This window comes from Hemicordylus capensis, chromosome 1 (assembly GCF_027244095.1).
Source record: "Hemicordylus capensis ecotype Gifberg chromosome 1, rHemCap1.1.pri, whole genome shotgun sequence".
Taxonomy (NCBI): domain Eukaryota; kingdom Metazoa; phylum Chordata; class Lepidosauria; order Squamata; family Cordylidae; genus Hemicordylus; species Hemicordylus capensis.
This window is the reverse complement of record NC_069657.1, coordinates 436,668,806-436,912,598: the sequence shown is the minus strand read 5'-3', so window position 1 is coordinate 436,912,598 and position 243,793 is coordinate 436,668,806. Positions and strand designations below refer to the sequence as shown.

General features: G+C 43.9%; 2 protein-coding genes across 4 annotated transcripts; one reads left to right on the top strand and one right to left on the bottom strand.

Annotated features, from left to right (window-relative positions):
* Positions 1 to 865: 865 nt before the first annotated feature.
* FBXO11 (F-box protein 11) lies at positions 866 to 143,736 on the top strand. Its single transcript, XM_053243955.1, has 23 exons — positions 866 to 1,461; positions 84,850 to 84,977; positions 85,517 to 85,598; positions 99,089 to 99,233; positions 106,644 to 106,773; positions 110,805 to 110,888; positions 110,973 to 111,105; positions 115,071 to 115,177; positions 115,273 to 115,384; positions 116,019 to 116,125; positions 116,215 to 116,352; positions 121,684 to 121,901; positions 122,269 to 122,354; positions 122,440 to 122,534; positions 124,175 to 124,297; positions 124,375 to 124,460; positions 136,265 to 136,341; positions 136,439 to 136,582; positions 137,129 to 137,239; positions 139,609 to 139,716; positions 142,005 to 142,113; positions 142,271 to 142,369; positions 142,447 to 143,736. The coding sequence occupies exons 1-23, from the start codon at positions 1,230 to 1,232 to the stop codon at positions 142,574 to 142,576; spliced, it is 2,784 nt and encodes a 927-aa protein (XP_053099930.1). The 5' UTR covers positions 866 to 1,229; the 3' UTR covers positions 142,577 to 143,736.
* On the bottom strand, positions 143,704 to 191,203 carry MSH6 (mutS homolog 6). 3 transcript variants are annotated; one of them, XM_053243925.1, is made up of 10 exons: positions 190,788 to 191,196; positions 178,109 to 178,311; positions 176,189 to 176,361; positions 172,391 to 174,917; positions 157,068 to 157,339; positions 155,448 to 155,565; positions 147,191 to 147,280; positions 145,075 to 145,229; positions 144,517 to 144,716; positions 143,704 to 143,864 (listed from the first exon to the last, which is right to left on the bottom strand). In XM_053243925.1, the coding sequence occupies exons 1-10, from the start codon at positions 190,964 to 190,966 to the stop codon at positions 143,786 to 143,788; spliced, it is 3,996 nt and encodes a 1,331-aa protein (XP_053099900.1). In that variant the 5' UTR covers positions 190,967 to 191,196; the 3' UTR covers positions 143,704 to 143,785. The 3 variants fall into 3 exon arrangements, with proteins under 3 accessions (XP_053099900.1, XP_053099909.1, XP_053099919.1); XM_053243934.1 differs by having other exon boundaries at positions 172,391 to 174,914; positions 190,788 to 191,195; XM_053243944.1 differs by lacking the exons at positions 143,704 to 143,864; positions 144,517 to 144,716; positions 145,075 to 145,229 and adding an exon at positions 145,238 to 146,004 and having other exon boundaries at positions 190,788 to 191,203.
* Between the last annotated feature and the right edge of the window lie 52,590 nt (positions 191,204 to 243,793).

The following is a 243,793-nucleotide window of genomic DNA, read 5'->3' as shown; positions in this document are numbered from 1 at the left end:
AAAGGCCGAGCTCTTGAACTTACTGTTCCCTTTTCAGAATTGACGTGTGCCGGGTGTATCTAAGTCTGTGTGCGTGTTTGTGTGTCCTTTTTCTCAGAAAAAGACTAATAAGGTTTCTCCCCCTAAGCTCAGCTATTGTTACCCTTCACGCTATATTTTCTCTCTTACTTTTCCTATCGACTTCCCCGCAAAAAAAAAAAAAAAGAGCCAAGCACCCAACGCTTTTGTTGGGAATAGCTACACAGGTTTCCCTTAAAATTAAAGCTTCCACCAGCACTCTAAGCACAGCACTTTTAGGCTCCCCCGTCGGCGGAAGGGAAGCTCTCCCGACACGATGAACAAAGCTCCCACCCAACTTCCTCACGCCCAGGGACTCCTCCTCACTGCACGCCTCCCCCGCCGCTCCTCGGCCTTTTATAGCACCCCCTTCGCGCGGCCTCCTCCAGCCGCCCCACCCCGCTCGCCCCTCCCACAGGTCGCTCCCTCCCTTTCCACCTTCTCAGTCCGGGCCGCCCCTTGGTTGCCTTATGCAAGCCCGGCCGCCATTGGTGGAGCAGCCCCTGTTCTCTCCGTGCGCGAGGCAGGGATTGGTCGAATGGGGCGGCCCGCCTTGCCCGTTGTGGGGTGTGTGTGTGTGTGTGTGTGTGAGAGAGAGAGAGAGAGAGAAGGGAAGAGGAGGGGGGGCTGTCCTTTTTTTTGCTCCCTCCCCCCCTCTCGGTGTCAATGGCTCCTCCTGCCACGGAGCGGCGACGGGCTTAAGCCGAAGCCGGGCCACAGGGAGGCTGCTGCGGGCGACTCCCCTGAGAAAGAGAGAGGCACGATCTCGGGGGTGGGCTGGGGAGGGGGTGGGAGGGAAAGGCGCGTGCGCGCGCTCTCGTGACGGGTTGGGGGGGCGAGGAAGGTGGAGGGGGGCCGCCACCACCAGCACAAGCAGCACCAGCAGCACCAGCGGCGGCGGCACGAGCATCCCCCTCAGCAACCGCCGCCGCCGCCGCCGGCGGAGGAGCGACTCGAGCGGCAGCCGAGGACTAGAAGGAAGAGGCGGCGGCACGTTCCCTGAGCTCGTCCGCCCGCCCGGGCCGGGTCCCCTCAGCCAGGGGCTGCCCAGCCGCCGCGCTCCCGCGTCTCCCTCCTCCCGCCCGCCCGCCCGCCCGGCCTTGCCCTGCCCTACCCCCCAGTACCGGTGCCGGAGGAGCGGCCCCCTCTCCTCCCCCCGCCCGAGCCGGCAAATGAACTCGGTCCGAGCCGCCAACAGGAGACCCAGGCGAGTGTCCAGGCCGCGCCCGGTGCAGCAGCAGCCGCCGCCGCCTCCGCCGCCGCCTCCCGCTCAGCCGCCTCAGCAGCAGCAGCAGCAGCAGCAAGCCCTGCAACTGCCGCCGCCGCCGCCGCCGGAGAGGAACAACAACAACGTCGCCGCTGCCGCAGCAGCCGCTGCCGCCGCCATCGCCGCTGGGGAACGGGGTAAGGAGAGGAGGAGCAGCAGCGGGGCTGGAGGAGCAAGAGCGGGGGGAGCAGCAGCAGCAGCAGCAGGAGAGGGACCCGGGTGGGGTCTGGAAAAATCGGCTCGCTGGAGCTGCCGCCTCTCCCCGCTCCTTAGGCGCACAGGCCGCGCTTTGTTTGGCTCGGGCCCTCCTGGGGGTGGGTAGGTGGCGGGGGGGGGTGTTGGATAAGAGCCTTGTGGTGGTGGTGGGATCCTCTCAGGTACTTTGGGAAGGGGGGGGGAGCTCGGGAGCACAGCGCCCCCTCTCGGCTCTCTAGGGAGGGCCACAGAACCAAGGCGAGGAGGAGGCCCAGCTCCTCTCTGCTCCCCCCCCATTTTTTAAAAAAAATTTTTGGCTCTGGGAGGGGAGCTGCCTCTTGTGTCCGGGACGCGGCGTCGCCCAGTAACTTGCGTTGACACCTTCCCTTTGATTCCCTTTCTTTCTCTCTCTCCTGCCCCCCTTCCTCAGCCCCCTGCTTTTCTCCACCCCCCCTTTTTTTTTGTAATGGTGTCTCATGGAGACAAGAACTGCTCTCTTTCCCCCCTCCCCTTCCTCTTCCTCTCTCTCCTCCCTCGCCCTGCCCCAGTGTTTTTGCTACGCAGTTTGCATTCAATGTGGCTTTGGTTACCCGGGCCCCGAAGGGGGGAGAGAGAGAGAGATCGGGAGGGTTTCTGTGGGGTGGCAAGGCAGAGAAGGATTGCAGACCTACAGGCGCAGGGGTCGGCATTTTTGGCGCGGGGTGGGGGGTAGATCATCGGCCATTTATTTATCTGCTGCTTCTCTCTCTTTCTCTTCCCCTCGCACCAAAGACTTCCTTCTTTCAGTCCGTCGCTCTCCTCTTCCTCACCCACCTCCCTAAATAAAAACCCACACATATTTGCTCCTGCTGCCGGGGCTGCTGCGGCGAGGAGCAGGGAAACCTTCAGCCTTGTTCTCTGGCATGTGAAGGTTCCGGTTCCCTGCCTGCGCGTGTTGGTCCGGGCCTAGCACAAAAATGTCAGATTGAAGGTAGTCGGGGAAGCAACCATTGTCTTAAAGAGCTGGAAACATACTCGCGTGGTTAGGGATCTCTCTCTTCGTTCCTTACTTCCACCGTAATGGAGGCATGAGATCATGAGAATAAATAAAAAGCTGGGTCTGGGGGCTGCTTCTACGGTGAGGGGGAGGGGGGAGCTGGAGAGAAGAGACGGGTGATCGTTTGCTAGGCTGCATAACTGTTGCCATATTAATTGGCTGGGTGTCTCTCTCTCTCTCTCTCGGTGTTGGTGTGCTGTCGTCGCAGGGTTATTTTCTAAAGGAGAAGAACAAGGGTGGGAGCGAAGGAGACATTTTGCATGTATTATCCGGTGGGTTGGATTTTAATTTTTTATGCAGCGTGTGTCTCACCTATCGCATGATAAAAGGAGAATGACCTGTGGTACGGTGGTGGAGACGTTTAACAAAAACACCCCTAGCCGTTGTCAGCTGAATGTCTTTTGTTCGAGTGTGTGGGGATAACACATTAAATACTGGACATTCTAGCCTGAGAAATATGTTGAGATTCAGTTTGACAGCTTAGAAAAAAAATGGCCTGAAATGTCATTAACAAATTAAACAAAGAAAATGTAACATACTGAAATGTGTTTAATTCTTGTTTTCCTCTATGTCTCCCCCCTCCGCCCGCTCAATTGGTCAGAGCAAAGAATGTTGCCTAAACCAGATAAGCTATGTATTTCTAGAGGATGTGATGTCTCATGTCCAATTATGATTTTTGTGTAAACCATTTAAAAGTTACATAATTAGTGATCTAGTAAGGTGCTATTTAAAAAAAGGGAAACCACTTCCTCCTTTTGTGTGACATGCATTGTAGGTTTTTGCCCTCGTGTTCCATGCGCATGGGGTAGGTTGATACCTAAAAGCCTATCAGTTGATAGCTTCTATATAAGTTGAGCAAGGTTTTGTAAAGAGGTGTGGGAAATGTGGTTAATGCTCCAGTTACAGTAAATTACACTTGTTCACTGCTAAATTCAAGATTATAACAAATGCTGTGAATGTTAGACTTCAGAGACTGGTTGATACTAGCCAGAGAGTACTGGTTTGTTATTACTGGACACTTCTTTAATGCTTTAAAGTTTGGTGGCGGCGGCGGCGGGGGGGTATGTATATGTAACCAGGGGTTCACATGATTTTAAAGACTAGGTTCTCAAGTGAGTACCAGCATAAATGGTTTGATACTCATAGATATCAGAAGTCTTTCTAGCTCTTCCTCCTCCTCTGCCACTGCTTGGCATACCATGGGGAGCTGTTGTTGCCCTCACTGCTGTTCCTGCTGCCCTTAATGCTCCTGCCACCTTCACCAGTACTTGCCAGTGGCTCTCCAGGCCTCTTAGAAGTGGAAAAGGCCCCATTCCTGTCTGCAGATTGAATGGGACCTTGCCCCCTCTGAGTGGCTGGAGAGCTGCTGGGAATGGATTGTCTGCCATCCATTTTCAGAAGCTCTCCAGTTGCTGAGAAGGGAAAGGCTCTGTTCCTGTCTGCAGAGGCCTGAAAGGCCTGGAGAACCACTGGCAAGTGGCAGCAAGGGAGCTGCAGTGACAGTGTCAAGAGCTGCAGTGAGGGAGTGGTGATGAGGGTGCCTGGTGGGAGGAGGGGGCAGAGTAGTGAGGCAGCCCTGGACTGTACTTATTTGAGCATTATTTGAACGCGTGGGATATTCTTTTACAAATTTTTGGTACTCATGAGTACCATTTATGTGAATGACTGTAATATAATCATATTGTGACTAACACAGGAGGTGTAAAGTACAATTTAGTTTCAGCAGGTCAATGGAAAGGGATATTCCATTACTGGATAGGTATTAGGTAATCTTGATTTCTGTACATATCAAATATTACAATTACTATAATGGCTGCTCACAGATTTTTGGGACCTGTGAATTCCCTCCTACTCTTTACTCACAAGGAACACCAAGTGTTGAATATTTATGAAGGAGTGCTGTTGTGGGGGTGGCTTACTCTTATTTTTAAAGGTTTAGTTGTAATTTAACCCATCTGTCTCCCCTCAGTCTTATTTTAATATAAGCCCCTTTCTGTTCCAACATTCAGCTGTTCCTATCTAATTTCTTATATTCTCTGATGTTCTAAAGGTGCCGTTCAAGTGTCTCAGGTTATGATCCGGAGGATGATTACTCAAGTAAATATTGAGAACAATGGATTGATTCCAAATAAATGTGTTTAGGATTGAGGAGCCAAAGTAGTTAGTTTTCTTCTGTATGTCCATGGGCACAAAAGCAAGTCAGCCCAGTGACTAAAAGTTTAGGTATTAAGGATACACCAAATTCATTCTGTTCCTGGAAGCTGGTTACAGTTTAATTTTTAGAAAACTAACAAAATGAATAATAACATCATATATAACATGCTAGGAGTTACTGGAGAAAAATGAATTGAAATAAAAACATTTTTTAAACCAATGGATTCTAGAGGTGGGTCATGTAACTGCCAATTTGGTTTTCAATTTGTGCATCCACCCCCCCCTTTTTTTTTGCCTGCTTGGTTTGTATGTACAAGAGGTAGTATGAATGTCTTCACCAAGAGCACAGTTTGCTTCCATCTATGTGATGAATGGTGATTTGGGCTCATGGTGAACAGATTCATGTGATCAGTTTATTGCATGAGCATTGAATCTGGTAGACAAAGACAGTGTGCAAGTATTGGGAAAATAAGCCCAATTTGCAGGTGTGTGAATATGCCTTTTGTACTGCACAAAACAGGAAGTGAATTATACAACAGTGAAACAACTCACTTCCACTTGGTTATCCTGGAATTAGTTTAGTGATATTTTAAAAAGAAGACAGGCTCTCTCTTGCATGTTGAACTGCCACAGTCTTTTGTGGTCAGTGAGTGCAAGCCATTTTTTATTTTTTATTTTGCAAACATTAGAAGCTAGGTAAAGAAGAAACCTTCTTTATAACCTCTGCAGAAACTCAGGCCCAATTTTTAAGGCATCAGTGGCACCTAGATTATTCAATTCCTAGTTACAGTGCTTTCTAGTACTAGTTCAGAAATATGAATCCTAAACTGAATGCTAATTAAAGGTTGTATTTCTCTGAATGTTGAATGTAAATAACTTTGTCTCCTGTAGTACTCTGTTTTAGAGATTTACAGTTCAAGTTTACCTATTGCTATAATTTGAACTAGCAGAAGGTATCTGCCCAACCCCACTTATATATATTCAGTCTAGTCCAACTCTCATCATACTTAAAAAAAATATTTGCAAACGGCACCAGAACATACATCGCATTGAAAGCAATGTGGTGTTGACAGATGGCATGTACACTAGGATGCATATCCATTATGCTTTTGAATGTGCATCTGATTTATGTCCACAGTTCCTGATTCATCAAGCAAAATGGATGCAAAAGTCTGCTTCGACTCATGAACTTCTTTGGTGGATTGGGGTGCTAGTGTATTAAGAAATAGTGGGAATAAAATCTGGAGTGATTTTTAAATTGGACCTTTAAAATTGATTTTTAAATAATTCTATGATCTGATTTTTCCATTTAATTTTTTAAAATGGATTTGTATGTAATAATTATGCCATCAAGCATGTTATTTACAATTAGAATAGACTTTAAGAATTGCCTTTGGCAAACTAAGCAAGTGTGCTAATATAGTGTACACACACACAGAGCATATAAATTATATATTGTATTTTGTTTATATATTCCTATGTTGTTTGTTATTTACTAGATTTATATATCACCCAATGGCTCTAGGCAGTTTACATCAATAAAAGCAAACAAAAACAAACATTGCCTTAAAACAATTAAAAAGTTAAAATACTTACTATTTTATGTTAGCATATATAGCATACTGTGACCTCATTTACTTGTGGTACTATAATCTAGTTTTTGCGGATTTATGTGTTAGGTGCCTAGTGGAAATGTGTAGTGGACAAATCAGAAATATCTGTTCCTGAATATCACCTGTGCTACACTTGTGACAATACAGATTTACAGCACATTCCTATTACTTGAGAGTAAGTCCCACCAGAGTTAATGGGACTTGTTTCATAGGGTGGGTTCACACGTAGCACTGAACCTCAGGTTTGATGGTGTTGCCAGAACCCTGGGAACACATATAAGCCCTATGTCCAGTCTAGAAGGATATGTCAAGATTGGGCATATCACACAAACCCATCATTCTTGGCATATGCGGAGTCAGACCATAGGTCCATCTTGCTCAGTATTGTCTACACCAGGCATCCCCAAACTGCGGCCCTCCAGATGTTGCTGAACTACAACTTCCAGCATACCCAGCCACAAAAAATTGTGTCTAGGAATGCTGGGAGTTGTAGTTCAGCAACATCTGGAGGGCCGCAGACTGGCAGCAGCTTCTCCAAGGTTGCAGGCAGGAATCTCTCTCAGCCCTATCTTTGTATATAATTGTGCTTTGGCAACGTACTGTATGCTTTGGTAGTTTGTTGGTTCAATAAAAAAAATCTTGTCCTATTTAAAAAAATAAAAATAAAAATCTTTTCCTATCTTGAAGATGCCAGGGAAGGAACTTGGAGCCTAAATGCTCTTCCGAGGGCGGCTCCATCCTCTAAGGGGAATATTTTACAGCGCTCACACTTCTAGTCTCCCTTTCGTATGCAACCAGGGCGGATCCTGCTTAGCTTAAGGGGACAAGTCATGCTTGCTACCACAAGACCAACATTGGTGGATTTGTGTAAAGTGCCCCATTTCTGTGTATCTTTCCTGAGACAAAAAGTAGGATTTGTGTGTATTCCCTTGGGTTCCGGCAGTATGTACATGTAACAGTATCTCAATATTTGTAGTAGTAGCTCCTCTGAACCTAAGGTTTGGCACTATGTATGAAACTGCCCATAGAATTGCACTGAATTGAATCTATAAAAATGTATTACTGTTAATCTATAAAAAGGTATTACTATTATTAAGGTAAGATATTAGCCTCAACAATGCCTCTGAAAATAAAGCTTGCATCAGACCTGTGTTATATTGGTGGCATTTCTTTTAATGCTACAGACCTGCAGATGCTAATAAATATATAGTAGGCCTAAGGACCTCATTTAGGACAATGCTCAGTACTCTGTAGGAATGGAAGATGCTTCTTCCATGAAATGTAGGTATGGTATTAATTTATAGCTTTCATAAAATACCATATTTACCCAAATAGGAGACAGCTCTGAATTTAAGATGAGTCCCTTAAATTAGAGGTGAAATATTATTATTATTATTATTATTATTATTATTATTATTATTATCATCATCATCATCATCATCATCATCACTACTACTACTACTACTACTACATTTATATCCCGTTCTTCCTCCAAGGAGCCCAGAGCGGTATACTACATACTTGAGTTTCTCTTTCACAACAACCCTGCGAAGTAGGTTAGGCTGAGAGAGAAGTGACTGGCCCAGAGTCACAATACCCAAATACAGGTTATACCTGCATTTACTCAAAAGGAACAGGATTCTGAATTTAAGATGATCTAAAAATAAATAAATAAAGTTTCTAATAGAAAAAATTTGTGGGGCTGCTCTATGTGGTGCTGCTTTTGTACGCAGTAGTCTGGAAACTGCATTTGGTCCAGAATGCGGAGGCCAGGTTGGTCTCTGGGTCATCTAGGAGAGACCATATTACTCCTGTGTTGAAAGAACTACACTGGCTGCCGATACATTTCTGGGCATAATACAAGGTGCTGTTTATTAGCTATAAAGCCCTAAACAGCTTAGGGTATTTAAGAGGACATGGCCTGTTAAGATCATCTGGAGAGGTTTGTCTGTGGTTGCCGCCAACTCTTCTGGCAGCTACTTGGGAACGGGCCTTCTCTGTTTTTGGCCCTGGACTTTGGAATGTGCTCCCCATTGAAATAAGAGCCTCCCCATCTCTTGCAACTGTTAAAAAAGCACTAAAGACACATTTATTCACCCAGGCTTTTAATTAGATTTATAGTGTTAAAATTTTTAATACTGGGTTTTAAATGATTTTAATTGTAAACCTCCCTGAGACCCTAGTTTTGGGTAGTATAGAAATAAATAAGCAAATGAATAAATAAGCTTGGAAAAAAACCTAGTCTTGGATTCAGGTTAAAACAGTAATCCATTTTTAATATAAGTAAGCAGGGTAAGTGCTGTATGAAAACACAAGCAAAATCGATGAACATTTGAAGACATTTGTCAGTATTTAGTTAATGAATAAAAGAAAACATTTCTCTGGATCCAAACTGTAATATGTACAGCAGTGAGTTACATGTTCATTCCTACTCATTACTCATAATGATTGGCACCATTACTTTTGACATCAGCGGCCACCTGTTTGGGAGAAGGGGAAAATTCAGTCTCCCCACTCACACAAACAGATGATCACCTGGTGCTGGATGTGCAGGTTCAGTCCAGTTCCTGGGACGATATGATCCTAAGTGCTCATGTTGCAGTCCAATTCAGGATGCCATAAGAACAGCCCTGCTGGATCAGGCCCAAGGCCCATCTAGTCCAGCATCCTGTTTCGCACAGTGGCCCACCAGATCCCGCTGGAAGCCACAGGCAGGAGTTGACGGCATGGCCTCTCTCCTGCTGTTATTCCCCTGCAACTGGTACTCAGAGGCATCCTGCCTTTGAGGCTGGAGGTGGCCTAGAGCCCTCCCTAATAGCTGTTGATAGACCTCTCCTCCATGAAGTTATCCAAAGCCCTCTTAAAAACATCCAGGTTGTTAGCTGTCACCACATCTTGTGGTAGAGAATTCCACAAGTTGATTATGCATTGCGTGAAAAAGTACCTCCATCTGCTGGTCCTAAATTTCCTGGCAATCAATTTCATGGGATGACCCCTGGTTCTGATGTTATGTGAGAGAGAGAATTTCTCTCTATCCACTTTCTCCACACCATGTATGACTTTATAGACCTCTATCATGTCTCCCCATAGTTGTCTTTTTTTCTAAATTAAATAGCCCCAGGTGTTGTAATCTTGCCTCGTAAGAAAGGTGCTCTAGGCCCCTTGATCATCTTGGTTGCTCTCTTCTGCAGCCTTTCCAGTTCTACAATCTCCTTTTTTAGATGTGGTGACCAGAATTGTATAAGTACTCCAGGTGTGGCCGCAACATAGTTTTGTCTAAGGGCATTATAATATTAGCCGTTTTATTTTCAGTCCCCTTCCTAATGATCCTTAGCATAGAATTGACCTTTTTCACAGCTGCTGCCCATAGAGTTGACACTTTCAACGAGCTGTCCACCACAACCCCAAGATCCCTCTCCTGGTCAGTCACTGACAGCTCAGATCCCATCAGCGTATACTTGAAGTTGTGTTTTTTTTGTCCCAATGTGCATCACTTTGCACTTGCCAACACTGAACCGCATTTGCCATTTTGTCGCCCACTCCCCCAGTTTGGAGAGATCCTTTTGGAGCCCCTCACAGTCTGTTTTGGGTTTCATTACCTGAAAGAGTTTGGTATCATCTGCAAATTTGGCCATCTCGCTTCTTACCCCTACTTCTAGATCATTTATGAATAAATTAAAATGCACTGGTCCCAGTACAGATCCCTGGGGGACCCCACTTCTTACTTCCCTCAATTTGAAAACTCTCCATTTATCCCTACCCTGTTTCCTGTCCTTCAACCAGTTAGCAATCCACACATATACTTGTCCCCTTACCCATGACTGCTAAGTTTCCTCAGGAGCTGAAAGCTTTTTGGAAGTCCAGGTATACTACGTCAACTGGATCACCTTGATCCACACACTTGTTTACACACCCTCAAAGGAACTCCAAAAGATCCATGAGGCAAGATTTACCTTTGTAGGAGCCTTGCTGGTTCTCTCCCAGCAGGGCCTCTTGTTTATGTGCTTTACAATTTTATCCTTGAGGGTGCTTTCCATCAATTTGCCTGGAACGGACGTTAAGCTAACCGGCCTATAATTTCCCGGATCACCCCTGGATTCCTTTTTGAAAATTGGTGTTACATTTGCTACTTTCCAGTCTTCCAGTACAGAGACTTGATTGCAGGGCTAAGTTATATGTTTTAGCAAGGAGGTCGGCAATTTCACATTTGAGTTCTTTGAGGACTCTTGGATTGATGCCATCCAGTCTTGTCGATTTGCTAGTTTTCAGTTTTTCCAGAAAGTTTAGACCGTCACTTCTTGTCACTTCTATCTGACTCAGTTCTTTAGCTTCCATCCCCGAAAAGCCTGGTTCAAGAACAGGTATATGCTTCAGTATCCTCTGCCGCGAAGACAGACACAAAGAACTCATTTAGCTTCTCTGCAACCTCCATATCCTTCTTAATAATCCCTTTCACTCCCTCATTGTCTAATGTTCTAAACGCCTCCCTGGCAGGTTTCTGCCATGTGTGCAGTACTAATGCATAGCACATCAAGATGCCTCTAAATACCAGTTGCAGGGGTGCAACAGCAAGACTGAGGGCATGCCCTCACCTCTTGCTTGTGGGCTTCTTAAAGACATCGGGTGGTCCACTGTGTGAAACAGGATGCTGTACTAGGTAGGCCTTCGACCTGATCCAGCAGGGGTGTTCTTATAGTACTCAGGGGTGCAAAGATCCAGGAACCTAGTAGTCATAGGCACAATGTTTGGACCTCACAATTGCTACTAGGTGCTATTGGAGGAAGTCAAGAAGAGTCACTCCTGTCTGGTTCCTAAGTCTTGCAAAAACATTAGAAACCCTGTTTGTACATGTTGTTCCTAGGATCTGCTGCTTCGCTGTTAGTCACTGTGCAATGTTTTATTACTTATTCTTATGCTTAATTTTGTAAGCTGGGAGTCACATAAATGTGTTTAAAAATTTCTCTCTCTATTTATGTGAGACAAAGGGGTCTGTTAAGCACCTCTGAAATAAAACAGTTTCTAAACCTAGAAAAACAAGATGTAGGGTATATTCTACCATTCATTGTATAATCTTGGCTTTCACATTCATTTTTGACCTGAAGTTAAGAAAGCTGGTTTTATGTAAGTTGGATCCAAAGAGCTGCAATTGTGAACAGGGCTTTCCTGCCTTCCCCTCCCGAAGTTCTTTGTCTTGCCAAAAAACTGCTTGCTAAGGAGCAGGCTCCTGAGAGTCAGGGTACTCTCCAGAATGGTGTGGTTATGATGCTGTAGCTCAGAAATTTTCACTGTTTTTCAAGCAGGGACCATTTGGGCAAAAACTCTTCAGCGTGAGAGCCATTTGCCTCTGTGCTGACCACTGTGCAAGTACTGTGCTTTCCTCAGTGCTCCGAGTGCCCTTTCGAGAGAAAGATACCTCTCTTAGGAGCTTAATGGGGAAAGTGCTGGAAAGGGCTATACTTCCCAGCATTCTATGCATATCTTCCAGTATCTTGCAGCGGCTTGAAGAAGTCCACTGGTGCTGGGCAAAGCACATCAATACAAGGTGGGAACTCCACATGGTGCCATGGGGACTATGCAGAGTAACCCCCGCTAACTAGGCAAAAGGAGAAGAAGGAAAGATTGTGCTGTCGAGTCGGTGTCGACTCCTGGTGAACACATAGCCATGTGGTGTTCTTGGTAGAATACAGAAGTGGTTTACCAGTGCCTTTTTTCCAACGCTGTATGAAATTATGCCTTTGCCGTTGTCAGTGAAATGAGCATCCGCCTCCAGCACCTTCCTATATTGCTGCTGCCCGATATAGGTGACTATAAGTATGTATTTACTAGGCACAGTCTGGAAAGCGCACTGGTGGGGATTTGAACTAACAGCCTCTTGCTCCCTAGGCAAGCTGCTTCCCCGCTGTGCTACCACAGCTGATAACTGGGCAAAGAGGCACCTTTTTAACATGGTGATTCTCTTTATTTAGCAGGAGGAGAGTAACTGGCCCTATCCACCCCAGTACAGTACCTCCAGTGACTGTTGCTGGTGTATATCTTATGATTTCTTTTTAGACTGAGCACTTTGGGGACAGGGAGACATCTTATTTATCTGTATTTATTATTTCTCTGTGTAAGCCGCTTCAGGAACTTTTGGTGAAAAGTGGTATATAAATATTTGTTGTATTCAGCTTCTCCTGATCCTTTGCACAGGCCCCTGAAGAATTAGTTTTTTAGATGTGCTCTGCCTCTCCATCTTTTAGATTGTGAGCCCTTTGGGGACAGGGATCCATCTTATTTATTTATTATTTCTCTGTGTAAACCGCCCTGAGCCATTTTTGGAAGGGTGGTATAGAAATCGAATTAATAATAACTAGTCGACCCCGCACAGAGCATCTGTGTGCTCTTTGAGGCTGGCGGTTACCTCTCCCCCCCTTCTGCCCCAGTCTCTGCTTCCAGGCCCAGCCACCTCTCCCCACTGCCACTTCTGCCCCCCCTTTCTTCCCCCCCTCCTGGGCCTTGCCTCTGCGGCCGGGCCGGGCCCACCATCTCTGGCCTCCACGACTGGGCCGCTGCCATGGCAACCAATCCTCCTGGATGCATCTCAGCCAATCAGGCATGTCCGCTGCCCAGCCAATCAGCTGGACTCTAGAATGCACATTCCAAGGCACACCCAGGAGAATTAATATAATAGATAATGATGATGATGATGTGTGGAAGGTAGTGTGTGATACAAGGGCTCCTGGTGTACCACTGACTCTACACATATAGGCATTATTGGTACAATAATTCAACTGGCTCCCTCCCCTTTTAAAAAATAGAATTGTACAGGTTGTATTTGCACAGAAAAAGTATTGATTAATTCTGATCCCACTGATAATTTTATATGCTAGATCTGGAGCGGGCACTGTATGAAGTAGCTGTGCTGCCCATTGCCTACTCTCTAACCCTATAGAGAGTGGCATGTGCTGCGGTTCCAGAGATTTTTGGTTCCTAGCACTGTCCATTTTGTGTGCTATATTGTCATAATATACCGTATCTTGGCATGGCATCGCCTAAAATGGGATGTCTCTGTAAACTGGCTGTTGACATTACCTGCTTAGCTTCAGCAATGGAAAAGAAGCTAACAAGCAGCCGTTTAGGGTAGTGAAGTTGCCCATGCATCTGCTTGATGATAAGAAATGGAGAGTGACATTTTCTTAATATGCAGCCTGTTTACGTTGGTTATTAAATACTGTTTTCTGAACTATATACTGACATTACTTATGTATAGAAAAATAAATATTTATCACACTCTTAATAGAAGTTCTTTTTTTGTATTTGAAATTAATATTTTTGATAAAACAGATGGAGAATAAAAGGGCAAAAAATAAAATGTGGACAGATGGGAAGAATTTTGAATCAGATCACTTATAGGTCAAGGATGAATCCTTATTTCTGTTGAAATGTTGCCATTATCTTAGATGAAATTAGGATTTAGTGTATTCCTTTGAAATACAAAGTTTTCAAGATAAGGGTGCTATATCCCAGTGGGGTGCTATATTGATATTGCCACTAACATTGTAATTACTTTGTAATCCCAAGATCTGCAGAACTGACAACTAAGTTTTTAAAGGTGTGGAATGTCATCTATTCTGTTTATACATTGTTAAAGTCATAACACTTTGCTGGAGCTATAGGGAGATACTGATGCCACTGTTCAGGATTTTTACAACTCTAGGGAAAAGAGAAAATGAGAAAATTATTGGTGGTAGCAAAGCTTCCCTGAAAGGCAGTAGGTCTGTACATGTGTTCTTCCCCACTTCCACCCCCCACATACTTTCACGGAAGTTGGAAAGTATGGAAAGAAGAACAGTATCACGTCTGCTGTACATGCTCCTGGCATTTGCACGTTTTACAGTGGCATGAAAGATGCCTCTATCTCCTTTGAATTATTGAAAAACCTAATTGCCCCAGTGTTCCTGTTTGTGTGAGAGAGTGGAGATGTGCACAATGGGTTTGCTTGCAATTTGGACGACTGGAAACTGGGCTGGCTCGAGCTGTTAGATTGTGAATCACTTTGAACCAGTTTGAGCTGGTTCGTCGAACCAACTAGCCCAGCCAATTGGTTTGACTGAATTGGTTTGCTTTGGTGCAGCATGGTCCAAATTTGGACCAAGTTCGGACTGAACTGCGCCAAACGGTCCGTGCATGCCCCTATGAGGGAGCCTTGCATGCATTCATCTATACATGCATAGGCTCCGTTTAAACTAAAATCAAACTTCACCAATGTCAGAAAGCTATGGTCATCCAGGTGTACTTCTGTAAGGTGGTGCCAGTTGGCATGCTGCTGCTTCTTCCTCGGCATGTTCAGTGAACGTGGTGAGTGGAGGGAAATGTGTGTATTGGTCTAATGTCTTAGAAAATATATTCTGCCACTAGTGATCTTATTGAGGGACCCGTGAAAGAAACTCTTGCGTTATCTAGAACAGAATTTGGAAAACTACTCTTCTGTTTAATTGAAATTCTGGACAAGTGTGTACCTTGTAAAGCCTTTTTTTTTTTAAACGACTGCAGTGTTTAGTCACTTAGAATAACCTTTTAGAGTTCTTTGAGAGTGTCAGCAGGCATGTGGATAAAAGTGAACTGGTTGACATTGTATACTTGGACTTAAAAAACTTCTGACAGAGTTCCTTGCCAAAGGCTCTTGAGTAAACGTAACATTATGGGAAAGAGTACAGGTCTTTTTATGGATATGTAATTAGTTAAAGAACAGGAAACAGAGTAGTAGTAAATGGACAATTTTCACAGTGGAGGGAAGTAAAAAGTGGGATTCCCTTGGAATCTATACTGGAACTAGTTGTTTTTTTACTTGTTCATGAATGAACTAGAATTAGGAGTAAGCAGCAAGATGGCCAAGTTTGCTCCCAGTTATGGTTTAAAAAACATGATAAACAGATTACAAGAGCTCCAAAAGATTTCTTCCAAGCTGGGTGAACAAAACATTTTTTGCAACATAATGGCAAATGTGGTTCAGTGTAGATTAACTTTAGCTGAAGCCCATTGGGGCAATACATCTCAGCTTCACAAAAACTGATGTGTTCTGAGCTGTCTGTGATGCTAGGGTTGTGGTGGACAGCTTAATGAAAATGGTGACCCAGTGTGCACCAGCTGTGAAAAAGGCAAAATCCATGCTAGGGATCATTAAGAAAGGGCTTGAAAATAAAACTGCTAATATTATAATGCCCTTATACAAATCTATGCCGTGACCACATTTGGAATACAGTACTTTGTTTAGTTCTGTTTGCCACAAGAGCTGGAAAAGATACCCAAGAAGGCAACCAAAATGATCAGGGGACTGGAACTTAAGAGGCAAAGCTATAATGTTTGGGGCTTTTTTGTCTAGGCGAGGTGGCGGGGAGGTGATTAAAGGCTGGATGATTGAAATTTACAAATTTTACATAATTTTGAGAGGGGAGAGAGAGGAGTTCTTCCTTTCTCAACCTTAGAAAGAGCAGTCATGCAATGAAACTTGATTGGCAGGAGATTTAGGACAGATAAAAAGGAAGTACTTCTTCACATAGCACATAATTAATTTGTGGAATTCAGTGCCACAGGATGTGGAGATGACCACTAGCTTAGAGATGATTTTAAAAGGGGCTTAGACAAATTGATGAGAGGACAATTCTTTCAATGGTTTCTTGTTATGATGACCTTGTGCTGCCTCCAGGTTTAAAGGCACGATGCCTTTGAATACCAGTTGCAGGCAAGCAATGGAGGAGAAAGGCAATGCCTTCATCTCCTGCTTGCTGGGCTTCCCAGAGGCATCTGGTTGGCCACTGTGACAAACGGGGTTCTGGACTAGGTGGGCTTTTGCTTTTATTTAACAATTGAAAGGTTTTTCATAAACTAAAATGGTGCCCCGATTAATCATGAAGTGTATATTTTTAAGAAGTTTGTTTTTAAAGACCAATACTTTAAAACCTCAGGTACCATCTTAAAGGTAAAGTAAAGTGTGCTGTCAAGTTGATTTCGACTCCTGGTGCCCACAGAGCCCTGTGGTTTTCTTTGGTAGAATACAAGAGGAGTTTACCATTGCCTCCTCCCTCACAGTATGAGATGATGCCTTTCAGCATCTTCCTATATCACTGCTGCCCGATATAGTACCAGCGGGGATTTGAACCGGCAACCTTCTGCTTGTTAGTCAAGCATTTCCCTGCTGTGCCATTAGGTGCCATCTTAGATATTCCCTTTTCTTGCTCGCACAGGTGGGAATGTATTTTTTAAGATGGTGCCTGTCATGATATGTCTATGCATAATTTAAAAGTCTTTTTTTCATTTTATTCATGTAAAGATGTCAATTTATTAGATTAATCAATTAAAATGTATATGGCCAACTAAAATGTCTTTAATCACTTAACAGCCGTAAGAATTGCACATTGTGAACGGAGTAGTGGAAAGATGTCTGGAAAGTTTTATTCCTAGTTTAGTATTACTGCATAGCATTTCATCAGCACGTGGCCAAAATACCCACTTGAGTTTAGTGAATTTTTCTTCTTGAAATATCAATGAATGTTTTAGACCAGTTGTAAAATTAACTTGAATTTATCTTTATGCACTTCTGAAACTTGAAAGTTTTAATACCCTTCCAGACAGAGATTCTAATGGATTCTGTATCGTAGATTATATTTTTGGTACGTATTTTAAATAGTGCACCACTGAAATCACCCAGATACTGTAATTTATTAATAGATAAAGGACTTGAATTAAAGCAGTTTGGGGGAAAATAGGTAGTAGAGAGAAAAGAATCTGTTTTTGTTTGCTTACAGTTAACTTTGCTTGACCACTATGAACAAGAAGGGTCCGAAGTTTAAAGAAAACAATTCTCTCTTGTCTCTTATTTATGAATGAATGAATTCAGTACTTCCTATTTGTGGCCAGTTAAGAATAGCTCTTAAGCAGTGCTTTTGAGGCAATTACTCAGGCTTCTGACATGTAGCAGTTTGTTTTTGCTAGCAAATATAAGTTGTTATGAGAATTCAGTAATGTGTAATAACTGTCTAGAGATTGGCAATGTCTATGCAGTATGTGAGTGCAAGCTTCATAGATGAAGGTGATTATTTTAGAATCTAGCCTGGAGTTTGTCAATTCTATACATTCTTCTAGTTGTACTTCACCAGGTCAGATGAAGAACAGGCACTGGTCCAGATGGAGGCTGAGCTTGTTTTGGCAGGAAGGAAGGTTGTTTATTAAAGGGAATCACCACCCACAGCTGCCTCTATTACAGGCCTGCTCAACATCGGCCCTCCTGCAGATGTTGGCCTACAGCTTCCATAATCCCCTACTGTGGCTGGGGATTATGGGAGTTGTAGTCCAAAAACAGCTGGGGGGCCTAGGTTTATCAGGCCTGCAGTCTATTAGGAAGGTGCCAGTATTGTTCATTTTTAAATATTGTTGAACTTGTTGGAGTTTATTTTGCTTAAGCCCTAATTATCACCCAGGCAAGGTCTTGCAGAGATTCTGATGTCAAGAAATGGGTATAGCATGAGAGGGACATGGCAGAGGCAGTGTTAAGGCTTATTCTATCCAAGATGCCAGGATCAGGTACTTGCCTTGTAGCCGTGTAAGACTACGTTTTCAACAAGATGAGTGATGGCTCAAAGCACAAAACTAATGCCAGTTGCCAAGAACAATAGTACATGTGCTCCCCTTTACATGCACACAGCAAGAACATGCTTCCACACAAGATATTCTCTGGAGATAGCCTGCTCCCATCCACTGGCACACAGCTTCCTACCCTGGCCTGCATACAACATACAATCCCTGTGGCAAAGTCCCAGAGCAGGTCCAAAAATGCAGGGGCCAAGTAGTACAGGAGAAGTATAGAGGACACAGGTGAACCTACAACTTGAGCCCAGCATCAGGGACATGTAGAATGGCAGTCAAGCTGGGCAGAAATAATGGATACCCAGCTCAGCAAAAATATAGAAACATTGTCTTCAGGTATTGGAGGAACCATATTAAACCCTTTCTTTCCGGGTTCTCCTTGTGTGAATATCAGGAAGATCATTTTTTAAAAAAACAAAAAACTATCTGCAAATTCATTATTTAACCAAATAAGTTATAGCAATGATATCCTTGAATACAGTGATGCACTCTACGTAGGGCTGCCTTTGCGTGTATTTTGGAAACTGCGGTTAGTACAAAATTAGGCAAATTAGGTTGGTCTCAGGGGCAACCATATTGCTCCTGTCTTCAATACATTACACTAGCTGCCAGTAAGTTTCTGGGTAAAATACAGGATGCTGTTGTTACCTATAAAGCCTTAAATGTCTTAGACCCAGGTCACTTAAGAGAACGCCTTCTTCTGTGTAATCCCTCCCCACCGCTCATTGAGGTTACTGGGAAGGTCCACCTCCAGCTGCTGCCAACTTACTTGGTGGCGACTTAGGGTCTTCTACTAGTACAAATTAGGCTTGATCTCGAAACGTTTTGGCTCCGGGGGCCATTTCCATGCCGGCGGGGGTGGGTGGGTTCTTTAAGGGTGGGGGAGGGTGTACTCACCCCTCCCGACGCATTTCCCCCACTGGCGCTCCGTTAATTTCAATCCCCTCGGGGTGTCAGCGTTCTTCCCTGCTGCCCCATTGCCGTCATCGGCCGGAAGTACCGATTGCACATGCACATGTGATGGGCACACACGCGATCGGTACTTCCGGCCGATGACGGCAACGGAGCAGCAGGGAGGAACGCTGACACCCCGAGGGGATTGAAATTAACAGAGTGCTGGTAGGGGAAATGCGGCGGGAGGTGTGAGTGCACCCTCCCCTGCCCTTAATCCCCACTGGCACCGAAGTACTTTTGGGCACATCCCTACTACAAATGTTTATATACTGCTTTTCAACAAAAAAATCCCAAAGCGGTTTACATAGATATAAATAAATAAAATGGATCCCTGTCCCCAAAGGGTTCACAATCTAAAAAATAAACTTAAGACACCAGCAACAGCCACTGGAGGGGTTCTGTGCTGGGAATGGATAGGCCCGTTGCTCTCCCTCTGCTAAATAAAGAGAATCACCACATTAAAAGGTGCCTCTTTGCTTAGTTAGCAGTTAGATCTGATCTTCTCTATAGCAGCCCCTGGACTATATAATGTACTCCCTACTGAGATGCATGGGCATTGTTGGCCTTCAAGAGAACTTTAAAGAAGCATCTCTTTAATCAGGCCTTTGATTCTTTTATGTAATTATTTTTAGCCATTTTAGTTGTTTTAAATTGTGTTTACATTTGTAAGTCACCTTCAGATAACTGATTTAGGCAGTATAGAAATATGACAAATAAAATAAACCTTAAAAAATTAACATTTTGTTAATGGTAAACTAAAAATATATTTTAAGGAGGGAATACATTCTTCATGTGAAGTTTATTTTAAATCTTCCTACATTGAGGTAATATTGGCCATGGATGATTTCATCATGAGAGTCTAACAGCAAACCAAAGTGCAAACCTTGGCTTTGTACCATAATCAGAGGTGATTCTGATAATCCATCTTAGGAACAAAAATATCTTGGGTTAGCCTTGTTTGTAGTTGATATACCTTTTCTGTTTCTAGTTAGGCAGGGAAGCTTACACTGGAATCTCGGAGAGTACTGCTTGAGAGACAGAGAGCAAAAATTAGGCCTATATATTTATCTATTTTATATTTATATTTTCATATTTTATTTGTTAAACTTAGGACCAAACTAGATATGAAAATAGAAGTACATAAATTTAAATCTACTGTTTTAAAACCTTTCCAAATGGCAGCTGTGGTGATCTCAATCCAAATTGGGACCTCAGGGGAAGGAGGGCTTTAACTCACTCATTTTGCCAATTCCCCTGATGAAAATCTACCCCCCACCCCCCGCTATTATTTTCCTTGGCTGAAAGAATATTTTATTTACCTTTATACCGCCTTTCACTGAAATAATTTCAAAGTAGTTTACAAAACATTTAAAACTATACAAAACATTTAAGACTATAAAAGTTACACAATAAAAATATTAAAAATACAAATCTAATTAAAAGTTTAAAAACCATATACAATAGGACCATAAAATCCAGAGCAACAAAAACAACACTTATATAAAAGCCTGGGTAAAAAGCCAATATTTCACTTTCTAAAAACTATGATGGAGACTGAGGAGCAGATGGCCTCTAGGAGAGCATTCCAAAGTCTGGGGGCAATAACTGAGAAGGCTCTGTCACACGTGCATGACAGCCGAGCTTCTCTTATTGTTGGCATGTGGAGCAGAGCCCCCTCCAATGATCTTGTCAAGCAGGTAGAAACCCTTGGAAGCAGGTGGGCCTGGGCTTTAAAGGTCAAAACCAGCACCTTGAATTGGACCCAGAAACAAATTGGCAGACAATGTAGTTCTTTCAAAATTGATGTGTAATTTATATATTTATCATATTTTTTTACCGCCTGATGTGTACATTTTCCCCCTGAGTAGGAAATCCTCAGGAAGGGTAGTGATGTGACTTGTTCGTGGGCGTAGCCTCCTCCTAGCCCCAGTTCCGGTTCTGTCTTGCTCAGGATAGGACATGTTGGGAGAAAGCTCACGCAGTTAAGCTTTTTTCTTCAATTCATTTTATCTATTTTCAATAATGACCAGCCTCTTGGCTATTGGGGGGAGACAGGAGTCACAACTCTTCCGACTGTGCCTGCCTGGTGGCAGATTTGCCTCCCCCCTCTTGCTTTAGAACAATATCGGACCTCCAAAAAGTATACAGTGTACTGTGCTTGATTGGCCAGCAAACTCGCCTGACCTGACCCCATAGAGAATCTATGGGGCATTGCCAGGAGAAGGATGAGAGACATGAGACCAAACAATGCAGAATTGCTGAAGGCCGCTAATGAAGCATCCTGGTCTTCCATAATACCTCAGCAGTGCCACAGGCTGATAGCATCCATGCCACGCCGCATTGAGGCAGTAATTGTTGCAAAAGGGGCCCAAACCAAGTACTGAATACATATGCATGCTTATACTTTTCAGAGGTCCGATATTGTTCTATTCTTCAATCCTTGTCTTCTTGGTTCCATGTAATATTCTAATTTTCTGAGATTGTGGATTTGGGGTTTTCATGAGCTGTACGCCATGATCATCACAATTATAACAAATTAAGGCTTGACTTATCTCGCTTTGCATGTAATGCGTCTGTCTCATATATCAGTTTCACCTTTTAATTTGCATTACTGAAATTAATGGACTTTTGCACAATATTCTAATTTTCCGAGTTTCACCTGTACCTCGGCTCAAGGGTTTCTGAACTAGGCGCCCTCTTGGCATTGAAAGAATATTGTACTTTTCAGCTAGATGCAGTGCATCCTCTCCTGAATCCCCACCTCCCTCCCCAAAAAGTTAATTCCCTGCTTGATAGGTCCAGACTTGCTGCTCTTCCTTCATTCTGCCTTCCCCTGGTCCAGCCAGGGGAATGATTGTGGCACAAGCCTGACGGGCTCAGGGCTCGATGTTCATCTATCCGTCACACCATGGACATCCACACGCCCGACACCTTTCTTGTCTTTTTCTGTCCCCACTCTTTGGGGAACAGAGTCTCTAAGGACAACTCAACTGGCGGGATCAGATCATGCATTCTCCTGGCCTACTTGGAACTCAACATCACCCTCCCTGGGGGGAGTCACAGCGCACTCAACCAGAAGCGCATCTACCTCTGCGGCCTTTTTTCAGCCCATTCCACTATCAGGAATCCGCAGGGCAGCCTCCTTGCCTTGCGCCACTCTGTTCCCCTAGGCACCATAAGGTTTTGGGGCCCTCAGCAGCACAGGCAGCCTTGGAGCGCACGGTGCTTTGGCAAGGATTTTGAATACATCCTACCCATCCAGAGGCATAACTAGGGAAAATAGCGCCTAGGGCAAGCACTGAAATTGTGCCCCTGTCCAAACAGGAATGATGGGACTTGTAGTCAACAATATCTGGAAATCCTTGTTAAAAGGAACACTGTACCATCTAGACATGGTTGTTGATCATCAAAACCTGAAAACATGAGCCATCTCTGTAAAAGACTTAGAACAACAGTCAGGAGTTATGCGAGGATTCCAAGTGTCATTTTCTCTGTCTCATCTCATGCTTTTTAAAAAACATGACTTTGTCCTAGAGGATCACCTGCCCAAATAGCCACTAGCAAAATAGGGGAAGAAGAAGGTGGTATTGGTGGTGGTGGGGTGTCTATAAACCAGTGAATGATTCCTGCCAGCCTTTGTCTTATGATGACTGTTGGCTCATGATGGGGTATATGTGCATTCACCACACCAGTGACACCAAGAGGGAGGAGGATACATTAGTTTGCCACACTAGACAGAGGCATTTGCAACAGGAGCAGACAGCCACGTTCTGCCAGGGCCAAAACCAGCCCCTGCCAGACTGAGAAATCATTGTAATTTGCCCCTTCCTGTCACAAGCAGTGTGCTGTTCTTTTATTATTGACTCTAACTCTCAAATTTCCCAGTCATGGATGGAAAATTCAGGGTCAGTTTACAAGAGACACATTTTCTACATGGAAGTTTCTTCTGTGCAGGTGTTGTGCAGAAACCCATGTGTAGTGACCGCCAGGGGCATAGCAAGGTTGGAATGGGCCAAGATGAGATTTTAAAATGGGCCCCCAGCCCCTCAAAGTCCAGGGCCTCCACACATCCCAGGCCCCCAAGGATTTAAGTCTGATATTTCAAAATAAGTATGCTGCCTGGAAATACATTTCACTGAATACACACATGCACACTTCACAGTATATAGTGATATACATTGAGTACTATATATTTGTGCTACTTTTAATGCCTAGAACACACTAGCAACGCTAATTATTAAAATGGCCCCCTCGCTGCAGATTAGCAAAGGAGACTTTCAACCATGCAGAGTGAGCCTATGTTTGTTTTCTCAGAATTCTGAACAAATTCAGTAAAGTTTGATTCCAGGAGGTTTTTCACACAAGGCTTTTAAAGTGTTTTAACACACATCTCCTCTGGAATGGAGGTGCTGCATTCACATGTTGGCCAGATTTACCCTGAAGTCCCTGCAAGTTATTGGAGAGCAGTTCACACACAAGAAAAATAAAATAAAATAAAAGCACAACACATGCTTCACAGTTCTCACTCATACCTTCTGGGTTGCAAAACAACTTGAACATAAGTGCTTTTATAAATGAATGAAAGACTGAATGAATAAATAAATATTTGTTCCAGAAGTTTTTGTAATTTTCTGACATGAAACAAGCCACTTATAGGCCTTAGATAGTTTTTGTTTTTAAAGCCAGCACATTTTTCAGTCTGTTTTAAATTAAATATTCAGAGACTTCTCAGTCTCGCCCCACCCCCCATATCAAAGCCCTATGGCAAGCAGATCGCTATATACGGGGGTAACTACAAAAAGGAATTCATAGCCTACCTTGCAAAAGCTGTGCTGGATGGTCTGGTCTGCTGCAGGGAGCTCTGCCAGCCTCCTTCCTGGCTTGCTGCGGCCTGCCGAGTTCAGGCTTCAGGGAGGCCTACTCGGAGGCCTCTCTGGAAGCCCCGCCGATCAGCTGAGAGGCGGGGAGAGAAGAGCTCTGCAGTTTGCAGGCTGCTCCAATCCTAGGCCTCACCGATCCTAGGCTGGAGCTGGAGGCAAGTGGCTGAGGGGCCCTGGGGCTGGGCAGGTGGGCAATGAGGTGGGGATGGCAGGAACTGGCATGGCACCCCCACCTCAGTGGCGCCTAGGGCACGTGCCCTGCCTGCCCCCCCAGTTCCGCCTATGTACCCATCCCAGGGATTTGTGTCTTCAGCTTGGGCACGTCCCTTCCTGAGGATCTCCTGCTTAGGGGGAAAAGGAACATTGGTCTTACCGTGAAGGGTTCTTTTCCCCTGTAGTAGGAGATCCTCAGCCCCACCTGGATGTATTTTTTTGAGAGGTAGGGAGGCACAGATTGTTAACAGGGCCAACTGGGGGATGGGCCCGGTTGGGGCCGGAGGCAGCCCTCAGGCCTATTGACTCTTAGGCTGTGTTTTCACTTTTCTATGCTATTCTCTAACCTCTCGTCCAGGTTCTTCCCACTCTGTTTTACCTACAGCTTACAAAGTACTTACACAGAGCTCTCTCCACTCGACATACCACCTCGCTCAACAGCCCTGGAACTGGGGCTAGGAGGAGGCTACACCCACAAACAAGTCACATGGTCCAGTGAGACCAATCTGGCTGCCACATTCTGTACCAGTTGTAGTTTATGGACTATGTACAAAGGCAGCCCCACGTAGAGCGCATTACAGTAGTTGAGCCTGGAGGTTACCAGCATATGTACCACTGTTTTAAGGTCATTTGCCTCTAGTAATGGACGTAGCTGACGCATTAGCCAAAGCTGATAGAAAGTGCTCCTGGCCATAGCCTCAACCTGAGATACCAGGGAGAGCTTTGGGTCCAGGAGCACTCCCAAGCTACGTACGTGATCTTTCAGGGGGAGTGTAACCCCATCCAGAACAGACAGATCTAAACCATCTCTCGGGTCCTGACCCCTCCCCCCATTAAGTACCTCTGTTGTATTTGGATTCAACTTCAGTTTGTTATCCCTCATCCAGCCCATTACTGCCTTCAGGAAGGCATTTAGGGAAGATATGCCATTTCCTGATGAGGTCAGCATGGAGAAGTAGATCTGGGTGTCATCAGCATATTGATAGCACCCAACACTAAATCTCCTGATGATCTTTCCCAGCGGTTTCTTGTAGATGTTAAAAAGCATTGGAGAGAGTACGGTGCCTTGTGGAACTCCACACGTCAGTTCTCGCTTAGCAGAACAACAGTCTCCAAGCGACACCATCTGGAATCTGCCAGAGAGCTAGGAGTGGAACCACTGTAAAACAGTGCCACTGTAATATGTTCCCAGAGGGCAGCTTGGGATAAAACCCTAGCTGCCGCATTTTGCACTAGCTGCAGTTTGTGAATATTCTTCCAAGTGCAGCCCCACGTAGAGCCCCACACATCCAGCCATGATGTGACTAAACTGTGGGTAACTGTGGCCAGATCTGCCTTCTTGAGAAAAGGACACAGCTAGTGCATTAGCTGAATCAATGCAAAGGCATCCCTGGCCACTGCCTCCATCTGAGCTTCCAAAAGCAAAACTGGGTTCAGCAATACCCCTGAGCTGTGCATCTGCTCTTTCAAGGGGAGTGCAACCCCATCCAGAACCGATCAGATCCCCTTATCCCAATTGGCTCTCCTACTGACCAGCAGCACCTTTGTCTTGCCTGTATTCAAGCTCAGTTTATTAGTCCACATCCAAGCTGTCACTGTCTCCAGCCATATTCAGGATATCCATTGCCTCCCTAGGATCAGGTGACGAGGAGAGATAGCGCTAAGTGTCATCTGCATATTGCTGACAACTCAGTCCAAGTCCCCGGATGACCCCTCGGAATGGTTTTATGTAGATGTTAAAAAGCACGGTGGTGGTGGTGGTGGTGGGGAACCGAGCCCTGTGGGATCCCACAGGCCAATGGCTAAGGAGCCAAGCAATAGTCCCCTAGCACCACCTTCTGGACCCTCCCCCTGAAAAGGACCAAAGCCACTCCAAAGTAGTACCTCCATCCAATCTCTATACCTGAGAGGCAGTCCAGAAGGATACCATGGTCAATGGTATCGAATGCCACCGGGAACAGAACCAACAGGGATGCACTCCCGTTGTCAAGTTCCCGACGTAGGTCATCCAATAGAGTGACCTGGAATTTCAGTCTCATATCCAGAATGAGTCATGGTGGTATCTTCCCTTCCCTTCACTTCATGTAGCATTGATTATAGCCTCCAACCCCTCTGCCTGTACACTCCCTTGCAGATTTTATCAGCCATGAAGGACAAGGGCCAAGAGTGTTTGATGTTGCCCACACACTGGCCAGGATCTTGTCCACATTCATAGGTTGCACTAGCTGAAAATAATCCAACACAATAGGACCAGATTGTGGTCCCAAGGCACCTCTGCCAGAACTGCCAAAGCCCCTGGAGTCTAAATCAGCATGGATGAAACTGACTTTATTTGCAAAGTGACATGCAAACTGATCACAACCAGCTGTAGATGGTTCTTCCCCCATAACCTGGGGGTGGGATGTGTGGAGCAATGCCTTTACTACACAGAACAGTTCTGCTGGTCTGCACTGAGCAGATGCAATGGAGGCAGAGAAAAATCATTTATTCGCCGCCCCCACTGCCACGGAGTAGTCCCTAAAATGGACTCCAGCCTGTGTTCATTCAGATTCATGGTTGCCATGGAGGACATGAAATCCTGAGCCTCTCCTACGAGGGGGACGGCAGCATGGACATTGAAGTCTCCCAAGACAATAAGCTTGGGGAACCCAAAGACACCCACGAGACTACTCCTGCCAGCTCAGGTAGAGACACTGAAGTGCATTGGGATGGTCATTGCACCAACAGAATCCCCAGCCTAACCAGGCACTTGGAAAGGGGAAAGGTCTCTCAATTGATGACCACAATGCCCCTTCCCTGACCCTCAAGGCGGGGCTGTGCAGAATAGGAAAACCTGGAGGATAAAGCTGAGAGAGACCAACCCTACCCAGCTCATCCAACCAGGTCTCCATCACATACCAGGTCAGCATGCTCATCTACAATCAAATCATGGATGAGGGATGTTTTTTAGTATTTTAAAATTTTTTTTTTACACTTCTATTCCGCTCTTCCTCTGAGGAGCTCAGAATGGTGTACGTGGTTATAACAACCCTGTGAGGTAGGTTAGCTGAGAGATACATGACTGACCCAGAGTTGAATGGGGATTTGAACTCAGGTTTCCCTGGTCCTAGTCCAACACTCTAACCACTACACTATGCTGGCTTTACTGACCTGTCATTCAACAGCAGCACTCTAATCACAGAGGAAGTGTTTCCAGAGCTACTTGGGGCTGCAGGGTTGGGAGAAGAGCCGGAAAAAAGAACAGTCCTCAGTTGCCTGAATCGTTCTCCCCTGTAATGGCTTGCCCAACTTCCATCACCAAATCTCCCTCTGCCTGCTACCTGTGAAATCATTGCCCCCAGATGATGTCCTGCTCTCCCAGACATATCTCCCCAGCCCAACCATCCCCAGCTCATCTGTTTCAATACCACCAGGCCCACAAAGTCCTCAGTCATACAGAAGAGCTCCATGTTGCTAACTCCTTGTTGAAAGCAAGGGGCATTCCATTTCTTTTCTCTCTGCTTCTGAGGCCCCAGTCTGCTCACCTCAAGGCTGAGAGCTGAAAGGACGAGAGCCTTTGTGCTCCCACCCTTCGGTTTGCACTCCTGGCACAGTCTGTTCTGATATAGCAGTCACTTGGAGGGGGTAGAGCAGAGGCAGCCAGGGCCCCACCCAATAGAATTATTAGTGCACAGTGTTTTAAAGGTTAAGACCTCCTGAGCTATGGTCCTGACCCAGATCCCCTGCTGTGGCTGCTTCTTAGTTTGAAAATAGACATATATTCATGTCTCCCTTGTTGCATCTGGACTGGCCCTTGGACTGTTCTTGAAGTGCTGTTCCAGAATCTTCAGTGTTTACAAGGAGAAGACCAGTTCTTATAGAGTTTCAGCATGCCTTGGGCTCATGTGCCCTTGCACAATGCACAAAGAAGCTTTAGTGTGAACCAGAAACTACATGCATAAAGTCCTACATGTGTAGATGCCTCTTGGGCTTTCTGTCCACTGTGGAAAAGAGATGGAGAAAGTATGTGAGCAGAGTCTACTTAGAGTCTTATGATTTACATCTGTAAGCTACAATTCATAACTAGAGTGAACTGTAGGTGCAGTGGAGGAGGGTTCGTGAAGCTGAGGCAACCTGCCATATATATAAAATTACATGGTAGGACCATGTGTGAATGAGCCCATGAATTAAAGCAGACATTCATTCGTGTGAGCAATAGCCTCAGTAGCTTTATATTGTTTCGAATTTGCATTGTTGTTTTTCTGTAGACTTGGCTGATTATTGCCTCTTTAAGCTGTTACTATACTTTTATTTTGCAGTAAGAAAAAGCTGTAAATGAAGGTACAGTCTCCATAGTAATCTGTGGTGTAGCTTTTTAAATAACTTGGTTGAAACTTGTTAAATCAAGTAAAATGTGTTATCTTGATATTAAAAGATTTACTAGTGACTGTGATGATGTGGTGTTTTGCCTAAAGATTAATGCAAGTAGCATCATGGTTTAGAAGGTCTGTGCAAAGAAGCCAAAGTGTACTTAATGGATCAATATTGGATTATAGGAACGTACACATGAAGCTACTCCAAGAAAGGACTAGGAGGAGTTAGTAAATCTATGGTTTGAGATTTCCTGCAGTGCTGTTAGTTGTTCTTGGCTATGTTAGCATTGCATCCAAGGCAGCAACAGCATGAGGAACCATGAACACACTGTTATCCAAGCCTAAATGTGACCTTGGAAACGTCAGTTACTGTGTCATTGACAGACTGTGCAATCTAACAATGGAAATTGTTTACAATAATTTATTCTTTGCCCACTCTCCCTGGGTCAGTAATCTATTATAGCCAATATAATTTTAGTCTACAGATGAATGATAGAAGGGTGGTGGTTGGTTGAATCAAACCTATCATAATTGGCTCAAATGGGGCAAGACTGACTAGTAGCTTATATAATTATAGCAATTAGGTACTAATTGTCATGAATAACCAGTTTAATTACAAACCAGTTCCTTTGAATACTGAATATGCATGCAACATTTCAGCTAATTTCAATTGTTTGGAAAGCTGTATGTGTCATTTTGTCAAGGTCATTTCATGATAAAGAATGGGTCAACCCAAAAACCTTCTTAGAGTACTTGGGTATTAACCTTAACTAATTAACCAGTTTACTTTTTAGCTGGGCAAATTCATTTTTTAACCCATAGAAGAAAGCTGGGCAAATTAATTGGTCTACACCCAAACTAAGAGTTGTGCATGGGGAATGCTTCTGTGCCCAGAGGGGAGGGGGGCAAATTTAGGTTAATTCCCCCCACGATTTTCTGTGCAACTACCTATACCTCATAAAAATATGCGCCTGAGGGTGGGGGTGAACCTTGGGTATATTTTTTAAAAGCACAGATTACTGTGGTGGGAAGGGGAGATAACTGAAAATTGGCTCTCTGTGTGCGTGCGGAAGTGTTCCCCGTACACAACTCTTAATTTGGATGTAGGCCATTGTCCTCCCGCGTGCCCCCCCCACTTCCCCTTTCAAATCTGAAGAGCCCTGTGCACAAATATGAAATGTTACCATTAAGAGGGGGAGTTGCTAGTTTTTCTTTCCATCTGTAGCCCCTAATGCTGCGTCATATATTGCTTTGGGGGAGAGGGCTGACCTCCAGGAGGGGCTTGGATGTTAAGGGAGACTTCTAACTGCAGCATGTGCAGAACACTTGGTTTAATCTTTTGATTTCCAGTTGAACGTTTAAGCTTATAATAAAATGCAGCTAGTAACATTAAGTTACAACCAGTATATTAAACAGTGAAGTGTTTGGGCAGTCATCATTTATCAAGTCCATATGTAACAGCAAACGGTTTATGTTAAAGTAAAAACTTTTACTTTCCTCTTCCTTGTGTGCAGATTCTGCACTACAGAGGAGGGGGGACATGCTGCATCCCCTTTGCAATAATCTAAACACATGGTTTGATTGTCTGAACCAGGCCAAAGTGCCAGCGAACAGCTTTAGAGTTAAGTATCAATATTTAAATACAGCTGGAAAATTTTACTGATTATTTTGGTTTTAAACTATAGAATTGCTTAAAGCACTTTGCAGCTTTAACAGGAGAGGAGAGCTTTAACAGGGAGGAAAGCTGGTCTTGTGGTAAAGTAGTGCGTGCTGTCAAGTCAATTTTGACTCCTGGCGACCACAGAGCCCTGTGGTTGTCTTTGGTAGAATACAGGAGGGGTTTACCATTGCCTCCTTCCCCGCAGTGTGAGATGATGCCTTTCAGCATCTTCCTGTATTGCTGCTGCCTGGTATAGGTGTTTCCCCATAGTCTGGGAAACATACCAGCGGGGGTTCAAACCGGGAACCGTCTGCTTGTTAGTCAAGCATTTCCTCGCTGCGCCACTTAAGGTGGTAGCAAGCATGAATTGTCCCCTTTGCTAAGTAGGGTCTGCTCTGGTTTGCATATAAATGGGAGACTGCATGTGTGAGCATTGGAAGATATTCCCCTTAGGAGATGGGGCTGCTCTGGGAAGAGCACCTGCATGGAGAAGGTTCCTCCCTGGCATCTCCAAAATAGGGATGAGAGAGACTCCTGCTTGTAACCTTGGAGAAACTGCTGCCAGTCTTTAGATAATACTGAACTTGATGGACCAATGGTCTGACTCTGTATAAGGCAGCTTCCTATGTTCCTTTAAAGGTCCACATGAAGGTCAATATTGTTGGGAATCTGTCTCAGGAAGGATTGATTAATGGGAGATATTATTGTGTGGGTCTGATTCAGAACTCAAATGCCCTCACAACACATTCTTGGAGAAATGCATGTTTCCCTTAACTGTAGATTCTAATGGTAGGAATCGTATGTGTGTGACTCTTTTCCCAGAGATCTGATTTGTTAAACTCTAATGATCAGTATTTGGTTTCATTGCCTGCATGGAAATTTACTCTCCAGTTCATGGAAAAACACAGTTCTACATAATAACTTTGCAGACATTAATGGACAGTTGAAGTTGGTATGCAGTCTACCACTTGAATTGTACATTTTACAAAAAGTGGACCAAGGAATTGTAAACAATCCTTTCAACATAATTTAGTAAAATAAGATGCCAGATTTGGGTAAGAGATTCCATTTGATTTAAAGTTTTTAAAGAGATGTCTCTTGCAGTCTAGTTATTCAATCTGAAATGTTTGTCATCCCTTTTTTCTTTTTTATCCTGTGTATTAGTGTCTCTGAACAGGCAGCCAACATTGTGTTGGTGCCTTTACCACACTTATTGTGAGAAGTAAAACTACACAGCAGGTTGAAAGCTGCTGTTGCTTAAAATTTCATTATTAAAATACAAGAACCTATGAAATCAGTTATCAATTGAATAATGTCTTAAGGAGTCTGAAGCACAGTTTCCTGGGCTGTCTGAAATTAATCTCTTTGCTGGATTTTAAAAAGCAAAGATGTAAACCAGGATAATTGAGAAACTGCAACTGTTTCAAGGCTCTTATAACTCCTTGAGAACTATGTGTGCTTTTTCATTTAGTAAGCCTGGGAGCAGACTTGGAGAGTGATGTAATGTGGCCATAGGCTTTTTGTCAGATGCAACATTTATCATTTTTCTCTGCAAGTGTGATTTCTAGAAGGGAAGGATAAGAACAGCTCTGCCGGATCAGGCCCAAGGCCTATCTAGACCATCATCCTGTTTTATACAGTGGCCCACCAGATGCCTTTGGAGAGCCCACCTTTGGAGAGCCTTACCATTGATTCATGGTAAGAGTTGAGGGCATGCTCTCCTTCCTACTGCTACTCCCCTGCAAATGGTGTTTAGAGAAATCATCCCTCTGAGGCTGGAGATGGCCTATAGCCCTCAGACTAGTAGCAATTGATAGACTTGTCCTCCATGAAATTATCAAAATCCCTCTTAAAGCCATCTAGGCTGTTGGCTGTCACCACATCTTGAGGCAGAGAATTCCATAGGTTGATTATACATTGTGTGAAAAAGTACTTCCTTGTATCAGTCCTAAATTTCTTGTCAGTCAGTTTCATGGGATGACCCCTTGTTCTGGTACTATGAGAGAGGGAGAAAGTTTCTCTCTATCAACGTTCTCCATACCATGCATGATTTTATAGACCTCTATCATGTCCTTCCTAAACTAAACTTTTTTCTAAACTAAAAAGCCCCAGGAGTTGTAGCCTTGCCTCGTAAGGAAAGTGCTCCAGGCTGATCATCTTGGTTGCCCTCTTCTGTACTTTTCCCAGTTCTACAATTTCATCATTAAGATATGGTGACCAGAACTGCACACAGTACTCTAAATGTGGCTGTACCATAGTTTGGTATAAGGGCATTATAATATTAGCAGTTTTATTTTTCAAACCCCTTCCTAATGATTCCAAGCATGGTATTGGCCTTTTTCACAGCTGCCGCATATTGAGTAGACACTTTCAATGAGCTGTTCACCATGATGCCAAGATCCCTTTCCTGGTCAGTCACTGATATCTCAGACTCCATCGGCATATATGCGGTTAGGGTTTCTTGTCCCAATATGCATCACTTTACACTTGTTAACACTGAATCACATTTGCCATTTTGTTGCCCACTCATCCATTTGGAGAGATCCTTTTGGAGCTCTTTACCATCTCCTTTGGATTTCACTACCCTAAATAGTTAGGTGTCATCTGCAAATGTGGCTACCTCATTGGTTACCCCAACTTCTAGATCATTTATGAACAAGTTAAAGAACACTGGGCTCAGTACCGATCCCTGGGAAACCTCACTTCTTTCTTCTCTCCATTTAGAGAACTGTCCATTTATTCCCATCCTCTTCTCCCTGTCCTTCAGCCAATTACCAGTCCACACATAAACCTGTCCCCTTATCTTATGTCTGCTAAGTTTTCTCAAGAGTCTTTGATGAGAAACTTTGTCGACAGCTTTTTGGAAGTCCAAATATACTATACCAACTGGATCACCTTTATCCACATGCCTGTTGACACTCTCAAAGAACCCAAAAGGGTTAGTGAGGCAAGGTTTACCTTTTCAGAATCCATGCTGGTTCTCCTTCAGCAAGGCCTGTTTTTCTATATAGTTAACACTTCTGGTACAACATAAATGGTTAAAAAGATACTTATGGTCCCTTTGTGAGTAGGGAGTGATAGGTTATGGCAGTGATTTTCACTATATTTCAAGTAGGGGCCATGTTGGCAAAAGAGAGCCAACATGGTTCAGTGTGAGAGCCACTTCCCACCACATTGACCTCTGTGAAGTGCCAGGAGGGCAGTGTAGAATATGTGGCTTCAGTCAAAGCTTTGCACAGGTCTAATTAACCATTCGTCACAGGGCTTCACTTTGGGTCAGTTGTAGCCACCACTGGCTTCTAGGCCTTGTAACGAAGAACACTGGTCTAGGACTTGGTGGGGCAGCTGAGTTGGGAAGCAGTAGCTGCCTCTCAAGAGGCAGAGAATGTCACTGTAGTTTTTATCTGTTAAAGGTTATAATTGTTTAATGAATCTAATCCATCCTAAGCCTTTGAGTTAGAATAATAATAATAATTTGCACTGAGATGTACAGAATTGTAACACATACTTTGGTTGATCAAGTAGAATTTGTGGTCACCCAGAGTGAACATCCAACTAGGAATGTGGGTCTCTAGCTCATGATGGTCCATGCATTATCTTCTGACATCCTTCCTGCTTGTTTTTCTTTAGTGTGCAGTAGATCTTCAGGCTTCAGCTCCTGTGAAAACTCCTGCAAGTTTGAACTTGGTGCATCCAAGTGTTCCTGTTATATATTCCTGCTCCCTGGTTATAACAGAACTCTATCCTGGGCAGGACCGGGCAATTTAACTACTATGGAATATTCATATCATGACAAAAGATTATCATTCACTTCACTGCAAAATGGATGGGTTGATTCATGGCTGATGGTGACTGAATAGTCTTCATTATGGTGTTTGGACATTCACCAAGAAGATCAAAGAGTTAGGATTTTTTGGGAGGGATGGAGGATTAAGAGGCAAGTAGAGATTCTGTCTAATTGGCATGTACTGCATAGAACTGGGATGACTTAGGAGGTGTTTGTCCAAACTAGAACCTTTTTATATTCTACAGCATTCACTTCCTGACCATGCATATATAAATACTTGTGAAACTCCATGTACTTCAAATTTATGTAGGATTTCATTGATATGGGATGAGGAAAGACGGTGGCATCCCACCGGCATCTTGGTGTATCATTGCTATAAAAATTACATTAATGGGAAAAAAGGGTAAAGAGAAACACTGTACATCTGACATAGCTGATACAAAAAAGTTTGACATAGTCGGTACAGAAAGCGCAAACCACCAATCTGTCCTCTTGTAAAAATTTCCTATTATGGAGATGACCATTTAAGGTTATCTGTTATAGCGTTTAGTGTAAAAGGGGAGGAGCTGTAGTTCAGTGGTAGAACACATGCTTTTCATGCAGAAAGCCCTAGGTTCAATCCCTGGCATCCCCAGGTATAGCAGGGAAAGATTCCACCTGGAATCCTGGAGAACCCCTGCCAGTTAGTGTAGACAATGCTGGGCTAAATGGACCAAGGGTCTGACCAGTGGTAGTTTCCTTTGATCCTAGGAGTTCTCAAAGGAGGGGTCAGTGACATCGAAACACATAGTTCCTCAGCAATTCTAGATGATTCTTGCTTTTTGATAGCTAGAGCTAGACAGTAGAAAGTCATAACTAGTGTCTAGAAGACAATTTTTATTTTAGGGAAAGGGCTGTTTTGAACAATCTGCTTCTCCCAAAGTAGTGATATTGCCAATTTAGGCAATATAGCAGTGAATGCTTTATGGTATGTTTGGGAGCAGGGCTACCAAAATACTGGGTGCATAGCATTTGATGCTTGTGCCCAGGAATTTGAAATATTTTCCAGTAATGCCATTCCTTTCCAGCAGTTCAGAGTGCTGGTCTTTATATTATGCTTATAGCTTTTGCACTATTTACCTCAGTAATTGTCACTTATCTATGTTCCATTGTGATCTCTAAGGTTCACTAAGATCATGCTGCTGACAGTATCATGTGCTGAGTCCATATGACTGTACAGAGGTGTCCTCTGTTGCTGCTTTGCAGTTAATAGAGCTTCTTGATATTTGTTAAAGGCTGACACGAAGCATTTTTCAGAATCACTCTAAGAATTTTATTTATGTTACTTTCAATAGATGGGGTTAAGTCACTGGAGGAGGGATAGGAATTGTTTCTTAAACAGGGACAACAGTAGTTCGTTAGAGTTTAGTGTTTGTATTAGAGAATATACTTCACTGGACAGATGACTTCACAAATTGCTTGGAAAGTTCACAGTTAAATACATATACAAATGAAAAAAAGTTATTAAATAGCTTAAAACATTTGCCTGAATAATTTTTTCTCTACTTTGTGCCTCAGCAGTTACTGGCAAAGCAACACATATGCACTTGATAAACACTGCTGTAGCCTAATAAGGAGATTATATCTTCCTTGTATCATAAATTAGGCGTCTTTTTTCCTTTCACAATAATTTTCAGTGCATTTTATAACTGTTGTGGGGGAAAACCCAAATGTATGGATTGTTCAACAATGTTTCATTCTCTTCTCATCAGTACTGCTGCTTTGTCTAGTGGTCCAGAAGGAGCAAGTAGAATTCTTCTCCTCTTCTTCCAAGAATGATTTTCTTGGAATAGTGATTCTGTGTTGGCATTTGGACTAGTCGTGAGACTGGGACATTTATTTATATTTTTTTATTTATTTTTGCATTTATATACCGCCTTTCGTTAAAAAGATGTTAGTCTGTGTTGTATTTAAAAAGAAAAGTGGATCACACTAGAGTTCAACATTGAATCTGTCTCTTGATATAAATGCTTAATTTTTGAAATTTCTTACTGCAGGACAGTTTGGCTAATAGAATACTAGAATTGGAAGAGCTCTTGGAGTTCTAGTCCAACCCTTTGCTTGATGCAAGAAACTGCTACAGCATCCCTGATAGGGTGTGGTGGAATTAAAGCCCTTGTCTCCGAGCGAGCCCACGAGGGGAGGAAAAATGCGGAATCATCCCCTCTATGCTTTTCGAGCAAGGCTTTTCTTTACTTTCTTATATTTCTGGTAGGTTCAAAAGTGGCTGCCACCCCTCACCCCACCACCCTTCAGAGAGTTTTGACCGTACCTGGGCTTGGGGTGCAAATCCAAGGGGGGAAAACCCTTTATGTAAATGCAAAAACCTTCCACATGCAAGCCTACATGTGGTGAGAAAACTGATCCAAGTTTACCGAGACTGAGGTGTGTTTGCACTAAAGTAAAAAACAAACAAACCCTTCTCCTGAGCCAAAAATTCACCCAGAGAGGCTTGTAAAATGCAAATAACAAAAAGAAAAAGAAAGTTTTATTCAAAGGCTGTAGACCGCTGCCACCTGAGGCTCTCTCAGCTTTTAGATACAGGTAAAAATATTCAGTGGTTAAAAGAATACTTCAAAAACACCCCAGTTGCAAGGAACAGGGATGTAGGAAGATACAAAAGCACCTTTAAAAAGCTTACAGGGTCTTTTACAACACCCTGGCTGGATGGGTGAAGGCTAGTGTTTCTTAGTTTCGTTACGTTGCAGATAAACAATACTAGACCAGTATCAGGGATATACAAAATGCACACAAAAGAAACTGTAAGTCTAACGCAAAATCTGACTAAACAAACTTTCTCTAGACTAAACTTGCCGAAGCCCTGGCTTCCTTTGACTTGAAATCACCAAAACCCAGGTTGAGAATCAAGGCCCTGCAGTCCTATCGTCCAAGATCTGCAACCATCCTTCTGCAGCCATACTCCATGGCCACACGTCCTGCTCTCACCCCCAGCTTGCTTCTTCTCACAAAGGAGCCTTCTCTTCCTCCCCATGGTTCTCTAGGTCCCACCCACCTGGTGGGCTGATTGGCTCATCCCTGGAGTTCACCAGTCTGGACAGAGTTCACTTCCGGTTTACTCCTTACGGGAGGGGTGGCTGATTACTACACAGGGTCATCTAGGAGAAACATCCTGTGAGCGCTAGAATGTCTGTTGTCATGCTATCTGATCACCATACCTAAAGTTTGGTTGTCTAGACACCAAAAGTTCGTGCATGCCTAAATTCTGACACTTTTAAAATTCCTTTAAAAATTCTTTCATAGATTCAACTCCAAAAGCCCAACAATATCAAATATTTAACATGGTCTGATTTTAGTAAATGTATATTTTAATGCATGAAAGTGTGAGGGTTTTTTGATTATTATTTTTACAAGTCACTTGCTATGTTTTTTATAGAAAAGCAGCTAATAAATGTATCATGAACAGCTTCTAGGAATCTGATATATCTGTTTCCCATTTGTGTTAGGGCAACAGCCTAGTGTTGAGTTTGTATGTGTGCGCACACATGCACAAACACACATTATTTATTATTTTTCTATACTTCTCACTTAAAGTGCCTAAGATGGCTTATAGTTGCACAAATTTTAAAAAAAATTTTGTTAAGCATGAGCATTTAAACAAATTAAAAGTGCATTTGAATGTTTTTTATTCAAAACATGGGGAATGAACCAGTTTCTTGTTGCTGCATCAACTGCTCCATGTGTGGGATTCTTCTGCCACCTTCCTATCCCTTGGTAATGTGTGTCTATCTTACGAGGAGAACTATGCTCATGTAAGGATTCATGCATGTATACAAGGCACAAGCTGGATCATGCCCATTGTCAGCTACTGCATAAGAGATTTGTTCTAGTATTAAGAAACCAAGTGAGTGAGTTTTGGTTTTCAGTTGGAAGGTATTGGAAAGTAGTGCAAAACACATCTTTTGAAAACAATTTTATGTTCCTACAGTTGCTTTTGGGATGACTCCTTTACTACAGTCTGTAAAAATGGAAAATTTGAGACAATAACTTAAAACATACTTAATGTTTTGTTGCAACTGTCCTAACTGTTGTGTCATAAAATCCCTCGTTTGTTTACCTACTTATAGGCATGGCAATGATCTTCACTATTTTTGAAGAGGGGCCCAGCATGGTAAAAAACTTTCAGTAGGAGAGCCTACCCTGCTACACTGACCTCTGCACTCTTCTGCACTTTTCCCAGCACCAGGGAGGGCCTTTAAGAGATCCAGTCAGAGCCTTGTTGAGTCCCAGTGCCATCTTCAAAGGTGCACACACAGCACTGGGAAATGTAGTCATTCCCAGCAGTTTTCTCATAGAGCTCTATGTGGAAAGTGTTGGGAAGGCCTATAGTTCCCCACATTAAATGCATGTCTTCCAAGATGGCACTGGTGATAAGAGCACTCAGTTTCCTTTAAAGAAGCCCCTCTGGCACTGGGCAAATGCAACACTGTGGTGGGCAGTCACCTCTGTGCAGTTCCAGGGGGCTGAACAGAGAATTTGACTTCAGCTAAAGTTTTGCACAGGCTTAATCAACAATTAGTCAGGGAGCTGCAGTTAAGGTCAGTGGGAGCCGCCACAGGGTCCTGAGCCTTGCAGTGATGAAAACTGCCAGGCCTGTGTGGTCTTGCCAGTTTATAGATTGCGCTAGTGAAATAGTAAAACCTGACTGAAGTATATGTGGAGGGTAGATGGGCCTTAGGCTTTTAGCTGTTCTGTCAGGGAACTGTGGGAAGAACGATTGCTGCTTGATTAGAGCTGGTCCTCCCACAGGTGTTCATCTAGTTTTGTGTGCTAGAGAGGGACAAGAGTTGTTAAGCCCCAGTGTAAAAATTTGAGTTTGAAGAAAGAGGTTAGTAGTATGTCTTCACCCCACCCCATGCCAAGGGAGATAAAATTTAATCAGATACTTGGCTGATAGCCATCTACAATTTTATGGGTTATGACATGCTTGTAAATGCATAGTAAAAAATTAGTAATACTGAAAGGCTAGAAAAGCACCATTGTTGCATCTCTGAATATTGTAACTTGTTGCTTCTACCTTAAAAATAAATAAATCTAATACTTATATTTTTAATGTTTATCAGCTTTTCCAAACTGACTAAATGCTTTGCTGTCATTTTGTACAGTATACACTTTAGAAGCCTGAAGGAATAGACAAACCCCATTCAGTGGGCACTAAAACCTGCTTTGTTGCTTTGGTGTCACTTTTGAGGGTGGTGCAGTAGACATTTGTTATGTCTAGTTGTCCTGCATTATGTTTTACAACTTCTGTGTAATTACTATACATTGAAATAGGCGCTTTCTAATATTTATCTGCTAGGTAGCTTCAGTGAAACCGAACTAGTTCCTGCTATGTTTCTCTGTGGCTTGTAAAGAAATAAGTAGGCTGGCAGTTCCTTGTGTAATCTGCTGCAGCAGACTTTGTCAGGAGATGGTATAGTCCAAGCAATATCCATTTTTTTCAAATAAAATCTTGCATCTTAATCTTCTCACTGTTGGTCTGGAAAGAGGAATGATCTGAGGCCATATGACACACACACACACACACACACCGGTGAAAGCTAAAGGGATCTCAGCTTGGTCAGTACCAGTGTGTTCTCTAATTTTTTTCATCTGTGTGCGTAATGAGTTTTATTCTGGGTGGCACTAGCTAAGGCAGTGTGTGCACGCATGCATTTGGAGTGGGACCTTCCTGATTCAACCTGAGTGGGATCTAACATTAACTGAGCAGACATTTTAAAATGTGTGAGAGCATGCACATGCACACGCCTTCGAGGAAACACTGCTCAGTACCCAAATAGGAGCCTGACTGAGAGCCCCAGGTTCTTCCCAAAGAAACTATTTAAAAAACAAACAAACCCAAGAGCAAGAAAACGACTATTTGGAGAGTGGGGTGAAGGGAGAGAACAGCAGTGTTTCTGTGAAAGCCTGCCCAAATGGTGATTTTTTTCACCAGCCTCCTGAGCACCATCTGAAGCTAGTAAACAAATTCTGGGTTAGTGTGAGCCATGCTTAATGTTGGTGCGGACATAATTGTTAACTCTGGTTGGGGCATGAAATCCTGTGATCTGCGGTCTTGTAACTGGTTTAAAAAGAGGCAGTTGTTTGTATTCAAACCCAGCCTTCCAGTCATGCTATCTAGCACTCATACAAGTCTCTGTGTGTGATTTTTGCTGATTCTTCCTTCCTCTCCAACTCCCTGCACTTCCCAAAAATCTGATCCCGAAGAGACTCCTAGACCTCAAGAGCAGACTTTCAATGGGTGCAATGGGACTGGTAAGGGAAGCCACAATGGATGGAAATCCTGCTTTTTCACTTGTGCATTTGCTAGATACTTATAGCACGAGTATAAGATAGCTTGTGTTCATGCAAAGCAGGGTTTGATATCTATATACTTAATTCTCTTAGCCAGTGTGTGTCTAGGATTTGGCGGCGGAACTCTTGCAACACGCTGCAAGAGTTCCAGTGGAGTGAGGAGGAGAGGGGGAAGAAAGTGCCGGCGGTGGCCAGCCAGCCGGGCAGGGGAGAAAGAAGCGGCAGCGGGGAGAGAGAAGCAGCGGTGGGGAGAGAAAAGCGGCGGCGGGCAGGGGGGAGAGAAAGGTGGCGGAAGGCGGACGGGTGAGAGAAAAGCAGCAGCGGGGGGAGGGAAAAGCGGCGGGAGGGTGGTGGGGGAGAGAAAAGCGGCGGCAGGCGGACGGGAGGGAGAGAAAAACAGCGGCGGGGCCCTTCTTGGCCACCCGCCATGGTTCTGTGTGTGGGGAGGGGAGGAGGGCTGGAGAGCGCGGGGCTGGAGGGAAGGGGAAGAGAGGAGAGACTAGGAGGAAGAGGGAGGAAGAGGGAGGGGAAAACAGCCAGCCCCAAAGTGCTGCACAGATGCTCTGTGCGGGGTCGGCTAGTATCCCAATATTATTTGTGCTGGCTCTTTGTGAACATTTTGATTTACAGATTAAGTCTGAAAACCTTATCTAAGGGTGCATACAGATGGGTTTTGCACTAATTTATCTAAGCTAGAGATGAGCAGTCTCCAGACTAGTTAATAGTGACTGACTCAGTCTGGATGCTGCTCATTGTGTTTGTCTGTCTGTCTGTCTGTTTGTTTATTTATTTATTTGATTTTTATACCGCCCTTCCGAAATGGTTCAGGACGGTTTACAATTAAAAACAGAAACCATTAAAACAAATAACAAAACAGAGATATAAATATTAACACCAATTTTAAAAATCTTTAAAAACAATTAAACTATCATAACAATTAAAACCCTGAAAACCAGGTTAGCATTAAAACAATTAAAACTAATTTAAAACCCTGAAAGGCCAGGCCAAACAGATGGGTTTTAAGGGCTCCCTTGAAGGTCAATAAGGAATTAAAATTACGACTTTCTGCTGGGAGTGCATTCCACAGCCCAGGAGCAGCCGCAGAGAAGGCCTGCCTCTAAGTTGCCACCAAACGCACCGGTGGTAACTGGAGACGGACCTCCTCAGATGACCTTAACGTGCGGTGGGGATCATGTAAAAAGAAGGCGCTCTCTAAGATATCTCGGACCCAAGCTGTTCAGGGCTTTAAAGGTAATAACCAGCACTTTGTATTTTGCCCAGAAACATATCGGCAGCCAGTGTAACTGTTTCAAAACAGGCATCATATGGTTTCTCTGGGTTGCCCCAGAGACCAGTCTGGCTGCCGCATTCTGAACTAACTGAAGTTTCCGGACTACGTACAAAGGCAGCCCCACATAGAGCGCATTGCAATAGTCAAGCCAAGAGGTTACCAGCTGATGCACCACTGTTTTGATGTCATCCTCTTCAAGGAATGGGCACAGCTGTCGAATCAGCCGAAGCTGATAGAAAGTATTCCTGGCCATGGCCTCCACCTGAGATACCAGGGTGAGGCCTGGATCCAGGAGTACTCCCAAGCTGCACACCTGCTCCTTCTGGGGAAGTGTAACCCCATCCAGCACAGGAAGATCTAACTCACCCCTCAGATTCTGGGCCCCCGCAGTGAGCACCTCTGTCTTGCTTGGATTCAGATTCAATTTGTTATCCCTCATCCAGCCCATTACTGCCTGTAGGCAGGCATTTAGAGAATGAGTGCCATTTCCTGAAGATGAAAAGGAGAAGTAGATTTGGGTGTCATCAGCATACTGATAACACCCAGCACCAAATTTCCTGATGACCTCACCCAGCAGTTTCATGTAGATATTGAAAAGCATTGGTGACAGAATGGAGCCCTGAGGAACTCCATATAACAGCTCCTGTTCTGAGGAGCAACTTTCACCAAGCTCCACCGTTTGGAATCTACCCGAGAGATAGGAACGGAACCACTGCAAGGCAGTGCCCCCTATCCCCAACTCCTCCAGGTGATCCAGAAGGATACCATGGTCAATGGTATCGAACGCCACCGAGAGATCCAGAAGAACCAACAGAGTCACACTCCCTCTGTCGATTCCCCAATAAAAGTCATCTGTCAGGCCGACCAAGGCTGTCTCAACCTCATAGCCAGCTCTAAAGCCAGTTTGAAATGTGTCTAGATAATCAGTTTCCTCCAAGACTGTCTGGAGCTGGTCGGCCACCACCCTCTCAATCACCTTGCCCAACCAAGGGAGATTGGAGATTGGCCTGGAATTATCTATCGCTAAGAGGTCCAGGGAAGGCTTCTTTAAGAGCAGTCTAACCAGGGGGGCACCCTCCCCTCCCTCAGCGATGCATTTATGATATTAACTAGGCCAAATATTTTAAAAATATTTGGTGGGTTTTTAAACATGGTAATTTCTCATTGGAATAGTTGTCCCAAATGATTCAAGGTTTTTCTGGGCTGCCAGAAAAGTCTCAGGCTTGGCTGCCACCACCTTCAAAACCTGACATGCAATATGGGGAGCCAGTGATGTCCAAACTGTAGGTGAAAGTACTAGTTTGGAGCTGCCAGATGAGATGAGTTATGGAATAAGTGGTGAGTTTCACATTAATGGCCAGATGTGTCATTCTTGAACCTACACAGTGGTAAAAACTGATATTAGCAGCCTTTGAAGAATATAGTAGAAGCATAAACATTAATCAGAGATGTATAAAAATGTGTGGGAAATACTGACTTTTTAGAAGTTTGTTAAAATTTGCAAATATGATCTTTCAGACATGTAGTGAACCCATCCTAATGACCTCAAAAAATGAAATTGTTTTCAGGGAATTGTAATGTGACTATTATTCAAATTACAGAATTGATTGTAGGAACAGCAGAGTAAACCACGTTCAGATATTTAGCTACACATTAGCAAATAACTTGGAGCTTTTGAACTGCATCTAGCTTAAAAATCCTGTTCAGATTTTGTAGCATCTTACACTACCTATTTTTCTTTTTTAGAAAATTTATTTCTGATCTTTTAAAATGAAATGTACACAGAATACTATGCAACTGGCTTAAATATGTAGAAAGTACAAATTGTGTTAAGTGCTAATGCAGTCATGCAAAAAAGAACAGAGAGGCTATATGCACCATATGGACTACTGTTCTTTATTTTAGATCATCCTGTCCTAATCATCATAGGCAATTGCTGCTTGTCTCTGGTGATCAGCAGTTTGCAATAATGACAGCAAGAGATAATCTGGAGTTAATAGTATGCTTCCTTAAAAGTACATTCCATTGAAATCAATGGAAATTACTTCCACGTAATTATGTCTAGGATTGCACTGGAAAGCTCATCTTGCATCACTAGTATATCACCAATGGTATTGAGCATTACAAGCATAATATCAATGGGTCTACTAAAGACAACCACAGGGCTCTGTGGTCGCCAGGAGTCAACACCGACTCGATGACACACTTTACCTTTACATAGGGGCAAATAAAGAGGAGGAGTTATTCCATTCTGTTAGCTCTGTGTTGGTCAAGGGAGTACTTGAAAATAAGGAGAGAAGTCCAGCCAAATCTTATGGCATTCTGCTTTCATTTAGGCCAGGTAATCTGTACTTACTGCATGCACAGGCTCTTAATAATCTCAAGAGACAAGGACACTTCATCTCCTGTCAGACTAATACCTTAGTGTTGCTTTCTTAAACTCTGAGTCGGGCCTTCCTCTGGGGATCACAAGGAACTTTAAAGGGAGTTGGGAGGCAGGGGACTTACCTGATGTATTTTGAGGTGCAGAGATGTTTAGGGGCAGTGGAAGGCAGATGGGGAGATAGGAGCCAGTCACCACACAGTTCCTCTGCTACTCACAAAGCCAAGGGCAGGCACAACAGTGGTGTTGCTGCTTTGGCCAACAGGCTGGAAGGCAGCTACCTCAGGAGACAAGCTTTAGCGAGTGTCTTGCAATAGAGAATTCTCTTAAGGTCTGTCTTAAGAAGTGCTGCTGTTGTGTCTGCACTCAGGCATGGAGTTGGGTTGAGTGCCGATTCCTGTTTCCTTGACTGCTTCCCCACACCTCAGGAGATGTTGGAGCAGCTCTTCAGCATCCCTTTAAATTTCTGACAACTGTGTCATCCTGAATATTGAATTAGTATGCTAGCTGAGTGCAAAGAATTAAGTGAGAAAGATATGAAAATACTTGCTGGTATAATGACTAATGATGCGCTTGCGTAATGAGCAAAGTTGTGCAAGCGCTAAAGTATGACATAGTTGTGCTAAACAGGAATTTACATAACTGCACTATAGTGCTCTTGCGTAAAGGTTTGCTTGCTCATAAAATAAATTAGGCATGCTACAAGTTGCACAACTGTTGAGCAAGAATGTGTGCAGTTGAGCAACACCAGTGTGGAAGGCATGCTGGAGACTTGGCACAAGTAGCTAGTGCAAGAGCTTTGCACTAGCGCAGCATCCTTCCACAAGGGTTTAGTTAGGATGTCAGCCACTGATTCCCTTTGCAACATCGTATTTGTGTGAGTCAGAGTTCTCAGACGTTGCCTCTATAAAGAACAAATACTGAACAAAAATAAACTTGGGGCCTGAAACTAGACTTGCAGTCTCTAACGTAAATTCCAGGTTTGAAAAACTAAGCAGGAGCAAACAAGCTCATCCTTCTCTTTGAAAAGGTAGGTGTTCTTAAAATCTCAGCCTAATCAAATTAGCAGCTTTAGTCATGGGGGTTATGTAACTTTGTTATTTTAGGGGATCACAGTCTCAAAATGTTTGAGAATCCCTGCCTTAGTGGATTACTTAAAGGACCCACACCAATGTTCTAATTTTTTTCATCTCTGTGTGGAATGAGTTTTCTTCTGGACGGCAGTATCAAGGCAGTATGCACGCTCATGCATTCACAAGGGAGCCTTCCTGATTCAACCTGAGCAGATTTAAAATTAACTGAGTGGATATCAAAAAACTTGTGAGTGCATGCATAGCATGTGTAAACTTCAACAATACAAAAGAAATAACAAACAAAAAAAACCCCAACAACTCCAAAAACCCAAACCCCAAAAACCCAAACCCCAAGTAGAAGACAGAAATTGAGAGCCATTTGAGATTATACACAAGTCCAGTGTTAAGACGAGATTGTCGATCATTGAGCATGCAAGTACAACTTGATGGGAGACAATTGAAAACAAAAGTCAATAAATAACATCATTCTAAAAATTGATTTGAATGGTTGGAGGGTTACAAACTGACTATCCCTTATTGACATATTCAATAAATAGATACCATATTTCCAAAAACTTAAATTTGTTTTGTTACTCCTTTAGCTAACCTGATTTGTTAGTTAAAGCAGGATGGAACTTATCTATGGGCAAAATGGGCAGCATTCACCCTAAATTGTTCAGTCAGCCATGTTGTCTCTGCCTCCAGTTTGTGAGCCTACTGCCTCCATCTGTTGTTCTCTGCTGCTCTTGCCTGCATCCTGTTGCTGCTTTAAGAGTTGTTAAGAGGGTGATGGTAGCAAAGAATAAACAAAAAGCCCCAGACATTTTAAAATATTAATAAGCAGGAGCCAATAAGCAGACTTACTTTTGTTTTTGCAAAGTGAGTGGTCCTAGGACCATCCTATAAACCAACCAAAAATGGACTAGGCTGATTGATGCCTCAAGCAGCCAATCAGAATGCCCAGAGGGTGGGTAAGGTTTTTCCCCAGAGCAGTCAGGCAGCCTGCTGTTGGTCAGTCTGATCTTTTGCTGGCTTCTTTGTGTTTGTTTGGAGGGGAGGAATGCAACCTCTGCCTTTTCCACCATAATTGGAGCCCATCCTAGAATATCTGGTTGGGAAGGGAGTCCTTTGATTTAATTTGCTAAATTCCAAACACTTTTTAATTTCCACGAATTGGAAGTTTCATTTTACTTTCGTTTTCTGCCTTGGTTGGGTTTCTTCCCTAAGGAACCAACCCAGGTGGCCGAAGCCCTCATGGGCTTGTTATCGGAGACCCCCACCTCAGAAGCCCCTCAGCGCTACAAACACAAGCACATCCAAAAAGAAAGCAGTCACGGTCCACTTCTCCCGTGGGCACAGGCACTTCTATTGCCACCCCTTCTGCCCTCACAGCTAACGTGGAGGACACTGCAACCCCACAAAAAAGCCAAAGAAAACTAAACACATGCTGCCCAATGCAGTGCAAGCTGCCACCAAGCCCCTGAAAAAGAAAAACAAGCTGCCGATAGCAAAGCTTAGCAAATGCCTCCTTCAGACAGTGTGCCAGCAACGGCAGCCATGCTGCATCCCCTCATTGCGCATAATCTCACATGAGGGTGGAAAAAAGAAAGCTGCTGGGACAGGCACCATTTTATTGCCTGCAAGTAAACAATCTGGCGCCATCTTGAGGGAAGGGGAAATGGTACTCGTGGTCTCTCCCCGCCCCCACATCCCAGCCAGCAGCTAGCATGACATCCACGGAGGAACAAAACCATGGAGGCTCAACACCTACTCCACTGGCTAATATCACGATGATTCCTACAGCTGCAGTAACTGTGAGTAACAACGGCACCCCACCAACTGCCAGTAATAATTCTCCTATTTCAGAGGATACTTCCATGTGGCTAAAGGATTTTATTGCTAAAGAGTTTGGATTACTGTTGCCTTCACTCCCTCCAACTGCTCCTGCCCCTTCTTCCCACCACCCCAGGGTTACCTTCTATCTTGCTCCCCTAATTCTAGCCCAGGGAGAAAAGCAATCTTGGTGGGGGAGAGGGGCCAGTTTGTTCCCAGAAACATCTGTTCACATAAGAGGTGCAGTGAAACTTCTTTATTCTCATCCAAGGAAAACTTCCCTGAAAGACCTCTCCCACGAGGTAACACACCCAGCCCTTCTAAACCCACTCCTCCTACCACTCCTCTGCGCTCCAGTCAGGCTGCCCACCCTCCCTAATTCCTCATCCTCTGTGTCAGAGGTGGGTGGAATAGAAGAAGAGACTGCTACTCAGGTGTCCAGCTCCAATCGTTTGTTGTAGTCCTGTTTGCTCTAGATGCTGTGCTCAACTCTAGAGTTGACTCACTTAGACCCTTCAGAGGTAATTCAACCTCCTTTCGTTCCTTTCACCCCTTCCTTCAGGCAACCAGAAACTTCAGCTTTAGGTCACAAGGATGATCACAATGGCAACAACGCAATGGAGCATTCAAGCACCAGAACAACAATTCCAATCTTCCACCTTCCAAACACGCAAACAATGATGGCCCACCGGTCGGGGGCAGGCTCTTAGTTCACAGAAGTCTGGTCAAGAGTCACCTCTGAACACTGGGTACTCCAGATTGTCTCCAAAGGGCTTTCTCTAGAATTTTCATCTATCACTACAAATAGTTTCATCTCCATCTCAGTTTCCAAGAAACCAGACAGGCATCAATGCATGTCTCTAGTGATCCACCGTCTTCTTCAGACCCAGGCAATGGAGGCTGTCCCATTGACAGACTTATGGCAGGATATATATTCCATTCTATTTTTGGTACCAAAGAAGGATGGAAAATGGAGGGCAGTTCTGGATCTCAAGTCCCTGAACTGCCACATACGGAAGCACCCCTTCAGGATGGAATCTCTCAAGACCATGAAAGAAGCGATCAAGGATCAAGATGTTTTAGCTGCCATAGATCTATCAGAGGCATATCTACACATTCCAATTCACTTGAACCATTGACAGTACTTCAGGTTCTCATAAACAACCTGTATTTTCAGTACCGGGCAATGCCCTTCAGGCTATCCTCCACTCTGAGGATATTTGCAAAGATCATGGTAGCACTGATCGCATATATGTGCCCACAAGCAATCCACATATACCCTTACTAGATGATCTCCTGATCCGATCATCTTTGTTTCCCCTTGCTCCAAAAGATGTACAGAGATCCCTAGGACTCCTCCAGTCCCAGAAGTTCATAGTGAACCACCAGAAGAGCCATCTGCTCCCCAAACAAATCCTACACCACCTAGGAGCCATTTTCAATACCTCTGCAGGCCTGATTTCCTTACCTCCGGACCAAAGGAAGAAGTTAGTTGCCTTCACCTCTGTGGTCCTAAGCAAACCATCCGCGTGGGGGACCTGATGCTGCTGGACCAACTGTTGGGCTCCATGATCTCCTTCCTGGAGTGCACACCTTGGGCCAGATGGCACTTCTACACCCTTCAATGGTTCCTTCTCCCTTTTGAAGACCAGATCATAGCCCGCACACACACACAGAGGAAACTTCCAGTCTCCCTCCCACTGTGCCTCTCCCTTCTTTGGTGACCCACAGCTCTCCTAAGAGGGCTTCCCCTGAAACCCCCCCCTCCATGTCACATTACCATCACAACAGAAGCCAGTCTATCGAGATGGGGAGCACACTGCCTCAACCACTCTGCCCAGGGCAGGTGAAGTCCACAGGAAAGCAGGAACATGATAAACCTATTGGAACTGAGAGCCATCCCTCTAGCCCTGATACGCTTTCTCCCACACATCAGACAACATCATGCCCTGGTCAAGATGGACAGCATGATGGCAAAGTCACACACAAAAACAACCAAAGGGGCACAAGATCAAAGTCACTGATGTTGGAGTCCACCCTTCTCTTCTCATCTACGTTTGATAGCAGCCGAACACCTGAGTGGGATATGCGTGTGGGTGTGTGCATGTGCATGTGCATGCTTGTGTTTTGATCTTGCTGTGTTAGATACGAATCTGCACACTACTGTAGTCCTGTTAAGCACTATAAAGCAACTGATGTTTTCCATATTCCTCTATATCTTTGCTGATGAGCAATTGAGATTTGTGTGCTTGTATATTTTGATCCCACTCGTTAGCTACAAATCTACACTTTGCCGGTTATTGCTTATGTAAGGTGCCCTCTTAGACCTGGCTCTACCTCCAGATCTACACACAGTTGGTGTTGCCTCCTGCACTGTCCACAGTTCTCTCCACCTGTGGCTCCACCCATCACCTGCTTTGCCTAGCACCCTCCCCCCCCCCCAATCCCAGGAACCACCAATCATTGTTTTTAGCCTATTTTCCAGTAAGCTTATGAGCTTCCCAGGCAGTCCGTGTGTGTGTGCCATCAATTTCACAATGCTTGGACCAATATGAACTAAATTTGGGTACAATTGTAGGGACACACAGACACACCTCAGTGTTGTATTTTGTGATGTCATCCACCCTGATTCAAGATGGTGGACGTGTGAACGCATGAGGTTTAAGTGGGCTAACTTGTGAACCACCTAACCAGTTTGAACCAAATTTGCTACAGGTGTAGGGAAGCATAGAGATGGCTCAAGGGCATAGTTTGTGATGTCATCTACCCTGCTTCAAGATGGCGGACATGTAACATTTGAGGTAAAAGTGGGAGCCAATTTGGACCAAATTTGTTACAGTTGTAGGAACACACGGGGATGTGATGATGATGGTGGATGCCTGAATGTATAAGGCACGAATGGGCTAACTTGTGAACCATCTGATTTGAACCAAATTTGCTACAGCTGAAGGGACACATAAGGGAATAGTGTGCAATGACGACATCCATCTCAATTCAAGATGGCAGACTCAGGAACGTTTGAGGCACAAGTGGGCTAACTTGTGAACTGCCTAACCAATTTTGATCAAATTTAGTCCAGTTGTGGAGATAGTGAAAGGAAAATATGCAGATTAGTTCTTACTAGAACAACTTGTTTAGATAATGCAATCTTGCAGATCTTTCTCTTCTCTTCACAATAAAGGCAAGAGCATTATTGTGCAATGCCCTTTCTACTACCACCACCATCAAATTCATTCCAAGTGTAGTGTGAAAGTACCATTGTGCAGTATGGCTACATTACATTGGGATAAAGGCAATGGTGGAAGTGAGCAGGTATGGTCTAATGCAGAGAATAAGTGGGAACGTCACTTAACTTTGAAAAGTGTTTTACAAAATACTAGTTGAGCCTTCCTCATGAGCCTGATCTCTGTTGCTATGGAATTGGTCCTTCTGTAGGTGAGAAGAGAGAAATGTGTGAACATAATCTGCAGTTGCTCAGTGATGAGCAATTACTTTCTCTGCACATTCTAATTTATTGCTACACATATTTCAAGGTTCAGCTCTAGTACTGGAAAAAAGGAAGCCCTGTTGACCAGTGTGTTCCCTAATTCTTTTCATCTGTGTGCAGAATGAGTTTTGTTCTGGGCAGCAATATATAGGCAGTATGTATGTACGTACATTCAGCACGTGGCCTTCCTGATGAGCGGGATCTAAAATTAACTGAGTGGACATTTTTAAAAACTTGTGAGCGTGCGCACAGCTTAGAGGGAACACTGCTGTTGATTAGGGATGCCAGTTTGGTTGGCCTTGAATAGCAACCTGGCACACAGAAATTTAGCAGGTGAAATTTCTCACCCTATTGCCATGCTAGGAAAAGCTTCAGTGAACACATTTTACATGCCAGACTGATTTGCACAATGGAAGGGCCAATATAGAAAGTAGCAATCCTACTGGTTGAATTACAGTATAAATTAAACTATAGGTAGGAAACCATTTTTTCTCTGACTTGGAATTAAAACTGTCATACATTTAAGTTGATTTCTTCAGAGAGTGAGTGTGATCAGAAATATGGTGTGCTGCTAAATGAATGAGGGTAAAAGTGGAGGGTTAAGGTTGCAAGACCAACCCAACTTCAAGAGAGCTTTCTAATTAATACCATTGATAAAAGTAAAGCCCCCACCCTTTACCCTTATGCAGCAGAAAAATGTTATGCCTGATATTGAATGCTCTGAGAATAGCACACATTCACAGGGTCAGAATGGAAGGCTGCGTTACCAAGTGAAGATTAAAAATCCCAAGTGCCAGGAAACCATGTGCCTAGAAATTTAACCATGTCACATAGATGACATTTAGAGGCAGAATTATTTTAATAAAATCTTTTGTCTATCCAAGGCTGTTCTGTTACTTGTAAAGGGGATAAAAGTCCATTTAGCACTGCCCTCTGGCAGTGTCTGTCACTAAGGCTAGTACTTTTGTCCAGTGTTCATTGACTGCCTCCTACAATTGTGAGATGACTCCTAGATCCAAAGACAATTTGTCAAAGCCTGGGTAACGAGGCTTAGCCACAGTAGAGTTCCAACTATTTGGTGGTAGCGATACTGTAATGCAATTTGAAAGTGATTTAGTTAGGGCAGGGTCATTGGTATCTTGTGCAGCAAATACATGGGATGAATAGTTTCATGTAAGCAGTAACTACCTTGATTGTAGGGTTTCATTTAAGAGCTGAGTGTTATGTAGAACTACCTGGCAATAAGTACATTGGTGACATGTATCATGTAAAGCATTTTAGTTAAGTGACTGGACTGCAACTAAGGATTTTCCTGGTTCAAATCTCACCTCTAGCCAGGAACTGATTAGGTAAAGTTAGACAAGTCCTCCTTTCTTGACTCCTCATCTACCATGTGGATATAATGCTTGCTTGCTCTACAGGATTGCTGTGAAGATTCAACATAAGAACAGCCCTGCTGGATCAGGCCCAAGGCCTATCTAGTCCAGCATCCTGTTTCACACTGTGGCCCACCAGATGCCTCTGAGAAGCCCACAGGCAAGAGGTGAGGGCATGCCCTCTCTCCTGCTGTTGCTCCCCTGCAACTGGCATTTAGGGGCATCTTGCCTCTTAGGCTGGAGGTGTCCTATAGCACTCAGACTAGTAGCCATTGATAGATCTGTCCTCCATGAATTTATCTAAGTCCTTCTTAAAGCCACCCAGGCTGGTGGCTGTCACTATGGATGTGCATGGCCCAGCATTTGGCTGGTTAAGTGGCAGTGGTGGAGGGTTTACCTTTAAGGAGCAGAAGGGTACCCTTACCCCCCACCCTACCCCAAGTGCATTTCCCCCGCTGGTGCTCTCACCAAAATCGCCAGTGCAGGGCGGCAGCGTACTTCCTTTCCACCCTGGTCAGCATCAAACCAGAAGTGCCTGACAAGAGCGTCGGCGGAGGAAATGTGGTGTGTGTGTGTGTTTAAGGGCACCCTTAAAGGGCGCTCTTACCTTATATGTAAACCTGCGTGCGCCCCCGCCCCCGGCCAAACGGGCTGAACACTGGACCTCTGAACCAGTTCTGAGGTCCAGAAAAGCACATCCTTAATTGTTGTCACATCTTGTGTAAGAGAATTCCATAGGTTAATTATTCATTGTGTGAAAAAGTACTTCCTTTTGTCGGCCCTAAATTTCTTGGCAATCAGTTTCATGGGATGACCCCAGGTTCTAGTGTTACACAAGAGGGAGAAAAAAATTCTCTCTTTCCATACTGTGCATAATTTTATAAACCTCTGTCATGTAACGCCTCAGTTGTCTTTTTTTCTAAACTAAAAAGCCCCAGTTGTGTACCCTTACCTCGTAAGGAAGGTGCTCTAGGCCCTTGATGGTCTTGGTTGCTTTCTTCTGTACTTTCTCCATTTCTATAATGTCTTTTTTGAGGGGTGGTGACCAGAACTGTAGACAGTACTCCAAATGTCGCTGCACCATAGATTTGTATAAGGGCATTATGATATTAGCAGTTTTATTTTCAGCCCCCTTCCTGATGATTCCAATCATGGAACTGACCTTTCACAGCTGCATGTGATTATTGTTGTATAAAGGATTGCTAAGTAATGGAATTAGTTTGTCGTAGAAACTAATTATTATTATGGGGGAAAGAGTATGTGCAGGAGTAGTCATACTGCTAACAGTTCAGAAGACTTAATTGAGGGTGGCTAGCAATCCCCCACTTTAGAAGTGAACTTAGGCTACATCTTCCTGAGAAGATAATGAGAATGAAAAGGAAAAGAAGGGAGAAAAGACCCAACAAAATAGACAGAGAAGAAGGCAAAAAAGAGTGGATTTAAGAGTAAGGATATTTTCCCAATAAGGGAATTTCAGTGCTACAGGATGCCAAGATTCTATGTCTTCAGTTGTTTTGGAAAGAATGCAATTTATTTTCTTTTAGACTTTCCACTGCTCTCAGAAGAAGTTCCATCTTGGGTGGTAGTTACTGAAATTTATTGTGGACATACAATTGGAAATTAACAGTAACTAAAGAGAGCAATGGGTTAGCCAAGTTCTTCAGAACACCAAACCATTTGGGATGGTGAAATCTCAACAGACTGTAGGCTGGCTCAGACAATACAGACAGAATCCAGCCAAATTAAAGTGGACGTGCTCAATGAATTTGTGCCGTTCTCTTGGAACATTCAGAATCAGGCATACACTGTTCCCTCCAAGGCGTGCACACATGTGCACTCTCACAAGTTTTCTGATATCCACTCAGTTAATTTTAGATCCCGTTCAGGTTGAATTAGGAAGGCCCCACTCTGAATGCATGTGTGCACACAGTGCCTTGATACTGCCATCCAGAAGAAAACTCATTCTGCACAGAGATAAAAAAATTAGAGGGACCACTGCAGGCATAGGATTTCTGCCTCCATTTATTTATTTAGTAAATTAATATACTACCTTTCATTTAAAAAAAAAAGTTCACAAAATATTTAAAAACAGTACTAAGACTCTATTGAATTGTGCGTATGTGAGCAGTCCTGGACTTTGAATGTGTTCATGAGACAAAATAAAGTTTGTGAATCAAATGTTCACTGATGTGGCAGGTAACATTTCCTGTGGTTGCAGTGGCATTTACTCCAACTTTTGATTGCCATTGTGGGGATTGATCCCAGCCATATATACAATTGATTAGTCCATGTTAGGTTTGTCAGACTAAGCACATGTTCAATGAAGGTCAGTGCTACTTGCATGAAGAGAGATGGGGCTAGAGCTGTAGCTTGGTGGGAGAGCATGTTCTTTACACGCAGAAGGTCCCAGGTAGACAGTGCTAAGCTTGATGGATCCATAGTGTCTGACCTGGTATAAATCAGCTTCACTTATATTCTGAGAATGTGTTATATGAACTGGCTTTGTGAAAAAAACTCTAAAGGATCTATTTGTTTTGTCTGTTTGTTCAATATACGTGCAGTGTGATGCATAATAGAACAAGAACATCTGAACTTCACAGATAAGCTAGTATTTGGCTGCATTGATCAAGGAACTGAATCTCAAGATCATAGTAGAGAGTTTGCTTAAAATATTTTATTTATTTATGTTCACACAGAGAAATAACAAATAAAGAAATATCTTTATTTCTTTCACAGCATGCTCCTCAAATGGAAAAAACAAAACCCAAAGTGAGTTCTAGTAGTGGCAAAGGCAAATTCAGCATGAGGAATGATTAGGAAAGGAACAGATAATAGAACAGCAAGTCTGTAATGCCATTATAGGAAACTATGTGGTTCTGATCAACTCATCTCTTTAAAAAATTAGGCCTGGGAAAGGTCCAAAAATTGAAATCATTTTAAATGAAAAATTGTTCTTATGGAGAAGTGCTTAAGAAATTGAAGTTTTCTCAGAGAACAGTAAAATGTGTACATATGGTGGTTCATAATCTTATTAACGGTGTAAAGAGAGTGAATGGAGATAAATTCTCATTCAAAACCCTAGGATCTTGGTGTTGGGGAGAGGAAGTTCTTAAAATAAAATTAATTTTGCAGTAGGTTCTAGGTAAACAAACGGTGTTTGTTCACAGAACTAACAGTTCAATTCATTGTCACAGGTTGTGGTGATAGGCAATAGCACAGATTACATTTAAGAAATGGGAAATCTATCTTATTGGCTTTTAGCCATGACTGCTAAAAATTGAACCTTCATATTCTGGGACATTATGTGACAAATGTGAGGACAAATAGGATGACATGGTGCTGTCATGCCTTGCTTGAGAACTTTTCATGAGTGTCTTGGTTTAGTGCTGTTGGTCCTGCTGAGGACGGGAGCAGATGGACCTTGGGTCTGACTCAACAAGACAGTTCTTATGTGAACCACTGAAATATGCCTGCTTCCTGGTTCAGACTTCAGTTAGAAGAACTTTTCCTTTAGGGAGAATACTCTAAGGCAGGCATCCCCAGACTGCGGCCCTCCAGATGTTGCTGAACTACAATTCCCATTACCCCGAGCTACAATGTATTGTGGCTGGGATGATGGGAATTATAGTTCAGCAACATCTTGGAGGGCCGCAGGTTGGGGATGCCTGCTCTAAGGCAATGGAATCTACTCTGTCTTTGGCAATCAAGAACCTAAAAACAGGTACTTTTGAACAATGCCAGAGGCAACTGATTGTGCCACAGACTTGGTTATGCTGTAAAATGCACCGTGATATTCTAGGTGAACAATTTGTGGTAGATGGGATAAGCTATTGCCATTTCCTGTCTATCTTAATGTAAATTTGAATCCTGCCCTCTCCCACAAATTGTTAACAAGGACCAGTTGTTAATCTCAGGTGATCAGGTTAGTAGCCAGCTGTGCCTTTATGTAGCAGATGCAGGAAAGGGGAAGTAGTCGGAAAGCTGTGTGGCGCATGGGATCAGTTGCTGGTATTGTGAATTAGATTATGAGTTTATTTTAAATGCAGTTATTGCTGTTATGCAATGGTTGTTGAAATCTCCCTTTGTATGTGATTCTCTTAAATTGGCTGTAGAATGTTCATTTCTGCATTAAAAGTAGGGTTGAGGGCTTTGATATTTCAGTGAGATTCCCTTTGCCAGAAAGCTGATTCCCACCCTGTCTGCTTGATTTGGTTGCACCAGAGGCAGGATGCCTCTGAGTACCAGTTGCAGGGGAGTAACAGCAGGTGAGAGGGCATGCCCTCAACTCCTGTCTGTAGGCTTCCAGTGGCATCTGTTGGGCCACTGTGTGAAACAGGATGCTGGACTACTAGATGGGCCTTGGGCCTGATCCAGCAGGGCTGTTTTTATGACGGGGTTCTGATACCACCCTGGCTATGCTCTTCCAGCTGAGTTCCTCCCCAGGAGCCTTGGGCACCACTCTAGTAGCCGCTTCTCCTTGGTGCTGTCTGCCTCTATCTTAAATATCCCTGTGTACCAACTTTAATCTCATGGGAGGGCACCTCCCTTCCTCTGGGTGAAAGCTGACTTCCCATTAGACTGTCTGGAAGCCTGTGCTTTCCCCGTCTAATTTCTCCATGGCTGCATCAGATATTGGCTCCCTCCCCACCAGGGTTGATTTGATTTAAATAATAATTTAAATAGTTTCACAGAAGGACTCAATTTTAATGATTTAAATCACAATTGAAATTATTACTCAGGAAGATTCTATTTAATCATCATTTTCTATAAAAGTGCATTCTTGTGGTGTAATATAATCTTAATACATTTTTAGAGATGTAGGTTTCATTTTTAGAAGGTAGGTACACACTTCTCATAATGCTGTTTCATTCAGGCAACCAGGCCTTGCATTTCGTTGTTACATTGCTTGCCTTAGCATACTTGCCTTTCTTATCCACATGTACAGGAACTTCATTAAAATATTCCCAAATGGGGTCTGTTTTACGGCCTGCTGCCATGATAAGTGTGTTTTTTCAACAATGGAAGATACACTCAAACAGTTTCCTCAGGACTGCATGAATATGTTCTGTTAATCTCAGGTGATCAGGTTAGTAGCCAGCTGTGCCTTTATGTAGCAGATGCAGGAAAGGGGAAGTAGTCGGAAAGCTTTCTATTCTATTTCACTTTCTATTCCCCTCCCCTCCCCATCCCATTCATTTATATTCAGACTCCTCTTCCTTGCTCAGATATACTCTTCGCGCCCAATCCTCATCATTCATTGACTTTCCTTGTCTTTGCACTTTTCGGGGGGCGGAGGGAGGAGCAAGGGCTTGACTGTGTGTGCACTGCATGTACACCACCTGCAGAATAGGACTGATCAGCTTTATCTCTCATCCCATATACTGCTGTTAACATGTTCATAGAATATAATTAGAGGTTATTATTAATATTCATGATGATATCTTTGATCTAGGTTCTTTATGAATTGTTTTTAAAAATACTTTATTTTTTAAAAAACAAAAACCATCGATTTTTATCAATCTTGATCCCCCCCACCCAAGATACTGTTGTGCAGTTTTTGAGCATACTTATCAAGTGGCACTTGAATTTTCTTGTCCTGGCTCCTGTTTTCCACCTCTGCTTGTTCCCTAGAGGGGAATAGCCCTAAGCTCTGATAATTAGGGCAGTGTGAAGCAACCTCACTGGAGCAGAGAGTATCTTCCATAGCTTGAATTATAAAATGACACACACACCCCTTTTACTTTCCCGTAGTCTTGGGAATGGCTCTCCTTGAATTTGTAGTCTTTTTTGAGGCTGCAGCCATTACCACAGCTGCAGAAAAGATTATATTTTCCAGAAGCACCTATGCTATAACTAGGACTCCGGGGAAAGAAAAGGGACGGAAGAAGTAATCTAAAATACAAACTTCTGAAAACTCTTCCTTCCTTGTTGCTAGTAGTGAAATTTTAGGAAAGCAGCTTTTCTCTTCACTCCTGCCCAGTCCTATAAGTAGCATTTTTGAAGTAGTAAAGCTTTAGAGGACCAAAGATTTCAGGATGGTTTTCTTTGGCCCCAACCAAATGATGCTTCAGTAGGCCCCCAAAGTTTTGCACAGCCCTAGTATTAATGGAAGCAATAAAACTTTAATATCAATGTTTGGGTTTCTCCTTGCTGAAATATTTCCTAACTGACTGTGATTACTTAGAAAGCATTGAATTCTGTTTTAGAACAATAGAGCGAGAGTGCATTCCAAGATTTACTTTGTACTGGGATAATGAATCTGCTCAAATGGTGCCATGAATTAACCCCTTAATTTTTTCATGCTGCTTGTGGGTACATAGTATTTGTTAATGAGACAATTTAAATATTCAAAAAGTGAGTAACTTGATCTGCTCTGGTGACTAGATCCACGTTGCATACCACTTGCACGTGATTAATAGTTCAGATGTTCAAAATTGAGATTTTGTAACAGGTCTTGTAAGATATGTAAGAGATCTCTTACATATATTTTACACCCAGTTAATAAATGGGCAGTTTGAAAAAATCAGCAGCATGTTATGGTAGTGGTATTTTCCGGTTCATGATGTTTTCTGGTAGTCTTTTTTAAGGGCTACAGACATTTATTTAGTGGAAACTCAGTTTATTGGATTTGTAACAAAAGCTAGAGAAGATGTATGTGGCTTGTGGGTTCATAGTAGCTAAGGTATTGATTTTAAAACACAAAGAAAAAAACAATTTAAATTATATTTCCTAGTTTTGACATTTGTCCATTTCCTGAGCAAGCTTGCTCAGAACCTGTTGCTGTAACAATTAAACCATATCAGTTTGGAACTAAAATAGAGACTATACAATTTAGAAGGATAAGTCAAAACCATTTGGTCATGTAGTGCCTTTGGTACAGCAGAATTATGTCTGCTTATACAAGATTTCTGTCTGGCTCCCTGTACTCGTGTGAGAATGCTAAACAAGATTACTTAAAGGCTAAGGCTGCAATTCTGTGCATTGAGTAAAGTGGGACTTGCTTATGAGAAAATGTGCATATGATGCTCCAGAAGCAAAGGCTGCTATTAAGTTATGCATATATAGGATTGGGCTATAATTGTCCAGAAACAAAGGCTGTTGGTTACTGGGTTTCCTCACAATATAATATAATGAGCCAGGTAATAAGAGAGCCAGCATAGCATTAGAGTGTTGGACTAGGACCAGAAGGACCTGAGTTTGAATCCCCATTCAACCATGAAACTCACTGGGTGACTCTTTATTTTATTTATTTATTTATTTAACATATTTTTATACCGCCAAAAACTTAAGTCTCTGGGCAGTTTACAAGAAGATGAAAAAAAAAAGTAAAACATTAATTAAAAACAAAAACAAGAAATTTAAAACACAATTTTAAATTTTAAAACAATATTCTAAAAACAACATTAAAACAATCAAAACAATATCAGTTAAAAGCCTGGATGAACAGATGCTCCTTTAAAGACTTTTTAAAAGTTGCCACAGATGGGGAGGCTCTTATTTCACTAGGGATCGCATTCCAAAGCCTTGGGGCAGCAACGGAGAAGGCCCGTCCCTGAGTAGCCACCAGACGAGCTGGTGGCAAATGCAGACAGACCTCTCCTGATGATCTCAATGGGCGGTGGGGTTCATGACGAAGAAGACATTCAGTGTAACTCCTTCAATACGGGAGTAATATGGTCTCTCCTCGATGACCCAGAGACCAGCCCGGCTGCTGCATTCTGGACCAACTGTAGTTTCTGGACTACACACAAGGGCAGCCCCCATAGAGCGCATTGCAGTAATCCAGTCTGGAGGTTACCAGCAGATGTACCACTGTTTTGAGGTCGTCTTTCTCAATAAATGGACGCAGCTGGCATATAGAAGGCACTTCTGGCCACTGCCTCAACCTGGGACACCAAGGAGAGACTTGGATCCAGAAGCACCCCTAGACTGCATACTTGTTCCTTCTGAGGAAGTGTGACCCCATCCAGAATATCTCCGCCTAAGCTACCTCACCGGGTTGTTGTGAGGATAAAAATAACCATGTACACCACTCTGAGCTCCTCAGAGGAAGAGCAGGATATAAATGTTATATAAAATAAATAAATAAAATTGGTGTTACATGAATGAGTCATGAGGCACTTCAGGCTCATATGTAGTGATTTCTGATTTGGCCTCTGCTTTGCCACAAAGACTGGAAATAGGGAGTTATTAGAGTGTGTAAGTGAAGCAGGTGAGTGCTGAACCCAAGGCCCCTTGGTGCTTGTTTGCATAACACTGTGATTTGATATTGCAGTACATCTAAAGGCCAATTGGGTCATGTGCAGTGCTTAATCTTGGAAGTTTTTTCCTATGGTTCTCTCTCTTAAAATTAAAGCAGCCTTTAACTCATCATGTATGCTGGATGCTCATGATTCAGTCTTAAGAAATGGTGTAGGCTTTAACATGGTTAGATTAAATTAAATTTTCATTTTGAACAGATTAATAATAATAATAATAATAATAATGATGATGATGATGATGTCACTATCACCATCATCATCTTACTATAACTGAATTTTGAAAAAGTGGGAGGGGAAGCCCAATTCGTTTATTTAAACAGTACTTATTTGGCTGCCTGGCTATGACTTTAAAGTAACTAGTATGTTAAACGTTGCACTAAAGATTGTCTCTCATTTTAGGACTGCACCTCTCTTGCAAGTATAGCTTGGTTGTGTGGCAGAAGAAACTGCCCTGTGACAGAAAGCATCTCTTTAAAGAATAATGTGGTACTGTACAACCCCATTGCTGATACTGCTTCTTGCAACAGGGCAGATTGTGTCACAGGTTCTGCATGCCATGTGCAGTTCAGTTGCAGAATTGACTTAGTGGAAATATGCAGTTGCTAAGGTCAGGAGGTGATGCACCCCTTACTCAGATACGTTTAGTGGATAGCAGAGACAAGGCTTTTTCAGTAGTGGCACCGAAGTTGTGGAGTTCCTTCCTTGGGGATCTATGTTAGGTTCCCACACTTTTAAATTAGCATATTATTAGAAATATTTATATCCTGCTTCTCTAGCACAGTGTTACTTGGGGTGGCTCACAAGAATAATACATCACAAAATTCTACCTCGTGATTGTTTGCTATTTTAAAAGGATTTTACTGTTTAGTATGTTGAATATTTTGTGTGATCTTATCTTTACATTTTGTATTTTTTGGTTTTTAGTATTTGTTTTATGTTCATTTTAAGAAATTCTATTTTAAAAATCAGTATAAAAATATTAATAGTCAGTTAAAGGGTGGTAGTCAGGCTTGATAGTTATCCAATAACACGCTTGATTTCTAACAGCTCTTGGAGAGTGGAGGAGCCTTGTAATGGTGTTTCAATCCTAATTATTTAAGTTATTAACTTAAATTGGTTTCAGTGGAACTTACTCATGTCAAAGTAGGCTGATAATCCTGTGCATACTTGTTTGGGAACAAATGCAATTGAATGTAGTGATAAGGAAACATGCGTAGGATCAGACTCTAAACAGCCTTAAGGTTGGAACGTCAGTCAGAATCTGATCAGGGCTTGCAGAATGGGCCCTCTCAGGTGCTCATGTTGAAAATTATTTTTATTTCTAACTATTCCTAATGTTAAAAGACTGTTCAGTTAATAGCGTACACTGACTGATTTATTATCAGGTTCCGAATGTTGATTTACATTATTTGTGAGATTGATAGTAGGGTAAAAAACCCCTCTGTAGTTATGTAATAATACAATGCATGCACAATTTATCAAGTGGAATATTTCAAATCATTTTTTTTCTGTGCCGGCACAGGAAATCACTGAGAACACTTAAATTTAGTTTTGTTTCAACAGAGCAATAGTTTTTACATTTGTAATATATGACTTTGGAAGGGGAAACAAACTTTGTTTGAGAGACAAAGTGGAAGGCAAATCCATAGCATTGAATTTTGCTTGCTTAGTGAATCTTTAGCATGATTATCAGAAGCTATAGATACGCCTCTTCACATCTTGCAGTTTGTGTGCAGAATCTGATCTCTGCTTTAGATTTCTAGTCCTCACTTGTAGATATGCAGATGGTGTGGACAAAATGTTCAGTTTAGGCCTGAGATCTACTAAACTATGCATGGCTGTTTGCCCTGACCACATGACTGCCATTTATTTTAGAGTCGCTGCCTTTTTCTCTCTCTGAGAGTCTCTGGCTTTAACAGCTGCATGGGCACCGGAAATTCTGCAGTTGCTATCTGTTAATGCTAGAATCTGTTAATGTTTGAAGCAGATTGGAGATGCAAGGTGTTCCTCCCTTAGTTTTGGCTTGATGTGCCACCCACAAGATCACAGTTGTCAGTTTGCTACACCAGAGCCTTTTATCTGGGATAAAATAAATTTCTGTGCCGTATGCCTGAATCTTCCAAAGTCCCCTGTGCCCACTGTTAAGCAAGAAACACAGGTCCTATAACAGCTCAACTCTAAAGAGTAGAAATAAATATTTTAGTTAGATTTTAGATTATTTTTATTGTTTTTATTTGTGTTTAAATCTTTATATTTTAATGTTTTTATGTAAACCAAATTGGGGGGATACAGTAGGGGTGTCAAACTCAAATTAGTTGGTGGGCCAGATTTGATTCTAGTGCATCTCGGGGCGGTGGAGGGGGGGCTCACGGTGTCTTCCTCCTCCTCCATCCTCTTTCTTTTCCTTTCTTTTTCTCTCTTCTCCTTCCCTTCCATTTAAATTGGCTAAATGCACTACTTTTTACACCAGATTATACTTAGGGGAGGTCAAATTCTTTTTTGTTTCTATTTATAGAAAAAATACTTCTCAGTGACTTGCAGATACCAAATTTTGCCATTGGCAATCCTGCCACTTAAATACCTGAATGCACTACTTTTTATACCAGAATATGCTCAGAGAAAATAATATAAAAATAAATGAAAATAAATTTTAACTGTTACTGTTCTCAACATATTTTTAACATTCAGTAATCAGATCAGAAAAGCAGAAGCCCTCTGCAAGGAGGCTTTTCTATTCTTGAGAGCATGGGAGCAGTCCAACATGCAACACACCCCACTTGCCACCTGAAGGAGTACAGTCAGGAAGTCCTTTACTACCTTATTCTGCTAGGTATAAACTGCACTTTTTTCTTTTCAGCACCAGGGGATCAGCCCTGAAACATATGCATAGCAATTTGAGCAGAGTGCCTTTAAATATACGCAAGAGTACCTTTCTTTCACCCGTCTCACACCCTACCCTTCCACACACTCCAGATTAAAATGTGCTGGCACAATGGAAACTACAGCATGCTAGAGTCCGGGATCTTCTCATTGCAGGACTGCAGCATCCTGATGCCATGTGGCACTAAATCCTGCTTGCCTCCCTTTTGCAGGAGATTTGCTAGCAGTCTCTGACTGAACGATGATGGGGAGGGGGAAATACAAAGCCAAAGCACTATTAGGATAAAAGACAATCCTCCAGTGCCAGCCAGCAAATTGAGGAGACAGCAGCTCTATAAATGGCAAAGCCCCCTTTGGGAGGCTTTGTCTTCCCTATGCTCCAGCGCCCCAAACCATCCCCGCTGCTCACCCCTCAGGTAGACCCAGCCAGTCTCTTTCCCACAGCCTCCTTGCTGCAAAGGGCAGAGCAAAGAGGTGACCTCCCCACCCAGCCAGACCCGTCCTTTTGCTGAGCTGAGAAAGGCTACGCTGCCACAGTGCAAGCCTTAGGAGTGAAGACTGGGAGTGCTGGGGAAATGCGCTGGGGAGGGAAGCAGTGGCTTGTCGGGGGGCTGGATTGCTGAGCTCCTCAGGCTGGATCCGGCCCACGGTCTGGCAGGCTGACGCCTCTGATATATAGGTATATAAATATGAAAAATAAATATTACAAGTGTGAGAAAATAAAGGAGTGCCCTAAACAAACTTTCTGTAAAGTGCAGAAGTGAAAGAGAGTTGAAATCTATATGTAAATACTGATATGTATATTTTTGAGGCCCTAAAGTGTGGCTGCCAGTCAGAGGAGACTGTACTGGACTAAACCGAATAATTATTTGATTTGGTAGAAGGTAGCGTAATTGGTTCAGTTAATTTGAGCAATAATTTGCAAACTTATAATTGCTGATAATTGCATTATCTCTCTCATTATATTTATATATTTTAAGCTGCTTCTCTGTTAAAGGCTTTCAAAATGGTGTGTTATGGAAAATAAAAACATTACCATAAAATAGTCCAAACAAATCGGTATACATATTAAAACAATCTTGTCTCTAGCCATTTGCCTGGTTGCCTTTGGTGACTTATAATTTATGTAGGGCAAAGTGGTGTTACAGGGTGCTGTTTTTTGTTTTTTTAAAAAATGGGTTTGTCATGACTCTGCAGACAGAGGCAATTTCAGCAGCACCTGGAAACATTGAGGCCATTCCCGATGCCTGGTTCGTGCAAGTTGCTATCTTTCCCCCCTCTAGAATGAGACAGGAAATGACCCCATGACATGAGCACTAAAAATCAAATGAAGACAAACAAACAAAACAAACAAACAAACAAACAAACAAACAAACAAATAAAGTCAGTCCAGCAATCATTTGAACTTGAATTCGAGTGCACCCTGTAAATGCCAAAGTCTTAGGGTGTGTGCTGGATTTCATAGGGAGGAGAAAAAATTGGTTGGTTTGATGAAAGTTGGAAAAACCTGTATTAACTGTGCCAGTGACTTGCCCTATTCTCATAAGACTCACTCTTTATTCTAAATTTTTTCATGCCAGCGTTGGTGCATGTGATGAAAACCAGCTTCATCCTTTGCTGTCAGCCGGGTGTTCATATTTCACCTACTATACATCATTTAAATTGGAAGGGGGATTAAACCATCATTGGCTCTTTTAAAAACTTTTTTCTTCGGTATCCTTGTTTTCCTTCTACCATGAGAATTTCACTTATGTGAAAGACTGGCATTTGGAATTCATATAACAGGTATGTCCAAAACTTTGGCATTCCTATGGGCATGTTCTTTAGCTGATTTCATGATCTCTGTTAGTAGCTGCAATTTGCAGGAGATGCAGAGAGAGTGCAGCAATTCTGGGGCTGGAATATTATCTGTAGTGGTGTAGCGGAGAGTGGGCCCATATTCAATAATCAGGTGGCCTCCCTTCTTCCTGTGGTGAGCCCCACTCCCACAGCTGCAGTTAGCCTCTTTCCATCAGCTACACACCTGGCCAATGGAAGAAGGCACAGAACCCAGCAGGCCACTGAAGGAAGCGGTTGGGCTGTGTGTGTGCCCTCCTTTTATTGGCCAGGAGCTTGGCTGTTGGAAGGAGGAGGAGCAGAGCTGCACCAGTTGTTGAGGGAGGAGAGCTGGTTAGGGAGGAGAGCTGGTCTTGTGGTAGCAAGCATGACTTGTCCCCATAGCTAAGCAGGGTCTGCCCTGGTTGCATATGAATGGGAGACTTGATGTGTGAGCACTGTAAGATATTTCCCTCAGGGGATGGAGCCGCTCTGGGAAGAGCAGAAGGTTTTAAGTTCCCTCCCTGGCTTCTCCAAGATAGGGCTGAGAGAGATTCCTGCCTGCAACCTTGGAGAAGCCACTGCCAGTCTGTGAAGACAATACTGAGCTAGATAGACCAATGGTCTGACTCAGTATATGGCAGTTTCCTATGTTCCTATGTGGAGGGAGGTGGTGGCGGGAGACTCAGCTGGGGGTTCTCAGCAGCTCCTCCAGATGCTCCACGGTGCCGGCACGATGGGTTCTTTGAACCCTGCACTATTACAGTTCTGCTGTGATTATCTGAAACTTTGATTTGAAGAATAGAGGCACCTTTTGTGATCTGAGTTGCTGTGCTGGGTTTACATTGCATCTCCTATTTAGTTCTAGTAAAATATGGAGTTTGGGCAGTGATTAGGAAGCATAGTTAATAAAGGCTGCAGATAATATTGAGTCTTTCTCTTCCTTTACTTCCATACGCATGTGAATACAGCAGTCTTAACAGCTGCACTTGCATATCTTTGAACAGCATCACCTTTCTGCCTGTTACACTTTCCCATGGCTTATTTTCTTATCTGTTTTAACTTGTACCTGGGAGACGTGTGTGCAGGTCCCATTACAGTCTTAGACCACCCAGAGTGGTTTAAGGCAAGGTGTTCTCTGCCTCCGTTCTCATTCTGCAAAACAGGACTAACAGTGGTTTATTTCACAGGTTAGTTGTGAAACTGACACACTTCTTATTTTTTTGAAGTGCTGTATAAGCTACTACTGCTATGAATATTTATATACCGCTTTTCAACAAAAATTCTCAAAGTGGTTTTCAGAGAGATGGAGAAATTAAAGGGCCTGTTTTGTTTGGCCTGTTTGTTAGCCTACTTTCCAGTAGCCTTTTGAGATTACCAGCATTCTCTCTGTGTGTGTGTGTGCCCCCACCCCATCAACTTTGCAACGCCTGGACCAATGTGAACCAAATCGAGTGCAGTTGTAGGGATACATAGGGACACCTCAACGGTGTCGTTTGTGATGATGTCACCCACCCCGATCCAAGAAGGCGGATGCATACACTTTTGAGGAACAAGTACACTAACTTGAGGGCTGTCTAACCGATTTAAATAAATTTGGAACAGCTGTAGTGAATGACACATAGGGACACCTCAATGGTGCAGTTTGTAATGACGACATCCACCCTGATCCAAAATGGCGGACACATGAACATTTGAGGTGCAAGAGATGTAACCTGTGGACCTTGATTTGCACCAAATTTAGTCCAGATGTAGAGACCGTGAAAGGAAAGTAGGCTGATTAGTTCTTACTAGAACAACTGGTTTGTTTTTTAAATAGGCTATTGTGCTGTGCTGATTTTGGCCACCTGGATCAAAGAATGAAGTTTCTTAAAGGAAATGATCCTTTCACACAGTTATGACTGACCCTGGTTCAGATGATTCAGCAAACCATGGTTGGTTCAGTCAGGAACTAGCTGTGTGTGTGCATGTTTTCTCCTCCTCTTGTGCAGCCTAGCTGAATACAAGGCATCTGGATTTAAGCCACATTGTTTCATGACACCTGAACTGGGAAATTGGTTCAAGTGTTACTTATAAACCAGGATCACAATACTGGTTTGTAGGAGGACATTAGAACATAAGAACAGTCCTCCTGGATCAAGCCCAAGACTCATCTAGTCCAGCATCCTGTTTCGCACAGTGGCCCACCAGATGCCGCTGGAAGCCTACAGGCAGGAGTTGAGGGCATGCCCTCTCACCTGCTGTTACTCCTCTGCAACTGGTACTCAGAGGCATCCTGCCTTTGAGGTTGGAGGTGGCCTATAGCCCTCTGACTAGTAGCTGTTGATGGACCTCTCCTCCATGAAGTTATCCAAGCCCCTCTTAAAACCACCAAGGTTGTTGGCTGTCACCACATCTTGTGGCAGAGAATTCCACAAGTTGATTATGCATTGTGTAAAAAAGTACCTCTGTTTGCTGGTCCTAAATTTCCTGGCAATCAATTTCATGGGATGACCCCTGGTTCTAGTGTTATGTAAGAGGGGTGAGTAATATTTACAAGTCTAGATTATGTAACTCTACATGTAATGAATTGAAAAGGGCAATTCTAGCCTTGGATTTTTCTGTAATGAATTACATGCTTACTAGCTGAACCCACACAGAGCATCTGTGTGCTAGTGCACTCAGCCTTTGGCTCCTCTGAGCTTGCCCGTTCCTCCCTCCCCCAGTCACCCATTCTTCCCTTCCCCCACTCGCCAGTTGCCCATTCTTCCCTCTTTCCGCTTGCCAGTCACCCATTCTCCCCACACACACACTTGGTCACCTGTCCCCCCCCATCCCCCTGTTCGCCAGACGCCCGTTCTTCTCTCCCCCTGCTCACCGATCACCCATTCTTCCCTCCCTCCACTCGCTGATAGCTCATTCCTCCTCGTCACCCATCTCCATCACTCGCCGTTTGCCCATTCCTCCCCGCTCCCACTCGCCAGTTGCCATGGGTACATCTTAGCAAATTATATATACAGATTCAAACATAGATTGCTAAACCATGTTCAGGTTCTTCAATACGTAGAAGTATCATCATTTGGTTTATTTTTTGTCTACCTATTCTCATTTTTCTCACTTGGTGTAGGAAGTCATCAGTAAGCATTCCTCCATTTGCTCCTAGTAGACAGCTTAGCCTCAAGAAAAGTATATCAGGTAACAGGAAGTCTGGCCTTCTTCTTGCTCCTGGCTAGACTCATCTCTGGAGCTCCTGCTCCAACTGATATCTGGCTTCCATTTCTTCCCATCTGCCTTCTTGGTGTGGTGAGCTAATATTTCTATTTCCCCTTTTCCTTCCTTTTTTTCTCTGCCAAAAAAATAAATAAAAGGACTTTAAAATAGTGTTAAAAAATGCAGCACAAGGGGTTTTCAAGAAGAAAGTTGGTTTCAAAGTTAGAATAAGGGCATGGTGCATTGGTGGTTATTTTTCGAGACTTGGTGTCTATTAGCACAATAACTGTGCTTAGAGAGTTTGATTGGTGCCTATATGGGTCTGTGTCTTGAGGTGGTTGTGACAAGGGTACCTTAAAGATAACTTTCAAAAAGTTTAGACATAATATTAGTACGTTTGCCAAGATTGAGGTGAATTAGGGGGCCAGTGACACAACATGTCTGTTTGGTTTTCCCAGGTATAAGTAGTTGATACAGTAGTGTAGATGTTAACTGCGAATATGAATGTTGATAAGCACAGCTAAAAACTAGGTTTCCATGAAGTCTAAAGTTTCATTTCAAAATATGTATTTCTTTACCAGTCTGTTATGGCTAGAGTGTCAAATGAGGATCAGGGAGACTGGGTTCAAATCCTCATTCAGCCATGAAGCTTACTGTGAGACCCTCTGCCAGGCTAGGCATAATTTCTCAGCCTAACCTTCATATAAGGGTGGTTGTGAGAATAAAAGGGAGAAGAACACATGCACTATCCTGAGTTTCTTGGAGGAAGAAAAGGATATAAATTCAATGAATAATTTCTTCTTCTACTTGAGCTTTCTTTTCTGGTTATTTTTAACTGCCAAAATCCACATGATGTGTGTCTCTACATTCAACTTTTTGGCATGTGATCTAGTCTAGTGCCAATTGAATTTGTTGGTTTGAGGGGTTTTTCATGGTATTTTCTTTACTACTATAAATTTTGTCTAAAATTTCCTGCACTTTCTAGTTGTGTGGGCAAGATACATATGAGTAGGATCAGATGTTTGGTGTTAAACATGGAACTCCTAATCTGCAGTATTTGCAGGAGAGAAAAAGCAGGGCTGTGTGCGTGTCTAAACTTCTTCCTTGTCAATTTTTCTCTGCATCTCTAGCTGCTTTCCCCCCTAACCTAGCTCTAAGGCAGCGTTTCCTGGTAAAGTGGGGGGAAATTGCAAAGCCAAAACAGATGGAGGAAGAGGGTTAAGCATCCCCTACAAATGCAAGCATACATAGGATTAGGAATCCTTGTTTGCTGAACATCAAGTTGTCACCATGGTCTTTTCGCTTATAACAGAGCTTTGGAATACATACTTTAGTACAGGTTTCGTAGTTATGCCTTTGTCAAATCTGGAAAAACTTAACAGATTTGTATCCTATTGACCCACCCTTCCCATTCCACAAAAGCATTTTTCTGGCTTTCTGCAATTGCCAGTTCTGGATGATGTAATGAAAATTTATTGTAAAGGACACAGAGATGTAAAGGCATGAGCTGAGGGAAAAGAGAAGAGAGAATGATGTATCCATGATGCTCTGTGTTGCCATGATTGGGAGGCTGGGGCATCCCATTTGCCCAATCACAGTAGTGCTGGCCGTTATGGATATGACATTTACCTCTTTGGACTAACTCCGCTGTAACCATGAGTGACTGGCCTGGGCATTTTTTTGAGTCACGTGTGAATAGGGCTATTGTCTAACCAATTCCTAGATCTTCCAGTGCATACAGTGCCTGATGTACAATGCAGTGTGGAGCAGAAAAGGCATTATTTGTCAGGGCAGAGGGAGGACACTCAGTGATGGATAATTTGGAGGGAGCTAATTGAGATTAACATTACAATTCTGGAACTCTTGAGTCTGATTCAGCAATTTACAATGTATTACATTTTATACTAGTAGATTGCAACATATCTGAGCAAAAATGAATATATTGATGAATGAGTGCTGTTCTTTGTACTCTGCAATTGACAGATGTGATCAGTGCAGCTTGCTTACCAATTTAGGAGAGGCCTATGATGCTCTTTGGGTTCAAGGATCAGATTTAAATACTCTCCTTTAAAGAGACAGAGACGGCAATGATTGGTGGGTTCAGACTGTTAACTTCTAAACCAGGATTGCACAATTTTGGCCTTCTTGCAAGATGTTCGGTTACAACTCACATTGTATCTGACTATTGGCTCCTGAGGGTGTTGGGTTGTCCAAAAATAATGGGAGGGCCGAAGTTGTGCAGCCTTGTTCTAAACTGTGATTTAAATGATTGTTGTGAACAAGGTTTGCATACTCTTCTTCCCAGTCCCCAATGAGGGGAGGAAACTGAAAACTTCCACTTTCAGTTTTGAATAAACAGTTTCCTATTGCATATGAGCTTGGGAAAATATGTCTGTATGTACTTAGTTAATAAATTTGTATAACCTCCACTACTGAAGTCTCTATGTAGCATATTTTAATTATGTGATTAGTTTAAAAAAATCAAAATATTTCAGATCCTGGTTTGTTAATCAGTAATCTATTTATAGTAACAATAGATGTAACAGGAAACTTGTGGTTTTTCAAAACCAAAAGTAGCAGCTTTCAATTTCTTCCCCGTTTCATTCTTGGGAGTAGAAGAAGAAGCCCATGAGCCTATGACTTTCTGCAGCTCAGTAGTGGATCTAAATAAGAACATAAGAACAGCCCTGCTGGATCAGGCACAAGGCCCATCTAGTCCAGCATCCTGTTTCACACAGTGGCCCACCAGATGCCTCTGGGGAGCCCACAGGCAAGAGGTATGTGCATGCCTATCTCTTGCTGTTGCTCTCCTGCAACTGGTATTGAGAGGCATCATGCCTCTGAGGCTGGAGATGGTCCAGAGCGCTGTGTGAAAAAGTACTTCCTCCTGTCGGTCCTAAATTTCCCAATCTTCAGTTTCACGGGGTGAGCCCTGATTCTAGTGTTGTGAGAGAGGGAATAAAATTTCTCTCTGTCCACCCTTTCCACTCCATGCATAATTTTATACACCTTGATCATTTCTCTCCTTAGTTGCCTCTTTTCCAAGGGAAAAAGCCCCAGATGCTGTAGCCTAGTCTCATAAGGAAGGTACTTCAGGTCCCTGATCATTTTGGTTGCCCTCTTCTGCACTTTTTCCAATTCTACACCAAAGCTGTACACAATACTTCAGATGTGGTCGCACCATAGATTTGTATAAGGGCATTACAATATCAGCAATTTTATTTTCAGTCCCCTTCCTAATGTTTCCTAGCATGGAATTAGCCTTTTCATAAGAACATAAGAACAGCCCTACTGGATCAGGCCCAAGGCCCATCTAGTCCAGCATCCTGTTTCTCACAGTGGCCCACCAGATGCCATTGGGAGCCTACAGTCAGGAGTTGAGGGCATGCCCTCTCACCTGCCATTGCTCCCCTGCAACTGGTACTCAGAGGCACCCTGCCCTTGAGGCAGGACGTGGCCTACAGCCCTCCGACTAGTAGCCATTGATAGACCTCTGCTCCATGAAGTCATCCAAACCCCTCTTAAAGCCATCCAGGTTGTTGGCTGTCACCACATCCTGAGGCAGAGCGTTCCACAAGTGGATCACGCGTTGTGTGAAAAAGTTCTTCCGTTTGTTGGTCCTAGACCTTCTGGCAATCAATTTCATGGAGTGACCCCTGCTTCTAGTGTTGTATGAGAGGGAAAAGAATCTCTCTCTCTCCACTTTCTCCACACCATGCATGATTTTATAGACCTCTATCATGTCTCCCCGCAGTCGTCTTTTTTCTAAACTAAAAAGCCCCAAGTGTTGTAGTCTTGCCTCATAGGAAAGGTGCTCTAGTCCCCTGATCATCTTGGTTGCCCTTTTCTGTACCTTCTCCAGTTCAACAATGTCCTTTTTAAGATGTGGTGACCAGAACTGTACGCAGTACTCCAAGTGTGGTCGCACCATACTTTTGTATAAGGGCATTATAATGTTAGCCGTTTTATTTTCAATCCCCTTCCTAATGATCCCTAGCATGGAATTTGCCTTTTTCACAGCTGCCGCACATTGAGTTGACACTTTCAACGAGCTGTCAACCACAACCCCAAGATCCCTCTCCTGGTCCATCACCGACAGCTCGGATCCCATCAGCATATACTTGAAGTTGGGGTTTTTCGTCCCAATGTGCATCACTTTACACTTGCTAACATTGAACTGCATTTGCCATTTTGTCGCCCACTCCCCCAGGTTGGAGAGATCCTTTTGGAGCTGCTCACAATCCGTTTGAGATTTCAGTACCCGGAAGAGTTTGGTATCATCTGCAAATTTGGCCACGTCGCTGCTTACCCCTGCTTCTAGATCATTTATGAATACATTAAAAAGCACCGGTCCCAGTACAGATCCCTGGGGGACCCCACTTCTTACTTCCCTCCATTGTGAAAACTCTCCATTTATACCTACCCTCTGTTTCCTGTCTTTCAACCAGTTAGCAATCCACACATGTACTTGTCCCTTTATCCCATGACAGCTAAGTTTCCTCAGGAGCCTTTGATGAGGAACTTTGTCAAAAGCTTTTTGGAAGTCCAGGTAGACTATGTCAACTGGATCACCTTGATCCACACACTTGTTGACACTCTCAAAGAAGTCCAAAAGGTTGGTGAGGCAAGATTTACCTTTGCGGAAGCCATGCTGGCTCACTCCGAGCAGGGCCTGTTCTTCTAGGTGCTTTACAATTTTATCCTTGAGGATGCTTTCCATCAATTTGCCTGGAACGGATGTTAGGCTAACTGGCCTGTAATTTCCCGCATCTCCCCTGGATCCCTTTTTGAAAATTGGTGTTACATTTGCCACTCTCCAGTCCTCTGGTACAGAGCCCGATTTCAGGGATAAGTTAAATATTTTAGCAAGAAGGTCGGCAATTTCACATTTGAGTTCTTTGAGGACTCTTGGATGGATGCCATCCGGCCCTGGTGATTTGTTAGCTTTCAGTTTTTCCAGACAGTTTAGAACATCATTCCTTGTCACTTTTATCTGACTCAGCTCTCTAGCCTCCATCCCTAAAAAGCCTGGTTCAGGAACAGGTATATGCTCAGTATCCTCTGCCGTGAAGACAGATGCAAAGAACTCATTCAGTTTCTCTGCAACCTCCCTATCCTCCTTAATAATCCCTTTCACTCCCTCATTGTCTAATGGCCCAACCGTCTCCCTGGCAGGTTTCCTGCTTCTGATGTACTTAAAGAAGTTTTTGTTATTTCACAGCTGCTGCGCACTGAGATGACACTTTCAATGAGCTGTTCACTACGACCCCAAGATCTCTCTCCTGGTCAGTCACCGAAAGCTCAGATCCCACCAGCGTATATGTGAAGTTGGTGTGTTTTGTTCCAATGCACATCACTTTACACTTGCTTACATTGAACTTCATTTGCCATTTTGTCATCCATTCTCCCAGTTTGGAGAGATCTTTTCAGAGTTCCTCACAATCTGTTGTGGATTTTACAACCCTAAGTAGTTTAGTGTCATCTGCAGATTTGGCCACTTCGCTGGTTACCCCAAGTTCTACATCATTTGTGAACAAATTAAAGAGCACTGGTCCCAGTACTGATTCCTGGGGGACCCCACTTCCTACCTACCTGCATTGTGAAAACTGTTCATTTATTCCTACTCTCTGTTTCCTGTCCTTCAACCAGTTACCAATCCACACATGAACCAGTCCCCTTATTCCATGACTGCTAAGTTTACTTAAGAGCCTTTGGTGGGGAAATTTGTCAAAAGCTTTTTGGAAGTCCAAGTATACTGTGTCAATCGGATAACCTTTATCCACATGCCTGTTGACACTCTCAAAGAACTCCAAAAGGTTAGTGAGGCAAGACTTTCCCTTGCAGAAGCCATGCTGGTTCTCCTTCAACAAGGCCTTTTCTTCTATATGCTTAACAATTTTGTCCTTAAGTATGCTTTCCATCAATTTAACTGGCATCGAAGTTAAGCTGACTGGCCTGTAATTTAGAAGACCATCTTGACTGTGTTGATGTGTTTAGGCATTTTTCTGTAGTCAGTTCTCAGGTTTCGGAAGCCACTGTTCTTAATCTGACTCGTATTCTTATAACTAGCTCGTATTCTTGAAACTAAGATTAAACATATTTTATAGTGGTTTATAATTGCAATAGTAAAGGGATCTGCTGAACTCGAAATTCCCTAGTAAGTCTTTCTTTCATAACCCACACATCTTATATGGCTTGTACCAATTTTAAAAAGGGACTTAAGAACATAAAAACAGCCCTGCTGAATGAAGCCCAGGGCCCATTTAGTCCAGGAGTCTGTTTCATACAGTGGCCCACCTCTAGAGAGGAGAGCTGGTCTTGTGGTAGCAAGCATGACTTGTCTCCTTAGCTAAGAAGGGTCCACCCTGGTTGCATATGGGAGACTAGAAGTGTGAGCACTGTAAGATATTCCCCTAAGGGGATGGAGTCGCTCTTGGAAGAGCAGAAGGTTTCAGGTTTCCTCCCTGGCTTCTCCAAGATAGGGCTGAGAGATTTTATAAAGGGGGAGGCAGATGGAGGCCGTGTCCAGTGCGATGTTGCCTGCTGAGATAACGGCAGCGTAGGGAGGTGGCTGCACTTGCTTGGCCCCCAAAGCAGCAACCACAGTAGGAAAGAAGGAGCGACCCAGCAACACTGTAGTGGGATTATCACCAGTGCTAGAAGCTGTCCCTGTGTGCTCCTTTGACTGGGTTTCCACTCTTCCGGCATGCTCATTGCTTTCCAGACTTCCCTCCCTGTCACCCAGGCCCTGGCTGCTTTGGTGGTTAAGGTGCTCTCCCTACAGGAGGAGTGAATGGAATGAGTGGATGATGGAGAGGGGTTCTGCTTTTCTTGGACATGCTGTTTTGGTGTTGAAGCTGAGCTCTTAAAATTCCATAAAAACAAGATTTATTCTATTTGAGCTTTTCTGATTGGTTTTGACCTGTGCTTAGGCTCCTGTTTGTAGTACTATATTATCTTCTCTGCCACTTATCAAAATTTGATAATTATTGGGGAATAGTGCTAGATTCCCTCAGTAGACAAGATCTGGAATATATTTATAGCTGTTTTATTACTGAAACTTGGGTCTTTAATAGAGTCTTTCCCTCTTTTTCAGAAAAATCTATATATTTAATTCTCTTAGCTGGTATGCGTGCCCAGGATTTGGTGGCGGAACTCTCGCGAGAGTTCCTGGCATTGGACAAGAGTTCGGGGCATATATATATATATGGTGGTGGTGGTGGTGGGCCGCAAAATGCAGCGGGATGACCTGGTAAGGGGGAGGCCGGGGGTGGGAGGCAGAGGCGGGACGGCAGGCCAGGCCATCCTGGGTAAGGGGGAAACAGCGGCGGCAAAGCTCAGTCTGGCCGCCGGGGGTGGGAGGCGGTGGTTGGACGGCCAGCGAGATGAGAAAGTGGCGGGGAAGAAAGAAGAGACTGGGAAGGGAGTGAGTGGGAAAGAGAGGGGGGCACGGAGGGGAGGTGGGGCAAGAGAGTGGGGGAGGGGAGGGGGCAAGAAAGTGGGGCAGGGAGGAGGGGGGCAAGAGAGAGTGGGGGGAGGGGGACAAGAAAGTGGGGCAGGATGGAGGGAGGGGGAGGGAGAGTGGGGCAGGAGGGAGGGGGGGACAGTCAGCCCCAAATAGCGCACAGATGCTCTGTGTGGGTCGGCTAGTTCTGAACTTATTTTAATTATTATTGAGATCATTGAGTGTTAAAACTCTGCTGAGAAGAATAGTTAAAATTTAATATTCTGAATTTTTCTGAAAAAGAAAAAAAGACTCTATTGAAGATGCATGTTTAAGTAATGAAAACAGTTATAAACATATTCCTAGTTAATTAAGTGAAGGTTTTTGTTCAGTACATCTACTGAGGGAATATAGCACTATTCCCCAAGAATTATCAAATTTTGATAAGTGGCAGAGAAGATAATAAAGTACAGCAAGTAGGCGCCTAACGCACAGGTCAAAACCAGTCACTATATCAAGAAGACACAACTTTCAGAAAAGTTCAGACAGAATAAATTTTGTCGTTATGCAATATTAAAAGCTCAGCTTAAAACCAAAAGCTAGCATACTTTGTTTAGCACTATAAAGCTATACATCCCAATTTTCTAAATAGAATAAATATTATCTATATTATTAACTGGTTATTAATTGCGTGGGGACATGGTTATTAATTGGTTATTAATTGGTAATTAATTAATTGATTGATTGGTTATTAATTGGTTGTAATGGTTATTAATTGGCTATTAATTGCGTGGGGACATGGTAGAAAGGAGGTGATTGGCTGACAGAGTTTGCAAGCAGAAGCACCTGATTGGGCAGTGGGGATTCCATATGCAGATAGGGAGAAGGAGCCTGTGAGAGCAGAAGCACCATGGTGATTGGGCAGTGGGGATTCCATATGTGGATAGGGAGGAGGAGCCTGTGGCACTGTGGTGATTGGGCAGTGGGGATTCCCTATGCAGATAAGGAGGAGGAGCCTGTGATGGTTAAGGTCAGTTGGAACGCAACTGTTACTGGTCGGAAGATGCTCTTGATTGTAGAGGAGAGGAATCTATAGATAGATAGATAGATAGATAGCATGCAGGGGTCTGCAAAAAGATGGGTCGTGAGGGAGGAAAGAGCCCCTTCAGGAGAACGAGGATGCCGTTGTGTGAATTAAATGAGGAAACAAGATGAACAAAATCTGTTAACTCAGGGAGGGAGGAAGAGAGAAAAAACATGAAGGGAGGGAAAAGAAAGAGTGGGGAAGAGTGAGTGGAGGAGAGAGAAAGAGAAAAAGAAGGGAGGGGGAAGAGAGACAGAAGGAAGGGCAAGGGACCGGCCCGAGCCTGTCAACAGCCTGGGGGGAATGAGTGGCCCTGGCAGCACTAGCAGCAAGGAAGGGCCCTGTCAACCACTGCTGCTGTTTGGGGCTACCGAAGCCATTGTCACAGGGAGGCAGGCAGGCAAGGGATGGGTCCAGGCCTGTCAGCGGCCTGAGGGGAACGAGGCCATGGTGGTGGCAGCAGGGAGGAAAGGCCCGGTCAACCACTGCTGTTGCTTCTGGGGGGAGGAGCAGGAGCGGGGTTCAGGTGAGGGTGGGGAGGTCTCTGATAGGGGGCTGCAGCTTGGCCAATAGGTGGCAGGAATGCTGCAGCCACGACCAAGAAGGGTGAGGGGGATGGAAGCAACAAGATGGAGGAGAGCAGGAGTGCAGCTCTGGTGAGGTGGAGAGATCTCTCAGGTGAGAGGAACAATCAAGTACTAATGCGCAGATGCTCTAGAGTGCACAAAAGTTCCAGCATTGAAGCTGAGAGAAATAATGGCAGCGGAGCCCCTCCAGCCAGAAGAGGTGGGTGGACGGCGGGCAAAGCCCCGCCAGCCAGGAAGAGGAGGTGGTGGCGGGGAGAAATAATGGCAGTGGCGAGGAGGTGGGCAGACAGCGGGAAAAGCCCTACCAGGTGGGAGGAGGAGGTGGGAGGCGGCGGCGGGATGGCCTGGCCCTGGCCCGCCCAATGGGGAGAGCTATGGGGGGAGAGTGCTGTGGGGGGCAGAGCAAGTGAGCTGCAGGGGGTGGGGGGAGGGAGCGGGGGCATGGGCGGGTGGAGGTAGTGAGTGGCGGGGGTGGGGGGAGGGAGCAAGTGGTGGGGTGGGTGGAGGGAGCGAGCGAGCAGCGGGGGGCATGAGCGAGCGGGGGTGGGGGAGCGAGCGAGCAGCGGGGGCGGGGGAGCGGGCGGGGGAGTGGGCGAGGGAGCGGAGCGGGCAGGGCGAGGGAGCGAGCGGCGGGAGCAAGGGAGCGAGCGGTGGGGGGAGCGAGGGGCGGGGGAGTAAGCAGCGGGGGCGGGGGAGCGAGGGGGCAGGGGGAGCGAGCGAGCAGTGGGGGCGTGGGGAGCGGGCGAGCGGCGGGGGAGCGAGCGGTGGGGGGAGCATCCGAGCGAGCGGCGGGGGGCAGGGAGAGCGAGCGAGTGGTGGGCGGTGGAGGGATCGAGCGAGCTGCGGGGGGGAGCGATCGTGAGTGCTGAGGTGGGGGAAGCCACAGGCTCAGTGCACAACTGCACAGATGCTCTGTGCGGGGTCAGCTAATTTTATATATTATATTATAATTTTATAAATAGAATAGAATTGCAAAATATACTTCTTTGCTTAAGTATTTGTGTGTGTACATGTTATATCTATATTGGCACATAATAATGCATATGCGCGCACACCTCCCTGATACTGCTGCCCAGAACCAACCTCATTCTGCTCACTGATGACAAAATTAGAGGGAACACTGGTCCCTAGTAGGACATTTCCATTCAGGTCTCATATTGTTACCCACAGAGTTTCTGTGGAGGACTCCAGTCTTCGCAGGTTTTCTTGCTTGTTGGATTCTATCCCTTCTCTATTATACCGTGCAACTTCACCCCCAGATCATTCCTCCATGTCCTTTCTATAGAGTTTATATCCATGAATAACAGAGTCCCACTGGTTTTCACTGTTCCACCATGTTTCCGTTATGCCCACTATATCTATGTTTTTGTTATCAACCAAGCAATCCAGCTCGCCCATCTTGGCTTGAAGGTTTCTGGCATTGGCATATAAGTACTTATATACTGAACCTCTTACCTGGTGTGTGCTATCATTCTTATGGCCATTTGATCTCTTTGATCAGCTAGCACAACCTTCTGTCTGCTTTTATTTGGTTCTACTCTGTCCCCTTCTGGATTTACTGGAGTATTTGCACAATCACACCTTAAGGGATGGTATTTGCCGATCCGGATACTGCCAGCTCCTGTCGGCTATCCCCCAGGTGTCATATTAAAAGCTGCTCTGTGACCTTTTAAATTTTAAGTGCCAGTAGTCTGGTTCCAGTTTGATTCAAGTGGATCCCGTCCCTTTTGTTCAGCCACATCTTATCCCAAATTGTATTCCAGTGCCTAACAAAGATAAACCCCTCCTCGCGGCACCATCATTTCATCTACACATTGAGACCCCTCAGCTCTGCCTGACTTGCTTACCCTATGCAAGGAACAGGTAGCATTTCTGATAATGCTACCTTGGAGATCCTGGACTTCAGTATGCTAGTCCAGTATCCTGTTCCACACAGTGGCACATCAGGATCTCTCGACTGCATTTCCCAACATCATTGTTGTCGATGTGCACCACGACAGCTGACTCCTCCCCAGTACTGGCTAACAGCCTATCTATCATGTGACATCTGCAACCTTTGCACCAGACAGGTGAAGACAGACTGCACCACTGTGCAGTCTACATGTGGGTCACAGACCGATCTCTTTATACCCCTGATGATTGAATTGCCCACTACTAGGAGGCCTTCACTCTCCATAGGATTATCCCCTGTGTGAGAGGATGTACCTCTCTGACTCTCTTGAGCTTCTCCAGATGAGCCACCTTGGCTTCGAGGGAATGAACTTGTTTCCTGAAAGCCATGAACTACTTGCACTGAGCAGACACCCCATGATTTCTGCCCATTGAGCAAGACTTGTATCCCAGAATACTGTAAGATGAGACAGAACAGTGGTACATATGCTAGTAACCTTCAGACTTGACTACTGCAATGTACTCTATGTGGGGCTGCCTTTGTATGTAGTCTGGAAACTGCAGTTGGTAAAGAATGTGGCAGCCAGGTTGGTCATCTCGAAGAGACCATATTACTCCTGTTTTGAAAGAGCTACACTGGCTGCCAATAAGTTTCCAAGCAAAATACAAGGTGCTACCCTAAGTGGCTTAGACGCTGGGTATTTAAGAGAATGTCTTCATTGCCATGAACCCCACCGCATGTTGAGATCATCTAGAGAGGCTCATCTGCAGTTGCCATCGGCTTATTGGGTGGCCACATAGGGATGAGCCTTCTCTGTTGCTGCCCTGAGACTCTAGAATGTGCTCCCTGCTGAAATAAGAGCTTCCCCATCTCTGACAACCATTAATTAATTTATTAGTTTCTATACTGCCCAAAACTTGCATCTCTGGGTGGCTTACAATTAAGATCATTTTTAAAATTAAAACATTTAAAACCTAGTATTAACATTATTTAAAATAATAAATCTAAAAGTCTGGGTGAATAAATGTGTTTCCAGTACTTTTTAAAAAGTTGCCAGAGATGGGGAGGCTCTTATTTCAACAGGGAGCACATTCCAAAGTCTAGGGGCTGCAATGGAGAAGGCCTGTTCCCGAGTAGCCTCCAGATGAGTTGGCGGCAGCCGCAGGCAAACCTCTCCAGATTATCTTAGCAGGTGGTGGGGCTAATGGCAAAGAAGACATTCTCTTAAATACCCAGGGCCTAAGCTGTTTAGGGCTTTATAGGTTTTAACCAAAACCTTGTATTTTGCCCGGAAATGTATTGGCAGCCAGTGCAATTCGTTCAACACAGGAATAATATGGTCTCTCCTAGATGACCCAGAGACCAACCTGGCTGCCGCGTTCTGAGCCAACTGCATTTTCCGGATTACATACAAAAGCAGCCCCACATAGAGTGCACTGCAGTAATCCAGCCTAGAGGTTGCCCGCATATGTACCACTGTTTAGAGGTCGTTCATATCAAGAAACAGATGCAGCTGGCGTATCAGCCTGATCTGATAAAAAGCACCTCTGCCCACCACTTCAACCTGGGACACCAGAGAGAGGTTTGGATCCGGAAGCACCCCCAGACTGCATACCTGTTCCTTCTGGGGGAGCGTGACCCCATCCAGAACTGACAGATCAAAACAATCTCCCGAGTTCAGACCCTGCACAATAACTACCTCCGTCGTATATGGATTTAGCCTCAGTTTGTTATCCCTCATCCAACCCATTACTGCCTCCAGGCAGGCGTTATTTATGCTTTCTCCTGATGAGGTTAACATGGATAAATAGATTTGGGTATCATCAGCATACTGATAACACCCTGCACCAAATCCCCTGATGATCTCTCCCAGTGGTTTCATGTAGATATTAAACAACATTGGAGCCCAGAGGAGCACCATACAAAAGTTCAGATTTTGAAGAACAACAGTCTACAAGAGACACCATCTGGAATCTGCTTGTGAAGTAGGAGTGGAACCACTGCAAAGCAGTGTCTCCCATCCCCAATCCCCTCAGACGATCCAGAAGGATACTATGGTCAATAGTATTGAAAGCCGCTGAGAGATCCAAAAGGACCAACAGAGTCACACTCCTTCTGTCAATTCCCAATTGGAGATCATTCATCAGGCTGACCAAGGCAGTCTCCACCCCATAGCCCACCTGAAAGCCGGTTTGAAATAGGTCTAGATAATCAGTTTCCTCCAAGACTGCCTGGAGCTGGGAGGCTACCACCTTCTCAATCACCTTGCCCAACCATGGAAGGTTGGAGACAGGCCTGTAATTATTTAACACTGAGGGATCCAAGGCAGGCCTCGTCAGAAGTGGTCTGATTGTCTCCTTAAGACAAGGAGGCATCCTGCCCTCCCTCAGAGAATAATTTATAATCTCTACCAGGCCCTCTACAACAGCCTCCCTGCCAAATAGTATAAGCCATGTCGCACAAGGATCAAGAGGGCAGGTGGTAGGGCACACCATTCCAAGCAACTTGTCCATATCCTCGGGAGTCACAAACTGGAACTGATCCAGGGTCATCACATAAGAGGAGCTTATATGCTGGATACCTCGGCATCAGACTCTGTAACAATTGTGGAGTTTGAATCCAAGTTGGCCCGAATACGAGAGATTCTGTCCAAAAAAATCAGTTATAACAAGTAACTTGGTTCTAAGTACTGATTGAAGGGGGGCACATTAGTCCCTTCACGACCCTGAACAACTTGGCCGGACGTGAACTTGCAGATACGATACGGGAGGGGGGGAAATCACTTCTTTGCCACACGTATTGCCTGAGCATAGATCTTCAAATGCTCTCTATGTAATAATTTGTTGGATTCGAGTCGAGTCTTCCGCCCGCTTCAGCCCTCGTAGTTCTTCCATATACCAAGGGGCCAGTTTTGAAGTGGGTTGGAGAGGATACTTAGGAGCGACCGTGTCCAGTGCCCTGGTGAGTTGATTATTCCAATTCTCCACCAGAGCGTAGACAGGGTCACCAGCAGAGCCAACACTAAATCCCTCCAAGGCGCCTTGGAATCCTTTTGGATCCAGTAACCTTCTAGGGCGGACCATCCTAATGCCCCCCCCCCGCCCCTGCAGAGGTGGGATGTGGTCATGAATCAATGGGGAAATCACAGGAGTCCCCACTCACGGTATGCCACACTGTTCACAGTGAAAGACTAGATCAAGCATATGACCAGCAATATGGTCCTGAGACCACCTGGGATAAGCCCATAGTTGTCAGGGCCGCTATGAACTCCTGAGTTGCCCCATACAAATTGGAACCAAAGTGAACATTGAAGTTGCCCAGCACTGCAAGCTTGGGAGACTTGAATGCCAAGCCTGAGACCAAGTCCGCCAGCTCAGTTAGGGGACTCCGTCAGGCAGCGGGGCAATGGGTGCACCAACAGAAGTCCCAGTCTATCCCTCTTTCCCAAACGTAGGTATACACATTCAGTGTGGTCAGACACTTCGACAGGGATCCTGGTCAGGGAGATATTGTTCTTATAGACCACTGCCACTCCATCTCCCTGACCACTTCCCCTCCCCTCCCCTCCTCTCCTCTTCAACAGAATACCCTGGAGGAAGAAGCCAGGACCAGACTGGGCCACCAGCCTCCCCCAACCGAGTCTCTGTAATACATACCAGGTCTGCCCCTTCATCCAGAATCAAATCATGGATGATTTCAGGTTTTTTCTGGACCGACCTGACATTACAATACTTTTAAACAAGTATTTAAAGACTTATCTCTTCACCCAACTTTTTAATTTCACAGTGATTTTAACGTTTTTATTTTGTTTTAAATTGCTTTATGTTGTAAACTGTACAGAGGTGGAAATTTGGGGGCAGTGAACAAATTCGATTGAATGAATGATTCATTATAGAAGATGGAAAATAAAAGCAACACTTGTAAAACTTTCTCTCCTTTCTCTCCTGCCTGTGGCTTCCAGCGGGATCTGATGGGCTACTGTGCGAAACAGGATGTTGGACTAGATGGGCCTTGGGCCTGATCCAGCAGGGCTGTTCTTCTGTTCTTCTGTTCTACCCTGTTTGACTTGTATTTAGAGGTAGTCTTGTGTGTGTGTTGCTGTACACAAAAGAAATGTATTTTGTGAACAAAAGGAGAGCTGGTCTTGTGGTAGCAAGCATGATTTGTCCCTTTAGCTAAGCAGGTTCCACCCTGGTTACATATGAATGGGAGACTAGAAGTGTGAGCACTGCAAGATATTCCCTTCAGGGGATGGAGCTGCTCTGGGAAGAGCAGAAGGTTTCAAGTTCCCTCCCTGGCTTCTCCAAGATAGGGCGGAGAGAGATTCCTGCCTGCAGCCTTGGAGAAGCCACTGCTAGTCTATGAAGACAATACTGAGCTAGATAGACCAATGGTCTGACTCAGTATATGGCCGCTTCCTATGTTCCTATGTCTTGGCTCTTTTCCAGAGGGCTGAAAGGTCTAAAAACAATTTATGGTTTTTAAGTGTACACACAGGGTTGTACAATGTCCCCTAGCCTCACAAGTGTGTGTTTTCCTGCTCCCCTTTGTGCACATGGTTTGGGAAAATTCTGCTTCCAATTCTGACTTAGAATAAGCAAGAATGGTTTGTTACATCCAAACCACGTATTTGTGACTTATTCTAAATGAGTTTCAAAATGAACCAGGATCTGAAGCTGGGGTCAAATTACATGAGTACATGTAAGAAGAGATTTCTGGAATTTGAGTCTTGAAGTCTGGTGGGAAAGTACTGCAGTGCAATTGTTCACATCTGTTCACTCAGCCACCTCAAGTTATGGTAGCTTAACAGGCATCTTTTCTCTCGTAGAAGAATTGCTGTATACAGTTAGGAAGGCTTACTAGTTTACCTGAAATACATGTGGTCTTCATGTATTTGTGATTATTATAGCAGCTAACTGTAGACCTCTTCTCCCTGAGAGAAGCTGTAATAATGTCTCTCGTTTTTGCTTTTCTTCCTGTACAAAGTATATAATAGAAATGTGTAGCAAAGCACAAGGCCAACAATCTTTTAAGGCGCAGTCTTTTAAGGTACAGACAAGCAGCCTCAGTATATGTGACACAAGTAGCATGAGTACTGGGGATTTGTGTCACATATGGATGGGAGCTGTTAGGACTGCTGGGCCAGGCTGCAGCATAGACAGGCCTAAGGACCTGCCTGTTTGCAAATGTGATAGGCCAGCAGCAAAAGTGCCCTACGTGGGGAAGTTGCAATTCGCTACTGTACTGTGCATATATAGTAGCACTACCTCATCGTTGGCCTTGATTTGTACTGCACTTGCCAAAAGGTTTGGCTACTTCTCTTTCAAGGAAATCCGGGGGCACATTTTGTATCCTTTTAATTTGCTTCATAACTACTTTAGGCTAGAGGAAAAGGCAAGTCTAAGATAGTGTTGTATTTACTGTTAATGTTATTTATGAATTGATTACTAAGAGATTTATAAGTTTTAAGTATACTTTACTGATGCTTACATACAGATTTGAATAATCTAAAATATGTAAGTGTAACAGGCAAACTATATATTAATACATAGAAAATAAAAATGCACAGCATGTTTCACCAAGATATCTCGCAGGTTAGCCAATCTCTCAATGTACCATAGAGCTTTTTCTACCTTTTGTTGGCGAGTAGCACTGCTTCCAGGAACCACTGCTGTGAGTAGGAATGGACAACACACCGTATAGTTATTGTTGCAGTAAGGGAGCATCTTTATTAAGTTGCTGCTCTCTCCTAGTCTCTTTCTGTCCTCCATTCCTTCCTTGATCAAACTGTACCTTCTTTGAAAGATGGGGTCTGGGCTGTACTGGCACATTGCCGTCTTGACCATATCCATTTCTGTTGAGGTTTAGCCAAGCAAAGCAGTGCTGTGTAGTCCCTGTGACAGTGGTGCTGCTTCATGCAATGTAGAGTAATCTGCCATACTGTGAAGCACCACCAGTGATGTCCATACAACTGGTTAAAAAGCATTGATCTGGCAGCTTGCTTGCTTTCTGTAACTTGAAAATAGAGCAGTGTGTATTTTTCTGTGCTAACAATACAACTTATGTCATTTTTATGTCAAATTTTGTTATTTCCCTCCCTTTGTTTCTTGGCAGATGATGATGTACCTGCAGATATGGTTGCAGAAGAATCAGGTCCTGGTGCACAAAATAGTCCATACCAACTTCGCAGAAAAACTCTTTTACCTAAAAGAACAGCTTGCCCTACAAAGAGCAGTATGGAGGTATTTAAAACAACAACAAAGACGTATTTTTCACCTTCTAAAATCAATATGTAACATAGTACTCTAGTTTAGATGCAATGTGAGTCAGGACTGGATCTTGATTTCATGTGATATCCTCAGTTTTGGGTGCAAATGTTTTCCCCCTTTGTACACAAGAGAAAAGATTCTACTTCAGAGCCTGGCTTAGACAAGCCAGGTTCTTTTATTACATCAAAACCAGGCAATCCTGGTTTATCCTAGCCAGAGTTTCCAAATAAAAAAGAATCTGGCCAGCTAAAGATCCTGGTATATTTGGCAATTTGGGTTAGATATAGGCAATATTGCCTGATAAAGACACAATGAGAGATCCTGGCTTGTTTTATGTCAGAACTGGACCAATGAATATTTTCCACTATGCCATACATTGAAAGGCCAATGGGTGGGGGAAATTCCACATGTGAGAGCAGCATGAATGGGAGAGGGAGGATTTGGTGAGACTGTGGCCAGTATATTTAGAATAACTATGCCACAACTAATCTACTTTTCTAAAAACCTGCCAGGGTGCCTCTACTTCAACTACAGAGAACTTTGGTCATCGAGCGAAACGTGCTAGAGTATCTGGGAAGTCGCAGGATTTATCAGGTAATTGTTTTTGCTTTGAGAACTTTTTGTTTAAAAGCTGTATGTGTGCGTGTGTGTGTATGTATATATATATATATATATATATATATATATATATATATATACACATATACATATATACACACACACACTTACTTACTTACTTACTTACTAGCTATGCTCTCCAGGAGTCGGCACCGACTCGACTGCACACTTTACCTTTACCTTTACCTGAAGTTATGCAGTGAAAGGGAACAGTTGCTGGTTTTCTTTTCTTCACTTAAATTAGTCTCCTTTCTTTCCCTCCCTCCTTTATTTCTCCTTTCTTTGTGCCAGAGAAGTTCCTTTCCTCCTCCTCCTCCTCTTCCTCCTCCTCCTCACTTGCTTTTCTGACCCTCTACCTTCTTTAGTTCATTCTTTGAATTGTATTTTTAACTGTGGTTTGGAGCATATCTGGTGGCATTTTAGCCAGCTAGCAGATGTTGCTGATCAACATGAACACTGTGAAAAGCAAAGCTGGTGGTGATGTGAAACAGAGAAGAGTAGAGCTGGTCTTGTGGTAGCAAGCATGACTTGTCCCCTTAGCTAAGCAGGGTCTGCCCTGGTTGCATTTGAATGGGAGACTACGTGTGAACACTGTAAGATATTCCCCTTAGGGGATGGAGCTGCTCTGGGAAGAACAGAAGTTCCCAAGTTCCCTCTCTGGCACCTCCAAGATAGGGCTGAGAGGGACTCCTGCCTTCAACCTTGGAGAAGTCGCTGCCAGACACTCTGACTCAGTATATGGCAGCTTCCTATGTTCCAGTGTTACTAAAGATGCTGCCTGCTTGCCTTTCCAGAAGGTTGGCCCTCCATTGAAAACAATGGCACTTATTTTAAGTTGAATTAAAGGTAATTAGGCATCCAAGGTGGCTGGTTTCTCTTAGAGGAAGGAGTATATATAAGGTCTGAATTTTCTAAACCCTTAAATGTTTTGGAAGGTAAGGGGAAGTATGGATTTTAGACCCCTTTAAAGCTCACAGCACACATTTGGAAATTATATATGTTTGATGATGCTGATGATAATTGCCTTGGTTGTAAAGCGGCTTTCTAACTCCCCTCCCCCTTTTTAAAAAGCTTGAATGATTTTTAAAAGGGAGAGTTGTAGGTAATCCCCTGCTAACTGGGCAAAGAGGCACCTTTTAAACATGGTGAGTCTCTTTATTTAGCAGGGGGAGAGTAACTGGCCCTATCCACTCCCAGCACAGTACCTCCAGTGACTATTGCTGGTGTCCATCTTGTTTGTTTTTTTAGAATGTGAGTCCTTTGGGGACAGGGAGCCATCCATCTTATTTATTTATTATTTCTCTGTGTAAAGCTACCTGAGCCATTTTTGGAAGGACGGTATAGAAATTGAATTAATAATAATCATCATTATCATCAAAAAATAACTGAGCACATGAACCAAACAACCACCAGGGTTCGACTTCCAGCTCTAAAAACAGTTGCCAAAAAACAACTTGCTCAGGCATTAAAAGATGTCAATGCTGCACTTGCAGAAATAACAATCAATAATTTGCAAGAAACAAACCAACTAATGTACAGTGCAGCAACGATAACAACACAAGAGCTCGGATATAAGATCAGTGGATCTATAAAAAAAAGAAAGCAGTACATCACCTAAATGGAAGATTCGATTAGAAAATAAAATCTCCAGGCTTAGATCAGATGCTAGTAAATTGAAAGATATGAAAGACAAGAAGCTGAAGAATGAAAACACCAAACAGTATCTGATCCAAAAATACCACCTAGATTCAAGGAAAATTAGAGAAGTCCTGGAAATAATAAAGCAGCAAATAACAGCAGTGTCAAAGAAGATTAGCAGATATGAAGCCAGAATTACACAACACAGGCAGAATCTCCAATTCCAGTCAAATCAGAGACGTTTCTACCAAAGCCTAGAAGGAGAAACTGCAAGAAACATAGAAACACCAAATAAAGAAGAAACAGTGCAATTCTGGGGGAAATTATGAGACAATCCAATAGATTATAATAAAAAAGCAGGCTGGATGAAAGAGGTCGAAAAATGTAACCAACAAACGCAAGATCTAATAATAACACCAGAATTAATAAGTGAAAGATCAAAGAAAATTAAAAATTGGACTGCGCCAGGTGACAATGAACTGCATGGCTTTTGGCTTAAACACCTAACAAGCCTTCATAAACAACTATCAAAACAGTCCAATCACATTTGGCAAGGAGGTGATATTGAACAATGGCTAACAACTGGGAAAACTCATCTCATCATGAAAGACCCAGCAAAAGGTGCAGTTCCAAGTAATTATAGACCGATAACCTGCCTGCCAACCATGTTCAAATTATTAACTGGAATAATAGCAGATGAAGTGAAGCAACACTTATTAACTAACAAACAGCTTCCAGTTGAACAGAAAGGAAATTGCCCGAACACCAGAGGCACAAAAGACCAGCTTCTGATTGACAAAATGATTTTAGAAAACTGCAAGAGAAGAAAAACCAATCTAAGTGTTGCATGGATTGACTACACCACAAATCTAAAGATCGTAAGACCCGGAAAATCATGACCATCAATCATGCTCTGCACCCCCGCAGTGATGTCGATAGGCTATACCTCCCTCGCAGCTCAGGTGGAAGAGGAATGCTGCAAGTCCATCAAACAGTAGAGGAGGAGAAAAGAGGCCTTGAAGAATATATCAAGGACAGTGAAGAAGATGCACTTAAAATTGTCAATAATGCGAAACTATTCAACACCAATGAAACAAAGCAGGCCTACAAGAAAGAACAAGTCAAGAACCGAGCAGAAAAATAGAAAATAAGCCACTGCATGGTCAGTATTTGCACAATATAAGTGGAAAATCAGATATCACCAAGACCTGGCAATGGCTTAAGAATGGCAACTTGAAGAAAGAAACAGAGGGTTTAATACTGGCTGCACAAGAACAGGCACTAAGAACAAATGCAATAAGAGCAAAAGTGGAAAAATCCACCACAAACAGCAAGTGCCACCTTTGTAAAGAAGCAGATGAAACCGTGGACCACCTAATCAGCTGTTGTAAGAAGATCGCACGGACTGAATACAAACAAAGGCATGACAAAGTAGCAGGGATGATACACTGGAACATCTGCAAAAAATACAAGCTACCTGTAGCCAAAAATTGGTGGGACCATCAAATTGAAAAAGTTGAAGAAAATGAAGATGTAAAAATATTATGGGACTTCCGACTACAAACATGCAAACATCTGCCACACAATACACCAGATATAACTGTAGTCGAGAAGAAAGAAAAACAAGTCAAAATAATCGACATAGCAATACCAGGGGATAGCAGAATAGAAGAAAAAGAAATAGAAAAAATCATCAAATACAAAGATCTACAAATTGAAATTGAAAGGCTGTGGCAGAAAAAGACCAAAATAATCCCAGTGGTAATTGGCGCCCTGGGTGCAGTTCCAAAAGACCTTGAAGAGCACCTCAACAGCATAGGGGCCACAGAAATCACCATCTGCCAATTACAAAAAGCAGCTTTACTGGGAACAGCCTATATTCTGCGACGATATCTATAACAATTGACAATAAAATTCAGCCATCCCATGTCCTTGGGAAGGATTTGATGTCTGGATAAATCAAACCAGTCAATAACACATGTCTGACTGTGTAAACAAGAAATTCCCCCAGTGAAGCACTACCTTGGTGTGGTTGTGGGGCTTGCGTGCTCTGAGGGAGGTGAGAGCTGTGCCAGAGGTCCAACCATACTGGACAGGTCTCACCAGAGGAGCCAGACAAAGAGTTCCTCTCCCATCAACAATATGGTGAGATGTAACTTTAATAAAACTATACCACATCGGTCGTTGCCCGGGTCAACAAGGACCGTGCCAGGTGCTGGAGTCCCTGGACATCTGGTGGCAAGTGTGCAACAGGACTTAAGATCTTCAGCTGAGCAACCAGGGCTGGAGACTGCAAAGTTACTGGAAGAAACGTCGCTTAACCGAAAACAATATACGAAAAATGACAACAAGGAAATAATGATCTGCTATTACAAGTCTAGTCCAACTAGAAGAGGTTATTTTAAAAGAATGTACCAAATCTGGAAAGAGAAGCATCCAGATACAGAAATCACAGAAGAAAGGCTAGCAGACCAGAGAAGATTCATAATAAGTAATAAAATATTCACAGGAGTTGAGCTGGAAGAACTGCAAAGAGCAACACAGGCTCAAGATATGGAAGAAGAATTACCACCAACTGAAGCAGTTACTCAGGCGCAGGTAGAGGAGGTGTTGGAAATAGAGGACGCCACTGTTGCTGAACTGTTTCAAAATCAAAACCAGGCAACCTCCCCTTTGCCTTCACCTCAAAAACCCGAATACCGTTTAACAGAAAAGCAAGAAGAACTAAAGCAAAAAATAACAGAGCACATGAACCAAACAACCACCAGCGTTCGACTTCCCGCTCTAAAAACAGTTGCCAAAAAACAACTTGCTCAGGCATTAAAAGATGTCAATGCTTCACTTGCAGAAATAACAACCAATAATTTGCAAGAAACAAACCAACTAATGTACAGTGCAGCAACGATAACAACACAAGAGCTCGGATATAAGATCAGTGGACCTGTAAAAAAAAGAGGAAGTAGTACATCACCTAAATGGAAGATTAGATAAGAAAATAAAATCTCCAGGCTTAGATCAGATGCTAGTAAATTGAAAGATATGAAAGACAAGAAGCTGAAGAATGAAAACACCAAACAGTATCTGATCCAAAAATACCACCTAGATTCAAGGAAAATTAGAGAAGTCCTGGAAATAATAAAGCAGCAAATAACAGCAGTGTCAAAGAAGATTAGCAAATACGAAGCCAGAATTACACAACACAGGCAGAATCTCCAATTCCAGTCAAATCAGAGACGTTTCTACCAAAGCCTAGAAGGAGAAACTGCAAGAAATGTAGAAACACCAAATAAAGAAGAAACAGTGCAATTCTGGGGGAAATTATGAGACAATCTAATAGATTATAATAAAAAAGCAGGCTGGATGAAAGAGGTCGAAAAATGTAACCAACAAAAGCAAGATCTAATAATAACACTAGAATTAATAAGTGAAAGAGCAAAGAAAATTAAAAATTGGACTGCTCCAGGCGATGATGAACTGCATGGCTTTTGGTTTAAACACCTAACAAGCCTTCATAAACAACTATCAAAACAGTCCAATCACATTTGGCAAGGAGGTGATATTGAACAATGGCTAACAACTGGGAAAACTCATCTCATCATGAAAGACCCAGCAAAAGGTGCAGTTCCAAGTAATTATAGACCGATAACCTGCCTGCCAACTATGTTCAAATTATTAACTGGAATAATAGCAGATGAAGTGAAGCAACACTTATTAACTAACAAACAGCTTCCAGTTGAACAGAAAGGAAATTGCCCGAACACCAGAGGCACAAAAGACCAGCTTCTGATTGACAAAATGATTTTAGAAAATTGCAAGAGAAGAAAAACCAATCTACTACAAGAAATTGACTACAAGAAAGCCTTCAACTCATTGCCTCATACATGGATACTAAAATGTTTAGAAACAACTGGTGTCAGCAAAAACATTCAGATATTTATTTTTTAAAAAGCAATGAGCATGTGTACACAGTTAACAATCAGTGGTGAGACACTTGGACAGTTTAGCATGAGAAGAGGCATTTTCCAAGGGGACTCACTATCCCCTCTGTTGTTTGTAATCGCCATGACCCCACTTTCACATATACTAAACAAAACAGGCCTCGGATACCAAACATCTAAAACATCAAGTAAAATCAACCATCTGCTGTACATGGACGATCTGAAGTTGTATGGAAAGTCCCAGTCAGAAACTGAATCACTGCTAAACACTGTTCGTATATTCAGTAGCGATATAGCAATGGAGTTTGGACTAGACAAGTGTGCTGCATTAATAATGAAAAGAGGAAAAATAACAAAACCAGAAGGCATAGAACTGCCCAATGGAAGCAACATCAAGAACCTGGAAGAGAAAGAACATTACAAAGACTTGGGCATTCTCCAGGCTGATAACATCGCACACACTGAAGTTAAAAGAAAAATTGGAAGTGAATACATCAGGAGAGTTAGAAAAATCCTCAAGTCCAAACTCAGTGGCGGGAACACCATACAAGGCATAAACACCTGGGCTATACCTGTTATCAGATACACTGCAGGAATAATAGACTGGACCCAGGCAGAGTTAGAGATGCTAGATCGTAAGACCAGGAAAATCATGACCATCAATCATGCTCTGCACCCCCGCAGTGATGTAGATAGGCTATACCTCCCTCGCAACTCAGGTGGAAGAGGAATGCTGAAAGTCCATCAAACAGTAGAGGAGGAGAAAAGAGGCCTTGAAGAATATATCAAGGACAGTGAAGAAGATGCACTTCAGATGGTCAAGAACGAGAAACTATTCAACACCAATGAAAGAAAGCAGGCCTACAAGAAAGGACAAGTCAAGAACCGAGCACAAAAATGAAAAAATAAGCCCCTGCATGGTCAATATTTGCACAATATAAGTGGAAAATCAGACATCACCAAGACCTGGCAATGGCTTAAGAATGGCAACTTGAAGAAAGAAACTGAGGGTTTATTACTGGCTGCACAAGAACAGGCACTAAGAACAAATGCAATAAGAGCAAAAGTCGAAAAATCCACCACAAACAGCAAGTGCCGCCTTTGTAAAGAAGCAGATGAAACCGTGGACCACCTGATCAGCTGTTGTAAGAAGATCGCACAGACTGACTACAAACAAAGGCATGACAAGGTAGCAGGGATGATACACTGGAACATCTGCAAAAAATACAAGCTACCTGTAGCCAAAAATTGGTGGGACCATCAAATTGAAAAAGTTGAAGAAAATGAAGATGTAAAAATATTATGGGACTTCCGACTACAAACAAACAAACATCTGCCACACAATACACCAGATAGAACTGTAGTTGAGAAGAAAGAAAAACAAGTCAAAATAATCGACATAGCAATACCAGGGGATAGCAGAATAGAAGAAAAAGAAATAGAAAAAATCACCAAATACAAAGATCTACAAATTGAAATTGAAAGGCTGTGGCAGAAAAAGGCCAAAATAATCCCAGTGGTCATTGGCGCCCTGGGTGCAGTCCCAAAAGACCTTGAAGAGCACCTCAACAGCATAGGTGCCACAGAAATCACCACCAGCCAATTACAAAAAGCAGCTTTACTGGGAACAGCCTATATTTTGCAACGATATCTATAATAACCAACAGTATTGATGATAAAATTCTGGCATCCCATGTCCTTGGGAAGGACTCGATGTCTGGATAAAACAAACCAGTCAATAACACCTGTCTGACTGTGTAAACAAGAAATAATAATAATAATAGCAGCAGACCTATTTATTTGTAGTCATTTGATTCTGTGTGTGAATTTTTCTGATATTGGAAGATCTCTTTCCTTTTGGAAGATTCTCATGATTAGCTTCTTGAAGGGATACTTCAGGATCAAATTTTGAGAGATGTGTGCTTATTTGGCAAACTTGTTTGTGTTGCAGCATGCAGATGAGGATGAGGGGCATTTTGGCATTAACATCTAAGAGAACAAGCAATATCTCTTCTGGGGAGTTGGGTCCGATCACAGGGCTACTGGTTGCTAACTTGTAGTGTACAGTGTAGCCAAGACAAACCTGATAGTTTGAACTAGGCAGAGAAATCGTAAAACTCTTAGTAGTAGAGTGAGGAGGGTTCATACAAAACTTATTTTGTGGCAGCTGCTTTCACTAAACCCATTTTGAGGTGTTGGTTGAGACCTTCAGAACATTTTGAGGCCTATGCTGTATATCTGAAACTGCCCTCCCTCTGTGAACCTCGACTTGCTGATGTCTTCTGAGGGAGCTGTGCTTGGGTGTCCTCCTGTGCGAGAATATAGAGCAACAAGATGTGAGATCAAGCTTCAGCTATTGTTGCCCCAATACTTTAGATGCACTTCATAGTGAGGTCTGCCAATACCCCGTGTTAGAAAGCTCCAAAGGGGGCTTTTATTTCAGCATATGTTGGAAGGAATATGATTACTTAGCCTGCTTTGTGTTTCGGCTATCTTAGTTTGTGTCTCAGATATGAACCTTTTAATTAATTAGTGTGTGTTAGTCAAAGATATGACAAGACTTTCAAGGCATTCAGCTAAATCTATAAAGTCAAGTAGTGCTACTACTTCACTACCAAAATGGTTGTGATGTACTACCTCAGCAAACAGTTCCTTTACTTTGGTGGAGGTGGACTATCTAGTGTGTTCTCTCTGATTGGGCTGCCATCCCATTAAAGAGGCTGATCTATAGGTAGGGGTTCTCAGTGTACAAAGATAGAAGGCTATTAGCCAGAGCTTTTAATGGGCATATATATCCCTGTGGACTAATACCCCAAATCACTGGAGAAAATAAGAGGCGTCAAAAAGAGATCAGTCTCTCTGTGGCATGTCCTCTGTCTACTGAACATAAGAAAAGCCCGGCTGGATCAGGCCCAAGGTCGATCTAGTCCAGCATTTTGTTTCACACAGTGGCTCACCAGATGCCTCTGGGAAGTCCACAGGTAAGAGCTGAGGGCATGCCCTTTCTCCTACTGTTACTCCCTTGCATCATGCCTCTGAGGTGGCCTATGGCTCTCACACTAGTAGCCATTGATAGACCTGTCCTCCATGAAATTATCTAAATCCCTCTTAAAGCCATCTAGGCTGTTGGCTGTCACCACATCTTGTGGCAGAGGTTGATTATGCATTGTGTGAAAAAGTCTTTTTGTCTGTCCTAAACTTCTTGGCAGTCAGTTTCATGGGATGACCCCTGGTTCTAGTGTTATGTGAGAGGGAGAAGAATTTCTTTCTATCAACTTTCTCCATACTATGCATTATTTTATAGATCTCTATCATGTCTCCTCTCAGTCATCTTTTTTTCTAAACTAAAAAGCCCCAGGTGTTGTAGTTTTGCCTCATAAGGAGGGTGCTCTAGGCCCCTAATCATCTTGGTTGCCCTCTTCTGCACTTTTCCCAGTTCTACAATTTCCTCATTAAGATACGGTGTCCAGAACTGTACACAGTACTCCAAATGTGGCTGTACCCCAGTTTTGTATAAGGGCATTACAATATTATCAGTTTTATTTTCAGTACCCTTCCTAATGATCCCTAGCATGGAATTGGCCATTTTCACAGCTGCCGCACATTGAGTCGACACTTTCAATGAGCTTTCCACCACAACCCCAAGATCCCTCTCCTGGCCAGTCACTGACAGCTCAGTCCTCATCAGTGTATATGTGTAGTTGGGGTTTTTTTCCCCCAGTATGCATCACCTTACTCTTGCTCACATTGAACTGCATTTGCCATTTTGTTGCCCACTCACCCAGTTTGGAGAGATCCTTTTGGAGCTCCTCACAATCTCTTTTGGATTTCACTGCCCTAAGTAGTTTAGTGTCATCTGCAAATTTGGCAACCTCTCTGGTTATCCAACTTCTAGATCATTTATGAAGAAGTTAAAGAGCACTAGTCCCAGTACAGATCCCTGTGGGACCACACTTCTTTCTTTCCTCCATTTAGAGAACTGTCCATTTAGACCCACCCTCTTTTCCCTATCCCTCAATAAGTTATACCAATCCACACATGAACCTGTCCCCTTATCCCATGACTGCTAGGTTTTCTCAAAAGTCTTTTTGATGAGGAACATTGTCGAAAGCTTTTTGAAAGTCTAGGTGTACTATGCGGGATCACCTTCATCCATACACCTGTCAAAAAGTTGGTGAGGCAGGATTTATTCTGGCTCTCATTCGCAAGAACAGGGCCTGTTCTTCTTTATCCGTAACAATTTTATCCTTGAGCCTGGAGTTCTTGGTTGCCAATGAAAACATAGATGTAGTGGGCATAACGGAAACGTGGTGAAACAGTGAGAACCAGTTGCATTCTAGAGCTGCTAAACCTAACAAAATTCTCTCCTACTTCTTTCTTTAGCAAAAAAAATAAAATAAAAATAGGGCTGGCAGGGCCTATCCTCTGTCAAATTGAGTACTATTAATTCTCACCCCTGACTACCTGAAGGAAGAATCCTCTTGAAGTTAAACGTAAACTATAGGAACTCAGTCCAGTTGAGAACAATGGGACACTACTTTATAGTTACGTTTTCAAGTCCCAATAATTTTGCTGAGATTTAGGCAGGTGTCACTTCATCTGGTATGTTTGGATGAGGCTCTCATGTTAGTGACCCATGTGCCATTAAGGACAACCTCCAGGCCTATTCAAAATGTCATGTGGAGTATGAGGGGTGGGGGGCAGGAAGATAGATTTGAATCCCCTCTTGGGTAAATAAAATTCCTTTTAAATCTCTTTTTCATAGAAAGCTAGCATTTCGAGTTGAAGGATTTCAGTTTAGCCATTTCCTTTGCATGTTAGACTTTCACATGCAAGGAGTTCTTCTGTGAGGAATAGCCAATGAACATGTGACATTTTGTCTGCTCTCTGATTTGATCCAAAAGGTGCTCAAACAGCAGTTCGAACCTCAGTCCATGCACACCCCGAGTTGGAATTTACGATCTTCTGAAAACATCCATTTATTTTTCATCACATTTAATGTTATTGTCTCAACTTTTCCTGTGAGGAAACTATAAAGCGTTTTGGGGCTTTTTAGTTTAGGAAAAAGGCAACTTAGGGAGGACATTATATGATTATTCATGGTGTGAGAAAAGTGGATAGAGAAATATTTCTCCCTTTCTCATAACAGAACTTTGAGTCATCTAATGAAATTGATTGGCAAGAGATTCAGGACAATCGAAAATAAAACTTACTTGGCACAATGCACAGTCAGTTTATGGAATTCACTAGCATAAGATGTAGTGATGGCTACTAGCTTGGATTCCTTAAAACAGTAGATTAGACAAATTCATGAAGGATTGATATGTCAATAGCTATTAGCCATGACAACTATGTGGAACTTTATCTTCCGAGGCAACTTGATACCAAATATCAGTTGTTGAACAACAGTTCCTTGTGAAAGCTAACATGGATTTTTTTTTAAAAAAGATCGCAGGTGAGACTTTCAGTTTAAACTACAAAAAATAAAAGAAGTATGAGACATATTCATAGCTGTTTGTTCAGAGTCCAGCTGAGTTCAGTGGGACTCAGTTCCAAGGACTTAGGCCTTTGTGTAAGTCCAGAAAATCTTGTATACCTTTTGAGACTATTGGGAGATGCTTAAGAGCATTAAACAAGCCATGTAATATGAAAGCTAAAATGAACTTTAACTCTCTTTCTTGAGTACTTAAATTATGTATTCAATCTTTTTATATTTCTGAAAGTAAAATTCTGCAGGAACTTATTTAAAAGCAAGTGTAGAAGTATTTCACTCAAAGAAGAGTGGCACTCTTCTTTAATAATTAAGCTGAAACTGACACTACTTAAGATTCTTGCTAACTTGAATGGCAATCAGGATTCTGGATATTTAAATCTTTTTAGTAGAACAGCTTTTTCTGCTCATTTGTTTAGTTCTCAATATAAAATATATTATTTTAAGTTGACGATATTTTAAGTAGAACTGCAAGATGAATTGATATAATCAAACTGGTCTAAATTGCCAAGAAAATACTTTTAAAAAAATTTCCCAAATAACTATACATACCAGTTAGTTAATATAACAAGTTAAACACATTGGTTTACAGCTAAGCAGAACCTTAGGAACATAATCCAAAGCCTTCTGGTCATGCAGCCTATGTGCTTTTTGAACTGCAAAAATCAACAGCTTAGAAGAGACAGACTTTTCTTTGGCACACTCTGCACATGCAATGACATTAAGCTGTAATCCTGTGCATACTTGCTTGGAAGCAAGCCTTATTGAACAAAATAGGACTTACATATATGGTTTTCAGAAGCAAGGATGGTTCATTTAAAAAAAACAAAACCTCACAATGGAGTCCAGGCAGTGGAGCACTGCCATACTGCTGCATATGTGTAACAAACCTTTGGGGTTATTGCAGAACAGAGCAGTTCTGCTCCATCTTAAAGTTGCACAAATGCAGTTTGTGATACCCATTGTAAATAATTACATGCACAATTTTTCCCCAGACCTTCACATCAGTATCCACCACCCACATGTCACTTTGTGGTATGTGAGCTACTATGTGCCTGAACTGGAGAGTAAATATCCATCCTTGTTGGTAATCATGAACAGGGTCGTCCTGTGGGGGCATGAGCAGCACTCCTCCTTCACTGCCGCTCCTGCTCCCCGGCCCCCACTGGGTCTCCAGCACTCGCAGCACTAAGGAGTTCAGTGGCCTCCCTCGTTCCAGATTGGAGAGCTGCAACTGAACTTCCCAGTGCTGCGCTAGCTAGATACTAGATGAGAGGCACGCATGCGCTCTGCCTAATCAGGGCGCACACGCACCTCTCATTTGGTATCCAGCTCAAGAGAGGCAACTAGCCCCCCCCCCCCCCCCCGTGCAAGCTGGATACTAAATAAGGGCACATGCACAGCCCTAGTATCCAGCTTGTGCAGCACTGGGAAGTTTGCCTCTTTGCTCATTTGAGTGAGGAGAGAAGTGACCAAATTTCCCAGCACCGCACGAGCTGGATGTTAAATGAGAGGTGCTCATTTAGTGCCTAATCAGGGCACATGCTTGCATCTCATTTAATATCCAGTTTGCACAGTGCTGGGAAGTTGTCAGCACTTTCATCACTAGAATGGAGGCAGCAACTGAACCCCTTAGTGCTGTGCATGTTGGATATTGAGTGGGGAGAGAGGTTGAGCTGACAGGGAATGTGTGAGTGTTTGGGTTTGGCCGTGGGGCCTGGGTGAGCACGGTGCTGGGGATGATAGCTCCAGTTGCTCCACCCAAAGGATGGGCTTGATCATGAATATTCATAATTTGCAGCTGAACAATAGCAGAGCTCTGTCAGATGGAGGGCATAAATGCCAGTTTGCCTCTCATGAGAGCACAGGGTCAGAAATCTCTCCTTCAGATATTTATACTCGTGTTCTGCAGTGATTGGTTGCAGTGATAGCTTTTCTCCCTCCCTTCACACCTCCAACTCCACCCGTTTCCCCTTCTCCCTCTAGAAGTGTTTCACTGGCATAAGAGTGTACCAGTGCAGTGTTCTGATGGTACAATGCTATCCTTACATGAGTGCAAAGTTCTTCTGGTGTAAGGGATTTAGTAGCAGTCATATCCTTGACCAGTTTGAAATAGTCTGAGAATAAGATTGTGCTGCTAAGATTAAATACCAAATAAGATTAAATACCAAATAAGCCAATACGGTTTCAGCCTTAACTTTCTTCAGAAAATGACAAATTACATGTGTATTTAAAAGAAAAATAGAAGTAAAGTTGATTTTTGTCAAGAAATTTTGCTTAATTAAATTTGCCTTAGCCAATTCATACCAGTACAGATAAGTCTGTGATCTATGATGGTGGAACTGCCCTTGTCAGTTTAGGAAAATCAGTCATATTATCCATGTTTTATATTTTAATAGCAGCACCTGCAGAACAATATCTTCAAGAGAAGTTGCCTGATGAAGTGGTTCTGAAAATTTTCTCTTACTTGCTGGAGCAGGATCTTTGTAAAGCAGCTTGTGTATGTAAGCGCTTCAGTGAGCTGGCTAATGATCCAATTTTGTGGTAAGTGAAAAGGTATTCTTGATTATCCTGAAGTATATTACATGCCAAGCACAACAGGAAAAATTGAATTCTTGGTTAGGTGTTCTAATTAGCCTGAATGAAAAGAGGTAGTTGGGTTTCATAAGGCTTTGTGTTTGTTCTCACCCCTGAAATGGCACAACTGCTTTCCTGCCATTCCTTCACTTTCTGTGGTGATCTCTTTAGCTCTTTCTTCACTTTGCTGTCTCCCCCAATATAAAACTTTAGACTGTAAGCTTCTCAGGGCAGGGACCGGAGGCGTCCTTATGTTTCTTGGCAAAGCACTTAGGTATATTGAAGATGCTTTAATCATGTGGCTACTCCTCAGTGTTGTACATACATTGTTTAGAACTGTATGCTTTTTTGAAGGGATTAACACATGACTACACGTGAAGATTCTCAGTCCAGATTTGGAGTGAAGCTGCTCATCAGGCTACTGCTCTTTCCCTTTCAGTTCTGAGCCTGCTACCACTTTATCAAACCTGGCAAAAACTGGAAATAAGCAGTCAGTGGCAGGGGTCGTGCAAGCACTCTTGCTTCCTGTGTAGGATTTGTTGTGTATAATATAAACCCATGGAAAATATGGGCTATCTTTTAAAAAAACATATCTTTGTTTTAACTGTATTTAACAAATGAATTATAGATTGAAATTGATTTTTTCAAGTTGAAGTTCCCTTTTACAAGTTCCCTTTTATAAGTGGGCCCTTGCACTGTTAGGATCCTTGAAGTTGGGCTCTGAAATTTGCTATGTCTATAGTAGGGATGTGCACGGAAAGGACTTTGTGTTCTCTTTCAACCAAAATAGTTTAAATTTTCTGTCGAAACACCTGTCAGGCTGGTGGTTTCAATGGAACAAACCTGAAACGTTTTGTGTGTTTCAGCCTTAAGGAACATTGGGGAACTCAAAACACCCCATTGCTCCCCACGTTTTGCTCCTATGAACACCAAAGTGGGTTGGGCGGTAGGGCATGATGGGTGCTACCTACCATCCAAGCCACAAAAGAAATGGGCAATGGGGCGATTTTAACCTTTCCTGAAAACCTCCATAGGATCTTATGGGTTTTTTGGGGAAAGTTAAAAATCGCCCCCTTGCCCATTTCTTTTGTGGCTTGGGTGGTAGGTAGCACCCATCATGCCCTACCGCCCAACCCACTTTGGTGTTCATAGGAGCTAAACGTGGGGAACAATGGGGTGTTTTGAGTTTTCCCATTGTTCCCTATGGCCTGAACAAGTTGAACTCACAGAGTGCACATAATTTGCAATGAATTTTGCAAACCTGCCTCAAAAAGACTGCAGAAGAACACAGTTCAGAAGGGAATATGTCCTTCCCCAACACAGAACACACATTTCAAACAGTCCAAAAATGACTAAAAAAGAATCACTGTCCAGCCACAGTGCCTGCACTTCAGTAACATCATTGGAAGAAGTTGCGCTCTCACACACAATTATGACCCCTTACATTACTTCCTAACCTTGCAACAGCTGCCTTAGCAGCAAGCATAGCAGCAACTAGAGCAACTTCAGCCACATTTTGACTGAGTATTCCTTGCAATGCAGATTGCAGAGCAGATGCACAAGTTAGTGTCTAGGCCAGACATGGAGCTCATCACAGCAATCACCAAGAAATGTATACATACACACATGCACACGCAGAGCTGCCATTGTCCATTTCTCACCACAACACTATCTCAAACAAAACAAACCACAACTCAAAGAAGGCTCAAGGCAGGCACTCAAGTTATGCCTTTGTCAGTCTGAGATCCAGCAAAACCAGATAGTTATAGTAGTAGTAGCACAGCATAATATACTCAGTGCTGAGAAAAGAAAACCACAGAATCAAACCTTCCTTCCTCCTGTCCTGATGTATCCTGTTCTTCAAGAGAGACATAGTATAAAGTATCTTTTTCTGCTCCCCAGTCCCTTTAAATACTTCTTGAATTTGAAATTTCCTCCTTTTGTGTTCCCCTCCTCTCTCTCCCCAGCTAATGGGGCACAGTTGTCCATGATAACACTTGATTTGTATGCTAAAAAGCCAATCGTGAAGCAAGGAGATTGGAAGCCAGTGCCATAAAACAAATCAGCAAGGGGGGAAAAGGCATCCAAAATGGCGCTCGATATGTCAAAATGTTCCAAGCGAAATGGGAGTTGTTCTGTTCCATGCTTGAAACAGGCCCTTTATTTAAAGGGTGTTCTGATTCAGGCTCGAAACACGTGAAATGGCCCATTTCGAAAAGGTTCGTTGGCAAAACATTCTGCACAATCTATAAGCCACAACATCCCAATTGTTAAGGGAAACAACCTGAAAATGGGATATTGTACACCTTTCCCTCTGAAAACAGGACACCCCAGATTGGTTAAGGAACTTCTAGACTGCCCAAAAAGCTGAAGGGTGCTACAAGGTTGCCCAACATATTTTGGTTACCAGTAAAACCTGAAAATCCCACATTTTTCCACAGGCAAGATTTGGTTCTGTTCCTTCTGTTTTTGTTATTTTCCCTCTGTTCATTATTAATGCAGTTTGGACAAGACAAGTGTGCTGCATTAATAATGAACAAAGGGAAAATAACAAAAACAGAAGGAATAGAACTGCCCAATGGAAGCAACATCAAGAACCTAGAAGAGAAGGAACATTACAAATACTTGGGCATTCTCGAGGCTGATAACCTTGCACACACTGAAGTTAAAAGAAAAATTGGAAGTGAATACATCAGGAGAGTTAGAAAAATCCTCAAGTCCAAACTCAATGGCGGGAACACCATACAAGCCATAAACACCTGGGCTACCTGTTATCAGATACACTGCAGGAATAATAAGACTGGATACAGGCAGAGCTAGAGATGCTAGATTGTAATACCAGGAAAATCATGACCATCAATCATGCTCTGCACCCCCGCAGTGATGTAGATAGGCTATACCTCCCTCGCAGCTCAGGTGGAAGAGGAATGCTGCAAGTCCATCAAACAGTAGAGGAGGAGAAAAGAGGCCTTGAAGAATATATCAAGGACAGTGAAGCAGATGCACTTCAAATGGTCAAGAACGAGAAACTATTCAACACCAATGAAACAAAACAGGCCTACAAGAAAGAACAAGTCAAGAACCGAGCAGAAAGATGGAGAAATAAGCCCCTGCATGGTCAATATTTGCACAATATAAGTGGAAAATCAGACATCACCAAGACCTGGCAATGGCTTAAGAATGGCAACTTGAAGAAAGAAACAGAGGGTTTAATACTGGCTGCACAAGAACAGGCACTAAGAACAAATGCAATAAGAGCAAAAGTCGAAAAGTCAACAACAAACAGCAAGTGCTGCCTTCGTAAAGAAGCAGATGAAACTGTGGACCACCTAATCAGCTATTGTAAAAAGATCGCACAGACTGAATACAAACAAAGGCATGACAAGGTAGCAGGGATGATACACTGGAACATCTGCAAAAAATACAAGCTACCTGTAGCCAAAAATTGGTGGGACCATAAAATTGAAAATGTTGAAGAAAACGAAGATGTGAAAATATTATGGGACTTCCGACTACAAACAGACAAACATCTGCCACACAATACACCAGATAGAACTGTAGTTGAGAAGAAAGAAAAACAAGTTAAAATAATTGACATAGCAATACCAGGGGATAGCAGAACAGAAGAAAAAGAAATGGAAAAAATAACCAAATACAAAGATCTACAAATTGAAATTGAAAGGCTGTGGCAGAAAAAGGCCAAAATAATCCCAGTGGTAATTGGCACCCTAGGTGCAATTCTAGAACAACTTGAAGAGCACCTCAACACCATAGGGGCCACAGAAATCACCATCAGCCAATTACAAAAAGCAACTTTCCTGGGAACAGCCTATATTTTGCAACGATATCTATAATAACCAACAGTATTGATGATAAAATTCTGGCATCCCAGGTCCTTGGGAAGGACTCGATGTCTGTATAAAACAAACCAGTCAATAACACCTGTCTGTGTAAACAAGAAATAATAATTAATAATACCATCAGCCAATTACAAAAAGCAACTTTACTGGGAACAGCCTATATTCTGTGACGATATCTCTAACAACAGCAACAACATTGACAATAAAATTCAGCCATCCCAGGTACTTGGGAAGGACTCGATGTCTGGATAAAACAAACCAGTCAATAACACCTGTCTGACTGTGTAAATAAATAAATAAATAAATAAAAATACTTTATTTGTTAGCTGTCCCTTAAATTGTTCTCTGGGCAGCTCACAACACATTAAAACATCCCACATAACTTATTAAATCATAAGACCAAGAGGGGGAAAAGAAAATGTAAAATACAAAACAAAGCAATTTAAAAACTCTTTAATAATCAAATTTAAAAATCAAAACTTAAAGGCCTGAGTGAACAAGAAGTTCTTTACCTGGCATCTAAAAGAACAAAGTGATGAAGCCAGGCGAACCTCACTGGGGAGGCTATTCCATAAATGGGGTGCATCCACCGAAAGGGCCCTCTCCCTAGTAGCCACCCGCCTCACTCGTTTGGCAGGAGCACTAGGAGGAGGGCCACCTTAGAAGATCTTAAGGTCCAGGTTGGGACATATGGGGCAAGGCACTCTCTCAGGTAACCCGGCCACAAGCCCTTTTGGGCTTTCAGTGTTAAAACCAGCACTTTGAATTGGGCCCGGAAATGGACTGGGAGCCAGTGCAGCTGATGAAGCACTGGCGTAATAGGCTCAAAACTTCCAGTCCCAGTTAATAACCTTGCAGCTCTGTTTCGTACCAGCTGCAGTTTCTGGACTTTTCTCAAAGGCAGCCCCATGTACAATGCATTGCAGTAATCTAAGCAAGAGGTTTCCAGAGCATGAATAACTGTGGCCAAGCCATTCCTGTCCAGGTAAGGTCCCAGTTGGCATATTAGCTGAAGCTGATAAAAGACGCTCTGAGCCACAGAGGTCACTTGAGCAACTAGCAGCAGTGCTGGATCAACGAGCACCCCCCAAACTGCAAACCTGGTCCTTCAGGGTGAGTGCAGACCCATCTATAACAGGCCAAACATCATCACCTGGGCAGAGGAACATAGGAAGCTGCCGTATACTGAGTCAGACCATAGGTCCCTCTAGCTCAGTATTGTCTACACAGTCTGGCAGCACCTTCACCAAGGTTGCAGGCAGGAATCTCTCTCAGCCCCCCTATCTTGGAGAGGCTGCCAGGAAGGGAGCTTGGAACCTTCTGCTCTTCCCAGAGCAGCCCCATCCCCTGAGGGGAAGATCTTGCAGTGCTCACACATCAAGTCTCCCATTCATATACAACCAGGGCAGACCCTGCTTAGCTATGGGGACAAGTCATGCTTGCGACCACAAGACCAGCTCTCTTCTCCTCTCTGACCACCGACCAGTAGTGCTTTTGTCTTGTTTGAATTGAGTCTTAGCTTATTCAGCCTCATCCAGTCCATTACTGCATCCAGGCACTGATTCAGGATAGTCATCGCCTCACCTGCATCTGATGAAAAAGAGAGATACAACTGAGTGTCATCCGCATACTGATGACATCTCAGGCCAAATCTCCGGAACACCTTTCCCAGCAGTTTCATGCAGATGTTAAACAACACAGGGGAAAGAATGGAACCTTATAGGGCCAGAATTCCAATATTGAAAAAGCCAAGCTGCATGTGGGGCAGAATTTGGAACAGTATAAGTTCTGCCCCTTTCAGTAGCAGCCAACATGCAGCTGTGTTTGCAGAATGCAAGCTTTATTTACTAGTTAGTATAGCCACCTTAAGTGGTGCAGCGGGGAAATGTTTGACTAACAAGCAGAAGGTTGCCGGTTTGAATCCCTGCTGGTATGTTTCCCAGACTATGTATGGGGCAGCAGTGATATAGGAAGATGCTGAAAGGCATCATCTCATACTGTGCAGGGGGAGGAAATGGTCAACCCCTCCTGTATTCTACCAAAAGAAAACCACAGGGCTCTGTGGGCACCAGGAGTCGAAATTGACTTGATGGCACACTTTACCTTGACCTTAGTATATAAATATGCTTGGGATTTATTCACTGATCAGGATACTGCCCTATGATCTAGAGTCCTGAAGCTTGCTGCACACATGGTCACAAGACACTGTAATTGCTAGTAACATCTGAAAATGCAGCATTTGTTTTTCTATCTCAGAAAAAGGAAGATTCTGAGTGAGTGTACCCAGCATCTTAAAATTGGTTCAAGCATAACTCAAGACTGATGAATAGAAAAGCCTGAAAATATATGTACATTTTTGTTCAAAATACAGCACTCTAAAGTCTAAAGCCCCATTCAGACATGATATTGCACATGCTTACAGGTGTCTGAATGCATGTACGTCTTTGTGTGAATGACTGTACATGCATTCATTTAAAAGTGAACCTGAGTACAAGCCCCTCGTGGGGTACAGATAGGATGTGTACTACTGTATGTGCATTGAACATAATGTATGAATAACAGTACATACTTATATTTATACGGTTTGTATTTTTGTTGAATGTAACATGTGAATTGGACTGTAGTGTATCCTCAAATGGTTATGCTACCCCTCAACTAGCTAGGAAGCCTGATTTCAGTGCACAGGACACTCTGGTTACAGCATAAGTCTGCAAAGATGTTTGCAAGATTCTTCCTTAGAAGTGAAGACTCAAAATGTACTCCAGAATTGGTTAATATACTTCTGAGACATCCCTGAAGCTGAAATCTTGCACATTCAGAGTCCAAGATACACTGATTGTTGGTAAAGCTTAAAAATGAGATGTGTTGACTCTAAACATTGGGACTCCCATTTTACCTGAAGAGGCCAGCATTCCAGTCCGAGCAAGCCAAGCTGGGGTAGGGTGGGGGAATGGAATTTTGCGTCTGTGGGAGTTCTAACTCTTTGGATGAAAGGGCACCTCCACCAGGGTGATGCAACTTTCATTTACTAGTGTGAATATTTATGGTATTCAGTGTATGGCTTGGTCAAGTGTAACTGAATTTAATAAAGCCAGATAGTGCTCATCATTTGCTTTTTAAAAAGGATTTTGGTTGGTAGGATGTAAATATTATTGTGAGAAAAAGGAAATACCTAAGAGCGAAACTCAGTCTTGATCAGCAAAATGTTCCAAAGACATGCTTAATCCTTTACTTACATTTGGGCTCTTACCCAAATAACAAATGCGCATCTGGAAATACTGTTAGTCTTAATGACTTTGGTTTTAGCTTAAGTGATAATCTTTAAGCCTTCTGTTTAAAGTGTGCAGTTCTCTTTGTTGCTCTATTGCATTCAGTGAGAAACAGGAACAGTTCCAGGAATGCCCAAGATCGATCACTTCTAACTTTGTACATTGTTTCATGTAATTTTGATGCAGTTGGCTTATAATGTTCTGTCAAGCCACATTCACAATTTTGTATTCTGGGTGTCTTTGTTCAGGAAGCGACTCTATATGGAAGTATTTGAGTATACACGCCCAATGATGCACCCTGAACCTGGAAAATTTTATCAGATTAATCCAGAAGAGTATGAACACCCAAATCCTTGGAAGGAAAGTTTTCAGCAATTGGTATGTCTCTTTTAACAAATTTGCTCATATTTTAAAAAATACTTTAATGTTTGATGTCCTTCTCTTTTCTCCTGGTCTCCTAAGCACCTGTGCTTTTCCTCTTGTTGCACGTCAGCCAATCTAATGTGTCTTCACTGAAATACCGGTTCTTTCATGCTAGTGTGATAATTTCACCCCTCAGGCCTCCAATTCAGCATCAAGTTAAAGCTCCCAAGTTAGTACATTTGACTCCCCACATTTCCATTCCAACTATGGACTGGTTCGGATAATACTTACCCTGTACAAATAAAAGGGAATGTGCTGAGAGAGCCCCTGTCCTAATGTTTTTCACAGACATCCAGACACTGCAGAGTGTGTGTGTGTGTGTGTGTGTGTGTGTGTGTGTGTGCGCAGGTCGGAGTGGGGATCCATTTTGAGCTACCATGCTACATATGACCTATATAAACCTCAGGCCCCCCACCCCTCATATGATAAAGGAATGCAGCAGCAGGATGGCAAGATGCCTGTGGATGAGAATGGGACAAGTTCAGCATATCCTCCTTTTAATCATGTGGTTTGGGAAAGTATCATCTGAACAGACCCTAAATGGTTCTCCGCATTATCTCTTCTTATTCACATGATAAAGCTCATCTGGGATCTACCCCTTTCCTCCTCTCTTGTGCTTTCAGTCATGAGATTAGAACAATGCACAATTCTTAATCAGACTCTCTCCTCTTCATGGTTCTTCATGGCAGGCACAGTTTAAGCCAAAATGGAGAATTTAGATTGAGTGCATCATTCAGTCTCCTATGAATTTTGGGATTTATTTCCAGCCATTATGGCTATGCAGTGAGGGGCCTGAAGGTATTAGTGATGCCTGTTGAAAACTCATAATAGAAGCCAGCACTAGTGCAGAGTAAGATTCCCAGGAAATTGAGATAAAGATGGGAGCTTGCATAGATCCCTGTCCGCCCAGATATGATTAGTAGAACCAGAGAAAATGATACAAACGAAGCAATTATGTAGTAGTGTTTGTAAGTTCAGCTGTTATACATACTGCAGAAGTCATCTTTCCTTAGAATTTCTTTTTGTTTGCCTTCAGAGTACGTACAGCTAGAGATGTGCAAATCGATTCAGCAGCAAATCGATTCAGTTCAAATCTGGCTGATTTGAGTGTTGCTCCCTCTAAACGAATCACCCCAAAAAGGAATGGTTAGTTTTGAGGTTGAATCAAAATCAGCCGGATTTGACTCTAGCCAAATTGATTCGGCCTTCAATGTATGAGGGGAGGAGGAGAGCCTCACGACCTACTTTAAAAACAAAACTGTGCCCCCGAGGTGCCCCAAAACTAATTACCTTTACTCACAGCAGAGCCTGCAACAGTGACCCAACCCACCATCATCCTCCTGTGGCTACTGGCTGCTCCTTTGAAGAGGCACCTTTAGTACTTTTGACAGCTCTTCTGGCGGGATTCGATTAGAAAAATCAAGTCTGAATCCAGTTGAACTGGTTTTGAAAAGAACAGATTCGTGATAGAAGCAAAACAGCTGGTTTTGATTTGACCATGAAACAAATCGCAATTTTCAATTCAGCCCAATGTGTAGTTCTCTTTGAAACCATTGGTTTTGCAAACCTTTTCTGAGCCACCACCAGTGGTGTAGTCGCAAATTCAGAAGTGCAGGTGCTCTCCACGACAGCCCCTGTAGCCACGCCCACCCCAATAGCCACACCCCAATACACAATACCACTACATTTGCATTTTTAATGCAGTTTTATTGTTCTGTATGCAAACATACAGGCTGTTTTTTTTTAAAGTTCTAAAAATGAACCTGTCCAGAATTGCCCCTTTTCTTCAAACATTAAGGGAAGACCTGATAGAGGCCTATACAATTATGCATAGTATAGAGAGAATGGATAGAGATAATTTTTTCTCATTTTCTCACAAGATTAGAACCAGGGGTCACTCCACAAAATGGACTGCCAGGAAATTGAGGACTGACAAAAGGAAGTACTTTTTCACACAGAGCATAATTAATCTATGGAACTCTCTCTGCCATGGGTACTGCAAAGCAACTTTTCACTGCATTTACATTTGCTGAGGAACAAGTACTTCCCAGTGCATATACCACATGTTTGTGCAGCAAAAATAATGTAGATATAACTTATGTAGCCATATGTAAATATAACAATCTATGTATGCAGCCTACATGTCATTTCTTATCCAGAGGTACCTTGCTTCCAGGTTAGAAGCATGTAACACATGCAGCAAAAAATCAAAAACCTGAAGGTTCTGCCCGTGCTCTAATTTTTGGCCCTGTTCATAGGACCTGAACACCCAGAGTAACCTAGAACACCCAGACACCTTTCTTACATCTTCTGACAATTTCATTGGGGCTTGCTTGCTAGCTTTACAGTTCAATCCTATGCCGGTTTATTGGTAAATCCATTGCACTGAGTTCAGGTGGGGCTTGTTTGTTCCCACATCAAGCGTAGCAGGATTGCAGCCTTCTAAAGTTTCAGAAGGGTTGGGCTTAAAAACATCCAGAAGGGAATGCTTGGGATTTCCATGGTGCATTAAAACACAAGCAGAGAGTGGGGCTATGATTTTTTGCATTGAGATATGAACTCCAGAGGATGCAGTGGAATTGAATGCTGTAGCTGCTCTGTCAGGGCTGCATCATTATTCTTGGGGATTGCTGCTGGCATGCCTGCAGGAGCAAGAGTTGTCCTGCCTCCTCAGGCAGTGTGCCCATGCACTGGGGGAAGGGGGGAGGGATTGTTGGCAAAGTCAAGTTGATTGACAAAAAAAGCAGAGGCTTCGTAATTCCACTTTTAACCCGCCGAGAAACTGCTGAAGCTCCCCTCCCTCGTTCTTTCCCCCTCTCACTCGCATGCGGACACACTGGGACTGCGGTGGTGTGCACTGAGTCTGCGCCAACTTGTGTTTTCTCACTGATGCTGCAGATAGGAAAACCCAGGATCTCCAGTGACTTCCTGGGGAGGCAGGGCTTCATTAGCTTGCTGGCCAGCCGGGGAGGATGTGGTTTCCCCGCCACTGCTGAAGCCCATCTCACCAGGTCTGACATGCACCTTGGCCTGGCACTTCTCTCACTGCTGGGTTGCACCCCCTACCGGCGCTGCCCGCACTCTATTTTTGGATGTGTGGACAGCTTCCCTGCCATCCGCTGCCCAGCGGGGAAGCCAGCACAGTGTGGCCCCGGCTGCCCCACCCCCTGGGCTCAGACGGCCTCGGCACATGTGCAGAATTCACACGTGTGTGGAGGCCATCTGAGCCTAGGGGGCTGGGGCCAGGTGAAGCACCCCACGCAGAGCAGTGACAACAGCGTATGGCGGGGAAGCCGGGCACAGGGGCAGGGTGCAACCCAGCAGTGCCCCAGCCCCGGAAGAAGTGCCAGGCCGCTGACCTGGCCCGTCCTGGCTCAGCTATACCCGACTATAGGCCACCTCCAGCCTCAGAGGCAAGATGCTTCTAAATATCAGTTGCAGGGGAGTAGCCGTAGGAGAGAGGGCATGCCCTCACCTCTTGCCTGTGGGCTTCGCAGAGGCATCTGGTGGGCCACTGTGTGAAATGGGATGCTAGACTAGATGGGCCTTGGGCCTGATCCGCCAAGGCTGTTCTTATGTTCATAAAATATGATGGCTCTGCAGTGTTTGGGTGTTCCTTGCTCTACCTCTTTGCAAATGCCAGAGAGGTGCACTTCTTTGTGAATGAGGTCTGTTCCAGTGAACGGAATGATCTTTGTAGGAAGCTGGGTTAATGGCCGGTGTTGCGGATTATAGAGAGAGAGGCAGCATTTTATAGACAACTTCTTTCTCCCTGCAAACCTAAAATTTTCCAGTAGTACTTGAGGCAAGGAAAATATCTTTGAATTCAGATCCACTGAACACTGTGAATGTCAGAGTGCTGTGAACTAGTTTCAGAAGTTTTGTAATGTCCTCTTTTAATAATGATAATGATAATTATGATAATAATATAAATAAGCTTTATTGTAGATTTATTTAAAAATGTGGTGGTGTTTTCTCATTTTCAGTACAAAGGAGCACATGTTAAGCCAGGATTTGCTGAACATTTCTACAGTAACCCAGCAAGATACAAAGGAAGAGAAAATATGTTGGTATGTTTCTGAATAGCTCTAATTCAAATTGATGTGTCTTGCCCGTGGCTATTTGTCTTTCAATTACTCTTTGTTTTCTTTTAGTATTATGACACCATTGAAGACGCTTTAGGTGGTGTACAAGAAGCTCACTTTGATGGACTTATCTTTGTTCATTCTGGCATATACACTGATGAATGGATATACATTGAATCTCCAATCACCATGATTGGTGCAGGTATTAATCAGAGTGGCATCCTTTTTACAGTGTCTTCTATGTTGTTGTCTTTTACCATTTTTGGTTGGCAGAGCAAACTGTTGAGTGGCTGTTGGAACTATCAGGAAAGGAGGCATAAAGCCTATGAGGTGACTTTGTTGTAGCAGGTTACACAGAGCATACAGGATTCGTCGGGGTTCCATTCCCACCTAGTGCTATGGCTGCTGTTACCACAAATAGCAAGTAAATTGGGCAGTGGAATTGAGTGGGTTAGGTTCCGGGGTGTGTGGACTTGGCCAAAAATCAGCCAAAAATGGCATTTTGTCCTCATTTTTAAAAAGAAAGCAGCCAAAAACCAGCCTCAAAATTAAAAAAAAGATCTGCAAAGTGCCCTGGCATGCTCAACGGGTCCCCAGCAGTCCCTCACTGCCCCCCAAGGGGGACACACACAGAGACATCTACTTTAAAACAGATCTTCAGTTTCATTTGTGAGAACCTTGCCTATCTAGTGACATCCTCAGAAGCCCTCTTCTCTCCGATCAGAGTATGTGTGTATATATGTGATAAAATCATTCTCTGTCCGTATTTGGGAAAGCTATTCCACTCTCCAGGTCAGAAAAGGACAATTTTCTCTTCACACTTTTAGGAAAGAGTTTCATTTACATCTTCCTGCTCTTCCTTGAGTATTTTAGCAGAGGCTTCTATTCATGGTGGGTTTTATGTGCTAATAGAAATGTTGCAGTGCACTGCAGCAGGCCGTTCCTACAGGGCCCCATTGTCACCATTAGGGTCTGAGATTAGAAGGTAGTGATATTGCCAGGGTAATTGCTCTCCACTTTGGGAAGATGGCCACAGCTGCATTCGTTTGTGTTGATTTGGAAGAAGTGACTTCATAGATCCAGAGGAGGAGGAGACTCTTAAATGAATCTCTCTCTTACACCTTGGTTTGTAGCCAGAGAAAGTTAGTTGTGACTATGTCCTGTTGAAATTAAATGGGTCTAGTTAGTCATTGCTTACCTAGATCACTGATTTCAGTGGTGCTTAGTCATTATTAACCTTCTATAAATACAGCCCATTGTTCCCAGTCATGATGAGTCCGGTCAGAGTTGAGCACTTTGCTGCTGAACATAAGAATTTTGGTTTTCAGCCACACCCCTAAATACCTTCTGCTGCTGTTGGCCTCTTTGAGGCCTCCTTCACATGAAAGGAGCTGTAGAGTGACTCATGTGAGAGCCCACAGTAGACTTCTCTTCCTGTTCTAGCGTAGAGGGCACCAGCCATATGTTGAATGAATGCAATTGTGCTGTAATTACAGATGAACAATATTTTGTCATTCTGGATTGTGCACTACACCCCTTTTTAGAATAATTACCTCTTTTATTTGGTTCTGCAGCAGTGTTGACATTTTTTTAAGAAGTAAGGAGTTCCAGACAAGGATTTTTCTCCTGGTTTTCTATTGTTTGCCCAGTGGCTTGAATGAGATACGTTTAGTATCTTAACTATGTAGGAATGGCTAGCTGAATCCTGGTAATCTTAACCTTCTGTCTTGGTTGCCTGTAATACTGCACATCTAGCTGAAAGTCTTATCTGAAAGACAGTACTCATCCATCTTACAAATATTCATCCATACATACAGAGCTCATACATACAGAACATTTTGGTAATACTTGTCTCCATGTTTTGTTTCCTGCCCTGTGTGTGTGTGTGTGTGTGTGTGTGTGTGTGTGTCTTTGTGCACTCTTGGAATGTTACTGAACACTTCTGCTCAGGCGTAGTTCAAGGGAGTTAATGGCAAGCTACTATAATATAACTTATTTTGTTTACAGAAGTCCACTTTATGTAGCATCAAGAGGGAACATTTTGCTTCCACTTTATAGTGTTGTTTCTAAATCTGTACACATCCAGATTAGTGTTTTGCCAGAGTAATGCTGTTGCACTTGTATAAGGACATAATGCAGTGACATTGTGCATGAAAGGATTGGTTGTTATGACTAGTACTCATGTTAGCAGATCTCAACACAAAGCACAATACTTTGCACAGCGTGTCATACCTTGCACAATGCATTGCACAACCTTCCTTCATCTGCACATTTCTCCCCTTCATCTGTCTGCCTTGGTTTGCATATTTATTTCTTTATTTGAAACATTTGATATACTGCCCACTCCGAAGACTCTGGGCGGTGTACAAAAACATGCAAAACAAGACAGCATTAAAATTACATTCTAAATAAAATTAAAGTAACTAACAGCAGGGGAGGGGGGGATAGATAAACTACAGGGTAAAAGCCTGGCAGAAAAGAACAATAAAGATTTAAAAATCAACAAAGAAGGAGCTAAACGAATCTGCAGGGCAAGGGAATTCCAGAGAAGCGGGGCGGCAACCGAGAAAGCCCTTTCACGGGTTCTAGCTCCCCGAACCTCTCGGAAATCGGGGACTGACAAAAGGGCCGTCTGGCCAGATCTGTGCTGCTGAAATCAAAATGAGAATAATGGGCAACATCCAGACTAAGTTAATTATTATCAAGTCCCATTGCAATTATACTTTAGTCATCATTAACTTGTTCCATTGATTTCAGTGCTATTTAGTCATGATTAACTAGTCTGGATGCTGTCCAGTGTTGACAGGGGCTTTTGTTGTTGTTTGGGCTCCCCCTGCTGGCTTCCCAGGAATAGCACACAAGGACTGATTCTCCTGATCTGTGTTTAGTTAGAAAAAAGTGACTGCTTAGACTAGATGTATCACTGCAATTGATTTGCATAGTAATACTTGTAAGATAATGTGTCTTGAATATTTTTTTCAATATTCCCTCCTCCCCCATCACACACACACTTGTTTACTGTGCTGGAGAAATTAATCTTTATGATACTTTTTGGTGGAGACAGTTTTAGTGCTGCATATTATATATGTAACTTGATAAAATCAAAACTGTCATGGTGCCCAATTGTACAATGCTGCAATACCACTTATTCAGCACCTCCCAGTGCTGCAATACCACTTATTCAGCAACATATTCTGTAGCAGAATTTTTAGCAAATATATTGACAATTCTTTATGAATCATAGGCGATGCTTTGCAATCCATTGTGTGTTCTGTTGGGTTTAATTGAAAGAAAGAATACAGTATTACTTTCTGCTCAGATTTGGGATCCTGAACCTGGGATCTGGGCACATGGATTTAGATAAAACTTAACACCATTACCATAGGGACAATATCTGATTTCTTGTAAAAGTAAGCTACAGGATCTGTAATTGAATATTTTACTGTAGGGGTTAAATGTAAGATAAATCTCTGGGTAATCTGCACTAGATCAGCAAAAGGTTTTGGGCTTCTAGTAAGTTATATAAAAATTTATATTCTAGATATAAAAATTTATTATAGATATATTTACCAAAAAATACATAAATATCATGACTGCTGTTGTGATATTTGCTTATTCCTTACTCTCATAGCTCTTCCCCTATGATTGTGAACTGCCCTGAACCATTTTGGATTGGACAGCATACAAATGAAATAAATAAAAAATTAAATATGAGTATTGGTTGCCTAGCCAGTTTTAGACTTTTGTGTTGGAATCACTGATCTGAAGTAACTCGGGGGTAGATATACTGTATGCACATTACTATATGCACATTATTCCAGTTTATGACTCATAGGAAGCAGCAGGTAATTGACTCTGTCCCCTGAACCATCATTTTGCACTTGACTGTGCGTGCACAGACACACAAATTCTCTCTCTCTCTTTTGCACCTGGTTCTTATTGATGTGTCTCAGGGTTCTAGTGAAGAAAACAGAGTAGATCCCACAAGCCTGAAGTCCGTTGACACTCTTAATAACTTAATGCCTGAGCATACCTTTGAGTCATCATGGAGGTGTAAAGCTTATTGTTGGAACAAACTGATAATAGACTGCTTTTGTTTTGTTACTGCATGCTTTTAGCTTCTGAGAAGTAATTAAGTTTTACATTAAAACTGTTTTTTGTTTACAGCTCCTGGGAAAGTAGCAGATAAAGTCATTATAGAAAACACAAGAGATTCAACCTTTGTCTTCATGGAGGGGTCCGAGGATGCTTATGTTGGTTATATGACAATCAGGGTGAGAAACTTGAGGACAAACATTTAGTAATTTCAACATAAGGTGAAAGAAATGAATGGCTCATGAAGAGTTTTTAATGGTGTATGTATTTTCAGTTTAACCCTGATGACAAATCCGCACAGCATCACAATGCCCACCATTGCTTAGAGATTACGGTCAACTGCAGCCCAATAATAGACCATTGTATTATTCGAAGTACTTGTACAGGTTAGTAAACTCTCTCCTGAAACTGTCTAAAAGTAGCAGACTTGCAATAGCTTGACATTATTTTTGGATACATGAAGTTTGGCTGAGACAATGCACAACATGTGTCCTGTTAGAAAATTGGCTTACTTGCCCGCTTCTCCAACGTGATAAAAAGCTGAAATCTCTCATGTGAAAATGCCACTTAATAGAAATTCTTGGGTTACTTGAGGAGTGATGGTTTGTGCTACCACCTCCTTGCCAGTTCCAAGTAAGCCTTAACAAGCCATTTGTGGCTATAGACTGTTGCTCTGTGGCTTACCTTCCATGCAGTTTCCCCTCAAAATGTTCTTGGATAAAGTACTCCAGTTTTACCTTTTTAGTTCAGGGGTCATCACCCGTGGGGGTCCCCAGATGCTGTGGCTTGGTGTGATGGGGGTTGTAGTACAGCAACATCTGCGGACCCAAGGTTGAGGGCCCCTGTTCTAGTTGCCTTGGTTTATGACACAGGTATTGAATTACCTGGCTATGTTGTGTATTTTGAAAAACGCAGGTAAGATAAGTGGCACAGTCTAGCCAATACTAGTTGTAAGCATTGTTTTATGGAAGCCAATCTATTCTAATCCACTCTTTTCATACTTGGACGCTTCTGTTTCAGTTGGCTCTGCGGTGTGCGTTAGTGGCCAGGGTGCTTGTCCCACTATCAAACATTGTAATATCAGTGATTGTGAAAATGTAGGACTCTACATTACAGATCATGCACAGGTAACATCCTGTCACGTTTTTCATTTTCTTCCTCCCCCTGCCAATGTCTCCAGACCTATTTTAATCCATGACTTTTACTGATCTTTTAGGGAATATATGAGGACAATGAGATCTCTAATAATGCATTGGCTGGGATCTGGGTTAAAAACCATGGAAACCCTATTATCAGACGGAATCACATTCATCATGGGCGTGATGTTGGTGTTTTTACGTTTGACCACGGCATGGTAATGTACTCTTCTTCTTCTTCTTCTTCTTCTTCTTCTTCTTCTTCTTCTTCTTCTTCTTCTTCTTCTTCTTTTGAGAAGAGATTATTGATTGTAAGTGGGTGGTGTGTGTCTGTGGGAAAGGATTTAAAAAAAAATAAAAAATTAAAGCTGTTCTTCTGAGTGGTCACTGTACCTCATACAAATGGGGCTTCATGCACATGCAGAAGCCCAGTTTAGGAACCTTCCAAGAATGATTTTGGTCTTATTCTGAACCAACCTGGCATTGCAGAGGAGAAAGGCCAGGTTCTTTGGGTAGTTGGAACTGCTTCCCAAGACCAGAGAGCTGACAGGAAATGGAAATAGTAAATTACTGGTTTCCCTTCCCCTATAACGGCCAGGTGCTCTGCCAACACCAATTCTTCTGTACCCCACAACAACAGTAATAGCTGTCCCCTGAGCTGCCGGATACACCCCCTGCATCACCCTGCCTAAGAGAACCCAAACACATTATACCAAGAGGCCTGGCATAACCCAGTGAAAGGAGGACTAATAAATTTTAACCCAGACCCCACTTTAATATAACTTCCTCCCTCGCAGACTCCAGTCCCACACCGAAGGCCCCGGCACCAAAGGTGGTCCGCCGGCTACACCATCAGCTATGCCTCTGGCGTGCCTTCTTCCAATTTATGCTCCCAAGTGCTCCAGAAATCTCCCCTCTCACAAGAAATCCCTGGTCCTCAGGGACAGGCATCAGTCAAGCACTCGAGAAGAAGGCACAGGTGGAATAGGAGAACAATCAAACTGCAGGGAGGCTTGTCTTCAGAGGTCCAGGCTGCAAGCACAAACCTCCGCCAGATCAAGAATGTGCAGGCAGGCCGAGATGGCTGTTACTTGTTAGGAGAGGTCAGGGAAGCTGACAGAATCTACCCCACTTTCCTCTCTTTGCCCTCTCCGACCTCCCAAATGCTCTCAGCGTGCCCTTCCAATTTATGCTCCCAAGTATTTTAAATCAAGACTGCAGCTGGTTTCTTTGCAGCTGCTGGTGGCCTCAGTAGGTACTGGGTTCCTACATGGGAGTGGGGTGATGGTGCATGATGGTACCTCACCTTTAGACTACTGAAATTCTGACTTGCAAATCTCAGGTCTCCAAGGACTTCAAGCAGGCACTTTCTTCATACTTTTATCTTGTGTAAGTTTTTCTTCACATCCCTAAGTGATAGAAATAGTCTTAGGTTTAAGCTCCAGTTCTCTGATTATTCATGGTGTCATTTCAGCCATATGGAAAAAGTAGTACCCTTGCATATGTGTCCAGTATTTCCGTTGCATGGCCAATGAATGATAGAGGGACCTGATTCCACAGTGAATGTGACAACAGTGTGCCAAATCTGTAATGAGAAGGGATGTATATTGGGGATTGTGAGCAGTTCCCACTCTTAGCCTAGAGTCCCTTACTGACATGTATTGGTCTGCCTTTCCACAGATGCCACTAGCTAATGTTTTCACAGCATACTTTATCTATCAAATTTCCCTACAAATTAAATTGGAAATCTCTCCTTCTCTTTTAATATTTAGTTTTTAACTAAACAATGCATTTATCTGAAACCAGAAGCAGGAATTGTGGAGATACATCTCCAGGAAAAGTGCTTTCAAATATCACAGGTGGCAGAGATGGTCAAAAATGAACCATATTGTCAAGAATGGGAACTTCTCATACTTTCTAGGAAGGGTTGTTTTCTGCTTTGCTTGCTGGACTTCATGCATGGTTCATATTTTTAAAAACTATTTTGCAAACAGAAGTACCTAGGGAGATATTTTAGCCTTGTGCTACTGCCAGAAGGCTCATTAGCTGATACCTTGGAGGATGTGGTCATCTGCTAAAAACAGTTGCAGATAACTTTGAGTCTTGGCACCCTTTGAACTTCTATTGCCATCACAGAAACATTTGCGTTTCTGCTGACCAAACTGAAACAGTCAGTTTGGGGTATGCAGATGTTATGGAGAATTTGAAACAAAGGGGGAAACTTCTATTTTGTGTATCCATATTTTCCCCTTTCTCAAGTCTCTGTCACTGCAAGCAGACATGATTGGTTGTCTTAAAGAAATATTACTATTCAGATAGCTGAATAACTACTTTTAAAAGCATACAGTTCTAAGCAACTCTTCCTCTACCTTCTATGTGCTATCAGTATTGCTACATGTTTTCACAAGTCCACCCGCCAAGTGTGTTTACAAACTCCCTGCTACTTTATATTTAAGCAGAAGGAAGAGAGCAGATCGAGCAAACCTTGGGATCCAGCAGTGTCAACCTGGTCTTGATGTGGACAAAGTTTTTCTCTCTAGCTTATATAAGTAGATTTGGGGTTAGGCATAGGATTTATGTTGAATACTTTCCCACATATGTATGTATTTATTTAACATATTTATATACCATCCACAGTGTTTGTCTCTGGGTGGTTTACAATAAAACAGTACAAATTGAAACAAAATTTAAAATAATTTAAAATTTAACATAACATTAAAAACTGTAAGTCTAATTAAAAGCCTGAGTGAACAAATGTGTCTTAACTGCCTTCTTAAAAGTTATCAGAGATGGGGAGGCAACAGGGAGCACATTCCAAAAGCCTCAGAGCAGCAACGGAGAAGGCCAGTTTCTGAGTGGTCACCAGATGAGCCAGTGGCAACTGCAAACGAACTCTCCAGTTGATTTCACTGGGCGATGGGGCTCATGGCAAAGGAGACTTTGTTTGAAATACCCTGGGCTTAAGCTGTTTAGGACTTTATAAGTTATAACCAGAACCTTGTATTTTGCCCAGAAACTTAATGGTAGCCAGTGTAACTCTTTCAGTATAGGAATAATATGGTCTCTCTGAGATTACTCAGAGACCAACCTGGCTGCCTCATTCTGTACCAACTGTAGTTTCCAAACTACATACAAAGGCAACCCCACGTAGAGCGCATGGCAGTAGTCAGGTCTGGAGGTTATCAACATATGTACCACAGTACTGAGGTCATTTATCTAAAATGGAAACAGCTGGCGTATCAGATGAATTTGATAGAAAGCACCTCTGGCCACCTTCTCAACCTGGAACACCAGGGAGAGGTTCAAATCTAGAAGTACCCCTAGACTGTGTACCTGTTCTTTCTGGGGAAGTGTGACCCCATTCATAACCGGCAGATCAAAATAGTCTCCCGAGTTCCAACCGCACACAATAAGTACCTCTGTCTTATCTGGATTCAGTCTGTTTGTTATCCCTCATCCAGCCCATCACTATGTCAGGCAGGCATTTATGGAGGTTATGCCTTCTGATGATGATGACATGGAGAAATAGATTTGGGTGTCATCAGCATACTGATAATACCCTGTACCAAATCTAATGATCTCTCTCAGCAGTTTCATGTAGATGTTTTTAAAAAAATTGGAGACTATATGGAGCCCCTGAGAGACACCATATAAAAGTTCAGGTTTTGAAGAGCAACAGTTTCTAAGGGACACCATCTGGAATCTGCCTGAGAGGTAGGAGCGGAACCGCTGCAAAGTAGTGCCTTCCACCCCCAACCCCCGCAGACGGTCCAGAAGGATACTATGGTTGATAGTTTTGAAAGCAGCCGAGAGATCCCAAAGGAGCAATGGAGTTACACTCCCTCTGTCAATTCCCCATTGGAGATCATCCATCAAGCCGGCCAAAGCAGCCTCCACCCCATAGCCCGCCTGTAAGCCACTTTGAAATGGGCCTAGATAATCAGATATCCTTAACTGAGTTGAGGTCAACCTGTCTCCATAGAACTACAATAATTACAAACATAGAATTCAATTTTTCTGGGAAGGTTTCTTGCACATTCTTGGGTCTAGGTGTTACATGCAGACCTTTTAATGGCATGTTTTAAAAACTCGGAACACCATATTCCTTCCCTGCATTTACTTTGTTTCTAAGGATCGCGTGCACAGAGACGCAGTTCCCTTGCACAGAGTCCCAGTGCCAGGAAGATACTCGATATTTTATTTTCAGCTTGGTGCTCTCTGGTGGCTTCTTCATGCTTCAACAGTTGTCAAACCCTCTCGTTACAGAATGGCATTCTTCCAGTGTTTGCAATAGTAGTGCTTGTTGGGACTGTTTCATGGTTGCCAGGATCAAGCAGTTTGTCAGTTAAAAATGCATTGCCATGTCGGCGCTTGCATTTCAAGCACTGGACGCTGAAACTGTTGCCAGGTGCTTGATATGAGATGCCACGCATCTGCCATAAATCATATCTATTACACTGAATGAAAGCCACAGAAACTGTTCATTTACTAAGCTAATGCAGTTGTAAAACCTTAGACAGTAGCTGATGTTTCTTCTTGCAGTGCAGTAGTCCTATACTGAATGTTCACTTTGCTTCAGAAAAAAGGTACCAGTGCACAAATTATCTGAGGTCGCGTGTTACAACCTCATTGCACATCAAGGTCCACATAAAATCTTTTGTTCTGAAGTGGTAATCTAGGGGTTATGCAAATTTACTGCTCCTCTACAAAGTAAAATCTTGATGCAGGTTGAGAGAGCTTCAGCTTTGTTAAGCATATTCTGATATCAATCCAATACTCTCAGAAGAACCAGTTGGGGGGGTGGGGATGACAGTCCAGGTTCCTAGTAGTCTGGGTGTTAGCATTCAATTTGAAACATGATCTGTTCCAGAATACTTTTGTTTCTATTTGAATGCAATTTTTGATACTAAATTTAAAGCTTCATGGTTAACAGGGCTGGTAGCTCAAAAAGATCTTTTGAAACAAGATCAGCTTCCCAAACGCAAGACTAGGGGAAAATAAAATTGGTGGCAGCATCAGTGAGACTTCCTCCTCCATCCCATAAGAGGTCTTCATCCCAAGACAAGGGGAGTCACCGAGTGACTTGACAACACTGGCTTGTAATGTGAGATCACTGCTTTCATGTTGATTGCTCTGGGCAGAACTCTGTGACTGAAGGAAAATTGTGCCTAACTACTGCCCTCTGAGCTGGTTCAGTTTTTGAAGGCCTTAGCAGTTGCTGTGATGATAGAGTACCATGTAATACTTGTGGACCTTTGGTGCTCTTTAAATACTGGGCAGCATCCTGACTAGTTCTGCTTAGCAGATTTTTTTGAGGATACAGGGAGCAGCAGAGAGCAGGGGATTAGATAAAAATCACCCCCCACCCTTCTGAGAGCAGAACCTTTCCCCTTTGCAGAAGTATTAGTTGGGACGTGCTAACCATGTATGTGTGTGTTTGGGTACTGATATCTTTATTATAATATAAAGTAGGTGGGGGAAGAAAATAGTTCAAAGCTAGTTTTTCAGTTTTCCCCCTTTAATAAAATCCTCTTCTTCTTTACTTGTAGGGTTATTTTGAAAGCTGCAACATACATAGAAATAGGATAGCAGGCTTTGAAGTGAAAGCTTATGCCAATCCTACTGTTGTACGTTGTGAAATCCACCATGGTCAAACCGGAGGAATCTATGTTCATGAAAAAGGAAGAGGACAATTTATAGAAAATAAGATCTATGCAAACAATTTTGCAGGTGTATGGATTACTTCAAATAGTGACCCAACTATAAGGTACCCCTCTCTATTTTGGCTTAGAGGGAAGGTTTTACTAAACGAAATTGGTAGTATCTTAACATGTATTAAACATAGCAAAATAGCATTTGTTGATTGAGAATTATCTAGTGTTTAAACTGACATGTGGATCTGGCCCTGTCAACTGTATGGGAGGACACCTGAGAACCATATGTAGGCTGCCGCTCCAAACTCTTTGGATGATGAGCAAAGCAGAGGTGTAGTAGTCGGGCTTTGTTACATTGAGTGTTTCTTTTTAAAAACCCAAACTCATTCTATGGCTTCCGAACATTCTGTTTACATAATCTTGTATGTTTAGATAATTTCACGTGTAGCAACTTGATTTTCTGTGGTTTTTGTACCTCAGGGGCAATGCAATTTTTAATGGAAATCAAGGTGGAGTCTACATCTTTGGTGATGGAAGAGGCCTTATTGAAGGAAATGACATCTATGGTAAACAACTGAACTTTTGCTCTGTCACACTTGATATTCCTTATATCTTTGTGCCACATTTCCTTAAACATCCCTCTTCCAACAGGGAATGCATTAGCAGGGATACAAATTAGGACTAACAGCTGTCCTATTGTTCGGCACAACAAGATTCACGATGGCCAACATGGCGGTATTTATGTGGTGAGTATTTTAGTATGATTTTGATGTGAATGTGGACATCTTGGAGCCCTCATCAAATGCTGTTAAACTAGGTATGTTGTACTCGGGTGTGGGAGCAATGAGTGCATACCAACTAGCTACACACCCTGGCACCAGTGTGCTTCATTGCTGCACCCCCTGCTGAGCAGAAAGTCCAGTGAAAGACGCACTTTCTGAAATGAGAATTCTGCATTGATTGGTATAAATCTGAGGTGCTTTTTGAAACCAAAATAAATACAAACTGATAGCAGACTTTTCCTTTTCCATTCCTGGAAGAAGGACACTGCCAGTACTAATATGTCTGTGTCAACTGTGCAGATGCCACCTTCTTTGAGACTGTCTTCCAAGGCATCAGTAAGATGAAGACATATCCTGGTGTCACCTTCCTTGTGCTTACATTTGTCAAGGATGTTTCTTTTGCTCTTATCACCTTTTCTGACCTCACAACCATAACCATAAACATAAGTAGAAAATGTGTGTTGTGCATTACACAAACACAAGTTTGACTTCAAGTTCATGGAACCATAACTTCAGAACAGATTGACAAATGTGGATGTTGTGGGACTCATTTGAAAGGAAATTGTATTAAAAACCTTTATGAAGAACTCAGTCAACATATCCTTACTGCAGCTGGCTGTGTGGCTGAAAAAAAACACCACCTGAATGTTAGTTGTGCAGGCAGCTGAATTGAAATTGGTGGCCATTTTGGATTTCTGGGCAAGCATGGTGTTAGCTCCATATCTACATTTCCTCAGTACCACGTTACCTATGTATGTGCAAATGCACACATTCCAGAGAATGCATCTTCGGGGCCCATTTTGTAGGAGTTGTTGCTCAGCTAAGAGTGTTGAGCAAGTGTTGAATCCAGGGATTTAGAAGCTGAACATCTCACATTGGTGCTGGGCTGTCTGGCTAGGGGGCACACTCCGATGTGCCATACCTGAGGACAATGTATCCAGTTTAATGACACATGAATAGTCCTTCAGTTGCAGCTACATCTGGAATTAGATGTAGGATATATATTGAATAGTTTCCTATATCTTGCAGAACACCCTTAAGTGTAATGAGATCAGCCTTTCTGATGTTCAGCGGGTGCAAAAACCTGGCAAATGTAATGCTTTGCTTTATGCTGTAAGCAGGTGGAAGGGATAGTTAGTAAAAATGTCATTAATCTGGAAGGTTTTCATTTTTCACCTGCAAGTGTTGGCAATTTGGCATCTTTTGACACTTGAACTTAGAGGCCTCTGTTAATAGAACATTTTTCATTTATATTGTACCCAGCTGCCCTGCCAAAATGAAAAACCTAGGTTCAGATTAGGTCACAGACTGAAAATGGGGCCAGATCCCCAGCTGGCATAAATTAGTTTGTTGGCATTACACTTTCCTCTTTGCTATATATGAAACCTGTCATATATCTGCATAAAATACTGGGGTTTTTTAATTGAGAATTATAGCCGATGTTTTTCAGATATGAGTATCGGCACAATTTATTGAATTTAGAAATGCTTCCTGGTATGTGTTCACTGACAACATAAATATCAAATATAGTGCAACAAATGAAGTAAATGGTGGTTTGAGGAGCTAAAATGTTGAAGCAGAATGTTACCTGTTTTTGTTTTCAGCATGAAAAAGGCCAAGGTGTGATTGAAGAAAATGAAGTTTACAGTAATACTTTGGCCGGAGTCTGGGTAACAACAGGAAGTACTCCAGTGCTGAGAAGAAACAGAATACATAGTGGTAAACAGGTATGTTGCTGACTGTTGTGCATGTGACAGTAACACTGTTCTTGAACTCTTTACTGAGTGTCTTTTTAATGCTTCAGGTTGGTGTTTATTTCTATGACAATGGACATGGAGTGTTGGAAGACAATGATATCTACAACCACATGTACTCAGGGGTTCAAATCAGGTAAAAATATATCTTCATTTTATTTACTGAAAGAATTTGAATTTATATATTGTCCCAGTCAGCAAATAGTTCTCTTTATCCACCTTCTTGTTCTATGGCTGCCCTTTGGGTCTGTCTCCTTCCTTTCCTGTATAATTGGAAGACAATGTTTGTTTATTATATTTGGACACTGCCCAGACTTAGGTCTCTGGGTGATTCATAACAATATGAAACAAATTAAAACAATTTAAACACATTTTTAGTTAAAAGCTTGGGTGAATAAATGTGTCTTTAAAGACTTTTTAAAAGCTGTCAGAGATGTGGGGGCTCTTATTTCATCAGAGAGTGTGTTCCAAAATCTTAGGGCAGCAACGGAGAAGGCCTGTCCATGTGTGGCCAGCAGACAAGCTGGTGGCAACCACAGATAGACATCTCCAGATGATCTCAATGAGCTCATAATGAAGAAGGCATTCTCTTAAATAGCCCAGGCCTAAGCTGTTTAGGGCTTTATAGATTATAACCAACATCTTGTATTTTGCCCAGAAACATATTGGTTGCCTGTGTAGTAAAGAACATAAGAACAGTCCTGCTGGATCAGGCCCAGGGCCCATCTAGTCCAGCATCCTGTTTCACACAGTGGCCCACCAGATGCCGCTGGAAGCCACAAGCAGGAGTTGAGGGCATGCCCTCTCTCCTGCTGTTACTCCCCTGCAACTGGTACTCAGAGGCATCCTGCCTTTGAGGCTGGAGGTGGCCTGTAGCCCTCCGATTAGCAGCCGATGATAGACCTCTCCTCCATGAAGTTATTCAAAGCCCTCTTAAAACTATCCAGGTTATTGCCTTTCACCACATCTTGTGGCATAGAATTCCACACGTTGATGTTGCGTTGTGTGAAAAAGTACCTCCGTTTGTTGGTCCTAAATTTCCCGCCAATCAATTTCATGGGATGACCCCTGGTTCTAGTGTTATGGGAGAGGGAGAAGAATTTCTCTCTATCCACTTTCTCCACACCATGCATTATTTTATAGACCTCTATCATATTTCCCCACAGTCATCTTTTTTCTAAACTAAATAGCCCCAGGTGTTGTATCCTTGCCTCATAAGAAAGTTGCTCTAGGCCCCTGATCATATCGGTTGCCTTCTTCTGCACCTTTTCCAGTTCTACAATGTCCTTTTTTAAATGTGGTGACCAGAATTGTATGCAGTACTCCAGGTGTAGCTGCACCATAGTTTTGTATAAGGGCATTATAATATTAGCCGTTTTATTTTCAATCCCCTTCCTAATAATCTCTAGCATGGAATTAGCCTTTTTCACAGCTGCCGCACATTGAGTTGACACTTTCAACGAGCAATCCACCACAACCCCAAGATCCCTCTTCTGTTCAGACACCAATAGCTCAGATCCCATCAGCGTATACTTGAAGTTGTGTTTTTTTGTCCCAATGTGCATCACTTTGCACTTGCCAACATTGAACCGCATTTGCCATTTTGTCGCCCACTCCCCCAGTTTGGAGAGATCCTTTTGGAGCCCCTCACAATCTGTTTTGGATTTCATTGCCCGAAAGAGTTGGTATCATCTGCGAATTTGGACACCTTGCTCCTTACCCCTACTTCTAGATCATTTATGAATAAATTAAAAATCACTGGTCTCAGTACGGATCCCTGGGGGACCCCACTTCTTACTTCCCTCCATTGTGAAAACTCTCCATTTATACCCATCCTCTGTTTCCTGTCTTTCAACCAGTTAGCAATCCACACATGTACTTGTCCCCTTATCCCATGACTGCTAAGTTTTCTCAGGAGTCTTTGATGAGGAACTTTGTCAGAAACCTTTCGGAAGTCCAGATATACTATGTCATCTGGATCACCTTGATCCACACACCTGTTGTCACTCTCAAATAACTCCAAAAGGTTTGTGAGGCAAGATCTACCTTTGCAGAAGCCATGCTGGTTCTCTCCCAGCAGGTCCTGTTCTTTTAAACATTGCAGTAGTCAAGTCTGGAGGTTGTCAGCTTATGTACTATGTACTACTATTCTGAGGTCGTTTATCTCAAGAGATGGACCTATTCGCATATCAGCCAAAGCCAGATAGAAAGCATCTCTGGCCACTGCCTCAACCTGACACACCAGGGAGAGGTTTGGATCCAGAAGCACTCCCAAGACTGCATACCTGTTTCTTCTGAGGGCGTATAACCCCGTCCAGAACCAGCAGATAAAAATTGTCTCCTGACCCTGCACAATAAGCACCTTCATCTTAACTGTATTCAGTCTGTTGGTTATCCTTCAAGCAGCCCATCACTGATTTCAGGCAGGTGTTTAGGGAGGTTTTGCCCTTTCCTGATGGCTCTGACATGGAGAAATAAATTTGGATATCATCAGCATATTGATAATACCCTGCACCAAATCTCTGGATGATTTAATATCATGTAGATATTAAAGAGCATTGGAGACAGTATGGAGCCTTGGGGGATGCATATAAAAGTTGAGATTTTGAAGAACAACCATCTCCAAGGGATACCATCTGGAATCTGCCCGAGAGGTAGGAGCAGAACCACTGCAAAGCAGTGCCTCCCACCTCCAACCCCCTCAGACGGACCAGAGGGATACTATGGTTGATAGTATCAAAAGCGGCCAAGAGATCCAAATGGACCAACAGAGCCTCTGTCAATTTCCAGTTGGAGATCATCTATAACCCAGCCAAGGCAGTCTCCACCCCATAACCTTCCCAAAAGCCAGTTTGAAATGGTTCTAGGTAATCAATTTCCTCCAAGACTGCCTGGAGCTGGGAAGCCACCACCCTCTCTCAATTACCTTGCATAGCCATGGAAGGTTGGAAACAGGCCTACAGTTGCTTAACTCTGAGGAGTCCAATCATTGTCTCTTTAAGACAGGAAGGCATCCTGCCCTCCATCAGAGAAGCATTTATAACATCTACAAGGCATTTTTCAACAGTCCCTCTAACAAGGGTCAAGTGATAGGCCACACCATTCCAAGCGACTTGTCCATATCCTCAGGAGTCACAAACTGAAATTGATCCAGCCTAATAACATAAGAGGAATTGCTGGACACCTCTTCATTTAATGTTGTAAGCCACCTAGTGATTTCGGTAGTGGGTGGTATACAAATATGTTAAATAAATAAATAAAATCACACTCTGCAGTAATTGTGGAGTCCATTTTGACCTGAATTTGAGAAATTTTATCCATAAAAAATTCATTTAGAATGTCACAGCGGGTGACTCATGGTCCAAATTCTGATTCAAGGGAGGAGGTGCATGTAGCCCTCTTACAACACTAGACAACTCCGCTGTATGTGAGCTTGAGGATGCAATGTGGGCAGAAAATAATAACTTCTTTGCCGCACCTATTGCCTGAGCATAGGTCTTCAAATGCGCTCTATGTTGTAACCTGTCAGATTGGAGTTGAGTCTCCACTTGCGCACCAGTCATTATATGTTGGTGGCTTTTCTCCTGGGCATAGAATTGCTGGAAGGAAGGGCCGTTGGATAGTCTTGCACTTGGCCTGTGCTGGTTCACTTGGGCTACATTTAACCTGGGTCTTGGCCTCAGTGGTGTTTTTCAGCAACCTCGGTCTTTGTCTCAGTTTCCCATCTGGAAAACAGGCATAATCCACCTTCCAGGATACTTTAACATCTCAAAAGTGTAAAGCACTTTGCAAACTAAATATTTTGTGTAAATGACATCTATTTGCTGTTGGTAAATATGTAGATATCAGCGTAGGTATGTAACCATACCAAATGTTGATGACATGCCTCTGTGTTTAGGCTTAGTTCTGCACAAAAATATCCAAAATATGTCCAGTGAATGAGTTATACAAAATATACATATTTTTACTAGGTGCATGGTTGGAGTCTAAAGATCCTCATTTGGCTGCTGGCTTGTGCACTGTGACCTCCTGTTCCCTTCACACAGCAGGCCCTCATTCCCCCTGACAAATTGCTTCTGAAGTTCAGGGAATCCTCCAAGGTGGCATTCTACACAGAGTGAGGAACTGCAGCTGAAATTAACAATACAGGAGGACCTCGGTATTCATGGGGGTTCTGTTCTAAGCCAGTGTCATGGATACTGAAACCGCGGATACCGAGACATTAAGTCAATGGGATTAGGGTTAGGTTCCGAAGGGCACAGAAAATGGCAACAAACATGAAAAAAACCCGAATAAAGTGCCCTACCTTGCTCCGTGGACCCCAGCATTCCAGCAATACCCCCTAAAATGATTTTAAAGCAGTTTTTTTCTTCGAATGAGCCATAAATGGCTCTGGCACTCAAAATGGCAGCCAGAAATGACCTCGGAGGGCATTTCCGGCCACCCACCCAATCCGCAGATACTTGGATGTAACCCTTTCACTGCTGTTTTTTCCTCGCGTATACCGAGGTTGGGTGCCAGTCAGTGTTGCCTCTAACAGGAATTTCCAGAGGTTATTGACTGCAACTCACAGAATCCCCAGTCAAAGGCCATTACAGCTGGGGATGCTGGGAGTTGTAGTGAACAACATTTGGGAATCCCTGTTAGATGGAATACTGGTGCCAATTACCTGACCACGGATATTGGCTCTGCATTTGAAGTCATGCAAAAGTGTGGTATATGCAAAAGCAGTTTCAGCATCTCTATTGAATTGCTCCCATCTGCAAGATTTTCACACCTGTGATAGCTAAAAATATTTTTTTGAAAAAATTATAACTTTCAGGCTTTCTGGAATCCCATTAAGCGTGATGATACTTCACACTATTCAATAAGACTTATGACCTGTTTTCTTGGGCTGAGCTGAAAGGAGGTGGATGTGATTTTTCCGCAAACAGTTTTGTAAATACTGGGCAGGAGCCAGACTAAGTTAGTAATGACTGGGCATGATTGAAATCAGTGAGACAAGTGTTGTGCATGTGGAACGGGGCCTTCTCGGTTGTTGCCCCCAGGCTCTGCAGTGTTCTCCCAGTGAGTGTCCGCTCCTTGACATCTGTGGCATTCTTTCAAAACCATCTAAAGATCTTTTTATTTGTTTAGGGGCTGCCACGTTTCTTAGCTCCTCTATTCTGTCATCTTTTTTATGGTTGCTGTTTTTGGTGGATTATATTTTTATTGTTTAATATGATTTTTATGGAGTTTTATTGTATTTTGATTTTTTAAACTGCCTTGCGATGTCTTATGAAAGGCGGTATAAAAATTGAACAATAAAGTTAGTCATGAATTATAATTCATGATGATTATAAAGACCTTAATGGCTTGGGCTCAGGGTATTTGAGAGAGTGCCTTCTTTGTCATGAACCCTGCTGCCTATTAAGATCTTCTGGAAAGGTCCATTTATGGTTGCCACCAGCTTGTTTGGTGGAAACTCGGGACCGACCTTTCTCTGTGGCTGCCCGGGGCTTTGGAATGTGCGCTCTGTTGAAATAAGAGCATCTCCACTGTTTGCTTTTAGGAATACCCTCAAGATGCATCTATTTTTGCAGGCTTTTAATTGAAATTAATTTTAATAACTTGTTTTATGAGATTGTTTTTATTGTGCATTGTGGAATTGTAAATGTTTTTACTCTTTTATATTGTGTATTAAACTTTGTACACCACCTAGAGATGCGCATATCAGGCAGTATAAAAATATGATAGATAAATAAGTATGTGCACAAAACCGGAAAACCCGGTTCGAGTCTAACTAAGCTTGGTCCAGTCCGTTTTTTTGTACACCTGAACTGGGCCTGATCCTGGTCAAATTCAAACCTAGTTCAGGGCGTTCAAGGCCATACTTGTAAAGGGAAAATCCATTAAAGATTCCTCTTTACCAGTACAGAGGAATGGGGGACCAGGGGACCTAAAGAAAAAGAGTTGGGGTGGGAGGGAAGTAAAAATTGACCATCAATTTGTGGCAGTCTCGGGGGGTGGTAGTGGGTGGTGCAGGGATGCCCTCTCACCCGTGTCAGAGTGGGCAGGCCTGGTTCGGGTTGCTGCCTATGCTTGGCAGCAAAAAAATGACCACCACAGAGCCCCAACATTGACCTGAACCAGACCTCCCCACTCCAGCAGGGTTGTGGGGAGGGGGGAATCCCTGCTTCCACCCCAGAGACCTCTGCAGCTACCACTACTGGCATATTGAAGGCAAATTTTTATTTTCCTCCTGTCCCAACTCTTTTTCTTTAGGTCCCCTGGTTCCCTCCTATACTGGTGAAGGGGAATCCTCCCAGATTCCCCTTTACCAGTGATTTTTGAGCCAGTTCAAGCTGAACCAGGTCCAGTTTGGCTTGACCCAAACGGCTCAGTTGGGCCGGCTGTAAATAAATAATGGGACTTACCTTGGCTAGTGTAGTCTAGATCATTCTCACTGAAAAGTGCTGCCAGCCTGCCCACCCTGTCAGCTCTTTTTTAGAGCTTACCTTGAAGGGAGATACAATGTTTTGCCTATTCAGAATACATCACTTTCTTTCCCTTAGTGATGTCATCATGCACCCCAATTTCATCAGCTTTGTAGTATCACCACACCATCACATTCACTACCTTGATTGACTGGGATCACTCCAAGAAATGGGAGAAGTTGTAAACAGGAAAAAGAATTGTGGCAAAGCAGCTGCAGATAAATACATGGCAGAGATCTGAATGTTACCATGTACTTGTGACCTGAAAAACAAAATGAGAGGAGGATTAGGAAGACCCTCAAGACACATTTTGTGAAATTGTTTTAATTGTTTTTTACTCTATTTTTTAACTCTATTTTTTTACTTTGTTGTAAACTGTGTACACAGCCTAGAGATACACCTACAGGTGGTATATAAATAAAAAATATTCAGTGCAGCCCTATACTTGTCCTCTCCAACCAATATGTGTCAGAACATTTTTCCCCTGTGTAGGAGCTCATCAGATAGGGTTTTATACTGAGCATGCTCGAGACAGAACTGGATCATGTGATGCAATTTCCTGCCTTAGGCACCTCCCAACCCCAGTTCCAGTTCTTGCTTGAGATAGGACATTATTGGAGAGAGCTCTTTCTATAATTGGCGTTTTTTGCCTGCTTTTTGCTTCTTTCTTTATTTTGCTGCACTTTGGTGCTCTATATCTCCTCCTTTCCCTGTTTAGATTGTGCAAGGGTGGGAGGAGAGCTGTTCTCATTATTGGCTGCTCTAAAACTTTGGTTCTATTACTACTTTTTCTGTTCTAATTCAGTTAATTGGACCAAACAAAAGAATTATTTTCCTTTCTGAGTTTTTGGGTGAAATCTGATGGAGCTCCTGCAGGGCTTCCTTTTGGAGGATTCCCAGCTGCCACAGGACCTGGACAGCTCAGCGGCCACAGCTAGCATGCTGCAAGTAGCCTTGGCTTCCTCTTTGCCAACTGCGCCCATGGTTGCAATTCAGGAGGCAAAGACTTCAGAGCTGGTTTTTTCCAAGGCTCCCAAGAAGTCTAAGCATTGCAGGGACCAGCCCCCATCAAAGAAAAAGAAGCGGCACAAGGTGCCAATCTCAATAGCTGGAAGCTCTGTACGACTGAGTGAGAGGCTCCTGATTAAGGCGGTTTGTAAGAGATCGAAAATGAAAGCATGCCACACAAACCGCTGCCTCCTGAGGGGGACGACCAGCATCCTTGGGGCGATCTCCTGGTGTCCTTGACCTCACCGGTACAGGCCCAGTGGCTGAGGGGGCAAACGGCTGGCCCACGCATTCACCAAGCTCCTCCAGGGCATTAATAAAATGGCCAAAGCAGCAGCCTTTATGGCAGATTCCAGCTTGGACTGTATTCAACAGTCCTCTAGAGCTATGGTTGCAGGAGTGGCGGTACGCAGATCCTTGTGTCTCAAAGGTTGGAACGTGGACTTCAAGTCCAAGCTTGCCTTGACATCAGCCCCCTTCTTGGGTTCTAACCTGTTCAGTCCTGCACTAGACCCTATCCTAGTGGGAAATAAGGACAAAAAGAAGGCCATGCCCTCCAACTGCAGGGACTCGTGCAGTTTCTTTCGAGCCCCAACTCACTTCTTTCGTCCCAACAGGCAATTCTACAATCCACGCAGGGATTTCCATCCCCAAAATTCCAAAAGTGTCGGCAGGCCACAGTGGTGTCAGCGCTTCAGTGGCAACTCCAGGCGGGGCAGTAACAGTCCCTTCTCTTCCACATTGGCCCCACGTAGGCAATGACTCAATCCCTGTGGGAGGCAGGTTGTCAGAATTCGCAACGACCTGGATGTCCATGTCCACCGACAATTGGGTTATCCACACTGTATCCAATGGCTACGCCCTCGACCTCCTCTCTTACCCTCCCCAGCGTTTCCTACCATTACCACACTCCAACAATCCGACCAAACATCTTTGGATGCTCCAAGCAGTTCACCATCTCTTCCAGATTCGAGTGATAGAACGCATTCCATCCACGCAAAGATTTCAAGGCATGTACTCTATCCTCTTCCTCGTCCCCAAAAAATACAGGTTTTGGAGGGCAGTTTTCAATTTGAAGTTCCTCAACCACTTCATCCAAAAGAAAAAGTTCAGGATGGAATCCCTTCACCCAATCAAGGAGACCATACATCCAAGGGACTACCTCGCCTCAGTAGATCATTCAGAAGCATACCTTCACGTTCCCATCAGACCAGAGCACAGAGTACTCTTCCGTTTTTCCTGCAATGGTTGACATTTCCAATACTGTGCCCTTCCCTTTGGGCTCTCTTCTGCACCCCGAGTATTCACGAAGGTTATGATATCGCTTATTGCCCACCTCCGCCTCTGAGGGATACACATCCACCCGTATCTGGATGATCTATTTATCAGATCTCTGTCACTGCATCAAGCCCAGGAGGACATCCACGCGACACTTCACTGTCTACAGGACCATGGCTTTGTGGTGAACACAGAAAAGGGTCACCTTGTTCCCTCTTAGTCCCTTGTTCACCTGGGGGCCCACTTCAACACTTCTCAGGACTAAATCCTTCTCCCACCAGAAAGGAGAGAAAAGATCACCAACCAATTGTGCCCTCTTCTCCACAGGAGTTCGGTGGATGTCATGGAACTCTCCCAGGCCCTGGGCTCCATGATCACGTGTCTGGAATGCACTCCATGGGCTAGGTGGCACTCCCTCCCGCTTCAATGGCTGCTCCTGCTCTTTCAAGACATGATCATGTCTTCTACCCATCACTGCATTCCCCTGTCTCTGGCACTCAGATGGTCTCTGCAGTGGTGGCTATCTCCAGTTCTTCTCAGAGGTTTCCCGCTGTCGGAACTTCTCCGCCTCATGGTGACCACAGATGCCAGTCTCCTGGGCTTGGGGAGCCCACTGCTTAGGCCACCTGGCGCAGGCCTCCGGTCACTCATGGAAACAAAAAGATCCATGAATTGGCTGGAACTCCATGCAGCCTGCCTCACACTCATCCCGTTTCAACATCTCCTTCAAGGACAGCACGTCCTGGTCAGTATGAACAACGTCACCGCCAAGGCGCACATCAACCAACAGGGCAGCACATGGTCCAAGTCACTGATGCAGGAGTCTGACCTATTCCAATGGGCAGGGACCAATCTCAGATCCATAACTGCAGAACACCTCAAGGGAGAGGAAAGCACACAAGCAGATTGGCTCAGTTGAAGATCCCTTGACCCAGCAGAATGGTCTCTCCATCCCGACGTGTTCCGGAAAATCTCTCTTCTTCGGCCATCTATAGGTGGATCTGTTCACTTCCCCCTCCAACCATCTCCTTCCTCACTTCTTCACGAGGTTTCACTCCCAGCAAGTGGAGGCCAACAGATGCCCTTACCTCCCCATGGCCGAACACTCTCCTCTACGCTCCCCCCGCCCCCCACCCATAGCCATAATCACCAAGGTGCTCAGGAACCTAGTCCAGGAAAGACCAGAAATGATTCTCATCGCACCTCATTGGCCTTGCAGACTGCGATTCCCTGACCTACTCAATCTGTCGGTAAGCCCCCTGTGGCACCTATCCAATCATCCATACCTGCTTCACCAAGGCCCTCTGTTCTACCCCGACCCTGAATGGCTACAGCTCTCTACCTGGAAATTAAGCGCTCAAGGCTATCAGCCCTGCGTTACTCCAAACTGGTCCAAAATACCATTCTAGCCTCTCGAAGACAGTCCACCAACAGGGTCTACCAAGCTATTGGGGCAGTTTTCCTACGCTGGTCATGCACCAACCACAAAGACCCGTTGTCTGCTGGCATTCCAGAAGTTCTTGCATTCTTACAGGCCGGCTTGGACCTACATCTCCAACCTAATATCTTGAGGCGACAAGCTTCGGTACTCGCATTGGTTCTACAGATCTCCTCTTCCGACACGGGTTCATCCTCCCTTCACCCGCGTATATCTAGGTTCCTCAGAGGGGCTACCAACACAGCCCCCCGCAAGCGTTTTCCGTCATGGAACCTTAACAAGGTTCTCAATACCCTAACGAAAGTGCCCTTTGAACCCCTTTCTTCCATTCACCTAAATACCTTAACTTTCAAGGTTCTTTTCCTCATGGCCATCACCTCAGCCCACCGGGTGTCTGAGCTAGGTGCCCTGTCCATGCGCAAAGAACTTTGTACCTTCCAATCTCACTTGGTTGACCTTCAGCTTCGGCTTGTCCCTACCTTCCTCACTAAGGTTAACACCTCCTCCCATAGGTCCCAAGTCATCGTCTTGCCTTCCTTTTGCCCTTCCTTGGTCCATCCCAAGGAAAAACTGGCGTAAATTGGATGTTCGTAGAGCATTACACATTTACATTTGGTGCACCGCGGACATTCGCAAATCAGACTCCCTCTTTGTTTCCTTTCATCTGGCCACCTTGGGCAACAAGGTATCCAGGGCCACTCTTACCATTTGGATTAAGTCTTGCATTCTCCTAGCCTATGCTTCCCTTAACCTCCCTCCTCCTTGAGAGGTAACTGCTCATTCCACCAGGAGCGCGGCCATGTCCGCGGCCTTTTCTGCACACACACCGCTCACAGAAATTTTCTGGGCAGCTACCTGGTCTTCGATTACTCAATTAATTTGCCACTACAAGATGTCATCCTTCTCTACTCCACAGGCTGCCTTTCCTTCAACAAGTGGTCTGACACATCCTTCCCTTCCATTTTCTTTCACTTGCTAGCTTGGGCATGTCTCTATCTGATGATCTCCTACACAGGGGAAAAAGGAATATTGGCTTACCGTGAAGGTTTCTTTTTCCCTGTGTTAGAAGCTCATCAGCCCCATCCGGATGTACGACTTCTTTTTCAGAAAGGGAATTTTCCTACAGTCACTCAGATGATTGCCTTCTTTGACAGGGGAGACCGCTCTCTTTCTCTCTCTCCATACTTCATTAACTTATATTTCTTAATTCTATGCTACCTGCTCCTTACCATGTTTTCTAGCTCTCTCCTTCATACAGATGCCTCCAAATCGGATCAGCTCTCTCCACTTGACGTTTCTCACTCTTCGCAACAGCCCTGGAACTGGGGTTGGGAGGTGCCTACGGCAGGAAATTGCGTCACATGATCCAGTTCTGTCTCAAGCATGCTCAGTATACAACCCTCTCTGATGAGCTCCTAATACAGGGAAAAAGAACCCTTCACAGTAAGCCAATGTTCTTTTCCCTGACTCTTGGTTTGGATCACAGCATCAACAAGATGCTAAATTAAGATAAACGTAAGATCCTGCAGGTTGTGATTTCTGCACTCTATACTTCTTCTATAGGAAGAAGCACACGAGTCCAAGAATGTTCTTGAGTTCACTTGTGCAAGCACCTAAACTTCTCTGGTTTGCATCCAACATTGTCCTGTTCTAGTAATGCTTTTATGTCTTCGGGTGTATTTTAATTAGTCTATATAAAATATCAAGACCCTTTTGAGTGTCTTCTTTATGTTTGCTTAGGACTGGAAGTAACCCCAAAATTCGGCGCAACAAAATTTGGGGAGGTCAGAATGGTGGAATCCTTGTTTATAACTCTGGTAAGCTTGCCTTCTACTTAATTTTTAGGATTTAAAATAAGAGGCTATGCTATACCTCCCTAAGAACCATCTTGAATTTTCCTTTTATCTTTTAAAGGGCTTGGCTTCATAGAAGACAATGAAATTTTTGATAATGCAATGGCCGGAGTTTGGATTAAGACAGACAGTAATCCCACATTAAGGAGAAACAAAATCCATGATGGACGAGATGGAGGCATCTGTATATTTAATGGGGGCAGAGGTAGCATCTTTTGTGTTAACTATATTTACTACTGGCTAGACTTGTGTTTTTGTGGTTTTTTAAATTCCTTTATTGCAATAAGGTTACAATGCTTTTCAAAAATAAGAGCTCAAGTGTTAGTCATCCTCTTCAGTTAGTCAGCCTGACCCCTGCTACTCAAATCCCCCAAAGGGACCCAGCCCATAATTTGCTTCTAGGAGAAACTGCTGAGGCCAAGGAGCTGTAATTCTCTACTTGACCACTCAGAATAGGTCTGCATTGCAGTAACAGAATTCTGCTGGCCTGACTCAAGGTCTTTTGTGAGAGATTGCCAAATTGCGGTGAAAGGAAGGGAGCCTTTGCTTATCAGAACTACTGATCTGAGTTTTCCAAATGTAACATGGCCTGTAGAGTTTAGCTATCCCCAAAGCTGTCTGTCCACCCACTCCATTCACCATTATCATGGATGTTCCCAGCACTCAGAAAAATATTTGTGTTCTGTGCTTGGAAACTGTGCTTGGAAACTGGAATTTCAGCTTGAAATTCATGTTCTTGGTTCTATATTAGGTCTCCTTGAAGAGAATGATATCTTCAGGAATGCACAAGCCGGAGTCCTTATCAGCACAAATAGTCATCCGGTGTTGCGAAAAAACAGAATATTTGATGGATTTGCTGCAGGTTTGTATTTGATACATAGTGAATTTAACTCAAGAATAGTGTTAGGTCAAATAATGGGAGGAATTGTTAGCTATTTGAAAGATTCAGGTGTTTCACAGTATGTTTAAATCACCAGTACCTTTGGTTGTCTAAAAGATCTGTGGTGGGTTTCCTCCCCCTGTTTATGTGTAACTTAAAATGAGGATTTAATAACAAAGGCCTGGGTGAATAAAAAGGTCCACCTACCACTGGAAAGACTCCAGACTTTGTGCCAAGCAAGCTTCCTTAGGGGAGGGAAAGCTTTCCCAGCAACTGAAAAAGCTCTACTTCTGGTGTTTTGATAGAACATGCTTTGAATGAATTGCCTCAATTAGTGAAATAGAAATCTCTTTGCCTTCAAAGGCATTGCTGAAATCCATGTGGCACATTGTAGTTTTAATATATATTCCCATTTCAAGCATCAATTTGACATTTTGCCTTCATTTTCTGTATTCCTGTCCCTGCTCACTACCCACCTCACCTATTTAGCACTGGGTTTGGGGTGGGGGGTGGGTATCCAAGAAGGGCCTCTGAGGATGGTCAGTAATAATCAGGTTCATGTAAGAGAAGATGAACCTTAACCTAGGTCCAAAATCATTTAGGGTTTTCAAGGTAAGCATCAGCATTTTGAATTGTCTTGGAAGGGAGCTGGGAGTTGTTTCCACAACTGTGATTTTTTTCTTTAAATTACCACCTAGCCAGAATACCTGCCGATGCACGGCTGTCACTTCAAAACAGAGGGACAGGAAATTGTATTTTGTTAGAATTGGTTATATTTCAGTTTTGCTTAGCCTTCTGTTAAGACACGGAAATCATTCGGGCCTTTCCAGTACTAGAGACTCTGCTAGAGAATCTAGAGTTTGGCTTTATTGACATCATTTTGGTAACTTTTTAATATTTCAAAACTTGTGTAAAGAAACATAATAGTGGTTGCTTGGCCACTGATTTTTTTTAGTTGTAATTATACTTTAATTGGTCACACATCCAGTGTGGCAATTAATTCCCTTTTCCCACCCCTATAAAGCATAGCTTGTGCCCAGTGTTCATCTGTGTGTGGAATGAGTTTTGTTCTGGGCGGCAGTGCACGTGCATTCTGAGTGGGGCCTTCCTGATTCAACCTAAGCAGGATCTAGAATTAAGTGAGCGGATGTGCATACCGCCTTAGAGCCCTTGGATCATGTGCACGAGTGCACACACTGCTTGTGCCAAACACTTGTATATAGTCTGAGTGCTCAAATTACAGAAGGAGTTCTGCCTTCTTAGTTCTTGTGATGCCTTCATTAGTTACTGTCTTTAGAAAGTGACAGAGAAGCATGACTTAGCTAAAATTGGAGGGTGGAATCACAGTGTAGGGCCTGTGGATTTCATTAAGGCTCCCCTAACTTTCCCCCTTGATTTGAGTACTGCTGAGAAATGGTGTGCACAGGAACCCTAAAGGGTTCGTTCGCTTATAACGTTTTTCATTGTGTGCATGCTCTCAATCTCTCTCCTTTTTTAACCAGCGAGCAAGTCAAGCATAGGGAAGCAGAATTTTTAAAGAGAGAGAGATTTTGGTCATTGGGTCAAGGCAGTTTCTGATTATATTAAGTCTCACAAAAAATCTGCCAAAGATGATCTGCAAAGCTTTCTCAGGGATCAGTCTCAGTTCACCAAGTCTCAAACAGGAAATATCACAATGTTCCTCAAACAGAAATAACACACACAGGGCACAGTACTTCACTCAATGCATAACTAATTTAAGGAATTCACTGCTGCAAGCATGATGGCTACTAGCTTTAGATGCCTTTTAAAAAATACAGGTCTATCAGTCATGATAGCAAAATATATGGAAGCAGTATTCCTCTAAAAACCAGATTTTAAACACACACGTGCACGGTATTGGCTTCTTCCCTGGATTGTGAGCATCTGGCTGGCTATTGTTGGGAATGAATGAATGATGGAATGCTGAGCTAAAAGGATTCCAGTCTAATTTAATAAAGTTCTAGCTGCCGCTTTATGATGTTATCTGTGTACGTGACACTTTACAATGAACGAGGACAGGACCTTTGATTTACATTTGGAATACGCCCTACTCCAGAAATCTGCTCCAAATTGAAGCTACTTAATAGAATATATTGAATACTGCAAGATACCTGAGGCAAGTAGCATCTGGACAATTGAATTTTGTATCCTGCATTCTGCTTTTGTAAGAGTGCAGTTTATACTAATAAATCAGTTTGCTATGATTTGTATGGGTTGCATGGAAAGTAGAAAAGGGACATGTAGTTGTTAAGACAGGGAAGAATGTCAGATCTGCTAACAACCTTTTAATCTATCTTGCTAAACAACCTTTTTTCCTTTCAATATATAAGGTATTGAAATAACAAATCATGCAACTGCAACTTTAGAAGGCAATCAGATTTTCAATAACCGGTTTGGAGGTTTATTTCTCGCCTCTGGTGTCAATGTGACAATGAAAGGTACGTTGAATTCTTCAGATTTGTAGCTTGCTGAAGTTGTTAGGATTTTTTCTTCTTCTTTGGCAAAGGGGCCAGACTAGACATCACACAGAACCAAGATTAAACCTTGGCTTTGTGCAACTTCCCCGAGGCTCAGGGGCGAGTGCTTTCCCTTCCCCAGTTCACAAACTCCTTGGAAGAATTCTACTTCCATTTGTGATTAGAAAAAAGCCATGATTGGTAGTGATGTTTGAACAAACTGATTTTGGTTTATTCTGTTCAAAGTTGCAAAACAAGCTGCGATTCAAACCAGAGTATTGAAATCTGGCTTGGATTGTGGTTTATTTTGCATCTTTGGACAGAATAAGCCAGGGTCGGTCTGTTCAGATATCGTAATCGATCCTGACTTCAACAGTGTACAAATCCAGAGTTAATCTTGGCTCCATGCGATGTCTGAACCAGCCGTGTTTCACAACTCGGTCCCTCTAGGAGCCAAGCTGTCTTTCCAAGGTTTTGTTTTTTAAAAGCTTTGTTCACAAGATACAAGAGCTACTCTCCTTTATTAAAGCAACTATGAGATTTTAAAACTTGTATGGACATACCCTTATTGAGTTGATATTTTAGTCTAAACAAAGACATTCCCTATGCATTTATTTTGAACACAGAAACCTTTATATTATGAAAAGCTTAATGAAATTTGATATCTGAAGTAACACTGTTGCTTATTTTTTTTTAAAAAAATTGAAGAAAAGTTGCTTGATTGCTTCAACAGCAGAGATGGAGAAATCTTGTTTGTACATTCAGACTGTGCAGTGTTGGGTTGAGAGGCAACTCAGGGCTTTGCAGTTCTTGAGGCAACTTGCAGTGCAGCCACCCCACCCTCCCCCGGCTTGTTGTCCTTGCCTTCGGGACAAGCCTGATGCATTTGCAACCCTGCTCTCTTCTGTCCTCCCTGGCCTCACCATCCAGGTCTGACTGGTCCTCACAGCACCACGCTTCTTCCTCACCTTCAGGGTGACTGCTGTCTCTCACTACCACTTCCCTCCGCATCAGATGTGCTAAAAGGGGAGTAGTGCAGTGGCAGGAGCCAGACACAGGCTAGAACAACAAAAGTGGGGGCAGTCCATGCTGGTATAGCAAAGGAGGTCCAAGGACAAGGGCAGACCATGTTTCCTTTGTGCTCCTTACTTATACCAGTGTGGGCTGCCTCCAGCTTCGCTGGCCCATCTCATTGTTGCAACATTTGGAAGAGTGCACGGTGGCAGAAAAACACAGGAACTGTCTGGCAAAAGTGGAGGCAGCCCAGCTGGTATAGCAGGGAGTGGCACACTCCCTTTCTGGTACGCCTGAGGTGCTTCCCACAAACTCCGCTGTTATTCCTCAGGGCAGGAGTGGGCAACGAGTGGTTCTCCCAGATGTTGCTGAACTACAACTCCCTTTACCCTCAGAATGTTGGGAGTTGTAGTCTAGCAAGATCTGGAGAGCCACATGTTCTCTACTCCCACCTGAGCCTTCACCAATAAATAGAACACTTTTCTGCAGTAGTGTTGTCAAATTCCCAGTTCTGAGGCTTTCCCCCCACTGTATGTAATCTTCTATCCAGGGAAACAAAGCATGTGCACAGGCACAGGCGTGTTGTAGCAGCACGTGCTCAGGTGTACATTGCTCTTACCATTGTGCAGCTCTGAATTTTCCTCTTTTAAAAAAACCTGCTTTGTAGTGTTTTTATAGCTTTATTGACTAGTTGAAATTATCTTGTGCCATGACCTGGTTTTAAATTTTAACTGATATTAAAAATACTGTATCTGAATTGTTAAGGGCACATTGAATAAATTTGCTGCAGTAGTAGGATTGCTACCTTGCTACCTATTTAATAAAGGGTGGCATATAATATAAATACCTAAAAATAATTCGGTGCAGCCAATGCTTGCGTTGACTGTAGCACCATGAATACACGCTTCTCTTTACTATTAGGCAAGATCTAAAGGGTAGCATATATGGTATTCCTAAGCGCTTTCCCATCCAGGCTTAACTCAGATCCAAACTGTTTAGCTTGCTAAATTGTGTGCTTCTTTACTATAGGGTTAGCTTGAATCTGACTGCACAATTACTGGAGAAAACAAGAGTGGCTGCAGTAGGGACTTGTGTTACAAAATTCCTCTCTGGGCGAAATCCTGGGGCCCATTTCAAATAATATTCAGCTGTTGGATATCTGAGGCTTTTTTTCATCCAGGCCTTGGTTCTTGTGTGATATTTCAAAATGGTACGATATACTAATATTGTGAAATCTGAATGCAATTTTATTACAGATAACAAAATAATGAACAATCAAGATGCCATTGAAAAAGCTGTCAGTAGAGGCCAGTGTCTATATAAAATATCAAGTTATACTAGCTACCCAATGCATGATTTCTATAGGTAAGTGATTGAAGCTTTCTGCAGCTTCACATGCACTTTCTGAGAAAACGCCACATTCCTGTGCTTTTAGCATTGCATTTTAAGTGGCAGTATTATAAAATGTACCTAAAGAATCTTAGCTTTGGAATGAATGTTAACTTTATTCATTGTATTCTAGATGTCACACTTGTAACACCACAGACCGCAATGCTATATGCGTAAACTGTATTAAGAAGTGCCATCAAGGACATGATGTGGAATTTATTAGACATGATAGGTATGTTGGAACAACTTTTAGACTGAAAGCTTAAGTCTTTTTCTCCAGCAGTTACTTCAAGAATCTCTCTCTTCCAGGTTTTTCTGCGACTGTGGTGCCGGAACACTGTCCAATCCTTGTACGCTAGCAGGAGAACCTACACATGATACAGATACACTATATGACTCTGCTCCTCCTATAGAATCTAATACACTGCAGCACAACTGAATTACTTTGAGAAAAAGTCCTGCCATTTTATCGTAACTGTTAATTTTTTTTGAGGAAGTTATTTGCCTATTTCTGCAGAGAAAGACTTTAAAAAATGGATGTGTAAAGTGGTGACACTATGGAGCTCAACCTACCAAAAAGAAAGTGGCAATATGTTGACTCAGGATAACAGAACTGGGCGTTTCAGCATTACTGTGTGAACAGACTGTTGAAGGGACAGACGTGGAGAAAATAAACTGCATCCTTTGTACAGATACCAACTTCCAAAAGGCTGGTGTTTCTACAAGTAGCATTGAAACGCAGTCCCATTTGCAGTAGTACTATTCTGTAGACGAGCAGCAGTCTTTGTTGCTGCCTTTGTGGACATGGGTACCAATTGCTTTTTGTAATATGGTAAAAAAAAATGTGAGCTAGCACTTCTGCATTTATTTTGATTTTTTTAACATTTATTCAGATTGAGATGATTTTAACGCTTTAATCTCATGTAGTTTTTAATTTCAAGCAAATCTTATTGTACTTGAATGTGTCCTGTTTTGTTAGCACACCTAGACTTGCTGTAACTGTACTCATGTCCCAGTATGTACGTTCTTTCTATGAAAGAGAACACTAATCTTAAATTATATCCAGCAATTTTTCTGGTATCCTTTGCAGTTAGAATTTCCCCTTTTCCCTCCCTGCTCCCATGATCTTTTCATCACCTTAAAATGTTTTAATGAGACTTCTTGGGAGATAATGCACTATAAAACAAAGTACCCATGCAACTGTTTTGCAGTTGGAGGTTTTACTATGTTTTAAAGTACACTAAGAAAGCCTCTTCAAAACAATCTGTATTTTACTCTGTTCACAGTTTTATTGAACAGTCTGGACATTACTCTTATGAACTGCTGAAAATTGCAATTTCCTGCTCTAATGAAGATGAGACAAAGTATATAGACAGCCCTATACAGTTTCATAGCTTTTTTTCCATTTATGTGTATTGGTGACAGTGGGTAATCAACAGCCTGAAAGTGTATGCATGTACCATAACATCTAGACTTAATATATTGTGGCGTATTCAATAACCATTATGTAGAAGGTAGCTAAGAATTAAAAGGGTTTAATTTCCTAGGAAAGACAATGGAAAATGGTCATTTTTAAAAAATAAAGTTTATTAGATCATTGTTGTCTGCATCCTGCCTTTGAAAAAGTTGGTGTCTGCTGTACAGGGTCTTAAACCTGAATCATGTTTACTAGCTTCTGAAGATCATCTCGGGCTACTGGTGCTCCTTCAGCTATCCAGCAAAGGTTCCTGGGAAAAGACACACACATTTTGTTCCAAATAACACATTTTACAGTTTCAAGAGTATTCAGACAGCATCCTTCCTGTCAAGTACATTTACTTTTCCTACAAGGGGGATGTGTTTGCTGCCGCTTAGTTTTTACGAACCTGAGCTTGGAGACTGCCAGACTAATTTGTGGCTCCATTTTTAAAAAAGTAGTTTGCTCTTATAGGAGCAAAGTGCTGAAACTCTAGATTCATACAAGTAGAACTTTGTACAGGAAATCAGTACCTTCATCACTTTCTCATCTACTCTAACCAAATTCAGGAGGCAGTGTTGCTAGAAGCTTAAAACAGTCCTAAAAGGCTGCTCTGACCTCTGAGATGCAGAGCGGAGGCAACAGCCACCCAACTCCTCCATTGCCCTCTAAGCCAAGGGCAGACAGAATGATGCTTCCTTGGCTAATGGACCAGAAAGGGTTCCCTTTAAAGACACAAGAGAGCTTCTCTCCCACTAGGAAACTTTTCCAGCCAAACTAGTACTACTGGTGTGCCTGATATTGGCCTTCCGTGTCCCAACTCTCCCTGCACCTCACAGATGTCTCAATATGAACCCCTCAGAGGTTCAGACCCACAGTTTGAGAACTACAGTACGTTATTTGGTTAAATGTTTGAGACTTACCTGAATGCTCTCAGGGCAAGAGTAGTTTTCTCAAAGTCTCTGGCCTTTTTGTGACCGGTCTTAATAATTTCTTCTGGAATGTCAGCAAGCTTTGCAGCATTGAATCCATAGCTTTTGGGACAAGCTCCTTTAATGAATTTGTAGAGGAAGGTGATGGTCTCTTGGCTAGGATCATCACACTCATTTTCTACCATACAGGCCTGAGGATGAATAGAAGATACCAATTAGTTGAGGGTCCCATCCATCTGGATAGTGATTCTTTGCGACATGCATAATCATGGGTTACGAATATCGCGGAATCATTACCAGATCATCATCTGTTACAGGTAAGCAACCTGTTTTTTTTTTTAATCCAGTTACTTGGTCAGCCCAACCAGTGAATGGATTATCAATTTGGCTTCTGAACCAGTGCAGAGCATCTTCCAAGTAATGGAACATTGTGAAAGGAAGGGGTCTTGTTTCACTGAGCTCCCCTACTTAAACACTCTGCAAGTCAGACAAGGTTAGAAGCTACAGCCAGAGGACCACCACCATGAAGGGAAACAAAGCATTACCTACCATATGTCCCAACCGCACAGAGGGACTGTGTGCATAATCCTCTACTAAAGAATGGTAATGCGTTGAAAACATTGTGCGACACCTGATAGTCTCTGAAAGTTCTTTGACAACTGCACTAGCAATAGCTGTTCCATCAAAAGTAGCTGTACCTCTGCCTGAAAAAAATGAGAGCTGGGTAAATGCAAGGAAGGTTGTGGCAACAGATCCACTGTGTGGCAGTTCAATCCTTGATGAAAATGGACATTTTCAAGTATCTTCCTTACAATTTTAGAGTAGTCAAGCCAAACACAACAAAGCTCAAGAACTTCCCTTAAGACCTAAATTAAAATGCAGTTATGGGATCTTCCCCATACAGCCTGAAACAAAGTACAAGCTTGTACAAGACCTTCAATTTTAGACAGGAGCAGCAACATTAAAAAAAAATATTACCAAACTCAGATACTAAAGGTTCCCACAAACCTACTGAAGGAATTTGTATGGCTGCAACAAGACTCCTTCACCACAGTGACTGAAACTGGCATGTAGCTGAGCAACTCTTAAAAACCCTGGAAGATGATTCGTGTGACACTGCTGCTCCTTGATCTCCATAAACTGCACTCAAGACTACTGACCCAGTTTCCCCAGTTAGAAGTGAGATTTTCAGGTGGTGGAAGGAAGTCTGAAAGAATTCTGAAACACATTCCTATTAGGCTACCAAAGAATAATTAAGTATGAAGATATCAGAAGAGCGTTGTGGTGAATGCAGATATGAAAGGCTGTGCTTCCAGTCACCAGATAGGAAAACCTATAGTTTGTGGTAAAGCAAACAGACACACCCCTCTAAAGGTGATGGTGGTTCAGGAGTGCTACAACTGCTGACATGCTAGCTGTGTATTTACCTGAATCCAAGACTAGGTTTTTCCCCAAGTTCATTCATGTGGCGTCCTCTTCCTTTTGGGTAAATATAGGTATAACCTGTATATTTAACCTCTTTTTTTAAAAAAGGTGTTTATCTTAAATTCAGAGACATCTTGTATTCAGATACTATAAGAGTCAAGGAGCAGCAGCCTTGGCTCTTCTAGTATAAAATTTGCACACAGCTTGGAGAGGCAGAAGCCTAATGAGGTAAAGAAAACATTTCATGCAATAGTCAATTCACATGGAATTCACTTCTACAAGGTGTGGTGACTGCTACTAGTTCAGGAGTTGGGTGGGATTTTGGTTTTTTGTTTTTTTTTAAGGTTTAAACTATTTGTGGCAGACTGGTCTACAAATGGCATCAGCCACTGTACTAAGTGGAATCTCTGTAATCATAAACAGTACACCTCTGAATGCCAGAATGGGACAGGGGATGATCATCACCCTCAGGACCTGATCTATTATTATGACAAATCAAAGCTATTTAGCAATCTTGGAGAACCAGGAAGGATTGCTCCTAACAGATTTTCTCTAGTATACTATCCAAAAGTGTCTATTTAACACTCCTTGTTACCAAAGAACACACACACTAATAAAGTACAATAGTACTGTGTTCCTTCAATACAGCTGGAAATATTTTTGCAGCTACACAATCCACAAAGTTCTCAGCAGTATTCTGGAGCGCCACAGGCTAGGCCTCATGGAAATGCTTTATTAATGCTGCAAGTGTACATGCTACACTGCATTTCTCCATACTTAGGCCAGATTTAAATGCAAGAGAGATAAACGAGTATTTACACACATAGCAATGAATGCACCTGCTGCCCTTAACGGCTTGTGCATGCCCTGCTAACTAGTGATCTGCAGCCTGGGCAGGTGCTGCTCTGCATGCTTAATGGCTGAAAGCCTGACAAACAGGATACTGATGTGTGCAATACAGATTAAGTGCATCCCCATGGACCCAGCTGTTCAGTTTACCCCCACTCCCACCCGTCCCAAGAAGGTTTCCTGCTGCCCCTCACCATTTAGTTTAGAATCAAACAGGAGACAGTCCTAAAGCCAGTCTTTTCCTGTCTCGTAAGCAAAAAAAAGAATTGGCCTCTTTAAATCACATCTCAGCACTGCTCTATGGAGGCAGCTGACATGGCCATATGACACCGCTGTCTTTATGGCAATATGGCCATCTGATTTGAAAAAGCGTTCTATGTAGCTTAAATACCTAGTTCATCCATAAGAACAAGGGAATGTTCTGTTGCATGCTGAAGTATACTTGAAGTCTCGCTCAGCTCAACAAAAAACGTACTCTCCCCTGAAAGGGAAAAAGAAGACAGGATGTCAGAATATGGAAATAAGCCATCCTACTAAAGGCATCAATGGTTCTGTAGGAACAGCAGTCATTAACAGATTAAGGTTGATGGCATTAAGGTCAAGTTACCATGTTCATCCTCACGGCCACTTTGTATATACAGGTGAACCTCACCATTCGCGGATCTAACATGCGTGGTTACGAGCATCTTCAGTCAGGTAATTGACGCCTGACCTCAGCATACACGGAAAGAAACACGGTTCACAAGGGGTTAATTCTGTGGGTTGGGGTGGCTAGAAATGATCTCGGAGGTCATTCCTGGCCACCATTTTGAAGAGAATCATTTTTTAGCTTGTTTGTTTAAACCCCCCCCAGCAAATTTTCATGAGAAAACCTAGATTTGGAATGGGGGGGCACATTGCTGAACAACTGGAGACCCCTAGATCATGGTAGGGCACTTCCCCATTTCTAGGGCCCTTTCCCCCATTTTCACAGCCTTTAGGAACGTAATCCCGAGTCCCACTGCCTTAATGACTTTGTATCTGTGGTGGTAGCAGAGAATGGAACCCCTACATATACTGGGGTTCACCTGAACCAACATTATCTAAACAGAGACTGGTCTACTAGTTTGTAATCCTGGTTTGGAGGAGAAGTGCTGAGTGAAACCCTATACAGTCTTCGAAGACTACAGTTTAGAGATCGAAATTAAGTCATCGTGTTAAATGGAAACTGAGTTTCAGAGAATAAAACATTTTTTTAAGCCACATTTTAGAATTAAATGAATACACACACTGCTATGGTTTTATTGTGCTGTTAAAGTAGTTAGCTGCCCTCATGAATCAGTAGGATTAGGAAGTGGAATAATTTTTTTCAATAAAAAGTTTATCATATTTATATACATCTCTAGGCGGTGTCCTCCCTCCAAGCTCAACACTCTAGTTACTGTAGCACACTAGTTGATGGTAACCCAACATTATCTTCAAAAGCAACTTTTAATTTTGTAAATGCATTTCCATTTTTTAAAAGTTACATAAAATCTGTTCTTATTCAGTGTTTTGCCTTTTAAATACTTAAGTTTCATACACCTCTTATTACTGTTATAAGCCAATACTTACAAGATCTATATGTACATAGGAACATCAGAACATAGGAAGCTGCTATATACTGAGTGAGTCCACTGGTCTATCTAGCTCAGTATTGTCTTCACAGACTAGCAGCGGCTTCTCCAAGGTTGCAGACAGGAATCTCTCTCAGCCCTATCTTGGAGATGCCAGGGAGGGAACTTGGAACCTAAATGTTCTTCTCAGAGCGGCTCCATCCCCTAAGGGGAATATCTTACAGTGCTCACACATCGTCTCCCATTCATATGCAACCTGGGCAGACCCTGCTTAGCTAAGGGGACAAGTCATGCTTGCTACCACAAGACAAGCTCTCCTCCCATGTGCAACACTCCCAATGGCCAACCTGAAAATGGAGCATTGGTTCACTTACTGTGAAGGCTTCTGATTGCTGGAGTCAAGAAAATCTTGATGGATTATACCCCTCACATGCTCCTAGACTGGACTATGTAAATTAGCTTGAAGAACAGAAGCCTCTAGAGCCTGAAGGGGATAACCCCACCTCCAGTTCTTTCAGGCCAAGTTAGAAAGGTATGACTGCAAACAACATGTTCCAAGAAATGTATAAACAGAACACACAGATAAAATGTATAAACAACCAGAAAGAAATGGTGTCTCATAATACATGAAGAGCAACAGCAAGCGTTCCTCCAAAAGAATTGTCTTGTAAGGTTCTTGCAGCATAACCCTGAGGCACTTGCGACCAATATATTAAAACCAACGGTGATAGACGGTGTGATACCCCAGGAGCAGATGTGCTAAGCCGGGAAAGCAGAGATGTCTTTAACTGCAGCAACCAGAAGCAGTCTTCACGGTAAGTGAACCAATGCTCCATTCTCAGTTGCTGGGGTCAAGGACATCTCGATGGGACATACCACAGCTTGTACATCACCGAGGGACGGAGCGCTTCTGGCTACTCCTGGGGAAGAACCTGTTGTAGCACCCTTCTTCCAAAGGCCACTTGGGCGGAGGCATACGTGTCTATTCTATAATGCCTTATAAAAATTGATGGGATTCTTCCACATAGCTGCCTTACAGATTTCCTGTACTGGTACATTTGTAGAGAAAGCGGTTGATACAGCTACCGCCCTTGTGGAATGTGCCACTATTTTTGTAGGTGGATGCAGATGCTGTGTCTTCATACGCCAGCGCTATACGCGCTCTGATCCATCTGGCGATGGCTACTGAAAACGCTGGCTTTTCCATTGATCCGGGTAGGAAGAATACAAACATGGAGTCTGTAGTGCTGAAAAATGCCGTCCGCTTTACATAGATTTTAAGGCAGCGCCTAACGTCTAACTTGTACCATGCTTTTTCCCTTTGATGGTTAGGATGTAGATAGACAGAATAACAGTAGAAAAACATCTTGCGATTGATGAAAAGGAGAAGTGATCTTAGGACAAACAAATGGGTCGGGTATAAGACGCAGAGTCTTTTGTGAATATTTATTTATTTATTCAATTTCTATACTGCCCTTCCAAAAATGGCTCAAATTACACAGAGAAATAATAAATAAAGAAGACAGCTCCCTTTACCCAAAGGGCTCACAATCTAAAAAGAAACATCAGATAGACACCAGCAACAGTCACTGGAGGTACTGTGCTGGGGGTGGATAGGGCCAGTTACTCTCCCCGCGCTCAATAAAGAGAATCACCATGTTAAAAGGTGCCTATGCACTATGACTTGTGTACTGACAAGTAGGGATGTGCATGGAACCACGGAGGCGTGGTCTGGCACTGAGGGGAGTGTCGCTTTAAGGGCGGGGGGGTAGTACTTACCCCTCCCGCCGCTCATTCCCCTCCGGCGCTCGACTTTAAGGAAACGTTTTTGGCCCCCATTGTTGTCTGCAAAACTCTGAGCAAGTAGAAGCTGGCGCCACGCATGCGCCCGTCGCGGTGCGCACACAGCAACAACGAGTGCGCACGCTACAACGGGCACATGCGTGGCACCAGCTTCTACTTGCTCAGAGTTTTGCAGACAACGATGGGGTCGGGGCGGCAGGGAGGAACCCTGCCACCCCCAAAACTTTTCCTTAAAGTTGAGTGGCGGAGGGGGATGAGCTGCGGGAGGAGTAAGTACTACCCCACCGCCCTTAAAGCAACACTCCCTCCACCACCAGAATTCCGGACCGGTCCAGAGGCCTTCTGCATGGCTCCGGACTGGTTCGGGCACACCACTACTGACAAGGCTTGTAGTTCTGACATGTTTTTTGCCAAGGTAACTGCCACTAAGAATGCCAGTTTAAACGTTAATCTTATTGGAATGGATTTTAGTGGTTCGAAAGGTGGGAATTGTAAGGCCTTCAACACAGTGCCCAAGTTCCAAGAGGGGAGACGGTGTGCTGTCGGCGGTGACAGAAGTGTAGCTCCTCTGAGGAACCTCTTCAGGTGAGGATGTGAATTCATAGCCCTCACCAAAACGCCCGAGATGAGGCCCACCACGGATGCTACTTGTCTTTTCAATGTATTAGGCTTGTGGAATGGGCCCCAGAACGGGGCCACCAATATCACTTCTGCTTGTAGCATCTGGATTTGCCTCAGTACCCTTGCCAACAGCAGAGTTGGCGGAAACACGTATAGGACACCCTCAGGCCAATCTGCTGACAGGGTGCTTGCGTCCTCCACTGGTTTGCATGGAAACCTGGATATGAATCTTGGTAGCTGGGCATTTCACGGTGTAGCAAACAGGCCTAACACTGGTCTCTCCAATCGTTGAGCTACTTGGTGAAATACCCTCCTGTTCAAGGCCCATTCTCCTGGTATCAAGTCCCCTTGGCTGAGCCAGTTGGCCAGTTAATTTAGATCCCCTTTCACATGATGTGCCGATAGAGATGTAAGGTGTAATTCCACCCAGCTCATTAGTAGAACTGCTTCTGCACGCAGAGCTTTCAATCACATGCCTCCTTGTCTGTTTACATGGGCCTGTGCTGTCATGTTGTCCGTTCTGATCAGTACATTGCAACCCTGCAGTTTCTACTGAAATGCGCTCAGAGCGAAACGCATAACCCTGAGCTCTAGCCAGATTATGCTGTGTCTTTCCTTGCTTATGGCCCACTTCCTTTGTGCCAAGCGTTGAAGGCAATGCCCCCCACCCACCCCAGCCCCTGGTGCTGGTGTCTGTCATTACTATAATTTTCGGTGGGTCCAGAAATTGCTTTCCTCTCAGCAGATTTTGTGGCGATAGCCATCACTGAAGGGAGTGATGTACCTGGGATGACAGTGGCAGTAGCAAACACCTCTTGCTGACTATGGCTTTTTAAAAAAGGAAGGAAAAACCATTGGAGCTCTTTTGAGGTGGAATCTTGCCCATGGAACAGCTTCCAACATTGCCACCATCAATCCCAGGAGCCTTGCTAATGAGAGTAGCAGTACTGTTGGAGCGGCAAGCACCTCTGACTTCCATGATCACTTTGTACCTGTCCTGGGGCAAGAACAGTCAGTCCTGCACCGTGTCTGTCTATCACCTAGATCCTGTAGTCTGTGTGATGGAATTAGCTGGCTTTTCTTGAGGTTCACTAAGAACCCATGTTCCAGCAACATTTGTAGTGTCCTCTGGAGGTCTGTTTCTGCTACTTCCTTGGATGGTGACTGGATTAAAATATCGTCTAGGAATGCGAAGATCCAAATCCCCTGAAGATGGTAGCCATCAGGGTTGCCAATACCTGTGTAAAGACCTGGGAGGCTGACGACAGGCCAAACAGGAGTGCTGCATACTGGTAATGTCTTCTTGCATACTTGAACCTGAGGAGAGATCAGCTGTTGGGGTGTATTGGCACATGGAAGTACACCTCCTTCAGGTCTACAGAAGAGATAAAGTCTAGGTGGTGGAGCGCCTCTGCTACTGATCTGAGGGATTCTATATGGAATCTTTTGCACCTGACCCACCTGTTCAAATGCTTTAAATCCACCATGGCTCTTCTGGAACCATCCTTTTTGAGAACAAGATAGAATAGACTCCCCTTCCATTCTGTCTGAAAGGAACAGTTTCCACTGCACCTATCTCCTCAACACGTAGAATTTGCTTTTGCAACTAAGTGCTTGGAAATAGAGCAAGAGCATGGGGTTGGCAGGAATCTGTGGGAGGGAAAGGCATCCAACTTTATCTTGTTGCCGTTTTGTATTAAGGTGAGGACCCACCTGTCTGGTATGGATTTCTCCCATGCATGAAAGAAGTCCGACAGGTGGCCGCCCCCAGCCTGGCATGTCCGAAGTCATGGCTGGGTTTTTTTGTTTTTGCTCTTGGCAAAGGTTTGTCTGTTGTTCCCAATGCTTTTGGTCTGGAAATTTTGTCAGTTCATATTTCCACGCTGAGGTCTGAATTCCCTATCCCGGCCCCTCCATTGCTGCCCCTGGACTTTGGAATGCGCTCCCTGTTGAAATAAGAGTCTCCCCATCTCTGGCAACTTTTAAAAGGGCACTGAAGACACACTTATTCACCCAGGCTTTTAATTAGATTTATGGTTTTAAATTTTTAATGTTGGTTTTAAATGACTTTAAAGTTTACATGATTTTAATTGTTTAATTGATTTGGTTTTGATTTTAATTGTTTTGTTTTTATTTTGATGTAAACCACCCTGACCCATTTTGGAAGGGTGGTATATAATTCAAAATGAACAATAAATAAAATAAAATAAGAGGGCTGGTAGCTCCAAAAGGGTTAAAAGGTCATTTAGATGCTGGCTTGTCCGATTTACATGGCGCTGATGGCATGGTCTTTCTCTTATCCTTGGACTCTACAAGGACGTCCTTAAGTGCTTCCTCACCAAACAGCTTTGTGCTGTCATAGGGTACAGCAGTCAAGCTTGTCTTACAATTTGAATCCACCTGCCAGCTTTTTAGCCAGAGGTGTCTCCTGCCGACCACCAATGCAGCAAATGGTCTTGCGGAAAATCTGAGAGTCTAGCATGGCATCTGCTACAAAGGCCTGAGCCTTCTGGATCTTAAGCAATTTCTGCCTCATTTTAACTGGATGAGGGTCACTGAGTAAGTAATCAACCCACAGTAAGGATGCCCTAGCCACCACTGCCACAGAAGAGCGTTTTGCCAAAGAAGAGTCATCATGCACTCTCCTAAAGGAAATGCCCGCCTTTTTGTCAGAGGAATCTTTCAGTGTTGCCTCCCCATCCCTCAGGAGTAAAGATCCTGACTCCAATTGCAGCACTGGTGCATCCGTGTTTGGGTTTTTTTAAAAGTCTGAGGTCTCCTGTAAAAAGGAGTAATAACGATTCACCACCGCCACTGGTTTCCTGTTGGCCGCTGGCAGGAGCCATTCTTGTTTTATTGCCTCAGGTAAAACATTCTGGCATTGATAGTAACATATAGCTGGGCTTAGTCCTAAAGAATACTAAGTCCCCCCTTTGCTGCCTGGGTAGATTCTGGCATTACTTTTGATTGCAAACCAACCATTAACAGTCTTTGTCGTCCTGCCCCCGCCCCCATTCACCCTCTTCCTTGTCAGGGACAATGTCCGGGTCCTGATTTCCCCTATCTGCCCCATCTGGCTCCCCGGCAGGGTCAGCCTCTAGGTCAATCAGTGGGGCAGTTTACACTTGTCAGGGAGAAAAGGCCTGGGATTCAGTGGATTAGGGTCCCTGGAGTCTGGGCCTGGCTGATCTGATGAATGCTGTTCTTTTCTTTTGCATTTTAAAACCCTGGCCCCTTTTGAATGAGAGCCACCCCGGGTGTGCTTTGTTTTCTTTATTTGATTTTGTAGGAGATGGGCTAGCTGATTTTGAGGATGTAGATTCCTCAAATGAGGAGATCCGTCTATGCTTTTTAGATTTTTTACTTTTTTTATGAAGCGTGAGTTGGTGAACTGTGTCAGTAATGGCATTTTTGAACCATGCCTGCCATTCTGGAGGGACTGATTTGGGGAGGCCAGGAAATGACTTAGAGGGACCTGCCTGGGGTGTGTGTCTGTACTCTAAACAAAGAGAGATCTCACCAGCACTCCTTGTTGTCCCTGGTCTGCTGCCTGAGGCTGCTTTCTGCGGTCCTCTTGAAGTGCTGGGCATGTTCGTGCCATTTTCACCATGGCTGCCATCTCAGGCCTCATGTTGCATGGCTGATATCGAGGCTGACTGAGATGAGTCCGATCCAGTTGCCCACACCCTCAGCTCCCGGTGGTGGTGGCATTGCTGGAGGTGCTGCTGCTGCCCACAGTAATCTGGTGGTGAGCATGGAGGTTGGAATGGGAGCTATTGAATGTGCACCTTCTCTGCGCTCCCCCGGAGTGTTTTCAGCCGTGCGGCTGCGAATCTCACAGCCTGAAGGTGGGAGCGTCACTGCAGCTTCCTGGAGTGCCTCGCCAGGCAGCTCTAAAGCAGCTGGCATCAACGCGGTAGGAGGAGGAGATACGGGCATTCTCACGGCCCTTGGAAAACCGCTCTGCCCTTCCCCTGTTGGCACGCAAATCCTTCTCTCTTTCCCTGTGTGCTCCATGACAGGGGAAAGTCACAAGAAACGTAAAGTCGAAAGTGAGAGGGGGAACACTGAGGAAAATGAAGGGTGGTGGGTTTTTTGGTTTGTTCTTTAAAAGATTTTATAAAGGTATAGATTAGAAATAATTAGGTTAGAACAAATTAAGGATTATCAGTAAGAATAATATCTGAGGAAAGAAAAGTCAGTCTGCCTGGAGCTAGGCAGGACTGAGAGAGCTGGGGGCAGGGTTATCCCCACCAGGCTCTAAAGGCTTCTGTTCTTGAAGCTAATTTACATAGTCCTGCCTAGGAGCACGTGAGGGGGAGAACCCATCACAATGTCCTTGGCCCCAGCAACTGAGAATACAGGTTCCTTTAAAGTATTTTTCAGCCACCAAACACTTGCACAAAGAGTATGTGTGCACCACCCATCCCTTTCTGTTCTCTGACAAACAAGAGCAGAAATTTAACTGATTAGCCCTTTCTAGGTTCAGGAGGACAACCCTTTCAGTTCAAATTCAATCTGGTGGAACAGAACAAGATTCAATCATCAAAACTAGTACATATAATTGTGTTGGCACGCGTCCTCTTACGACATCTGCTCAGCTTTAGCATTTGGGCAGGGGGCACTTACCTGACATAATTCTATCCGAAGCCCCTAGTCTGGTAAATACTCTGTCAACAGGAGTAAACCTGAAAGATTCAGCAGGAACATAGCATCCCAGCTGGGCCATTACCACTGAGAGGCCAGCCTGCAAAGCAACAAAGCCAACAGTCATTAGAGAATTCTGGTCACTTCCTTTTACTGCTCAAGTTTATCAACAACAGCAAGGTCATCTCTTCCATCACCTCTCCCAATTGTAGTCCCACTGAAATGAAGTTCTCTGTAGTGGAGGCCAGTACACACGATTACCTTGAAAGGGATAGACTGGCCTTGATTTGCCACTACTGGGAGTGAAATTCCTGCCTCCCCAATATATATCTAAAAAGAGGTTGTATTAACAGCTGGTATACTTCTAACCCTTAAATACTGAGTAATTCCATTTTGAGTAACAGAACCACTCTCAAAGATGTATAGAACATAGGAAGCTGCCATATACTGAGTCAGACCATAGGTCCATCTAGTTCAAGATTGTCTACACAGACTGGCAGTGGCTTCTCCAAAAGTTGCAGGCAGGAATCTCTCTCAGCCCTATCTTGGAGATGCCGCCAGGGAGGGAACCTGGAACCTAGAAGCTCTTCTCAGAGCGCCTCCATCCCCTGAGGGGAATATCTTACAGTGCTCACACATCTAGTCTCCCATTCATATGCAACTAGGGCAGATCCTGCTTAGCTAAGGGGACAAGTCATGCTTGCTACCACAAGACCAGCTTTCCTCTCCGTCAGAAATGGAGATAGCAGCTCTACTCTCTGTCATTTCTCCATCAGAAACTCTGATGGGTATCAGCAGAGGATTTAGAAATAGCCATGATGTTGGTCAGGAAATGCAGCATTTGTTAGATGGAACACTAAGGGTTTTTAAAAATAAGTTTCTAGTCCTCAGGGTTGGAGAGTAGGAAGCAGTTAGGTTATTCTGCCATTTCGTTTAGAACATTTCTAACATCCTTCAGAAAATTATCCCAGTGGCGTACAACAAAATACATTCAATGTAGAACTATATTAATCCTAATTTTATTAATTAGTTACTTGCTGCTCACATAATGTTCTCTACAACTCAATCCTCATTCTTCAAGAAAAGTGATTAAACATGTTTTGTTTTATTTTTTAAATCCCAGTTCTAGTCCAGAAATTCTTAAACCATTTTGCATCTACAGACCCCTCAAATCCTCAAGTATTACCCATGGACTCATCCCATTTTCATAAGGCTCCAGTAAAAATTTGGGGTGGGTGGGGAGAGAATAAGTACTCTGGATAGTTATTTTCAGAAGTGTTATTCTGGCTTACAAGGAAGCAGATTAAATTCAAGGCCGCAAAGATTATCAGAGCACCCGGACCCACCCATTAAGAACCCCTGCACTTAGATCCCACAGTGCTCCATCATAGCAAGTGGACTGATCTGGGTGATCTTATATCCTTTGTATCCCTGTCTGTGTGGAAGCAGCACATTTCTATGCATTTCCATGCTTCCACACAAGGGAGGGAGGTCACATTTCAATCTTGCAGTATAGCACCACCACAGTATATAAATATCCCTCCATGCACCACATTGCAGCTTAGTTGAGCTGCCAGACCAAGTGTCTTGTTCTATAATCACCTGTCTCAGGAGTGTAGATTTTCCTCCCATGTTTGGGCCAGTCACTAGAACACAGCAAGCCTTCATCTGGGAGTCTGTCATTTCACCTAGAGGACCTATCAGGATATCGTTAGGGATGAAGTCATCGCTGAATAAAGTTTTCGTAATGCATGGATGGCATGAACGTCTGAGCTCCAGAAAGGGTGGAGTGTTCTTCTCCGGCAGCACAATTTCAGGTCGGCACAATGGTCCATCGCATTCCTGACTATAGCGTGCGAGGCACAGCAAGACATCTATGAAACCAAAAGAAAATCCCTGTGAGTTAGCTGCTCTGCTTCCTTCTTGTGAAGGCTAGCATATTGGAGGTGGGCAGATTACCAGTTACTTCAGGCACTCTGAGCTCCACGGAGGAAGTGTGGGTCAAAAATGTAAAAATACATAAAATAAAATAGTCCTGTCCCACACACAGGAAGACTAATTCGAAGATTAGATTGTACCATGTATTGCTACGTTCAACTACAATTAGCTAATGAAGACAACCAGAGAAACTAGGGAGAAATTTAAATTCACATCAGCCTTAAAAAGGAAGCCTTAAGTTTCTAAAGAAAAGTAAAATATAATGCTAATGCCAAACTGTCAGCATATCTAGAACTCGGGCCAGTTTTTAAATGCTTACATATAGATTGTGGTTGCATACTAGCACTTTTATGTAAGAAAGGCCTATCATGAAAAACCAAAGCATTTATTCTATTGCCAGCTTCTGTGAGCCAGGGTCCATTTTGTCATTTGAATCAAATGTGCAAGTATGTATACAGAGAGAAGGAAGAAATGTTTTGCTTTACGATCAAATTTATCTAGAGATGTGAGGTTGAAAGTTTTCCTGGAAAGTTTATCATGCTGTATTTGATTCTCCCCACCTCACAAAAAAAGATTTCTGACATCCAGACTAGCATCGCACATATATGGCAGTGTGAGTTCCAGACTATCACTATGTTGTCACTTGAGCAGGGGAAGGGGCATTTTTTGCCATACTCCCCCTTCCCTCTGAAACCCACTGTGCATCAAAGTTTTGACTCATATTTTGGTGACTCACAGTGGGCATCGGAGGAAAGAAAGAGTGACAAATGTTGACCCTTCTCCTGCTCAAGTGGCAGCACAGCATTAGTCTGAAACTCACAATGCCACACGTGTGTGCAATGCTAGTCCATATGTCCAGCGCCGTTTTATGAAATTAGTGTGTGACAATGAATGGATGCCAGTGCAATATTCAGCTATGTAATTAATGTTCTTTAGGGATTATACCCAGAAGTGTACAAGAGGGTACATATGTATTATTGATTTAGTTTAGTGAGTATTCCAATGAAAAATTATTTCCGGATAAAACTTGATTTTTAGTATAACAATTAAGGCACAGGAAGTATCTTCATTGATCTCCCTCACTGTCATCAAGTACTTCAACTACTCAGCTGCTTGAAAAACTTTAGAGATACAGTGGAAAAATTTTGACTGTAAATAAACCAAACACATGCAAAATCAAATAATATATTTAGGGAATCAGGAGCATTGGGGGAGGGGGGGGAAGTGAGAGCTTCCTATAGACAAGAAAAAAGCTTTTTTATGCAAATGACAGTGAAATTTGCATGGGGAAATTTTCCTATTCAAAATTTTCAAGAAAACTCACATCTCCAATATTTACCCACCTGTTTGTTTCTCTCTCTTTTATTGCCCTTATGACAAAAGTAACATTGCTAGCCTTATCATCAAAGGTTATTTCTCCCAGTGTACTGAGGTTATCTTAAATGTACATTATATTCCCCTCCTGCTTCCATTAGACAAGACCAATTCCAATCAGATTGAGTGTCATCATAACCTGGACACATGCAGGCATCTCCCAGTCCAGGACGGGCTAACGTACTGCCAAGAAGGGAGGCTCAGAGAGAAAACACTAGAATAATGAACAGTAGAACAGATAACCATCAACAAGGTATAACATGCAACTTAGTTGAAACTGAAGAGTATTACAACCAGAGTATGATGAAACAGCACATAAAAACAGGTTGCTTACCTGTAACAGGTGATCGGGTAGTGATCCGTTGAGTCCATAAGTAAATGGGTTCTGCGCCTGCGCAGGCACCTCTCGGGCCGACTAGGTAGCTCCTCGCGACGCCCAACCGCCCACCTGCACGTGCTGCTGCACGCTAGCTATATAGAGCGGCTGGGCGTCTTCCGTTAGTTCTCTGTGCAGACCGCCTCTTCCGTGCAATCTGTCACCAGATGTTCTACTTAATGTCCATACTTCTGCAGTGGGGTTGGCTTCTGGGCGGGTCTTATGGACTCAACGGATCACTACCAGATCACCTGTTACAGGTAAGCAACCTGTTTATCTGGATCGTGATCCGTTGAGCCCATAAGTAAATGGGTGATTAGCAAGCTTACCCTCCTTGGTGGTGGGAGCAGAAGGATGTCCACTAAGGCAACACCCTTTTTAAGACACTTCGCCCATATTCCGCCTGGCGCGCCATGCGCAAGTCCACTGCATAATGCTTTATAAAAGGCTGCTGTGATGACCACGTTGCAGCCAAGCAGATGTCGTCCATCTTTATGCCAGAAAGATGAGCAGCAGAAGTTGAGTAAGCTCTAGTAGAGTGAGCCCGTATTGTTTTGGGTGGTGTTACACCCTGCAGCTTATACGTCAGCAGGATCAGTTCTACTAACCAGTGCGCTAAACGCTGTCGAGACACTGCCTGCCCTTTAAACTTTCCTTTATAGGCCACAAACAGTTTACTTGTCCTTCTGTATTGTCTAGTCTCTCTCAAATAGTACAACAAGGACCTACGCACATCTAGCGCGTGTCGTGCCTTCTCCAGTGCTATTTGTGGATCCTTAAAAAAAAGTTGGCAAGACTATTTCCTGATTTAAATGGAAGTCCGTGACTACTTTTGGGCAGAAACTTGGGTCTAGCCTCATAACAACCTTATGTGGGTAGAATTGGGTGTAAGGCTTGTCCACTCTCAAAGCAGTCAATTCACCCACCCTTTTAACTGTGGTTATAGCTATCAGGAATGCAGTTTTAAGCGTTAACAATCGCAAGCTAGTGTCATGTAGTGGCTTAAACAGTTGTTCCATCAATGCAGATAGAACCAATGACAAACTCCACTGCTCTAATGGTTTCCGCAGTGGGGGATACTGATTATTTAGTCCCTTCATGAATCGTTTACATTCTGGATGGGTAAACACCGATTTACCATCCCAACCAGGAAGTCTCGAGGACAGTGCCGCCAGATGCACCTTTAAAGATTCGTTTGCAAGGCCCTTTACCTTCAGACTTGTTAGATACAGCAAAACTTGGCGCACTGACGCCAGTTCTGCCACGAACTTATTTTCCCTTGCAAACATTTTAAATCTTTTCCATTTACATAAGTAACTGTGCCTTGTTGGCTTTCGCCTACTGTTTAACAGAATGGATTTTAAAAGTTTATTCTCCATGCTGTTAGCTTTAGCGTCCGGATTTCCGGGTGCAAAATTCTCCCTCCTGATCTCTGTAGAAGATCGGCCATTGGTGGAAGACAGTAATGGTTCCCTCTGCATAGGCGCAGCAGCAAAGCAAACCATGCCTGATGTGGCCACCAAGGGGCTATTAGAATGCAGTCCGACATGTCCCTCAGGACCTGCGCTAACACTCGATTGAGGAGTGGCATTGGTGGGAACAGGTAAAGAAGCCCCCTGCTCCAATCGTATTGAAATGCGTCTCCTAGAGACCCTGCACCTATTCCCGCACGAGAACAGTATCTCTTGCATTTCTTGTTCTCCTCCGTGGCGAACACATCCACCGACGGTGTCCCCCAGTGATCGAAAACTTGTCTGACATACACCTGTTTGATTCCCCACTCGTGTCTCTGGTTGGTTTGAGTGTTCCAACTGAGAGCATCCGCTAGTTGGTTGTCTACACCCCGAATGTGTATCGCCATCGGATAAATGGCATGCTTGATGCACCAGTCCCACAATCTCATGGACAAGGTGCAAAGCGTTGGTGAAACCATCCCTCCTTGTTTGTTCAGATAGGCTATAGCTGTAGTGTTGTCCAGGTGCACCTGCATAACAGAACCCCTCAGTTGTGGTTCGAAGGCCCTCAGTGCCAAAAATGCAGCCAACAGCTCTAGGTAGTTGATATGCCTCAGGGCTTGTTGAGGTGTCCACTGTCCCTGAATGCATTCGGGGCCGCAGTGTGCTCCCCATCCCTGTAGGGAAGCATCGGTCGTGACCCATGCTGTTGGAAGCAGAGGACGGAATGGCACACCCCGTAAGAGATGTCCCTCGTCTAACCACCATTGTAGCGACACTAGTACCTTCCTGGTAAGGTGCAGCAGCATGTTCTGGCTGTCTATATTGGGTCAGAAACGGTCCAAATAGCAACGCTGCAGGGCCTCATTCGAAGCCTCGTATAACAAACAGTAGTGTTGCAAGAGGCCATCAGGCCTAGTAGTCTCTGGACCCTCCTTGCTCTTTGAACGGGATTGGCCAGGAATTGCTCCACCAGAGATTTTATCTGGAAGTACCTGTCCCTTGGTAGGAATGCACGTCGTTGCTCCATGTCTAGGACAGCTCCTATGAAGTTCAGCTGCTTTCTTGGAGTTAAATTCGTCTTCTTCCAATTTATGTTGAGTCCTAAGTCCTGGAGAAGATTCAGCATCACCTGTATCTGTGTTTCCAGCAACATTCTGTCCTTGCTCACCAGGAGCCAGTCGTCCAAATACGGATAGATCACTAGGCCTTGAGTTCGAAGGTGAGCAATTATTACTGCTACTACCTTGGTAAACACTCTCGGAGCCATCGACAATCCGAAAGGTAGAACAGCATACTGGTATATTACCTCCCCCACAGTAAAGTGGAGGTACTTTTGGGGGTTTTCTTGGATGCCCACATAGAAATATGCGTCCTTCAGATCTAACGTTGCCGCCCACTCCTCTTGATCTAAGAAGGGCAGAATCTCCTGCAACGTTGTCATCCTGAACTTCCGGGCCCAAAGTTGTTTAGACCTCTTAAGTCCATGATTGCCAGTATCCTGCTTGGGAATTTGAAAGTAGCGGGAGTAGAATCCGGACAACCTCCTCGCCCACTGCACTGGAACAATTGCACCTTTTCCTAACAACGCCTGTACCTCCTCCTCGAATATCGGTGTCGACCTTGTGAATCGTAGGCCTGAGAATGGTGGAAGAGTGATGAACTCTATCGCATAACCTGTCTCCACAATCCTCAGGACCCACTGGTCCGATGTTATGTTGTGCCATGCTAAAGCATGGCTTGCCAGTCTGATGGTTGAGCTGGCAACTACAGGGCCGATGACAGTGGTCCTGGCAATTGGTCTTAAATGCAGTGGGCTGGCAGAGCAATCAAAAGGACTGCTTTGCAGCCTCTTTGTTGTTTCTAGAGTTCTGGTTTTTGTTCTTGTTGGCGTTATTGCCGCCGAAGCCCCTAGGTCGCTGATAGGGCCTATTCTGTCTCCTGAAATCTCTCTTATCTTGGTAGCGGTACGACCGTTGTTTATTATAACTGTAAGGACGAGAGCTAGCCGCTGAGGTAGGTACCATAAAGGTCTTAGCCGTGAACCTTGACTTTTTAAAAGTCTCCATAGTAGCATCCGTGCTTTCATGGAAAAGTCCCTTTCCATCGAAGGCCAGATTTTCCACCCTGTCCTTCATATCCAGCTGGAGTGAAGTTGCGCGTAGCCAAGCATGATGCTGCATGTTGACGGCGGTCACCAAGGCCCTTGACTCCGTCTCGGCTAAATGTTTAAACGTACTCAGTTGTTGTTTTGTCACTGACGTCGTCTTGTCAAATACTTCATGAAGTTTTATTTGCAGCTGGTCTGGGGACATCGAAATAGAATCATGAAGTAAGTTGTCCGACATCAGATGGGTGTACCGAGCCATACAGGCTGCATAGTTAGCGATCCGGATAGCCAGGCTCGATGTGGCGTATATCCTTCGCCCTAATACGTCTATCTTCCTCCCTTCCTTGTCAGAGGGTGTTGTATGGCGGCGGCTGCCCTTTGATGTTGATGCGCAATCTACTACCATGGAATTCGGGTCCGGAAGGCGTATCAGGTATGTCTCTTCTCCTTCATGGACTCTATATAAGTTCTCTATGTGTTTAGACGTTGGATTTGTCGATTGTACACTGTCCCAAGCTGACTTAGCTGCCTTTGCAATGGCTGGGATTATAGGTAGCGTGACAAGGTGAGATGATTTGGAATGGAACATCATATTATACACAGGGTCAGCAGACTCTGTTTCGGGGAGTTGCAGGTCCAATCCCAAAGCCTCAGCCATTTCTCTAATCAGAGAATGATACGCCTTGAGTTCCTCTGTTGGGGATTTCGAGAGACGTGGTGGGACCTCCGAAGGAGGCTCCACCCGCCGACTTCCTTGGTCAGAATCTGAGCACTCCGATTCAAAGTCTCTCTGTGTCGAAGCAGGAGACGAACCCCTGGATGATGGGCTTGGTGGAGGTGGGGTGCTCTTTCTTTTCCGCTTTCCAGCGGGTTTTTCTTTATTATAGTCTTGGCTCCCTGCGCCAAGAGGCATTATAGTCTTGGCTCCCTGCGCAAGTCTTTCATTATCCAGTGCAGGCGATACACGAGTTCTCTCGACTGGCTGCTGAGGCTGCATAGCCTTCCATCTCAGATACTCTGCATAGTCTTGTGGCAAAGAGTGTCTAAAACCACAAGTGTGTGCAGGCTGCGTAGCTGGGTGGCGTATACTTCCATCAGCTATACCCGCCAATGGTTGCACCACAGCCAGGGGTGATTGAAGCAGGTTCTCAGTCATTACTCTTGGAGAAAGCGACAGAGTTTTGGGTGGTGGGAGACCATCATCTGCCTCCTCCTCCTCATCTTCCTCTCTACCCAACCCTGTACTCAGGAATCCCTGGAAAGTGGATTCTGCTGGGGTATTTGGGCCAGACTCCATCAAACTCCTAAGGGCAGAAGTTGCACTGCGATCCGAGCACTGGCCACTTAGTTGTTGTGGAGTCGATGGAGATTGCTGTGGGGTAAGAGCCGGTGACAGCGAGCAGCGTCTTCGAGGCCGAGACTGCTCCCTCAATATCGAGGAGGGTCTCGATGTCGAGGAGTCCCGTGTTTTTGCTGCCTTCGATGCTGAGGGCTTCGATGCCGAGGAATCCCTTCCTCGCTCTTCCCTCGATGTCGATGGTTTCGGGGCCGACGACTTCGATGTTGAAGGAGGGTTTGATGTCGATGGACCGCGACTGCTCTCCTCCGCTGGGCTAGATGCCCGCGGTTCAGCACTCCAGTCCTTCTCAGAGCCCTGCACCGATGAAGGTGATGGGGTCTTTTGTTTATGTTCCTTTCGGCTAGGGTTTACTGCAGCCACCACTTCTGGTGCGTCCCGCCGGCGCCTCTTTTCCCGGCGTTGCCGATCATTAGAAGAGAGCTCTGAGGGTCTCTTAAAAGCTGCATCTGAGGACACGGTTTTAGACTGCACCAAGGCAGCTCCGTGCCCCTCCGCTCCCGATGCCGATCTCGAAAGCAGTGTCGATGTCGAAGGCGCCTCCGGGCTAGGGGTAGACGGGCGCAGCGCATCCTCATATAAAGCAGCCCTCAGACGCAAAGCCCGGTTGGTTCTAGTTTGCTTAGAGAAGGCACAACAGATTTTGCAGGCTGCTGTATTGTGCTCCTCCCCAAGACATAATAGACAGAGATTGTGGTGATCAGTGGAGGGCAATTTAGCCCGACACTTCTCGCAGCGCTTAAAGGTAGTCTTCATCTCCATTTATAAGCATTTTCCGTTTGCAGTTCAGTCCGTACACAAGAATCCGTCCAATCTTTCGCCAAAGTTAGTCCGTTAAGAAGTTGTCACGTCCAAAACACAGTCCAAAGTCCAAATTACCGAAACAATCAATCCAAGAACAATGTCTAAGCACTTTAAGTCACAATAGTTTCTGACAACCGAGGAGCCCAAACGAGGTCTGAACGCTGTGGCGGTCAAACAGAAACTAACGGAAGACGCCCAGCCGCTCTATATAGCTAGCGTGCAGGTCGCAAGGAGCTACCTAGTTGGCCCGAGAGGTGCCTGCGCAGGCACGGAACCCATTTACTTATGGGCTCAACGGATCACGATCCAGATATAAGGAGTATCAGGCAGGAAAAAGAAAAGAAAAAAGTTCCTCAAGGTAGCCAGTTAGCCACAAAGCCGAACACAAAGTTACCACACCCATAAACCAAGGGTTGGTTACCCTCCATACACTGGGGAGAAAGAACCATTTGCTGTAAGTCTACCAATATTACTTTCTCCCCCAGTGTAGGAGGATATCCTTAAATACAGGACCTACCAGAGAAGTATTTGTTTAAGCTTGGTTTGTGAAGCTACCACTTGTTTAAGAACTGCGTACCCAAATGTTGCTTGCAACAATTGAAATATATGTAGCTTGTAATGTTTAATGAAGGGAAAACAGATGACCACGTGGCCGCTCTGCAGATCTCCGTCGGGGCATATTAGCTGTAAAGGCTGCGGAGGTCACTGCACTTCTAGTTGAATGATTGGCAGTCCTGATAGACAGATGTAGAGCTAGAGATTTGTAAGCCAAGAGTGATGCAGGCTCTAATTCAGCGAGCTAGGGCGTGTCTGGTATCCCTGTTGCCCAGGGATGTCAGATGGAAGACGACGAAGAGAGAATCCGATTGGCAGAACAGCTTGGTGCATCTGATGCAGACTCCAAGTGCTCTTTGGACATCTAACCTGTGTCAGTTTCCCCCATAGATGTTTAGGTGAAGGGCAGAAAGGTGGCAATATGATGCTGTGGTCCCTTTGGAAATGTGTGTTGACCTGTGGGGCAGAAGTGGGATCTGTTTTGAGCACCACTGACTCTGGTTGGAAGCTACAAAGCTGCTTGAAAACAGAGAGAGCACCCAATTCTAAGAATCGGTGGGCCAAAGTAAAGGCTACCAGGAAGAGGATTTTGTATGATAGAAGTTTAAGAGACACTGAGCTCAAGGAGTGATTTAGTCAAAGCATTTAGGACCTTACTTAGTTTGCAAGAGGGGAACCTGTGTTGGAAAGGGGGGGGGCACTGTTCTATGTGCTCTGAAGAAATCTTGTAATTTGCAAATGAGAGGCGAGAGAAGTCCTGGAACAGTGATGCAATACTGAAGAGAGTACCGAAGTTTGCCTACTGAGAATACTGGGTTTGAGACCTTTCTCAAGGTCTGACTGAAGAAAGGAGAGAACTTGCTCAATGCTAGCGTTCAAGGAATTGACTCGATTAGATATTGTCCAAAAGACTACCCATGTGGTTTGGTAGGTACAAATTGTGAAAGGATGGTGAGAGGCTAAAATGGTATTCTGGGTCACTTTAGAATAACCCCTAGGTTCTAAAAATGTACGATCAGTTTCCAAGCGTGACGCCAAAGCCACTCTGGTTCCAGATGATATATTGGCCCTTGAGCTAGTAGGTCTTGATAAGCTGGTAGAGGCCAGGGTGGAGCTGTGGTTAGTTCTATGAGATCAGAGAACCGGGGTCTCCTGGGCCAAAATGGGGCCACCAGTATAAAGTCTCTTTCTTCTTGTCTGAACTTTTGCAGCACTCTGGGAAGCAATGCAAATGGAGGAAACATGTAGAGGAGTCCTGGTGGCCACTGTAAGGTGAGAGAGTCCATCTGCTCCACCAGGGGACACAGGTACCTGGAGTAAGACTTCTAGATTTGTCTGTTGGATGGGGAAGCAAAGGGATCTAGGACTCACTGTCCAAACTGATGGACTATTTGGCAAAAAAACCCAAGGGTGAAGCTTCTACTCAGACTGGTCCAGTGCCAATCTGCTGTGGAGTTGTCTACTCCAGTAGGTGTTCAGCTTTTATTGAAGCTAGGTGTTCTGCCCACTTCTGATGCAGGAGACAAGGTATTTGTCTCCTGCATCAGGTATTGAGAGCGGGTCCCTCCCTGGGGATTCAGATGAACTTTGGCAGTGTTGTCTGTGCAAACCAGTATGTGATGACCTTTCAGAAGGAGATAGAAATGAAGAGCCAGGTGCACTTGCTTGAAGCTCTAGCCAGTTTATGCTGCGGTGGGCTTGGGTGGTGGACCACTGGCCTTGGGTCATTGAGGAGATGCATCCTGTGTTGCTGGCATCTGTGGTGACCTATATACAGTGGGGCTCTTTAAGAGGGAGTCCTTGATCAAATCTGTTGAGATCCACCACTGCAGCAATTGCAGAGTGGACTAGACAAGTAAATGGGTGTGTTCCCTGTTCAGGATCTGATCCTGGAAGGGTAGAGTCCACTGTAGAGTCCTGGAGCGCCAACATGCCCATGGTAGTGGGTCCAGGCAGGAGATCATAGATCCAAGTATTGGGCCAGATCCATCAAGTCTGCTGTGGGCTGGGACAAGGCATTTTCTGCCTGATGAAAGATCCCATCTTTGCATTCTGTGGGGAGGGACAGAGTTCCCTGTGCTGTGTCTATGATTACTCCCAGGTGAATGAGACTGTGTGCATAGATACCAGAGAGCTCTTTTGCTAAGTTTGCCAGAAAGCCATATGAGGACAGACTCTGAATGGTTCGATGAATGTCCAATAAGGCTTTGGAGCAAGGAGGAGACCTGATAAGGTTATCCAAAAATGGGTACACATGGGAGGCCACGATTCTTGTATAGGCCATCACCACCTTGGTGAAGACCCTGGAGGGTAAGGAGAGACCGAAGGGTAGTGCTCTGTATTGACAGTGTTTCTGATCATAAAGAAGCATAGAAAATGCTGGTGGGCTGACAGAATCAGAAAGTGAAGCTACACCTTGGTGAGATCTACTTATGTCAGGAAGTCCTGTGGCTGTATCGCTTCCATGACAGTATGAAGCGTCTCGATATGGAACTTGCATTTCCTTATAACCTTGCTGAGGTGCTTGAGGTCCAACACCACCCTCTTGGGCCCATCTTTCTTTGGCATTAGAAATAAGACAGAAAAAACACCTTAACATTTTTCTGTTAAGGGCACTGATTCTATGGAGGGATTGGATGGAAAAAATCCTGCGGGATGCCCTGAAAAAAATCGGGAGAACAACCACTTCCAATGGTAGTTAGTAACCAGCAGTCTTCTATGGCTTTTTCCCATGTGGGGAGAAAGTAGAGAAATCAGCCCTCTACTGATATTTCATAGTAGTCATTGCTGTGCTAGATTTTGTTTCTTGTTGTGCCTTGGGAATTGGGAGGCAGTATAAGAATGGTTGGGGTGGGCAGGTCTGACAGACTGTCTAGATCTGGATTTCCACAACTGCTGCCAGGAGGGCTTCCGCCCTGCTGTCCTGGACCGAAAGAAAAAATTCCTGTTGGAACTAAAATTAGGATGGTTAGAAAAGAAGGATCTCCTATTGCCTTTTCTAGATGATAACATGGCTTTCTTTTTTACTCTAGTCTCTATTAAGACTGGATCAAGCGACAGAAGCCAGGTTCATCTTGGATTTAGAGTCCACATTCCAGGTCTTAAGCCAAAGACTACACCTAGCACCATGCCTGACGCCAGGGTATCTATACTGGCATCAACCATAAAGGCTGCAGCCTTTGCTTTTTTGTTAAGTCCCTGTTTGATTTTGGTGTAGTCTTCAGGCATATCCCTAGAAATCTCCTTGGCACATAGGACTGTAGCAAAATCAAGGTAGCTGCTGATGCCTTTATAGCAAATGTAGAAGCTTCATGTGACTTGTGTAAAAACAGGTCATTCTTTCTATCCTTAGGTGCCTTTAAATGTTGCTCCCCATCTTTTGCCAAAACCAAACCACATATCAATGAGGCTACTGGTGCATCTACTAGAAGGACAGAAAATTTAGATATGATAACCTGAGGTAAAGTGTAGAACTGTTTAGGAAAAAAGCCCAAGCTTTTTGAGGCTGAAGAGGAGTTCCAATCCTCCAATATGATTTCTAGAAAGAGGTTGGGGAAAGGAATAACTGGCTTAGTTTGTTAGGTAGAGAGGAAAACCTCAGATACCATAGGGTCTACCACGCCAGGAGAGGCATATATGGATCCTGGGTTCGCTTGCAATGTTATGTGCACCTTAGCCAACAAAATCTCAAAGTCCTCATGCTTGAAGAGCTTAGGTGGGAGTTCTATGGATGTTGTATGCTCATCAGCAGACCATTCTCCCTCTTCTTTATCTGAGTCTGTGTTGGGTCACTCTTTATTTGGTAAGATTTGCTATCGGATGAGTGTGATTCAGAGTGAATCGTTAAAGGTCTGGATGGTGGCCCCAAGTTCCAGGGAGCTGCTATGGTAACATTAACTACAGGAGGAGCAGGCTGTGCCAGAGAGAGGCAGGGATTCCGTGTTTTTGTAGAAGCTGTTCCAAAAATTGGAATGCATGGGCCAGGTTCTGTCCCTGAACCTGCTTGTATGCTGGCAGAGATATGTGCAGCAGGTGCAGGGTTAATCTGCACATTGGAGGCCGAATTAATTACATATGGAGTGCTTGAATGGACATTTGGCTGGTCCTGATCCTTCTGCCTAGGCCCCTGGGAAAGTCATGTGGATCAGGTGAGTCTCGGGCTGAACTATCACTGCATCTGGGTCTGGATCTGTAATTATGCCTGTGCAGTGGGAGAGGGGCCAGTCTGAACAAGCCTCTCTCACAGCTAGGGATGGGATGGTGTGCGGGACTCAATAAGATGGACAACTGCAAGTTTTTGTGCCTAAACTTGTAGCCCACTCTTGGCATGGTGACAGGCACCACTGGGACTCGTTTGGGAACCATTTGAGTTTGGGTGGGAATATGGTGGATTGCCCAGGCCTGGGAGAACATCATTGTGTCTCCTAGAGCCCCTGGTGGCGCAGTGGTAAAACTGCCGCCCTGTAACCAGAAGGTTACAAGTTCGATCCTGACCAGGGGCTCAAGGTTGACTCAGCCTTCCATCCTTCCGAGGTCGGTAAAATGAGTACCCAGAATGTTGGGGGCAATATGCTAAATCATCGTAAACCGCTTAGAGAGCTCCGGCTATAGAGCGGTATATAAATGTAAGTGCTATTGCTAAATCCTGCAGAAACTAGGTCCCTCATACAAATTGAAAGACCTTGTGGCAATCATTCTCCACTTAAGTGGCCTCTGAGACAGAGTCCGGCTCTCAGGCAGGCTCCAATGATGCTTCATTATCATCCATTGCTGCCTGCTCTCTGTTCAAAGCTGGGACCTGAAGGGTCTCGTTCAAAGATTCCTACCCCACCTCGGAGAATAGTGGGAGAAGTGCACCTGGCTGGGCAATGGCTCCCTCAGAAGTGTGGGGGAGAAAGGCCTCGAACTGAGGTACCACCCTGGCTCCGGCTGGTTGATCTGCTGCCGTTAGAGTAAGAGGGCAGGCAGAATGCATCACCCTGCTCTCCATAGCTCCGGGTGGGCCTGAAGGTGGGCCTGAATGTTGCTTTCTCCACCTACTGGGATTGGGAAATACTGAAAGATGAGGGCGTTTGAGGCTCATTCTGACTCGCCCCCTGCTTGACCTCTGTCTCTATCCATAGATTGCAGTCCCAAGCCCTGAGGGGGAAGCAGCCAAGCTAGATTGCTCTATGAAAAAGGAGCAGTGGAAAAGGCACTCCCCCCTTTTTAAGCAGGGAGAGAGGTGGAAAATGGAGCTGAATAAAAAACAGGAGGGAAAGCTTAGGCAAATACATAAGATATTAAGTAGTATCAGAGAGAAATGAGAAATAGTTGGGAGCTTTTCCAGAAGCCCTGTTCTCGGGAGCAAGACAGGACCGGAACTGGGAGGTTCCTGCATGCGCCCTGGTTATCATGGGACTCCATCTGATTTGAATTGGTCCTGTCCAATGGGAACAAGAGGAGAATACAACCCACATTTAAGGATACCCTCCTACACAGGGAGAGTTGGGGCATATACTGCACCAATAATGAGCCCCTGGTGGCGCAGAATGAGCCCCTGGTGGCGCAGTGGTAAAACTGCCACCCTGTAACGAGAAGGTTACAAGTTCGATCCTGACCAGGGGCTCAAGGTTGACGCAGCCTTCCATCCTTCCGAGGTCGGTAAAATGAGTACCTAGAATGTTGGGGGGCAATATGCTAAATCATTGTAAACCGCTTAGAGAGCTTCCAGCTATAGAGCGGTATATAAATGTAAGTGCTATTGCTAAGTGCTATATACACCTGCAGCTTAAGTGTCCCCTTTTTGCATCTAACAGAAGTCTCTGGCCCACGAAGGCTTCCAATACAAACATAAGAACAATCCTGCTGGATCAGGCTCAAGGCCCAACTAGTTCAGCTTATTGTTTCCACACAGTAGCCCATCAGAATGCCTCTGGGAAGCCCACAGGCAAGAGCTGAGGGCGTGCCCTCTATCCTATTGTTACTCCCCTGCAATTGGTATTAGAAGCATCTTGCCTCTGAGGCTGGAGGTGGCCTATAGCCCCCAGACTAGTTGCCACTCATAGATCTAAACCCCTCTTAAAGCCATCCAGGCTGCACTCTAATAAATGCACTGTATTTTAAGGTGCCACAGGATCCTCTCATTTTTGCTAAGACAAATGGAATTTGTTGTGAAGATTATGTATTGCTTTCGCATACTAACAATCACCACAGGGACTTGGAACTTGTGGGCCATATCTGGGGGGGAGAAGGATCTGTCCCTGTTTCTAGGATCACCCAGAGTTCAAGACTTGTACACACGTAACAGAAAACCCTGCATTGATGGTCATTACATGACCACACTCTAGAATGTATAATTAAATACTACTGTAGTGATCGCAGCATAGAAATAGCAATTGCTTTTTCAGAGTGCCACTCCCAACACAATTAGAGAACCAAATTCCCTCTGTACCACATTTAAGCCTCCACTCCCTACTTTCTATATTCAAAATATATGTATACCTCATGTCCCACTATCATGAGCTAGTACAGCAACTACCATCCCAGCATTTAGTTTACCTGCCTATTCTTAGGTGCCATTCTGTTCTTGAGATGGGTTTCAGGAGTTGTGTCATAACTATCCAACCCTTTTGCAGGTAGCCGGACTCTACAACAAGAATCACTAGCTAGCAGTAAGTGTTTCTTGGTTGCAGAACACAAGCACACTTGAGGATAGTTAGGACAATTTATTGAAACTCAAAGTGATGCAATACAAGTTTTGACAGTAACTTGCTTTTCATTATAAGTGAAACTTTTAGCAAACCTTTTAGCCCCACCTTCTTTAAAATCTTGGAAGCCAGCAGAACCTTTGAGGGTTGCATCTGACCTGCAGGTCAGCAACTGACCAGCTCTGGTTCAAGGTCATAAAACATGTAAGTGGCATATTATAGGAAGGTTTTCACAATCTTAAGTATATTACTAGAGAAGAATTCTTACCCAACACTGCGATGCATTCTACTGCGGCTTGCCAGTCTTTGCTGTTCTTATCAAAGTTGTAGAATAACCTTTTCATACAGTCTCTCTGAGCTGCATCCTTTCGCTCTTCAGCGCCAGTGATCTCATTCAACATATCCTCTATATCTTTGGTCCAGTAGCGCTTGTAACCCTTTCTACTAGACTTCATCACATATTCATCAGGCAAGTCCCGGGGCACTGCAGTCTCTGAAATCTCCATCTGATATCGATTTCTGCCTGCTCCCCAATACATCATGGCTTTGCAGCCTAATCGTTCACGCTGAACTTCCAAATACTGACGAAGGCGCTCCTCGACATCACTTATATCCTCAAGAGCTTTATCATAATCCGCATCAAACCCAGTCTTTGGATTAACCACACCATTCTTCCGTGCAACGTCATGATCAAAAGCAGCATCCCACCTTTTCAATTCTGCTTCCAAGTCTGGGAAACAGCCAGTATTATCTTTAGATTTAGTTGTTGCTATTTGCTTAAGTGTTTTGGATTTAAAGTTATCCACAAGGTCTTCCAAAATTGAGATAATTTCAGCTGCTACTTTAAATCCTTCAAGTGCAGACAAGAAGTCTATGATCTTCTTCTTGCTGTACCTGGGCTCCTCATAAAAAATAGCCCTGTTGTCTGGATGGTTCTGATTCTTAAGGGATGAACCAATACTGTGGATTTTGCTCAAGAGTCTTTCAAGGTCCGGGAGTTTTTTCAGAAGGTCACGGATTTCAGACATTTTGGCAGCCTCATTTAAGAGGTCTTCAACTGCATCCAGGCGGTCATTGATAGCGGAAGGATTGCACAATGGTGCACAGATCCACTGTTTCAAGAGTCTCCTGCCAAAGGGTGTACAACAAGTGTCAATCTTTTCCAGCAATGTGCCTTCCATTGAACCAGTGGTTCCATTCTGTAGGACTTCCAGATTTGCTAGAGTCACCCCATCCAGCACCATCCGCTGGCTAGTTTTAGCAAAGGTGCTACTTGACCCTGTTCCTTTTGCAACATCAACATCCACAGGGACATATTCTTCAAATTTTGCCAGTGATAAAAGCTCCTGATCAATAATACATTTTCTAAGGTAGAAAACACATCCACCAAGAGCAGAGAGCACAAGCTCACTGTTCTCCCCAGGAGTTAGTCCCAGAGAGTCACTTTCTGCTGTCATGGATCTGATTACTGGGGGTAGAATATGACTACCACTTGCATTCTTCTTGTCCTGGAAGTAGTCTTCTTCAAGGAGAGTTTTTAGTGTTCTGGATGCATTCCAGAACTGAGAGCCAGCAATCAAGCCCTCTTGCACAGTAGACGGCAGTAAGCCTTTGAATATCTTTTGTGTTTCTGCAGAGGGGTTCCCCCGCTCAAAAAGAATCTGCACGGGAGGGTAATGAGCCAAAAGAGTTCGAAGCCTTGAGCAGTGGCGGTCATCCAGGAACTGACCAACATGGAACTTCCCCACTGTTGTGTCAATGAAGCATACCCCATAAGTACGAAGGAGACCAGTAGAATCGTCGACTTTCTCTTTTATGCAGAGGAGGTATCTGTTGTGGGTCTCCGAAAAGTCAGCATCCAGAATACCGTAAGTTTGTGTCCCTTTTGAAATTACCCTACATACTTCTCGGCGCACAACTCTGTCAAATTTTGTTGGGTGAGCCAAGGTCTTGCAGCGTGCATCCATCATCTCAGGAGTCTCCACCTGCTCAACACGGACAACTTTGTAACCTTTCTGGATTAAGACATTAGAGAATTTGTCAAAGGCGATTTCTGGGAAGCCTGCATGGGCCCAAGTACCTTTCATGAACTCCAGTCCCAGCTTGTTAACTGCAACAACTGCATCCATGTGGTACAACTCATAGAATTTACCAACTTTATAGCAAATCACAGAATCAAAATTCTGACTCTTGATTTCCCACCACTTCCGCATTCCTGGGGTGCAGTTTTTAAGGTAGTCCTCTGGCACAAAAATAGTACTTGGATCATAATCTGGATCATTTTGCCGTCTCCTACGGCCATCTTTCCTTTTACCATCCTGGAGCCATTCAATTTTATCATGCTCCCACACAGTTGGATGGTCTCCTCCTCCCCCTCCTCCATTCATGCTTAGTCGAAAATCAAAGAAGTCAGGAGCTGCAAAAGATGTTAGCCTACACTTGATTTCAGAAGAAAGATTCATCTCTCTTCTGGGAGTTTCAGGTAGGTTGTTTTTAAAGTTTTCCTTCTGGGGAGGCTTGATTACAATTTCCTGTGTTTTCTTACGAGGAGCTTTAGCTGGTCTTTCTGGGTCAAATTCAGAAGTGTCACTGTCACCTGCTCCAATGCTGTTTTCATCACTGCTGACTTCATATGGCTTAAAGTCCTGATCTGAACCCCCATTTTCACTGTCTGAATCCATGACAACTCTTCTTCTTTTGGTTTTTCCAGTATGTTTTTGTTGCCCAGCTGCCCTTTTATTTCTAGATTTCACTTCCTTTGATGTGTCAAAATCCTCACCCTCATCACTCACCTGCTAAGACAAGAGTGCGAGTCCAGAAATATAAAAGTTAGACATTAGAAGGAGTCTGATAATTAGGACAGGCTAACCCTGTTACTAGCAGGACAGTAAGAAATATGTGCCCATCCCAAACACAGCTCCCCACCTAAATGCTACCTTTCACAAAACCAATAAAGCTCTGGTTTTGTAAACAGTTTACAGGGAGGTAGGTAGGTAGATAAGGGGTTTTATGGTGCAGTAGCAGCTAGATTATATTGCATTAGACACTGGAATGTGTTTTAAATCACTGTCTCCAATCTTCAGTTCATTTGTGACTGTTCCATCAGCAATCAGGTCTTACATGCCATCAATATCCCCACTGCCAACTGTTATTATTTTGATGTGGCCGATTCTATTGTTGATCATATCTGATTTTTTAAATTGCATTCGATCCTTTTTGCACACTCCAAGGGCTCTTTTTAAAGCAAAAAATCCTATAACTGTTAATGTAATAATGTAAATAAATTTCCTACAGTCTCAAGAGGACAACCAGCCATTCGTTAAAAGTGTGGCAGAGACTGTAATGATAGCTGGCGGTTCAACATACAAGTTATTAACATTCACAAGCAGTCTGATCCATAGCTGCAGCAACACAAATAATAACATGTGCAACTGGGCAATATAGCATTGACCCACTTGTTCAAACACATCAATACTACTAAGACAAAGGCACACACAGAAAGTTGCCTGTCTGCCATAAGCAAGCTTTGCGGCAAGACCAATGTGCCCTTACAGCCGCTAAAGGTAAAGATAAAGTGTGCCATCAAGTCGATTTCTACTCCTGGCACCCAGAGTCCTGTGGTTCTCTTTGGTAGAATACAGGAGGGGTTTACCATTGCCTCCTCCTGTGCAGTTTGAGATGATGCCTTTCAGCACCTTCCTATATTGCTGCTGCCCAATATAGTACCAGCGAGGATTCAAACCAGCAACCTTCTGCTTGTTAGTCAAGCATTTCCCTGCTGTGCCAATTAAGGTGGCTTCAGCTGCTATCCAGACTTAAATTAAGTGAGAAGTACAAAGGACTGAATAAGCAAGAGTCTCTCTTCCAAATTTCCCTTATCAAGATCCACATTTTGTCACAGGCAGGTTGGTTCGTAATAGCCTACAGTTGTGATATGCATTTTCTGAAGCAGGTAAAGAACCAACCTACACTATGCAAAATCCCACTCTAGAAGGTAGGAAAGGCCTCTCTTCCATCTTTTCTGACCCCTTCCCTAAAGCAAGCATTAAACACAACAAAAAATCACCTCCGTCTCTTCATCTTCTTCCTCACTTTCTGAAGGTTTGTCACACACTGCCAGTTCAAGTCGTTCACTTTTCTCTTTTCTTATAGCAGCATCTGCCTGCTCCATTGCTCTTTTAATTTCAGGCCTTGAACTGTAAAACATACCTCCCCTCTGGGTATCCCTACCAGTAGAGCCTGTCATGAAAAGAGAAACTGGTCAGAAACCAAAACCGGGACTAAAACACAGCCAGTGTGGCCCAGAGTCTTGTTTTAATTATAATTCAGTTTATAACTAGAACTTGTTTTTATAGAAACTGCTTTTCAGTCAATTCCCTAGTCTATATTAATCAGTATTCTAGTGGAATAGTAGTAGAGATGTGCAAGCAGTGGGTTTTGCATTCCATTCTGAGCTTGGAACATTCTGACTGAAACACTGGGGTGACAGAACAGAACCCGTTCCATTCAGAACGTTCTAAGTATTCTGGCTTTTAAAAATAATCAACATAGTAGGGGTGGCGCTGGTGGGGGGGTGAGAGGGACCTTTATCATTAAATTAATCCAAGCTCTTACCAGCAGTACTGCTGGCACTGCAACTAAAGTGGCGCCGTTCCATCCAGCATCCTGTGTGGCGGCGGTGGTGGGTCTCTGGAGCTCACCTGGCCTCTGCCACAGCAGCAGTGGCTCACTGTATTGCTGCTGAGAGCTTGGATTTAATGCTGAAGGTCCCTCTCACCACCCCCCAGCGCCGCCATCACTATTTTTTTTAAAAAAAAACATAGCCCAAACACTCAGAATGTTCTGAAGGAACAGGCTTGTTCTATTTTGGGCTTGGAACAAGCCCATCAAATCAGGGTTGGTCTGTTCCAAGCTCGGAACAGTCCGCATTTCCCTAAATGGTAGTTTCTCTAATTAGCAAGTAAAAACTGTATTTGACCATGATAAGCCCTGAACATTCTATCAGTCATAAAATCCAAACTAACCTTCCAACCTGCCTGAAATAAGGTCAAGAATAACCTATCTACCCACCCATCCCCACCTTCTAAGTGTGTCCAGAAATTTATGTCCATGGTGGAAAGGTCTTTTTTAAATGCATGAAATATTTCTCAAGTTATTAGCATTTGAAGTCCCTGTTATTTTAGAGAAATGGACTCAAGAAATGCTCTAGAATTAAAGAAGGTGATTCCAAAGTGTACTGTTGCCCTGTATAGGTTCCACAGACTCAACGAAACCAAGGCAGGCTAGGGATGTGCACAGAACCGGCGGGGGGTGGTTCGAAGGGCGGGGGAGGATGCCCTTACCCCGCCCAAGTTCCTCCCAATGGCGCTCCATTTAAAAAGTCTCCGTCAGGGCAGCAGCATACCTCCCTGCCGCCTCGGTGTCCTCCTCGGCCGGAAGTAAAAGGACGTACCCAGTGTGCGTGTGCACGCCGCAAATGCATGCAACTTACGCACGCGCACCAGGTACTTCCTTTTACTTCCTGCCGAGAAGGACACCAAAGCGGCAGGAAGGTATGCTGCCTCGACTGAGACATTTAAAATGGAGCGTCATAAGGGCACCCTCCCCCACCCTTAACGGTAGCCCCCCCCACCTTTGAACCGGCAGAACCACCAGTCGTTTGAACCAGTTTGGAGGCCTATAAAGGGCCTCCAAACCAGTTCCGTGCACATCCCTAGTGCAGGTAAGTCAGACGACAGCCCATTGCAGTATCTACAAAACATCTTTTCTCCCACCACCTACTGACACAAAATCAAAGCAGCATGATCTAGACTAGGGATTCTCAACCTTGGGTCCCCAGATGTTATTGGACTTCAACTCCCATAATTCTCAACCAAAGGCCACTGGGGCTGGGGATTATGGGAGTTGAAGTCCAAAAACATCTGGGGACCCAACGTTGAGAATCCCTGATCTAGACCACTCTATATTTAGTTATTCTACCTCTTACCTGTATACGGTCTTACATATCTAACACTAACCCAACCCCTCGATGGTGGTTCATCGAAAAACTGTACGTGGATTCGAGAGGCTCTTCCTCTTCCCCGGAAAATAGATTTTTCTGTTGGATGCTCGTACACAAGGCATGGCCACCAAGGATGACCTTCAAGTTTGGCCCAAACCAAATCACCAGGTGAATATTCATAGATGTCACTGCAAAATACAAAACATATATATTTATTTATAATATGTATATATTGCCTGATAGATACATCTCTAGGCAGTGTACACAATCCAAATTACAATATAAAAATGAACAAACCTCTTTCACAGAATAGAAACGATTAAAGACATCTAGCCAACCCCACACAGAGCATCTGTGCGCTCTTTGGGGCCGGCAGATCCCCCTCTCCCCCCACCCCACCTTCTGCCTCTGGCAGCTGCCCGGGCTCCTCAGCAGCGTGGCTCCGTTGCCCGCCTCCTCTCACCAGCGCCCGCCCAGCTGGTCTCCTGCTTCTTCGTGGCGGCCCAGCCGCCACCTCACTGCGTGTGGCCCAGGCTGGGCCCAACACGGCTCCACCGACCGCCCAGTCGGCTTCCTCTCGGTAGTGCTTCCAGGCGGTGGCGGCTACTGCCGCCTCCTCACCGCGTCTGGCGACACCCCCCTTCTTCCCCCCCTCCCGGCAACCCGGCCTGGGCCTTGCTCTGCTGCACTCCGCCTCTTCGTGGCAGCCCAGCTGCCTCACCGCAGCCAGCCTCTGCTGCCTGCCCATCCTGGGCCTGCCGCCGCATCCCCACACACCTGGCCAGCTTAGTGAATTATAGAAATAGAAGATATAGATTCACAGAGTGAAACAGAATAATTTACAAGATAAAAAACAAACAGTTTAAAATTAATTTTAATTAAAAGCCTGAAAAAACAGGTGTGTCTTAAGAATTTTTAAACGACATCAGAGATGGAGAACCTCTTATTTTGACAGGGAATACATTCTAAAGCCCTGGGGCAGCCACAGAAAAGGCCAGGCCCAGAGTCCTGAGTCACCCTCAGACAAGATTGTGGCACTGTAACTGGACCTCCCTAGATGATCTTAATAAGGTAGCAGGGTTCACGACATAGAAGATATTCTCTGAAAACGCATCTTTTTCAACAATGGCTCATACCTATTTTTACCTAGGCCTCTCTTCTGAACTTAACTCTTCTTTCCAGACTTCTCTAAATGTAAGAATTTATCTTACATTTATCCCCAGTAATCAACAATTTCTATTTGCGATGATGCAAAATAAAAACAAGTGTTTTCAAGTATGCAGAGAGTTCCTTTCCCTCAGCACTGAACAACTGCAGCACATACATTCAATTGAGATGGGGGGGGGTACAGCGGGGGGAGAAGCTCCAAGGTAGAGGATAGGTCTGTGCATCAGAACCTCTGAATCTGAAAAAATGTACCGCTCTATGCCACAGTGCCACACAGAGGCAGATGCTCCCAGGCCCACACAGTAACTGCCATTTCCAGCACTAGAAGGCAGGGGTTCTTCTGCAAACAGAGGTCAAAGTGAAAGCTGGAAGGTAAGAAGGGGATGCTGGGAAGATGCAAGTGGGCATGTGGGAACTGCTGTGTCCAGTCCTCCCCCCGCAGCGCTTTCCCTGTGGAAGTTCCAGATGTCCCTGCACATGGGTGAAGAAATGCTTACTCGGTTGATCAGCCAGTCAAAATATTTTCATTTCTTTTTTAAATCCTGGGTGAGTTGAGTTTTAATGTGTCTGGGTCTGTCTGGAGATGGGGATAAAGGGGGTGTATCCACTGATTATGGGGCAGCTATTCCAGTGGTGGGGGGGAATAGAACCACCACCTGGTTCTATTACTATTACTATTACATAATACTATTACTATTATAGAACCACCACCTGATTCTATTACTAAAAGTAATATTGTCAAGTCCGCAGGCCATTGCAGGGGAAGGGAAATCAAAAACTTAATTGCCGTTTCCCCTTCTGGCTCTCCTGCCAGCTCTTTGACCTTGGAAAGCAATGCCGACCACCTGCAGAGCCTTGTCTTGCTCCTTTGTAATGGCAGGTTGGTCAAAAATAAACCTGAAATCATCCATGATCTGATTCGGGGTGAAGGAGCTGATCTGGTATGTAATACAGAGACTTGGTTGGGGAAGGCTGGTGTCCCAGTCTGGTCTCAGCTTCTCCCTCCAGGGTACTCTGTTGAGGATCAGGGGAGGGGACGTGGGGGGGGGGAGGTGGAATGGCTATGGTCTATAAGAACAATATCTCCCTTGCCAGGATCCCTGTCGAAGTGTCTTACCATACTGAATGTGAGTATCTAAGTTTGGGGATCAGGGATAGACTAAGACTTCTGTTGGTGTACCGATCACCCTGCTGCCCGATCGAGTCCCTAACAGCACTGACAGAATTGGTCTCATGTTTGGCATTGGAATCTCCCAAGCTTATAGTGCTGGGGGACTTCAATGTTCACTTTGAAACCAATTTGTCTAGGGCAACTCAGGAGTTCATAGCGACCATGACGACTATGGGCCTATCCCAAGTTGTCTCAGGACAGACACATATTGCTGGTCACACACTTGATCTGGCCTTTCACTCTGAACAGGGTGGTGTTCCGTGGGTGGGGGCTCCTGTGATTTCCCCATTGTCATGGACGGACCACCATCTGGTTAAGGTTGGACTCACGACCACATCCAACCTCCGCAGGGATTGGGGGCCCATTAGAATGGTCCGCCCGAGAAGGTTACAGGATCCAATAGGATTCCAAGAAGCCTTGGAGGGATTTATTGTTGGCTCTGCTGGTTATCCTGTCGACACTGATAGAGAACTGGAATAATCAATTCACCAGGGCAGTGGACACGATCGCTCTTAAGCGTCCTCTATGACCCGCTCCGAAACTGGCCCTTGGTATACGGAAGAATTACTGGGGCTGAAGCGGTGAGGTAGAGGACTAGAGCGCAAGTGGAGAAAGACTCTAATCTGACAGACTACTACATAAAGCACATTTGAAGATCTATGCTCAGGTGATAAGATTCTTTTCCTCCCGTATCGTATCCGCAAGTTCACGTCCGGCAGAGTTGTTCAAGCTAGAAAACCTAGGTGGACCAGAGTCCTCCACAGAATCATTATGGGTAACCTTATAAGGACTGAAAGGAGATGTGTTACTAGGGATGTGCTATTGCCCTCCAGATCAAAGCGCTGAGAGTGACCTGGAGTTGGAGAAACAAATAAGAGAGGCATCAAAGAGAGACAGGGCAGTAATAATGGGTGACTTCAACTACCCACATATAGACTGGGTAAATTCACATTCAGGTATGAGAGAGAGTCCAAATCTCTAGATGTGCTAAATGACTGTGCCTTAGAACAGTTAGTCGAGGAAACGACCAGAGAGATGGCGACTTTAGATTTAATCCAGGACCTGGTGTGAGATGTCAGTGTTGCAGAACCACTGGGTAGCAGTGACCATAGTGTGATCCAATTCAGCATATATGCAAGTGGAGAATTAAGGAAGTCCCAACTCAGATGCATTGGACTTCAGAAGAGGAAACTTCTCAAAAATGAGGGGACTGGTAAGAAGTTGAAAGGGAAAGTCTGGAGGGTCAAATCATTCCAGAATGCATGAAACTTATTTAAAACCACAGTACTAGAAACACAGTTGAAATGTATACCAAGAAGGAGAAAAGGTACCACCAAGTTCAGGAGGATGCCAGCGTGGCTAACAAGTAGAGTCAGGGAAGCTATAAAAGGGAAGAAGCAAGGGAGGAAGACTTGCTTAAGAAAATGGAGGTCCTGCCCAAATGAAGAGAACAGGAAGGAACATCAACTCTGGCAAAAGAAATGCAAGGACACAATAAGGGATCCAAGAGAGGGTTTGAAGAGCATATAGCTAGAAGTGTCAAGGGGAATAACAAAGACTTCTTTAAATATATCACAAGCAGAAAACCTGCCAGGGAGGCAGTTGGACCCTTAGATGATGAGGATGTGAAAGGGATTATTAAGAAGGATAAGGAGATAGCAGAGAAGCTGAATGAGTTTTTTTGCATCTGTCTTCACGGCAGAGGATACTGACCATATACCCTCTCCAGAATTGAGTTTTTCAGGCTTAGTGGCTGAGGAACTAGGTGAATTTGAGGTGACACGGGAAGATGTTCTAAACTTTCTTGAAAAGCTAAAAACAAACAAATCGCCAGGGCTAGACGGCATCCACCCAAGAGTTCTGGAGGAACTCAGATCAAAATATATAACTTGTCCCTACAATCAGGCTCTGTACCAGAGGACTGGAAAGTAGCCAATGTGACTCCAATTTTCAAGAAAGTATCCGGGGGGGGGGGACCGGGAAATTACAGGCCGGTCAGCTTAACTTTGGTGCCGGGTAAATTGATGGAAAGGATACTTAAGGACAAAACTGTTAAACATATAGAAGAACAGACCTTGTTGAAGGAGAACCAGCATGGCTTCTGCAAGGGAAAGTCTTGCCTCACTAACCTTTTGGAGTTCTTTGAGAGTGTCAACAGGCATGTGGATAAAGGTTATCTGATTGACACAGTATACTTGGACTTCCAAAAAGCTTTTGATAAAGTTCCCCACCAAAGGCTCTTGAGTAAACTTAGCAGTCATGGAATAAGGGGACAGGTTCATGTGTGGATTGGTAACTGGTTGAAGGACAGGAAACAGAGTAGAATGGACAGTTTTCACAATGGAGGTAGGTAGGAAGTGGGGTCTCCCAGGGACTGGTACTGGGACCAGTGCTCGAAACCATCTAGAAGTTGAGGTAACCAGCGAAGTTGCCAAATTTGCAGATGACACTAAACTATTTAGGGTAGTGAAATCCACAACAGTTTGTGAGGAACTGCAAAAAGATCTCTCCAAACTGCGATAGTGGGCGACAAAAGGGCAAATGAGGGTCAATGTAAATAAGTGTAATGTGATGCACATTGGGGCAAAACACACCAACTTCACATATATGCTGATGGGATTTGAGCTGTCGGTGACTGACCAGGAGGAGAGATATCTTGGGGTCGTGGTGGACAGCTCATTGAAAGTGTTGTTTCAGTGCACAGCAGCTGTGAAAAAAGCTAATTCCATGCAAGGAATCATTAGGAGAGGGATTGAAAATAAAAATGCTAATATTATAGTGCCCTTATACAAATCTATGGTGCGGCCACTTCTGGAGTACTGTGTACAGCTTTGGTCACCATATCTTAAGGATATTTTAGAACTAGAAAAGGTGCAGAAGAGGGCAACCAAAATGATCAGGGGCCTGGAGCACCTTCCTTATGAGGCTAGGCTACAGCATCTGGGGCTCTTTACCTTGGAAAAGAGGAGACTAAGGGGAGACATGATAGAAGTGTATAAAATTATGCATGGAGTGGAGAGGGTGGACAGAGAGAAATTTTTCTCCTTCTCATAACACTAGAACCAGCGGTCACCCCATGAAACTGAAGGTTGATAAATTTAGGACCAACAAGAGGAAGTACTTTTTCCACAGAGTGCATAATTAATCTGTGGAATTCCTTGCCATGGGATGTGGTGACGGCCACTAGCTTGGGTGGCTTTAAAAGGGGTTTAGACAGATTCATGGAGGACAGGTCTATCAATGGCTACTACTCTGATGGCTGTGGGCCATCTCCAGCCTCAGAGACACGATGCCTCTCAATACCAGTTGCAGGAAAGCAACAGCAGGAGAGAGGACATGCACATACCTCTTGCCTGTGGGCTTCCCAGAGGCATCTGGTGGGCCACTATGTGGAACAGGATACTGGACTAGATGGGCCTTGTGCCTCATCCAGCAGGGCTGTTCTTATGTTGTGAGGGGGCGAAGGTACACCGCTTCCCCCTTGAATCAGTACTTGGAACCAATAATTACTCACTGATATTTTTAATGAGTTTTTGGTAGACAAATATCTCATATTTGGGCCGACTTAGATTCAGACTCCACAACTGTTACAGTCTGATGCCAAGGTGTTCAGCAGCTCCTCTTATGTGATGACCCTGGATCAGTTTCATTTCATGACCCCTGAGGATGTGGACAAGTTGCTTAGAATGGTGCAGCCTACCACCTGCCCTCTTGATCCTTGCCCAACATAGCATATCTGGCAGGGAGGCTGCTGTAAAGAACCTGGTAGAGATTATAAATGCTTCTCTGAGGTATAGGATGCCTCCTTGTCTTAAGGAGGCAATCATTAGACTTCTTCTGAAGAAGCCTGCCTTGGAACCCTCAGATTTAAGCAACTACAGGCCTGTCTCCAACCTTCCAGCTGGGCAAGGTGATTGAGAAGGTGGTGGTCTCCCAGCTCCAGGCGGTCTTGGAGGAAGCGGATCATCTAAACCTATTTCAAGCTGGCTTTCGGGCAGGCTATTGGGTGGAGAATGCCTTGGTCAGCCTGATGGATGATCTCCAGTCGGGAGTTGACAGAGGAAGCATGACTTTGTGGGCCCTTTTAGATCTCTTGGCAGCTTTCGATGCTATCAACCATAGTATCCTTCTGGACCATCTGAGGGGTTTAGAGGAACTGCTTTGCAGTGGTTTCACTCCTACCTCACAGGCAGAGTCCAGATGGTGTCCCTTGGAGACTTCTTCCAAATCTGAACTTTCCTATGGTGTCCCTCAGGGCTCCATATTGTTTCCAATGTTATTTAAAATCTACATGAAACTGCTGGGAGAAATCATCAGATTTGGTGCAAGGTGTTATCAGTATGCTGATGGCATCCATAACATCATCAGGAGAAGGCATAAATGCCTCCCTAAATGCCTGCCTGGAGGCAATAAAGAGCTCGATGCGGGATAACAAACTGAGGCTAAATCCAGATAAGACGGAGGTACTTATTGTTTAAAGCTCTGTGAATTTCTTGTTCATATATTAAAAATTAAATATTTTTATTGTTTAATTGTTTAATAGTTTTATATTGTTCTAAATGTTTTGTAAACCGCCTTGGGATTCTTTTAATGAAAGGCGGTATAAAAAAAATCTAACAATAAACAATAAATAAAGTTGTGCAGGGTCAGAACTTGGGAGCCAATTTTGATCTGAACCTCTCCCTGGTGTCCCAGGTTGAGGTGGTGGCCAAAGGTGCTTTTTATTGGCTTCGGCTGATACGCCAGCTGTGTCCGTTTCTTGAGATGAACGACCTTAAAACAGTGGTACATATGCTGGTAACCTCTAGTCTGGATTGCTGCAATGTGCTGTATGTGGGGACACCTTTGTACACAGTCTGGAAACTGCAGTTGGTCCAGAATGAGGAGGCCAGGTTGGTCTCTAGGTCATCAAGGAGAGACCATATTACTTCTGTGTTGAAAGAACTACACTGGCTGCCGATACCTTTCTGGGCAAAATACAAGGTGCTTTTTATTACCTATAAAGCCCTAAACAGCTTAGGCCCTGAGTATTTAAGAGAACATCTTCTTCACCATGAGCCCCACTGCCTGTTAACATCATTTGGAGAAGTTTGTATGCGGTTGCCACCAACTCGTTTGGTGACTACTTGGGAACGGGCCTTCTCTGTTGCTGCCCCTGGACTTTGGAATGCGCTCCCTGTTGAAATAAGAGCCTCCCCACTCTGGCAACTTTTTAAAAAGCGCTGAAGACACATTTATTCACCCAGGCTTTTAATTAGATTTATGGTTTTAAAATTTCAATATTGGTTTTAAATTATTTTAATTGTTTAATTGAATTGATGATGTTAGAATTGATTTTAACTGTTTTTATTTTGATGTAAACTACCCTGAGCCATTTTTGGAAGGGTGGTGATGAAATAATAACAGAATTGTACAGCCTGCAATAGTTTGAATAATAGTTCTCTGCAAGAGAAGCTGCTTTACCTGTGAGTGCAAAGCACTATCAAAGCTATGTCTCTCTGGTAGAATTCCATCCCCCATAGGTTACAGCGACCGACTGTGGAATGTAGATATGTAGAAAAGCTGATATGACTAGGATGAAGCTGGCTGTCTGCCCGTGTACATGTTTGTGGTTTGTGCCTGGCCTTGGTTAGGTACTCTGGCAACAACATGCTGTTTTCTTGTATGGATGACTTTTGAATTTTTCTTGTATAAAGGTATGGATGTTTGAAAGAATTCTTTGTCCTGCACATTGGCATTAGCCAAGGCAGCACCTCTGTTCTTAAGGCAGAATAAAATGCTTTGATCTTAAAGTCCTCTCATTTGAGCTGATTATTGACTCCATCTGCCCAGAAACGAACCTCCCCTACTGGGTCAAGTCTACCCTAGTACATCAGTGGTATATAAATCAAATAAATAAAATACAAAGTGCTAGTTATTACCTATAAATAGTTGGTTATTTACCTATAAATTATTATACTATGCTGCAAGGATGCTTGTGGGCCCTAGTTGCTTCATGGGTGTCACATCCATCCTGTGGCAGTTTCATTGGTTACCAGTCCGCTTCCGGGCTAGATTCAAGGTGCTGGTCTTGACCTTTAAAGCTCTACACAGCTTGGGTCAGGGTACCTGTCAGACCACATTCGCCCATATGAACCTGCCAGGACCCTCCGCTTGGCATCTCAGGCCCTGCCACTAACAGAGATCCGCTTAGTGGGGACAAGAGACAGGGCCTTTTCAGCTGTGGCCCCTCAGCTTTGGAACACCTTCCCCGAAGAGTTTCGCCATGCTCCCTCCCTCAGTGTTTAAAACAAAAAAAATTTATACTCATTTTTAAAGAAGCTTTTAAATGTTTTATCTGCTGTTTATATCTGGTAGGTTATTTAGATTTTTATATTTCTCCATTTTTAGCCTTTTATTAATAAGTTAATTTGAATTTTTTTAAAAAAAAATAATCTAATTTTCAATGTAGTTTTAACCTGGTCTCTTAACTTGTTTGACTTTATCCTTTATTTTACACTGCATTTTTAAATTAATGTTGTGAGCCACCTCGAGCACTAGTGCACTGGAGGGGCGGAGTATAAATAAATACATACATTAAGCCCTGGATGGGTTGGGCCCAGGGTATTTAACAGAGCACCTTCTTCATGAAATCCCACTGCCTATTAAAAACATCGGGGGAGATCCGGTTGTGGTTGCTACTGGCCTGTTTGATGGCGACCCAAAATCGGGACTTTTCCAGGGTTGCCTCATGGCTCTGGAACACACACACTCTGATTTCATTTGGGAGTCTCTTCATCTCTGGCTGTTTTTAAAACACACCTGTTTTATCAGGCAGTTAGTGAATGATTTTAAAAGTTTTATTTACGGCAATTTTAATGTGTTTTTACATGATTTTTAGATTTTCATTGTTGTTAAGTTGTAAAGTTATATAGGGTGCTATAAACATACAATAAATAAATTATATTCAAAGCATATACAAAGCTGTACACATCATTATACAAATGTTATGTTTAACATGCATACAGTAAAACAGTTTCTGTCTGTACCTTGCATTTGAGGGGGACTGTACCCAGGCTGATGTAAATGAACACAAACATGTGTAGGACAAGAAATCTATTTTGAACAAACAGTAGAGAATATAGAGTATAATGGATAGATTAGACAATGGGTGACATACTTTACAAAGCAGCACGGGCAGTAGAAGCCCTACCTATACGTGAACAGTGCTGGAAGAGAAGCACTGCAGAACAGCTGCACAGTAGCATAATATTGTACAAATGCAGTTGTGCGGCTTTACACCACAGCAGAGCTGCCCTGTGATGCAACTCTTCCAACACACACGGCAGTGCAGGCAGAGCTCCTACCACCAGCGTTGCTTTGGCCCTGCTAAGGAAGCAAAGAGGCATCTTTTAAAGTAGTGATTTTCTCATATTATATTACAAGGTGTTGTGCAAATAGGCATTTCCAAAATGGCTATGCTGACGCTGGGAAAAACTTTAAGGCCTGAACTAAAATGAACTAAAGTAATAGAACCAAGCTATGATCAGTTATTTTGCTAAAGTTGTTTTGCACTTTATAACCATTTTCTAACCAGTATCAATCATTTATTTTTCATATTTTTATATCATCTGATATATACATCTCTAGGCAGTGTTCTTGCTCTAAATTACAGTTCTTGCTCAAGATTTGGCAAAATGAGCCAAAAACATCTGAGTGGGGACATACAGACAGTTGGGCAAAGTTGTAAACCATATTGAAGTGTGCGCAGTGCAAAGAAAAGAAAAATGTGCATACGGTGGCAGAGTGCAAAGAGAGACATGACAACTGGAAAGGGACAACCAATGGAAAGGGATCTCCCGAGTTTAACAAAGTCTGACCTTGACTTGCAACCAAGGCTGAACTCTGTGGGACTTTCCATTCCTGGGCCTTGAGGGACTTTCCACTGTGTCCATGGGAAGGGGTGGAGATCTATAGCCAGAAAGACCACCCTACGGTGTACCAATATACTCCACCCAAACAGCAAGGAAGACCCCAACACCTTGCAACTCAGGACTTGCATGCAACATCTTCCTCATCCTGAACACACCCTTTGGACCTAACTTTGAGAGCCATCTCAATAGTTATGCTAAAGTATGTGTAAAATGTTGTGTGTTTGAGTCCTGACATCATTTAATAATCTTGTGACTTGTCTTAAGAACTGTATGTGCTGCAGTTGCCATCAAACATTATTTTACCTTTTACCATATCCACCCATTGCATTACTTTTACATTAATAGAAGTTACAGTAAAAGGGATTCAACCTAAACTTCAGTCTCCAGTGTCTCTCCCACAACCACTCTAGATCTCAAAGTCTGGGGCTTGACCCCAGCATAACACAGGGTAAGAGTAATTGTTCTCATCCAGTGAGAGTAGCGCATATCTCCAATGGCGGCTGTTGGTGTTTCTTTTTAGATTGTTTTATGTATAAACTTCCCTGACCCAAAAAGGCTCACAAACTGTTTTGAGATCTTTGTTGAAAACCAATATCTAAATATAGTATTAGTTTGCACAGTATGCCAGTCACTGTAGCGGCTTTAAGATACATTTCAAAATACCAAGCAAAATAAAGAAATGCACTTTGTAGCAGAAGACCCATAAGTTTTTTTTTATTTTAAAAATGGTAACAGGATTAATGGAATAGGGTCTTCCCATTCTTGTTCCCACTACTTTAACCCTGTTGGTCAATCCCGCCATTGACAATCAGTAAAAAGCAGAGATCTGGGCAACTCCCCAACTCACATAAAATGAACTGCAATGAGCATTAAGCGCACATTTTCACAGAGCTCTTAAGAACCCTGTCTTAAGAACTTCAGTTTTTTCATGATACAAAAAAAGGGGGGGGAAGAGCAAAATGATTCAATCAAATGAAAATTTGGCCTCATTTTGCCTTAAAAATAAAAAGGAAAGAGAGGGAAAGGGTACCCAGACTAGTTTTCTTTAACATTCCAGGAATAGCCACCTCCAAGATAGCTATTGCACCACAGCAATGATTCTAAAAACAACCTGAAGCTCTTCCATATATTCATGTTTGGAAGAAACTTAGACCAGTTAAAGTGTGTGTGTGGGAGGCAGTGGACGGGATTGGTTAGTAAATACATTCAGCCCACAAAAACCTGGAGTGAACACAACTATTCATTCACTGCCTTGGCCTGGTATCATAACACCAAAACTCTTTGCCAACAGGTATTAAGTAAGTAAAGTTGCACCCTCGAGTCGGTGTCGTCTCCAGGCGGCCCAAGAGCCATGTGGTTTTCTTTGGTAGAATACAGCAAGGGTTTACTATTGCCAGCCACTTCCCACTGCAGTATGAGATAATGCCTTTCATGCACCGCTGCTGCCCGATATAGGGGTTTCCCACAGTCTGGGAAACACACCAGCGGGGATTCGAACCAGCAACCTCTTGCTCCCTAGGCAAGTTACTGCCCCTCTGCGCCCTTAGGTGTGCTTTTAATGCTGGCTTCACCTGCACCCCTGGGCTTCCGTTGCGCTTTTTGGGAGCGTGCAAACACAGACCCGGTGACAGGCGAGCCGACTCCTCCACGCCAGTTCATTCAGCCACCAGTCCCACTGGGTCCTAGAGGCAGCCGCACCTCACAACACACCCCGGGCACAGGACTGAGCCCCGGGCGCTTGGAACCAGGAGGGCTCAGAGGTGGGATCGGGAGCAGGATCCCGCCGAGTTCAATGGGATTCGCCCCCCGCTAAACGAGCAGAGGGTGCAACCGGGCAGTTCCACACAGACACACACCCCTCCACCGCCCTACCCCGCCGGCAGGCTTATTCGGGAGCAAGCCGCGTGGAGCTCAGCGGAGCTCACGGCCGCCGCCGAGCAGACATGCGGAGGGCCAGGCGGCGAAGGAGGCACCTCAGCAGCCCGACACCCCGCCTCCTCCTCCCTCCAGCGAGGAGAGATTTCTCTGCATGGGGGGGGTGCGTGTCTGCTGGTGTGTTTGTGTGTGTGTGTGGCCTAGCCACGTTTTCTAGCGGGGCCTACACGAGCAGCTGCAACCAGGGGCCGCCTCCTTCACCCTCCGCCCGCTTCCTCGCCTCCCCCCGCGTCCTCCTCCTCATCCGGCCTCCTTTCCTCACCTGCCCTCCATGCTGCCCCGCCCCCCCATGCACCGTCAGCCTCCCATCCGATTTACCTCAGGGGCGTCCTTCCTTCCTCCCTCCCTCCCTCCCTCCCAGGCCTAACCTCCTCCAGGCTCTTCGGGGAGGGCCCAGCGCTGCACTTGCCGCACCGCCGCCACCTCCCTCCATCACCCTGGCGGGGGCGGCGGCGGCGGGGGCGCCAGGGGGGCCTACCTCTGCACCGGCGCCCTCGCTCCGCCTCCGCTGCTGCAGTGGGCTTTGGTCATCGCCGAGGCCGTGGTGGAGCCCTCGGCGTCGCTGGAGGGGCTGTTGTGGTGGCTGCTGCCGCCGCTTTCGCCGTCCTTGCCCACCGTCTTGGGGAAGAAACTGAGGAGTGTGCTTTGGCGGGACATGGCGGCGGAAGAGGAGGGCGGAGGAGAAGAGGGCGGGGTGTGAAGTGAACCGCCAAGCGGGCTCGATTTGGGTCTCCAGCGCGGCCTCCCGCCCCTCTCGCGCTCAAGGAGCAGCGCGCGAAATTTCCGTCCACGCCCAGCGAGGCCAGAAAGAGGGAGGATCCTCCTCCGCCAGGCAGCAGCGGCCTGTTGGGCAAGCGAGCGAGCGAGGGAGGGAGGAAGCCCGCCCTGGCGGGTGGTGGTGGGAGGAGCCGCCGGAGGAGAATTGCCGCGTCGTTGGCCAACGAGGAGCCGCTGCATTTCTAGGTCGCCCGCGAAAAGACGTTATCTCTCTTGTTCTTTCTTAATCGGCCGCCTGTGCTGGTGGCTCATGGCTGGGCAAGGTTCCAGGAGCTTCTCCCTTGGACTCTGCCTTGGTTTCATTTTATAAGCGTAGTGGTCAGGCCGTCTTTCAAACAACAGCAGTAAAGCAAAAAACAATATTTTATTTCCTTCTTTGTAAACCAATATGAAAGCTTTTTTTAAAGAAATAATAATTGAAAAGCTCCTCCAGGATCGACTATTGCAATGCACTCTGTGGGGCTGTCTTTGTACATAGTTTGGAAACTTCAGTTAGTTCAAAATGTGGCAGCCAGACTGGTCTCTCGGGTAATCCGGAGAGACCATATTATGTCTGTTTTAAAACAGTTGCACTGACTGCTGATATGTTTTCAGGAGAAATACAAAGTGCTGGTTATTACCTTTAAAGCCCCTGAATGGCTTGGGTCTTGGCTACCTTAGAGATTGCCGCTTTCAGTATGTTCCCCATTTGCACATTGAGGTCATCTGGAGAGGTCCGTCTCCAGTTACCACCAGTACGTCTAGTGGCAACTCAGAACCGGGCCTTTTTTGTAGCTTCTCCTGGCCTATGGAATGCACTCCCAACAGTTTAGGCTCGCTGTTGGCCTTTAAGAGAGCCCTAAAAACTTGCTTGTTTGGCCTGGCCTTTCAAGGTTTTAAAATTATTTTTTTAAGTGTTTTAAATGGTTTAAATTGCTTTTGTATTGTTTTGAGCACTGTGTTTTAAATTATGTGTGTTTTTGTCTTTTTAAATTGGTTGTACCAGAGCCTTTGGATACAGCAGTTTATAAATGTAAATAATTAAAATTATAAATTAATAATATGGACCTAGGTCTCAAACGGGTTGTTCTTTGCTTTGTGCAGCAGCCATTTTGTGCATTTCTGTTTTCTCCTCTAGCTCTTCCTTGCACCTCCACTGTATCTAGCTGCTGTTTTCATGGCCAATCCAAGTTCTACAGTCCGTTTAAAGCTAAAGTTTTCTTCAGTTTAGAGTCTTGTCAGGTGTCCAACCTGCTGGGGTTCCTAACTGCTGCTTTCAAGGGGCAGGATATGGCCTCATAGTGTTTGTGCCTGTCAGGAACCCACCCTGTCACCCCCTCAAGTCCAGGAAGGTGATTTGTTTTTACATTGTTTTATAGCAACTTAGTCTCAAGGTTCTGGGAATTTATCCAGTGTTTATTTTCTTTCGCTGCCACCATATGATTACTTATTACGCTGCTCTCAGTACTCAACACCTTGGTTACGTAGCCTCACGAATGCAGGACAGGCATATATGTTCAGTGTACAAATGAAACAAAACTTAAGGTGTAGAACAAAAACAAGAATAAGTTTATTGTTTACAACTTATTGGAATAAAGATATCTGCAAGATGGGGCACATAAACCTCTCTACAAAGTTGCTGAGAACATCAGCAGTTTAACTCTCTGAGTGGTTTTTCCTTCTTGATAACATGTAACATTTAGGGAGGTGATATAACTGGGGCAGAGGTAAATAAAACTTGGTTTGCAGACTTAGTGAATCAACTCAGATCTTCCTGTCTGTCACCAGGAGGTTTCAATTCTGGGAACTGTGAGGGCTAGAAAAAGCTGTGTTTTACTTTTAGCATAACTGTAGCCATTTTGCTTCTGTAATACTGCTAAAAGCTGATTAGGGAATAAATGATAGTGAGAAATTGCAAGCAAATCTCTTTTTTGGGTGTTGTAAGCATTTCTGAGTTAAGACAATAGCCAGACAGGACAGGAAGCTAACACTTGAGAAATGCTTGGGCTTAGAAACCGCAAGCAGAGAAACGGGAAGCCACCTCTTGATATATGTGACACCATGTCTGGAACAACAACTTATTTGAATATAGCCAGTAGCATTGATTCCATGGAAAAGGGGAACTGAGGGAGGGGGCTTGTTGCTTGTCACTGCTTGTTGTCAAAGGGTATAAAATTGATTGTAACTGTTCCTGCTGTGTGCCATTTCTCTCTTGCATTGAAATGGACACCCTTTACTCAGCTGAATAAAGATACTTAATTCTCCTTTCTGGCTTCTTATTAAATTTGGCTGATTAATCATAAGAGTCCAGAGCCAAAATCCCACCAGACTAGCTGGAGGGCTTTTAGCCTTCCCGGAAAATTGACCTCAACAGAACCTTTTATATTCAAGGTTTCTTTCCCAGGCTTAACACTCCCCCACTTTAGAGCACTGCCCCAGTGTACTGCTAGTTCAACAGTCTCCACACATTCACCAATCAAGTCTCACACAAATCCCTGAACATTCTCTCTCGTTCAGATCATATAAACCAATCTCTCTGCTACACTTTGTTCAACCTCTCACTCATAACAATCAGCTTCAACTACCTCGAACTCCAACAGTTTTCTCCTAACCAATTGTTCTTATTTAAATCCCTCCCCTTAAAGATTCTGTGCCCAGTTACTATGGCAACACACTCATTCACTCTCCAGCTCCTATATTGCCACTGCTAACTTGGCAAAGAGGCACCTTTTAACATGGTGATTCTCTTTATTTAGCAGGGGGAGAGCAAATGGCCCCCTACCCACCCCTAGCACAGTACCTCCAGTGACTGTTGCTGCTGTCTATCTGATGTTTCTTTTTAGATTGTGAGCCCTTTGGGGACAGGGATCCATCTTATTTATTTATTATTTCTCTGTGTAAACTGGCCTGAGCCATTTTTTAGAAGGGCATTATAGAAACCGAATGAATGAATGAATGAATGAATAAATAAATAAATAAATTTGAGAGAACATCTTCTTCGTCATGAACCTCACTGCCTACTAAGATCATCAGGAGAGGTCTGTCTGCAGTTGCCACCAGCTCGTCTGGTGGCTACTCAGGGATTGGCCTTCTCTGCTGCTGCCCCAAAAGTTTTGGAATGTGCTTTCTGTTGAAATAAGAACAGAACATTTTGTTCTGTTTTTGCTCCTTGTAACCATTACAAGGAGAGGAGAGCTGGTCTTGTGGTAGCAAGCATGACTTGTCCCCATAGCTAAGCAGGGTCTGCCCTGGTTGCATATGAATGGGAGACTTGATGTGTGAGCACTGCAAGATATTCCCCTCAGGGGATGAAGGCGCTTTGGGAAGAGCAGAAGGTTTCAAGTTCCCTCCCTGGCTTCTCCAAGATAGGGCTGAGAGAGATTCCTGCTTGCAACCTTGGAGAAGCCACTGCCGGTCTGTGAAGACAATACTGAGCTAGATAGACCAATGGTCTGACTCAGTATATGGCAGTTTCCTATGTTCCTATGTTCTAACTTGAAGGAAGGGACAACAGGTTCTTCAAAAGAGGTGAACTTGGGTAATAGTCTTTAGATCTTCTAGGGCACTTCACTGTTAATCTGAAAATGACAATTCTTCATGAAAAGAACTTCAAAGGAGGGTTCCACGGTGAAATTTCTGAACTTGATTTACCAGCATGTTTGATTGTATTTGGTGAGGATTCAATAGGGAACAAGTTATTTCATCACACTAAAAGTGTTAAAATAGTAGGGTTTATCAAACCAGAACAATAATCTTCCTTCCTTCCTTCCTTCCTTCCTTCCTTCCTTTCTTTCTTTCTTTCTTTCTTTCTTTCTTTCTTTCTTTCAGGCATACCCATCACTAATCCCATGTGTGGCAGCTCAAGCTGCTGGCGGGGGAAGAAGAAAGCGGTGGTGCCAGGTGGGCGGGTGGGGAGAAGGCAGCGGGAGGGCAGAGAAAACGATGGCGGTGGGCGGGGAGAGGGAAGGAGAAAAGTGATGGTGCTAAATAAATGTTAATACATAAACTATTTTTTAACAAACTTTAACAAATACTTATAAAACTTTTATTACAAACTCAACAAAGCCACCACAGCACACTCAGCATAAAATGGTATTTTGGTAACTTTAACTTGTAAGTTTGTAGATATTCTGAGAGCCTCCAACATACATCTTGTTTTGGTTGCAACACACTGTTGTTAGATGGAGTAAGTCATGCAACGGTCTCATCAGGACCAGATGACTTATCCAGGGATATACACATGGTAGATTCAAGTAGTGGGTGCGAATCTTGTAATTGTGAATTTATTTTAATCATTGTGCATTCTTCCAATTCTGCCTGTGTGCACTTCACAGTAGATAAACTATGGCATCTTCATTCTTTTGCATCAACACAGGTACTGTTTTGTAGCCTCTTGAATCTTAGACCATGAGTGTTCAGTATCTTTAAAGGCCAGTAGCATTTCCTGTAAGTTCTCAGAGTTTCAGATGGAGAATGACCCATCCCTTCTCTGGACTAAATTGGAATTAGGTCTCACAGGCCTTGTGTCCACTGTTTTTGGCTCAGATCTTCTTTAAACGTGAAGATGTTCAGCCTGTGCAGCTGGTCTGGCTCCCAATTAACCATTTTTTGACACAAAGGCAAGGAGAGGAGAGCTGGTCTGGAGAGGAGAGCTGGTCTTGTGGTAGCAAGTATGACTTGTCCCCATAGCTAAGCAGGGTCTGCCCTGGTTACATATGAATGGGAGACTTGATGTGTGAGCACTGGAAGATATTCCCCTCAGGGGATGAAGCCGCTCTGGGAAGAGCAGAAGGTTTCAAGTTCCCTCCCTGGCAGCATCTCCAAGATAGGGCTGAGAGAGATTCCTGCCTGCAACCTCGGAGAACCCGCTGCCAGTCTGTGAAGACAATACTGAGCTAGATAGACCAATGGTCTGACTCAGTATATGGCAGCTTCCTATGTTCCTATGTTACATGGCCCTTAAAACCCTTGTAGAAAAAAATGTCATATCTTGCTAAATGACGCATATGTATCAATTTATTTGGTTTTTCAGAATGTTGGGAAGAAATAATGAGTCTTTTATGAAAAGTATCATTGGGAATCCAGAAAAGAGATTGTAGTCCAACTGTGAAGTATCACAGGTAAGACGTTGGCTCAAGGACAGCAGGACTCTTCTACGATTTATTCCAGTGTTTGTAATTCCACTTTTTGTGCTTAATATACAATACTATTAGTTTATTCTATAAACTATGAGAGTTTTCCAAACCTATCATAGCAGAAGTATTTTTCAAGGTCTCAGCATACTTATCAGACACCATGTGGCTTGCCAACTCACTGGCTCCACCACAGCCCATTGTATATTTAAATCCTCCACCAAATCACTAATTACTTTTTTCAACCCATCCAATTTATCATCTCTCTTGAAGTTTTTGGAATAAAGCGTCCACAGTCTGTGCTGTTAGAAATGTTTGCTTTGATAAAAGGGCAAATGTACCTGCATTTGGTGGCTCCTCTTTATTGCGTTTAAAGTATTGAAATATGTCTTTTGAATGTAAGTAGGATGCTTGTTCTCCATCAGAGATAACAGAAGATACAATATCCAACATGGTGAATCTATTATTAGTTGGAAAAGTCAATGTAATGCTCTCAAGATCTTTTGCCTGCAGATATTGGTCCAGTTTTAACTGCTTCCCTGCCTTAATCCCCATCTGCTCTGGTGAAGCAGGACCACAAATCTTATTAAAAAGCTTGGGTGAATAAATTTGTCTTTAGAGACTTTCTAAAAGTTTTCAGAGATGGGGAGGCTCTTATTTCAGCAGGGCGCACATTCCAGAGTCTTGGGGTTGCAACAGAGAAGGCCCATCCCTATGTAGCCATCAGACAAGCTGGTGGCAACTGTAGAATAACCTTTTTGGATGATCTCAGTGAGTGATGGAGCTCATAGTGAAGAAGACATTGGGACTATTATCACGATCAGGAAAAATCGGGCTAGGGGAGCCTAGCCCGATTTTGCCTGATCATGTAAACCGCTGGGCTCACAGGCGGGCCCAGTGGTTTACGAGTAGCTAGCCCACTTTAGTAGCCTTCCCCTTAGCCCGGGTTTGCGGAGCAAGCACTCTGCAAACCTGGGCTGCCTGATTGTGAGTAGCTGCAGCGCGGCTCCGTGCTGCAGTTACTTGTGAGTATATCCCCAGAGGGGAGGCAAAAATCCACCTCCTGGCTCCGGGGGTCTCCCTAGTATGCCCTGCGTACTCACGCAGGGCATACTGGAGCTTCCGGGGGCTGCGCAGCCCCTGAGCTCCCCAGCCCCCACCGGCTCCGTCACGGCGCCGGCAATCGTGTGCACGGCCGATCCGGCCGCCCAGGGCTCCCTCCCCGCTTGTGTGCAGGGAGAGCGGGCTTAGCTCGCTCTCCACACACACTCTCAGGAACTGGATCTCACTAATCGTGAGACCTGGCTCATTCTCTTAAATACCCTGGGCATAAGCTGCTGAGGGCTTTATAGGTTATATTCAGCATCTTGTATTGTGCCCAGAAACTTATTTGTAGCCAGTGTCTTTTAATATAGGAGTAATATGGTCTCTCCAAGATGACCCGGAGACCAACCTGTCTACTGCATTCTGTACCAACTGCAGTTTCCACACTACGTACAAAGACAACCCCACATAGAGCACATTGCGCTCTAGTCTGGAGGTTACCAGCTTATGTACTACTGTTCATTTATCTCAAGAAACAGACACAGCTGGTGTATCAGTCGAAGCTGTTAGAAAGCATCTCTGACCACTGCCTCAGCCTGAGACACCAGAGAGAATTTTGGACCCAGTAGCACCCCCAGACTACATACTTGTTTCTTCTGGGGAAGTATGATCAGGGGCATAGCAAGGTTGGCATGGGCCCAGAGACAAGATTTTAAAATGCACCCCCCTCACTGAAGCTCAGCTCATGAAGTAAAGAAATCTTAAATGAGGCTGAATAAAATAACAAAAAGTATACACACACACACACACACACACCCCTATGTGCCACCCCATCCTAAATTATTTTTTTTAAGGTTTTGTAAATTGTGGACGTTGCAAGTCATTTAATGGTACTAGAGAAAGGCATGCTGTTGTGGTAGCTCCAGGTCTTAACACTCACATCAATTTTGGAGGATGAATACCACTGAAAGAAGCCTGGGCGGGTGCGCAACTGGGGGAGTCGAGTCAGTCATGTGACTTGCCTCTGGCGGGGCCCCCAAGGCAGTCGGCCCCCAGACAACTGTCTCCCCTTGCCCTATTATAGTTACGCCCCTGAGTATGACCCTATCCAGAACTTGCAGATCAGAATTGTCTCCCACTACCAACCCCCTCAGACGGCCCAGAATGATACTATGGTCAATAGTACTGAAAGCCACTGAGAGATCCAAAATGACCAACAGAGTCTCACTCCCTCTTTCAATTCCCCGTTGGGGATAATCCATCAGGCGGACCAAGGCAGTCTCCTCTCCACTCCACTCCAACCAATAATCAGTTTGAAATGGGTCTTATGCCCATAAGAATTCAATAAAAGTTACACATCTTTGGACCTTGACATTTAAAGTTTATCTCATTAAAATAGATCACATGCATTTGCCAGTTCAGTCTTAGATAAATATTCATAGAATACATTCACTATATCATATATAATTGATTTCTTTTATTAAAATATTCATATTTCCACCTTTCAAACCATAAGAATCCAAAAGGCAGCTAATGACAAGCTAAAACCATGATACATAATTAACGGCAATAAAACAAGACTAATTTTGAAAAATTTATAACACAACAACAGCAAATAACCAGCAGCATTATACAGCATAGAAACTAGTTATCAGCTGTAAATGTAATGCTGGCCTGATACATTATGAAGCTATTCTCACGCACACCCTAACCCAGGCTAGGGAAGCCCAGCCTGGGTTAGGCTGCACATGAGAACCGCTGGTATCGAGTCCAATCCTGGCGGGGTGGCACTGCCTAGTCTAGCATTTAAACCCAGCTCTTAGCCAGGGTTAAAGTCTCAAGCGAGCCCTTAACCTGGGCTCCGGGATTGTGCGTTTGCTAGGGCTATGTTTAGCCCCAGCAGACACAAAGACCTAGAACGCCTAGAAACATTGTGCATGTTGCACGGTGCATTGTGAGATATGCAGAGCGCTGCACTGCGGCACACAGCGTGGATCATCTCGAAGCGTAGTCCGTGCTCCCATCGACCGAACAGCACTCATCTGAGGGGGAAGTGCATTTAACCAGCCTTCTCACCTGCTGCACCATCCGCCCACTACCCCACCTGCCCGGTTGCGTAAATGACCTCTATGTCTTTTTGATGTACAAGGACATACCTAAGCTTAAAAGGGCATAAGCTCTCAACCAATAATTTAAGGGACACCTTGAGGGTAGATTTGTTAATGCCAAGTGCTAGTTAAAATTATAGCTGTGATTCTAAGAAGTAAGATAGGAACCTACCTGCCTTCCCCCACATGACCAGAGCCTGCTCCGCCATCTGCCCACCCACATAAGCAGCATGGTGGTGTGAGGTGGGGGAAGGAAGCCAGGCTGTGAGTAGCTCAGTGCACTGGGAAATCTCCCCGCTGCCATGCTGCTCCTTCTCCCAGCCTCTATGGCCAGTATGACTGCCAACAGCATGAGCACCCACACAATCAGGCAGGAGTAAGGTAGGAGTTGCGCACTAGTCCTCCTACTTACTTTTAGCCTGGGTTAAAAAGCAGGGCTACCCAGGGAGGAGTGGTGGAATCAGGAGTGATCCCAGTGCTTCACACGACCAGCCCTACCTGGGGTAGCGCTCTCCTAACCCTGTAGAGCTGGTCATGTGAACTACATTATTGTGTTTTAGATATATTTTTGTACTTTTATATTACTTAAACATTCTAAATAAAAAGTAGACAACCCTTTCCTCTGGCGTATAACTTCTTGCTGCTCTATAACGTAGAACATCAGAAAGTAAGAGGTGAAACCCATTGCCATAGTCTATGAAATAAAGCAAGGAAAGAAGAAAGGAAGGAAGAAAATCATGTGTGAAGCAACTCTGAGAATCTTTTGAAAAATGTACAAGATGGTTTTTACTAGAAGAGACTTTTAGGGCCTGAAATTAAGCAAGCAAGGGTGTCTAGGTTAACATTTGGGGTGTGTGTGTGTGTGTGTGTGTGTGTGTGTGTGTGTGTGTGTGTGAGAGAGAGAGAGAGAGAGAGAGAGAGAGAGAGAGAGAGAGAGAGAGAAAATTGCAGCAACCAATGAATATACATTAAAAATAGTATATATAAATAGCACGTTTAAAGTACTGAAAAGCGATTGTATACATTAATATAATTGCTGTGCTTATGCTTCCAAAAATTAAAAATTTAGGACAGCATTCTTTAACAAATCTTCCTTCACATGAACATAGTTCAGATGTAATGTCAATCTATTGTTTGCCCACTTCAGATGAAATGGCAAACCATGGTTTTCCAAGAATCCAGAAGTAAATTAAGAAACCACAGTGTACAAGGAGCAAAATCACATAAATAAAATAGAGACATATAAGAGCCTGTTTTACCTTCCAGCTGGTAAAAAAGACCTCTGGGAAATGAAAAACTTTTGGACAATTTTGTCTGAGCTTACTCCACTGTTGAGATATAAACTCTTCTGCATAAGGGGGCTTGCCAGCTAGGAACTTATAGATTATCCTAATCAGATCTCCCTAGTATGAAACTAATGCCCACTGAACACAGCCATGGGGTTGTTTGGACATATTATAGAGTTGAGCTCCCATTTTAGTTTTATAAAAATATCTTTATTGTCTACGTAAAAAGCAATTAAGAGCAACATAAAATCACATAGAATAATGTCAAAACATAGAAATAAAATACAAAGGTAATCTTGAGAAGGCAATCTTACCAACAAAGAGCAAAGAGTTTAAAAGGCTTTCAAGATCCTGAAGAAGATCAATTGACCTAATATTAAAATAGAATAATCATTGGAGAATTGGCTACTTTGTGATCCCCACTGCACATTGAGGTCATCGAGAGAGGTCCGTCTCCGGGTGCCAACACCTCATCTCGCGGTGGCTCAGGAGCAGGCCTTCTCTGTGATCACTCCTGGACTGTGGAATGTGCTCCCTGTAGACATTCATGGCTTAACATCTTTATCAGCCTTTAAAAGAGCCCTTAAGACACATTTTTAGCCTGGTGCTTAGTTATCTCTGAATGTTTTAAATTGTTATTTCAACTTTGTTTTATTTTGTTTTTATTGTATTCCTCTTTGTGAATTATCTAGAGCCTTTGGAATCATGCAGTATATAAATTAAGTAAATGTATACTACTTAATCAAAACTAGAATAAAAAGAAATCTCTCTCCCTCTCTCTCAGCATGTCGACTGGAGTATTTTTTTTTTTTTTTGGTAGCAGAATCGGTGGATTCCTACATTTTATTAAATCCAGAGTGTGTGGGGGTAATCTCCACATGCACACCCACCATTGTGTGATCTGGGCAGGCACTAACCCCCTCACTGCCAGCTGGGCCCCTCTCTTGCTCTCTTTGCCTCTCTTGCTCTCTCTTGGTGTGGGCAGGAGGAGAAGAGAGAGAGAGCACATGAGGGGGAGCCACGGGCAGTGGTGGCAGAAGGATGGAAGAGAGAGAAAGAGACCGGGGAGCACAGCCTTGGAGAAGGGGGAGGCGGATGGAAGAGAGGGAGTGTGGGGAGCCCAAGGGCCATGGCCAGGGCAGGAGAAGGGGGAAGAGGAGGAGGGGAGAGAGGAAGGGAGAGAGGCGGGTCTCATGATCACAGAGACCCGCCTCGGAAGGGTGATCAGGGAGAGCGGGCTTAGCCCGCTCTCCCCGCACACGAGCAGACAGTCTGCTCTGGGCAGCCAAAGCGGCCACCCACACGACTGCTGGCTCTGTTACGGAACCGGTGGGTGCTGTGGGGAGCGGGGGCCAATTGGCCCCCAGAAGCTCCAGCATGCCCTGCACAAGTGCGCAGGGCATGCTGGAGAGACCCCTGGAGCTGGGAGCCGGCTTTTCACCTCCCCGCTGGGGGTCTCCTTGTGAGTTGCTGCGGCACGACGGAGCCACGCCATGGCAACTCATGATTGCTTAAACCGGGTTTGCAGAGCACTCGCTCCGCAAACCCGGTTTAAGCACCAGACTACTTAAGCGGGTGACCCGCTTAAGAACCACCGGGCTCGCAGCCGAGCCCGGTGGTTGTCACGATTGTAGAAAATCGGGCTAGCAGAGGCTAGCCCGATATTCTACAATCGTGTGAATAGCCTCAGAGAGTGCTTGAGGTGGCTGTGGCAGCAGCAACTGAGGAACATAGGAACGACTCATGTATTCCACACAGCAAAAACCAGGGTGTTTTTTTTAAAAAAATTCTAGCTTTTACACAGATTTGAGGGCTATTCATGATAGAATGGGATGTATGTCATTTAGACACACAGCAATATTCCCTGTGGAAAACAGCACTCAAGATGGTACAAATTTCCATTTAGACAAGCCCTATCCCTCTCCACCACCACCACCATCACCATTCGCTTCTCTAGATAAAATTTTTCATTTGCTCCCTGCCCGCTCCTCAGGGCATTCAAACAGCAGTCATTTTCCTGCACACTAAATGCAACTAATTAAAACATATGTGTTTAGGCTTTCCTTCATGGCCAAGGTCAGAGTGCTCTTGCTGAGTTATCGGACGAAGAAATGCAGTCTCTAATCATTGGCAGGCAGCACAGATGAATGTGGAACACAGTTCATATATGCAAAGGTAGAAGGTGCAGAGCTTTCAGATTCAGAAGTCCTTCAGGCACATAGATGGCTCCTTTGATGTCAAGCATGAAGGCCAGATCAATCTATAGATGTGTTTATCCGCAACACCTCCACCCCCACATGGTATGACTGTGAGACATGGAGGAGATAATAATCCAACAAAGCTGCAAAACAAAAGGGACACAAAGAGCCTACCCAGCTCAAGGCATAGTGAACCCAGTTGTTGCATAGTGAACCCAGATTAGATGCTAATTAGGTTAGTAATTAGATTAGTTATATGTCAATCAAAAAATGCATGCACATATAGTTAGGAAATATAAAATGACATTAAAATAACTAAATAACCAGGAATTCTACCCTGAAGTCCTTGAAAACATTGAAAGGACAACATCATGAAAAGGATACAAATGAGCAAACATAAAGGCTCCAGACATGATAGCAAATCGAGAACCCCTGTTAAAGACTGAGCATACTTGCACCCAGGGGAAGGGGCTGGGCCCCCCTGTCCCCAGCTAACTTATACAAAAACTAGAGCAATACCACCAAAAATCGAAGGGACAAGTCCTAAGTAATCTTGCCCTCTTCCTAGCAGTCTCATCCTATCCATCCACACATAAGCACTCAGGCACAGCATAGGAGTGAGGGGCAAGGGGGAGGGTAAAAGAGGTACCTGGAGAAATGGGGAAGAGGGGCACGTGTCTCATGGCATATCTGCTGGAAAATGGGCTGGTGTGTATGTGTTACAGTTGATCAATTGCAAAACATGGAGAAATAGAAGGAAAAGCTGATAAGAATGTGTGGCATGTTGGTGATGAAGATTTATTCGATTTCTATATCGTCCTTCCAAAAATGGCTCAGGGAAATAATTACACAGGGAAATAATAAACAAGATGTATTCCTGTCCCCAAAGGGCTCACAATCTAAAAAGAAACATAATATAAGATAGACACCAGCAACAGTCACTGGAGGTACTATGCTGGGGGTAGATAGGGCCAGTTACTCTCCCCCTGCTAAATAAAAGAGAATTACCATGTTAAAAGGTGCCTCTTTGCCAAGTTAGCAGGGGTTAGGCAGACAATTTTTGCAAATCTCTTTATTGAGCAGGGGGAGAGTAACTGGCCCTATCCACCCCCAGCACAGTACCCATCCCCCAGTGACTGTTGCTGGTGTCTATCTTATGTTTCTTTTTAGATTGTGAACCCTTTGGGGACAGGGATCCATCTTATTTATTTATTATTTCTCTGTGTAAACCGCCCTGAGCCATTTTTGGAAGGACGATATAGAAATAGAATAAGTAATAATAATAAGTAATAATAATGTAGCCTGATACTGCTCTTGTGCAACTGCCCAAACATTACATTGCAAAATTCATGTAATGCTGCTCAGTATGTCAGCCAACATTCTTTCCCAGCCGTGTCTGGAGATGCTAGGGACTGAGCCTGTGGCTTTCTGCATGCAGAACTTGTGCTCTACCACTGAACTGCCTTGAGATTGTTTTAGTGAAAGGCGGCATTTAAAAAATCTAACAATAAATAAATGAATAAACTACACCCCCTCCATCAAAGCCTTGCTTGTGGGCTCCTGTATGAACCAGTACCAAACTTAAGAAGAAGAAGCGGGGGTTCACCTTACATTGATCATCTGGGAAAGCCCAAGAAATGTCATCTTTTAAGACACCTTGGGAGAAAAACAGAAAGAAACCCATTTGCCTCCAGCAGCTTTTGCCTTACAACGAATGCAGTATTTATTTCAAGTACTGTTCAACTGTAATTTGGCAAAAGGGCAAATCAGCCCTGATTGATGGGGGGTGGGGGGGAGAGATTCAGAGAGAGAAAATATTCCCATCACAGAACACTGGCAACTGCTAGAAGAGATTTACTAGTCTTTCAAGTGCTTCAGGAGCACTCAGGAGCATTTCCCAGGCAGAGATAATGCCAGGGATAGAACATCAACTGAATTAGCCAATTTAACTATATAAAAGGAGAGAAGTACATTTAACAAAATAAAAAGAAATTACTCTTCACACTTTTCTGTGGGGAAGCTTTCTTACTGTGGATGAAGAACAATCATCCTATTAGCACTATTATCTCTGTAACACTATAATGCAGTGCTAGTTAAGATAGAAAGGCTTTTCTCCACCCACCCACCCGCACCCTCTGAAGATTATCACCATTTTTTCTCATTACGTTGTATTTGATGGAATAGGGACTGATGCGTCAATGGATTCAAGATTGTTATGGCATGATTCTGACTTGTTCTGCCAAAAAGCAGTGGCTCATTTATAGGGTGGGTTCACATGTAACTACAGCAAATAAGTACGGAATATCCATCAGTATGGAAGACCCATCAGTTGGGTACGGAAGACCCATTGGTTCCCACTGGGTGTGCTCCTGTTCCTGCCACTGTTTCCATGTTGTCAGAACCACAAAATGTCAAGTGGAGAATGCTGATGATCCACCCCAGCCCGACATTCACCCAACAACATTCAGTGCTCAAATATTGATTAAGAATGTCAGACGAATGTTGGAACAGGAGCACGCCCAGCAGGAACTGGTGGCTCCTCTGTACCTGCTGCCATTACATGTGAACTGAACTCTCCTACTGAAATGTTTTGGGGTATAAGCCCGCTTGCAAATCACAAGTCATGATCTGGAAACCCCTATAGGTCTCAAGGTGCAGAGTTGGCTTAGTTCACTCATGCAACTGAACAAGGTGGTAGCATGGACTGCACCAATTCAGATTGCAGGTGGGGAATGCCATTTTTTAATTTCCTTCTATGCTAAACAATCTCTCGAACAGGTAAAACTGAAAACCAGCACAGGAGCTAGAGAGTGAACTGGTCACTCTGGTGTGGTAGTTTTCTATCTGTACTGGGTTTATTATGTGGCTGTCAAGCCTTGGCAGGAATCTGTTCTTGGTTGCCAAATGCTGAGATTAGGTGTGGCCCAAACATAGGGACATAGGAAACTGCCTTATACCAAGTGAAATCATTGATCCATCTAGCTCAGTATTGTCTACATAGACTGGAAGCAGCTTCTGCAAGACTGCAGGAAGGAGTCTCCCTCAGCCCTATCTTGGAGATGCCAGAGAGGGAATCTGGGACTGTCCACATGCTGCTCTTCCCAGAGCAGCCCCATCCCCTAAGGGGAATATCTTACAGTGCTCACATGTAGTATCCCATTCAAATGCAAACCAGGGCAGACCCTCCTTAGAAAAGGGGGCAATTCATGCTTCCTACCACAAGACCAGCTCTCAAGCACATAAGAATCTCAGGAGCCAGAGGCAGAGGTGTAGTCAGGACAGGGCTGAGTTCTAGAGAAGACAGTTGGGTCAGGAGGGGCACCAGGAGTTGTCATCATCTCCCACAGCTGCTCACAATGACAATTTACTCAGATTGAGGAGCTGGCTCTGAGGGCAAAGCTTTATAGGCTCAGGTGAGCTAGGATTGGCCTGTGAGGTCAGCTGACAATTACTGCCACCTAGGTGGTGCCCTTGCAATGAAATGCTTAGTCAAGCGGATATAGATATTTTTAGATATTTTTTATTTATGACCCATGGTCAGCTTACAAATCAACTAGAAATAGTAGAATAAAATAAATCCTACAGAAGGTTAACAGTTGCTAGAAAATAATAAAACATCAGTCACATACAGTACCAATCAAAGACTTAACTAGCAATTGCTAACAATAAATATAAACATAAACTGAGAATTCAGGAAGAACATACACATGAAATAAAAAACTGACATAACCACATAGCTTTAGAGCAAAACTTCGCCACTTTATATGTAATAGATGGAGATTGATCTGCCAGAAGATAAGAAACACAAAAATCTTCTGAGCATCCTGGAAAGGGTGCCAGACAAGGAGATATCAGGGAGCGTCTTAACTCTCTGTAAAACAGACAAAGGAGCAATACATGTTGGATGGTTTCAGTCTCCCTATAACCACAAGGGCAGATTCAAGCAGGTTTGCAAGGAGACACAGAGTATTGGTAATGCAGGAGGTGTTGGGTCCTCCTGACTGCTGAATATACTGGTTCAAGATCCACCAGCATGGATCTTTCTGTGGGTTTTTGTGGGGCCTGGAGCAAGAACAGTTTTTCCCACACCATGAGAAGGCAATAGGATTACATAGGGAACCAATAGGTTACCTAACTAACAAGGAGGTGTTAGAAGAGGGGAAATAGGAAAGACCTACCAAGGAGAAGCTCTTTCCTATTTTCCCTCTTCCAACTTCTCTCACTCACCAGCAGTTCAGCTCTCCTCCTGGTTACTATATCGGGCAACAGCGATATAGGAAGATGCTGAAAGGCATAATCTCACACTGCATGAGAGGAAGCAATGGTAAACCCCTCCTGTATTCTACCAAAGACCACCACAGGGCTCTGTGGTCGCCTGACTTGACGCTGGAGTCGGAGTCGATGCTGACTTGATGGCACACTTTACTAAGGAGAAGAGTGAGGAAGGCTACAGAAGAAACTTAGGAGACAGACTAAAGGGAAAGAAGGAGAAGAGTGGTGGTGCTTGATGACTCCATACTGTGAAGTATGGAGGCAGCCATGTGCCAGCTGGACTGGTTAGCTTGACAGGCAAGTTGCCATGGCTTATCAAGTCCACTGATTATTATTCCTTCTTTCTCATCCATGTGACAGTGAATGACACTGTCAGGCCACAAACTTATCACATCTGATTATCACGTTCTGGGAATGAAGATGAAGAACCTTGGGCTCAGGGGATATATCCCTCAATCTTTCTATAAAAGAGGGCTAGCAATTGCCATGGAAGGTGGAGAGAGGAATTAGTGCTGCAGGAAGAAATAATTTGAAGGAGACATGCTGTATTCCAGGCTGATAGCACCAGTATTGTGCGTATAGTCCTTTCACTGAACAGAATGCCTGATATCTAAGAAATCCTCCCATTATTGGCCAGCATCCCATAATGTCACTCAAAATGAGCAAAATCAAGTTGGCTCCTCTTACCTGGGATAATAGCCCTATTCACCCCCAGCACAGTACTTCCAGTGACTGTTGCTGGGGTCTATCTTATGTTTCTTTTTAGGATGTGAGCCCTTTGGGGACAGGGTTCCATCTTATTTGTTTGTTATTTCTCTGTGTAAACCACCCTGAGCCATTTTTGGAAGGGTGGTAGAGAAATCGAATTATTATTATTATTATTATTATTATTATTATTATTATTATTATTATTATTTCTTGTTTACACAGTCAGACAGGTGTTATTGACTGGTTTGTTTTATCCAGACATCGAGTCCTTCCCAAGGACCTGGGATGGAGGAATTTTATTGTCAGTTGTTATAGATATTGTCGCGGAATATAGGATGTTCCCAGTAAAGCTGCTTTTTGTAACTGGCTGATGGTGATTTCTGTGGCCCCTATGGTGTTGAGGTGCTCTTCAAGGTCTTTTGGAACTGCACCCAGGGTGCCAATTACCACTGGGATTATTTTGGTCTTTTTCTGCCACAGCCTTTCAATTTCAATTTGTAGATCTTTGTATTTGGTGATTTTTTTCTATTTCTTTTTCTTCTATTCTGCTATCCCCTGGTATTGCTATGTTGATTATTTTGACTTGTTTTTCTTTCTTCTTGACTACAGTTATATCTGGTGTATTGTGTGGCAGATGTTTGTCTGTTTGTAGTCGGAAGTACCCTAATATTTTTACATCTTCATTTTCTTCAACTTTTTCAATTTTATGGTCCCACCAATGTTTGGCTTCAGGTAGCTTGTATTTTTTGCAGATGTTCCAGTGTATCATCCCTGCTACTTTGTCATGCCTTTGTTTGTAGTCAGTCTGTGCGATCTTTTTACAACAGCTGATTAGGTGTTCCACGGTTTCATCTGCTTCTTTACAAAGGCGGCACTTGCTGTTTGTGGTGGATTTTTCGACTTTTGCTCTTATTGCATTTGTTCTTAGTGCCTGTTCTTGTGCAGCCAGTATTAAACCCTCTGTTTCTTTCTTCAAGTTGCCATTCTTAAGATGATGATGATGATGATTTAAAAACTCAAGATATGTGTACACAACACCTGCCTTACTACTTTTTATATGCCAGTGTCCTTTTTGTGAGAATTTTTAATTAACATTTACATTCTGTTGGCTATTATGGCTGTTTGTATATATTGCTGGTGTGTGTGTTTTCTTAATTGTTTTTTCCCCTTTGAAATGCTGGTTTTTACCTTTGAAGCCTTGCATGGCCTCATTCCTTAAGGCAGCGGTTCTCAAACTTGAGTCCCCAAATTTTGTTGGACTACAACTCCCATCATCCCCAGCCACAATGGCCTTGTAAATTTGCAAAAGAAAGGGGTGTACAGTAATTTTCCTTTACTCCAGCAAGAATTATACATATAAGAAGGAACATTATGAATTCATGCCATTTGCTATCTGGATACAACACTGACTTCCTACTTTTTCGTAGCCTTGCTGGACCCTGAGATATAGAAAGTGGAGGGTAATAAAACTGTCACATTTCAAACAGGAAGATATTTATGATCTCCTCCTAAACAGTCACTATTGTTTGTTGGAGGAAGAAAGGGGGCCCTTTTGGGGAGAACCAGAAGATGTTTTTTCTGGCCTCCAGAGGCTTGTGTGTATCAAACTGGAAAATACTATTGAGGCAGCCCCAATATATCCTTACAAAAGGGAAAGTGCCTGATATGAGGAGGCCAGACTGACTCCATTTTGTGTCTGACTCCATTTGGTGTGCAAATAAGCCTCTGACCCCCTACCTAGTTCTTTGCAGCTTAAAATTGACAGATAAGGGCTTTGTGATCAAAATTGCTTAAAGGATGTCACAAGAATAGCTGCAAGTGACATGAGGGTGGCTGCAGTGTCTGGAAAAAAGGGAAGTGGGTAGTTAGGCACTGCTACGTGACCTCATGCCAGCTGGACATGATTGCATTAATATGCTCTTTTGAAATTGCTTGGAATGTGAGAAATGCTGTAATCGTTTAAAGAAATGTATAAAAATCCCCTCTGAGAAAGGAGGGGTGCGCTTTTGCTTTGTGAAATTATTCCCGAAGTGCCACCTTTGCCATTCTGCAGAATAAACTGGTTTTTAGTTTGAACCTCCACTCTCTTGTTGTGTTAATTGGATTGCATGCCAATTAACAGGAGCCCGGCTTTCCGGCATAACAGTTTTCCTGGTGCATTGGCCAGGAAAGTCAGTCTTGACCTGCCTGGCCCGATCCAGGACACCTCGCTCCGGCAAACGGCGAAGACAGTACACACCCAACCCCTTAGTCATTTGGCTACCCTTTTCAATGCCTTTCCCAGTGCTACAATGTCCTTTTTGAGAAAGAATGACCAGCATGGAATTCTTGCATCACGAGGGGGAAAGAGCATAGAAAGCTTGCATTTTGAGAGAAGATCTTTGCACCTTTTCTAGCACAGTTTGTCTTGTAAATCAATATATATTATTGAGCTATAATGTATTATATAAAAGACTCTGGGAGTTATAGAGGAAAGCTGTAGTGATGTGTTAAATGCTATTTTATTTTATTTTACATGTATTTTAATTTTTTGATGTTTTATTGCGAAACTGATGTTTTGTAGTATATCTATTGGCTGACATGATTCTCAGTCCTAAGGGATGGGAGGGTATTGTGGTATTGCTGCTGTGGATACAGAAGCAGTGGCACTACTGGAGAGGACGCTGGTTGAGCTACCAGCTTTACCATAGTTTTATAACTGCTTTTCTTGTAAACACAAAGAAATATTATGCAGGTTTAACTAAGGCTTTATTCAGAAGCAACTCCATTTTTTTCTCCTTCTCCTTTTCCTTTCTGACTCCATACCCCACACTTTCATCAGCCTCATCTGTGAGGTCAAAACTGAAGGCAAGAGCGAATTCCTCTCCAGTTCCTCACTTGAGATCAGACTCCCTTCCCTCAAAATATGTCAAAATATGCATGTTGGGAAGAAGTCTTGAACTGTTCCATTTTCCCCCATCATCCAATATGACAGAATCTCCTCAGATTCTGATTATTTGTTTTGGTCCAGAATATTGGGAACATCCCTTTCTCACTTTATAAGGCAACTATACTTGAACAAAGTCCCCCACCTGAAACGTTCGCTGCTTTGTACCCCATTTCTGATCCACATACAATTTATATTTTTGTTGCTTCTCCTTACCTGATCACAAACCTCTGCATCCACAGGTTGAAATGGCATGGAAAGCCCCTATCAGTTGTTGCCATTGTATATGTTTGGTGGTTGCTTTGCATCATTTCCGCCCAGAGATGTAAAAGAACCTCCCAGAGACGTAAGTTTTGGGTGGTATAAAAATATTTAAATAAATAAATAAATAAATAAATAAATAAATAAAATCTCAGCAGTTCAAATGGTGATCTTCCTGTAGTCTTCCTGTAGTCTTCCTATGGTTGCAGAAGACGTAGGAACTTTCACAAGCTTTGCACGCTCACACACATAGCTGGTTCAAAATCTCATCACCACATGTTTTATAACTGCTTCCCTTGTAAACACAAAGAAATATTGTGTAGATTTAACTAAGGCTTTATCCAGAAACAATTCCATTTTTTCTCCTTCTCCTTTCCCTCCTTTTCCCTCAGTCACTATTCTTAATAAAGTATATTATTCATTTTTCGTATTATTCATTCATTCATTCATTCATTCATTCATTCATTCATTCATTCGATTTCTATACAGCCCTTCCAAAAATGGCTCAGGGCAGTTTACACAGAGAAATAACAACTAAATAAGATGAAACCCTGTCCATAAAGGGCTCACAATCTAAAAAGAAACACCAGATAGACACCAGCAACAGTCACTGGAGGAGGGGTACTGTGCTGGGGGTGGATAGGGCCAGTTACACTCCCCCTGCTCAATAAAGAGAATCACCATGTTAAAAGGTGCCTCTTTACCAAGTTATCAGGGTATTTATTAGTAAAAAATAGTATTATTTATTATTCTTAATACTGAATCTATCAGTCTCCATCTACCCACCCATCTATTCACCCACCCACCCATCCGTCCATCCACCCATCCCAAGGCTGGCCAACTTGTTTAACTCTAGGGACTACTTCTGGAACAGAATTGGTAGCTGGAGGGAATTTGACTATCTTCCAGCAGAGGGAGATAGAAGACTTTGAGTAATTCATATTTTTAGCAAGCGGTAATATTTACACTGAAAAGCTTTTTCTCCAGCCTGGATAGTTTGATCATCAGAAAAGACAGGCTAGCAAAAAGCACACTATACTGTGTATGTAAGCTATTCATAGTATATACTGCTTTTGAGGCAAAACTTCTTTTGAGCATTCAGAATGCTTCACATGTATTATTTATTCATTTAAAATATTTATATCCCACCCCTCCAACACACTGCTGTTCAGGGCGGCTTACAATACAAGAATAAAAACATAAAATCTACGATAAAAGGATAAAAAACAATAAAATGCTTACATCATAAAACACAATAAAAGACAGAGCAAGAAATATAAGACATACTAAGTAAAACAGCAAGCAAAATTAAAACTAAATGACACCGGAAAACCAATTAGAGCCAGTCTTTAAAAGCATCTTTAAAAAGAAAGGTTTTTAGGTTTGTCTTAAAACTCGGTAAGGAGGGAGACTGACGAAGACCTTCAGGGAGGGCATTTTGGGAGGGCATTCCAAAGATGGGGGAGCATTACTGAGAAAACCCTGTCCCTGGTCCCCGCCAACTAAATTTGTGTTGATGGCAGGGCCGAGAGAAGGGCTCAATTGTTAAAGCAATCTTGTAAAGTCCCCACCACCACCACCACCACCACCACCACCACCCTTATTGTAACTGGTGAGCTGAAGCTGAGTGGCTTGCCTATGGCCACCTAGTGAGTTATGTCAGACACGAGGCTCTGAAGTGGGGAAATCATCATTTGCAGTTCCGTCTCTTAGTCATGATGCTATGGATCTTTTCATACAGCAATAAAGTGCAGGATGTTCAAAGCTTTTGAGCAATTTGCAAGCACGAACTTACAACCTGGGCACATGCTACTGCAGGCTTCTGTGTGATTTCCTAGCACAATCTTACCCACTGTACACACACCGAGCAGGGACCTTGCAAACCTTTTGCAGCTCAACTTGCTGGCCAGCTCTTGCATTCCTAGAAGAACCCACCCTTTCCCTAGTCACTGTTATAGAAAGACCGTTGTTGGGCTGTTTGCTCTTGGGCCTGATCTATGCCTTACTTATGCTTGCTTTGATAGTTGCCGAAGTTAACATGTTCTTAGAAACAAAGATGTGGCTAGATATGGGTGGAGGGAGAACCACCCTGATAAGCTTCAAACTGTCCTTCTTGCAGGAATGTTCCTGGAACATCCCCGATTCTGTTCTTTGCTGATAACAATAACTGGCGTGAGTCATGTTGTTTGGTCCACTGTATAAAACCCACTATCCTGCCTCTGTTCATGGCCGAGTTGTCTTAGAGCCTCTCATGCCCATATGCGCATATGTAATCAATAAAGCTTTGCATTGCATTTGGACCCACAGTGCCGCTGCTCTGTCATTTCCAGGACCACGCTCTGGCCAAGCAACGAATGGGGTACATTTTACCCACCACATCACCACAAGAGTGATAAGGAAAAGGGGTAACATAGGAACATAGAAAGCTGCCGTATACTGAGTCAAAACATTGATCTTCTAGCTCAGACTGGCAGAGACTTCTCCAAGGTTGCAGGCAGGAATCTCAGCCCTATCTTGGAGAAGCTTGAGAGGGAACTTGGAATCTTCTGCTCTTCCCAGAGCGGCTCCATCCCCTGCGAAGAATATCTTACAGTGCTCACATGTGGTCTCCCATTCAAATGCAACCGGGGTGGATCCTGCATAGCTAGGGGGACAAGTCATGCTTGCTACCACAAGACCAGCTCTCATCTCTGAGTAAGTTCTTCTTAGAATGCAAGAGCTGGCCAGCAGGTTGCACAGTAAAACACTTGTCTCCCTGCTGGTGTTCTAATAATCTGTTGCCTGAGGCAACCATCTCACCTTGCCTTATGAAAGGACCACCACTGAAACACGTGCAGTAGGACACTTCCCATATGTACCCTGCATTTGAAGAGTCCTTTGCCCAAGTTCACTTTTAAAATGAATATGTGCACAGTCATTCACATACAGAGATGTACATGTGTACAGACACGTATGCCGGTACAACATAATGGAAAAACTCAAATTATTGGGTTGTCTAAGAAAATAATAATAATAATAATAATAATAATAATAATAATAATAATAATAATAATAATCCACAACAAACAGCAAGTGCAGCCTTTGTAAAGAAGCAGATGAAACAGTGGACCACCTAATCAGCTGTTGTAAAAAGATTGCACAGACTGACTACAAACAAAGGCATGACAAGGTAGCAGGGATGATACACTGGAACATCTGCAAAAAATACAAGCTACCTGTAACCAAAAATTGGTGGGACCATCAAATTGAAAAAGTTGAAGAAAATGAAGATGTAAAAATATTATGGGACTTCCGACTACAAACAGACAAACATCTGCCACACAATACACCAGATATAACTGTAGTCGAGAAGAAAGAAAAACAAGTCAAAATAATCGACATAGCAATACCAGGGGATAGCAGAATAGAAGAAAAAGAAATAGAAAAAAATCACCAAATACAAAGATCTACAAATTGAAATTGAAAGGCTGTGGCAGAAAAAGACCCAAATAATCCCAGTGGTAATTGGCGCCCTGGGTGCAGTTCCAAAAGACCTTGAAGAGCACCTCAACACCATAGGGGCCACAGAAATCACCACCAGCCAATTACAAAAAGTAGCTTTACTGGGAACAGCCTATATTTTGCGACGATATCTATAATAACCAACAGTATTGATGATAAAATTCTGGCATCCCAGGTCCTTGGGAAGGACTCGATGTCTGGATAAAACAAACCAGTCAATAACACCTGTCTGACTGTGTAAACAAGAAATAATAATAATAATATAATTAATTAATAATTATATTAATAATATAAGCAAGATCAAGAACCTGGAAGAGAAAGAACCTTACAAATACTTGGGCATTCTCCAGGCTGATAACATCGCACACACTGAAGTTAAAAGAAAAATTGGAAGTGAATACATCAGGAGAGTTAGAAAAATCCTCAAGTCCAAACTCAATGGCGGGAACACCATACAAGCCATAGACACCTGGGCTATACCTGTTATCAGATACAGTGCAGGAATAATAGACTGGACCCAGGCAGAGCTAGAGACGCTAGATCGTAAGACCAGGAAAATCATGACCATCAATCATGCTCTGCACCCCTGCAGTGATGTAGATAGGTTATACCACCCTCGCAGCTCAGGTGGAAGAGGAATGCTGCAAGTCCATCAAACAGTAGAGGGGGAGAAAAGAGGCCTTGAAGAATAAATAAAGGACAGTGAGGAAGATGCACTTCAAATGGTCAATAATGCGAAACTATTCAACACCAATGAAAGAAAGCAGGCCTACAAGAAAGAACAAGTCAAGAACCGAGCAGAAAAATGGAAAAATAAGCCACTGCATGGTCAGTATTTGCACAATATAACTGGAAACTCAGACATCACCAAGACCTGGCAATGGCTTAAGAATGGCAACTTGAAGAAAGAAACTGAGGGTTTATTACTGGCTGCACAAGAACAGGCACTAAGAACAAATGCAATAAGAGCAAAAGTCGAAAAATCCACCACAAACAGCAAGTGCCGCCTTTGTAAAGAAGCAGATGAAACCGTGGACCACCTAATCAGCTGTTGTAAAAAGATCGTACAGACTGACTACAAACAAAGGCATGACAAAGTAGCAGGGATGATACACTGGAACATCTGCAAAAAATACAAGCTACCTGTAGCCAAAGATTGGTAGGACCATAAAACTGAAAAAGTTGAAGAAAATGAAGATGTAAAAATATTAGGGGACTTCCGACTACAAACAAACAAACATATGCCACACAATACACCAGATATAACTGTAGTCGAGAAGAAAGAAAAATAAGTCAAAATAATCGACATAGCAATACTAGGGGATAGCAGAATAGAAGAAAAAGAAATAGAAAAAAATCACCAAATACAAAGATCTACAAATTGAAATTGAAAGGCTGTGGCAGAAAAAGACCAAAATAATCCCAATGGTAATTGGTGCCCTGGGTGCAGTTCCAAAAGACCTTGAAGAGCACCTCAACACCACAGGGGCCACAGAGATCACCATCAGCCAATTACAAAAAGCAGCTTTACTAGGAACAGCCTATATTCTGCGACGATATCTATAACAACTGACAATAAAATTCTTGCATCCCAGGTCCTTGGGAAGGACTCGATGTCTGGATAAAACAAACCAGTCAATAACACCTGTCTGACTGTGTAAACAAGAAATAATAATTAATTCAATTTATATACCACCTAATATAAAAATCTCTAGGCAGTGTACAGAATTAAAAACATCAAACATAATACATTTAAAATTCATAAAAATACAAAATCATAATAGATAAAAACATATTAATTACACATTAAAAATTAACATATTTATTTTTTAAAATATCATATCATATATAACCCAACAAGGCCCCCCAGAGAAAAATATGGGTCCGTAATATTCAACATTTATTCAATTATATTATGTCTGGTCTTCCCCCCCCCCTTTCAGATGGGGTGGTCCACTACATTCAAACAAACAAACAAAATCTTCTACTCCCCCTTCCCAGACCATAATTTTAATTTGCATCTTCTACAGTCAATCCACAACCAAGTTTCAGTCGATAAGCAAAATTAGTTTCCAATTCATTCAGATATTACATGGGCAGCTATTTAAACGTAGACATTTTTATTTGGGGGAGAACTCATGTTCTTTATGTAATTGCTTTGTTATCTTCCAAGCTGGCATTTTAAAAAGTTTCTTTTTCACTCACATTGCACATGATGAAATGTATGAAATTTCCATCTGTATAGTTTCACAGGGCTTGTAAAAAGAGTATCTGTTGTTAAAAGACACATGTTGGCATGATGGTTCATCAAATCGCAGGCTGGGATTCAGTCATATTCATTTCAGGACAAGATAACAAGCCATTGTGGAGAAATTCAGCTTGAATAATAATGAATCTATGTGCACTGGAATTGCTAAAAAAAAAAAAATGTCTCCTCTAACAATGCACATGCATTTCCTGAAGTTTTAAGAGAGGACAGCTTAGACAGCAAATCCCTCAAGACAAGTGTTCTGATCAATAAGCATCAGTGAGCAGCACCTCAATCTGGAAGTCTGAAAGATCCAGGCTGAAGGAATTGCCTAGTCAATTGTCAGCCTGCACATCAATGCTTTGCACTATGCTTGCAGACTGCTGTTGGAGCCTTCCTTAGCACATGTCTGAGCATAATCACTTTAGAAAGTTAGTTTTGAATAGTCCGTGGAAATATCTAAGACGTTTTGCAGAAGACTAATGTCTATTAATCATGATGGGTATATAGAACCTCCAAGTTCAGAGGCAGATGATGAGTATCAGATGATGGACATCAACAGCAGGAAAGGGCTGTTGCCTTCATGCCCTGCTGGTAGGTTTCCTGGAGGCATCTGGCTGGCCACTATGAGAAGAGGATACTGGACTAGAGGGATTTTTGGTCTGATCCAGCACCAGGAGGGCTCTTGTGATGTTTTTTATGAAATCTAATTTAATAAAATTCACATTTCTAAGGGCCAAACTACCTGTGACATTGAATATATCTTTAAAAGATGCACTTAGCCTGGAAGCAGATCCAAAGAGGGTCTTTCATCTTAAAATAAGCTGAATGATCCAGGCCACGAGGTTATTACTTTCCCATTGGGGTTTTTTGTTTGTTTGTTTGTTTGTTTTTTGGTCTTACACACACACACACACACACACACACACACACACACACACACACACGCACACACACACACACACACAGCCTTACTGCAAATTGCCACTTTGGGAGCACATTGCCATTCAAGGGGCACCCCTGCCTCCCAGTCATGGAAATGGAACATAGGAACATACATAGGAACATAGGAAGCTGCCATATACTGAGTCAGACCATAGGTCCATCTAGCTCAGTATTGTCTTCACAGACTGGCAGCAGCTTCTCCAAGGTTGCAGGCAGGAATTTCTCTCGGACCTATCTTGGAATACTGTGTGCTTTGGTAGTTTGTTGGTTCAATTAAAAAAAAATCTTGTCCTATTAAAATAGATAGATAGATAGATAGATAGATATAGATATAGATAGTCCTATCTTGGAGAAGCCAGGGAGGGAACTTGAAAACTGCTCTCCCCAGAGCGGTGCCATCCCCTAAGGGGAATATCTTACAGTGCTCACACATCAAGTCTCCCATTCATATGCAGCCAGGGCAGACCCTGCTTAGCTAAGTGGACAAGTCATTCTTGCTACCACAAGACCAGCTCTCCTTTCCATACCTGCCGTCATAGTTACAAATTTATTTTTATTTTATTTATTGTTAAATTTATATACCGCCTTTCATTAAAAAAAAATCCCAAGGTGGTTTACAGCAAAAATTTAAACACAAGATGGTAAAAAAGACTCAATTAAAATATTAAGTGAAAAATATTAAACAAATCTGATTAAAAATTTAAAACAAAAGCATAAAAGCAATACAGAGTACAAAGAGCAGCAGCAGAGAATCAAATAAATGTCTGGGCAAAAAGCCAAGATTTTACACTCTTTCTAAAAGCTGTGATGGAGACCGAGTTGCGAATAGCCACTGGGAGAGCATTCCAGAGTCTGGGGCCAGCAACAGAGAAGGCCCTGTCCCACATGCACGACAACCGAGCCTCCCTCATTGTCGGCACCTGGAGCAGAGCCCCCTCAGATGACCTTGTCAAGCGGGCAGTAACCCTTGGGAGCAGGCGGTCCCTCAGGTATCCCGGGCCCAAACCGTTAAGGGCTTTAAAGGTCAAAAACAGCACCTTGAATTGGACCCGGAAACAAACTGTTAGCCAGTGCAGCTCTTTAAGAATGGGTGTGATGTGCTCCCACCGGACTGCTCCAGATAAAACCCTAGCTGCTGCATTTTGCACTAGCTGCAGTTTCCAGATATTCTTCAAGGACAGCCCCATGTGGACCGCGTTACAGTAATCCAGCCGTGATGTTACAGCATTTGTCTCTTCAGATGAATATTGCTATAACCAAGAGCAGTATGGAGGGGGAGAGGTGAGTGACTGGCTGGGGCAGGACTTCTAGCCGCACTTTAGATGCGCTATCCGTGTAGAGCATCCTTTCCCCATAATGTCCAAATAGGACTTAGAACATCTCCAGGACATTCTCCAGAACGTCCTTTTAGAACTTCTCCAAAATGAAGTGAGATAACCTAACGTCCTATGGAACATGCATCTCAATTTGCACTAAATTAATTTTGCAAAGTTGCACATAGATTACCTGAGCTGACTTAAATTTCTTAATTATGGTCAGATGCAGAATTAATTATGGTCAGATTTAATTATGCAGAATTAATTATGGTCAAAATTAATTGTGGTTAATTATGGTCAGATTTGGCAGATTTAGAAAGATTGGCATAGGATGGTGATGCGTAGTGGAAACAGAAAACATATTTGAAGAAGGCAGTAGATATAGATGCGGCCAGGGTTCACATAGTGGGGAACCTGTGGTTCCCCCAGCCCAAGAAACGGAGGGAAGATGAAACTGGTGCTGCAGACAATCATATAACTCAGTTTGCTGGAAGTAGCTGAGTTCAGCCAGTGGAATGTCCCCTGTCCACATCTCCCAGAGAAGCTATAGATGCTACCTCAACCTGGTGAGCCCTTTCCCTACATCATCCACTTCACAACCATTGGTCGTGATGGCAAAGGGGACTGGGTCATGTGAAACAAATCAGGAGTTCTTGAAGTGTATGGGTTCAGACGTAATGCAAACCTACGGTAGTAGACTAGTATGGGCGACAAGCTAACTTCAGTTCTTGGTTACACATCTAGGTTTGCGGTTCCAATGAAACATACAGTTCCTACTATAGCAGGGGTTCACACGAACGCAGATAACTGGATAGCAAAGACTGCAAGTAGGTTCCGCATAATGTCTGAACCCTCCCACAGAGATGGAAGAGAAGAGACTTGACTTCTTCAATTAGTGGCCCATGGAGAAGGCAGGAAGAGCTTTCTGAAGAGCATCACACAGGCTGCATTTAAATCCTGAGCCTTTAACGCCCCCCGCTCCAAACTAAATGTGGAAAGCAGACAGTTCTCCTTCAAGTCTAGCTGTCAGTTCCAACCCTGCAATGTCTTTGCCATGTTCTGTCCCTTTAGGCTACAAGTGCTGGAGGATCATCTTTCCCGTGACCCAGGCCATGCAGAGGCCAATTGCGCAGGTGCGGTGGCCTCCAACACAGTGCAGTATGGGAAACAAGGGAGGCTGGCGGGTGGAGGGGAAACCTCTGTAGACCCATCTCACCACACCAACTCCAACAACTCCTCCGGAGGGGGTAAGTAAAAAAAAATTTTTTTACTTAAAAAAAAAAAATTTCCACGAAGCCCCTGAACAGTCAGGGAGTGTTCAGTCCAGGGTCGTACCGAACAGGGGATGGTTCGGTTCAACCCCGAACTATCGAACTGAACCAGTTCAACGTCAAACATGTTAAACATCAAGCCTGTTTGCACATTCCTGCTTTCCTGCTTTCCCCAACCCTGAACCATGGCCAATGCTTCATGCCAATTATTCTTCCTGCTTCACAGAAGCTGCAATGCAAATCATTATCTTTTCCCCTGTTGAAATGTCATAGTATCATTTTCTCTTGGGATTGTGGTAGAGGAGGGAGAAGGGGATAAGAACTCATCAAAAATACCTTTGGGTGGGGAGGATGACAGTAATTTAATTATCTTTAAAAAAACATTATTTCTTTCCATGAACATTCCATTGATTTGCAAGATGAACAATATAAAGCAACGGCAGAAGACTATTATGGATTTTATCTGGCAAAATAAACATTGACATATTGCTAAAGCAATGCTGAGTAAATATTTTAAAAGATATTACTGAATATCTTATATTATGCTGAAAAAATGGCTCCTACCTCTGATTGGATAACATTCAACAAAGCTACAAAAACTGTACAGGATGAGCTAAGCATGCTGACTGACATTCAGATTAAATTTACTCAAGGAAGTCCCATTGAAATTAAAAGGACCAGTTAGGCGTGCCAAATTTGTCCGTTTAATTTCAATGAGACTTCCTTGATAAATTTATTCAGGATGTCAGACATGACTTAGTGTCAGAAAATATGCATCTTCTGATTCTGTCAATGTTTGAAATATTGCTTATGTTATATAAATATGGAGAAGACTTATTACTATGCATGTTTATGTGTCTGCCCACGTATGGCAGTGGTGAATGCATGAAATGAAACCAAATCAGGGTCTAATATAGACTTTGGAACTCTTCAAACAGATCCAGTGTGCACTAATCTAACTAGAATGTGAGGGTGCAGGACGTGCCGCTCAGGGCTTATAAGGTTCCTTTGCTGTTCTGGAGACATAACCAGACTTCAGTCTATGCCAAGGGACAGACTGACATGTCCTCATTCTTAAGAAGCTGTAGGGAGCTAGTGGCCCAAGGGGTGTGGCCAGCAATTGACCTAATCCCACTTCCCCCACCATGCCATTGCGGTATATGACAGGCACAATACTTGCACAGTGCTCCTGAACTGTGGTAAACTAATCTTTTGTTCTCAAGCTTGGGCTCCCAGGTGCTATTGGACTACAACTCCCATCATTCACAGTCACAATGCATTGGTAGCTCAGGCTGACAGAAAGATGGGGCCAAGGTCATGACTGAGTGGGGAGTTGAACCTGGTCAGGTCCTCCTTGTCCCAGTCTGGCATTCAAGGTCGAAAGTTATAGAGCTCTACACTCGCTCTATAACTTTCTACCCCTTGTCTATAGGCCCCCACCTCGGCCGGCCACTTTTCTTTCTTTCTTTTTCTTTTTGCAATGAATGAAGGAATAGGAAGATGTTTTGCTAACTGAATGGTTTCCAAGCTGTGAGTGCAGCATCATGCTGTTAAGTGCTCAGGACCACAATGATGGCTCGGAGATTTCTGGCTCCTTTTTACATAATTGTGAATAATTGGAAGGAGTTGTAATCATGTTGGCATCCAGAACTGAGAGAAGGTCATCTTCCAAGGTCGACCATAGGAAGCTGTGAGGCAAGGATGTGAACTTCAGCTGTGAGTTTTTTTTCTGGCATCCTTAATCCTGAAAGATGCTCCAAGATGCACTGGATGCACCTGCAGCCATGGATGAGAAGAGACCAGAAGAGACTACAAGCTTTGGGAGGCTTGAACACTCAGAAGATGTTTGCTCTTTCAGTTAGATGCTATCTGCTTGGAATTAGCTCACACGAATGCAGTGGCAGCTGACCAGTCATTAAGGGCAGGGTGAGTTGTGCCCTTCTTACTATTAAAAAAAAAAAGGACAGAAAAGAAAAAGAAAACACTGTGGGTAGTTTAAAAACAACAATCGGGTCCAATTCAAAATGCTGGTTCTCACCTATAAAATCCTTATGAGCTTAGCACCTGTATATCGCTGGGATTGCCTCTCTCAGCCAGTTGTATGCCAACCTGTGAGGTCATCTCAGCTGGCCCTCCTTAGTGTCCCAGGCCCTGGTATTGTGCGTGGTGCCTGGACCCGTAGGAGGGCCTTCTCTATGGCCGCCCCTCTTCTTTGGAACACTCTCCCCGCCCGCCCCCATTCATTCAGCCCCCTCCCTGGCTGCTTTTAAGGCCCTTCTCAAGACCCACCTATTTCGCCAGATGTTTGCCCTTTAATAATAACAACATTTTAATTAATTGTTATTGGTATTGTTGTTCACCGCCTAGAGTCTTTGGAGGAGGTGGTATATAATAACATTTTAATAAATAAAATAAATAAACAAACAACAACTTACAGTGTTCAAGCAGTGTTCAACCAGCCAGGGAAGAAAAGAGGCAGCCGGAAGAAATAGCCTACTAATCACCGCCTCCCCAGATTAGACATTAAAAGGCAAAACAGACACGTCTCTTTTGCCCTTTTATGTCTAATCTGGGGGGTGGGGCGTGATGCAGGACGCAGTGGCGCACCTAGGTAATTTTGGCGCAGTGACTTGAAGGGCTTCAGAAGCCCCACCACCACCACCATTAGCCCCCCTGCCATAAGGCCCCCCCAAAAAATTTTTTAAATCAAACCAATATCCTGGGGGGCCTCTGTCCTGGGGCGGGGGCTTTGTCCTGGTGAGCTGCGCTGCTCCTTTCCGTTTTTGCTGCCGCCATGTACGCAGCCAGGGGATGGGGCGGGGTGTGTGTGTGAGCTGAGCAGGCCTCGGCCTCCCCTGTGGTGGCGGCGGTTCTGGGAGCGGGGGCTGGTGGGCCCATCCATCTCGGCGTAGCGCGCCTGTGTAGAGGGAGTATTGAGCGCCACAAGCCCGTGACGTCACAGGCTTGCAACGCTCAATACTCCCACGGCGCAGGTGCACTCAAGGCCCAGATGGACAGGCCCACCACCCTCCATGCCCGCTGCCACTGCTGCCATGGGGGAGGCCGAGGCCTGCTCAGCTCACCGCACATCCCCCGGGCGCATACATGGCGGCAGCAAAAATGGAAAGGTGGGGTGGGGTGGGCGGGGACAGTGGCGGGGCAGGTGCGGGGTGCTGGCTGGAGGGCCCCCCGGACTCAGGAGGCCACGGACCAGAGCCCAAAGGTCCGGTGGTAAGAGCGCCTCTGGCAGGATGCCCCAAGCAAGAAGGTGAGGGAATAGCCTTGATTAGCAGGCTGTTCCCTCCAGTAGCAGAGCAGAGGAGGGAGCTGGAGCAGGAAGCAGGAAGGTCCCTGCCTCCCAGAAGATCAGCTGCCTCTTTTCTCCCCCGGCTGGCTGGGCACTGTAAGTTATCTCTTACCAGCCATGGGCTGTTTGCTTTTCTTTTTGGATGTGTGTGGGAGGGGTGCTGGCTGAATGGCTCAAATGACTCAGTATCTGTTACCTAGGACTAGGTAACAGATACTGGAAATGATGGGCTTGGAAATGATGGGCTTACTTGTGTGTAACATTCATGGTGTGGTTTTTGCAACTAGCATCCTTGACCTCTCTCCCAGTCCCACATGGCAGCAGCTGTCACTGTTTAAAAGTTTAAGATTTTAAAAGGCTGTTTCCTCACCCATTCACATGTTATGTCCAACACTCATACAATGACTATAGAGTGTACACAGATACAGATCCATACATGGGTACAGTAATTCACATAGGAACATAGGAAGCTGCCATATACTGAGTCAGACCATTGGTCTATCTAGCTCAGTACTGTCTTCACAGACTGGCAGCAGCTTCTCCAAGGTTGCAGGCAGGAATCTCTCTCAGCCCTATTTTGGAGATGCCAGGGAGGGAACTTGGAACCTTCTGCTCTTCCCAGAGTGACTCTGCCCCTGAGGGGAATATCTTACAGTGCTCACACATCGTCTCCCATTAATATGCAACCAGGGTGGACCTTGCTTAGCTAAGAGGACAAGTCATGCTTGCTACCACAAGACCAGCTCTCCTCTCATGTTATGTTGAAGTACACTTCCTACCTGCACCATGCATTTGAAGGGCCTGTGTCCAGGTTCACTTTAAAAATGAATACAGTTGGAGTCATTCACACAAACACATATATGAGTGTACAGACATCTGTACACTCATAACAGCATTATGTCTGAATCGGGCTATAGACTGCAGATCAAACCACTAAAATTCCTCTTGTAAAGCTTTTAGTAAGAACACGAAAATGCCTCGCGTCAAACGCTTTTTGAAGACATTGGGAGAGAGAGCATGGCGAAGCTCTTCCAGGAGGGCATTCTAAAGCTGAGAAGGAAGGCCTTTCACAACTGAAAAGGCCCTATTCCTAATTCTTGCTAGCGGGATCTCAGTTAGTGCCACGGCAACAAGCAGGGCCCAATATGAAAAATGAAGGGCCCTGGTAGATTTGCATGGGCGAATCTGGACTAGATATGAGGCAGACTCAGTTTTATGGTCAAGAAATGGTTAAAGAAAGTCTGCATAAACCAAGCTGCTCTAATTACAAATTGCTGACAGCATAATAAACTCCTGTCCACTTGTTGGTATGTAGACAGGGGGCCCCTTTGCTATCTGTTAGATAACAAACTGCTGGCCGGCACTCGCTGAAGGCCACAGCTGCAGGGAGTGAAATATTTGTAGTAATATGCAGGGAGAAGGAGGGGGAAAATGCTTAGTTATAGTTTAGTAGGGAAATTGTCTGATTGGTAGTAATTGTTAAGATGACGATTAAGTGATGCTTACCAATGAGAACTGTACCCACTATATGTAAATTTTTATGTGTATAAAAGGCAAGGCCGCAGTGTGATCAGGGTTTCAGCCTTTGGAAATTATTCCGCTGGGGCCATTTGCCGACAAATACATAAATCTGCTTTCTCTCACCTTGGTGTCAGTCTCTGTCACAGAACCCAGGGAATTTCTGCTTCAGATATGCTAGAAAAACAACATGGTCATATATTTGGCTACAACAGTTTCCCGTAAACAGTGTTTGTATGTGATATGAATCTCTCCAGAGCAGGCTGCCAATCAGAGAAGGATCTTCCCTCACAATTACGGCAGGTCCCTCTGTAGACGACTGCCACTGTAACTGTGAGCAGCTGGATAGAGGAGGTGAATTACAACCCTCCAGTACCCCCAGTGGCTGTTGCTGGTGTCTATCTTGTGTTTCTTTTTAGACTGTGAGCCCTTTGGGGACAGGGATCCATCTTATTTATTTGTTATTTCTCTGTATAAACTGCCCTGAGCCATTTTTGGAAGGGTAGTATAGAAATCGAATTAACAACAACAACAACCCTGGAGCAGGACTTCCTGCCCACTTTCAGTGCTGTAATTGTGAGTGCAATTAAAAATAAAGTCTGAAGGGAGCTAGTTACAGAGACCACAAAACAGGGTCCCTGGTAATTAGGAGCAGTTGGGAGTCTGCACAATCCTAACCTCAGTCCTTCATATGAAGGTGGAATCCTAAATCAGGCCATCTGTCCATGTTGTCCTATCCACAAGACTGACAGTGCCTAATACTTCTGGTAATGTTTCAAGAAATCTCACATCAGATCATTAGCAATTGGTTTACTTCTTATTCTTAAACTTGGCTGTCTTTAGGACCAGCCTATGTGTTATCTTAAACACATCACTGGAAATGGAGTGCTGGTCTTGTGATAGCCAGCATGACTTGTCTCCTTAGCTAAGCAGGATCCACCCCGGTTGCATTTGAATAGGAGACCACATGTGAGCACTGTAAGATATTTCCCTCAGGGGATGGAGCCGCTCTGGGAAGAGCAGAAGGTTTCAAGCTCCCTCGCTGGCTTCTCCAAGACAGGGCTGAGAGAGATTCCTGCCTGCAACCTTGGATAAGCCGCTGCCAGTCTGTGTAGACAATACTGAGCCTGATAGACCAATCGTCTGATTCAGTATATGGCAGTTTCCTATATTTATGAGAGGAGATCTGGTCTTGTGGTAGCAAGCATGACTTGTCCCCTTAGCTAAGCAGGGTCTGCCCTGGTTGCATATGAATGGGAGACTTGATGTGTGAGCACTGCAAGATATTCCCCTTAGGGGATCGTGCTGCTTTGGGAAGAGCAGAAGGTTCAAAGTTCCCTCTCTGGCTTCTCCAAAGATAGGGCTGAGAGAGATTCCTGCCCGCAACCTTGGAGAAGCTGCTGCCAGTCTGTGTAGACCAGGGCTGCTCAACTTTGGCAGATATTGGCCTACAATTCCCATAATCCCTGGCTATTGGCCACTGTGGCTGGGGATTATGGGAGTTGTAGTTCAAAAACAGCTGGGGAGCCTAAGTTGAGCAGGCCTGGTGTAGACAATCCTGAGCAAGACAGACCAATGGTCTGACTCAGTCTATGGCAGCTTCCTATGTTCCTATGTTTAGTAAATAACAGCTATGGGGAGGGAGATGATCTTGGCATGGGGGAGTGGGGCGTTAACCTTTGCACCTCTATGCATCTGACCGTCTCTATGCATTTGACCAAGGAGAAATGTTTCCACTGGGCGCTTTCCAGATTAGCCGCTCAGCTGTGGCAAAATCTTTCCGTTCAGGCAAATCACATTCAAAATGTAAATAGCAAGGTGCCCAGCAGGGGGAGCAGTCTCGTGAAAACTAACAACTCCCTCAAAAGCAACCTTTTTACGTCGGACATACAATGCTTTATCAATAAATTGCAGTGATTAAAACCGAAACAAGGCATCGGGAATGTGAACGGCACCCTGCTGTCAGTGTAGGGTGTCACAACACAGGAAGTGTGGAAGCACACTTCATAGATACGCCGTGACCCCATTGCAGGGTCTAATCTGGAAGGTGCCCTGGCCCAGTAGGAGCTTTACTCCTGGGTCAAAGAGCAGCCACAGGGCATATCCAGACTAGTACCACAGTGGGGACACAAGGCTAAATCCTCCCTGTCTGTGATACTGATGCAATCTGCCTCTCCCTGCCACTGCTGCACACTAAAGAAAAGTTGAGTGTGTCATTCCCAATGACCTCTGCAAAGTGTAGTATGGTCCATACAGAAAGTCTTATCCAACTTACTCATATATGTTCTAATCTAATTTTGTGCACGAATACTTGATTTTTGCTTGAATCTCACCACACGTCCAGCCTCTGTGATCTCTAAAATTTATCGAGGTACTGCGCAGCTTTGAATCAGCAGTGTTTCCTGTTATCAGCTTTTTAATTTGTTCCAATCAATTACTCAAGCATGCCCCATTCATCTCCTATGATAACAGTGCAACACCCAATTTGATTTCTGTGGGTTGTACACCTGCCTGCTCCTTATTTCTATTCCAAAACAGTCCTAACCTTTTGAATTCTGTCTCCCAGGGGAATATGTTCTCTGCCTCTAATAATTTCCTTTGTTGCCAGAGAGCTTCTTGTTACTTTTTCTACATTTTCGAAGGCATGCATTTGCATACCCCTTGAACACAGACAGAATGCGTTCGCCAAGCTTTTGAACCATGCAGCAGAATGGCAGCCATTTTGTATGTGGCAAGGGAGCACTGAAGGCTTAGAAATGCTGATGCTTCTCTAAACCAGGGTTCCCAACCAGTGGTACTCCAGAGGTTGCTAAACTATAAATCCCATCATCCCCAACTACAATTTATTCTGGCTGGAGATTATGGGAGTTGTCGTTCAGCAATAGCTGGAGTACCATTGGTTGTGAATCCCTGCTCTAAACTAAGCTCTTAGCAAGTCTGCTACAAATCAAGTCCTCGGCATTAGTGCCATGTTAGAAATGGCAGAGGCCCAAAGGAAGCCCCACCTCCACCTCTGTGTGCCTTTTGAGCTTTTGTGTTTAGTTCATGGAATTCGAAAACAGGCAGCAGGATATTATTTAAGAGGGCCAGCATTAGGGGTATCACTGGGCTGCCATTTTACAAGCTGCCATTTTGTGTTTGACTCTGCTGCCCCAAGCTGCCATTTTGTGCTGGTAGTTGCCAAGGTTCTGTGTTGTTGTTGTTGTTGATGATGATGATGAAAGTAGCTTCCAGAAGCCCTAAGTTTGCCCACCCCTGATCTAAATGATAAATGTTACAGATATCTATTGGGACAGATTAGAAATCCAGTAAACCTGGGGCTTGTGATATGTGAGTGTGTGGGTAAGCAGCAGTAGTTCACTGGGAATAGATGGAGAGCCAAGAGCAGAAATTGGAAACCCCAGAAGGCTGAAACTGGCTACTGTGACAACAAAGGCATGAGCATGAAGAAGACCACAATGGAACTTGTGAAGAAAACAATGATGGCAGCTAGTGGCCACCACAGCTCAGTGGAAGAGCACATGTTTTGCATATAGAAGGTCCCAGGTCCAATCCATGGCTTACCAGTTCAAAAGGATTTTGTTCAACATGACTGGGAAAGACCTGTTTTTGCACGAGCCCGTAGAGGGCTGCTGGCAGTTTGAGTGGACAGCACTGGGCTCAGTAGAAGGCAGCTTAATATGTTCAACTAGGAGTATGTGCTAGACCCAGGCGGCTGATGTTTCCTCCAAGAGTGCCACAATTATTAAGGTGCTTGAGGTACTGTTAGTTCTGTTTCTTAAAAGGGAAATAATATCTTCTTGTTCTCTTCTGAACTATTTAATATAACCCAGGGCGCACAATGATTTCAGGTGAACCTCCAAGGAAATTGATTGGATTCTGTTACAATGTATTGTTCTTGCGTTCCAGGGAGGCACTGAATTTAATAAATAGTAGCAATCTGCATTATCAAGCTAGCAGAATACTGATGCCAATGAGTATGTAGTCCATGGTGGGTCTTGTCTTTGACGCATTAGAATTTCAGCAAATACTGAGACAGCCTAAGACATGTTGGTGTCTGCGGTAGGATATCCAAAATGATATTCCACTCCTGCTCACCCCAGCAAAGGGAGTAAACCTGCCAACTTGAACCAGCGTGTTTGTCCATGCGTGTCCCTCATTGTTTCTCTTTGCAAGTATGTCTCCCATAGCACATGAGACAACCCCTTTGCTGAGCCGGTCTAGGTCTGCTCAGTGCCTGGGTGAGCAACTGCCTAGAAATCCCACATGTACTATGGCTTGAGGCCTCTGGCTTTGGATAGATGCCATAAGATCCATACTGTTACAAATACAATCTTAGAATGAAATATCTGGATAGAAGTGAAGGAAACAGGAGATATAAATGTCATGAATCAAACAGGCACAACAAATATGGAAAGAGTGGCTCCGGAGCAGATGAGAGACAAGGAAGACCAGAGGTTCTGAGTTGTAATCCAGCATCTGGGGACCTGAGCTTGGGAACCCTTGGAAAAGACAAATAAATGAAAGGAAGCATACTGCAACAAAGAGGCTCTGGTGCAATTGGACTAAAGCAGGGGAACATATTCTCATCCATAACTGCAATAAGCAGAAATCACAGTAGGCCCATTTACATATTGTACAAGTGTACAGAGTACACAGGTACATATCTGTACACAGGTGCAGTCATTCACATGTTATGCTCAATGAAGGTACAAGTATACTTCATTGTGCAAAGAAGAGAGCAGGTCTAAGGAGGAGAGCTGGTCTTGTGGTAGCAAGCATGACTTGTCCCCTTAGCTAAGCAGGGTCTGTCCTGGTTGCTTATGAATGGGAGAGTATATGTGAGCATTGTAAGATATTCCCCTTAGGGGATGGAGCCACTCTGGGAAGAGTATCTAGGTTCCAAATTCCCTCTTGGCATCTCCAAGATAGGGCTGAGAGAGATTCCTGCCTACAACCAGGAGTGGAGGGAGGCTGGTGGTGGCCCGTGTTTGGCCACTGCGGTGGGCCCTTGCCCCCACCCCCCATGTCTGATGTCAGAGCAGGGGGCCAGCTAGCCATGCCCCCACATCTGACAGGCATGGGGGGCATGTCTGGGGCCGCAAGGTACGGCCCCTGGGAGCGGAGGCCTGGGTTCTTTGAACCCATTTGCCCAATGGTGGCTCAGCCCCTGCCTGCAACCTTGGAGAAGCGGCTGCCAGTTGGTGTAGGCAATATTGAGCTAGATGGACCAATGGTCTGACTCAGTATATGGCAGCTTCCTATGTTCCTGTGTTCCTATCTGTACCATGCTTTTGAAGGGCCTTTATCCAGGTATAGTCATTCACACAGATATGTGTATGAGTCTACAGACATCTTTACACTTGTACAGCATAATGTCTCAATAGGGCTAAAATCTCTGTATCTGTGGAGCATCAGTTCCCACAATTATTTATTTATTTATTTGATTTATATATCACTCTTCCAAAAATGCTCAGGGTGGTTTACATCAAAAGAAAAACAATTAATATCAATTTACAATTAATATCAAAACTAAATCAAGTGAACAATTAAAATCATTTAAACATTAAAATCATTAACATTAAAATAATTTAAAACCAACATTAAAAATTTAAAACCATATATCTAATTAAAAGCCTGGGTGAATAAGTCTGTCTTCAGTGCCTTTTTAAAAGTTGCCAGAGATGGGGAGGCTCCTATTTCAACAGGGAGCGCATTCTAAAGGAGAAAGTCCGTTCCTGAGTAACTGCCAAACGAGTTGGTGGCAACCACATACAAACCTCTCCAGATGGTCTTAACAAGCAGTAGGGCTCATGCAGAGGCACTCTTACCCATGGAACTCCGGGCCGAAGTCCAGGGCCTCCACAGCCCCTGGAGCCCCCCAAATCCTCTTTAGTCTGTTCTGGGTGGTGTGGTCACCCAGCCGAACATGATGATGCTTAATTTGCGGGCGGGGGTGGAGGTTGGGCTCTAAAGGCTTTTAGGTCCAGGCTCCAAAATTACTTAGGTGCATCTCTGGGCTCATGGTGAAGAAGACATTCTCTTAAATACCCAGGGCCTAAGCTGTTTAGGCCTTTATAGGTAATAACCAGCACCTTTTGCCCAGAAATGTATTGGCAGCCAGTGTAGTTCTTTCAACACAAGAGTAATATGGTCTCTCCTAGTTGACTCAGAGATCAACCTTGCTGCCGCATTCTGGACCAACTGTAGTTTCCAGACTACGTACAAAGGCAGCCCCACATAGAGTGCATTGCAGTCTACTGCAAGTCGACTGCAGTTGACAAGACACTAATCCATGTATCCAAGAATGCTCCAAAAGGATTCAGAGCCTGTCTCTGGCCCTGTGAATCAGTCCTGTGGTGCATAATAACATAGGAAGCTGCCTTATACTAAATCAGGCCATTGCTCCATCTAGCTTGGTTTTGTCTACAGTGGCTGCAGCTTTCTCCTCCAAGCAGGAGTCTAATCCATGAACAATCAGGCCCACAAATTCTAGCCACTAATATCATCTCAGGGGATGAATGCTCATGGTGAGTTTTTAGCAATGTTTACCCCCATCCCCGCCCAGAGATGGAAAATAGGCAATAGCATTGTTGTGCTTGCTACTTCCCCTACATTCTCTTTATGCCTATCCCCAATGATTCTGGTAAAATTGCTGTCATTTTTGCACAAAAGAAAGGGTTAGTGGTCAGGGTTAGGGTAACAATGAATAGATTGTTGTACTCTTTCCATGAGTAATGTCTGAAAGACATTTCTGCCAATTTTCATTTCAATTCCTCTGACAACAATGAAATTTTATAATAGTGTTTGTGTCTTTAAAACTTTTAAAACACCAAGACAAATTTGGCCACTGTAGGTCAGATGGTGATGTTGGTGATGCTGGTGGTTGGAGACTGGAATGCTAAAGTTGGAAAAGGTAAGGAGAGATACGCAGTCGGATTATATGGCCTAGGAAACAGAAACGAAGCAGGAGAACAACTTATTAGCTTCTGCCAAGCCAATGATCTCTTCATTGCTAACACATTTTTCAAACAACCAAAGAGGCGCCTATACACATGGACATCACCAGATGCAGGGGCGTAACTACCATTAGGCAAGGGGAGGCAGTCATCTTGGGGCCCCACTGCCTCGAGGGGCCCCCCAGAGGCACATCACATCCCACCCGCCCATGTTGCACCCCCTATGAATTATGTTGAGTCTCTTGGAGATCAGCAGGAGCAGAAGAAAAGAAACTAGATTCAATGTGAACTTGATATTCACCGTATTCATAATGGGGATGTGAGTGTGAGTGCACTATATATATTGTGTGTGTATATATCAGCGAGGGGCCCATTTTTAAATCTTGTCTCTGGGCCCCCTCCAACCTTGCTACGCCCCTGACCAGATGGAGTACACAGAAATCAGATTGATTACATTATTGGTGCAAGGAGGTGAAAGAGCTCAGTTATAACAGCAAAGACGTGGCTGGGGGCTGATTGTGGAACAGATCACCAACTGTTCATGTGCAAGCTCCAAGTCAAGCTAAAGAGGAAAAACAAAGCTATCCAGCTTCCATGATATGATTTTGAGAATGTACCCACCTCATTCTCCATTCAAGAAGACTATCAGGAACTGCTTTGAAGTTCTGAACCTCATTGATTGGGAACCAGAGGAACTGGGAATGAAATCAAAGAAGTTGTTAAGGACAAATGTGAAAAGAGACTGCCAAAGACCAAGAAACAGAAGAAAGCAAAATGGATGTTAGAACAGATGGTGGAAATTGCCAAGAAGAAAAGCCAAAGTCAAGAAAGATAAAGACCTCAGGAAGGAACTTAATAGGGAATTTCAGAAAGCTGTTAGAGGAGACAAGGAGCAGTACTACAATGACATCTGTAAAGACTTTGAGGATGGAAATAGACACAGAAAAACAAGGAAAGTTTTCCATAAGATCTCTGAACTCAGAGGAAGGTTCCAACCTCAAATTGGTATGTTAAGGGCTGCCAAAGGACAGATAGTAACTGATTCAGAGAAGATCAAACAGAGATGGAAGGAGTATACTGAAAATCTGTACAGCAGGGATGTCAATATCCAAGATTCTCTAGAAGATATTCCCTACTTGCATGAACCTCTAGTTTGGGAAGATGAAGTTAGATCAGCACTCCAGTCATTACCAAGTCAGAAGGTGACAGGAATTGATGGAATAGCTACAGAAATATGGCAGGCAATAGAAGAAGAATCAGTCAAGGCTCTAACCAAACTATGCCAGTATATTTGGAGAACGACACAGTGGCCAAGAAATTGGAAGAGGTCAGTGTACATACCCATACCAAAGAAAGGAGACTTAGATTGTGCAAACCATCACACACTCTTCTTAATTTCACATGCTAGCAAAATAATGCCCAGGAACATCCTGATGTATCGGGGTACCCTTGACCCCAATACGAACCTCCCCTATTGGGGTTAGATTAGATCCCTACGTGGAAAGGGAAATGCCAGATGTTCAAGCTGGTTTCAGAAAAGGCCGGAAAACAAGAAACATCATTGCTGATGCATGCTGGATAATTGAGAAAGCCAAAGAATACCAGAAAGAAGTCAATATGTGCTTTATTGACTACAGAAACCCTTCGATTGCATTTACCATGTCAAGTTGTGGAATACCCTTAGGAAAATGGGCATGCCGGAACATCTCATTGTTCTCATGAGAAGCCTATACACAGGACAGGAAGCCACAGTCCAGATGGAACATGGTGAAACAGATTGGTTCCAGATTGGCAAAGGAGTAAGACAAGGCTGTATACTTTCTCCTTATTTATTCAACTTATATGCTGAACATATACTGAGAGAAGCTGGATTGGAAGAAGATGAGCGTGGTTTTAAAGTTGGAGGAAGAAACATCAAAAACCTGCGCTACGCTGATGATACCACTCTGATATCTGACAATGCGGATGATCTGCAAGCTCTAGTAATGAAAGTCAAGGAGCACAGTCAGTGAAAAAAATGGGACTAAATGTAAAGAAGACTAAACTAATGACAGTGGGTACAAAAACCAGCCTCAGAATTGACCATGAAGACAGTGAAGTGGTGGATAGCTTCTGCCTTTTAGGATCGACCATCAACAGTAAAGGATCCAGCAGTCAAGAAATACGCCGCAGACTAGCACTTGGTAGGGTTGCAATGAAGGCCTTGGAAAGGATATTTAGATGCCTTGACATGTCTATACTTACAAAGGCTAGAATCATTCTGACAATGGTTTTCCCTGTGACACTCTATGGATGTGAAAGCTGGACTTTGAAGCAGCAAGATAGAAAAAGCATTGATGCTTTTGAACTTTGGTCCTGGAGAATACTTTTGAGGATACAGTGGACAGCCAGGAAAACAAGCAAATGGATCATAGAACAAATCAATCCAGAATCTTCACTCAAGGCACAAATGACCAGGCTCAAACTATCATACTTTGGAGACATTATATGAAAACCCAGCTCCCTTGAGAAGTCCATAATGCTGGGAAAAGTTGAAGGAAAGAGAAGAAAAGGACGACCAGCAGCAAAGTGGATGGACTTGATTACGACAGCAATGAATGCACCACTGAGAAACCTTAAAGGCCAAGTTGAAGACAGATCATCCTGGAGAGAATCTATCTATGTGGTCGCTAAGAGTCGACACCGACTTAATCAATCAATCAATCAGGTCAGATGGTCAGAACAATAAAAGCATGCTAAAACTCTGAACACTGAACATATTGCAATGCTATCACCTTTTTTCATCTCTAGGGGTGTAGACCTTGTCAAAAATCACAATGAGCAGTTATCCCCTCAGAGGATAACAACCACCCCAGCTGGCTCATGGACTATGGTCACATATGACCACTTTTGCATGGAGAGGACTTTGCCTGTTGCAAGGTATCTTATTTTGACTTAGGGTCTACCACCCATGGAAAATGAACTAGAGATGTGCTTGTGTTGTGATTTGGGATCTGAATCGCAGCACAATCCCTTTAAAACCAAGGGCTAACACAGCCCTTTTATCATGGAGGACAGCAGGTACATACCTTCTCCTCCACTCATCACCACTTCATAATAACTTGCTCCCCCAGCTATGATTGTGCACTGGCAGGGCGTCTCCCAGCTGATGCCGGCACACACATGGCTGTCACGCATGCGTGGAGGCCATGTGCATGCCGATGTCATTCAGGGGCAGCTGGGAGAATCCAGCTGGGAGAATCAATCATAGCTGGGGGGAGTGCTGCAATTTCATAAGTGGCTGTGAGTGGAGGAGGAGCAGATATGGACCTGCTCTCTTCCATGTTAAAGGGGCTGTGTAAGCCCTTGGTTTTAAAGGGATTGTGCTGCAATTCAGATACTGAATCACAATGTGAGCACATCCTTAAAATGAACACCTGTGGTATTAAGTAAAATTAATTCAAGGATGGTTCAGACAAATAAAAAATTGTTGGATTCATTAACTCTTCTAAAAATCTCTTTTTATTGTCAAATAACAAATCTCCAAAATTCAATGCATTGGAATGTCATGGGTTATCACTTTCAAATGACTTGGTTACAAGATATTAAATTATCGCACATAGCAAGTAAAAAACCAAACAGCTAAAAAAAAGTCAAAATCTCTCTCTCTCTCTCTCTCTCTGATTTTGAAGTAGCTTGCAGTAAAAAGAGTACAAGGTTGATATAAGGTGGTTACAATCTGCTTCCATTCCAGATATTTTTTATTCGTTTAGAAAAAAGGTGGGTAAGGCGGGGATATGATAGAGGTGAACAAAATTATTCACTGTGTAGATCAAGTGGATAGAGATAAGTTTTTCTTCCTCACTCATAATATTAGGACTCAGGGTCCCAGATAAATGCTGGGAGATTCAGGAGAAACAAAAGAAAAGAACTACACAATGTGTAGTTAAACTATGGAATTTGCTGCCACCAGATGTGATGATCGAGATGGTTTTAAAAAGAGATTAGACAAGTTCTTGGAGGATAGGGCTATCAGTGGGTACTAGCTTAGATAGTGGTATATTTCCATCAGGATCAGAAGAGGCATGTCCATGAAGACCAGGTGCTAGGGGACATCAGTGGGAGGGGGCATTGCCCTCTTTCCCCCACTTGAAGGTTTCGCAGATGCACTTGGTTGGGCACTGTGTAAAGCAGGATGCTGGACTAGATGGGCCTTTGGTCTGTTCCAGCAAGTCTTTTCTAATGTTCTTATTTCCCTTCTACTGTTACGTTCCGTCTCAAGCCTCAGTAAAAGCATTTCTTGCTTTCTCTTCCCTCCTCCCATCTTGTTTTCCTGAAACCAGGTGCACGATGACTTCATTGTTTTGACAAACTATGCCTATTGAGGGCCAAGCAGAAGCAGATGATTCAAAATAACAAGCGCTACTGTCAGCAAACTTAAGACTCTTTATATAAAAAGATTCAACATGAGTTCCCTTAAGATCTTTTCTAGTCAAACTGAGGCGAGACAGAATCCAGAAATGGAACCCATGTGTGGCACTTTCCCAGCCCTACCTGGAGATGGCCACGGTTACAAAAAAGAAGAAAATCTCAGTATGCCCATTCTCTCACTGTGCAAATATAATATCCCCATATGCCGATCAAGAGCCAAGAGCTTGCCAATGAGTCAGGGAGGCAGGAAGAGTGAGCGAAGAGCAAACTTTTTCTCAGCCAGTGGGCCCGCCCCTCTCATGGACCCAGAGACATTTGTCTTCCCTTGTTCTTATAGCTACAGCCTTGGATTTACACCTCTTGCTAGAGTATTGTGCCAGAAAAGTTTAGCGAAGTTGAAATATGTTCTTCTGGTTGTGCAGTCTCTTGCACAAGTGGATAGATGTGAACTCTTGCACAAGTGTTTGCGGAACAGTGCTAGTGACTAATTTCCTTCCACTCAAAGTTCTTTGAATCTTATCAAAAGTGTTTGCATATTGGCTTGAGAGATTCTCCTCCTCCTCCTCCTCCTCCTCCTCCTCCATGTTTGCATACATAAAACATTGTACAATAACACCAAGTTGCGTCTTATTAAAAATAGCAAAGAGAAAATAGAATATAATTAGAATAATTATATTTAATAAAATAGAATGGCACCATTGAAAATGAAGGTATTCCCATACTTCTCTTTCTGTTTGTGATTTCTTGTATTGTAATTCCTGTTCAGTTTTTAAATAATGTATCATCTAAATTTGATCAATGTATCATTTAAATTTGATCTAAGTTTGATTAATGAAAAGAGCCTCTAGGATACTCCAGAAAACCAAATTCTCTAAACAGCCAACAAAACCAGTCATGAAGGTAGAAAGCCAGCAGGGGAGGGTGCACTTCCCAGGGTATTGCACAGAGTGTTGCATGTATGATTGTCTGCTTGATGGGTAGAGGTTGCGGGAGTGTGCTTGGTGCAAGGAGCTCCTGGCTCTCTGGGAACAGTTTTGTTCCCTCCAAGCCAAGATGGCTGATCTGAAGAAGCTCAGAGAGTCAGAGAGGTGTGTGGACGGGACCTCCAGAGACATGATAGAAGCATTCCACTCCAGGGCAGGTGGCTCCTCTGCTGTCCGGGAGAATGATGGTCTCCGGGAAGGAGGACATTATTCTGAGGAAGGGGGAAATGCTCCCTTAGAAGAGACTGCTTCTGTGAATGATAAGCCCATATCCTCTCGCACAGGGGATACTCCTCCGGGAGGTGGGGGCTCCTAATAGTGGGCAATTAGATCCTTAGAAATAGAGAGAGATAGGTCTTTGACCCTCATGTAGACTGCACAATGACTTGCCTGACTGGTGTGAAGGCTGTGGACATCACATGGCATCTAGATAAGCTGTTAGGCAGTGCTGGGGAGGAGTCAGCTGCCGTGGTGCATATGGGTACCATTAATGTTGGGAAATGCAGTCAGGAGGTCCTGGAAGCCATATTTAGGCTTGAACCAAGATGGAAGCAGACTGCTGGCACTTAAAATCAAAAAGGTCACACAGCATCTTTTAAAATGATGCCTGGGGGATAGCTGATAGAAGCTAGGCAGTATCCGGTTTGGCAAATGCTATCCCTTAAGGTGCAAGGGTTTAAGTGCTTCAGATAAACCAGAAGGGGACAGAGTAGAATCAGATAAAGAGCAGATGGAAGGATGTGCTAGCTGGTCAAAGATATTAAATGGCCATAAGAATGATAGCACACACCAGGTAAGAGATTCAGCATAAAGATACTTATATGCCAATGCCAGACTCCTCTGAGCCAAAATGGGCAAGCTAGAGTGCATGGTTGCTAATGAAAACATAGATATGGACATAACAGAAACATGTTGGGACAGTGAGAATCTGTGGGACCCTATTATTCCTGGATATAAACTCTATAGAAAGGACAGGGAGGGGCGAATTGCTCTAAATACCTGTTGTAGGGGAGCAAAGGCAGGAGAGAAGGCATGACGTCAGGTCTTGCCTGTGGGCTTCCCAGAGGCATCTGGTGGACCACTGTGTGAAACAAAATGCTGGACTAGATCGGCCTCAGGCCCAGAGGCGTAACTATAGGGGGGGCAGGGGGGCACGTGCCCCAGGAGCCATCTTTTCTGGTCACGTGGGGAGCACCGCCATGACAAAAAAAAATTTTAAATTTTTTTTGTTAATTTTTTGTTAATACAAATGTTTCCTGCTCAGTGCAGCAGCGCTGCAGCAGTCAAGGGAGCGCATCGGCGCCCCCTCCCCCACGATCGGTCCCTTCTGCGCCGCCCGTGCCCCCCCCCCCCCATTGCTTTGCTGTAACCTGGCGGCCAGTCAGTGGCCTGGCTTGGCGGCGGCAGCGGGCGCTTGTGAGGAAAAACCTAAGTATAATGTAGTATGTTGGGGGCGCGGGGGGGGGCACCAATTCAGTGCTTGCCCCGGGCGCCGTTTCCCCTAGTTACGCCTCTGCTCAGGCCTGATCCAGCATGGCTATTCTTATGTTCTAGGATAAATAGGAGCATAATGCGGAAAGATTCTATTAAAGTTGTTCTAGTAATACCAAATGGTGTAATTATCATTCATCTTAATTAGTAGCTCTTGTTTATTTGGGTGTGTGTTCTTTTAGTCTACTTTCCTTAAGGAAAGTAAGCTTATGCAATCACTCAGCTGTGTGTGTGTGTGTGACCTTAAGAACATAAGAACAGCCCTGCTGGATCAGGCCCAAGGCCCATCTAATCCAGCATCCTGTTTCGCACAGTGGCCCACCAGATGCCGCTGGAAGCCACAGAGGAGTTGAGGGCATGCCCTCTCTCCTGCCATTACTCCCCCGCAACTGGTACTCAGAGGCACCCTGCCTTTGAGGCTGGAGGTGGCCCACAGCCCTCTGACTAGTAGCCATTGATAGACCTCTCCTCCATGAAGTCATCCAAACCCCTCTTAAAGCCATCCAGGTTGTTGGCTGTCACCACATCCTGTGGCAGAGAGTTCCACAAGTGGATCACGCTTTGTGTGAAAAAGTACTTCCGTTTGTTGGTCCTAGACCTCCTGGCAATCAATTTCATGGAGTGACCCCTGGTTCTAGTGTTGTGTGAGAGGGAAAAGAATCTCTCTCTCTCCACTTTCTCCACGCCATGCATGATTTTATAGACCTCTATCATGTCTCCCCGCACTCGTCTTTTTTCTAAACTAAAAAGCCCCAGGTGTGTGTCCCTCTATCAACTTTGCAATACCAGCACTGACTTGAACCAAATTTGCTACAGCTGTAGGGACACATAGGGACATCAATGTTGTAGTTTGTGATGAAGTCATCCACCCCATTTCAAGGTGGTGAATGAATGTTTGGGGTGCTAGTGGGCTAACTTGTGAGCCACCTAACCAATTTGAACCAAATTTGGCACAGTTGAAGTGATTGACACATAGGGACAACTCAACAGCATCGTTTATGATGGTGTCATCTACCCCAATTCAAGATGGCAGATGCGTGAACTTTTGAGGCACAAGTGGGCTAATTTGTGAACTACCTAACTGATTTTAACCAAATTTGCTATAGCAGTAGGGACATCTAAATGGCATAGTTGGTGATGTTGTCATCCACCTCAATTCAAGATGGTGGACGCATAGACATTTGAGGTGCAAGTAGAAACTGATCTGGACCAAATTTAGTACAGTTGTATGGACACATATGGACTCGCCAATGGCATAGTTCGTGATGATGATATCTACCCAAATTCAAGATGGTTGATGTGTGACCGTTTGAGGCACAAGTGGGCTAACTTGTGAACCTTCTAACTGATTTGAACCACATTTTGTATAGTTATAATGAGTGACACATAGGGACACCTCAATGTTGTTGTTTGTAATGATGCAATCTACCCCAATTCAAGATGGCGGACCCATGAACGTTTGAGGCGCAAGTGGGCTAAATTGTGGACCACCTAATCAATTTGACCCAGATTTCAAATCCTGCTCCCTATGTGTTCAGCTGTAGGGACACATAGGGACACCTCAATGGTGAATTTGTGATGTTGTCATCTACCTCAATTCAAGATGGGAGACACATAGGCATTTGAGGCACAAGTGGAAACTAATTTGGACCAAATTTCGTACAGTTATATGGACACATAGGGACAGCTCAATGGCATAGTTTGTGATGATGATATCTACCCAAATTCAAGATGGTGGATGCATGAATGTTTGAGGCAGAAGTTGGTAATTATCAATTAAAGATTATAGTGAAAGGAAAGTAGGCAGATTAGTTCTTACCAGAACTTCTTGCTGTTTTGTTCTGAAATGCTTAGTCATCAGCAGTGTAGGGAGGCTGGTGGCGGCCCATGTGCGGCCACCACCACAGCCCCCTGCCCCTGCCCCCTCGCATCTGATGTCAGATGCAGGGGCCTGGCTAGCAACTCCCCCATATCTGACATCAGACGTGGGAGCGTGATCTCCCTTCCAAACGGGGCCACACAGCCCCGTTTGGAATGGAGATCGGCCCACGCTGTACTGGGCAGCATGGGCTGTAGCAACTCTCCCTGTCTTAAAGGCAAGGAGAGCTTTTCTGGCCATGCTGCCAATGCAGCGCGGACCGATCTCTCTCCTAAACGGGGCCACATGGCCCCATTTGGGAGGGAGATTGATCGGCCCCATTGCACTGGCAGTGAGACCAGGAGTGGTTCTCCCTGCCTTTAAGGCAAGGAGAGTCACTCCAGCCGCTCTGGGCCAATTTTGGCTCCAAATGGGGCTGCACGGCACCATTTGGGACCAAAATAATGCCCCCCGTGTCTGACGTCAGGCGCGGGGGGCATGTCTGGGGCTGTGCTTGCGGCCCCTGATTGGTGGTGGCCCAGGTTCTTTGAACCTGTTTGCCCAATGGTGGCTCCACCCGGGGCTTAGTTCACAGTATTGAAGAAGATCAGTTAGATATGCCATTATATGTTTTGTGTTGCTCAAAAGCAAGAGAGGGTCATTTTTATTTTTTATTTTTAAAATCCAAATTGCTTGTCACAAATGTATTGAAGATTTGTGCTAAGGACAGAAGTAATTCATCTCTTGATCTGCCTCCATTGATCTTGGTATTCTATATTCCTCAATTTGATCCACTAAGAAAAGATGCAAATTTTTCATTTTGGAATGAAGAAGACTTCTCTGCATGGCACGATTTAGTACATAGGCAGGGGAAGGTTTCATTTCAAAATATCACAAAAAGATCAAATGAAAGGTTTTACGTGGCTTACAGTTCATCTATGAGCCAGGACCACAAATTCTGGCCATCAGTACCATCCCAGGTAATGAATGCTCATAGCGATTATTGACAAGGTCTGCCTTCCAAGAGATGGGAAATAGGTGATTGCCTTGTTGCATGTACAACTAAAGCAGGTGTTATCACCCCTTCCTTATTCCTGCCCCCAAATGATTAGGGTAAGCAGTGGTGCATTTAGGCATGGACCACAGGGTGGGGGTCTGTGGCCTCATGCCTCCTGGGGGGCCTCCAAACACTTTGGGGGGCCTTCCCAAAGCCCCAATGCCCTGCCGCTGCTGCATGACCCCCACCTCTGCTGCCTGGCCCCCACAGCTATTTCCCCTTCACCAGCCACTCGCCACTTACCCCCCAGCTGCAGCTGCTGCAGCAGCCTACACAGCCGCCGCTGCTGGGGGGTGACTGGTGAGCGGAGGCCTACCTGTGCCTGCTGCCGCCGGGTGGTGAGTGGCGAGCGGCAGTGAAGGGGAAATAGTGGCAGAGGCTGGACAGCAGCGGTGGGGCCAGGCAGCAGCATATTTTAAAGGGGGGGCTTGCAGTGGGTGGGGCCCTCCGAAAAACTTTAAAACTTCTTAAAGCTTATCAAACACCATTGTAAGTTTGGTCACTGCAAGCCTGATGGTCAGGAGAAGCATGACAATACGCTGAAAACTGAAAGTGTTGCAATGCTATCACCTAATATCTATTTCTAGGTATTAGGGATGAGCACGAAGTTTCTTCGGCACCAGCGGGGGTAGTCCTTTAAAGGCAGGGGAGGGTGCACTTACGCCTCCCGCCGCATATCCCCCACCGGCGCTCCGTCACTATCCCCCTCGGGCGCACGCGCGCTTGCTTCTTCCGGCCACTATCGGCCGATGACAGAAACGGGGCGGCAGGGAGGAATGCTGCCGCCCCAAGGGGCTTAACAGTGACAGAGCACCGAAATGGCCCCCGGAGCCGAAACGTTTCGGAGGCCTCCATAATGGCCCCTGAAACGTTTCGGGCACAAGCCTACTAGCTATGTAGGTGATGCAGCGGAGAAAATGCTTGACTAACAAGCAGAAGGTTGCCGGTTCGAATCCCCACTGGTACTACATCGGGCAGCAGCGCTATAGGAAGATGCAGAATTAATGAAGATGCTGAAAGGCATCATCTCAGACTGCACAGGAGGAGGCAATGGTAAACCTCTCCTGTATTCTAGCAAAGAAAACCACAGGGCTCTGTGGGCGCCAGGAGTCGGAATCGACTTGACGGCACACTTCAGGTATGTAGGCCTTATCAAAAATCACAATGAGCATTCTTCCCCCCCCCCCCAGATGGTATCAAGCACCCCATCAGGCTCGTGTACTAAGTTAAAGGCTTGCATCCTACCAGACACTGCACTTCAGCCAGGACGTTTGTGATGCAAGGCTGTTGCACTAGTTGTGCTAAGTCTTGAGCTTGGGTTCCATGTTCCAGATTAGTGTTGTGCTAGCACAAACATGTTTCAACTTGTGCAGCAAGGTGCACCATCATGGCACCCCTCATATATTTTACAGGGAACTTATGCACAGTGGCGCAAGAGTGCAGATTTGAAAATCCCTGTGATTTAGTACCGCGATGTGATCTTCTTGTACTAGTGCAACTTTGTTCATTGAGCAAGAGCAGAATTTAGTTAGGATGTTGGCCAGTCTTTTATAGGAGGTAATTTTTCCTGTGAATTAGTGAAGAGTTTGGAAATATTTATTTTTGAGTAAATTTTGATGGACTTGGAATTAGAGGAAGATTAACCTAAAATAGGATTGACCATCAACAGTAAAGGATCCAGCGGTCAAGAAAAATGCAACCCTACTTCGTAGAGTTTCAATGAAGGCCTTGGAAACGATATTTAGATGCCTTGACATGTCTATACCAACAAAGATTAGAATTTGTTCAGACAATGGTTTTCCCCGTGGCACTCTATGGATGCGAAAGCTGGACTTTGAAGAAGCACTATAGAAAAAGTATTGATGCTTTCGAACTTTGGTGCTGGAGAAGATTTTTGAGGATACCACAGACAGCCAGGAAAACAAACAA

Coding starts and splice junctions, on each gene's coding strand:
- MSH6 (XM_053243925.1), bottom strand. CDS start 190,966: ATGTCCCGCCAAAGCACACTCCTCAGTTTCTTCCCCAAGACGGTGGGC. Junction 174,918..176,188: donor AAGAAGATGAAGAGACGGAG/GTGATTTTTTGT, acceptor CTCTTGTCTTAG/CAGGTGAGTGATGAGGGTGA. Junction 147,281..155,447: donor TTCGGATAGAATTATGTCAG/GTAAGTGCCCCC, acceptor TTTCCCTTTCAG/GGGAGAGTACGTTTTTTGTT.
- FBXO11 (XM_053243955.1), top strand. CDS start 1,230: ATGAACTCGGTCCGAGCCGCCAACAGGAGACCCAGGCGAGTGTCCAGG. Junction 116,126..116,214: donor ACATTACAGATCATGCACAG/GTAACATCCTGT, acceptor CTGATCTTTTAG/GGAATATATGAGGACAATGA. Junction 124,298..124,374: donor GAATACATAGTGGTAAACAG/GTATGTTGCTGA, acceptor TTAATGCTTCAG/GTTGGTGTTTATTTCTATGA.